Source organism: Rosa rugosa, chromosome 1, assembly GCF_958449725.1.
Source record: "Rosa rugosa chromosome 1, drRosRugo1.1, whole genome shotgun sequence".
Taxonomy (NCBI): Eukaryota; Viridiplantae; Streptophyta; class Magnoliopsida; order Rosales; family Rosaceae; genus Rosa; species Rosa rugosa.
This window is the reverse complement of record NC_084820.1, coordinates 56,928,277-57,207,179: the sequence shown is the minus strand read 5'-3', so window position 1 is coordinate 57,207,179 and position 278,903 is coordinate 56,928,277. Positions and strand designations below refer to the sequence as shown.

The following is a 278,903-nucleotide window of genomic DNA, read 5'->3' as shown; positions in this document are numbered from 1 at the left end:
CCTCCTCCTGCTTCTTCTTCATCTTCTCCTCCTTCTCCTCTTTGTTCTTGTTCTTCTTCTTCTTTTGCTACTTCTTCATCTTCTCCTCCTTCTCCTCCTTGTTCTTCTTCTGCTTCTTCTTCTTCTTTTGCTCCTTCTTCTCCTCCTCCTCCTTTTTCTGACTTATATTGTTTGCTAGTGAAGATTGTTTTGGACTTGCGGCGTATCAAATCACGACACCATATCACTTTCTTGAAAGGCTTCGTCTACCATGAAGATCTTCATCACCGAATTTGCTCGGACAAGAAGAGTTTGCACTCAATTTTAACGAAATGTACGGTCAATTGGATCACTCGATATAGGGTTAAGAAGAAACGTGTGTAATTTCAAATGGTTAAGATCTTTATACAGGTGTGTGCATGGAGAACTTTCTTGTGGGATGGGACTCCTGTTGAAATCTGGACTCCATATATGTAAAGAAAACTAATTCTTGTTCGGACTTAGAGGGAAGTTCTGAAGGCTTCCCCCCTAAGATCAAGTTCTGGCAGTGGCGGCTTCATCATCTCCTCCACCAGCCCCAAAGACGCGAACATGTTCTTTCAGACTCGACTGAATCTTCACTTCCTCTCAGCTAATTGCTTGGCCCTGTTGTCCGTGGAGATAAAACTTACGTTAAGATCAATGAAGCTCTTTACCATGAGCAATTGAAGCTTTTCAGAACTAACCTAATTGGTCAATTGTTGTTGCGCAAGGGTTACACCACTTAAAAAACTGATGCACTCGAGGGTTTGCTTTCTGCTCTTTGGAGGCGTTCTACACAAATCTTGACCAAAAGCCCCAAAATAAGCCAAAGTTATCCTACTTACCCCAGCAACAGATTTTTATTCCCACTAACCCAATTTAAATTGAAATTACTATTCTGCCCGCTTCCTAATTACATAACTACAGCTACTGCCACTCTCTATCTCTCTCCTCCCTTCGATCTCTCTCTCCTGACTCTCCCCTTCTCTCTCTATGAAACCAAAACGCCTCTCTCTCTCTCTCTAGACACCGGCCTCGTAGACGACGATTCAGGCCTCTGCTCCGATCGTTTTGGAAGAAATCGTCGTTGCTGCTCCGATCGGCCTCGTCGACGATGCAAAACCACCAGCCACCATCGTTTTGTGGAACGCTATCCGGCGAGGATCCGATCCGGCGGAGGACCTCAGCTTCGTTTTGCAGAACCACCAGCCGCCATCGTTTCAGCCTCGAGCTCCGGCGACAGCAGATTTGCTTCGGTGACCGGCCGGAGTCGAATCCAAGGATGGTCACAGGTTCCCAGGTAGAAGTTCTTTCTTAATCATCTGCTGTTCGACCTAATTGCTTTACTTTCGAGAAAGATCAAACTGCTTTCTGCTAGCAGTTATGGTGATATCAGTTAATAATATGGGTTTTCATCACTCGACTTTGATTCTCAAAAGCAATTATTCTTCTCTGGAGGGAAGAAGGCCAAAATCGTCCTTGGCTAAAACAAACAACCCAATAGTCCAGAGAAACCTAGGGGTACTAACCCACCACTTTCACATTACCGTTCTGCCTAGTACCGTTGACCATTTTTTTTATTTTTATTGTCTAGTAGTATGTTTTCTCTGCTTTATGATTGGACTGCTATAAATCATGGCATGTTTGTTTTACTTGGATTTTTCTTTCCAGTATTGCAATATAAATCTAACGGCAACAATTCAAAATTTGCTGGGGCCAAGACATAATGTCAGAACTTTTACAACATTCTCTTCTCCAAGACCTAAAAAGCCCAAGGAAAAGTGTATCATTATGTGAATTCAGGCAGCAAACAATTTTAAGGCTGTATTTGTAATGGGGCAGAAGGCCCAGAAAGAAAGAAAGAAAATTTTTATTAGGGCAATAGACGTCTATTGGGGGGCAATAGACATCTATTGGAGGGCAATAGACGTTTTGAATTGATGTAATCTCATTTTTTGTTTCTTTAATTAAAGTTTTATTTGTCTAAATTTAGGGAGATTAGTTCCCATTTCGGCGACTAAAAGTTCTATTGGAGGGCAATAGACGTCTATTGGGGGGCCATATATGTTTTGAATTGATGTAATTACCTCATTTTTTTCTTTAATCAAAGTTTTATTTGTCTAATCTTAGAAAAATTAGTTCTCATTCCGGCTACCGAAAGTTCTATTAGGGGGCAATAGACGTCTATTGAGGAGCAATACGTGGTTAATAGATGTCTATTAGGGGGCAATAGACGTCTATTGAGGGGCAATAGACTAGTGGGGCAATAGACGTCTATTAAGGGGCAATAGACCTCTATTGCCCCTCTATTGGAGGGCAATAGAGGTTTTCAGAAAAAATCCGGTGGGCGACGGCAGGTGACCGGAATCCGGCGACCGGTGACAGAAATCCGGCGAAAGTTGGCCGGAATCCTGCGACCGGTGACCGGAATCCGGCAAAAGTTGGCCGGATTCCGCCGAAGTCTCCTATGGTTCCTCTCTCTTCTATTTTCTCTCTCTCTCTCTCTCTCTCTAAGTAAATAAGGGGTGAGGGGTAAAATGGTATTAAAAAAAATTTTTAAACAAAAAAAAAATCTTAATGGGGTATTAGGGAAGACTACCTTAGAGTGTATTGGGTAAGAGAGAATTAAAAAAACTCAATAGGATTAGTGGGAAAAAAATCTCTAGAAATGGGGTAAATGGACAAAAACCCTTGTTTTTAAGCCAGTTGTTCCGATTTCAGACCAACCTATTTCAGCAGAGACGCAAGCCCATGTGGTTCTTGATGTGATTCAAGCTTTTACGGAGGAACCAATGCCAATACTATGGGTTGGCACACTCTTATCGTTGAAGAACACACGAAAAGGCAAGCAATAGATGGAACACAACTTCCTTTTTCCTTTAAAACAAGATATAAAGGAGTTGATCTATTTGCATCTCAGTATTGTCAGTGCGGTTTCCTACAGTCCTCATGTAACACGTCTTCTCATTTTCATACAAGAACAAAGAATAAAATTGAAGTGAATTTTTTCGCATATGAAGGGATCATCTATCCCTGTATTTTTGTGGAAGCTCCTCAGAATCCCAATGTCATTTTCCTCCCCATGTTCCTGCAGATGATATAACAAAGGAAGGAAGGAGCAAGTTAAACGGTTGAGTGTTCATCAATCCGTGTATGAACGAAGTATTTGCTGTTGAAACTCCTCTTTACCAAAGAGTGATCTTAGCTACCCAACACGGGTGTAGTAGCAACTTGTCTAGCTTCAAAGCCATTAGCTATGCCAAGTGACACTAATCAGGTAGTTACAGGTGCAACAACAAATATACAAGGTACCCCAAGTGGGCAAGTTGAGACAGGCGACCGTGATCCTTTACAAGAACAACAAATCGGGAGGTCAAGTCTCCAAAATGCAATTCATGAAGCTAAAGAAAATGAGAGCGTCTCTGCTAGTATTACCCAAGAAAATGGGGATAAGCTCTGGATATCATTGCCTTTAGGTGCTAATCAACACAAGTGAATTTCAATCAGACTAATAAAATGCTATGAACAGTACAAGACTGAGAATGATATAAACTATACGATGGGAAGTGGTGTGATGATTAGCCGTTGTGAAGGAGGAAAAATTCATATCCAGTCCATTCTTCTATGATCATGGCCCCTTGAATATAAACAGATTAAAAGATTGTCAGACTTGTGTCTGACCACAAAGGATGAAACCATGGATAAGGCTCTGAGCAGCATGTGTTTTATCTGGGGATCCGGATACTACAACTTGGGTTTCCAAAGATCCGGGTTTTGAATCATGAACAACTAAATTTGCACCTGATATCTGAGACGAAATATCCATGAAAAAGCGCATATTAAAAATAAATCCGCGGCTCATTACCAATTCTGTCTGTCACAGTATAAACTATAAAGTAATAACACGACGTGTAAACCTACCTGCCGAATCTGATTCAGATTACTGTTGTTCTCTCCATAAACGTGAGTCATGAATGCTTGAGGAATCATGATCTCGATGGTTGTGCTGGTTAACTGAGGTGGTTGACAGCCGCTGCTCAAATTTGCAGAAGTTAGTAATTCCAGTCAAGTTCATCTAACATTTTTGAAAGAAAATAATGGCACAAATGCACAATGATCCATTATTTCCACAACCATCCACATTCATGTTTACTGAGTTTAGCACAATATTCCCCACTACAACGACAAATTACTGAATTCACAAGATAAAAATGGCAAGCATCATAAACATGCTGTCAGCATGTGGGTGCACCTATAGCTAATCATAAAGACACAGCAGCAAAATGTTATTTCCATAGGCCACGAGATAGTACCTTCGTAGAGACCCACTCCTTGGAGCCAAGCCCAAATTAGCATCTCCAATTTCCCTTAGGTTTCCAGAGCTTACTCCCTAGAAAAATCCACAACCAAAAAACCAAAGGAAAAAAAGAAAAAAAAAAAGTTTGACTAAAACATTAGACAATTATAACGATAGGTCAAAATTCCCTCCATGATAGGTTAAGTATCAGGTTTTCAAAAGTACTAGGCACTAACCTGGGGAGTCCACGCTCTTGGAGAAGATCTCTCAAATGCCGGACCATGTCCTGGACGCTCACCACCATAAGAATATGGAACTCGGTCCATGTGAGATAGACCACTGTGATCCCCATGTGAAAATGGGGACTGGTGGTCTGGAGGTTGGGATCGAAAAGCAGAATGATCCATTCCATGATGGAATCCAACAGGTGAAGGATACGCACCAGGGGAGGTTGAATTATGCCTCGGTCTAAATGAGGGGGGAGGCATCTCAGGAAATGAAGACATGTACGGTGGGACACCAAAATTTGGATATGATTGTTTCATTGGGAATATGGCTTCACGAATCCTACTTGTGATATGAAAGAGTGCATCCTGTACAGACTGCAAGCTTCCAATAACCTGCCAAAAATCACCAAGGTATTATCTTAATAGCTATTTTAGCAAGAATAAGACCTGCAGTCCATCTGCGAATATAAGTACAAGCTACCTGTACAACGTCATCATGGTGGTAAGCAGATTTCTGAACTTGTTCTTTTGGAAAAATCCTAATACTAGCACCAGTAGCTCGCCTCATTTCATTAATAATGAAACCTCCTTTACCCAATAAACAACCTATCTGCTGTGGATGTAGGAGGAGCCTAGCCACTACTGCAGCACCAGGTTCAAATCCAATCTCCGCAATTCGATGATGCACACGCATAACAGCTTCTTGTGCGGGGGAATAATTTTGCTCAGGATTCTGCAAAACATCACAACCTTAAACTTGGATAGACTTTGGTTTTGTTGTTCTTTTTACTTTATTCCTTAAAATAAGAAATCAAACAATAAATAGTGTAAAGGCTGACAGAAAGCAATGTACTGCTGTATTGCTTCCGCCAGTACTAGTAAAATGGCAAGGCAAACCCAGTTAGTTGACTTCTCATACCTCTTGTGCAGATATGACAACAACCCGCTCATCCGAATCAGGTGCAGCATCAACAATCTTGATAGATGCACCTGTTTCACTTTGAAAAGTTCGTATAATGGAGCCACCTTTCCCTATCAGACTACCAACCTTATCATGTTGGCATAACAACTTAAATACCACCTCTTCTTCCATAGCCATTCGTTGACTGCTGTTATCTGGCGCAGAATTAGAAGAGTAACTCCTGGACTGATAATCTACAGCATTAAAGCTAGACACAAAACCCCGATGAGGAACAGAGTCAACTTGTGCAGGCATACCAGTTCCATGGATCGACCCCCCAGAAACTTTGGTAGCGCTAGAGTTGGTTGCATCTACCTTAGCATTATCCAGAAGGCAACCAGAAACAGACAGAAGTGCTTTCTTCACAGCTGAAAAGTCTCCTGTTATCTGCACATCAAATCCACCCGCATATGGCCTTAAGTAATGCAATTAGCACAACAGAAACAAACAAGTCATCTGCACCCCACATTATGTGCAGTGTGCTCTTTTTTAGCAAGTGTTGCCTGCTTTTGTTTTTGTTTACCCTTTCATTTAATGAATATTCTAATCTTGAGCAGTCCTACCATCTTAGACAAGAAAAGAAAAGAAAAAAAATGCAGGTGCTACCAAACACACTTTGTGCCTAGTTTTACCAGTGGTTCACATTGCAAATGCTATAGACCAATGAAATGCAGGTGCGCTTCACAACATAACTCCTTCACAGTCATACAAGAAGCAAAACTTAGGGAACAACATGTCAACGCACCCTTATTAAAGATCCATGGATCATGGTTCAGGTAATGAGGTGAACACATGAGAACCTAGCACATTATTCTGTTGAGAATAACTTCGGTCAGACATCTTCTTTTCAGTTTTCAGTATTGGTGGGACTATGTTCTTTGAGTGGTTACTGTATCACACCAGCATTACGTACCCATTTATCATTCTAAGGTGGTACGAGCCACTGAGCCTTCTACACAAGTGACTCTTCTGTTATTCCAGGTCCTCATAACACCATTTCAGGAAACTCATTCCATAAATCCTACTAAAACGATAAACTCGACTTAAACCAAAATGATCACATAAACAATAACTAATTGATCAGCCACATTAATGATTTGCCGGACCATGAAAGTTCAAAAGAGCATTACCTGAATCAACTCATCTCCGGCAGAAGCACAGGGCGGGATCTGATCTCTGGGAAAGACTCTAACTTGGGCCCCACTGTCCTGCCTCATCTTCTCCACCACCTTCCCTCCTCTCCCAAGCACACACCCAGCCTGGCCACTCCCAATCAACAACCTGCAGCAGCAAACCGACCCGTTACCGTTTTCGGGTTGGCCCAATTCATCCACCATCCTCTTGAAAACCCTAACCAGGGCCTGCTGGGCGGGCGATCCGTCTGGGGATTGGGGATTCGGGTCGGCGAGGATGACAACGACGCATTCGTCGCCGTGGGTCGGGTAATCGAATTGGACCTTGGCGCCGGGGACGGAGCCCAGTTTGCCGATCAGTGACCCGGCTTTCGAGGATGGGAAGAGCAGCCGGAACAGGGCGGTGGTGGAGCTCTCTGCTGATTGGGGTTCCATTTCAGCTGCGGCTACTGCTCTGCTCAGCAGTGCAGAATTTACAGTCGCGGCTTTAACCCAGTCGGTAATTTCAGTATCTAAGCTGTGTACAGAAGTGGGTAAGTTCACAGATACACTATTCCCTCCCGCTCAGAGGTAGAGGTACTCAGATGGCGCGGGTTCCTATCTCCCGCGCCATCTGGTCCGTTTGTTTTTATTTTTGTACTTTTAGCCTAATTTTGTTCTTTTGGGCCATGGACCAAAAAAAAAAATTTATAGGTTTGATCCTTAGCTAACTACGTCGCACTACCCACCCACCTCTCTACTTACATATAAAAACCCTAAAACGTATCTAACTATCTACTCATGATCGATCAAAAGTCAGACCTAGCTTAGTTATTCCTCCTTAGAGAAGTTTCAATTATAGTTTGTGTTTTAGAAGTTCATCAATTGCTGCTTAATTTCAGTAATCACTACTTCTCTGGTTATACTAATTACCATACTCCGTGCATATTATATATCTTTGTTTGGTCTTTTATTGCATGATCGATCTTAGGAAAATGCTTCCCCATGAGGTCATAAATGCCGTAGCACATGCAGTGCGATGTCCTTTCAAGCAATGTCAGTACCCCAATTGTCGTCGGGTCTATGCGCTTCTCCTTCATGGAAGTCGATGCCAAGTTCGTGTACCAGGAGGTTGTCTTCTCTGTAAGAAGATGTGGCTTCTCCTTTATCACCATGCTCTGTCTTGAAAAGAAGATGAGTGCTATGTGCCCCGTTGCAGGTTAGTGGACTTTCTTTTGTTTTCCTTCTATCTTAAACTAAATTTCGCGTCTAATACATGTATAAAATATATTTTGTATCAAAGTTGAACACTTGTTGTTATTTTAGAGATATAAGAGAAAAAATGAGGAAGAGGCTGCAGGCTGAGAAAGATGATGAGATTCATAACCAGGCTGCAGTACGGGCTGCACCAGGAGCCTGATGGAGAGATAGTGAGAAAGAGGGTTCCAAATCAACGGAGCTAATAAACATCACTAGCAAAAAAGTTATGTTAGAGAATGATCCCCTATATTATTGAGATTATTATGTTGGAAAATATTGTTATTTTGGCCAAAATCCATTGTTAGCATTTCAAACTATATATGGGTCTTTATTTTAAACCATGTTAAATAATTGTAGTTTTTTTTTTTTTTTTTTTTATTGAAGTGAGGTAGCAAATCACTTCGGTTACATTAGCGAGTTACTAACACACCCACCTAGTCAGTATTTGAACCGAGGTTCATGAGGGTATCCTAACAAAGTCAGACTAATTCCCCACAGCAGTTGCACATATTCAAAAGCCTCTCAAACATGCTGGCCATAAATTGGTAGGAGTTGGGACTCGAACACTAGACATGGGAGTTCCATGCTAGGCCGCTGTTCCAACCTTACCTCTCCAAGTGGTTAAATTGTAGTTCTTGAATTGGTGTATCATATAAGTTTGATCAATACTCTTTATGTCGATTAATACAACACACACATATATTCTTTGATTGATTTATTGGAGCTAGCGGATAAACACTATCCCGCTTGTGCCAGTGGAGTTTTGTTGATAGGGAGTTTGTGCCGGTGGATCGAGTTTTAAACTGTCAATTCAACATCATTCAATTGCACTTCCGCCGGCTTTGCTAGCCATGATTACCGGTTGCACTAGTTGTAGGACCAGTGTGTGCAGCATTGACTATGAACAACTGGTAGCTAGTGAAGCTTGGCTTGACCAATGAAGCTACTGGTTCATATTTCCTTTACGAAATGAGGCGACTGGTGGTGTTATCCTTCTCGTGGATAGCTTGACTGTTAAATTTCGCATATCTTTCTAAACCAAAATAACTGTAGCTTTTTAAAGGAAATGATGAATAAGTTCATTAATTGACATCATACAACTGTAATAGATATATAGATGCTAGAATAATACATACTCCAGATTCTAAGCTCCCTCACAATGTTCAAACCACATGGTTGAATCGGGAGATCTAAAGTCCCTAGAAAATAGTATCTATTAAAACTTGGGTTGCACAATTTATTCAAAACGACTAAAAATACAATTGCACTCCTGGTAGTACGAATAACACCAGTGATTAAAGATGTGACTGCCATGGACATAATAGCTGAAATAGGATTTTATCATAAATACAAAAACTTCCGTAATATGATAATGTATATGCACCGAGCAGGTGCCTACAAAAATATTCATTTTAGTGCCAAATATGAATGGATTCACAACAGATTGGAATAATATGTACTGTTTGACTCTATTTATTGTGCCGAATATAAGGTTGCCTTTTTCTCCATATATTATTGCATTTTCACTGGCTTTCCCATTTAATCCCGCGGCAGTTATAACAAACCTGCAAAAAAAAACTGCAAAACCTTTAGGAATCATCGACATTATTTACAACTTAGGTGCTCTCTGGATTTTAAATTCGCTATAGTGAAATTTTCATATATACCCCATGCCTTTGGGAAGTCAACAACTAAGAATTACAACTTTTAAGTGTGAATTAACTAAGTGATATCTAGCTGCCTCTTTGCAGGTTTGGGGATTTACAGTTTCAATCTCCATCTTCGTAGGGTCATCATTTGCATAATTGATTTTGGGTTGGAAATGTTACATGCATATAATATATTGTCGTATTTATGTGTATTTTTTCTTGTTTCTTATTTGCAGTGTAATAAAAGACCAAGTGACGAGGATGCGGCCTGTTTGCCTGAAGCAGCTGCCCTGAATGTGATGGAGATGATGATGAGGAGGAGGAGTTAAACAACAATGATTGGTTTTTTATTTTTTATGATTTTAATTTATGTTTTCAGGGAAACAATTTGAAAGTTTCTTACTGAGAAACAAGATGCCATTGGCAATGTTTTTGGCAATGTTTGAAACCATATATTGTGGCTCCTCGAGTGATCTCATGATTATAGTCCGTTTATTTGGTTTATGTTGAATGCAATCTGGTTTTAGTTTTTTATTTATTTATTTTATTATTATTATTTATTTATTTATTTTTATTTTTTGGCTAGATTTTTAGGTTTTGAGACTCAGCGCGCATTTACTTACCCATATAATTATTTGCTTTCGAAATTAATACTTTTGAGTTGTGAAACACTGAAATGTACTTACTGTTTGGCTCCAATTTTGTTGCAGCTGGTCAACAGTCTCTTTTCTTGCGCGGGCGTGCCAGCACCGTTCGGGTGCGGTCGTCGGGGGTGTCCCTTGACCTGACTTCTTTCAAGCAATTGTGGACGAGGAGAGCACCAACCTCGTCGTGGGATTCTTTGTGCCTCGTGGTGAGGACTTTGCTGAAGTTTCTTCTTGTTAACACAATCGATACTCAATATTGTAGATCGAGCAGAGCGACATCACCGGGAAATGTTGAGATCTTGCTAAAGCGTGACTTTAGCTTGGCTGGGTTGCTAGGGCGTTACCCTTGCTTGGCTGGTTCTGTAACCGTTGTGGTCGCGGCACTACCGTCGGCTCCCGAGGAGACTAGGACCGAAGTACGTTGACAGAGGGTTTGGTGGCACTGAAAGTCGGCTTCTGAGAAGACTAGGACTAGGAGTGTGATCACCGGTAAGAGAAAGAGAAGGAGAGGAGTTGCTCTTAGAGAGGTTTGCTCTAGAGAGAACTTAGATCATCTTAGAGATGTTTTGATGTTGTGTTGTGAATGTGTGTTTGTGTTGGTGTTTGGTCGTGGTACTACAATCGGCTCTCTAGGAGACTAGGACCGAAGTACGTTGATAGAGGGTTTAGTGGCACTGAAAGTCGGCTTCTGAGAAGACTAGGACTAGGAGTGTGATCACCGGTAAGAGAAAGAGAAAGAGAGGAGTTGCTCTTAGAGAGGTTGCTCTAGAGAGAACTTAGATCATCTTAGAGATGTTTTGATGTTGTGTTGTGAATGTGTGTTTTAGAATGAGAGGAGAAGGTGTTTATATAGGGAAGAAAAAGAAGAGTGAAATGATGAGTGGAAGAAAAATAATGAAAGTAGATCTAAGTTCACTTGTAAAATATGGAAAAGATAGAGAAAAGATGAAATGAAAGCAAAGCATGAAGGTGCAGCAACATGGAAGTAGTGATGATCTATTAAAGAGATTGTAGAAGAAAAATATATCCAAGGAAAAAGAGAAAAGCATCTAGCTTTCTTCATGTGGGTAGGAAACATGAACATGTGAATATTGAGCTGGTTTTAGGTCAGTTTCTGCCCCTTTATTCCTTCAATTATTTCTCTAACAAGACTTCATTATATGCCTTCGACTTCTTCATATGAAATGTTCCACTATGAGTGTAGATCATCCTGAAAAATTTTCAGATTTTTATTCCATGTGGTTGGGCCGAAAATGCTGCTGGACCTCTTACAGGTCCAGTTTTCCAGTTTTGCTTCTGTAGAAAATTGGGCTGATTGTTTGAAGGCCTTACACTCAAAAAAAGCTCTGGCACTCTTCATAAGAAATTATCCTTGGGCTGTCTAGAATGGATCTGCAGAGTTTCAGCTCATTTCAAGTTCATTTGGTCAGTCTTCCGCCCCTCCTTCCTTGTTTAGCTCGGTTTCTCCTAGCCGAAGTAGGAAAATGTGCTAAAGTTGACTTTTCATGCTTCCATGCTTCCATAGTAGGCTTTATTTAGCCTCTAAATATATATTTCGAACTTGTCGACAATATATAGCTTGAGCCACTGACATTGGCTCAATTTCTCCAAGACACGCCTTGTCAGGCCAAAATACTTATTTTGGGTCCAAACATTGCCCCCCAGACCTCGAAGTCAAAGGTCTTCGTCTTGACTGAAGGGGTCTTGAATCAACACTACTCTTATAATGTTGTTGCTCCAAAGCCACTTGTATTGGCTTGACTGTTTCCATATAGGCCTCTAAATAGGCCATAAAGCTTGAATGCCACTACTGAATTGCCTTTGTCATGAACTGATGTAGGGGTCATCATGGGCCGGGCTAGGGCCGGCCCTACCCTAAATTTTAGGGCTTAGGGTCGGGTCGGGCCGGGCCTAGTCAAAGTCAACAAAATTTAGGGCCGGGTAGGGTCGGGCCGGGGCTTAAATATGCTAACCCTTACCCGCCCGAAAAGCCCAATCTGTTAGGGCCGAAAGGGCCAGATCGGGCCAGCCCTCAAATAGGGCCGAAATGGGCCAAAAAGGGCCTTATTTTGTTTAACAAAAAAAAAAACATTATTTTTTTCTTCTCAAAATATGGCTTAATGGTATGTATTGGTGATAAAAGACTCATTGTTTTTTATTGAACATATTTTATATTCATATAATACTTGTAACTTATAACATTTATTAATATTACTTAAGGTGGTTATATTCAATTAACTATCTATATAAATCTCCCAATATTAATTGTTGTGTAACAAAGAAAATAGAAAATAAAGAAAACAAAACTTATGAAATCAATTACAAAGAAAGAGATAAATTGCATATTATAGAAAAAAGAAAAACGTAATTAAAAAATAGAAAAAATATAAAAAAAATTATGGCTTATTCGGGCGGGCCAAAAATTTCGAAATGGAAATTGATTAATCTGACAATGCTCATGGAGGGTAACAAGCCTAATAAATTAGTTATACTACATTACAAGGCATATAAGGATTATGTGCGATCCAAAAATTTTGAAATGAAAATCGACCAATCTGAAAATTCTCATATGTTTATACAACATTGATAGGTATTGTGTAAAGAAATTAGGCCGATCTGCCGTGAATAAGGCATCCAACGTAGCGGTCAACGCTTTGCACAAGCAAACTTCCCTAAGGGGAGCGGCACCATGCGCGGACAAACGTTGCAGAATTTTGACATCCGTAAGTAGACCCCCTACCCATGAGAGTGTGGGAGCTGAAAGATCGAAAAAAGTGAATTGCCAAGGACCGGTTAAGAGCATATTTGTTTTATGTTCTATTTAGGGCATTGAGTTGACCGGGTAGATCGAGGTCCAACCGAAGGCGGAAATTGCTGAAATTTCTACCACTAACATATATTCATATGAAAACAACATCCAGCGGTTCATTTTAAAAAATTCCATTTCGTCCCCCATTTTCCTCATGAAGGGTAACAAGCCTAATAAATTAGCTATACTACATTACAAGGCATATAAGGATTATGTGCGATCCAAAAATTTTGAAATGAAAATCGACCAATCTGAAAATTCTCATATGTTTATACAACATTGATAGGTATTGTGTAAAGAAATTAGGCCGATCTGCCGTGAATAAGGCGTCCAACGTAGCGGTCAACGGTTTGCACAAGCAAACTTCCCTACGGGGAGCGGCACCATGCGCAGACAAACGTTGCGGAATTTTGACATCCGTAAGTAGACCCCCTACCCATGAGAGTGTGGGAGCTGAAAGATCGAAAAAAGTGAATTTCCAAGGACCGGTTAAGAGCATATTTGTTTTATGTTCTATTTAGGGTATTGAGTTGACCGGGTAGATCAAGGTCCAACCGAAGGCGGAAATTGCTGAAATTTCTACCACTAACATATATTCATATCAAAACAACATCCAGCGGTTCATTTTAAAAAATTCCATTTCATCCCCCATTTTGCTCATGGAGGGTAACCTCAATCATTTAAATGCAATGTATAAGTTATACAACTTTAGGAGGCAAATTGGTATAGACCAACATATTTGTAATTAAATTTGAAATTTTTATCTTATATCTACGCACATCCATTGATGAAATATTTAAAAATGTGATGTAAAAAAATTAGCACGTTTTGCGGTTGTCACGCCATCGGTCAACCAAGAAAACATACAAGTGAATATAGTTGACCAATCTGATCGGGTTCGAAACTATGGTGAAATTGACTAAATTTTTAACCACACGCATAATTTATTGTAATAATCACATCCAACGGTTGATTTTCTCATTTTCTTTGAATTGATAGAGGTTGCTCTTTGGAGTGTATGATATATAAATATAGATTTATAAAAAAATTAGTGTCCATTCTCTTCGGAGTGTATGATATAAAAATTAGATTTACATAAATTAATTGGGTTCAAATGTTCAATCTAATACCCATTCTCTAAAATAACATATTTCTTATTTCTTTTTATGTAAATATGTAATATAGAAAAATAATAAAAATAATATATAAATTTTAGGGTAGGGCCGGGTAGGGCTTTTAGGGCCGGGCCGGGCTTGGCCCTAACGGGCTCAAACGGGCCGGGCCGTAGGGTAGGGCCGGGCTTCATTTGCATGACCCTTACCCTACCCTATTTGAGAAAGGGTAGGGCCGGCCCGCCCTAATGTAAGGGTCGGGTAGGGCTTCGGCCCTACGGGCCGGGCGGGTTTAGGGCCTAAGGGCTAAATGATAAGGCCTAAACTGATGCTTCCTTTGCCAACTTTATTCCCCCCCATGGATCTGGCAAAACTTGGGCAGGTTGTAGTAGATCAGAACTTTAGCGTGCCCCCCATGCGAAAGAGACTGCTTTTGATCGCGAATGAGTATCCTTCTCTTCCTTGGTGGTAGCTTCGCCATGTGTATAGCAGCAAGTATCGGCCTTGTTTGCTAGCTCTCTGTTGAGAATGCAATTGCTGCAAAAGAAGCCCAACTCGATGAACCTTTGGCTGCTTCTGAAGAAATGGGCCGCAACCTGGCCCGTGTCAGAGAACGGGCCACTCAGGCCGAAGCAAGTGCTATTGCGGCGGAACTCCGCGTGGAGGAACTTTGCTTGAAATTGAGCTTTGCGGGCCAATCTCTGTAGGCCCCCTCGAAAACCGTTCGGTCTCCTCACATACTGTTAATCCCTCCTCGAAAACCGTTCGGTTTCCCCACATGCTATTAATCCTCTAATAATAGCTAACTCCTCAAAAACCGTTCCTCACATGCTGCTAATCCCTTTTTTTCTTGAGATTTGGAATCACTAATCTCGATTTATTGACATCGGTTTTGAAATAGAGCTTCATTCAAGGGTGGGGATTTGCCTGAATTCCCTATAAATAGTTGTATTTCGGGAAGGGAATACTCACAACAATTTTTCTGAAATATTCAAGAAATGGCCTTTCAGTCCTTGCTTCTTTTTCTCCTTCTTCACAAATCTTCCCCTCATGAAATGACCTTTAGCCTCTAAATTTTAGGCTTTATGGCGTAATCTTAAGCCTGGGTTAGGCCTCATGGCGTAATCTTAGGCAAACCCTTGTTTCGTCCTTCTGGGAGTCTGTAACAACAATGCCAGGCTTCAGATTGGTTTAGAAACGCGAGGGGGCTCCGAGTGTGGGATCTCCGGTCATGTAAGATCATTTTTTGTTAGGATCCCCCACTTGGAGCAAATCGGGGAAGGGAGGGAAGCCAAATTGAGGTTCGTCTTTCCTCCTCTGTTTCCTTCCTTCTGGACCCGGCCTGTGTTGTGCCCTCCAGATGGAAGGGGCTTCGGTTCTCACCTCCTTCTCCCCCTTTCTCTTCTTGATAGAATCTTGGAGGGATGAGAAGGGATGGACTCTTTGAAGGAATGGGTTCAAGCTACATAATGGCTGTTCCTGTACTTCACGTCCAGCTAATGGTGGTTACCAAGGCTAGAGGGGGTGCAGAGACTCAAGCTGATATTCGGTTCCTTCACTCTCTGCCCCTCCAGGAGATAATGGCGCGGCTCAACCCGGCGTTGGATTCCATAGCTGCTTCCAATTGAGGGGGCTTGGAGGCTCCATTTTCTTTCACTGGAGTCTCCCCTTCTCATGAATAATGGTGTTGGCCAAGCCCATGTTGTATTCCTCTACCGCTTCCATGTAAAAGGGGCGCGGGGGTTCCGTTACTCCTCTTTTTCCTTCCCTGAAGTCTGCCCCTCCTTGGGATAATGGCGCGGCTCAACCCGACGTTGGATTCCATAGCTGCTTCCACTTGAGAAAAGATTCAGAAGATATCGGAAGATTCCTGTTTTGTATTCTAGCCACTTTTGGCTTTATAATGAATGTACTGCTTTTGGCCGCAAAGCCACTTTATGAATACAATAATATTTTCTTATCCTGATATTCAAATATCCGTGAGAAGCTGTGTCAACGTGTCTCGCAAGGCCCCAAATATAGGCCCCCATAGTTGTATATCGAAAATAATATGAACTTTTAAAATATGCTCAGCGTCAAAAAGAGCCTTGCGACGAGGGTTACGTTTTGAGAAAATATGTATCTTTTGGATCCACTTGCTGGCTCCCAACTCAAAACTCTTAGCGCCAATAATTCCTTCTTTTCCGAGATTTAAGGCACTAATCACTCGTTGAAAAACAACAGTCGTGAAAAATAATCTCGTGAAAAGAACAGTTACCTCCTTGAAAACCGTTCGGTTCCCTCGTGCCAATAATCCATTCTTTTCTGAGATTTAGGGCAACTTTAATCACGCTTTACTGACATCAGTTTGACTCTTTAACCATCCAGCAGGTGGAAATGCTTTTCCGAGACTGTCGGCCAAGGGTGGATATTTGCATGCCTATATCTTCCTCCACAATCTCCAATCCCAAAACCATTTCATCAACTCCAATATTTCTAACAGCAATCTTTCTTAATTACTTGTCACCACCATTCTTCAATTCTCGCATTCTCTCAATCCTTCACCAATGGAACCAAAAACCCAGCAACCAACCGAGGATGGAGGAAGTAACAAAGCAGCCGGGAGTAGTGCTAACATGCTTTGTAGGCGGAACAGGTGGAATCCCACTACAGATCAGATAAGAATCCTCAAGGAGCTTTTCTACAATAAGGGAGTTAGGTCCCCAACTATAGAGCAGATTCAGAGGATCTGTCTCCAGCTGAAATGGTACGGCAAGATCGAGTTCAAGAACGTCTATTTTTGGTTCGTGAACCAAAGGGCTCGGGAGAAGCGGAAGAAGAGGTCCACTTCGGATGTTCATGTGCCCATGCAAAGATCAGGGCTTGTTGGTGATGACAATGGTACCAATTGGAAACCTGAGGATCAGTATATTAACTTAGAATCTTCTGCATCTGCTTCTGCTTCTTCAGCTGGTGTGATTGCTTTTAACGGGCAGATGGGGAACTATGGTGGTTATGGATCTATGAACATGGAGATTGAAACCCTTCCTCTGTTCCCCATGCATGGTGAGGACATCTTTGGTAACATGAAGACTACTTCCGATGGAGGTGGCGGTCACGGTGGTGGCTCTCACATTTCCCTTGAGCTCAGCCTTTCCTGCGAGGGCAAAGCTGGAAAAAGTTTCTGGAGCCGCTGACTCGGCTTAGTAGCTTTGCGAGTGTAGGAACACTTAGAATTGCCCCTTAAGAGTTGTATTAATGATTTTTTTTTTTTTTGTTAGGCTAAATGGGCTTAGTATTGTATAGTGTTGCCCCCTAGTGTTGCTAGGCATAGCGAAGAAATGATTATAGGCCTCAAAAATAGGCCTTCATGAATGGGCTTCGCGAGTGTAGGAACACTAGAATTTCCCACGAAGGCTTATGCGAAGAGACTGGCTAATAAATTAATCCCTCAGTGTTTTGACTCCTCAGTAATTATGGATTGCACTAATTTTTTATTTATTTATTTATTTATTTTTTTTATAAGTAGTTGAATTCAATAAGACAATGTGAATCAAGGTTTAGACATGCGGCCCAAGTATAGTCGCCTAGACACAAATTTTCTTTCAAATCCTTTGGGCAACCTTACTGAAATGGCCAGGTGGGGGAGGGCGAACAAGAGAGGCAGAATCCATTTTGGCATGAGCTACTCCCACATAGTGGTTTAGGCCCATTTGCACGCACTTCTGGATTCAAGAACCTGTCATGAACGTTGTCCCCTTTCTAGACACCATTTCACATAGGCTATACTTACTAAGATGAGAAAGGTCATAAGTGTGAAGACAGTTCAACAAGTGTTAATAAAAGCCGCCCTTAACCTTAAGGGACTTGAACTAGGCACCAATAAGGAGTTTAGGCCAATATTAACAAAAGAGATTTCACCTATTCCGTTATGATTCACAACCCCTTTACCAAATTCAACTTTTTTTATTTTTTTATTTTTTTTTTTTATGAAAAGAAAATGAAAAAGTTAACAGAAAATTAAAAGCAAATAAAGAAAGAAGCTAGCATCACCATGTTTGGCTAACCTCTAGAAGACCACGGGGGAGGCCATCTATGCTTCATTCCAAGCTCTGATGTATCAAAATTTGTAGGGTAAAAATCCCTCCTGTGAGAGCTTGTAGGAAAAGAACAAAGACACTTCTCGTTGAAGAATTTGGAGGAATTTGGCTCGTGAGAGGGGTAATCTTGCCCCCCAAGTATCTTTGTTGGTTGACGAAGCATGATCTTCAATTGCAATTGAGGAGATGAAGATGAGTATAGATCGGCTTTGTTACCAACTACCATATCATAGAACATGGTGTCTTCAGGATTAGCCACAGATTGGCCATTATAGACGACCACTTGCTGGTCTGAATTCTCCATATCAAGAGCTTCACTTGCTGGATAATTGTAAACAAGAGTTAACTTGTATTGATGATACTCAAATTTACAGTTGCGAAGGACAACTTGGCCACTAGAATAATTGTTCTGGCCATTCATGCAACGTGGGTTGTAGATGTGCCCTCCACATATATCAAAGCCACCGCTTGGCCTTGAAGAATATATGAAGAACTTCAAGTTGAATTGATTAATAAAGCCACAAATTGGCTTCTGTAGACCACAACCTAATTGATAATTAAGTTGGCTCTGATTTTGATCACCTTCACCAAGACGTCCAGTAGCAGAGTCACAATTAAAATGATCATGAACTTGCTTCTTTTGATCAAAGGGATGATCATGGGCCATATCTTGCCCCCCATGCATCTGATCAGTAGCCACATATTTGGCTTGATCAGTGGAGAAATCACATATTTGTTCAGAGACAATTTTCTTGTCAGAAGAACAATCTTGTGGACCATCTTCTCCATAAGCAGCCTCTATGTAAGGCTGTGATTCAACAATGGGCAAGCTACTTTCTTCTTCTGCGACGGGCTGGTCGAGAGGAAGGTTTTTGCTTTTAAATTGATCGCCTCTTATAGGCAATTCAATTTTGGTAACACCATCTTCGCGCGCCGCTTCTTGACTTTTCAAGGAGCTCTCTTGCTTTGTGTTGATGGCGTCAACCTCCCCATGTTGCGAATCCACATGAGTTGCAGTCAGATTGGCGTCATTCTTGTGCATGGTCGCGGACTCTGTCGTGGTGTTCACGGCATGTTGAGCAGCTTGTTTATTGCTGTTCCAGAAAGGCTTCTGGAATTGCTCTCTAGCTTCTCGAGCACTTTGCTCCATCCACTGCGTAAACTCTCGAGCGCTCTGCTCCATCCGTTCGATAGCTTCCCGAGCATTCTGCTCGTTCCGCTGAATAAGTTGTTCCGTCTGTTGAAAAAGTTGGTCCGTCTTCACACGCGATTTGGTCAGCATCTCCCAATGCCTATCAGTATTAATCCTTCGGATGTCCATCTCATCTTTCCAGCTTGCATCTTCTGGGATGGGGAGAGGAACGAACTTGTCATCAAAAGCAGAATCACAGGTGACGGCAGCATTACCCATCTTGTCTATGTGCGAGTCTAGAGCAAAGTTCGTAGACACTTCTTCCTTGGAAAGATCAAGACAAGCATTACTTTAGGAATTTCTTTTGACAAAGATTTTCCCATAGCTTCCCAACGATCGATGGACGCAAAAAAAACTCTAGTTTTGTCCCACCGGGTGTGCCAAAATGTTTGTTTTGAAGCCCGGTGGTTGAATGTCTTCAAGAAAAAAAAAAATTCTGACCTGGTCCCACTGGGCGTGCCAAAATGTTTGGCTCCAATTTTGTTGCAGCTGGTCAACAGTCTCTTTTCTTGCTCGGGCGTGCCAGCACCGTTCGGGTGCGGTCGTCGGGGGTGTCCCTTGACCTGACTTCTTTCAAGCAATTGTGGACGAGGAGAGCACCAACCTCGTCGTGGGATTCTTTGTGCCTCGTGGTGAGGACTTTGCTGAAGTTTCTTCTTGTTAACACAATCGATACTCAATATTGTAGATCGAGCAGAGCGACATCACCGGGAAATGTTGAGATCTTGCTAAAGCGTGACTTTAGCTTGGCTGGGTTGCTAGGGCGTTACCCTTGCTTGGCTGGTTCTGTAACCGTTGTGGTCGCGGCACTACCGTCGGCTCCCGAGGAGACTAGGACCGAAGTACGTTGACAGAGGGTTTGGTGGCACTGAAAGTCGGCTTCTGAGAAGACTAGGACTAGGAGTGTGATCACCGGTAAGAGAAAGAGAAGGAGAGGAGTTGCTCTTAGAGAGGTTTGCTCTAGAGAGAACTTAGATCATCTTAGAGATGTTGTTGTTGTATGTGAATGTGTCTGTTAGAATGAGAGGAGAAGGTGTTTATATAGGGAAGAAAAAGAAGAGTGAAATGATGAGTGGAAGAAAAATAATGAAAGTAGATCTAAGTTCACTTGTAAAATATGGAAAAGATAGAGAAAAGATGAAATGAAAGCAAAGCATGAAGGTGCAGCAACATGGAAGTGGTGATGATCTATTAAAGAGATTGTAGAAGAAAAATATATCCAAGGAAAAAGAGAAAAGCATCTAGCTTTCTTCATGTGGGTAGGAAACATGAACATGTGAATATTGAGCTGGTTTTAGGTCAGTTTCTGCCCCTTTATTCCTTCAATTATTTCTCTAACAAGACTTCATTATATGCCTTCGACTTCTTCATATGAAATGTTCCACTATGAGTGTAGATCATCCTGAAAAATTTTCAGATTTGTATTTCATGTGGTTGGGCCGAAAATGCTGCTGGACCTCTTACAGGTCCAGTTTTCCAGTTTTGCTTCTGTAGAAAATTGGGCTGATTGTTTGAAGGCCTTCCACTCAAAAAAAGCTCTTGCACTCTTCATAAGAAATGATCCTTGGGCTATCTAGAATGGATCTGGAAAGTTTCAGCACATTTCGATTTCATTTGGTTAGTCTGCCACCCCTCCTTCCTTGTCTAGCTCGGTTTTTCCTAGCCGAAGTAGGAAAATATGCTAAAGTTGACTTGTCATACTTCCATAGTAGGCTTTATTTAGCCTCTAAATATATATTTCGAGCTTGTCGACAATATATAGCTTGAGCCACTGATATTGGCTCAATTTCTCCAAGACGTGCCTTGTCAGGCCAAAATGTTCATTTTGGGTCCAAACAGCACCAAAGCCTAATCAAAACTAAGACCTAGTGATGACTATTTGCAATGAGATAGAAATTCTCACCAAAAATAGTAATTTGAATTTCTAATAACTAAAGTGCAAGAATTTAAATAGAAACTTTAATTAACAAATAAATTAAATAAAGGAAAAAAAACCAAAAAAATGAATATAAATATGGGATTGGTAGTTAGGGATGAATCATAACCCTAATTCAATGCTCTAGATGCTAATTTGATTTACGTGCAATTTATTAAAGATGGTAAAAGCCGTACCCAAGGCTTTTCAAGGCTCAAGGGCCGAAATTCTCTTTCATGGTATTCCTACTCCGGTTCAAGGGCCGTAAGAACTCACTTGACATGAATTAGAGCCGGTTCAAGGGTCACTAATTCACATCAAGAGGCCTAGAGTTTGAGGAATTAGGCAACCAAGCTCACCATAATTGCGATCAAGCTAATCATGTAGTGAACCATGCTTGTATTTCCCACGAATATTAAATCGGGGTTCTAGCCCTAAAATCTAAGGATGTTATCCCCTAAATTTAATCTAGACTTATTAAAACACATACCCAAGAGTTAACAATTCCTAAGCATGCATTCTAATCAATTATCACAAAACACAAGCATCCAATAATTAACAAATTCCATATATAAATTAAATTAAGCATCCATTACATCAAATTTGGGCTAAGGCACACAATCCTAACCCCCAACAAAGTCTACTCACAACCCATAATCGTAGACATCAAAATTACGAAATTCAAATAGAAAAGAGTAGAGAAGTGTAGGAGAAAATAAGAATAGTCACAAATAGCTAAAAAGCTAGCATGACTAGTCTTGATTTACAACTTTCACAATTACCTAAGTCTTAAATCTTATAGAGGTATAAGTTTTTTATGAATTCTTGAAGCTTTGGGTGAGTAAATCTTTCAAATCTCAAAACAAAATAAAATATAAAGAAAAGAGAAAAAATGGAAGGGAAGGAGGGAGAGGGCAGCAGTCCTCCCCACTCTTTTCGGCTACTGTGTGTGTCTAGAGGAAGAAGAGGATGCAATTGCAATGGGATAATTGTTATGTGTGGCTGTCGAGAGGATCATGATAATTCGATGGGATACCGCATATATTTGTGGCTGGGAAGAGTGGCAGCGATTGAAGAAAAGGACAGGTCGTGCAGTGCACGTGAGGAAAAGAAAAGGAATGGCTCAGTTGATTAAAGGATGATTGCATGATGATGTCATCATGATGTCATAACTTTTTCTTTTTCTTTCCCTTTTCTTTTCTTTCTTCTTTCTTTCTTTTCCCCATTTTCTTTTTTCATTCTTCTCTTCTTCCTCAATGCACTTCCACACGTACTCTCGGAGGCAATTGAATTTCGCTCATTTGATGGAGTTGACCACGGTTGACCCGCATTGAGAATTTCGTCATTTTGTCAGAAACTCCAATTTGCTCCAATTTCGCACAATTTTCTCCCGTTTCCGCAATTCCATTTATTTCCTACAAAATAAATAAAAATAAATTAATTACATATTAATTGACATAGGGATTTGCTTATTTCTAGTGTTTTAGATATAATTACACGCATATAAATGCGTGTAATCATGTATGGCTTACTTTAATGGTGAAAGATTTGGTGAAATGACAAATAACTTGGCTGAGTCTTTTAACAATTGGGTGTTGCCTTTGAAGAGTCTTCTTATTCTTGATATTAATGATGGGATTAGAGTGAAGTCCATGGAGTCAATTGCTGCTCGGAAGGAGGATGGGCAGGAATGGTTCTATGAGTTGTTCCCGCCGATTGAAAAGAAGTTGAAGGAGAATTTGGAAGTGGGAAGACATTGGAGAGTGAGCAGGTCTGATACCTATGTGTATGAAGTTCACTGCCAGAAGTACAATAGCATGGTAAATTTGGAAACTCGCTTTTGTTCGTGTGGAGAATGGCAGCTGTACGACTTCCCATGTTCCCATGCCCTTGTAGTGATCCAACAACATGGTTCTTCCCCCTATTCGTATGTCAATGAGCTGTACAAGGTGGAGAAATACCGAGAAACTTATTCTTTCCCAATTAATCCTCTTCCCTTTATTTCGAAGCCAGTGCGTGATTTTGGTAGAGATGTGGTGATATTGCAGCCACCTTTGACTAGAAGACCACCTGGAAGGCCTAGAAAGAAGAGGTTCAGAAAAAGGAGCGAGAAAACCAGGGTGATCAAGTGTGGTAGGTGCGAAAAATGTGATGGTCACAACAGAAAGAGTTGTACAGCTCCGATATAGGTTCAAGTCTGCCTATATGCCTTTAACGGTGACATGTCAAGTGACATAGACAGTGACATAGCAAGTGACTCCAATACAGTTTGAAATTTTGTTTTGATTTTTCATTTTTTTCAATAAATGATAAGAAGGGCTTGTAAGGTGCTTACTCATTGGATTTTTTTTTTTTTTTTTTTACTATGAGACAGTGTATCTGCTTCCTTCTTTTACAAATCATTCAGTATTCTTTGTGTCTACAGGTTTTTAACAGTTACATGTACAGTGACATAATCATTTTCTTTAGATTTACATTGACTTGTCCATTGACATTAGTTTTTAGTTATATTGGCAGTGACTTGTTAAATGACTTGTAGTTGGATCGCTATATATTGATTTGGTCATTGGCAGCGGAACACTGTCGTTGCGGTGCAGCGGTACGCTGCAAATGTTAATGAAAAATAAAAAAAGAAGTAGCCGTAAAAACTTTGGTTGGTTGTTGCGGTGCAGCGGCACGTTGCAAATATTAATGAAAATTAAAAAAAGAAGTAGCCACAACAACTTTGGTTGGTTAATGGGCACGCTGTCGTTGCGGTGCAGCGGCACGCTGCAAACTAAAATAGAAATATCATTTTGGCTGTGACTTCTCTAGTGACTTAAAGTTTTAAAGTTTCTTGGCCAGTAACTTTACTTGATTTTTACATTGACTTAGTCAGTTACTTGAGTTTTACAGTAACTTGCCTAGTGACTTAGCCAATGACATTCAGTTTTCCTGTTACTTGGCCCGTGACTTAAGTAGTTACATAAGTCTTACAGTAATGAATTTAACAATGACATTCTCACTGATATGAGGCCTTCACATTTACATAGTCAGTGACTTGGCCTATGAATTCAGAAGATGCATTAAACTTGAATAAAAAGATCCATACAAGTCATGTTTCATTAATTAAAATTCTGAATTCTGAACTAAACAACAAATTTCTAAAATTCTGAACTAAACAAACAAATTTCTAAAATTCTTAATTTGCCGAGTTCCAGCTCTGCTTATTTTCGGCAAATTTTTTGAATATTTGAGCATTGAATTTCAACATCTGAGCATTGTTGACTTTGTTTGACATCTTCTCCTCTTTCGCCATTCTGTCCATGTAATACATTACAAAAGGTCCGCAATCTAATATGTTGGCAAATAAAAATTTCAAGTTAATGATTTTGACCAACTTAGTAATAGTAAAGTTATCATTTTAAAAAAAGCTTATTGTGCTTTGAAACTTGATATGAGTAAGGCATATGACAGAGTCGAGTGGGAGTTTCTGGAAGCAGTTATGTTGAAGATGGGGTTCTGTAATGTGTGGGTTAATTGGGTTATGGCTTCTGTTCGTACAGTCTCCTACTCTTTCATTGTTAATGGTGACCCTAGGGGCCGAATTATTCCATCCAAGGGTCTACTACAAGGAGATGCTATTTCACCTTATCTTTTTCTTCTTGTTGCTGAGGCCTTATTGAGGTTAATTATGGTTGCAGAAAGGGATGACAGATTTCACGATATGGAGGTTTGTAGGGGTGCACCAAGTATTAGCCACTTATTTTTTGCAGACGATTCCTTTATTTTTTTCAAAGCTGAGGCAGCAGAATGTATGGTTTTGAAGGGGATTCTCCAGGACTATGAAAATGCATCTGGCCAGCAGGTTAACCTTCAAAAGAGCTGCATCTCATTTAGTAAGAATGTGGCGTTGGACTGTCAAGAGGAACTTGCATCATTATTGGGTGTTACAAGGGTAGAGAAGCATGATAAATACCTTGGGTTGCCAACAGAGATAAGTTATTCAAAGGAGGAAGCGTTTGCATTTTTGAATGAAAAGATTAGAGCCCGTACGCAAGGTTGGAGAGAAAAAACATTATCGGTAGCTGGAAGAGAAGTCTTGATTAAAGCAGTTGCACAAGCCATTCCCTCTTATGTGATGAGTTGCTTCGAATTACCCAAACATTTGTGTAATGAGATGCAACAATTAATGGCTCATTTTTGGTGGGGAGGATCAGAGGATGAGAAGAAGATTCATTGGGTCTCTTGGGAGAAATTATGTCGCCCAAAAGTGGAGGGAGGTATGGGTTTTCGGAACATGCATTGCTTTAACCTAGCTCTCTTGGCTAAACAAGGGTGGAGGTTGATACAAAAGCCAAACTCTTTAATTGCTTGTGTTTTGAAGGCCAAATATTTCCCCCATTGTTCTTTCATGGCAGCGGAGATGAAGAAGGGTTCGTCATATACATGGCGTAGTATTATGGCGGGACGGGAAGTGCTACGTCAAGGAGTCCGTTATCAGGTTGGAGATGGGAGTACTATTTCTTTGTGGTATGACCCCTGGATGCCCATGCCTAGTTCTTTTAGACCGTCCTCTCCTATAATGGAGGGCACTGAAAATTGGGTAGTTGCAGATGTCATAGATGCCGACGATAAGGAGTGGGTTGTTGATGTTCTGAGTGAGCTTTTTACGGAGATGGAGGTCACTAAGATAGCAGCTATTCCCTTGAGTATTAGACCGGCAGAAGACAGAATGGTATGGCATTATGATGGCAAGGGTGTGTACAACGTAAGAAGTGGGTATCATGTAATGGTTAATTCCTTGAGAAGTCATGCATGGGCGTCAACATCTAGCTTAATTGTTGGTGGTCAATTAAGGAGCTACTGGAACAAATTGTGGCAAGTTAATGTGCCACCAAAAGTCAAAGTCTTCACATGGCGCTTGTTGAATGGAGCCCTTCCCACCAGGTCTGCACTTTTTTCACGTAACATTCCTTTACATGATATTACATGTGTTTTCTGCTGCAATTCGGTGGAGACCGAGAAGCACTTATTTAAAGATTGCATGGCACTCCAATGCTTTTGGAATTTCTGTCCATTAAAGTTAAAGCCTAAAAATCATGTTGCTGCTGATGTGAAGGCCTAGGTCTTTGATATTGTTCGCTCAAAAATCGTCTCGGCCACGTGTCACTGGGCCGAGGGTTTCTTTGACTTACACGTGTCCTTCTGGAGTGGTGATGTGTGCGCGGGCGTGCCAACTCGCGGCCGGTAGGCCAAGCGAGGTTTTGTTATAGATTGTAGATTTTGCGCCGATCTAACTTCTGATCAGTTGATTGTGGGCCGAGAAAGGATCGATCTCGGCCGCGGGGTTCTCTCTGCCTTGAATGCAAGGACTTTAGCACGGATCGGCCTTAAATAGCCGCAGTGCTGTGTAACTCGGTGATTGAGATGAAAGTGAAGTGATGATAATTCTTTTTGTGATTTTATATAAAGTAAATGACGTAAAGTCAATAACAACAAATAAATAGCATAAACGAAAGTGCAGGTAAAGAAAGTGTAAGAATGTAAAAGTGCAGCAAATAAAAGTGCAGCTAGTAAAGTGCAGGAAGATAAAGAACAAGAATGTAAATCGCGGGAATGTAAAGAACAACAATGTAAAGTGCAGGAAAGATAAATACCGGTAAAGAAATCGATAAGATAAACACGTAGAGATTGATAAGAATTGCTGAATTGTAGAAATGTATTGAGATAAAATTTGTGTAATCGCGTAGAGCTAGCGTTTGGTCGAGGACCTCTAACAATGAATCCTATGGTCCTTTTTATAGTGAAGCTAAACTACTGAATGAAGGAAAAGAAGCAATCTCAGCAGTATTCATGTTTGTGATATTTTTGACGTTATCAATGATTGATTCTTTCATGAGCAATCAATCAGGTCTTGTAACTGATGATTGGCAATAACACCTCCTGATGCTCATTCAAGTTAATTGCCCCAAACTTTGGTAACTTTTCTCCTGACAATCAATCTCTTTGATGTGCCGCAACTAATTAGCCGCGGTCATTCATTACGACTTGTGGGTCTGCGGTCATTCATTACGCCTTGTGATTCATTTGGTCTCTCCTGATCTAATAACGGCTCTCTGCACACGTTATCTACGGTCATAAATTTGACAATAAACATTTAATGTGCCGCGGCTGATTGAGAATCAACTTTGTAAATCTTTGTGCCGCGGCTAATTTGAGAATCAACTTTGTAAATCTTTAATGTGCCGAGGCTAATTAGCCGCGATCATTCATTACGCCTTGTGGGTCGGGCCCACCTATATGCCACGTGAGCCTTGCCAAATATTGGTTCAAACAGAGCCCCCCCCTAGTCCCTTGAGCTTCGGCATAGATGCCGAGTGGTTAAGGGACTAAAAGATTATTTCTAGAAAATTCTCTTGGCAAGGCACACGCTCTATTATAAGCGTTATTGACATTCGTTACGCAGCAGCCACTCACTACGACTTTTCGTTACGCCGCGGCTATTCAACAGTTCAAGTGCGGTCCTAAGCCAAATTTCTTGCGGACCCTACCCACCTGTGTGCCATGTGGGTATTGCCAATTTTAGGTTCAAACAGATATATGATGGATATATTGTGTTATGAGCAGTGTGATTTTTTTATTATGAGCCTATGGCTGATTTGGTGTGAGAGAAATAACTTAGTCTGGAAGGGTGGTAATTTCTAACCCATGCATATGATCCAGTGGTGTAGACAGCAGTTGGAGGACTTTCAGCTATACCATCCAAAGGCTTCAAGGAAAAAGAAAAGGCGTTTGACTAAATGGGAATGTCCTCCTTCAGGAAGACTGAAAATTAATGTTGATGGGGCGTTCAGAGCTGATTGTGGAAGTGGTGGTATTGGGGTGGTGGTCAGAGATGAATGGGGCATGGGTATTGCGGCAATTGCAAGGCCTTTTCTGCATGCGCACTCGACTATTAATATGGAAGCGGAGGCGTGTAGAGCTGGTCTTCTTCTTGGTATACACCAAGGTTGGACGGAAATTGACAATGAAAGCGACTCTGCCATTCTGATTGCTGCTCTCAATAGCAAGGAGGTGAATTATTCGGAGGTCAGTCGAGTTTTGGATGATTGTAAAGATTACTTATCTGCTTTTCAATCAGTTCGAATTCGGCATATCTACCGTGAAGCAAATGGTGTTGCACATAGGCTTGCTCACCTTGCTAGTGTTGATTGGTTAGATGATGTTTGGTTAGATGAGACTCCTGCTATTATTCAGGATGTACTCTACGAGGATTATAGTCATTGTTCTAATGTAGCACGGGGTTCAGGTTTTATGTCCCCCCCGTTGCAAAATATTATTTCAATAAATGGAACCGGGCATGGGGCTGAGCCTCCCAGCTAGGCTGGGTTCCAAACCCCTTTTCAAAAAAAAAAAAAAAGTTATCATTTAAAATTTTTGAATATAGACTTACGATCCTTCCTCTTATTGGGGGCAAATTCTGGCGTGGTTCAAAGGGATCCTTCCACCCTCATAATTTTTCTTTATCCAACTTATTGTTTTTATCTCGTCATCGCTCAAAATACTTTCAACCATCTTCAATTTTGTGTGAGTGCTTTGATTCTTGTCAAATTGCATTCTGCAGCCTTGCCGCAGCCTATTGTCTGCTTGATCTTTGACTGCTCTCATCCACAGCTCAACCATTTCAACCTATATTTTTCAACATACCAACATTATGAGCATAATGCCTTTTCTTTGAATTAATTATAGAGATAAAATGAAGTGACATTGCCAGTGACCTCCCTGGCCAGTGTAGTCACTGGTTATGTCTCTGTTCAGTACAGGTCAGTGAGTGATAGTTACATGGTGAGTAAGAAGTTTCTTATCAATTTTTTTTATATTTTTAAAGCACTCCCCTGTTCCTGCTCTTCTTAGTTTCATTGAATCGAAATGCAGCCATTGCGGTATGTCCTTGTCGAAGACCAAGAGCGTGTGGTGAAATTCTTCATTATGAGTAATTAGGAAGAAAAGCTTGCTGCATTTTCCCAGGTTTTGGAACCGCGGCTCACACAAGTATTGATGCAGGTTTCTCACTAAAAAATGTATTGTCGAATACTATTTAAAAAAATAATAAACAAAACAGATAACGAGTTATAAATAAACAAAGAATGAGAGATAAGCATTCAATGTTTATAGAAAGTGCTCGTCATACTTACCCAACACATGTTATGCATAAAAGCTGATCTTCCCAAACTTTGTGAATTTTCATTTTGCAGTTCATTCTTCAACACTTCCCCATAGCGATCAATCCAGTTGTTTGCTATTGATTGATCGCTGATGAACATTTTGACATCCGCCCTTATGATTTCGCTTCCAACCTCTTTTCCCTCCCTGAATAATACCCTGCATAACATAGAACAGTGTTAGTCCAGTGACTTAGCCAGTGACTTTCACTTGCCAATGATCTGGCCAGTGATTTTGCCAATGACTAGGCCAGCTATATGGCTAGTGAAGTCACTAGCCGGTGAGTTGTAACATGGAACATTACCTGACTTGATACACATTTACGCAAGCGTACGTATCATTGTCAAGATAGGGAAATATTATGCCCAAAGTTATCGTACCACGGGGATTAGTGGCTAACCCACAATCCTTGGGTGGTCGGAACTAAAGTCACTAAGCAAACAAAAGCAAAAGAAAAAGAAAATAAATAAAAATGCTATTCTAAGGCACCAAGCCTTAGCAATGCTCGGCTTTGGTTTTCACCAAAGCCTAATCAAAACTAAGAGCCTAGTGATGGCTATTTACAATGAGGTAGAAATTGTCATTCAAACTTGTGATTTTAATTTTCTAAAAGACTAAGTCGAAAACTAAATTAACAACAACAATTATAAATGAAGGAAAATAAAAGAGAGATAGATTTGGGTACTAGGGATCACTCTCTAGCAATTTCAATGCAACGAACACATTTCAAGCAAACAAACATATTTTCATGAGAACCAAATCCCGTACTTAATGCCGGTCAAGGCCACTAAGCCGAATTTCCTTGAGGGTATTCACATTTTCGGTTAGGACAAATATGAACTCTCTAACTCATGAATTAGTACCTTACCAGGGCTACCAAAACATGAACTAAAGGCGTAGAGCTCTAGAAATTAGGGATTTAAGCATGCAATAGTTACAACCTAGAATGTAACGATTACTTAGTCCCCTACCTAATGCCGGTTAAGGCCACTAAGTCAATTTCTCTTATTTGGTATCCATTCTTCCGGTTAAGGCAAAAATGAACTCTCTAACCCTAATTATTATGCCTTGTTAGGGCCACAATGTCTAGGATTAAAGGCGAAGGGCACAAGAAAATAGAAACTTAGGCAATCATTCATTCTCGATTAAACAACTACTTGACACACCATACTAATTACATGAAGCTAGTGAACAAAAGAACCACCAATTGTACCACACATCACAAATCTCAACACATAACAAAGAGAGTGGTTAATTCCCTAAATTCATGCATCAAGAACCAATTAGCATAATAATTAGAGTGCACCCATATGAAAATACATTATTTATCACTTGAAAAATATGTCAATTACATCAAAATTGAGCTAGAGTTAGAAACCCTAGGCCTAGCTCCCAAAAGTAACTACTCACAACCCATATTCATGAACATCAAAATTACAAAATTCAAATAGCAAATAGTAGAGCAGTGTAGGAGAAAACAAGGATAGTCACAAATAGCTAGGAAGCTAGCATGACTAGCCTTAAATTACAACCCCACAAAATACCCAAATTTTGAATCTTGTAGAGATTGAGCCCCTTGATAGATTCTTGAAGCTTTGTGTGAGTAGTTCTTGAAATCTCCAAAATAAAATAGAAAGAATAGAGGAACAATGGAGGAAGAAGATGGGAGAAGAGAGTGAGAGCAGCCCAAAGGGCTGCCCCTGTTTTTGGTGTGGTGCGCGGCGCTGTAGCTGCTAGGGTTCTCCTCTCTTCAGAGAGTGAAGAGTGAATGGATGATGATTATATATGAGTGGCCAGTGTGAGAAAATGAAAGGGTGAGTCTGGGCACGTGATTTTAGCTACCCACGCAAATGACAAAAATGGTCTCATTTGCTTTTGATTGGCCAGAAGAAAACAAAGGCAATGGATGGTTGATCACGTGCATGGCCAGTTAACTACACAAATTGGTTAATTAAAGCAACATAGCTTAATTAACCAATTTGTCTTCATTACCTGTGATTTAATTTTTTTTTTCTTTCTATTTTTATAATTCTACGACATCCCCACACACAATATTATGGATTCGGATTCCGCTTCTTTTGACATTGATCACGGTTGACCGATGTTGAATTTTTCGTTCTTTTGTCGGAAATTCCATTTTGCTCAATTTTCCACTATTTTCTCTCGATTACCGCAATTCCGCTTATTTCCTACGCAACAAATAAAATTGGATTAACTACATTATAATTGGCTCAAGTATTAGCTTATTTCTAGTGTTTTAGATACAATTACATGCATATAAATGCGTGTAATCATTACCTTTGTTCTGCCTTGTTCCAGTACTTCTCTAATTTGCTTTTAGTTGGGCTGTCAATAAGCTTGTACAGTTGTAGCTTTTGCCAATCTATCACTTCAATTTTCTTTTTTTCTATTTATTCCTCGTCATCCACATGAATTGTCAAATCATGTATCACTTCCTCCTCTGGCTACTGTTCAGCTGTCTGTCCTTTTTTCTTTTTCACTGTTGTGATTATGGTCATTTTTGCCCTCTCCCTTTTCTCTTTCACCTCGTCCCACCAGAAAATATCTTTCCTTTTTTTTTTGCACTCTCTCCTTTCTCTTCATCCTAACTACATAAGAAAAGAGGCCAATAGATTCTGAGTCCTACCCTGATATGTCCCTGAAGCTGGCATGGTGAACTCAGCTCTTGTCATCTGTTCCGTAGGAGGAATGTAATTGACTGGTTCAACTTCAAAAACAGGCTGAACCTCTGGTGATATAATGATCTGATACTTTTGCGGCTCTGCTTGCATATCTTCCAAACTGATTTTTCGTGGAGGTGGAGATCGTAACGCGGCCGCAAGTGGAAACTCAAACAATGCATTAATCCAAGCAGTATTCGGTGTCCAAGCATCTTCTGTTGTTCCCAATTTAACCTCAGGAGAGGTTGGTGAATTAATCTGTGTAGCTGCTTGGGCAAGGCACTGAAGTGGTGACTGATGTCCTCGGTCGGCTGATTGAGGTGTCGCAGATGTCATCTCAGATGCGCTTGCTGTGGAGTAGGCAGGTTGTGATTGAGTTCCCTGATTACCACCTTGAGATTTTGTGTTTTTGGAGTGCTTGCAGTCAGTTGGCTTGTCCTGAGGGGCCTTTGATTTTGGCGGAGGGAAACTAGGCTGTGAGGGAGCAGGCGTTGAGTCGTTGTCATCACCTAGACGTGCTATTGGCGACTCATACTTCTCAGTAAGTGTTATCACTATGCTCTCCAATTGCTTCACTCTTGAATTCATGGAGGCTTTCTCAATTTTCAGCACCTCATTTTCCTCTAACACATCCCCCCTTCTCTTTGTTTTTTCTGCCAATTTCCTTTTCTTTCTCCTCAACTTCTTTTTTCAAAGCATTTAGCTCTTCTTCATTTCTCTCTAGTTTTCTCTGTAATTCTTTCTTCTCTTCATTGTTCTTCCCTATCTTTGTCTCCATCTTCTCACTGTTTCTGTTTTCATTGGTTTCTTCTTTCACATGGCTATCCTCTTCATTAATGTGGTCAGCTTTCTTTTCTCTTGTTTCCAGTTCTTTCTCCAATTTCCTTATTTTTTCTTCCAAGCCCTTTTTCTCTATTTCCAGATCTCTTAGCTCTTCTTCCCTTTTCTGAAGATTTCTCTCTAATTCTTTCTTCTGTTTATCATTCCATGCAGTCTCCATCTCCATCTTCCCGCTGGTTCTCTTTGCAACATTTTCTTCTTGCTCATCATTCTGTTTTTCTTGACTTTCTGTGTCTGTATTAGACTCAGAATCATCTTCCTCTGCATCTTCTTTAACTTTATAAAAGATTTTCTGAAACAAAATTACAAAACTTGTCAGTGACATAAGCAGTGACACAAATAAAACTGCAACACAATCAGTGACATGGGAAGTTACATGCACTGTGACATGACCATATAACAGTAACATGGGCAGTGACATAGTCAATGACTTGCTCAGTAACCTGACTAGTTGGAATGCTACAACAATAACATTCAACTTGACTTGGCCAATGACAAGTGAATGATAGTGACATGAATAATGACAAGACCAATGACCTAGTTTTTCTACATCAAATTAACATACATTCAACTTCCCTATGATGTTGAAATCCCCTTTTTTTCCTATCAGGGTCTTTAAGTGCCACTTTCTGATTACGTGTTTTTCGGTTTTCCTTCCAGCGATTGGCGGCACTACTCCAGTTTTGTGGCAAAAGCAGTACTGTTTGGAAAATAAAAAATAAAAATAGAAAACTAGTTATTTATCAAACAGCAGCTTAGCGAAATGAATATCACAAACATAACCAATGACATAGGTAAATACATAAACAGTGACATTGCCAGTGACATAAACTTACCAGTAACATAAACAGTGACTTGGCCAGTGACCTGACCAATGACATGACACTGATCTAGTTTTTCTACTCACAACAGCATATGTAGTTATTTATGGGACAACAAAATGATGCATAAACAAATTGTTAACAAGGTGCGGGAACTTACCATCACCAATATCACGCAGCCTGCCATGTTTTGAGATTCTTTTGCCTTTCTTTTAATTGATATTTTGAGGAAGTCGCCAACTTCCTTTGCCCAGCTATATTTTTTCAGACTTTCCACCTCTTCAAACAGACTCTTACATAGTCCCAAGATATTGTTCCTCCAGAGTTTGGGAACAGGAGTTTGATAAAAAGGTTCAAGAGTACTAAAACGGCAACATTTCTGTCCCGTTTCTTTTTTTCTTCCCCTGTTTCTGGAGTTTCTGCCAATGCCTCCTTCAAAGCTTCCTCTGCAGCCGCCTTGTTGATCCTCTGCTTTTTATCAAAGTACTTAGTCACGAACTCAGAACTGTATGCCCTTCTTTGGTCTTTGGTACTGATAACCCGGATCTCGGTACCCCTAAAATCATAGATATATCACTTGTCGACATTTTGAATTTCTTGTTCTCAAACACAAAAAGGTCTGTGTCGCTGTCGTATGCTTGTAGCAGAAGTGTGATTAAATCATCTTATTTCTTTGCATCCTTTTCTTTAATTGAACCTCCATGGAATGCATCTATTAGTGTCGCAAATGGTGTTTTCTGCAGCAGCTCTAAAGTCCCTTCAGTCAGCTTATTTTTGTTTTCTGAAATTGTTTTCAGAAAAGCAACCATTGTGCAGTGATATTGCACATAACCCTCTTTTACATATCTTTTCCTTTTCCCTGGGACTTTTTCCTCTTCATCATCCTTCGTATCTTCTTCCTCGTCAGTTTCTTGCTTCTTCTTTCTACTCTCTTTTTTTGTGTTCCTTTTATCCATTTGCTTCTTCTTCTTGGCACGAACTTCTTCTTCATTAGATTCTTCTTCATCTTCAGTTTCTTCCCTGTTTCTTCTTTTCTCCTTTTTATCCTTGTTCTTCTTCTTACCGCGGACTTGTTCTTCATCAGATTCTTCTTCATCTTCAGTTCCTTCCTGGTTTCTTCTTTTTTGCTTTCCAGTTTTCTTCTTTTTATCCTTTTTCTTCTTCTTACCACGAACTTCTTTTCATCAGATTCTTCTTCATCTTCAATTCTTTCTTCTTCATCTTCAGTTGATTCTTCTTCCTGGTTTCTTTTTTTCTCCTTTCCAGCTTTCTTCTTTTTATCCTTCTTATTCTTCTTACCACAGACTTGTTTTTCATCAGATTTTTCTTCATCTTCAGTTGTTTGCTTTCGTTTTTTCTCTCTTTTGCTTTCTTCCATTTTATCAGTTCCAACTTTTCCCCAATTGTTTTTTCTGGACTTTGTTCTTCAGATTGTTCTTCTTCGGATTGCTCTCTTTGTTTTCTTTTTAATTGGCCCATTTCCTCGAACTTTTATAAAAATCCTATAAACAGTTAAGAAAATGAGAAGTCAATAGTGATTTTGATAGTTACATAATCAGTGACATAATTATGCACATGTTAATGATAGTGACATAAACAATGACATGAACTGATTACACGCATTTTTATGCATGTAATTATATCTAAAATACTATAATTAAGTTAATCCTCAAGTCAATTATTATGTAATTAATTATTTTTATCTATTTTGTAGGAAATAAGTGGAATTACTGAAATCGGCAAAATACGATGCAAAAACGATATCAATCGGAGTTTTCAACTAAAAACGAAATAGGACAACAATGATTAATGTTCAAGACTCCAATTATGGTTGATCAGTTCTCATAATTCACTAAAGTGCATGGTGAGGTGAAGTCATATTGGTTAATTAGCCACGGTCTCTTTGACTACATCTTGGTACGTCAACATGGGAGCCAATGATTTCAAGACTTGATAGATACTAATCACGTGGCACTCACACCACCATTTTGGTTTCAAAATCAAATATTATGCTTCACTGTGTCTCTAGTCCAAGAGATAATCCAAGCACCAATCATGAGGAGCCACGTGTCCTAATATGAATGGAGCTGCACCTTATGTTTTCTGCACACCACCGAGACCAAGAGATATATAAACCCTCATTCATTCTCTCCTTACCCAACAGCGCCGCAACGCAAAGGGAAGGGCTTTGCCCTCTCCCATCAGATCAATTCCTTCCCTTCTTCCCACAACAGACCACCACCATTCTTTCTCTTCTCCTATACCCACCAAGACCACAACCTCACACCCAATCAATTTTCATCATCTTCTCCAAGGATTTGGGTTAGGTATAGAGAAAGTATAATTTCAAGCTAGTCATGCTCACTCTCAGGCACGGAACCAGGAATTAAATTTCAGGTGGGCTATATTTACCTTATGCTGGAAAGGAAAAATTATTCTTAAAAATTTGGCAAAGTCTACTTCGTTTTGATGGAATATCTCAATTGCATAACACTTGTCAAAATATCATTCACAAAATGCATTTTGTTACCCAAATCTAACAATAGAAAATTAAAGGACTAATTTCAGTTTACCCCCCTGAGGTTAGGGGTCGTTATCAAGTTAGTCCCTCTAGTTTCAATTTAATCAGTAACACCCTTGTACTCTCCAAATTCATCAGCCGTGTCCAATTTCTACTATTCCGTCCAATTTGGACAGTTAAGTCTGACTTTTGAGGGCTAAAATGGTCATTTCAAGACAAAAAAAAAAAACAAAAAAAAAAAGAATTTTTTTCTTTTTTTGCATTTTTTTTCTGTTTTTTTTTCATTTAAAATTTTTTTCCAATTTTTTTTTTCTTTTTCTTCGCTTATTATTATTATTTTTTTTTTATAATTTTGTTTTCAACATATACACCACAAGTTATAATAGGTTTATAAAAACAAAAAAAATACTCTAGGTGGTTCAAAAGCTGCTCGCTGGTCTACGATATTTGTGATATATCTCCGATAAAGCGTAGAATTTTAGGATATATCTGTAAAAATATAAATAAAAATTCTGTTTTTTCCTTCTTTTTTTTTTTCTTTTTTCTTCTTTTTTTTTTTCTTTTTTTTTTTTTTTTCTGTTTCTTCGCTTATTATTATTTTTTTTTTATATTTTGTCTTCAACCTATACACCACAAGTTATAATAGGTTTATAAAAACAAAAAAAATACTCTAGGTGTTTCTTTTTATTTTTTTATTTTTTATTTTTATAAATTTTGTCTTCAACCTATACACCACAAGTTATAATAGGTTTATAAAAACAAAAAAAATACTCTAGGTGGTTAAAAAGTCGCTCGCTGGTCTACGATATTTGTGATATATCTCCGATAAAGCGAAAAATTTTAGGATATATTTGTAAAATATATCTATAAAATATAATAGGTTTATAAAGTGAAGATAATAGGATATATCCCCAATAAAGTGAAGAAATATTTGTAAAATATGATTAAAAAAATAAATACAGATATTTCTTCACTTTATTGGGGATATATCCTAAAATTCTTCGCTCGCTGGTCTACGATATTTGTGGAACATCTCCGATAAAGCGAAGAATTTTAGGATATATCCCCAATAAAGTGAAGAAATATCTGTATTTATTTTTTTAATCATATTTTATAGATATTTCTTCACTTTATTGGGGATATATCCTAAAATTCTTCACTTTATAAATCTATTATATTTTACAGATATATCCTAAAATTCTTCGCTTTATCGGAGATATATCACAAATATCGTAGACCAGCGAGCGGCTTTTGAACCACCTAGAGTATTTTTTTTGTTTTTATAAACCTATTATAACTTGTGGTGTATAGGTTGAAGACAAAATTATTTAAAAAAAATAATAATAATAAGCGAAGAAAAAGAAAAAAAAAAATGGAAAAAAAAAAATTTTTAATGCAAAAAAAAAAACAGAAAAAAAAAATTCTTTTTTTTTTGTCTTGAAATGACCATTTTAGCCCTCAAAAGTCAGACTCAACAGTCCAAATTGGACGGAATAGTAGAAATTGGACACGGCTGATGAATTTGGAGAGTACAAGGGTGTTACTGATTAAATTGAAACTAGAGGGACTAACATGATGACGACCCCTAACCTCAGAGGGGTAAACTGAAATTAGTCCAAAATTAAAGCAATTCAAAGTTAAATATTCAATGTCAATACAAATTCAACTAGAGAAAACAAGAAGAATCATCACTAGACAAACTTAATCACTTTGTGTTTGGCTCCAGTTTTGCTGCAGCTGGTCAACAGTCTCTTTTCTTGCGCGGGCGTGCCAGCACCGTTCGGGTGCGGTCGTCGGGGGTGTCCCTTGATCTGACTTCTATCAAGCGATTGTAGACGAGGAGAGCACCAACCTTGTCGTGGGATTCTTTCTGCCTCGTGGTGAGGACTTTGCTGAAGTCTCTTCTTGTTAACACAATCGATACTCAATATTGTAGATCGAGCAGAGCGACATCACCGGGAAATGTTGAGATCTTGCTAAAGCGTGACTTTAGCTTGGCTGAGTTGCTAGGGCGTTACCCTTGCTTGGCTGGTTCTGTAACCGTTGTGGTCGCGGCACTACCGTCGGCTCCCGAGGAGACTAGGACCGAAGCACGTTGACAGAGGGTTTGGTGGCACTGAAAGTCGGCTTCTGAGAAGACTAGGACTAGGAGTGTGATCACCGCTAAGAGAAAGAGAAGGAGAGGAGTTGCTCTTAGAGAGGTTGCTCTAGAGAGAACTTAGATCATCTTAGAGATGTTGTTGTTGTATGTGAATGGGTGTTGTGAATGAGAGGAGAAGGTGTTTATATAGGGAAGAAAAAGAAGAGTGAAATGATGAGTGGAAGAAAAATAATGAAAGTAGATCTAAGTTCACTTGTAAAATATGGAAAAGATAGAGAAAAGATGAAATGAAAGCAAAGCATGAAGGTGCAGCAACATGGAAGTGGTGATGATCTATTAAAGAGATTGTAGAAGAAAAATATATCCAAGGAAAAAGAGAAAAGCATCTAGCTTTCTTCATGTGGATAGGAAACATGAACATGTGAATATTGAGCTGGTTTTAGGTCAGTTTCTGCCCCTTTATTCCTTCAATTATTTCTCCAACAAGACTTCATTATATGCCTTCGACTTCTTTATATGAAATGTTCCACTATGAGTGTAGATCATCCTGACAAATTTTCAGATTTTTATTTCATGTGGTTGGGCCGAAAATGCTGCTGGACCTCTTACAGGTCCAGTTTTCCAGTTTTGCTTCTGTAGAAAATTGGGCTGATTGTTTGAAGGCCTTCCACTCAAAAAAAGCTCTTGCACTCTTCATAAGAAATGATCCTTGGGCTGTCTAGAATGGATCTGGAAAGTTTCAGCACATTTCGATTTCATTTGGTTAGTCTGCCACCCCTCCTTCCTTGTCTAGCTCGGTTTTTTCCTAGCCGAAGTAGGAAAATATGCTAAAGTTGACTTGTCATACTTCCATAGTAGGCTTTATTTAGCCTCTAAATATATATTTCGAGCTTGTCGACAATATATAGCTTGAGCCACTGATATTGGCTCAATTTCTCCAAGACGTGCCTTGTCAGGCCAAAATGTTCATTTTTGGTCCAAACACTTTGTACCATGTAAGAGTCAAACTTAATCAAACTTAACCAAACTAAAACTAATAATACAAATTCAATCTCTTTTTTAGGAATCAATAAATTTGATTACTTACATCAAGAAATCTACAAAATACTCAAATTCTAACCTAAATTACATTCTAATTCATCAAAAAAATTCATACCTCAATAAAGTTAAGAGAATGAGAGCAGAGACATAGAGTGTTGAGGAGAGGAGAGAGTGACTTGTAGAGAGAGGTGAGAGACCGACGCTGATGTGCAAAGAGAGGTGAGAGGTGAGGAGGGGACGACAGAGAAGAGGAGAAAAGGGGGAGAAAAGACAGAAGAGAAAAGAGGAGAAAAGGTGAGGAGGGGAGTCGGGGGACGACATAAAGAATGAAGAAAAGACAAAAAAGAGGAGAAAATGGGAGAAAAAGAGAGTTATTGCAGTTTGCTATATATTTATATATATATATATATATATATATATATATATATATATATATATATATATATATATATATATATATATTATATACATATATATTATATATGTTTTTTTTAGGTGCTATACCTAGTGTATATATAATCATTTTTTTCTCTCCAAAATGTTGAGGTGTGCTGCAGCACACATCAGCCCCCCTCTCTGTCCGTGCCTGCTCACTCTCTAGTGTTGTTGTGACTAGTGTTGGTTTCTCTCTCTTTTCTCAACTCTATACTCTCTTAATTTATTGTAATTTGATGAATTTTGTTGTGGGTTTGTTGATGGGTTGTGAGTAGTGTATTTGTGAAACTAGGGTTTGAGCCCTAGCATGGATTTAATGTAATAAATATGTTTTGATTTTATGGTTTTTAATTTTGTGTTTGGCATATGTTCTATTCTATAATACTTGGCTTAGATGCATGATTAGGAGCTTGATTAACTCTTGAATGTGTAGATGAGCATGTCTAGAACAAATTAGGGAGCCTAATCACCTTTCTAATTTATGGCTAGGATGTAGACCCCCGTACCTTTTTCTTGTTATTTTAATTTGTCGCATAACGTGTGAAACTAAGAATTCGTAAGGTACATAAGTATTCGCGCTTAGGTTAAGACTTTGAGGCTATTTTAAAGGATTAAGAATTTAAAGAAAATCCAATTTGGGTCTAGGAATCTATTTTTAAAGTATCGAGGCTTAGGACAAGCCCGGAAAATTTTACCGAAAGGATTCGGTGAAGTGTCGGAGAAATAAAGATGTTTGAAGAGGCATTTTCGGATTGGGCTTGAGGGAAATTAAGAGAAAAATGAAATAGGAGCAGCCCAAGCCCATTGGCCCAAAAGGAGGGGCAGATTCAACTTTTCGCATTCATTAAAGGGGAGAGGTATTTAAGGAACACATTCTCTAAACCCTAACCTCAACCCTCTCATTTTCACTTAAGCTCTCTCTCTACCCGAGAGCTTCTCTCTCTTCATTCTCGCAGGAAATCGCCGCCGCCGTACCGCCGTCGCCGGAATCCCAATTCTCACCAAAATTTCCATATTTTCCTCTCTTCATCCCCTTTTTCCATTTCTCCAACCAAAATCAAGAAATTTGGCCATTTAATCCTCCAAAAACCCTAGAACCGGAAGCCAAATTGGGGCTTTTTGTGATTTCTTCTTTCCAAGCTCAAATCAAGGTAATATCCCTCCTAATCTAGCCTCTATTCCTTCGATCTATACCTATTTCTTCCTAAATTCGAGTTTTTGATTTCCATTTTGATTTTTGGTGCATGAACCCGATTTCTCCTTAAACCATGAAGCTAGGCTACGGGTTTGGTAAGGATTTGTGGTAAGGATCTACCCATGCAAACCTTGTTTTCGAGTTTTTGGTTGTGATATTGATGTTGGACGGATTTGTAGGTGAAGAAGGCCAAGGAGGAGGAGTAGGCCGTGAGTTTTGAAGAAGAAAGGGTAAGGAATGGGTTTTGGACAAACCCTAGAATTTTTGGAATTTATTTGGTTGATTTTGATTTTGTTGAGCTATTGTTGTTGTTGGAAAAATTGTGAAAATTAGATCTTTGAGAAGGGTTTAATTAGTAGGATTTTATTAGCCTAATTCTCAAAGTGTTGGAATTTTGGTGTTGAAGATTAGTGACTGTTGTTGTGTAGTTTTGGCCAAAAGAAAAAGAAAAGGAAGAAGAAAATAAATGTGTTTGTTTTTGGAAGAAAAAGAAAAATAAAGAAAAAGGAGTAAAAGTTGAGTTAAATGAGTTTTACCATGGTAAAGTGGTAAAAAGGTGAAGAATGTGAAAGTAAATGTAAATTCGGTAAAAAGGAGGTAAAAAGGTAAAAGTGAAGTGTGGAGGTGAAATTCATGATAAAAGTAAAAAGGTGAAAAAGGAGGAGTAATTGGGTAAAAGTAAAAGTAAAACCTTATTTATAATTATTTACTTATTTATTTTTAATAAATAAGAAATAATGGTAAATAAAGGGATACTTGGTCAAAAGTCAGAAGTCAAAAGTCAACTCAGAGAGTTGACCAAGGTTGACCGACCTCGTAAAACGTGAGGATCGACTCAACTTTGGTCGCTCGGGTTGGCGATAGTTTAGCGGAGCGATAAGGACGTTTTTCCTTTTTAAGAAAGAAGTTAGTTTCCCAAATTGGTAAAAGTTGAAAGAAATAATAAATAGCCTCATTGAAATAAAAAGGATTTAGTATGCGCGATTACTTAGAGTTGATCATGATGTTTACCTGGATAATTACTTACAAACTAAGTAATGGTTCAGGAAACACGATCGTTAAGGAAGCTTAAGCGGAAAACACCAGAGTGTGGAATACGCCGGCATTTCCAGGTAGGGTGATATGTCCCTTCCTTGTTAGAGGCTTTTCGATATACGTGGAATGCTCTAGTATATTAATATGTTGCCTGCAAGAATGTTTTCGGTTGTTCATTGGTCGATGCCTCGTGATACCTGTGTTTTCATAACTGATAATTGCTGATTGCAAAAACCGAGGCTAGACTTGCCTGTGGAGATACTGTACCCAGTGTATGTATGTACTTGTGACCTGAAAGTGATTGGGACCTAGACGCGTAGATTCCTAGGGATCCCACAGTGTCGATAACCGTGAACCTCCGGAGGGGGCTGTGCTCCTATGTTTGTCGAGGAAGAGTGAGTACCGACAGTGAACCTGTCATAGGAGACTCAGGGCCAGGAAATGGACACTTTCGCTACTTGTAGTCACGAGGACTACAGAGTAGTTGGCCGGTTCTCGAAGAATGACGAACCGAGTCGGTCACCGATTTCTTTTCGTTTAGCCGGCAGGTAAGTATCTCGGAGCTCCAAGTTGTGTGAAGCATGCTGCATATGATTTCCTGAAAAAGGACAACAATGATTGTTTTTGGTTGCATTTGTTTTACTCGATTTTACAAATGCGCGCAATCTATATTCTAGTAGTTATGTTTTACTTATTAGTTTTCAAACCTAACTAAGGTTGGGTCGGCCCCTATTGGGCTAGCGAGGACGAAATGCTCACCCCTACATTTCAGGTTACATCGAGGTCACTCTGGAAGATCTGGATTAGAAGTGGGTCGTTGGCTGAGTCTGTCTGTTGCTTGAAGTTCTCCCCTTTTGGTACTTTATCAATTCACTCGTTTTTCTTTCAATGTTGAACTCTGTGAGGTCCGCCTACCTGGGAGCGCGCCTCACCCTTTGTCTTATTGTTGTTATTGAACTCTTTTCATTTCGGTTATGATGTAAGCCCTAAGGCGTCACAGTGCACTTGCCACTTTATTTTGAAGCGTTTTTAAACTTGTTATTTTGAATATTGGGTTGTTGATTGAAAGTCATTTCTTAAAAGTTTTCTTTGTCTCCTATTTTCAAAAATTTGCATTTTTTTAAAAGGCCTTGTGATATTAGGTTGGTAGGTCTACAGTACGTCTACGACGTATCGAGCTCCTATTGGCTTAATATTACGGCACTGTGGTATACCCATTCGGGTCGCTACATAGGACACTTGTTTAGAACATGGTTAGTTACAATACCAATTTCGAATACCGTATTGGCTAGCTTGGGAACCTTGATTCTAGGACTCTTCGCCTTTTGGTGCAACTAGAGGCCCTAACAAGGCTCTAAATTGTCTCAATTGAGTTTCTACGGCCCTTGATCCGGAGTAGGAATACCCTTTAAGGAATCTAATGACCCATGAGCCTTGAAAAGCCATGGGTACGGTTCTTGATGCCATTATGAATTGAATGACCATTGTCGGAATATATTTGTGCATTGAATTTGGTTAGGAGGATACCCTAGTGACCTAATTTTTATTTCTTACTTTTCTTTCCTTTATTTAATTTAGTTGTTAATTAAATCACTCAGTTAAATTCTTGCAATTTAATTTTTAGAAATTCAATTTACAATTTTCGGTGACAATTTCTACCTCATTGTAAATAGACATCACTAGGCTCTTAGTTTTGATTAGGTTTTGGTGGAAACCAAAGCCGAGCATTGCTAAGGCTTGGTGCCTTAGATTAGCATTTTTATTTGTTTTATTTTTCTTTATTTGCTTAGTAACTTTAGTTCCGACTACCCAATGATTGTGAGTTAGCCACTAATCCCCGTGGTATGATAATTTTGGGCTTAATACTTCCCTATCTTGACAATGATACGTATGCTTGTGTAAATTTGTATCAAGTCATGAACAGTGACTTAGCCAGTGATATGATCATAGCCAGTGACTAGTGCAGCGACATTGGCAGTGACAAAGACATTGAAGAATGACAAAACGCTGAAATGTTCTCGCATCAGACCACATGTAATTCAACCAAAACTCACATGCAAATTCATTTTCTCATCAGATTCCACATGTAATTCAAACAAAACTCACCATTTTTTCATCAGATTCCACATGTAATTCAAATAGAACTCAGCATTTTCTCATCAGATTCCACATGTAATTCAAACAAATCTCACCATTTTCTCATCCGATTCCACATGTAATTCAAACAAATTTCACATGCAAATTCATTTTCTCATCCGATTCCACATGAAATTCAAACAAATCTCGCATGCAAATTCATTTTCTCATGAGAGTCCACATGTAACTGAAATATCTTTTCTAATTCAAACAAAACCCAAGCTATTTAAATCGAAATTATATGAAAGAAGGAGGAGGAGTTCACCGTCGTCTGTCTGACGAGGACAAATTTTCAAAGATTTTCGTTAAATTTGTAAAACCCTAGAATTTGGGGCTTAGTCGGTGAATCACTATTGCTTAGGCACCGGTTCACGGTGGAGGAAAATCAGTCGTTTTCTGCTGTTTTCGCCCGAGAGAAAATCTTGAACGGTTTCTGTGAGTTTTGAAATTGTGAAAACTGTAAACTAAACGAGATAAATAGTCGTGCTCGGGTTAGATAACTGCCACTGGTAGTAATCGTAAATTTTTGTAGTTCTGAGGTTAGATAGGTAATTTGAAACAGAGACAGTTACTTGTTCTATGTTTTGACTCATGACATTAGTTTTTACAGTCACTTTGTCAAATATGGATGGTTACTTTTTCAGTGTCTTGCACTAAGATTCAAATAGATTGATTTTTTGAATTGTGCGGCGGAACGCTGCCGTCGCGGTGCATCGGCACACTGCAAATTAAAATAAAAAGATCAATTTGGCAGTGTCTTGGCTAATGAGTGACTTGGTCAGTTACCTTGCTAGCTAGTTACTTGGCCAATAACTTTAGAAGGTACCTAAGGACATGAACTTCTTTACAGTTACTTGTTCTATGTATTGGCTTATGACATTAGTTTTAACATTTACTTTGCCAAATCATGGCTAGTGACTTGTTCAATATCTTCCACTAAGATCCATAGACTTGTTCAGTTTCTTGGCTATTGACTTGGCTAGTGACTTGGCCAGTTATTTTCAGTCTACAGTAACTTGACCAGTGACCTAGTCCATGACATTCAGATTGCCAGTTCCAGTGACATTTAGTTTCTCTATAACTTGGCCAGTTACTTCAGAAGGTACCTAAGCACATAAATTTCTTTCAAAAGATCATTGCAAAAAAACTTTTATATACTAAAGTAATCTCTGTAACTTGGACAGCGACTTCACTTGGCCAGCTACATGGACAGTTACACAGACATTCAGTGACATTCAGTTCCTCTGTAACTTGACCAGTTACTTTAGAAGGTACCTAAGCACATAAATTTCTTTCAAAAGATCATTGCAAACAAAATTATATATAGTAAAGCAATCCAAAAACTATATAACATGTACTGAAGAAGCTCTCCAAAAACTATATAACATGTACTGAAGAAGCTCTCCAACTTGTCTTATTCCCTAAACAAATTTCTACAATTCGTTGTGTGTTGAGTTCCAGCTATGTTTACTTTCTGGAAATGACATTACTACATGAGCTCTAAATTTCAAAATATCATCCTTTGTTAGTTTGCTTGGAACTGTCTCATTTTTCGAAATTTTCTCCATGTTGTACATCACAAAAAGCCCGCAATCCAATCTGTTCGTCACATAAAAATTGAAGTCAATGAATTTGAACTTTATAATGATATATCAACATTTTTAAACAGCTGTGTACTTACGAGTCTTCTCCTTGTTGAGGGCAACTTTTGATTTCTTGCACTTTCATTTTTCCTTTATAGTTATCCCTGATCAATTTTATGCTTTCTATCTCAGTTTCAGTCAGTGGTACTTCGATCAGTTTCAATTGTTCTTCTGAGCTGTTCTTTTAATCAAATTTCATTTGGCATCCTTGTTCTAGCATGTCATCTGCTTGGTCTTTGACTGCTGCCATCCAAAGCTCTACCATTTCAATCTGCATTTCCAATATCACAACATAATCAATAATATGCTTTCTCTTTAAATTAAATATAAAAAAATTAGTATGACGGAAGATTTCCATACCATTTTTTTGACATTTTGAAAGCAACCTCCAGTTAATGGTTTTTTTGGTTTCCTTGAATCACAGTGGAACAGTGGTTCACAGAGGTAAAGATGTACGGAATACACCGTTAAATTTCTGCCGAATGCTGTTTCAAAGAAGAATAGAAGACAAGTTATTATCAATTACAAATGATTTTCTTTGAATGTAGATTAATCGTTCCACTACTTGCCCAACATAAGGGATTCATAAAAGATGGCACATCCAGACCCTGTGATTCTTTGTCCAATAGTTGATCAATCAACAGAATCCCATAACATTATATGCAATTGCTTGCTATCGGTTCATCCATGATCATGTCCTTCAAATCCTGTCTGGATACCTCCGCTCCATAGCGCCTACCTACCCAGAAGAACACTATGCACAAAATGAATAGTATAAGTAACATCGATTGTGATATGCAGTTATTTAACAATGACATGGCCAGTGACTTCACTTGCCCAGCTACTTGGCCAGTGACTTCTCCAGCTACATGAACAATGACTTGGCCAGCGACTTCACATGGCCAGTTACATGGACAGTGACTTGGCCAGCGACTTCACATGGCCAGCTACATGTACAATTATATAGACAGTGATCTCACCAGCTACATGAACAATGACTTGGCCAGTGACTTCACTTGGCCAGTTACTTAGGCAATTACATGAACAGTGACTTGGCCAGAGACAATAAGTTTTAAATAGAATTTTAACTTAATTAAAGTATTACCCTGATGGTGCATTTTGCCAGTATCTTTGCACTCTCCTCTTGGTGTCCTGGTCCATATAATTGTACACTTTGCTCTTCTCCCAGTCTACGACCTCAGGAGGGAGCTGTTTTTCTTCTTGCTCTTCATTGATGTGTGCTTGTTCCTCAGCGTCCATCTCTCTTATCACTTCCAGAACGTCCTCTGGTAAACCATCCAAATTTTGTTGTGCTTGCAACTTTTCTAGTTTATTACGTCCAGCAGGTTGCAGTTTTTGTGCCTTCTGCTGCTTTTCTTTTTCTTTCTTTTCAGCATCTTTCAATCTCTCTTGCATCTCCTTTGCTTTTTTCTCTCTTTTTGCTTTCACATCCCCTCACCAGTTAATGTCGTCTTTTTTCTGTGTTCTTTTCCTATTCTTTAATCTCACGACATATGAGTAGAGACCCATTGATGATACCGTTTAACCGGAATGTTGCTCTATAACCTGCATTGTTAACTCGCCCTTTTTGTCTCCAGTGGTGTCTTCTGTTCTTTCTCTAGGCTCAACGTACAAAGTGGAATGGCACGCGCAGCTATAGGACTTTTCACTATTTGAAACATGTCAAGTTGTTTTTCCATTTCGTCGACTGTGAGCATGTGGACTGCGGGGCTCTGGAAAAGTGAGTCCTTGTGTGATGGAGCTGTGGATTGACTTTCTTCTGCCACTGTGCAGTGAGGTGGCGATTGAGCTGCTGCGGCTGTAGAGTCTTCGACTGTGAAGATCCCTTGGGACTGACCTTCCTCAACTGTCGATTGATCTTTCTTTTCTGTCTTTGGACTCAACATTTGTTCCAATTTCTTCACTTTTACCTCTAACTCCTTCACCGATGATGCAAGGCAGAAATTCTCTGTCACAAGTGTAGCATTTCGTTCCTCCATATTCACCTTGTCCTCCGTGAATTCCCTTAGTTTCTCTTCCTTTTCCTTTAGTTTTTTCTGCAAATTATCTTTCTCCACAGTCAGACATCTTATCTCCTCCTCCTTTTTCTGAAGCTGTTTCTCCCACTTGTCTTTTTTTCGAAGCTGTTTCCTGTTCAGCCACCTCAACTTCTAGGTTATCCTCTTCCTTTTCAGAATTCTGATCATCATCTCCTTTTTCCTCTTATTCCAAAGCTGTCTTTGCTTCATTTGAACTATTCTCCTCTTCCTCGGATTCTGCTTCCTCTCTATCCTCCTTCAGCTTTTCAAAGATTTTCTGAAAGAAACATATTCCATATGTCAGTCACATGCTATGTGACATGACCAATGACATGTTTACGACAGTTATGAAGGCCAGTGACATGAAATGTGACTTGGCCATTGACATGCAGTGTGACAGTGACTTAATCAGTAACTTTTAACCAAGATAGTGACTAGGCCAGTGACAACTTCATTGACAGAGAACAACTTACAGTTAGTTTTTTCAAGCTGTTAACGCTTGTCCAATTCTGTATCAGCCTCTAGATGTCCCATTTTCTCATTTCATGCTCTTCCTTCTCCCTTCCAAATATTGGCTTGATTTTTCCAATCTTTTGACAAAACCAATACTACTTGCAAACAAAAAAAAATTAGTCATAACAACTTGCCAGTGACAATCAATTTGAAATTTGACTCTGCCAGTGACATGCAGTTTGACTTGATCAGTGACTTGACCAGTGACATTTTAGTTTGACAGTAACTTACTAGTATTATTAGAATGCAGCCCCCCGTATTACCATATGAGCTGTTTGACTTCTTCTTTTTCAAAGTCTTTATAGACTTTTTTAAGAAGTTTCCAACTTCCTTTACCCAGTCATAAGATCCAATCTTATCCAAATTTTTGCATGCTTTGACGTAGTCCCATGAAATTGTTCCCCCTGCGTTTGGGAACAAAAACTTGATTGACAAGTCCAGCAAGATTAACCTTGCCACATTTTTGTCCTTCTTCTCAATCCCTTCCTCTGTTGTTGGCTTGTCTTTGATGGCATCTTGCAGAGCTTTCTCCACAACTTTCTTGTTAATTCTCACTGTCTTTGGAAAAAACTTCTCAACAAAGTCGGACTAATATGCACCCTCAGACGTTTTTGGGACCAACTCACCTTTTGCTAGCAGTTCTAGGATCTTTGAAATATCTCTTGTCGAGATCCTGAATTTCTTCTTTCCAAAGAAGAAGAGGTCTTTTTCATGGTTGTAGGCCTGCAGTAGGAGGGTAATGAAATCATCAGATTTCTTGGCTGACTTCTCCTCTATGTAGCCACCATGGAATGCATCAACAATATTTCCAAATGGTGTCTACCTGAGCAAAGCTAATGTTCTTGGACTTAGATTGTTCTTGTTATCTTTAATTGTGTTCAAAAAACTTATTAATGTGCACATGTACTGCACATGTCCTGGTTTCACATGTCTCTTCCTCTTTGGCGCAGCTTCAGGTTTTTCTTCTACTTCTTCTTCCTTTTCAGAATCTTCTGCTTGTTTTACTTTCTGTTTTTGCTTTTTACTTTTTAATGCTTCTTCGAACGCTTCTTTGGTGATGGTTCTTCTTCTGTGTCTGAATCTTCTATATGTTTTACTTTCTGTTTTTTGCTTTTTTCTTTTGAATGCTTCTTGGAAATCTTCTTTGGTGATGGTTCTTTTTCTTCTGTGTCTGAATCTTCTACTTCATCATATTTTTTTCTTTTTGATTTCAAACTCTTCTTCGAATTCTTCTTTCTCTGTATCGTTCAATCATCTTCTTCATCTTCTGATTCCGCCTCTCGATAGTCTTCGTCATCATTGCTTGGTTCCCTTTCTTTTCTTTTTGGTCTTGCCATTTCTGATGTTTAAATTCTATTGAAAATTTTTAAAATAACAAGCTTAGCGTTGAGTTTGCAAGTTACATAACTAGTAACTTGGCCAGCTAGTGATCTGGCCAGTGAAGTCACAGGCCATGTCAATGACAACGTCAGTGACATGATCAGTTACATGTTCAATTACTTGGTCAGTTACATACATTGTAAGTGACATGGTCAGTTATATGATCAGTTACATACATTGTAAGTTACATGATCAGTTACATAATATGTGACATGAGGTTAACACACGTTGCCAAGGAGTTGGTCTTTTCCAGTGACTTCACTGGCCAATGACTTGTCTAGCGACCTGGCCAGTGACCTTACTGGCCAGTTTAATTATATGATCCTATAAAGTATGTATTTGAACTAGCAGCACTTCCATTTTAGTAAAGCATACAACCTAAACAGCATCACACACATTCATTATTTCCATATAAATGACTATGTTATTGTCCATGTCTCTGTATCAAACCAAAATGAAAACACAGCCACACCAAAATCAAATCACACCCACACAGTAGCCTATGTCACTGGCCATGTTACAGTATCAAACTAAAATTTAAAGACAGTCATTGATTATCTCCAATCAAAAAAGCTTTAAATCTTCAGTCAAACCAAAAATTGGAATCGAATTGTTTTGTTTCATAATCAAATGCAGAAATAATTATATCATATTCGACTTATAATTTCAAAACTAAACACTATCTCAATGTATCGCAATTAAGTAAGAGAAGTTTCTGAGAATCGAGGCTGAAAGATTTCCCGGTCGAGGTAGACGACTGAATGTCTGCAATTCTTCAAAACCCTAAAATTTGGGGCTTTATCTGTGAAGTACTTTTGCTGGAGGCGGCGCTGCTTCACCATGTAGGAAAACAGTCGTCGGAGAATATATGTGTCTCAGAATGTGTTCGCAAGAGGTGAAGAGGATTGAGAATTCTCTATTTCGGAGTAGGTTTGAGCGGTATTTTGTGTTTTTGAAATTCCGAATTGTAAGGTGGAGAAGATAAACAATAATCGTGTTATTTCACTTCTAGTAAATTGCCAAAGAAACTGACGGTGGCAGTTTTTGTAATTAAGTTGAACTATAGTGGTAGGTTGTGAACAGGTGACCTTAATTATCAAAAGGACATTTTGTGTTTAAATTATAATAAGACACTTCAAAATGATTTTTTTTATCATTATCCCTTATTATTATTATTATTATTATTATTATTATTATTATTATTATTATTATTAAGAGAATAGAGTTTATTCTCCAAAACTGAAATTTTTTACAAATTTAACCTTTATATATTAAAAAACTATGAAATATAACTAATCAATATGGGTAATATAGTAAATTATAAAATAAAAAGCAAACGAATCAAAATAAAAATAAAAGCAGAAAATGTGATAGTTGTACGAAAAGTTTTCCCACTACCTTTAACTTATCTCCACACACATAGTGGGTGGGCCCTGTTAATTATTATTTAATGAAGAAGAATTCTTTGAAAAATATGATAATATACTTCACTGTTGTAAAACCATCGTAAGAAGTAGATTTGTTGGTTAACATCTGTCTTCCATCAGATTTAATATAAGAAGGTCGTTTGTCCAAAAAAAAATTATATATATATAAGAATGTCGGTGTTGTCTACAAAGAAACACCCCCTCAATTGGACTCTCTTTGTTTCCTATCCTAGTCTACGTACCTAGGTCTATCTCATTCCTAGTTTAGCTAGGTTTATCTCATAGAGCTATATACGGAATCTTTTTCTTAGTCTAGTTTGTTATTCTTTTCTTTTCCTTGTTAGATTATGAGTTAGTGCGTGGTCTATATAAAAGAGCCGACACCTAGCATTGTATATTTTTCATTCGAAATTTGCAAGAGGACGTGCAAGTCTCCTTGTTCTTACAAACAGAAACAAAGCCATATTTTCTGCTTATTACAACTAATCCATTGGACTCCGACGTGACGATGGTTCCGATGGGGGTGGGATCAAGCGGTGGTGCAGGTGCTTGTTCTGGAAGCAAGAAGAGCAACAAGCGATTTGAGCTGAAGAAGTGGAACGCAGTAAGTATGTGGGCGTGGGATTTTGTGGTGGATAACTGCGCCATCTGCAGGAACCATATAATGCACCTGTGCATAGAGTGCCAAGCCAACCAGAAAACTGTGACCAGCGAAGAATGTACGGTGGCTTGGGAACTTGCAACCATGCCTTCCACTTCCACTGCATTAGTTGATGCCTCAAGACTCGTCAGGTCTGTCCTTTGGATAACAGCGAGTGGGAGTTCCAGAAGTATGGTCATGATTAAAACCATGCATGTCAAAACCAGGCTCTAATTCTTTTGATTATCATTAATAGTGTCTGCAATTAGTTTTGCTACCAATTGCAATAACTCAATGCTTATTACAGAAAGCGCTTCTCAAAGTTGAGTTTTAAGCTCTTATATGCCTAGCTTAATTAGCAAAGATCTTTCTTTCCTACTTGGGTTTGAAAGATATATGTATCTTGTATAAAAAGCAAAGACCTTAAACCGCATAAAGTTGTTTAGTGAGTTGTCCTCTCTATTTTTCACTAAAATGGTCTGAATTACAAATAGGATTATTTCGGGATTCAAATATACAATTGAACAAAAAGATTTAACAAAAAATTTGTATAAGTTGTCTTAGATTTGCAATTTACATGTTACCAAGTTGGATTCTTTAGATGTCTTCGAAATATTAGCGAAGAGAAAGGCTCAGATGGCTCAAGCAATAAGCTTCAGCCTGAACCAAGAATATAGCAGCATCATTATTAAGACTTGAGACCCTGAACCAGAAGTTAGTATTTATCCTAGCCCAAAGAAAACAAAACTGTAGGGCTAGAATGAGGAAGAATAAAGATCTGCTCTGTTCTAGTCAAATTTCAGATTTGAGGCCGAAAAGCTTATTGGCAACAACAGACTTAGGCCAGTACGCTTAGCACAAAGAACCCAAGACAAACCAATTGGAACTCAATTTGTGACCTCTCCAAATATCTAAATCTTTCAGATTTAGGTATTTGATTCAATCTGTTTTGTCGAGATTTGAAACTGTAGTTTCTCGTAAAACAACCTTGGTAAATAATATGTAAATCAAATTACAGGATAAGCATCGTAAATTCAAAATCAGTTCAATCATATGGTGAATTGTTCATCCTCCAATCATACTGGCTTTAACATGACTGTATAGTTGACAATTGATTTAACATTTGAATAGGCAACGCTGATGCATATCTTATTTCATAGAAGCGAAAAAGTCGTTACACATAACAAAATAAGGACCAAATTCTCTAAGTTCTACAAACATATAATAAAAAGAGATTTCTTACAACTAAAGTCTCTGAAATAACTAAATTTTTTTTGTATCATCCTTAGATGTATGAGGCGAAGTGAGGACTTCTCCAACCATAAGTTTGGTCATTGTCATCAACTTCTACAAAATCTCTGTCTGTTTACAAAGAAACACCTTCTCAACCGAAAATTATGGACTTCAACCTGGAGATGTACATACACAAATAATCAAATATCTGAATCATCTTCTATTGCAAATCAAAATACAAAGTACAATCAAGCCTCAATTTTAATAAGGGTCATACGTAATACAATAAAAGTGATGAATTCCGAAAGAACAAAGGAAAATTCATTTCTTGGTGTAAAGATAAAACGTCATAATCATTATTTTAACATCTCATTGTGCCTATATTCTAGGTTTTTATTATTATTAGTGATGAACAACCGGTAAACAACTTAATTTCATTTTTGCATTTTCAAATCTACCGCTTAACTAGATGCAAATCATACATGACAATTATATACAAGTTCATCATATCTCAACAATTAAAAAGTACTCATGAAATGTACACTAAATTATTCAATTGAATGCATCATATCTTCAATTAAATCACTCAGATATTAACTGTAAGTGATAAGACAAAAAGATATTGATCAACTAATATTCAGACACAAATAAAATTACACTAAGAAAAGACAAAAAAGACACATGGTCCAGTATCGTCCCACCTATCTCTATTTATTGATAAAAAGGTATACATAAGCTAATGATTAATGATAGCATAGCTGATTCTTCAAGTTAAACATGAGTGTGAAACAATTTGGTCCTTCAAATCCCTCACCACAGGACATAAACCATTTTTACTTTATCCAAAAAGGATCCAACTATAAAATCATAGTTCAGTTTTGAAATATACCTTACATGAAACCAAGCAGTACAATGGCTAGTGAATAGTCAATCACCATATCAATAAATGATTACACGACATCAACTCTTAACTAATAAAAGATCAGACCAACAGATTACAGCCTTCAAATTTAACATTCATCATGTCAACTTACTGACAAAGTTGTTATCAAAGCAACCATAACTGAACCAATGCATATCATATTATCCATTCTGAATACAACTCAGTAACATATTCTACTTAAATAGAAAATATTAGGTGACTGGAAGTCTAGTAAAGATATTTTACCCCAATTCTGCTACAGGAGTTGTGTCAGTTTCCTTATTAACCAAAGTCTGGAGTTTTCCCTTATCCAAACGGGTCTTTGAGTTGAATATAATTTCATATTGAGCTCCAAGTATACGCTGGCGTTTTAACCAAAAGAACTTCTTTTGCAACTCATTTGCTTTTGCATCTATGACCAGAAGTAGTTTCTTGGTTATCATATGAAATTGTTCTCTGGACTTCTTATCAATATGAGGTGATCGTAACACGGTATATAAGACGCGTGTGTCAGGCAACTGAATCCTCCGCGTGCAAGGCAGAAGTCCCAATGGATGTTTCTCAAAAGATCGAATCGCAACACATATTCTGGTTGTCATTACTGCTGCTCCAACCTCAATGACTATAACACCAAGCAAGAGGCAACCAAACACATGTCAAAACACATATATTACAATCGAAGTTAGATGAATATGTAGCAAAAAAACACAACCAGCCACACAACTCTCAACAGAACTCGCATTCCCAATAAAAACACAAATTACACAACTCCATCAAGCCAAAGAAAGAAACTCCCAAAAAAGTAGTTACAAGATCCAAGAGAAAACAGAAACACCAAGATGCCAAGAATTGAGTACTTAAAAGTAAGAAAATGACAGTGACATATTTAATCATTCAAAAACTCGAACCACAAATGTAGAGAGTCAGAGATGTGGTAGTGGTATTGGCAATAGAAAACTCTCCGAGAATCATACAAACTCACTTTGCTTTTAGTTTTTCTTTTGTTTTCTGTTCTTGTTTAATATCTCCCTAACTAGAATTATAGATTCCTATATTCATAACTTTAAAAATCATTACTTTACTAAAACCAAACGCTATGTAACTAACAACCAAAGTAGAATCCAACTAAAATAAGGCCCGTGCAGGCGTCAAGACAATGTATGAATCCGCTGAAATTTCATGCCTTACATTTGAACTAACAGCAAGTTGTGAATCTAACATCCAAAAAATGCAATGCATTTGGCTTCACCGGCCATCATATAACAATCAGATTATAAAACTAAAACCACGTCGAGTATTAGCCAAAATTGGATTTCAATTTAAGATGGTAATTAGAAAAGTTACAACTTTGATTTTATTCTATACTGTGCAGACTGCAGTCTAGTGTTGTTTGAATCAAAAACAACGACAACGAATTCCTAATTAATCAAATCCAAATCACATAACGAAGTGAAAAGTAAAGAAATTGATGGGTCTTTTTTGGCTCCTAATTCACCAAGACCCAAAAGAGAATTGAAGAAATTAGATTCCGGAGTTGTGGAAAATCAGACGAGAAAAAAAAAACGATATTTTTGTCTACAACGAAATAGAGTACCCATAATGGAGATTTCCCTAACTATCGGCGATTTATCGGCCCGTTTTGCGATGAAACCACAGCGGTCGGCGGTGAAGGGCGGAAAGTAGAGAATGGAGTGGAGGGTGGTATTGGTTTCCAAGGGTTTAGCCGCTCCGCTAAACAAAGAAAACTATATATTTATGTTTTACTCATCACAGCCCAAAACGACGTTGTTTCGGTAGGTGAGTAGGTAACTTAACATTTGAGGACAGTTTTTTTAGGACGGTATTCTTCTCTTTTTTTCGCCAAGGTGTGTACAATAGCAACATCCATGATGACCGAAAGTACATTTACAATTTTAATTTATTATAATTTTAATTTTTAAATTTATATATGGTTGAAATGAACTTGTTCTCTAAAATTGGATTTCAATCGAAAATAGTAATTGAGCAGTGACTACCATGTAGTTTATGTTCTGGATACTCATCCAAGTATCCGTAGTTATGCTCACTCTTGTTGAGTGAGCAGCAAACTCACTCATCATCTTAGCTTTCTCAATTTGATACAACTCCCACACTCCTCTAGCAACCTCTTTTCTCTTCAGTCTTGGCCACTGAGGCTGCAACTCTTCCACAAACTCCTTAAACCCATCCCCTTCAACACGCATGAAAGAAAGTTCATCCATAGGGATGGCATTTTAACCCATGGGTATGGGTACCCGTGGGTATTTGTTCCTTTCGGGTATTTTTTTATGGGTATGGGTACCCTTATGAAGTTTGGGTGGGTGCGGGTATTTCATAAAATACCCGTATAGAAACGGGTGGGTATGGGTATTACCCACAGGTACATAAAATTTACCCAATACCCAAACCCTATTCACTTCTCTTCTCTCTTCGACTCTTCTCTACTCTCTCCGACTCTTCTCTCTCCTTTCAACCCAGCAATCTCGCCGGAGATCCGGCTACTCCGGCATCTAGGGTTTGAGGAAGTGGTGGATTTCATCGGCGGAGACGAGGTGGAGTTCGTCTTTCAGTGAATTTCAGGTGCCGCCAGAGCTAACTTGGGTTCCATTTCGAAACCTTCATAACCGATTTTCGGTAATTTCCGCCATTGTTTCTCCTCTCTCGCAGTCTGGTTGATATCGGGGGTTCTATTCCATCTCAGCTTTCACCAGCTTCGAACTCGTACTCATGTTTCTCTAAGGTCTGGCTTCCTTCTCTCTTATATCTGTATCTATTTTCGGTATATATGCAGTTTGCCATGCTTGATTTGGACTTGTGAATCAGAAATGGTGGATGGTTTTGGCTTAGAATTATCAAAGTAGCTATGCCCAATTAAGTTTTCAATGATCTGGGAAAATGGGATCAGAGATTTTCAACCAAAACTTCAAACCTAGTGTGCTTGGAGGTTTTTCTGTATAATTTGTGAAAATGAAAACTACTCGTCATGTTTGATTTGGTTTCAATTTGATCAAAAACGTTGTGTAACTTCCTGTAAAGCATTTGGTATGTTCATAAACAGGGCACAAACAGAGCACCTAATCTCACTGTGTGTGTATCTAACTTCTTGCAATATGCATCTACTTATATATTGGAATTTGTATTCATTCTTTGGTTGCTATTTTACTTCTTGCAGTATGGAAGATATGTCTCGTATAGCTGCGCTAATAATGAAATAATGGATGAGGATGTGGAACAAAGTGTTCCACGCAAAAGAAAGAGGAAGGCAGCAGTATGGGATAATTTTGAAGTAAAAGTGATCAAGGGGGAAGAGAAAGCCTGAATTGCCTCTTGCTCGTCACTTTGGCCATCAAATTTGATGAAATAAGCTTTCTGAACTTGAATTTGATGGAATAAGCTTTCTGAACTTGCTTTGATTGTGCTGAAATTGATGCCTATTTAGATATGCCCACCTCTTAGAAATTTTCATTAGTAGTGATTGAACTATCCAAATGAAAAGAATAGAAAAGGCTAAGTTAGCTGCTGTCACTACTTGTTTGATTTGTTTGTTGCATAGATTAGTTTTAAATATTGGTTATAGGAAGAGGTGAGGGTGATGAAACAGAAAAAAAAAAAACCCACATTCAGGTTTGCTTTCGGGGTTTTGATGGAATAAGCTTTCTGAGCTGAACAAGTTGGAGCTTGAGTTTCAGTTCTTGATGGGATTCAAGTTACATGTGAATGTGAGTGTGTTTGGGAAAAGAGAAGTCAGTATTGGAGGAGGCTATCAAATTGAGAGCACATTGAGAAGTGCAGAAGAAATCAAAACAAGGCAAGATGAAGATAGAAGATATAACCAGTGTGCTGGTGTTTTGTTGTAGATCAAATCAAGGAAATTTCTTTCTTTTTTTTCTTTGTTTTGGTGGGATTTTAGCCTAGTAATTCATTTGTACAGGTTGATGTAAATTTGTGTAAATATATAAAGTTGTTGCATCTTTTTCTGGTAAGAAATATACATATCCAGATTGGCATAATCAGTTACATACTTCCAGTTATTTTGTTTATGCAGCAAAGAACAATTTTTTTCTTTCGATAGGTATGCAGCAAAAAACATTAATAATTTGAAGAGCACAGTAACAATAATTGATTATTTGCCAGCTTGATAATTAATTAAAAAAAAGTAGTAATACGTATTTGTCAAAAATAAAAAAATAGTAGCTAGTATTTAAAAATAATAATAATAATCCCAGCCTTTAATAGGCTGAAGGCCTTAAAATACCAAAAAAAAACCTTGCTCATATTGAAAACGGGTAAATGGGTGGGTATGGGTTTACCCATTTAGAAATGGGTTGGGTAAATACCCATACCCGCGAATTATTTGATGGGTATTACCCATTGGGTATTACCCAATGGGTAGAAATGCCAACTTGATTCATCCATGATGATCATCCTAACACACTTTAAATCACATCTCTTTCGATTGAATTTATGGTAAGTAACCTCCCCACTAACATTATCCGTACTAAGAGTGGTCTGACCCTTTGTTTCTGGTGGTGGCTCATAAAGAGGGCTGGTTTTGCACTTCTTTGCGTGAGACCACATTGACGAAGTCCCATTTGTAGTGCTGCAGGCAGGTACAATTTCTTGGCAAAAATTGCACTGTGCAACCTCTCTATTGTCAGTCCCATCACTCAGTTTCGGCCTAGTGAAACACTCCCAGGTTTTGCTTCTTCCTGAAGCTGGCTTTGCATTTTTACCCGATGTCCCCACCCTAGTTCCTTTCTTTCGTTTCCAACCTGCCCTAACAGGCAATGTATTATCCTGCCCTTCATGAGTAGGAATGGTTGGGACTGACTGTGACTCTACTTCAGGGATGATAATTAGGTTAGGGTTTGGGTTTGGAGGCTGATCTGTAGATAAAGTAGGGCTGTGATTAAGGTTACTGCATATTGAGGGAGTACTCAATCTACTAGAAGAAGATGCCATCTACACAGACATGAAAAAAAAAAAAAAAACAAGAAATAAACATCATATTCTGCCTAAACAACAGTCCATACATTTCCAGCAAAACAGCCTTCATATACTATTTATCATTTATGACTCCACACCACATTAAAAGTATTCATTTGCAATTCATTAATCACAAGTATACACTAATCATTAGCAACCTTCATTCATTATAACATACATCACCATCCATACGTCACAGTTCACCGATAACAATTTACACATACCATTCATGATTGAACAGTCCAAGTCAAGTACTCTTACCTTTTAAAGGTATGCTCTTAAACGTATGCTCCAAGGCTCCAACTGATCACACTGGGACTCCTTTGATTTGAATTTACTAGGAAGCAAGCAAACAAAGAAGCTGGTCAGACAGACAATTTCTAATAGTCATTCTAATAGATAAGAAATATAAAAACTCGTATTGAAGCTGTCAAAGTGGGTAAAATCATACCTTCATAAGCCTTTATCCCTCTACCATGAACTATACAGGACAAAACCTGAATGGGAAAACAGAAGTCCGTAAGCAATTATCAAATCAAGCATATAAACATTCAAAAGATATATCTATAGCACAGGGTGCAAATCAATCCCTAAAAAAAAAACAAATCAAGCAATTATCAAATCAAGCACAGGCTGCAAATCAATCCTCAAAAAAAAATTAAAAAAAATCAAGCACAGGCTGCAAATCAATCCCAAAAAAAAACCCAAAAAGAGAGAAAGAAAGAGAGTGACAGAGAAAGTTAACGTTAGAAATCGGCTTTCAAACTTTACCTTGCGACTAATTGACAATAAAAACTGAACAACAACATAGAATAGGGATAGTAATCAACAATATTACCTTGCATTCGGTGAAGGAAACAACAATTTTCCAGAATTAGGGTTTCGATGGTTTGGGGGTTTTTAGATTTTTGGGTGAATCTGTTGAAATTTAGGAGAAATAAGGCTAGGGAATTCGGCTATAAGCTTCTGCAAGTCAATTATCTATGGATTTGATCATTTTTGGGGCCGGAATCTGGGAATCTATGATTTTGGGGAGGGAGGCGCTGAAATGTCGAAGCTGGGAGACAAAATATGAAAATGAGAAGTTAGGTCGAGCAAAAAACCCTACGACTTGTTGGTTTCGTTTTAGGGAAAATGCTCGTTTACCCAATTTTAGGCTAAAAATTGCCCACTTGCTCCACCAACTGTTTTTTAACCCCATTTACCCAAAACACTCTAAGGGATTATTTCTCTTTTACCCAATTAATTCTTTTTTCTTTTTTTTTGAGACTTTTTTGCCCTCTCCTTCTTTCTCACTTAGAGAGAGAAGTCACCCTCCACCTTGCTGTGCTCCGGTGACCAGTGGCCGGCGCGGTCTCCGGCGACCGGACTCCGGCGAAAGGCGACCGGATTCCGGCGACCGATGACCAGATTTCGGGAACCGGTAACCGAAATCCGGCGACCGATGACCGGAATCCGGCTATTATTGCCCCCCAGTAATCATATTACTGCCCCCCAGTAATCATATTATTGCCTCCCAAAAATCATATTATTGCTGTCCAGTGAATTGTATGAACTCCCAAAACCAAAATAATACACTACAGGCACAATTGATCAATTTATAATCATATTATTGCCCCCCAATACAAAGTTCAATGTCTCTACTGCCTCCCAATAGACCACCAAAAATGCACCATTTTGTATGATTCACAGATAATTTGACTTTAATACACAGAAAACAACAGGTAACTTATCAATACACCACACTATAGTGATCCCTGTCCCTCATTTCAAAGTCTACTGGGGGCCAATAATGTGTCTACTGCCTCATCTTCGTTACCAACAGACCCAACGTTTTGCTCATTATCCATAACCATCTCCACAACACCGTTCTTCAATTCGTCTTCGGTGACCTTCGACTCCGCCACATCGTTTCTAGGCTCGTCGTCGCTCATTACATCCACCACATCGCTCACCGGAAGCTCATTCTCAGCCTTCCTGGCCCGGGTCCGGCCAAACGAACAGGTGACCTCCGCCTGAGCCAAATCAAGGTCAATTCGTGCTTCAGCCCCGGTCGTTCACCGGCGGGAAGCTCTACATGCAGAATGACCTCAACATGTCCGCCGCGTCCGTCACCAAGCAGCTCTGCGACCTCGACTTGCTGCTCAGATCTGGCATCCTCCACCAGTCAAACGCCACCTCCGCCGTCTCGCCCCTTGCCGCCGCAAACGATGAGTCGCGCAATCACCGTCGAGGCCTCATCAGCGACCCGGAAAACACCTCCTCTGTTTCGGTCTTCATCGGCGCCTTCTCCGGCGACGCAGAACCACTCGATTGGCGCCTCCTCCATTTGCCGCTACTTCTGGAAATATTACGCCATGCCGGAGTCGAGAGAGAGAGAGAGAGAGAGAGGGACACGTCTGAGAGGAAGAGAGAATATGATAGGAGAGTAATTTTTTAATTAAAATAAGGGTATTACTGTCAAATACTGTTAGATTGAGTAAATGGGGTTAAAAAACTCTAGGTGGAGTAAGTGGGCAATTTTTAGGCTAAAATTGGGTAAGTGGTCACGGCCCCTTGTTTTAATTATGTCTGACAAGAACTAGAAGAAGATAAATATAAAATTTGTTATACATAACGGCATGAGCAGCCCGTGCTGCAGTGGTTGGGGTTGAAGTGTTTGCGGAAGAGGTTGACAATTCGAAACCAGCTTTTTATATTTTTCGAGGACGGTATTCTTCTCTCTTTTGTGCCAAGGTGTGTACAATTGCAACATTTATGATGACTGAAAGTACATTTACAATTTTAATTTATTATAACCTTAATTTTTAAGGTTGAAATGCACTTGTTCTCTAAAACTATTGTTTCATTGATGAGAAGATTAAAATCAATGCTTTCTAGCTTACAAAATAAAAGAGAGAAGAAAATGAGAATTGTGAATTTCATTTGTCACTTCTTATCGTTTCTAATGGTACAAAACAACCGTAAATAATGTAATCGTTTCAAGACATTCTATTTTTTTTTAGAGGAATGAATATTCATATATTCTTACTGTTTCATCGATCTTCTTTAACATCATGAAAATGATATTGATTTCATTAGATTCAATTAATAGCCATTAGCAAGGGCTAGAGTCTACCATATACTTGAACCGAAAACGGACAAGAGTCCCGAATTTTATCAAGTAAATGCAAATTCATTATAAGTTTGTTTTGAGCTCGTTATAGCAGCGAACTTATAGTACAAAGAACAAATTCTGTGTGTTTTAGGGCAACATCTGCTAGCCTACTATTAGTCAATCATGCAATTGTTGTACCAACAGAAAACCACTTCCTAGCAAACAAATAAGAGTTACTCCTCATTCATAAGCCACAGGTGCGCCCCCTATTCAAGATAGTCATCAACTCCAATAAAAGTATTGATTCGAACAGATAGGCATTTGAACACCATGTACCGAGCTAAAAGCCTAAGAAGGTCAATTCTTAGGCCATGCTATCCCAATCCACTAAGGTGACAAGACACCTTCCTTGAAAGCCCATGGATTAGGCCTAGATAGCCAATATATGAGTTTGGGACTAATGGCACAAAAGCACAGGCTAACTCCTGCTACGCTGCCGCACTACCAAGTTTTCCAGCGGTCGACCCTTCCGGCACACTATCATGTTGTCAACTCTTTGTGAAAACCCACCCAGGCCTGCCCACCAGCAATCAGAAGTATTGATCGTACCACTAAGAAATCAACTCGAGTAAATGTAGCAAGCAAGAGACCCAAAATCGATTGTAATCCCGCATATTCGACCTTGATCTCCGACGCAAAACACGCTCGCCTCAATCTCGATCTGTGCGCTATAGACCGGCGATCAACCAAGTAGAAAAATATTTTGACCTCCTTTACCACCACGCAACGCTGAACTTGCGCCTAGCGTTCCCACGACCCCTGATGAAGTTCATCGGTGCCAGAAAACAGACAACAATCGAAAATTCTCTGCTGCCGTGTTTCGCTCAAAACCCTTTAGTTCTGCTGTGTGACTTTTCCTCTAACCTCACTTATTGTAAGGTATTAAAAACTAATTTTAAATTTTCATGTAACACTACTACAAAAATTGAGTTAGACGACGGCTAAAAACTGTCTTCTGATATGGAGGCTGACTGTCGTATATCTCGGTGTCGTCTGATGAAACATGATTTGGAGAACCGTCGTCTGAAAAACTCGGCATCCATGTCGACAGCATGTCGACAGGCTCTCGACAGCATTAACTATTGTGTGAAATTTACTCAAACGACGGACAACTTTAGCAGCCGTTGTGTGATTGCGATTAAGAGGTCGCTTTATTTTATGGACGTTGTGTGACTTTTATTTAGACGACAGTTTTCCAAACGCATCCGTCACCTGTTTTGAATTCAGATAACAGTTTTTATTTTGTGGCCATTATAAATATAGTTTTGTGCTTTGAGACGACACTTTGAGATTTTACCATTGTGCTATAACATGTTGGACAATGCTTTTCATTTATTCTTGTTGTCTAATTGTTATAAAATATACAACTATCAAATTAATTCAAATCCACCATATATAAAATGAATTCAGCATATTGATATCAAAAAGGGATTATTTCCCAAATATTCATACACAAATTTAGGAGGGTAATTTGTACATTTGTCTTCTCTCTGTTTCTGTCAACTCTTGCTATTTTCTACATCATACAATGGCCGAGTACCTTCTACGGTAAGATTTGTGTCGTCATATGTTCAAAACTTTGCCTCAGACATGAGTGCTGCTGCAATCATGAATTGTGATCGAACACTATCAGCTGCTTTAGGGTCATTTGCATTCTTGTCAGGATGGTATCTACAATGATGAATTGTTTATCTTTATCTGCAATAGCAACGCTGAACACATCGTGCCTTCCTACCTTTTTAGTCTGCAAGCAACAGAGAAAACACAAGCACAAGAGATTTACAGCAAATTGTTGATATTTGAAACACAACGAAATAGATAGCTAGCTAGCATAACAATGCATGATTAGGGTTCAGGCCTAGCTGTTTAAGTATGGAGCTGAAACGTCAATTTAGTAAACAAAATCTTTTCTTTGTTTTTGGACCAAAAAAATTTCCTTCGTCACATCCTACTGTGTGAGAATACTTTTCTTTATTACATAAAACCTAAAAATTCGACAACTAATTATTTGTGAGTTGTGAGTCGAACTCGACCTCCCACTTTGTGAGAGTACTAACGATTAAATTAATTAAATGCAATTAATTAGGCATTTAGAGACTCCAAGCTCACCTCTTCCAGAATACCCATCACAACAGAACCCATAAAAGCAATCACCAAAACGATCCGAGTAAAATCGTACAGAGCTTCCCGATCGAAGACATGTCTATCAGATATGCAGCAGGAGAAAACAATTGAAAATAAAAAAAAAAAAGATTAATTATAATGGCATAATGCATCACTTCTTTTTCTTCTTATTCCAAATGTAGGAAATTCAAAAGTGCACAACTATAACAAACTTACCAAGTGGCTCGTTGCTATTTTTGGAGGATATATATATGTTTGATCCAAATTTAATTCTCTGCTGTAGTAAATCATCCACATCAATTCCCTTGTCTAAATATGTTTTCAGTAAATCTGCCAAGCCTTCCTTCTGGTGTAAAGGAACAATAAAAGATATTATAAGTAACAATATCTTTTAATCAGCAGTGAAGATAAAGACAAAACAGAGTTCATATTAACAGAAAAGAGCAAGGACAATGAGCAGTGAAGATAAGACACTGCTTGAATACCCAAGGATGTTATTTATTGAATGGTGCTTTTGTTCATGACAATTATAGGATTCACATTCCTTCAAAAATCCAAACACACCATTGATAATCCAGAAGCATTTTTGACATATGAAAAGCACCTGTAAACCAACCTTAAACCACTTCATAGAAAGCAAATTGTTTGCTAACATAAGATCATAACCAAAATTTGGGAACCCCATTGAAGGAGACTATATTAGTTAATCTAACACTTATTACATTGGTCTGTAGTTATGTTACATTCAGATAAGAAAAGTATAAAACATTTCACTGTTATTATTTCTTCTCACCAAATACAACATCAAGTTTATTTGCTCATCAACATTTGTTAAAAGAATATATCGTAGTGGAACATCGACCAAAATTGAGGTGGATAATGTAACATCCCGAACCTGAATTTACCGGGTTACTAATCATTTGGACGGTAAACGACTTTTACTTTCACTTTTACTATCGTGTCGATATTTTTAGTGGCCCTAAAAGTTGACTTTTTGTTGGGGTCAAAATTTGAGGAAACTTTCTTCTTCAAAATTGTAGAGGACGTTAAACCGAGCGCGTGCATATGCGGTACGTAAAAATCAGAGTTCGTATGCGAAAGTTATAAGCGAAATACAAAAATTACTGTTCATGGTAGATTGGTATATATTCAAATTTTTTACTGTGGCTGGGTAATTTTTTCTTTTCTTCTTCTCTCTCCTCCTCCCGTGTTCTTTCTCTCTCTCTCTCTCTCTTTCTCCTCTGCAACTCCGGCCATCTCTCGAGTCCGACCACCTGGAAGCGAACCGCGATCACCGTTGGCTTCCTCTCCTCCTCCTGGACACGCCTGCGGTGGTAGCTCGCCGAGTCTTGGCCGGAAAACGAAGAACCAAGCCGTGGAAGTTCACTGTAGCAGATTGAGGTCAACGCTGGTTTTTCCCGATTCCGGCCACCATAGACGACAAATATTGGTCCTTTGGAAGATCCTTGAGACGTAGATGATGCTCTCCAAGTATTTTGTAGCGATTTGAAGCGTGGAGGAAGAAAGTATAATTGGAAAATTTCACTGTACTTCGGATTGCTTAATTGTTCGGCCACTTAGAGGTATTTTCTGAATTTACCACAGTTGAGAAAGTTGCTTAGAATGTTGAGTTGATGCTGTGGATGAAATTTGGTGGCCGGAGGAGGAGTTGGCCGCCGCATGAACAGTGCCGCCGCATGAACAGTGGTGGCGAGTGTTCATGCGGCGGCGAGTGAACATTAACTTAAATTCTATCTTTGTTGTAGAATTTGTAAATGTGGTTTTTGGTGGATTTTGGAGTGATTTGTTATGGATTAGGAATTTCCGAAGTTTGGTGAGACGGGTGTCGATTATGGGAATCCGACCTTCGGATTTTCCCTTGCTTCCGCTTTAGAATACTTAATCGATTAATTGGTAATAGTGGTAAAGTTTGGATTGAATCCGAGAAGAAGTGGATAGGTGATTTATGAGGATATGACGTGGGAATCGTGTTTAATTTCCGGATAGTTATTCACGAATTATAATTGTGTACAGGGTGACGTACCGAATTACTGCTCGACGAGGGAAACCGTTTGCATGGTCGCCTAAACAATACTGTGAGTGGACATTTGATTTTAAATAATTATGCATGCAGTATTTGATTTATTTTATTATGTTCCGGTTGAGATTTAGTATATGATTTTATGATATAATGATTTCCTTTAATTGTTGATTTATCGGAACCTCCTAAATTATATTTAGTGGCATGTGATAATATTTGAGTATTTGATTTATCGAGATTCATTGAAATATGCTTCCGGTGATTTATTGATGATTTACGAAATTATTATTGAGTTCTTATTTCGGGAAGCATTTAGTGATTTTTGAGTTATGAGAAGTATTGAGAAGTGGTTTTCGGAAAGTGATTGATTGAGGAAATATTATGAGGATTAAGAATTTTCGAGTATTCGAGTAAGAATGATTTATCAGGTATTTGAGCATAATTGTATTATTCGGGTTTCTTTTCGAAAGCATTTATTAAAGAGATTGATTCCAGTTTATTGAGGAGGTAAATAAGTGGCGCATGCATGCATTACCTGGTCGGCAGTCCCCTCCAGGTAATAGTCTGGTCGGCAGTCCCCTCCAGAATATTCCGGTCGGCAGTCCCCTCCGATGCGTCATCTGGTCAGCAGTCCCCTCCAGATGACATGAGGTAGTTAGTCGACAGTCCCCTCTAACTACCTATGGTTAGTCGGCAGTCCCCTCTAACCATCACCTCCTCGTCCGGTCGGCAGTCCCCTCCGATGCGTCACTGGTCGGCAGTCCCCTCCAGGTGGCATGAGATGACTAATCGGCAGTCCCCTTTAGTCATCGTCTATTTTGAAACATGATTTGAGATATGAGTAAGTTAACGAGAGGTTTGAAATATCATAATGTATTTGAGGGATTTGAGACTTTAAAGAGATTTCGAGATGTTCTATTTTACGTGATTGAGATTTGAGTAAAGATGATGATTAATAATATTTTCAAGATTTTTACTGCATGCTTGGGTTTTAAGAGAATAATTTGGGAAAGCACTAAATCTTATAATTGTTTTCCTTCGAGATTAGTTATTTTTCGTCCACTCACTCTAACGGTTTTTAAATGTTTTTCCCTTGGGCCCTTCGATTTCAAATGCCCAGTTTGCAGGCCAGATTAGCTTGAGGTCGAGCGTACATGAGGTTGAGGCATAGCTATCATAGCTTCCGCATTATAAAAAGTATCGATCCTTTATCTGGTATTCTATCCTTTTGTATGCCCTGTGCATTAGATTGCTCTAATAACCCATGAGATTAATATTCTTAAGTTCAGAATTGTTTTGTCAAATGGGAGATGTTGTGATTTAGGGAGCAAGGGGGGCTCCAGAAGAATAATGGTGGATTATTTCTAGAAGTGTAAATGTCTTTCTACAGGTTTTGGGTAGTCCACTTTTAGAGGAAGTTCCGCCAAATTTTTTTGGTAGAATTTCTTCTAAGGTGGGCCCCGCAGGGCCACTTCGGATTTCAAGGTGAAATTCGGGGCGGGTCCTGTCAGATAAATTGAGTGGGTATTATAATTACCTGTTCTTATACATTCAAGTATTACCTAGTAACGTTACAAAACTGCTTGAAAAGCTGGATTCATTCCTTTTGCCTTTTGCTCATGGTTTTACGCTTGTTGACATCCAGATATTTCTTCCTTAACCGGATGGACTTTGGTGTAACCTACACACATACACAAGACAATCAAAAATTCATCACAGAGCAATGATTTCGTATTGGAATTCTCTGAAATCCAGGAAAAACCACCTTTCAAGAGATTCAGGGTATGCACTAAACACTTGGCGGTACAATAAATTTTACATATTTTCTTCAATTAATATCTTTGAAGGACCTTACAAATAATTGAACGTATGAAAGAATTCATAAATTGTGGTTTAAGGACAGGCCTCAACAAATGATTTTAATTTTTACAATGTACATACAGACCACCTTACTAACACATAATCATGAGCAGAAAGATCATTAGCATCGGAACCATACCTCAATGAGCTCATCCGAGGCTACATACCCTATGGCTTCTTCAAGAGTCATCTGCACCCAAAGGCATTCAGATATTAGTAACTACTTGACAAAGTAAAGATATCAGTAAGTACTTAACAAAGTAAAGACCATTTATGTCATCTAATATTTATGGTAGTCTATTACTCCCAAATGATATATGCTCTATACTTTTCATCTCCGGAATATAGCACACGTCTCTTAATAACTTAAAGAATTACTGTTGTTGAAATTACAAAATTCTGAAAGAGCTCACAAGAGATGCAATAAAAAAAATATTATGCTAATATCATATTCAAGATGTTAGTTCAGCAAAGTACCAATAGTTAGAGGCTAAATAAAGATTTAATTCAACCAAAAAAATAATAATTCATTATTCGACTGATTATATGTGTACTAACCTCCATACCATAAAGAGAAATGAGATTGCTTGATTGAAGTAAATGATGATTACAGAAGAGAACACATTTATACTACAATTGTGAGAAGGCCTAGCTGCTATCAGACAATAAGATCACATGTGAATGTTAAGAGAGTTGTCAGATGTGCAGTTTAATATATGGCTATGCTTGGTCTTCATAGTCTGCAATGTAGCAACAAACTCTGTCAATTGTACTTGGCTGAGAGAGCACGAGTTGTCTCCTAATATTGTCTTGTTCTGGACATGTAAATGTGTTCATGTTATCATCCCCCCGCAAGCTGATGCGGGATGTGAAGCAATCAGCTTGGAACGGAGACCACAAAAAAACGATGCTTTGGAAGACTTTCATGGAAAATGTCGGCGAAGTTCGCTACAGAGGATACATAATGAAGGTGGATGAAGCTACTTGTGACGAAAAAACTAAGATAAACAGACTGTTAACAAAGGAGGAGAACATCTGCTGATTGATGTCAGAGGAGGAGACAGTTGCTGATGCCAAGAAGAGGAGAACGACTAGTGATTGATGTCGAAGGAGGAGACGGTTGCCTGATGCGAGAGAAGGAGAAGTATTTCGCCCAATTCGAAAGGAAATTGAATTTGTTTACCAAACAGGGACTGAAAAAAAAAATGGAAGAATAGAGAGGGAGATGCAAAGTGAGGAAAAGACTTGAACAAAGCAAGACAAAAGCAAAAAGGAGGAAGAGAGAGACCAAAAACAAAGTAAAAGCAAGAGGAACATGATGCATGGTGCTGACAAGTAAGGAAGTGAGAAAGGGTGCTGGACGTGGTTCATTGCCAGTAGCTAAGCCATACATGTGATAGAGAGAGTTTGCAAGTATGTGGACAGAAAAACGTACACAAAGTGACAGGAGGATGTGGGGAGAAAAAGAGGGAATAGAGATTGAAAACACAGAAAATGAGAAAAGAGATGGACTTGATTATATAGAAGATGAGTAATGTTTTTGTTCTTTTGGGGTGACGAAGAAGTGATTACCATGGTAGGTATGAGAAAAAAACCATGAGTGAGAAGGCTATGGTCTTGAAATTTCAGATTTCAAACGATGAGGAGAAGAAGAATGAGAGGGAGAAGCTTTTAAAAGAGAGATAGTAGAAAATCTATATAAAATTGCTGGAACAAGGATGATGTGGAGAGAAAAGAAAAAAGCAAACAAACGGAAAGAGAGAAAATTTTGAGGTTGAGTGTTGTTTCGGATTGATGGAGTTGTGTAGACTGTAGAGAGAGATGAAAAATGAAGATTGATGAATAGAAACAAAGGAATGATTACTGGATTAGAACAAAGAGGATTGAAGAAGTGAATAAAAAAGTTTGAAACTTAGTGAATTTGAAAGAAGGGTAAAGAGTGAAGAAGAGAAGGTAAGAGGGTGAATGAACTATAATCGCTGTGGATTAGAGAGCTAATAAGCAGAGGCTCTAAAGGAATAGGATTTTCTTTTATAGAGAAATGAAGAAGAGGTAGCATGTATGAGAAAAAGGAGTGAGAGGACATATGAGTAGAGGAATCCGTTGCTATTCTCCAAGCAAAAATTTAAGTTGAATTGGAAGGAAGCTATGGAGGAGAAGGGTTGTTGGTATTTGGTGGAGAATTGAAACATGGTGCTTCTGCCATGATGATTGAGAATGACAAACTGAAGTGAAAAATGAAAGATGTTAGCTTGAGAACATAAAGGAATTTGAAGAAGAAAGTTAATAGAGTAGAATGGAAATTGATCTGAGAGGAAAGATTCAGAGATGCTGCAATCTATGTTTTGACCCATGGGTGTATGGAGAAATTTTCTTCACACACCCAGGGAGAGTTTTAGAGTTCACAGGATCAAGAGCTGTTAGGCAAATGGCTTTGATATCATGATAAAGTAATCTGGGGTTCACATCCAAAACCAATTGGCAATGGATGGAGTGGCCCAAACCCTTATAAACTCATAGGCAATGTCCCATTTTTCCCATGTGAGATGTATATATTCTCAACATGCCCCCGCACGTGTGGCGAATTTAAAAGCCATACACGTGGACAACTTTGGGTGACGTGTAGCCGTTAGGCATGCACACGTGAGTAACCCGCTCTGATACCATAAAGAGAAATGAGATTGCTTGATTGAAGTAAATGATGATTACAGAAGAGAACACATTTATACTACAATTGTGAGAAGGCCTAGCTGCTATCAGACAATAAGATCACATGTGAATGTTAAGAGAGTTGTCAGATGTGCAGTTTAATATATGGCTATGCTTGGTCTTCATAGTCTGCAATGTAGCAACAAACTCTGTCAATTGTACTTGGCTGAGAGAGCACGAGTTGTCTCCTAATATTGTCTTGTTCTGGACATGTAAATGTGTTCATGTTATCATACCAGGTGTCACAAATAGAGTTCCACGAGGTTCTAAACTCATTAATGCATAGGATGTGATTGTACCATAGCCCATTGACACCTGTGATATGAAGCAAAAAGAAGATATATGTTAGTGATACAAGTACAAAATATACAAGTATAAGTTCATCGGATTTATTTTTTATTTATTATTATTATTATTTTTTGGCTCATTCATTAGATATAAGAAAATGAAGGAAATAGAGTATTGAGCGCCAATTGAAAAACACTATGAGATAAGTTTTACAGGAGACATGGGAGATAGTTATTGAATCTTGAAAAGGCAAGTAAGATTAAAGTAGCTGACGTCTAGAAAGTTGCATGCAAAATATTATCAGAATACCAGCCAATCCATTGTAGGAGACTGTTAGTTAGGGCTGTCAATGGGTCGTGTCGGGTTGGGTTCGTGTCGGGTCAAGGTATTTGTCGTGTCGTAAGATACAAACTTAAACCCAACCCATTTAATAATCGTGTCAAAAATTTAAACCCAAACCCAACCTATTTATTAAACGGGTTACCCATTTCCAACCCGCTTAACCCATTTAATAAATAGGTCGTGTCGTGTTAGACAAAATGACCCATTTAATGATTAACAAAATGCGACCCATTTAACTAAAAAATGCATAAATTGATTAAATTCACCAAAAACTCCACAAGACGAAGAATATAAATAATTATATATAATTCATAAATAATTAAATCCAATAATTATAAAGCAAAACATTTCAAATTGTCTAATCCTATGATCAAATACTCCCAACGTCCAAAATTTCAAGAATAAGTATAGCATAATCGGGTTATACGGGTTCACTTCATGTTGGCGGGTTGACCCATGGCCGACCCATTTATTAAATGGGTCATGGCGGGTTGACCCACGGCCGACCCGCTTTTTAATCGTGCGGGTTCAACCCGCTTTATTTCGTGCGGGTTTCGAGTCGTGTTATCGGGTCGTGTCGGAATTGACTGCCCTACTGTTAGTGAAATACATGGTAAACCAGCTAAAACAGCTATTAGATAGCTGAAGAAGAGTTAAAAAAAATTAATTGATCTAGAGATAATATACTGAATTAGCCAGAGGAAAAATAAATATACATTACCCTAACATTGTGGAGGCTCTCTCACTAGGTTCAAGCATTTGGATATCTACCACAATCTCCAGGATTACGTGGGCCATTATCCAGGATTTGGATTTCATTAGATTTAGTTTGGAATTTTAGTTCATTTTTTTTTAGTAAAATGAGGTCAGCCCTTTATTGAAATTGAAAGATTACAATGATACCATGCCAAAAGGCATAAAAAAGAAAATAACCGAAGTGAAAGGAAAAGATGCAAAAATTGCATCTGAACTACAAAGAATTAAAAATGCAAGAGCAGCATCGTCAAAACGCAGCGCTGATTTTACACTACGGATTGCAGCCGTGTAGTGAATTGAGTAGTCGGTGGTTTGACTACCCATCGAACTCCAACGCACAACTTGACAAAAATCAACTTGGCGCCGGAATGAAGGCACTCTCCCACCTAAAGATCGAAGCCAGCCAAGGGTGTCAGAACATGGCCATGTTGGCAGACGATCTTTCACGAACAGATACCAAAGACTTGGGTCCCGAATCCAATACCAATACCGCATAGGAGCCCCAAACCATTTTAGCAAATGAGCAACGGTCCAACAGAAATAGTGGGACGCAGCCCAAGCCACACTCTCTCCTGGATCCCAGATCCAGATCCCTGTGCAAAACCCACCCAGATCCCAGATCCGGATCCGTCTGACGCTGGTAACAGACAAATGAAGGCCTACAACCACAAACCCATGGAAACGAAACCCCAGGCCAGCAATTGTCCACCCACTCGAACTCAGGCTCAAATCCAAGAAATCAACTTGAGCCCAAGGCCCACGAAGTCGTCTGCTAGCACCCAAAACATCCCGACAATCGGCCCAGCCGCCGGTGACGCACCATGCCTCCTCCATGCCGCCACACGGAGAGGCGTCGTCTGCCCAGAAGATGTCGCCTACTCCACCAAGCATTTGATTTGTGTGCTGAAATGCAACTTACGCGCAATAAGGGCACGGTCATCAAAGAAAGGGAAAATATTTAAACCCGAAATTATCGTACTACGGGGATTGAAAAGCTAACTCCAATCCTTGGTTATGCCGATTACTAAGTCACTAACAATTAACAAAATCTAGAAAAATAGCACCAAACTATTTACATGCTCGGCTCGGAACAACCAAGCCTAAAATTGGTCAAGAGAACCACAAGTGAATGCGGAAACCCACAACCGAGTGGTATTGACAATGAAAGTGGTTTGTGAAATTTGATTTTGATTGTGAAAAATAAAATTGACAATTGAAAATTAATAACCCATTTTTGTTAGCGTACTGCTATTTTTGGTATGCTCCTAGTGAGCGTTTACATTTGTATATCCATTAGCTGGATTTTTGTAAACACTTGTTGTAACTCTGATTTATTTGAAAAAGTTTCTTGTAAATTTAAGAGTTGGTTTAATTATCGCGTTTTGGATTTTGAATATCTTTATTCGAAATTCGGGGCGTGACAGTTTGGTATCAGAGCGTAAGGTACATACTTGGTGACTGTCAGTACTACTCGAGTGATGGCCCGTCTGCAGCGGATCCCCATCCTATACTCTTCAGTATTGATATAGTCATTGGGTATGTGGGAGTGTTAAGTGTCGTCTAAAACGTTAGGTCGTCTTAGGAGCTTGTGCGCCCTCCTTGTTTTAGTGTCTTGGTTTACATGGTCTTGTATTCAACTTATACTTTGGTTTAAGTTTTATACAAGTAGTAACCAAGTGTTGCTATGCTTCTCAGGTGATGGATCCTCCGAGAGGCAGAGCTTGAGGCCGAGGTAGGCCCCGAGGAGGGCAGAGCTAGGGGTAGAGGCAGGGTCCCTCCTGTGGAGGAGTTCTACGAGGAAGAGGTGGAGGTACCGCAGGTGGTGCCTGTTCCACCTGTCGTTGATGTAGGTGAGGCCATTCGCTTAGCTAGACTGGCTAAGGAGATTCGTAAGCTGGGAGCGAACCATTTTCAGGGAGGTATAGATCACATGTTGGCCGATGATTGGATCGAGAACATGGAGACGTATTTTGAGATGGTCATCTACATTGAGATCGAGAAGAGGAAGATAGATGCGTATCTTCTCCAGGGAGAGGCACGAGTGTGGTGGAGCGGTACACAGAGGGCGGTAGATGTGTCCACCTTGACATGGGAGGGTTTTGTAGTGCTCTTCCGGGATCAGTACTTTCCGGCTGCAGTGAGGGAGCAGTTGGAGCTTGAGTTCATCGCTCTAGTTCAGGGGAATATGAGCGTCAGAGACTATGAGGCACGGTTCTCCCAGTTGTATCGATTCGTTCCGCAGATGGACGCCGAGTCCCAGGCCAAGAAGTTTTTGCGGGGACTGAAGCATAGGATCAGGGAGATTGTGTACCCTCTGATGCTGCCTACGAAGGCACTCAACTTTGCTAGTGCTATGGCCCATGAGCAGGAGGCCAAGATGCATGTGAGTGAGACCTTAGCTTCGAGAGATTCCCAAGGAAATGGGAAGGCGGTTGCCGAGAGCAGTGATGGGATGGATAGACAGGATGGGTCCTGGAAGAGACAGCGGGCTCATCATCAGGCTCCAGCTAGAGTGGCAGCTGCACCTGTTAGGGCTGTACCTATCCGGCATTTAGCACCAGCCGCACCTCTGAGATGTTACAACTGCGGTGAGATGGGCCATGCTTTGGGAGCGTGCACGAAGCCGAAGATCAGGGCATGCTTTAGATGTGGACAGGCAGGGCATTTCGCCAGAGAGTGTACCCGACCACAGGATGGCGGGCAGGGGAACCAGCAGAGGTTGTTGCCTCCTGGTCAGGCTAGAGTGTTAGCTATCGGTCAGCGAGGTGCTGGAGCAGAAGGTACCCTATCCAATTTCGCTTATCTTGCTAGAGTAATGTGTGATGGTAGAGTACTTCCTGTGTGTGGCGTTGTGTTGGGTTTTGCATGATATCTATGGTTAGACTTTTACGTGTGATTTCCTATTGTTAGGTATGTGTTGTTGTATGATGCATGCTCTAGGTTGCTTGAGATGAAATGAAGGTCTCGTTTCCAATTCTTATAATGCAGGAGTTATGTGATTGGTGAAATGATGTAGATACAGTTGTGATAACAGGATTCTAGACTTTTGTGTGGTCTGTGCATAAGTCGTATTTTTGCAAAATTGTTGCAATTTTGGTAGTGGGGGGGATTCGATTGTTAGGTTGGCTGTACCCGATTTCTTTTTTTTTGTTGTTGTGCATTTAAATTTCGGGACGAAATTTCTTTAAGGGGGGTAGAATGTAATACCCCGGAAATTCGTTATTAATTTCTAATAGTTTTCGGGAATTAATAAAGTGTTCGTTGATACGATTTCGTGGATCGTGAATGGAGCGGAAGTGTTTTGAACGATTAATTATTCAAAAAGTATGGTTTTAGGGGGGTTACGAAGTTGACTTTTTATACGTTTCATTTTTGTGAAAACTTTCTTCACGAAAGTTGTAAAGCGCGTCGATACGAGTTAGTGTATATGCGGAACGCGAAAATCGGAGTTTGTATGAAGAAGTTATGGGGGATTGAAGTTTTGAGATTTTTCTATAAATATGAAAAAATCTGAGATATTTTCATAAATCTCAAAAGTTTCAGAAATTATATTTTCCTCCCCAATTTCGCTCCGTTCTCTCTCCTCAATACGCACGACCCGACCCGGCCCTCGCCGTGCTCGTCGCTCCACGCCCAGCCGCCCCCTGCCGTCGCTTTGCCGAGCCGCTGACTCCAGGCCTGGATCGAAGCGACCCCAGGCGGAGTAACCGACCCGATCGGATCTCGCCGTGCCGGCGTTGCACGGGCCGATCCTTCTCAGTTTTGGCTGGTCCTCATCCTCCTGATCATCCCCATGTAAGTCTTTCATCACGATTTTGAGTGTAGAACGCTAGATCAAGGTTTGACTTTTTCGACGTCCCTGATTTGATCTAGGATCTGATCAGACGAACGGGATTAATCCAACTTCCAGGCTTGATCTAGGACGATCTAGACCAAATCTCGCTTAGCTCCAGGTATGAAAGTTGATCAGCCCTTCATTTTGAACAAGTTTGTAGTTGATGACTTTGGCATCGGAGGTGGTTGATCCGGCGTTGAGCGCCGTGGTTGACCACAATCTGAACCACCGCTTGTGGCGGCGCGTGGTGGCGCGTCGGACCTCTAAAATGTGTTCTGTTTTCATTTTAATTATCTACGCATCGATACGGTCGTTTTGATATATTAGAGGGTTATTTTGGAGATCGCATGATTTAGTTATGAATATTAACGTTTTTAGGGTTTTTCCGGTTCAATTGATGCTTGATCCGTGAGGATTCGGTCGTCTGATTGACTTGTAGTTTTGGTATGTTGATCGTATAATTATTCCGGAGACCTCGAGTGGTCTCGGATGAAGTTTTGTCTCAATCGGGATTACTTTCAGAATTTTAGGGCAAATGGAGTTCGAAATATAATCGTTTTCGATTCGTGGACTAAGTTAGGATCGTGTTTGATTAGGTGATTGACAGATCGATAGGTGGACGATTACGGATCGTTGTTTTTGGGCTGTTGAGAAGACGCAGCTGGATTAGAGGTGAGTAAATCTCACGTGGTTCATTTACGAACCGAATTATTTAATTGTCAGAATTGATTAATAATTGTAAATCGTTTTCAAAATAAAGTTTCGTTTGAAATAATATGCACTTGATCGACTACGGTTCATAGGGCTACGGCTCACAGGTAATGAAAATGAATTTAAGTATAAAATGAATTTCTTGGTTTTAAAATGTGTGAACTATAGTTGGTATTAGTGGTCATTCCTGCGTGAATGATTACGTATATATATATTTACGTGGAATATATATATCTGGATGGTGTGGCGTGGTGATATGTATATGTTTGATGATTATATTGTTGAAAGAGTGAATTGAAACTGTGATATGACATTGTGGGTTGTGTGGGATCTCCTTAAAAGGTTTTGTTCTGAGGGCCAAGTGGTCCGAAGTCCGACGGTTACAGTGGTAACCTGTTGTTAAGTTATCGGATGCTTGTACCTTGGTCAAGGGGGCAGGTTACGATACAGTTATCGGATGCTTGTACCTTGGTCAAGGGGGCAGGTTACGATACAGTTAGAGCTCTAGTCTGTCGTAGTTTCGGAGAAGGTTTCTGGGGTTCTTTATTTTGTGTTTAAGTGAGATTGAGATTTCCTTGAATTCTATTGTTTTCTTTATTTGTAATCTCCTGAACTAAAACTCGACGCAAGGATTACTATAATTTGAATTGGGTGACTTTTAGTAATCTCCTGAACTAAACTTTCGATGCAGGGATTACTAATTGTTACCTAGGGTGATTGTATGTTTGATTGTGTTTTGCGGAGTTAAATGTTGTTACTTTAATTTATCTCACGAGCTGAGAAATTATAAGCATGCGTGACGTGAGTCATTTTAATTGAGTTTACTCATACGAGCTTCAAAAGCTTACCGGGTTTGTTGTTTGCAATCCTGGTGCACTATTCCATGGTGTAGCGGTTGTTCCTGCAGGTCAAGATCACCAGGGCGGAGATCGAGGCGAGGAGTACAGGCAGCGCTAGGTTCATAACCCACTTTTGTTAGCGTACTACTATTTTTGGTATGCTCCTAGTGAGCGTTTACATTTGTATATCCATTAGCTGGATTTTTGTAAACACTTGTTGTAACTCTGATTTATTTGAAAAAGTTTCTTGTAAATTTAAGAGTTGGTTTAATTATCGCGTTTTGGATTTTGAATATCTTTATTCGAAATTCGGGGCGTGACAACATTGGCCTTCCCGGGATGATACTCCAAGGTGAAATCATAGTCCTTAATGAGCTCCATCCACCTTCTCTGTCTCATGTTCAACTCTTTCTGAGAGAACAGATACTTCAAACTCTTATGATCCGAAAAGAGTTCGAACTTCTCCCCATACAAGTAATGCCTCCAAATTTTCAGGGCAAAAACAACCGCAGCCAACTCCAAATCATGAGTGGGGTAATTACGCTCATGCACCTTCAACTGTCTAGAGCCATAAGCGACAACGCTGCCGTGCTGCTGAAGGAATTGTGTCCTAAAACAATCATTTTGATGTAATTATTATTGTAATTATTATTAATCAAAAGGGCAAGTTTATTGTTCATTGCTTATATTTAATATTTGATTGAACAAGGTCCAAGGAATATGAGTTAAAGAGAAAGTAATCTAAAGAGTTAGATGTGTGAGACCTTTACTCTTTCACACTCTTATCCTAAAAGGTTCCTAGTCATAGGATTATCACTTGGACATTGATAATCCGGAAAGACTAGCACATACTATGTATGCTCAATATGGAGGATGATATGTCTCTTGTCATTTGTGTAGAGACACTTAAAGAGTACACTGAACGCGATCATTAGAGTTCTTGTATGGAGTCTTACTTACATGTCAAACTTGAACTCTAAATTGCAATAATACAAATTAGTCCTTTGACCTGAGACACCATAGTTGTCTTATGAGTGAATGGATTATCTCTTGATGATGCAATAATATTGTGTCCCTTAATGGATATAATAGATGCATTCATTGGTATAATCAATTCGGTCATGGAGACATGTGAGTGTACAATAAGGAATCTCTATCCTTAAGTAAATAAGGTGTATGTTCAAAGATGTGATTCAATGAGTCTTTGGCCAAAGCATTGAATGAGATTAAAAAGGAGTTTTTAATCACATTCTAAGAATCACATAAGAATGAAAATCACATTAGGGGATTGACATATCAATTCCATACCCCGATGATGTGATTTAGAACATAGTGTTAGAGAAGGACCGTATTGTATTGTAATTCCAATTGAATAGGTTCTTTGTCATTCTACATTAACTAGGGTAGTCATGATATGTTGCAAGACGTCACTCATGACTTGTGAAGTCCCCGAGGATTAATAAACATTTATAATCCTAATAACAAGGGAGAATCAAAAATGGAGTTTTTGATTCGTAAACAAAATAGAATGGTTTCTATAAACTTCACTGCCTTGTTAATTAGAACCTAAGAGATCGCACACCATATAAGTGGATCCTTGAGATTGTATATGAAGAAGATTAAACAAGAGTTGGTTATGACCAAATAATTAATTAGATTTATTATTTGGACATAATTAGGTTTTTCGGGTAAAACCGAACCTATTGGGCCTAAACGATTGTCGGGCTTTTCGTGTGGACTTGGGCTTCACTAAATGAGATTTAAATGAAAGCCCAAGACACATTTTTAGTGCCCAATAACAAGTATGGACCAGCCAAAATATTGGCTTTATGAAAGTCAATATTTTCTTTTAGTAATTGGAGTTATTTCCTATTATATAAAAGTGAAAGCATGGACAAAGAGAATAAGTGTGTCTCCACACTATTATTTTCAGATTTGAGAGAGAGAGAGAAAGAGTTCTTTCTTGGTCCATTACAAAATTAAAGGAAAGAAGAACACTTGCATAATTTCTTCTTTTCTTTCATCTTTCTTCATCTCTTGATTCACTTGGTGAAGATCCTTAGAGGCCATATCCTTTTGTGGCTTTACTTGTTACATCAAAGAGAAGATTACAAGCACAAGAAGGAGTACAAGAAGGAGTTCTTAATCCAAGGTGCTTCAAGGTGGAGGAAACACACACAAGGAGAGATCAAGGAGAGGAACTTTGGTGGTTCACTTGGATCGGATTAAAATCACGCTCCAAGGGTGAGTAGAACATAAACTCCCTCTTTGTTCTTCCTTACTATGCATGCTATGTTTATATACATATCACAATAAGCCAAGATCATGGGTTAAAGGAATGGATTTTATGTTTAGTTAGTAGTTTAATGGTTAAACTAATTCCGCACTAATTAAAAAGTTTTGAAATCCATCCATTCCTTCAATTGGTATCAGAGCCATTGGCTTAATTTTGATATGTTATAAACATGGCTAAGTATGTTGGTTGATGTGATTTTCTTAAGCTTAGAGTAATATGTAATTTAGATCATAAAATTTGCTTTATCATAAAAGTTATGAAGCATGTGATGTAAGGTAGATTTTATGATAGCTAGAAAAAGTTTTCTGGAAATTACATGTAAGAAGTGGTTTAAGTTTTATGAAACTTTGATGCATATGAGATATGTATTAAGGGATTCTATATGTTTCTTAATTAAGGTGTTAATCTTAGAAACATGTTAGATTATATATGCTTTAGGGTATGCATGATTTTTGGCTTCAAAGATGAAGTAAACAAGTGTTCAATGGAAGAACACAAAGCTGAAATTTTATTTCCAGCTTTGGAACATGTCTAATCTAGTTATGAACTAGCTAATTTTTCATGGTGTTTGTTTTTCACTTTTGATCCATAAATTCATGAATTCAAATTTACCTAATAGTTAATGATGACATAAAATCATTTCCATGTTTCCCTCACCAAAAGGTTGGTAGAGTTAGTCATCTTTACTATTAGTTTCTCTAAATTACTCACCAAAAGTTGGAATGAGATAAAAGACATGTCTCCCTAAATTATGAGATAAAAGACATGTCTCCCTAAATCACTCACCAAAGGTTGGTGAATCATGATGTAAAACATCATCCCCTAAATCACTCACCAAAAGTTGGTGATGCATGATGTAAAACATCATTCCCTAAATCACTCATCAAAAGTGATGTGAGACATCATCCCCTAAATTACTCACCAAAAGTTAGTGTTGCATGATGTAAGACATCATCCCCTAAATCACTCAATTAATTTACTTGCATTAAATTAAAGTAATTTAGTGGTTAATTTATTTTGAATAAGTTAATTATGCTTGTTTAATTAACCTTATTAATCTTGGGTAATTAAAGGATGATTATGGACTATGGCCTAATATAATTGAGCATGAGATTGGCCGACTATTCATTTTGAATGAATGTGGTTATGTAATTAAAGTAGTTAATTCATTTGGGCTATGTAATTAAAGTAGTTAATTCATTTGGTTGTGTAACTAAATAGCTTATTTAATTTATTCAAGTTTGATTAAATTAAATGGGAGCTTGTATGCCCCTCATCCACTCTTGTAATCGAAGATGGAGGCACATGAGGATGATCCAAAGAAGAAGTTTGAAGTCATCAAGCCTTGAAAGGAGTTCAAGTGCAAAGTGTAATAGCTTAGCTTAGTTATTTAATTCTCGTAATCGTTACGCGTAATTAAAATCAACCACCCAAACATAACCTTGATCCAACATATTGGCTCATGTTGGATCAAACAACAAGTCCATAATCATCCTATGTGACCTATTATAATTGTATGTTCATTGCACTTGATTAAGTAATTTTATATTTCCCATGATTCCATTTGAAAAATGTTTTTGATGAAATCAAATTGTTTTTCTGAAAACAATTAGTGGGAGTATTTTATTATAGATCAAGTATAATGAATGTGTGATTGCAATAGGATCAAAGCAAATGCAATGTGATTGTTATTAATGAGATTATTAAAGATGAGACCTTAAAATTCCCTCAAAGTGATATTAAGTTGAAAAACGAAGAAGTCATTATGAATGCTTCTTTGTGGCCTTCCAACATTGTAATCTCCTAGTAGATGTTCTTGCATGTGAATATCATTCCAAACGGAGGTATTTCTTGCTAGGAGCATTAAAGAGAGGTTATTCAACATTTGATGTTGTAAGGTAGGGACAAATCTTGGTCAATATTCTATTATGATGAGATTTAATTTTTGATCCCTATACTTACATGAGATGATGGGTATAGCTTAACTAGAGTAATTTATCAATATCCTATTATGGTGAGACTTAATTACTTTAGAGGCCAAAGTTATGGATATTCACATTTGATGTGATTGGATAAGAGTATCCTCTCATGGAAATTAAGTTGACTTATAGTTCTATTATGATGCGGTTGGCTTAATGAAAATGAGTCTTCCATACTCACTAAGAGTTTTAATTTATACTCTCGAATTCCTTTGAGGGATTTGGAATTTGTTAAAATAGTGAGAGGGTGCCATTTGATTCTTAAGACCCGAGTCACTTGGTTTTAAAATCAATCTCACTTCTTTTATTTTATGTTATGTAGACTGCAATATGTCAGGACATCCTATCACCAAAATTCTCAATGAAAATCGTCTTGAGGGCCCAAACTTCAATGACTGGCTCCGCAATTTGAAAATTGTGTTGACATTCGATAAGATCGCTTATGTCTTACAAAATGCACCTCCTCACACTCCATTGGCTCAAGATGCAAGCGATGAGCAACGTGTTGCTTATCAAAAGCATAAGGATGATGACACGCAAGCTAAATGTGTTATGCTTGCATCCATGAACTCACAACTTCAGAAGCAACATGAGAATATGGATAGCGCCAGTTCTATATTACTTCATCTCACTGAATTGTTTGGTGAGAGAAATAGAAATGTGCGATTCACAGCTGTCAATGAGCTTGTTAAGACAAAGCATGTGAGGGGTGCTCCTGTGCATCAACATGGTCTAAAAATGATAGGCCTTATTGAGCAAATTCAAGACCTTGGATTTGCACTTGATGCGGAGCTAGCTCAAGATCTTCTTCTTTCCTCCCTAGATGATTCATTTTCTCAGTTCATAATGAACTATAATATGCAACAAATGGATCATACTCTTTCTGATCTTCTCAATATGCTGGTAACAGCTGAGAAGCAAATTAAGAAAGATAGTGGGAGTGCGGCTATTATCGCTTTTTCTTCATCCAGTAAGTCCAAATGTAAAGGCAAAGGGAAGAAGAAACAAGTGATAAAGCCTAAGGGAGTAGTCCAAAAGAAGAAGAAGAAGGAACAAAAGGAACCAAAAGGTATTTGTTTCTTTTGCAACAAAGATGGGCACTGGAAGAGGAATTGCAAAGCTTATCTTGCATCCTTGAAGAACAAGTCTTCAACAGAAGGTATGATCAATGTGATTGAATCAATATTTACAGTTAATAATACTTCCACTTGGATAATTGATTCAGGTGCATCCCACCATGTTTGCACTTCGTTGCAGGACCTAGTGGGAGCAAGGAAGCTTAAAGCTGGAGAAATTTCCCTACGTGTAGGAAATGGCACAAGAGTTGATGCCAAAGCCGTGGGGACTTATATTTTGAAGTTACCATCAGGAGATACATTGGAGTTAAATAATTGTCTTTATCTTCCTATATGTATAAAGAACCTTATCTCCATCTCCATGCTTTTGAAGGATGGTTATAGAGTAGTTTTTGATAAACTAAGTGGTTTTGTATCTATTAATGAACGCATGATATGTCATGCTAATATTATTGATGGTCTCTTTCATCTAGCTTTAGATGGTAGTATTAACTGTATGAAGGAAAATACTTTGGGATCTAAGAGAGCTCGAGAAACGGTTAACCCCATTAAGATGTGGCACCTTAAACTTGGTCATATTAGCCAAGATAGAATTCACAAATTATCCAAAAATGGATACTTAGAGTCATTAGGATCTGATCCTATGCCTACTTGTGAGTCTTGTCTAAAAGGAAAAATGACCAAGTCACATTATGGTGGACAAAGAACAAGAGTTAAAGAACTCCTAAGCCTAATACATACCGATGTATATGGTCCCATGTCCACTATTAGTAGAGGTGGATTCTCATACTTCATAACCTTTACCGATGATTATTCTCGGTTTGGTTATTTATACCTTATGAAGAACAAATCTGAAGCCTTTGAAAAGTTCAAAGAATTTAAGAATGAAGTTGAGAAACAAACCGACAGAAGTATTAAGGCTCTAAGATCTGATCGAGGAGGCGAATACTTAAGCAATGAGTTTATTGATTATCTCAAACAAGAAGGCATTGTTTCTTCATTAGCTCCTCCTGGAACACCACAACTCAATGGTGTCTCTGAAAGGAGAAATCGAACTTTGTTAGACATGGTTCGTTCCATGATGAGCTATACTGATTTACCTATATCCTTTTGGGGATATGCGCTTCAAACAACAATTTATTTGTTGAATAAAGTGCCTTCCAAGTCCGTCTCTCTTACACCATATGAGATGTGGCATGGGAAGAAACCAAGTCTCAATCATATTAAGATTTGGGGTTGTCCAGCTTATGTCAAAAGACTAGAAGCAGGCAAGCTTGAAGCTAGATCAAGCAAGTGTTTATTTGTGGGATATCCTAAAGATAGTTTAGGATATTATTTCTATCAACCTGAAGAACAAAAGGTGTTTGTTAGCAGGAATGCCACTTTCCTTGAAAGGGACTACGTCCTTGATGGAAATGTTGAGCAAATGGTAGAACTCAAGGAAGTGTCCAACAAGCCACAAACTAACACTTCATTTCCCGTTGAACAACTTCCTGAACCAACTATAACACAAACTCCAAGAATATCTAGTAGGATCCGGATACCTCCCAAGAGGTATGGTTTGTGTCATGAAAGCCTTGGGGAGTTAAATCTCCTTGGTGACAATGAAAACCTGCATGATCCTTCTAGTTATAATGAAGCAATGTCAAACGTTGACTCAAAGAAATGGCAAGAAGCCATGGAATCCGAGATTGACTCTATGTATACCAATCAAGTCTGGACTCTCGTTGATCCTCCACCTGGTATTAGACCAATTGGAAACAAATGGGTCTTCAAGAAAAAGATAGGTTCAGATGGTAAAATAGAAACCTACAAAGCAAGGTTGGTGGCAAAGGGCTATAAGCAAAGAGAGGGCATTGACTATGAAGATACGTTCTCTCCTGTTGCCATGGTTAAATCTATTCGGATATTATTTGCTATAGCTGCTCACTATGATTATGAGATATTTCAAATGGACGTAAAGACTGCCTTTCTGAATGGCAACCTTGAGGAAGACCTTTATATGGATCAACCTGAAGGCTTTACGTCTAAAGATGATATTCATAAAGTGTGCAAGCTTCATAGGTCCATCTATGGACTCAAGCAAGCTTCAAGGAGTTGGAACATCCGTTTTGATGATGCAGTCAAATCTTTTAGTTTCACACAAAACATGGATGAACCTTGTGTTTACAAGAAGGTCAGTGGGAGTGCTGTTGTGTTCCTTGTACTTTATGTAGATGACATCCTACTATTTGGGAATGATGTAGGAATGTTATCTTCAATTAAAGTTTGGTTGTCCAAGACCTTCCTTATGAAGGATCTTGGAGAAGCTGCCTATGTACTAGGAATAAAAATCTACAGAGATAGATCAAAAAGATTAATTGGCTTATCTCAATCCTTGTACATAGACAAAGTGCTGAATAGATTTCACATGGAACAATCTAGGAAGGGTTTTCTGCCTGTCAGACATGGCATTCACCTTTCTAAGAAAATGTGCCCACAAACGATTGAGGAAGTGCAAAAGATGAGCAAGATCCCATATGCATCTGTAATAGGGAGCCTCATGTATGCGATGCTATGCACAAGACCTGATATCAGTTATGGCGTAAGCATAACTAGTCGATATCAGTCCAATCCAGGTTTAGAACACTGGAATGCTGTTAAGAATATCCTTAAGTACTTAAGAAGGACTAAAGATTTATTCCTCGTTTATAGAGGTGGTGATTTGCAATCAGAGTTGCAAGTGGAAGCATACACAGACTCAGATTTTCAATCTGATGTGAATGACAGAAAATCCACATCAGGGTTTGTCTTCACCTTGAATGGAGGTGCAGTAAGTTGGAGAAGCTGCAAGTAAAGTGTTACTGCAGATTCCACTACTGAGGCAGAATATATTGCAGCTGCAGAGGCTGCAAAGGAAACAGTTTGGATGAAAAAGTTCAACACTGAACTTGGTGTGGTTCCTACCATTGAGTCACCGATTCCACTTTACTGTGACAACAATGGGGCAATTGCTCAAGCCAAGGAACCAAGGTCTCATCAAAAATCCAAACACATCGAAAGACGTTTCCATATCATAAGGGAGATTGTTAATCGTGGAGACGTTAACATTCTCAAAGTAGCATCTGTTGATAACATATCGGATCCATTCACTAAGCCTTTATCACAAGCAAAGCTAGAACAACATCTTGAGAAGATGGGTGTACGTTTCATGGCTGATTGGGTTTAGTACAAGTGGGAGATTGAAGGAATTGTGTCCTAAAACAATCATTTTGATGTAATTATTATTGTAATTATTATTAATCAAAAGGGCAAGTTTATTGTTCATTGCTTATATTTAATATTTGATTGAACAAGGTCCAAGGAATATGAGTTAAAGAGAAAGTAATCTAAAGAGTTAGATGTGTGAGACCTTTACTCTTTCACACTCTTATCCTAAAAGGTTCCTAGTCATAGGATTATCACTTGGACATTGATAATCCGGAAAGACTAGCACATACTATGTATGCTCAATATGGAGGATGATATGTCTCTTGTCATTTGTGTAGAGACACTAATACAAGTATGTGGGTGCTCTTAACTTAAAGAGTACACTGAACGCGATCATTAGAGTTCTTGTATGGAGTCTTACTTACATGTCAAACTTGAACTTTAAATTGCACTAATACAAATTAGTCCTTTGACCTGAGACACCATAGTTGTCTTATGAGTGAATGGATTATCTCTTGATGATGCAATAATATTGTGTCCCTTAATGGATATAATAGATGCATTCATTGGTATAATCAATTCGGTCATGGAGACATGTGAGTGTACAATAAGGAATCTCTATCCTTAAGTAAATAAGGTGTATGTTCAAAGATGTGATTCAATGAGTCTTTGGCCAAAGCATTGAATGAGATTAAAAAGGAGTTTTTAATCACATTCTAAGAATCACATAAGAATGAAAATCACATTAGGGGATTGACATATCAATTCCATACCCCGATGATGTGATTTAGAACATAGTGTTAGAGAAGGACCGTATTGTATTGTAATTCCAATTGAATAGGTTCTTTGTCATTCTACATTAACTAGGGTAGTCATGATATGTTGCAAGACGTCACTCATGACTTGTGAAGTCCCCGAGGATTAATAAACATTTATAATCCTAATAACAAGGGAGAATCAAAAATGGAGTTTTTGATTCGTAAACAAAATAGAATGGTTTCTATAAACTTCACTGCCTTGTTAATTAGAACCTAAGAGATCGCACACCATATAAGTGGATCCTTGAGATTGTATATGAAGAAGATTAAACAAGAGTTGGTTATGACCAAATAATTAATTAGATTTATTATTTGGACATAATTAGGTTTTTCGGGTAAAACCGAACCTATTGGGCCTAAACGATTGTCGGGCTTTTCGTGTGGACTTGGGCTTCACTAAATGAGATTTAAATGAAAGCCCAAGACACATTTTTAGTGCCCAATAACAAGTATGGACCAGCCAAAATATTGGCTTTATGAAAGTCAATATTTTCTTTTAGTAATTGGAGTTATTTCCTATTATATAAAAGTGAAAGCATGGACAAAGAGAATAAGTGTGTCTCCACACTATTATTTTCAGATTTGAGAGAGAGAGAGAAAGAGTTCTTTCTTGGTCCATTACAAAATTAAAGGAAAGAAGAACACTTGCATAATTTCTTCTTTTCTTTCATCTTTCTTCATCTCTTGATTCACTTGGTGAAGATCCTTAGAGGCCATATCCTTTTGTGGCTTTACTTGTTACATCAAAGAGAAGATTACAAGCACAAGAAGGAGTACAAGAAGGAGTTCTTAATCCAAGGTGCTTCAAGGTGGAGGAAACACACACAAGGAGAGATCAAGGAGAGGAACTTTGGTGGTTCACTTGGATCGGATTAAAATCACGCTCCAAGGGTGAGTAGAACATAAACTCCCTCTTTGTTCTTCCTTACTATGCATGCTATGTTTATATACATATCACAATAAGCCAAGATCATGGGTTAAAGGAATGGATTTTATGTTTAGTTAGTAGTTTAATGGTTAAACTAATTCCGCACTAATTAAAAAGTTTTGAAATCCATCCATTCCTTCAGCTGCATCAACACACATCCCAGTCCCTGATGAGACGCATCACTATAGATAACTAAACCACCACCACTCGTGGGAATAGTCAACACTGGGGCTGTGGTCAATCTTCTCTTCAACTCGTTGAATGCTCGCTCACATTCCTCCGTCCACACAAACTGGACCTCCTTCCTTGTCAACTTGGTCAAAGCCAAAGCTATACTAGCAAACCCTTCGATGAATCTCCGATAGTAGCCCGCCAAACCCAGAAAACTACGTACCTCAGTAACTGTAGTGGGTTGACCCCAGTTCATCACGGCTTCCACTTTAGAAGGATCCACAGAGACTGCATCCTTCGAAACTACATGACCAAGGAATTTAACCTCCTTTTGCCAAAATTCACACTTCTCGAATTTTGCAAACAACTCCTTTTCTCTCAAAATCTGTAGCACAATCTGCAGATGCTTATCATGATCTTCCAACGACTTGGAATAAACCAAAATATCATCCACGAACACTACCACGAACTTATCCAAGTACGGACTGAACATACGGTTCATCAAGTCCATAAATGCAGCAGGTGCATTAGTTAGGCCAAAAGGCATGACAACAAACTCAAAGTGCCCATACCTGGTCCTAAAAGCAGTTTTAGGAACATCCTGTTCCTTCACCCTCAACTGGTGATATCCAGATCTCAAATCGATCTTCGAGAATACAGTAGCTTCCTTAAGCTGGTCAAACAAGTCATCAATCCTATACCTATTCTTGATCGTCACCTTGTTCAACTGCCGATAATCCACACACAACCTTAGTGAACCATCCTTCTTTCTTGCAAACACTACAGGTGCACCCCAAGGAGAAGTACTAGGTCTAATGAACCCTTGTTCCAGTAAACCATCAATCTGATCCTTCAACTCTTTAAGTTCAGCTGGTGCCATCCGAAAAGGTGTCATGGATACAAGTGCAGTACCTGGTATCACATCGATAGCAAAATCCACTACCCTCCTTGGAGGTAACCCTGGCATCTCCTGAAATACATCACCGTATTCGGAAACCACAGCAATCTCTGCCATAATCGCAGCATAACTCACCGACTCCACATGAGCTAAGAATCCTGCCCTCAAAGCAGTATCTGACCTAAGACACCGATAACGAAACACCGGCTGCAGGTATATGAAATGACACTACCATCTCAAAGCAATCAATCATGGCATGATTGGGCCTCAGCCAATCAACACCCAAAATAACATCATACGTATGATTAGCTAACACAATCAAAGTCGCGGTAAACTCTCTACCACCAATCAAAATCGGGCATGCATCACAAAACATACACAACTCAAGGGAAACACCATGTGGGGAAATAACACACATGGGTCTAGCAAGAGGCCTAGGAGTCAAACCTAACATATCAACCACAGAACTAGATATGAAAGAGTGAGACGCTCCCGTATCAAACAATACCCTAGCAAAGAAATCAAATAAGGATAAGGTACCTTCCACTCCGGTATTCTGCTGACCAATAGCAAACACCCTAGCCTGCCCCTGAGGCAGTTGCCTCTGCTGATTCCCTTGTCCCCCACCCCGCTGCTGGGTACAATCCCTTGAGAAATGCCCCGTCTGGCCACATGTAAAGCACGCCAAGTTCTTCGGTTTCGTGCAAGCCTTAGCAGTATGGCCAATCTCCTTGCAGTTGTAACATCTCAGGGGTGCTCCCTGCCCAACAGGTGCAGCTTTAGTAATCCTAGCAGGTGCAGCCCTAGCCGGCGCCTGCTGATTAGTCCTCTGCCTCTTCCAGAATCCACTTTGATTCCCTGACGCATTGCTGCTCCCAGCAACTGCCTTGCTTTCCTCAGAGAGTCCCTCTCCGCTGACTCCTCCTTTTGGAAAATCTTGTTTTCCTGCTCAATGGCCAAAGCCTGACTCCTCCTTTTGGAAAATCTTGTTTTCCTCCTTTTGGAAAATCTTGTTTCCCTCCTTTTGGAAAATCTTGTTTTCCTGCTCAGTTCCAGGACAGCGACATCGCACCTGATCGAAGCATTCAGTCCCCACTGAAACTTCATAGCCAGACTTTCAGCATCCATATGTCTCACAAACCTATACAGCCTTGAGAACTCCGCCTCATAGTCTCTCACACTCATAGTCCCTTGGACTAACAAGACGAATTCCATTTCCAACTGTTCCCTCACCGAAGGCGGAAATTACTTCTTCCTGAACAGTTCCACAAAACCATCCCAGGTCATGGTGGGCACATCCATAACTCTCTGTGTGCCATTCCACCACACCCGTGCATCGCCTTGGAGCATAAACGAGGCTATCTTTCTTTTCTCAATGTCGTCGCAGACGACCATCTCGAAGTAGGTCTTCATGTTCTCGATCCATTGATCTGCCAACATGTGATCCGTACCTCCCTGGAATGGGACTCCTCCCAGTCTCGAAATCTCCTTTGCCAACTTAGACAAACGAGTGGGATCTACAACATCCACAACCTCCACAACAGGTGGAACAGGCAACTCAACATTTGATGCCTCGACATCATTCTCGAACATCTCCTCAACAGGAGGAGGAATCCTGCCCCTACCTCAGGCTCTACCCCTGCCTCTCGGTCTACCTCGACCACTAGCTCTGCCTCCCAGATTGACAGAAACCGACCCAAGTTTCACCCCGAAACCCGGATACGAGCCTGTGGGGCTCACTTTAAGTGAAATCCTACCAAAAAATCGGCAGAACCTCCCCTAAAATAGGCTACCCAAAAATTCACAAAACCTGGACATGCTTAAAACTAAACTCACACTCATAGAAACACATTCCAATATTTACATTCCAAGTGTATATGTTACATTCAGAAGGTACGAATCCCATCACAAGTTCAGCACGATAACAAATTCTCAGGAAATGACATTGTCCAAATTTAAAAGGTTATCAGAGCAGTGCTACATAACTAAGCCGATATCATACAAGGTAGGTTAAGTGATAACCTACGGACAAAACGGAAGCGCTGATTCCTATGCCTCGAGTTCCCGGACGCGATCTCGGCAAATCTGAAATCTGGGCATTTGAAAATGAAGGGCCCAGGGGAAAAGCATTTTAAAACCGTTAGAGTGAGTGGACAAAACTGAAATAAGTTATGAAACCAATACTTGAATGCTTTCCCATTTTCTCATTAATAAAATCCGACATGCAGCGAGATAAAACAATTTCAACTCATTCCTTTGAAAACCATCTTTTTCATGAAACCTCGTTCGATGACTAGAGAGGACTGCTGTTTAGTCATCTCATGCCATCTGGAGGGGACTGCCGCCCAAATGACGCATCGGAGGGGACTGCAGACCGGATGTAGGAGGCGGTGGTTAGAGAGGACTGCTGACTAACCACATGTAATTAGAGGGGACTGCCAACTAACTACCTCATCTGGAAGGGATTGCCGACCAGATAACTCACCGGAGAGGACTGCCGACCGGGATATAGTCTGGAGGGGACTGCCGACCAGACTATTACCTAGAGGGGACTGCCGACTAGGTAATGTACGCATGCGCCAAAAATAGCCTCCTTGCCAACTCATTTCTTTCCACGAAAACCACATTTATCCAAACAATAATCAAGTTATAATTTAATGCCATGCTGCATGCATCATTTAAATAAAATAAAAGTCCACTCACAGGTGAGTCTCGCAGCTAATCCTGCTGCCTGCCCGTGTCCTCCTCGCTCGAAGGCTCAATACGTCCTGTAATGATTGGCAGGATATAATTAACCACAATAAGGAAACAATCTAAGAGTTAAAACTCATTCCCTCAGATAAGTAATACTTGTTATTCACAAATTCCTCTAAAAATCCCATTCTTCAATTTAGGATTCCAATCACCAATCAAAATTGGATTTCCTTAACACAAGGTGTGATCAAGGCCTCCACAACACAAAATATACTTCTAGGCTAAAAATTATGAAACTTCTAGGTAGCTTAACACACCCCTAGCCGCTACCAACAACGGCGGCGCACAGCCACTGGCGCCACCACTCCAACACCCAAATCCGGCCAACCTAACAAGCTCAAAATTCATCTCTACAACACACCCAACAGTTTCTGTACCTGCAACAACCAACAAAATCCAACGATTTGGCCGGAAAGATCAAAACAAAACCAAGAACTCGTCAGTTACTGTTCACGCTACTGTTCACACTCTCAAACACCTTCAATTCTTCCTCCACCGATCATGAGAAGCAGCAAGAGGTTAGGGATGAAGGTTAGTATCGTCCCAGCCACCAAAACCCCAAAGAATTCCGGCTGGAAACCGGAGATCAAAGCAAATCTCCAATTTCTCATTTCTGGAAATTTTCTCTTCGAATCTCAAAACTCAAAGCTACCCAAGGTGAAAAACTTACATGACTACGAAGAGAAGGAGGAGAGGATCATGCCATGCCAAGCGGTTCGTCCTGGGGTGGCCGGACGGCGACGAAATCGCCGGAAAACCAGAAACGGCGAAATAGAGAAGAAAATAGGAGGGGGAGGTCGGGTCTGTCCCGATTTGGGGCTGCTTGACTTTCTCTCTCCTCATTCCCAAAATAGAAACTTATTTAAAACATCGACTAGGAATAGTAACTTTCCATTTTGGTCATAACTTTTCTGTAGAAACTCCTATTTAAACAAACTACATGTCCACGAACTCGATTTTTTATATACTACAACATTCACAAGGAAATTTCCTAATTTACCAGACTACAGAAAAAGTCACTCTTCAGTCAATAACGGTAAAATGTAACTAGTAAAACCTTTAAGGTACGGGGCATTACACAGATGATCCAATTCCTGATAAGCACGACAATCATGTGGTCAATACTCGTATAACACTCGTACACAAGTATAAGTCAACGTCATGACTAAATCACCACAACACTACGTCAAAGGAACAATCCCATCCCCCACGTAAATCTAGAGTTAAATCTAAAGGCTCTCACTCCTCAAAAGATCTCAACTCATAGAAGCTACCCAAACTTCTACACTCACAATCCAACGCTCGTTGCATACCCAATGACTATATCAATACCGAAGAGCACATGATGGGGATCCGCTGCAGACGGGTCATCACTCGATGAGTACTGATTGTCACCAAATATGCACCTTACGCTCTGATACCAAACTGTCACGCCCCTAATTTTTAACACAGATTAAAAATCGATATACAATCCCATAATTATATATACGTGATCGTCCAGCCATCAATACAAAATTCCTGGAAAACTTTTCCCGTTTATACAACATACATATTGATGCCCTGAACCTACTATGTCAGTATTGACCCGCCCACAGAGTCATATATTACATAAGCTTACGAATTAAATTGTCAACAACAAAATAAAACGTAATGCTCCTCAGAGCTTACTACAACGGAAGTCCAAATAACGGTAAAGTCACAAAATTAGCTTCCTACCGTTAAGCTGCAAGTATGCTATCCCAACTTCAGCCACGATTATCCTGACCTGCAAGATTAACCCCTACACCGTTGAATAGTGCACCGGGTTGTCACACAACAAACCCGGTAAGCTTGTGAAAGCTCGTATGAGTAACTCAAAACAGTTAACATAACTCACACTAAAAATAAGGAAAACAACTCACGCTTTGATTCCTTAAAAACACGAAACAAAGGAGAATAACTCACACTTTAATTTCCTTTCAAATCGAAATATAAGAAAGCAACTTACACCTTGGTTTCTTTTAAAATGAAACATAGAAAACAACTCACACCTTGAATTCTATCAATATAACATAGAAAGCAACTCATTCCTTGATTTCTATCAATTGTACCAAAATTGTACCATAGAAAACAACTCAAGCCTTGAATTCTATCAAATCGTTAATAAGAAAAACAACTTGCACTTTGTCCCCCTAAAACCGTTAATAAGGAAGCAACTCACACCTTGTTCCCTAAAAACACGTAATATCATGAGTTATCAATAACCAATTCCCGTTACCCCATGACTCACCTATATGGCAGACAGACTAGAGCTCTAACTGAACGTAACCACTCGTCCGGCCAAAGACGTGATTACCTGATAGACTGCCCAAGGTCATAGACCTTCGTTCCTCGGACTTCTCAGTCCCTGGAGCAAAACATTAAAACAGTCGCACAGGACTCGAGATATTACCCAAATCTCAACACTTTCAAAACAATCGAAATCAACATTTCCATAATCATTGTTTTCCGAAAAGCCATAACACAAAACAATAAAAAGCATCAATTCATGCATATTGTTTTCATCAATCCACAATTTACCAAAACATATATATTTCACGTAAATATATATATATATATATACGTAGTCATCCACTCATGAATGCCTACTAATACCAACTATAGTTTGCAGTTAAATAATATAACTCTCAAAACGATAAAGGTATTCCGTTCGTAAATGAACCTTGTGAGATTACTCACCACGAAACTCCCGCTGCGTCTTCAATACAGAACAAAGCAGCCAAACCACCAAAAATAGCCGTCCAAAGAATACTTCGTCAAGTACCTAAGGAATTACCGCTCTGATTCAATTAACGAATCACAATTTAATAAGGTTCGAATCCCCAAATTGAACCAAAATCTCAAAGTAATGCCAAATTGAGGCGAAACCACTTCCGAGACCTCCCAAGGTCTTCGGAACACTTCCACGATCGATGTGTCCAAACCACAAGTCGATCCGATGCTAAAATCCTCACGGATTGAATAAATTCACCGATATGAAACGGTAAAAATCATAACAAATCCATACGAACTCCAAAATTTGCATATTATATATCGAAACGCTCGTATCAACGAGTAGAACATATATAATACCAGAAACAGTTCCCTAGATGGCCAGAACACTGCCAAAACACAGCCACAGGCGGTGGCGCACCGCCGCCGGCCAAAACTCATTATTTCCCAAAACTTCCAACATCAAAAATGTTCATCTAAGCATGCTTGTGAATTTTCATAACTAGCTCGAAGTCAGAAAACAAGCATAAAGGGTCGAAAACTACCTCACAAGCTTTGAATTTTTGCTCAATCCGAGTTGAACGTGTTTCCACGTAAATAGATCCAAACAAACACCATAGATCGATCCAGAAGGCTCCCACAAAGCCAAAGAAGGAAACTTGAAGCCGTGCCGTCGCCGGAGCTACGTTTCCGGTCGGGTCCGAAATCACCCAACTTTGTCGAGTTGCAGCGCCGCCGTGGAGGATAACTACGGCTAGAGGACACCAGAGGGAGGACCAGACGACCGAGGAGAGCTGATCTAGAAATTATCACGGCCGGAGACCGCCGGAAAAGTCGGGTCGGGTCAGACGGAAATTTTCGTTTCTGAAGGTGCAGTCGAGAGAGAGAAGAGAGAGGAAAAGATGGTTTCTGGAAAAGGAAAGTGGGATTATGAAAATAATTTCGGAAATCCTCTATTTATACCAAAACGAAAACTTTTTCCGAAAGCCATAACTTCCTCATACGAACTCCGATTGATGCATTCTGCATGTCCACGAACTCGTATCGACGCGCTCTACGACTTTCGTGAAGGAAGTTTTCCGAGAATCCCAACATATAAAAAGTCAAACTTCACACGACCCCCTAAACTGTGAAATTCGAATAATTATACGTACGAAAACCATTCCACTTTACATACAACTTTAGGCCAGAACGCGCCTCACGCGCGGCGAAAAAGAGAGAGAGAGTTTTGGAGTGTGGCCTCTCCCCGTCGAACGTCGCCGGCTCCCTGCCGTTGCGTTCCGGCCCGGGAGAGGAGGATAGCCCGGGCTTGCGGCATGGTCCTCTGGCGGAGGCTTGGCTCAGGGATTGCGGCAGTGGTTTTGACGACTGAAGGGGCAGATCGAGTTGGATCTCCTCCTCGGCGGTCATGGGTGAGATCTGGTAAGGAACAGCGATCGGGTGCTCGCCGGCGGCAGGTCGTGGCGTCACAGGTGGTTCACGGTGCTCGGCGATGGATGGGCCTTCGCTCCCAGGGCTGTGACGAGCTCGTTTGTTGGCTCACCCCTTTCTGGGTTTCAGTCTCAGTCATTGTCCGAGTTAGGGGAGGCTGGTTTTGTGGTGCAGCGATGCGGTGGCGTGGAGACGCGTTGCGGCGACGTGGCGGTGCAAGCTGGCAATGGGGTGACGACGGAGGGCGCTGGCAGCAAGTTTGGAGGAAGGCGGCGCTGGACCCTTGCTGGAGGTGGAAGTTGGGCCGGGCCTCTGTGCTTGGGCCTTACTGCTTGGACGGGCTCTTGTTTTTAGTTGTTTTTGCTTTTGTTAGTTGTTTTCTTCCTGTTGCTTTGCCGGTAATAAACTCCAACCGTGTTCTGGTTGGAGGCAGTGGCCTGTGTGCCAGTCTTTGCACCTTGTGTGCCTGTTTTGCTATGGGTAGGTGGCGAGTTCCTTGCACTTGCAAATGGTCGCTGCCTCTTAGTAGCAGAGTGAAATTAAGTGTCACTGGATGTAGTGTCCAGTGGCATCATGATGGGAAAGCTGTGCGTATGGTAATTATGCTTTGCTGTAAACGGGTTGCAGATCAAGTTATCTTTCCGTTGTGTCACCGCTGCGTTAATGCAGTTAAAGCAAATAGAGTCGCCAGTAGAGCGCTCTTTGCTAGTTGGTGCTTTGTTGAGTACAAGCGCTTAGTAGAGACTCATGATAGTATTTCAGGATGTCCTACTTATTGTAATCAAGGGTTTAGGCTCATTGTCCCCCCCCCCTTGTATTCGACAATTTCTTTAATCAAGGCTATCAAGGCTTGAGGGCTGCCGCACCGCCCTTTTTCTCAACAAAAAAAAAAAAAACATACAACTTACGAATAAAGCACAATAACAATTATTCGTACAAGTGGTCCATTATTAATTACCAAAATTAAATAACGAAAATCCAGGTCATCACACTTACGTTGTATAAGGTGGTTAAAATTTTGAAGTTTTTGTTTAGAAGGTCATTGCACAACGGTTACAAGAATAATCTGTTGTGTGAATCATAAAAAAATAGCGGCTGATTTCCCTCCTAGATCGACTCAAATTTGGCTCCAAATTGGTACTACATAGTACAACAGTATAGTTATATCTGTTGTATGAAAGTAGCATGCAAAACATGATACAACGGTTTTTTACTTTTTGTTGTGTGATAAAGTGGGAAATATTTGGATGTGCCTTTTATTTGGCCCAAAATGGCACTCAAGCCCCCCAAAAACCTCCAAGTTTTGATTGAAATATAGCACCAGATTGTTGATCCCACAACCAAATGAGTTGTTTCCGTTGTGTAAATGAGCATTGCCTAGCATGTTACTTTGGTTGCATATTATAGCGGGAACTTTTCCCTCTTTGGAACCTTAGCTGAGGTTTAGTTTGTTCACAATCAGACAACAAAACTTCGTCTTTATGTTGTCTGATTCATAAAGCAAAAATTAAAAGCCCGCCTTTGACAACTTAATTATCTAGGTCTATTGAATTTGCTGTCTCCCCGTGAACACTTTGTCAAAACAGCTGTTTCCTCAACTCGCTTTCTTCGAGTAGCTCTCTTCTCAACATCATCAAAAACCATGGGTCTCTCATCAAAACACCATCTGTCATCAAAATACATCTCGATTAGGGCTCAACTGTACTCATCCATCACTGCACTCATCGATTAAGATTATACCCATCTGTACAATCGCTTAAGATTTCGATCTATTCGTGGGTTCTTCGTACTGGGGAGAAGATAGAAGAAAAATGGGTTTCAATCTAGACATCGAAATACCAGAGTTGAAACTAGGGTTCCATTTGTGGGTTCTTCGATTTGGGGATTTAGGGGTTTCTCGGCGATTCTTGGTGAGTTTAATTTTGATTTGTTTTGGTGAAGAACTGAGTTTTGTTTGGTTTTTAATCTCGATTATAACCACATTTTGTTGGTTATTCATCGGCTTAGTAGCTTCAAAATCTCATCTCGCTTTGCTTATTTTCTTTCATTGATAGAAAGAATCTTACTTTGTTCTATGCGCAGCTGGTTTGCCTTATTTGCAGAGAATCTGCAGCAGACCATCTTCTCCAACCATTCCAAGGCCTCTGCATCACTACTTTCAACAATTGGTAATTGCAATTCAAATCCTCTTAGTATTGTCGTTGCTATTCTCTCCCGCAGTTCCCGCCAAGTCCCGTCGCTCAATCTCTGTATGTATTCCAAATGCCTCCATCTCTTTTTCTCTGTTAATTTACCGTGTTGTGAATTTTTGTTTATGAATTATGAATTATGGTTGGGTTTGTGTATATGGGTATTTGACAGGACATTGAGACAAGGCAGAAGAAGACCCAATGTTATGTTGATATTGAGAGGTGCCCATCTAAAATATCCTTCATCTCTTGGGTATGATTTTACTACTTTGATTAGGAATTTGGGTATGAACTGGAGGTGGTATTTCTTCTGTTTGGTTTAATCATGATTATGACTTTGTTGGTTTAAACATCTCCACAGAATATCATGATTATGACTTTGTTGGTTTAATCATTTGATACTCATTAAAGTATAGCCATATAACAATTAGATCTAATGTAGTATGCTTATGATGTTCTCGATCAGAAACGGAGCAAGGAATATTTGAGCAGGTTTTAAAAGGCGAACTCGATTTCATATCAGAACGTTGTCCCAGCATATCTGAAAGTGCCAAGGATTTGGTCAGGAGAATGCTTGTGAGGGACCCAAAAAAGCGGATAACAGCCATGAAGTACTTCGTGAGTACAGACTTCTCTGCAATTTGGACTTCTTGTTGCAATTAAAAGTTTCATAGTTTATGTTTTCATTACTCGATGATATCTGTGGAGATGTTTGTCTTGTGAATTCAATATAGAGAAAAATTCAGTCACCGTCCCCAAACTATGCTGCCAAGGCCAATTTGATACCCGAACTCTCAAAAGTATCAATGTGATACCCAAACACGTATTTTGACATCAAGGTGATACTTCCATCAAAAATTCCTAACGGGGCCGTCTGTTTGCTGACGTGGCAAGCACGTGGGTCCTATGTGATATTTTTATCAGGGGCAGAATAGTCTTTCACTGCTAAGTAATTAAAAAAATAAAAAAATTAAAATAAAAACACAAAGCTCTCTCTCGCTCTCTCTCTCCCCCCACCCCCCCCCCCTCTGATCGGCGACTCCTAAACCCCAAAAACACCAAAGCACAGAGTTCCTCCATCTCTCTCTCTCTCTCTCTCGCTCTCCATCCTCTAATCGGCGACTCTCGTCTGGTTTGATTGGGGAGGGTTCTAATTTGGCGATCACCGAGAGGGCGATGACGAATTTGAGGGCCTCGGTGATATTTTCTGGCGGGAGGGATTGGGAATTTGAGGAAGACCTGGACGAGTGAGAGGAGAGGTAGGAATTGATGGTGGAGAGGGCGGATTGCTGGTAGAGGTCGAAGTTGGTAGGGGCGGTCTTTGTAGAGGTCGAAGTTGGAGATGGAGCCTCCGGGGCCGCCGCTGATTCCGTTGGAGGAGCGGCTGCTGGCGAAGCTGGCGTCGAAGTCGCGGTGGCGGAAGTGGTCGAACGGCCTTGATGGTAGCGGTGGCCGTGGGTTCATCGACTGCTTGGGTCGTCGGCTGCCTCTGATATTGACCGTGAAAGTTTTCAGGTGGGATTTCAATTTTGGGAGTGGAGATGGGAGATTGAAATTTTGGATTAGAAGTTGAATTGTTTGTTCTTGTTTTCAGACATTGTTTGTTCTTGTTTTCTCAATTTGAATTGGATTAGAAGTTGTCAAATTGCTGCATTTGCATGTAATGTGAGATTCTTGATGTTGGGCGGTAACTGTGGTCGGGGCCGAGCTCGCGTTCGAGGCCGAAATCGGAATTCATTTTGGGGTGAGTGGTTGGTGGTTGGTGGCGGAGCTTGCTTCGGAGGTTGCGGCGGTTTAGTTAGAACAAAAGAAGAAGAAGTAGAAGAAGAAGAAGAAATGAAAAGAAAAATAAAAATAAAAATGAATTAACAAAAACAAAAGGGTAAGTTGGTCATTTAACTTCTTTTTTTGTCTCCACGTGCTTGCCACGTCATCAAATAACGGAGCCGTTAGGAATTTTTGACGGAAGTATTACGTTGATAACAAAATATGTCTTTGGGTATCACATTGATACTTTTGAGAGTTCGGGTATCAAATTGGCCTTGGCAGCATAGTTTGGGGACGGTGACTGAATTTTTCTCTTCAATATATATAGCAAGGTGGAGATGTTTATCGGTAACCAAAGATTTTACCAGCAATGCCATGGTTGTTCAAATGCAGGTCTTTGGCTACTCAGATCTACTTAGGTCTTTGGAAGCAAATCAAAGCCGCTCTAGCAGGAACTCATAGCTCTCTCAGCTCCAGCGTTTCTATCATCCCAAGTCCCACTATCCAGGTAACAATCACTGACATTTTCTTCAAAATTCAATCATCCCAAAAGGATTTATTGTGATTTTTTTTTTCTGAAAACCCTTTGTTTTTTTTTTTTTTTTTTCCCCTGAAGTTTTCTTATCAGTTTAATTGAGCCATCATTCTAGTTGCCCGAGTCAGGTAATTTAATCTAAGAATCATTTCTCTCTGTTTTAATGCTAGGAACCTAGGAGGATTTGGTTATTTAGCCTAGCTATACTTACTCTCTGAAGCTTGCTGGGTTTTTGGTATTTTGGGTTTGTTGCTTTGGTTCCTGGGGAAGTGAAGGTTGCTCCATTACCTATAGTAGTGCTTCCATTGTTTATGATTCATTATACTTGAAGGTAGTTCAAAACTCCAACATATTCCATCCTCATACATATTTATTTTCTTTTCTTAAACCTAGGTTAATGTCTTATGTTTATGGAACAGGGCAGGAAGATTACAATAGACAAAGATCATTGAGCGCTATCATGGGGCAAATGTGTGGGGCAAATGTGTTCTCTCTAATTATTCTTGTTGGAACAAAGCTTGGTTAAACTCCACTTCCTTGCTTTACTTTTGCTTTGTATTACGTTACTTGTGATTACTTTCTTTACTTTAATTGCTCTAAATCATGGTACTTTTCAATTCCAGTATGATTTTATTTTCTAGGCTTTCTGTCTGGTTATGCTTATCTAAGAACATTGGTTGGAACCCATTGCTCGATGATGATTCAATTTGTTTTAACCACACCAAAGTGAGACTTGGGGGTTGCGTTTTTCCTCTCCAGAATTAAGACACTGATCAAAATCAGTGCTTCATGTGCTTTTCATTAGCAATGCCTTTCTTTTCTAATAGTAGAGGTTGATAGTTTTATGTCCCTAGTCCATATCATTTTTTTTTTTTTTGAGGGGATCAATCCATATCATTCTGTTTGTATGGGTACTGTATTGCATATCATGAAACTAGTCTTTAATCCTTGGAGATACTAATGCTTTTGTTCACTTAATTTATTTTCTTCAACATGTGCTTCCATTTGTAATAATCAAAGATCTGCATTCTGCAATTGACTTGAAGTCTTCTCATGCTTTGCATACAGTAGTATCACATGAATTGTTAGATTTAATTTATTTATTTATTTTACGTCATTACACTTAAAGTAGTCTAATATATGATTACAATTGTTAAGATGAGCAATTTGATCATCAATAGGAGCTACATTAATCTAGAGTTGTCGCTAGGAAACCCTAGCGCATGACAAATGATAGATTGTCCAATTGGTCGCTGTTAGACTATCTTTGTGAAATACAAATACAATGTAATTATAAGTTTATTAGACTATCTTTGTCCCATAAAAACATGCTGCTGTACTCGCTAAGGCACACAATTATGGTGCCCACGTTAATTTAATTGAAACTCATTAAATAATTGAGAAACTCCACAAGCAGAGAATGAAATTTACTAGAAATTCTAATAGAAAATCCAAGTCATCTTCAACACCAAGTCACAAAGCATTCTGCCTCAAGATGAACTTGGTGCCCTTGATTATTAACCCAGCATAAATTATTAGAACTTCAAAGAACAAAGAAACCTAAACCACCATGCTTTCCACATGAATCTCATACTTGTAGATCTAATAACGAATTGAGAGTAGAGTTGCTTGCTTCTTTGCCCTTGGACAACTGTAGTCTGGTTTGGTAGTTCGGTTGGTTATTCTCCTGATAAATAGAGAATTACAACGCTAGAAGCTTGGTTACTGGAGATTAACCAGAGGTCAAGCTCTCTATCGAATGATCCAGCTGTCTTGCTCCAGAATATATTCTTTCATCTTTGGGAAATCTGGAAACACAGTGTGAAGTAGTCATGCGTCACTTGACCCCCAACCCTCTGGTAACGATTGAAAATATGCAACGCAGTTTTGGTGAATGGAATGATGTAAACTCAAGAGAAAGACCCACCCAGAGCACTGCTGTTCCTGTTTCTTCTCATCTTTGGCAGCCCCCCACTGCTCCTTTTGTAAAAGTCAATGTGGATGGAGCGTGGGATGAGGCTAGTCATAATAGTGGTATTGGTGTCATTATCAGGAACCATAGGGGCCATTCCCTAGCTGGAGCTAGTATCCATGGATCTCATAATTCAGCAGTGGAAGTTGAAGCTGAGGCAATCATGAAGGGTCTCCAGATGGCAGAGTTCTTGAATTTCAAAAATATCATTCTGGAAAGTGATTGTCAGGGGGTGATTCATGCTATTGACGGCCAGGACATCACTCCGAATTGGAAAATTTCACCGATGCTCAAGAAGGTGACTCATTTGAAAACCTTCTTTGACGGGATCAAATGGAATTGGATCCCCCATGAAGCTAACCGTGTTGCGGATGCAGTGGCAAAGCTAGCAAGGTAGAGGTTGTGCTCCCAAGATTGGGCCAATAGGCCTCCAACCTCCTTGTTGTCTGTGTTAAGGAGTGATGGTCTTCCAAGGCCTCCTAGTGGTCTTAGCTGAGGCATGCCTCTGCCTCTCTTTTGTTTTAGTTTACTTTCTGGGTTTTTCACTGGTTTTAAGTCCTTTTTGGGTCTTTTCTGGTTTGTATGCGATTTGTTTGCTGTATTTCTCTCTTGCCCGTGTGGCTTAATGAAGCTCCTTCATTATTGACCAAAAAAAAAGAATTGAGAGTAGAGTTTGGTGTCATGACGACCGCGCCAAGCAACACCCAACCCGTGCCAAGCAACAAACATTTTGTGATCTGGCATGTTGTAGAACCTCGAGCCTTCAAATTGGTCAAGCAGTGACGCATAACAGTGAAATTTAAACTAGCATCAAAGTCGACCGCGGGGAGGACATGACTGGGATTCCACCAGATGGAGAGATGTCATGGGGCCAAAATCTTCTTGCTTTCATATAACACGACCATGCTTTCATCGCTATAGGCTAGCTGAGATTAATTTCTGGCTTGGCCATTGCCTCTAGCCATAGGATTCCTTAGACTAGAGATTTCCATGGTGGCTCCACCCCCCCTTCTTAACCTTCCTGCATGGTCATGGACGTTGACGAATATCATCCAGATCCGAATCCGATTGAAGTTGCGGTGAATGGTGCATATGGAGGCTTGAAGAAATTACGATTAGACGTCCTTTCTGATTTGGCGTCATGGAACAATCTCAACAACTAGCTCTCTTAGGTTAGATCATGCAATCGCTTTCATGATTCCCCCTCGACTTTTGGACTGGATTTCACGACATAGTGCAGTTTGGAGGGATGGTTCCTTTTCCCTTCACTCGAAGGATCTTATTTTTTTGAAACGAGAAGGATTTGATTTCTAGTTTCATAGATCGTGGCACGGTATTTTTTTTTTTTTTTGCAAGCGTACGAATCGTGTCAAGATAGGGAAGTATTTAGCCCAAAGTTTATCGTACCACGGGGATTAGTGGCTAACCCACAATCCTTGGGTAGTCGGAACTAAAGTCACTAAGCAAATAAAGAAAATAAAACAAATAAAAAGGCTAATCTAAGGCACCAAGCCTTAGCAATGCTCGGCTTTGGTGAAAACCAAAGCCTAATCAAAACTAAGAGTCTAGTGATGATTATTTACAATGAGTCGGAGTTTCAATATTTTGAGAGATAATTTTAGATTAACAAAATGTAATGAAATGTAAAGAAATTAATAAAAATGCAAAGAAATTAATAAAAGTGTAAACAAAATAGATGGGAAGTCAGGTGCTAGGGAGGTTCCTTCACCCAAATCTTATGTGTCGGAAGCTAATCTAATGTAGATGCATATTTCCTACTTTGGCGGTAGTCGTATCCAAGGCGGTTCAATGCTCAAGGACCGAAATTCCCTTTCATGGTATTCCTACTCCGGTTCAAGGGTCGTAGGAACTCACTTGACATGAATTAGAGCCGGTTCAAGGGTCCCTAATTCACATCAAGAGGCCTAGAGATCGAGGAATTAGACTACTAAGCGACCCGCACGCGCAATCACGCAACGGGTGTAAATCACCATGCTTATAACCCCTCAAATACGAAATTGAAGGTTTCTAGCTTAGGAATTAGAGAGGGTCAAGCCTCTAACTCCGTCCTAGACATGCTCAAAATACACACCCTAGAGTTGACTAGGTTCCTAGACATGCAATTTAACCCAACAAAAATAGATATAAGCATCTATCATATGAAAATTGCATCATTACATTAAAATAAGCATCTTTTACACAAAATTTGGGCTAGGGCACACAACCCTAACCCCCAACAAGGAAATTACTCACAACCCATAATCATAGACATCAAGATTACAAAATTCAAAGAGAAAAGAGTATAGAAGTGTAGGAGAAAACAAGGGTAGCCACAAATAGCTAGAAAGCTAGCATGACTATCCTTGAATTACAACTCTCACAATTACCCAAGTCTTGAATCTTGTAGAGGTAGAAGCCTTTGATGAATCATTGAAGCTTTGGGTGAGTAATCCTTCAAATTCCTAAATAAAACTAAAGAAAATATAGAAAATGGTGGAGAAGGATGGGGAAGAGAGCAGCCCAAAGGGCTGCCTCTGTTTTGTGGTGCGGCGCTGTCTCTGTGTGTCTTCGGGTGAGTGTGTGATTGAATGAATATATATGGGAGGAGAGAGAAGGGTTTTGGCTGGTAAACAAGGTCACGTGGTGATGCGAAAATTCTTCCGTGCTCCGAGCTTGCAATGCTTGGGCACGTCACCTTATTCTGGATCGTTGGATATGAAGTTTAAAATCTAATGGTGCAAAATGTCAACCGGATGACCTGCTCTTCTATTCTCTTTTGGTTGAAAAATTACTGTAACTTGTTAGTAAAAAATCAGAAGGATTTGGGAATCACTTATTTGTCACAGGCTCACAGCTCATCCTCAAATGGTCACTGGACATTCTTCATCGCCGATGGGTAGCCATGGATATCCCAGCGAATGAAACGACATCGTTCTCGTCTCCCTCCTCCAAATTTATGTTAGGCTATTTCAATTCCAGAATGGGTTCAACTCCAATTTGTTGACATCGGCGAAACTCTTTCTCAAATCCCCAATTTTTGTCTACTCGCAGTTAGCAGCTAGCCTAGTGAGTTCTTCTTAACTTCTATAAATTTCAACTGTAACAACCCAACCCGAATTCTCAATTCTCAGGGATTAATATCTGATTATCCCAGAGTACCATTTGTAACATCAGATCGAGATTATACCTCGGAAAATCGGAATCCCACTTCAGTCATTCAAACTCAGCTTCCCGAGCTCTCTGTTGAAACTGGAATGGAGATGAATTGACGGTTCTCGCTCTACAATCCATAAAACTTCTCGATTCCTCGTCTACAGGCGTAGTCGAAGTGGAAGCCAAGGCCAGGATAGTCGGAAAAGCACAAGAAGCTCAGACGGTGGCCGGAAATGGCGGAAACTCGCCAGAGCAGTCACCACTTTTCACCGTCGAGTCGCCCTCCTCGTCCCGTGCATGGGCGATCCAAGGCCACAGGCGCTACGGCGTCGACTAGTCGGAGGGACTGGGGGTCTTGCGTCGTCGATCGGTGGCCGGAGGTCGGCGCTCTGGCTGGGTTTCCTCGGTCGGGTCGTGTTTCGGTTCTGAGAGCACCGAGCTCTCGTTCTCTCTCTCTCGAGCTTACTCTCCTTCTCCAGAACAGGCAGAACTCTGAGCTTTCTCTCTCTTCTCTTTTTTTTTCCCGAAGCCTCTGGGTCTCTCCCGATTTTTCTATGTGTCAACCAAAAATAATAGCCCCTCGTAGGCTTAGAAACCCACACATATTTATTATATGAAGATATTTAATTTCTTGATAAAAGTAATAATAGTCAATTTCTTCATTTATTAAGAATAACTCATTTATGTTTGTGAATAAATTCTCAAATTTATTGAGATAATAAGAAAATATTTAACCTATTCTCTCGTGGTTTCATAACATTTCTTATGCGAGAAAGATATTCTATGCTAATAAGTTCTTATCACTAAATATAATATGCAAATAAAATTAGTTATTTCTAAAATGTCTCGGGTATTACATCAACTCTCTAGTTTTACGACTCTCGATCTACGTCAATTTTCTGCTCTACATTTTACAAATCTCATCTAATTTTTCCGCTTGTTACGACTTTCTGGGTTTTGTGTGATTGCTAAATCTCATCTACATTTATGCACTTATAACTCCCTAAGGGGAGCTTAATCACGAGTAGATAAACTTTCTAAAATTTTTACATTAGTTGGTATAGCTCATAGAGACGAGAGTGTGAGAGGTGACAGATTAAAAAAAGATGTTGCGAGTGAGCGGTTCTGAGCATATTAGTTATACGTGGTATTTAGGGTTTAAGGTTGACCTAATAGATCGAGACCCTAACGGCGACGAAAATAGCTGAAATTTTGACCATAACCATTCCTTCTTATCATGATAACATCCTACGGTCAATTTTGATAAATTCTATTTCCTACACATCGTTGCTCATAGAAGGTATACTTTTCAATACAACTAATAAACTAGTTATACCACATTAGTAGACATATAAGAATTTTGTGCAATACAAAAAATTAAAATTGGAAATCGATAAATTTGACATTACCCATCTATTTATAGCGTATTGATAGGCATTGTGTACAAAAATTAACCCGACCCGCCGTCATTTTGACATGAAATGAACCGGTCAACCCTTTAAAAGCTTCTACTTTCCTAAGGGGAGCCGACCCTTGATGAGATAAAATTCCCGAAATTTTTACATTAGTTGATATAGCTCCTACCCACGAGAGTGTGAGAGCTGACAGATCGAAAAAATAAGTTACGAGTGAGCGGTTATGAGCATATTAGTTTTATGTGGTATTTAAGGTTTAGGGTTGACCTACTAGATCGAGACCCAAACGACGACGAAAATAGCTGAAATTTTGACCATAACAATTTCTTCTTGTTATAATAACATCCTACGGTCAATTTTGATAAAGTCTATTTCCTACACATTGTTGCTCATGGAATGTATACTTTTCATTACAACTAATAAGCTAGTTATACCACATTAGTTATAATAACAATTTCTTCTTGTTATGATAACATCCTATCGTCGATTTTGATGAAGTCTATTTCCTACACATTGTTGCTCATAGAATGTATACTTGTCATTACAACTATAAGCTAGTTATACCACATTAGTGAACATATAAGAATTTTGTGCAATCCAAAAAATCAAAATAAAAAATCGATAAATTTGATATTACCCATCTATTTATAGCATATTGATAGGTATTGTATAAAAAAATTAACCCAATTCGCCGTCATTTCGATATAAAATAAACCGGTCAACCCTTTAAAAGCTTCTACTTCCCTAAGGGGAGCCGACCCTTGATGAGATAAAATTCTCTAAATTTTTACATTATTTGATATAGCTCCTACTCACGAGAGCGTGAAAGCTGACAGATCGAAAAAATAAGTTACGAGTGAGCGGTTATGAGCATATTAGTTTTATGTTGTATTTAAGGTTTATGGTTGACCTACTAGATCGAGACCCAAACGACGACGAAAATAGCTGAAATTTTGACCATAACCATTTCTTCTTGTTATGATAACATCCTACGGTCGATTTTGATAAAGTCTATTTCCTACACATTGTTGCTCATGGAAGGTATACTTCACAACTAATAAGCTAGTTATACCACATTAGTAGACATATGAGAATTTTGTGCAATCCAAAAAATCAAAATTGAAAATCGATAAATTTGATATTACCCATCTATTTATAGCGTATTAGTATGCATTGTGTAAAAAAATTAACCCAATCCGCCGTCATTTTGACATGAAATAAACCGATCAATCCTTTAAAAGCTTCTACTTCCCTAAGGGGAGTCGACCATTGAGGAGATAAAATTCCCAAAATTTTTACATTATTTGATACAGCTCCTACCCACGAGAGTGTGATAGCTGACAGATCAAAAAAATAAGTTACGAGTGAGCGGTTATAAGCATATTAGTTTTATGTGGTATTTAGGGTTTAGGGTTGACCTAGTAGATCGAGACCTAAACGACGACGAAAACAGCTGAAATTTTGACCATAACTATTTCTTCTAATCATGGAAACATCCAACGGTCGATTTTGATGAAGTCTATTTCCTCCGCTTTGTTGCTCATAGAAGGTATACTTTTCGATACAACTAATAAACTAGTTAAACTACATTAGTAGACATATAAGGATTTTGTGCAGTCCAAATAATCAAAATTGGGAATCGATAAATTTATAGAGTATGAGTAGGTATTGTGTAAAAAGATTAGCCCGATCTGCCGTCATTTTGATATCAAATAAAGCAGTCAACCTTATATACACCTATACTTCACTCAGGAGAGCTAAACCACGAGGAGATAAACTTTTCAAAATTTTTACATTATTTGATATACCTCATACCCATGAGAGTATGAGAGTTGACAGATCAAAAAAACACGTTGCGAATGAGCGGTTATGAGCATATTAGTTTTATGTGTATTTTGGATTTAGAGTTAACCTAGTAGATCGAGATCTAAACGACGACGAAAATAGCTGAAATTTTGACCATAACTATTTCTTCTTATCATGACAATATCCTACGGTCGATTTTGATGAAGTCTATTTCATACACATTGTTGCTCATAAAAGCTATACTTTTCATTACAACTAATAAACTAGTTATACCACATTAGTAGACAGACAACGATTTTGTGCAATCCAAAAAATTGAAATTAGAAATCGTTAAATTTGACATTACCCATATATTTATAGCGTATTAACAGGTATTGTGACAAATACATTATTTTAAGCTTTTGGTTCAAAATTCTGTCAACTGACTAGGTTTTTTTTCTTATTTTTATTAACTCCACACTTCAAATTGTAAGACTATTGATGAATATAAGACTTGATATACAATAATAAAATACACGTCACAATGAGTCGGTGAGAATTTTCGGGACACCCAAGTTATTTATTATGATTTTTAGAAATGTGAGAATTTTAGAAATCATTAATTTCTAGCTTTGAAAAATAGTCCAAAGAAAATTCCCGCCTATCATGGCGGCAAAATTTTGAGCTCAACTTAAAATCCTGCCCACTTTACCTTCATATTTCCCCTCATCGATTCAATGATAATAAAAGAAAATAGTTTCCTCTATTGTTGAATTACTCTCTCTTTCTCTCTGTTCCTCCCTTCCGGCCTATCGAAGGAGCTCAAATCCAAAGTCCGAGCAATGCAAATTCGCTCAGCACGAATGGTTAAAGAGACGAGCCCATCACATGCAGTGGTAGTAGTAGTCATCGTAATCGACAGTGGTGGAGGAATCAGAGTCATCAGGATGCAGAGCAAGGTCCAGAGGCAAAAAGCGAGGCGACCCAATTCCAGGTATACACAGACACTTTTAAGTTTCATCATCGCTTTGTCATTTGTGTTTTTCCAGTTCTCCCTTTTATTTTGCTTATCGTGAGAGAGAATCTAACCTGGTCTACATTCTGTTCTGGCCAGACCGGTCCTATTCTGGTCGAACTCCTCCTAGATCATCAAACCGCTGCTTTAAGCTTGCGTCTGAAGCAGTCCTGCATCTCTGTTATTTTCATGATTCTGAATTTGGTATGCTGTTTCTTTTTGTTTCCTCTCTTCACAGGTTTATAGAGCTTTCAGGCTTAGATGGATGCTATTACGGGCGTCTCATGATCAGACAATCATGTATATGTAGTATAGGTACAAACTTCTTTTTATATCAATTTGGGTTCAGTCATGATGAATTATTGTTGTTTAATCTTTGGCTTGTGTTCCGTTTGTCAATTCAGATATGTTCATGATTTTCTTAAATTTGGGTTCAATCAAGTGATCACTGCTGGAGCTGATTTAAGTGAAAATGTCGTGCATTGGTGGATGAAATTAATGAGCTGGTGGATCCTTTGAATCTATCAAATGGAGACATGTTGGTAGAGAATGCAATTATGCTTCACACAGAATTGCCAAGGAAGCAGAACCTCTATGGCTTAGTTATGCTCTTGATGTAGATGCTTCATATGTTTGCTAATGTCTGGGCGTAGACCTCTATTTTGAGGCCATATTAGCCTATGATGTAATTCTGTTATGTAATTACTCTGCTTTTATCAATGAAATATCTTATTCCAGAAAAAAGAAATTGGTTTATGAAGTGTACACAGTATATACAAGCCCACCAAAAATAAATAAATATAGGAAGGGTGCCCAAAGAAAATTACAAAACATCAAACAATAGAAGACGGATTCGGTGAGAGTTCTTGCTCCTTGGTAACAGGATAATACACACTGATATAGACAAAAGCAACGAACTAAGCTGCTGCTGAAATTCAAAGAGGGAAAACTGATCTTGATTCAACTATTCCAAATATGCACAAACCCAGGCGTTTCTTCAGAAGAAAATGCCATGAATTAATAAGAAAAAGAAATGAGAGTGCAATCGGACTAAACCTCTCCCATCAGAGTTGGAATCTCATACTAAAACCAATAAGAATCCTTAGCTGCTTCCTCTGTTTTAAACTGTTTTATAAAAGCCTGAAGCGTCATACTTATTTACCATCAACATGTAAAGGATCAGATCTTCTACTTTGATTCATTCCGATATTCAGCCCTTGAGGAATCAGAGTAGTTTTTCATCACCTGGCTCCCCTTCAACAAATTTGATGCCCATGGTTCCATTCCGTTGTAGAGAAATCAGAAATGTACCAAGATTCAGTCTTCGTAGGAATACGCCGCACCTCCAGATCTACTTCTTCTACACACAACTCCATAAATTCCATTCCTTTTTACTTACCAGTTAACCAAGCTTGGGGGAAGTCATCCACTTGTACGTACAAATCTTTTCACCCGAAGCTGAAAGAAAAATCCAAATAAATTTACCGGGAACAGGCATAGCCTTTTCCATCTACACCTCCCCTTAATAAATTTACATGTGCAGCTCACGTGTGTGGACCCAATTACAACGAGCATTAGAAGCTCCGAGCATGGAAGACGTTCCCGTGGTGATGGGTTTGGCTAGTGAATGAAAAGTTTGCCACGTGTCAAGTGGACAATTATGCAATGGCTAGCTAATTGACCCAAACTTTCTTCATGTGCTGCACGTTTAATTACTTGGGTAATTAACCAAAGCATGATTGCTTAGTTAATTGGCTAATTAACCAATACATAATTAAGACATTGACAATTTCGTCCGTTTGTCGAAAACTTCTATCTTCACCATTTTCGCGTCATTTTATCTCGTTTCCGCAACTCCGCTTATTTACTACAAAATAAATAAAAATAGATTAATTACATAATAATTGACTTGAGGATTAACTTAATCAGAGTGTTTTAGACATAATTATACGCATAGAAATGCGTGTAATCACACCCCCACACTTAGACTTTGCTTGTCCTCAAGCAAATTAAATGAAATATAATCCGAAAATCTAATAACTCACAAACATAAAGATAGTGCAGTATTACCCTTTCCAACCATAACCCTCGGAGAACTAATTATATACATGACCATGAAGTAGATGTAAACACAACTTAAGATTTTTGAATTTGTAAGGCAATTAGGATACACATGTAAGAAATGCTCAAGTATATGCATGTGGTGACCATGAATCAAATCAATCCACCATAATCAAATAGGCACATAGACGACCCGATATAACCTACTAAACTCACAAAGGTTCACTAAATATTACCGCTCAAGTGTTTAGGGGTTATATGTGTTTCACTCAAAAGAAATTTCACAACATGCACTGCCATATGCTTGCTCTTCGATCTCATCTCCGCTAGGTAGCCCACAACATTCAAGATCAAGAGGTCTTTTATTTGGTTGTAATGGGGCTAAGGGCAAGTGGCTAATAGAAATGAAGGATAAGAAAATACAAAGTCCATGTAAGCTCGTGAAGCGACTCTCTCTTGTAGAGATATATGACTTTTGTTTTCGAATGCTAACTCACTTACTCTAAACCCAATGTACAACCCACACTACACTATACTATAGACAAAAATAATACTAGCTAGTTTTTTTTTTTCCTTTCTTTTCAACACTTTTTTTTTTCTTTCACCTTTTTCTTTTTCTATTTTTTTTCTTTTGAACTTTTTTTTTTTTTTTTCGAACTTTCTTTTCTCAACACACACTTATTCTTTTGTAACCTCACACTTTTGACTTTTTTCTTTCTTTTGAAGAACTTAAACATAAAGTCATTCTCTCGAATCACTTCACCAACTACCATGGAAGGGTAGGATAAAAGTGTTTAGGCTAGGTAGGAATTTGTGGTGCAAATGAACAAAAAGGCTAAATATATAAATAGGCCCAAAGTCGCAATCTAGTGGTAAATATTTTTGGGCACATGCTTCTTTGGCCATGGTGGTAAATAGTCATAATGCCTCAATCATTTCCATCATGTCGCAAGCTAACAAGTAGCCTCGAGAGGTCTCAAGCAAGTTCTAGATACGCAATGTCATGAAATTGTACACTAATGAAAGAATAAGTGAATGAACGATGCATACACTATAGATATAGGCACAAAAGCTCACATATAAGGGCATGCAAGTCAATCAAATCATCTATATGCTTCTCTAATTATGATGAACTAACCTAACCATAGGCTACGTGCACACATATAGTCAAGCATAGATCATATATACACTTAATTACAAAACAAATTCAAAGTCCTATAACTGTGGTGATTAATAGTTTTATTTATATTTATATTATCATTTTGTTATTTTGTTTTATGTAAGTGTGTGTGGTACTTTTTCCGAGCTCAGAGCTAGTCTCCGAGAAGGTTTTGAAGAGGCCATTATTTAATATTGTAATTTTCAAAATTTTATAATATATTATCTCTTATAAAAACATAATTCATGATTATGTATTAAAATAATTTAACCCAAATATATTCAATATTAGGCTCAAATGAAAGATCTAAATGTGAACTTCGCAATGGTATAGTTTTTATTATTGACAAATTTTTAGAAATAAAATTTCACGAGAAAAGGAAATTGTAATTAAAACCGAAAAATGACACAAATGGAATAAAAATTCTGTAAGTTGAATGAAGAGGGGTAAAAGAGGAATAAAAGAATTAAATAATAAAATATTATATAGAGATGACTTACCTGATTGCAAGCCATATATGGCTTGGACTATAAACCATACGGCAAAAAATTTTCTTGAGAATTGTAGTATGCCTTACCATGGGAGAGAGGAATAAGCTATATATGCCTTTATACCATACGATGGCAGATGGTCTTATTGTCCTATCCTTAGTTGCTCAGGCCTTATCATGCATGGTTTGGTGCGTGCGGACTTTTAGGCCTTCTGGCCAACATTGGAATGGATGAACTGATTAATCTTGTTTGTAAAGGCTAAAAGGTAGACTGAATTTTAAGTTTACGTCGATGAAACCTTCAGCACAGACCACGAGTGTGAGACCTCGCTAGCAAAGTGTCATGACTAGTTAAAATGCACAATTTGAATCTATTCCGACATGTACCTCAAACCTACATAATGATTGTATTTATAAAACAATCAATTATTTTACCGCATAATATTCTTATTATAAGTTAGAACATAATATCTTTTCAAAAAAAGTTAAAACACGATATTTTAGAAATTTAGATCCACTTTCTGGAAAGTGTTAATACGATAAATACATAATGTTTATAACATAATATATTTAGTATTTATTGTTTTAAATGTTCGGAATAATATCAAAGATAATTCATTTGCGTACTTGTATCAATAATAAAACTTACCTTTAGAAGAATTTTCCATTGTGGTGTGTGCCATTTAAATGATTATGGTTTAAATTAGAGATCAGAAAAAGAAAAAAAGTAAGAAAGCTCCGATCCAAGGAAGATGTGGCCCCACCCAAAATCATTCCAATCACGTCATGCTCGTTCACAACCACCGCTCGGTACTTCGTGGTTCTGCACCAGCCGTCAGCTCCGCCTTACGCGTGTCGCCCATGCAATGGGCCGCTGCCCGTGATTTACTTTTCTGCCATCAATTTGTGTGGCTAAAACCCTAACCCTAAAAGTCTATGTCCGCTCAGATTCCACCACGTCGCCGGACTCGGTTCTGTGGGCCCCCGTTTCTTTCGGAGCGTTCTTTACGCAAAGGAGTTCCTTCCCGCTAAAAAAAAAAAAAAAAAAGAATGATGGTGAGGGGTATATTTGGAAATCTGAGAAAATTCCAAAATTCCACGAGGCGTTCTGACACGTGTTGTTGGTTAATCTGGTGGTGGAGAATTTGTTGTTGCTGTTGTTGTGGTGGTGGGGTACTACTCTCCCACGGTTAGAGGAGCCCAGATATTTTCCGCGGCAAAACCACATATATCTTTTGATTATTGCACCTCCATGTTTACATTTCTCTTGTTTTCCCCTCTTCAAAATGTACTATTTGAATTCCTCCCCTTTTTTTTGCATCATAGTACTATTTTTATAATTTTAAATGTTTGTCTGACACAGTTGTTACGATTAAAATGTAAAATATGATTGAGTATATGTCAAAAAAAAATTGTATGTTATGTAATTCAATGTAACGTTTATGTCTTTAGAAATCAAGTGTGTTGTCGTAAATTGTGTATTGTCTTGTACTGTAGCGTTATGTCTCGAGACTTTCATCTAAATGTGTCAATGTCCAATACAATTTTCATTTTAATTGAAAAAAGTAACGTCTTTTACTTATTAATATGTCTGTTAATTGATCTACTACTGTTTGAAACAAGCACAATATGATCAACTTTTTCAAACATAGAAGATGCTGAGTTTAGGGAAAAATGTTCTTTTTCGTTATTAGTGTTACATATATAAAAAATTAACGATTCATATTTTGCATTGTATAGATAAACCATACTTCAATTGACATCCACAGAGATAGAGAGATAAAAGAAAGAAGAAAAAATACAAAAACATCCAGGGGACTTCCATAAAAATCCAAAAGTTCAGGGACTGAAGAATGCAAAAAACAAAAGGTAAGGATTTCTTTTGAAGTAGTTTCGAGTTTCGAGGCCAACGAGGTTTACGTGGACACAGAGACCGAGATCCGTGTCCGTTACACTAAAACCAAATCCCAAATTACACACAAACTCATTTAAATACCACCCATGCATTTCTCCACAGCCCTCCACTCAAAAAGAGTCAAAAACTATTTTCAAAAAAAAAAAAAAAGAGTCAAAAACAAGAAACCAAACACAAGGCTGGCTGCTCTCTCTCTCTCTACTTTGCTCATTTCCAACCATAAAAACTCTCTCATCAAAAAAAAAAAAACAAAACCATTAAAACTCAACTCCCCCCACACTCTCTCTCTCTCTCTCTCTCTCTCTTCTCTGTCACTCCTCCTCACCACCGCCTTTCTCTCTATTAAAACCCCCCCTTACCTTACACCTCTCCCTCCTTCAACCCTCTCATTCCATCTCCAACCACACAAACACACCACAACATTATTACTTCGTTTCTCTTCACCACAACAACATACACAGTTCATATCCTTCTCCAACTTGATAACATTCTCGAAAAATGAAGGATCGGATGTGCGAGCTCTGCAACCACCACGCCTCCCTCTACTGCGCCTCCGACTCCGCCTTCCTCTGCTTCCGCTGCGACTCTAGGGTTCACGGCGCCAACTTCCTCGTCGCTCGCCACGTCCGCCAGCCGCTCTGCTCCAATTGCAAAGCCCTCGCCGGAGACCCGATCTCCGGCGACGGCGTCCCCAATGCTCACTGGCTCTGCTCATCCTGCTCGCCGGAGTATTTCTCCGGAGACGACGAGGATTCGTTTTCGTCGTCGTCGTGCTCGGCATGCGTCTCCAGCACCGAATCATTGACCGGGACGACGGCGACGACGACAACAAAGGTTTGTCTGCAGAGATCGGGGAGCTCTGTAACGGGTGTTTCCGGCAAGTATTCGAACGTTCCGGCGAGATTCTCCTGTAGGTTTACGAAGAGGAGGGTGCAGAGAGCGCGAGCTGCGTCGACGAGTGCGGACGCCAGAGCGGAGGGTACTTTCGTAAATTGGTGCAAGAGGCTGGGGATGAGTGGTGATTCGGCGGTGGTGGTGTCGTCGGCTTTGCATGCTTTGGGCTTTTGTTTGGGCCGGCTGCCGGGCGTGCCGTTGAGAGTGTCGCTCGCGGCGTCGTTCTGGTTCGGGGTGAGACTCTGCGGGAACCGAGGGGTGTCGAGGTGTCAGAATCTGAGAAGGGTGGAGGAGATATCGGGAGTGCCGGCGAAGCTGATCCTGGCCGTTGATGCGAAGCTCGGACGAGAACTGAGAGTGAGGAGAGCGAGGCCTGAGCTAGAGGAGGGCTGGGCGGAGTGTTGATGAGTCTTGAGGTTTCGCACATGCGAGTGCATTGCAGTAGAAGAAGTGTGAAGTGTCCATTGTAGTAGATGATTACTTTGAATAGTCCATAGGTTTGGGTTTCAACGGAGGAAAGAAAAAAAAGATTGAATTAGATTTGTAATTTTACACTTATTGGTTTTTCAGTCTTTGCAAAATTATGGTCTATGGATTGTGCCTTTTTTGTGGTGTTTCTTAGCACCATTGAAACAATATAAAAGTAAAAAGTCTTGAAAACCGGTGGATCTTGGCCATAATTTTCATTTGGGTATTTAGTGGTTTAGACTAATCTAGGAGCTCTTGATCGTTCCACGGTTGTTAGTGCTCTAATGACCTTTCATCTACTTTTAAATAACTAGCAATACTGGAGAATCCATGGGACATTGGAAACACCGGATATAGGCTAGGGTTCTTATAGCCATAAAACTCATTAACGGTATTGTATATTGATTTGTTTGATTTTGATGCTTGATGCAATCTTCATCTCGATTTGAAAGATCATCGAGTCATAATTTAGGTAGGGTAGTAATAAGGGGACTCAAATAAGACTCAAGATTTGAGGCCTTAAATCTGTGCCATGCTAAAATTACTTTTATCATGTATTATAGACTTCTAACCAAGATGATTTACCAAATAAGTAATATAATTTGGAAAATATGAAATGATTTGCCGTTAAACAGGGCCTTCCATCTATGGTTGAGATCACAACTGTTAGGCCTTAATTAATAACGCCAACAATTATTTTCCAATGGGTATTTCAATGTACCAGCAAAAATCTTTTTACACCCATCCCTAACAAAATTAACCCAATTATTCCAATATCATCCTTTATTTGAAAGGAAAAAAAAAGTTTGCTGCATAGCCTGCACTTCATCGCTGAATTTCAGAATTTATCTATTAAACAAGAAACCAGATGAAGGTTCAATTTTCAGTTTCTAACTTTCTACTCCTATTATTCTATATAAGAGAAGATTTGGTTGGGCTTCTTATCTCTGTAATTTATATCTAGCAATGAGTATATCATCAATATTTACATATTCCTCCATTCTTCTTTGGAATGCATAAGCATCTAGTTCTTGGAAATTAATTCTAGTTCTCATATTGGAAGAGAAAAGAAATGGCTCGTATTGGGGGAAAGGGTAGTGGGGATACAAATGGCTGCAAGTTCTATGGGGAAGACGATGCACACTGCAAGTTCCTTTTTTTTTTTTTCCAGTTACTATTAGTTGTTTAATGAAAGGGGCAAATCTGGAAATTTGACAAATATTTGTTAGGGCTGGGTGTATAAAGATACTTGCTGGGTACATTTAGAAACACCCTTTTCCAATCTAGGTTTGAAGTTTACCCCATATATACTAATCCTAAACGCTGAAGATAAGCTAGTCCAAATATTTCCTTTTATGGGTCACTGTAACAGTGTAACTTGGAATTTTGATAATTCGTTAGTGTCAAGTTATGATCTGTTCGGTATACTATGTAAGAAAGGGTGACTACTCAGTCAGTAGTCGGAATACATTAATAGAACAGGTAAGATTGAACCATGTTCCATACTCTTTTTCCATAAATAAGAGAGATCAATTATTTCCCAGTACCATTTGGTCTAATGGTATTAGTGTTTACTTACTAAGTAGAATGTCCTTTATAAGTACTGCATTCTTAGTTGTAATATTATTAATTGTTTATTGACATTTTCACTAAAAAAGAAGAAGCCAATTTTCAATCATTTGTTCTTTTTTAGTATTTATATTATACATAGACAATTAGACATGCACGCGCGCGCGCGCACACACACACACACATCTCTGTGTGTGCTCTCGAGGGTGCGAGAGAACTTCCTCTCAAAAGAGAGTTTGAGGTCAGCGGCGACAACTTGGAATTTCTATTCTCCTCCGATCAAACTTACATGTGTGGCTCAGGGTTTGAGACTTTCCTCTTACTCTGGTCACGATGAGGAAGATGGTTAATTGTGTCTTTTTATAGCTGCATTTCCTTGCCCAAGAGGATGGCGACGAGGTTCCGAATGGGGCAGCATTGGCAGATCTAAGGTTGAAGGTTGATAGCAGTGACAGTGGCTTTCATCCTCCAATCTTCATGGGTTTTGACCCATCAGTTGTATTCCCCATTGATCTGAGTACATGGGTGGTTCCACGAGTCGCGGGTGGTGCTTCAATGGCTATTCCAGATCATAGGTTTGGCTTGCTTGAAGGAGTGTGATATCGACAAATTCTTAAAGTAAGGAGGTCATCTCTAGAACGGGCCTCTACACACACACACACACACACCTTTTCACGTATTATTTTTGAGAAACTGTGAGGAACAAATAAATCTAATAATTGAAATCAAAATTTTAATTTTTCAACAAGATGCTCTCTCTTTCTCCCTCGAGTGCAACCCTAAGGTCGTCACCATCGTTGATTGGCGGCGGCGCTACAAACTCCCTGACTCTCGACAGAGAGATTTCTCGGCTACGAAGTGGCCCTGTACCTTGGGTATGGAAGGATGGCTGCGCTGCTCTTTCTACTCATCTCCTTGATGGCCACGGCGGGATTCCACGGTGCTCTTCAAGTTTCGATCGGGTTCATCTCCTTGGGGGATCGAAACCTTAGATGATGGCCATCTGGGCCGTGATGGTGCGTTGCTCCTCGCCTTCAATCTTGCCAGTGACAAGCGGATTAGAGGCGACCGGTGACTGGGTTTGCTCGAGGCTGGCTCTGATGAGCGACAACGGTTTTGCAGGTTTGGGTCTCCTGTGTTTCCCTGCCGGCAAAGGTGGTGGCGGATTCATGACGGCGACATTTTGTGGTGGCGGCCTACCCATGATCACAACGACGGCAATACTGTGGGGGAGATCTTTTTCTCTTCTAGGGTTTGCTTCCGTGGGCTTGTTTGGGCATGGCAATGGGATACGTAGTCATTCTGGGCTTTGGAATGGAACAGGATCAGTTTGGGCTGTATGGATTAAATGGACTTCCTTGTGGGTGAAGGTGAATCAGAGGCTCTCTGTTTGGGAGGTCCTGATGAATGAAGATGGAGTGGATGGCGACAAGTCATCCTCTACTCCAAATGTTGCTTGATTTTTGCAAGGTCGCAAAGATCATGGTCTCTGAGGGTTTTTATCCTTGCTTCGGAGATCTTTTGGTCTTTGTTAGAAATAATGGTGCGTGAACTTTCTAAAAGGTGGGTGTACTGGGGGTATATTGGGTTCTTGTTCTTGTTTTAGAATAGGAGTCTCAGGGTACTCTGAGAAACGATTCTTTCTGTCGGCCCCATAGGGGTGTTTCGTTTTTGTACTGCTTGCTGAATCAATATAATGGGCTGACCTCTTTCAATAAAAAAAAAAAAAAAAAAAAATCTAATAATTGAAAACAAATCCATAGTTTTAATATATTATAATTTTATTAGCTGTTATATATTTATGTGTTTTAATCTCAACTCTTAAAATTAAATCTAATAATGTGTGTGTGTGTGTATTGTATTGTTCTTAAGTGTTACAGCTTGACTGACTTATATTTCATGATAAAAGTTAGCAAGTACTATTGCCTAATTTATTTCCAACGTCAAAAAATTGGCCCGTGAATCCGTGATACTATATATTGTTTTTCAAAGAAAATATGACTCTCATTTATCTAGCTATATACATTTACAATATGATTCCGTCACGCTCTTCTGTTCTAATCCAAGCAAATGTTTCTCATACGTACATATATAATCAAAGCCAATTTGACTACATGTACGACATATTTAGCATTTCTGCTTATAGAAGAAATAAGTTGTTCGATCATGCCCTCTATCATATTTAAGTCGATCGTATAAGATGTTTGGGGTAAAATGTCAAAAAAAAAAAAAAAAAATGTTTGGGGTAGGTGCAAGTTTGTTGACATTCCTCAAACATTGAACACTTCGCTTCGAAGTATCGATCAATCATTTCTCAGAAGTTAACTTACTCCTGGCCAAGTAAACTTGCAAATCTTGTCTGAGAAGCAAAGAAAAAAAAAATCTCCATAGCCAGTGTGGTGGTAAATTCGCCATGTATCATTATGTTAAGCAACCACAAGATCTGAGGATACTAAATTGGCGAGTTGGAGAAATAACGGGCTAGCTAGGTAGCTGGCTAGGTTCATAATTTGAGTATAAAGAAGGGTCACAATTATAGCTATGGTAGATATTTCTTGAAAAATAATGACAAATGTGAGGACCAAATTATATGATGCTTCTGAAAGTTAAGGCATTATTCAAAAGGGTTTGTGGTGGAGGAAGTAACAATTGTGGCTGCAGTTGGAAGTTGTTGCAAGAATCCAATGAAAAGAAAGAGTAGTGGACTTTTGTTTCATCACCTGAACCAGTAGTCATAATGTTGATGGATGATTTATTTTGTGGGCTTAATCTAGCATATAATTTATGGTTTTTCTTTCATAAAAAGCTAGTGGCATATAGAGCATCTTTATTTTGGAGATTCTCTATTTTAGTTTTTTAATTATTTTGGAGAACATATTTAGCTTTATATATATATATATTTTAGCAGCTGTATCAGACTTTGTGCATTTTTTTTTCCAACGTAGCCGGACTAATCACTGCATCGCAGACGCACGAACCTTGGTGTTTAATCAACCTAGGTCCCTCAAATCTGCTGGCCACGGGGTGGAGCTGGGATTCGAACGCTAGACCTAGGGGTTCCAGACTAGGCCGCTCGACCAACACACCACACCACGTGGTTGACTTTGTGCATCTTTAGCGATGCTAACTATTTTTGAGTCAAATTTTAGCTAAAGTAGCTAAAAAGTCATTTTGGTTAGCCACTTTAGAAATACGTCTGCATCAGTGATATCTATTTTAGCTAATTTTGAATTTATATTATTTTTTAAATGAAGATTAAATAGTTTAAATGATTTATAAATTACATATTACTGAAAATGAATGTTTTAAATCATAGAGTCTCATCTTGCTCTTTATATTTAGGAGCGAAATAGCTAAAAGTTATAATGGAGAGCCACTTAGGAGTCTGGTACAGCTGTTAAAATAGATTAAAAACTAAACATGCTCTCTAAAATAGCTAAGAACCCAAAATAGAGAGTCTGTTAAAAATGCTCTTATGGTTTAGGGTTTAGCTCTCCATTATAATTTTTAGCTATCTCGCTCAAAAATATAGAGAGCAAGATAATGCTCTCTATAATTTAATACATTCATTTTGAATTATTTTATGTAATTTATAAATACATTTAAACTATTTAATCTTCATCTGAAAAATAATATAAATTCAAAACTAGCTAAAATGAGGAGCATTTATGCAGACGTATTTCTAAAGTGGCTAGCGAAAATGACTTTTTAACTACTTTGACTAAAATTTGACTTAAAAATTGCTAGCATTACTAAAGATGCTTTGACTTAAGGTTCTCATATAATTACTCTTTCTATCTTTGAAGTACATAATCGAGTTCACACGAGGCCCTTAAAATTGAAGAAATCAGGCACTAAAATATCTCCAACGGAGTAGTTAAATTCAACTTTTAATTATATGTCATTAGTTCCATTTATAAATTATAGTCTTTTCGTATATAAAAAAAATTATATGTCATTAGTTAAATCAGTGCCAACGAATGAGGTATAGACCAAAGAGAAGGAATGTGATATCGACAAAGATAGCTGGTGGGGCCATGGTTAATAACAATGCCAATATGTGGAAAATATTTAGTCCATGGATGTTACTTTGTTCTCGGATTTCAAACTTAGCCATCAGCTAAATATAACTAGTTATTTTGTTCTCCTCTCTAGCTAAATATAACTAGGTTTTTTTTAACTAAAGTTAAATCTAGCTTTTATTTAGCTAGTCTATTGGAGATCAAACTTAGCCTAAAATTAGTTTTTTTTTTTTTTTTTTTGTAATAAGTATTCTGTTGGAGATGCCGCTAGAGAATCCTGTATAGCTAAAAAAAAATATTATAAATAATAATATGAGCGTGAGGATGAGCCTTCCAGCTTGACTGGGTTCCAAACCCCATTATTTTAAAAAAAAAAAGTTATATTTATCTCTCATCTTTTGTCCACATGTTAGTTTATGATTCAATAAAACATAATATATCATTTACAAATTAATAGCTACTGTTGCTGGAGCAACATTGTTATATTTCACAACTTTAGCTAAATTTAATTAAAAAGTAATTTATACTGTTAGAAATGCTTTACATAATGGGAGATTTTATTCACACATCTTCAATTACTCAATGCACATTCCTATTTTTTGAAAGTTTTTTTATTACTTTTACCCTATGACCAATTTTTAAAAAAGTAAAAAATAATAATTACATTCTAGATGCCAAAAATTTCAATTTGTTGTTCCCTTGATAAAATTCACAACACAATCCAATTCCTAAAAGCCTTGATTTATGCGCAGTGATGAATAAGATTGCAACAATGGCATAATAAAATAAAGGACATGTCATGTGGTTGGATATAATCATGATTTGTGAATGATAAATAATAGTTGATATAGAAGGTCGCTTGGATTCCTTTACATGGCTTCCAACAGATTTCATAGGAGGTGAGAGTCTTTCCAAATATGAACTCAAATTTGTTTAGTTTCATAAAGTAATAATCAGATTTTCCTCTCTTCGGTTACCTTTTATCTACTTAAATCATCAAAAATGTGAACCAAGATGATGAACATGAATACATGAAGTGGCTTTGTGAGAGATGACGATGAACTGGTTCATGGAAGAAGACGATGCATGAGGTGGTGGTTGAGGTGGATTTGCGGCAAAATAGGTAGTTTATGGGAAAAAATTAAGACCAAAAAAATTGGAATGTGCGATAAAATTTCTCTTACATAATTCTAAAAAATCAAAGATTATCATCCGTTTGCAAATTTATAGGCTAGCTTGAGTTTCCAATTTCAAAGGCTCAAAAGCAATTAAAAATGCGGTAAACCCATCACCATAATGTGGTATTAAAACTCATTAGGCAAAAAAATTTCTTCATGGTTGTAGAAAAGTTAATCTGTTTGATTACCAGTGTTCTTGGCAGTGACTGGTAGTGAATCTCCCTTCTACAACAAGATTGGTCAAGATTGCAGCAAGATTAATGCCACGAGAACCCGGGTTGACATTGTTAATGTTACCCCAGGTTGGACAGAGCTCTTCATGATCAGCTGTTGAATTCTCCACCCTCATACTTTTCCCTTCTCCAAGGCACCATTCTCCGGGCACCAACCCTTTGGGAGAGCGATTCAAAACGCTCTCATCGATCTTGTTTAGTACTTGATCACCTGCGTGAAACGGTCTTGCAAAAGCTGCTCCACTTGCTAGCATTCGATCATAGTGAGACATATTTAGGACTTGAGTTTCGCCGAATGCAGTTAAGTTCCAAACAATGAAGCTTAGATCATTGTCTACTAGAGAGTTTTGGAACTCGAGTGATGAGTTACAGATGATTGTGTGGAAGTAATAATGAAGAGGGTAAACCACATTGCTGAGGTACATCAGTAACGTTCTAGGAAAGTTGTCCCATCCTTGGATACAGTACTCCATGAAATCTCTAGTTAGAATCCCCCAAGGTGAACCTAATTCACAAAATTAGCTAGGCTATGTCAGGACAATGCTCTTTTCCTGTACTTCACAATCCCAAGAACATTCATGATACTGTTCCACACTTCATTACTATCTCCAAATTGTTTTTCGACACTGTAGATAGTTGGAATTATGAGATACATCCATTACTGGAATAAAGAAAGGGAAACTGACCTCCAAATACATCGAAAGCATCAGGGATTTCTCTTCTTTCATGTAAAGAATAGTTCAGTGGACTGACTGGAGTACTATTCTGAAGATGTAAAGTAGGATCTAGAACAATTTTTTCAATACGTTTCTGCCTGCACCCAATCAACTTCCATTTAGAGGTTTGGAAAAGGTAAATATTGACCAAAAGAACAAAATATTGGGAGATGTCTGAAGACTGTTACTTACTCTTTCCATCCAGTCTTGTTAGTAAAACGTATAAAATTGAGATTCCGTGGCAATGAAGTCAAAGCATGGAGCAGATCTGAACAAAAATGAGAAACCAGATGTTACCAAAGAAGGTGGTTTTCTAAACCAAAATCATGAAGTTCCAGAGTAATATATGCATTCTTTGAAACTCTATGGAAAAACAGGTGACAGGCTTATTGAAGCTGCTATGATAGAAGCTGAGATCTAATTGCGCAGTACTGACATTTTTAAGGATTTACATGATATTCTGTGCATGGAAAGTGATTAAGGATTCAGTGAGAAGCAAATTTGACTATTCTAAGCGAGAACAGATTCTCAAATTCTTAGACCTTTCAAGGCTTGGCTTGATTAGCATCAGGACATGTAATTAGAGTGACAGTGGAAATAATTTAATCATTTTTGAGCATAATTTTGATGTGATAGCACTTACCATCTTGAGGCATGAGGGGATAGTCAGAAGCGCTTAATGAGATGAACCAATCCCAATCTGCACTAAGCTTTAGAAGCAATGCTGCAGCGTGAAGTGTGGCAGCAAGAGAAGAGGAACCCATCTGGTTGATTCCATAACTTTGTCCAACAACGTTGACATTATCAAAGGCTCGAAACACCCTTTGGGATTGAACATAAAGAGCCAACTGCTCTCTTTCGTAATCTGATGAATCAGCATCAAGTTGCAGCAGATACTGGTTTCTTGGATGATATATTGCCTTCAACAGCCTTGGTATTTTCGCACCTTTCTCTCCTTTAGTACTGCTAATCCAATAAGCAATGACAGGAGGGTTGCCATCTCCTTTTAATGGGACCCTCTCTGAGATTTGGTACTTGTTGCCGACTCTACAGAACACACTTTGAGATGATATAGATAACGCTCCTAGCAACACTGAAGTAGCTGCAAGTACCAGAACCCATAGAGGAAAGCCTGAACACCAAGTAACAGTGTTTGAGCATGATTGTCTCATTCTGAAGCTCAGTGCTAATTGGGTGAAATGTTTCTAATATAATGTAAAAGCCTCAAACCTAATCCAAATCCCAAAATTAAGCACTGTATTGGGAAATTTTGAGTTCTTTCTAACTCCTAAGCCATTGACGCATAAAGGCTTCAAAACCAGTATAAGTTTGTGGAACTGATTTAAGTGCAACAAATACCAAAGATCGATGGCAGAGCTTTAACAGTACACTTGGAAACAGAAAAACTATATCTATGAACTTGAAACAAGACCTCAAATTTGGGGAAGAGTTTATGTGAATAAGGTTGGGAGATGTGCTTGTTGGACCAAAAAATAAAGAAGGGCAAGACATCTGTGAAAACCAGGTGAAAGTTTGATTGGCTTGAAAACAATGAGAGGTAGATCTTTTCAAAGTTAGAATAAGTTTCAAAAGAAGGAACTGATTCTTCATTCGGCAGGCCATTCGAAAGGGACTTGAAGAAAGAGAGAGAGATTAGGTAAGTATGATTAATCAAATTCTTGAAAATCTTTCAATATAATATGGAATTTAGGCTAGTGATCAGTTTTCAGTTTGTTAATTTAATTGGATTACAGAATAAAATATAACAACAAATTACATATAGAGCCAAGTTTGAACATGTTATTTGTAGTTTTAGGCAAAACAGGAACACTTTCAACTTAACTTACACATGGAACGAGGAGTACCATCATTTACTTGTTAGGCAGCATTATTATATCACCAGAGACACATTTCCTTTTCAACTCCTTAATTAGAAGCTGGTCTTGGAATAATCGTCCATTTTGGTCTCTTAACACCTGCATTTGGATAGACTGTTTAGGTCAAACTTGTTTGCGAGTGAAAGTTTGATTTTGGATATGTATTATGCAGCATAAAACAGAACTTAAAAGAGTGTCGACTGACTAAGCAAGGCCAATACCCAACTCTTAAGTAGTGAAAAAAAATCCTTTTATCTAGAGTTTAAACAATTATAGGAAACAAAAGCTTAAGAAGTCATATGAAATCCTTTAATAAGAAATTTTCATTTTAAGCACATGCAATTGAGAGAGGATTTGGATGTTCTTCCGCAATAGTCTTCACAATCATGTCCTGTAGCTTTGTTGCCTCTCTATCATTATGATTTTCTTCACCACATGAACAATCAAGTTCTTGAGAAAATGTAGTGTTTTTTCGGGTTTGTCATGTCAGCTTTCAAGTTGCTTACATTGCTGTCTTCTCCTGAAACTGACACATCTGATTTCCCGGTTGCACTAGCTCTTATTTCATATTCTCCTCTTGATCAACTCGTTGATCTTCACCGGTTGGTATAACTGCCAAAAGGTTCTCTCTCACTCCCATAAAGAGTCTCAAGGTTCTGACCTTCCTGAATTCCATCTGCATACACTGCTATACGTGGAGCCTTCATCTGCTCTCCACTAGTTTCAAGGTCTGCACATTCTTCTTGAGAGACCTATTCCCTTGAAGCTTCTCTACAATATATCCTTCTGAGTTAGCTCTATTCCTTGATGTATTTTCATCAAGTGAGATGAAAGTACACTGGAAATAAAAAATTTCCTAGAATATCAAAGGAACATATTGCAAAAAGAATATATATATATATATATATAGCATGTTAAAACAAACAGGTATGAACTTGAGCATGTCAAATGGGTTTACATACTTTCCGGCTGGGGTGTACCAGCTGCGAAAATACTCTGGCAGGCACCAAAATCCTCATAATCATACTGCACAAACATAACTGACATTGGTCACAGCCTCATTCCTGATGGAACTTAATCATAGCAACAAAAAATGTCAATAAGGAACCCTGGAAATTATTAGCAACTATCTATTAGAAGAAAATGTAAGACTTGAAAAAGATCAAAATGTCTCTTCATGCCGGAAAATGAGAAAATTGACCTCTATCGATTGGAAAGATATCGTGACAAGTGAAAGAGAAGGAGAATGAAAGCATATTAGGCCGAAAAGAGGGGACAAATATCATGATAATGTGACTTGCCATTTCTGTTGAAAGTTGTCCTATTACATATTTCCCTTCCACTTTGCAAGTACAGTCTGTTTCAAAACATGCTGAATTGTGCAAGTTTGTACATATAAAATCAAGTAATGCAATGTCGAGTAACAGACATCTTCAAGGATCCCTATATCAAAAGCATCGAGTTAAATCTATCCGGCCAGTAGAGTAATGTAAAGCTAATATGGATTAAGAACAATGAGCACTTCATTGCACTCATGGAAAAGTTGAATATCTTTTCTCGAGCATCTTCAAACGACACGACACGCCAAGAAAAGGGTAGGGCAATGCCGTAGCTATATGCGATGACATGCCATTGATCCTGCCAAACTTTATCTGCACAACACAATTTCAAATAGCATTTACGAGGGACTAAATAGACTAGCGTAAATGTCATCAAACATGCCACCTAACAACCCCTTAACTCATGTTATGGCCAACCGACGTAACTTCCGTTGTCAAAACCTATCATAAGACTATTAATTATATATCAACTAAATTTGGTCGGCAAAACCTACCATAAATCAATTGAAAATAAACGGATACCCACTTTGGTTATAAATATATGAAAGTTTTTTGTTTTGTTTTTCGAATGATAAATATATAAACAAAAAAGTTAATGAAAAAGGTTTTTAGGTTTTTAATTGATTTCTTATATTTTTCGAAAGTAAAGGCGCACAGAATCTTAGACACTGTTCTCATCGCCACCCCTAGCCTTGACAAACAAAAAAAAGTAGAAATCTTTTGCAAGACTTGGGACTAAAGTCGCTTTCTTTCTGGTTTCTCTCTACCACTCAATCCATGGAAGCCCTGGCAAGCTCTGTGTTCATACCCGAGACGTTTCCACTTCATAACAACAACAACAACCCAGTTACTTCAATCAGAACACCCAATAACCGAACTGGGTCTCTCAAAATCGGCCAAAGCTGCCATTTTGTCGGCCTCCGTGCTCAAGCTCTCTCCGGCGAGGCTTCTGGGTCCGGCGAGAATGAAGATGCAAGGCCTCTCAGTAGTGGCTTTGGCTTAGATAGTCTCTCTTTGTCTCAGGTGTGATTGTTTGTCTTCCAATTGTGTATCTATGTGTTTTGCTCTATTTGTTTCATAGGTAAGTACGATTTTAATGTTGATATTGCTCTGTTAGTTTTGGATAGGTTATGTTACTGATGCTTAAATTTAGAGAGCAAAAGCAAACAAAACTGGCCTAGATGCTTAAATGTAATCAGAGATATTCCGACGACTAGTGACACACCAAATTCTCCCGCAATAGCCAGACAATCTCTCTCTAGAGTGAGAGCTTTTCATGTAGAGCAATTAGTTGATTCCACAATGGCTGCAACTTTGAAATTGCAATTAGTTGATTTTTAGCAGCTAACAGAGCTTTAAACTGTTTTGACTATTAGAGAATTGTACCCGTTGTGTGGAATAATGAACATGTGGAAGAACATTCGTGGGAAGTTTGATTCTGATCATATTCTGCTTCTATTTGCTTGTTATTATGTGTACTAGGTAGTAATGTGTGGATGCATCAAATGGCTACTTCAGAGTTTTAATGACCTGTATTTTGTGATGAAGGGTAATTTAAATCACCGTGAAAGTGGTGAGAAGGATGTGGATGAGGCATTTAATGTAGACAGTTCTCTTACATCCCATTCTGCAAATGGAGCAGGAGGAACAAGAGCTGGGCTCTTTAGGACTCCAATTTCTGGCGGGGTGCAGAGTGCAACTTCAGCTCATGGTTTACCTCGTCCGTCCCTAGCTGTACGCAATCTTATGGAGCAGGTAATGTCATTTCCTGTTGCTCTTCTATTCCTTTTTACTTTTTCATTTTGAAGGCTCGATCATTTCTTTTCACCTGAACAAAATTAATGAGGTAGTTGCTTATTATTATGTAAGCTACCAGTACTGAGTACAACTTGCTTCCTAATTTAAGGCCAGATTTGCTCATTTGTGCACTGTGATGTCACGCATGCACCATCGACGAGAAGGATATCCATTTGGTTCGCTGGTTGATTTTGCACCTGATTCAATGGGCCGTAAGTTCTTGAATTTTATACATTTAATTAAACAGTTTATAGTCCTTTGTCAGTAAAAAGGAAGTGCATGTGAAGTTCAGGTGGTCTACAAACAGATCAGGGGGAACTATTGAGCATTATTTTGACCATCTACTTTTGTTTATTCAACTTAATACAACACATTATTTAGAGCTGTCTTTATAATAGAGTGTTTTGTCTTTGTTTGAGTTGGTGGAAGTTTCAGTCTGTAATCCATTTTCTGGTTTGAAGTCTGTAATTCTCTATATTATACCATCTTGTTCATCTCTATGATGGACCTCTGAATCACCAATATATTATTCATGATATGCAGATCCTATCTTTTCGTTTTCCCCATTGGCCATCCACACACGGAATTTGTTGGCTGATCCAAGATGCACGCTTGTTGTGCAGGTTAGTAATTTGATATATATATATATATATATATATATATATATATATATTGTTGAGGTATTAGGCTCTTTGTTCTCCATTTGATTTTTGTTAAGTGTTTCCTTTTCTAGATTCCTGGATGGAGCGGCTTGTCAAATGCAAGGGTAACCATTTTTGGTGATGTCTACCCACTTCCAGAGGATCAGCAGGTAAAATTTTAATTCAAAAGGCAAGGACGTACTAGGGTTGTATGGCGATTTAGCATTCTTTTGTTTCCCTTATCCCTACTGGTTATGTGGAATATGAAACTTTCCCTATGCTTGTTTTGTCCCTGCATGGGGCTCTCATTGTATGTTGGCATATATCTCAAAGGAATATGTCACTTTCCTTATGCTTGTTTTGGCCCTGTATGGAGCTCTCATTGTAGGCATAAATGGCATCTTAATGAAGAGTGTAATCTACTCTGTCCTATCTAGAAAATTAGCATGGTAGATAGTAATTAAAATCAGACATTTGTTTAGTTAAGCTCAGGGTTGGGTTACTTAATTTGTTAGTAGAATCGACTGTATTGTTGGCTGGCAAGCTGGGCCTATGAATCTGGTCATCGATAGTCTGAGTTGCAAGAACAAGTTTGATCTTGCAGCTGTTGCTACTGCATATTTAGCTTATATGTGTATGCTCTACAATAGATAATGCATATCTAGACAATAGAGGCTTATTTATGGTGGTAGATTCATCAGATCTTGTTGTGTTTGTAGGAATGGGCTCATAAGCAATACATAGCAAAACATCAACAGGGGCCTTCTCAGCAATGGGGAAATTTCTACTACTTCAGGATGCAGAACATAAGGTTGGTTTTTGTTCTAGTAATTGTCAAATTGGTTGTATGTGGTTGTTTTTTTTTACCTGACAATGCCTATTTTTTTATTAGAATAGTTTTATTGTGTTTCGGGGTTCTTTCCTTCTACCACCGAGTGCTAAGCTCCTTTGACTATTCAGTTGGAGTTTATAACATCTGATATTTCAATATTTCTTGACAAAAAAAAAAGTTAAATAAATAACGTAGGACCAGAAACCTTTTGTGGGCTTCTAAAAGAAAGATCAAGAATGATCCTAATTGTAAGAGGTCCTGTTTACTATTTACCAAATGTATAGTTGTTTGTTCATTTTTGAAGTCTGCAGTGTTGAAGCAGATCTCCATTGTTAATTCTTTTGTGTTTTTGTGTTTTTGTGTTTTTGTGTTTTTGTGTTTTTGTGTTTTTGTGTTTGTGGAAACAATTAATTGTAACAACTAACAACTAGTAAATGCATTGCTTGGCATGCTGGATCTTATATTGTTTATTTCATACTAGCAGTGACATTTATTTCATTGGTGGCTTTGGGACTGTCGCTTGGGTTGATGTGAAAGAATACGAGGCCCTTCAGCCTGATAAGATTGCAGTTGATGGAGGGGAGCAAAACCTGAAGGTGAATGCTTTGTCTTCCTGCTTAGAGAGAAAGTTGAGCTTTTTGATATTTTTTATTACTTCTAGTGATATTAATTTGAAGTATCTTTACAAAGAATGAGTTTAAATTGAAAGACCAAGAAGGGCTTCAAATTGATTTGCATGTTAGGGTGCAAAGGATTTTTCTTTCTTGCTTCATATATTCTCTCAAAAGATCTTGGTCAACTGAAAGCATGCTGGTCTTTTGCTTGTTCTCTCTGTGCCATCTTGAAGTATTCTTATATGGAGTCTTTAATATGAAATTTGCTTTCCACTTGTGGGTTTCACATATCGCTTCTGTTCAAAAAGATTTGGTGCTTTCTTTCTATCTTTTCTTCCCTTGGCAGCTGGGACTTAAATCAGTTTATGCTTACAGGAACTTAATGCAATCTTTTCGAAGCCCCTAAAAGAGCTACTGTCCCTTGAATCTGAGGTGGATGATGCTGCTTTCATCTCTATAGACAGCAAAGGGACTGATATTCGGGTCCGTCAGGGAGCACAGGTAGTTGGCTAAAGTAGCAACTTTTTAAATATCAGATATTAGCCTATTCTTGTACTCAATATCTAAGATTAGCATCTCTTTTTATTTTTGCAGTTCAACATTCAGAGGCTATCATTTGAAGAAGGCCATTCTGTCGAGACATTAGAGGAAGCCAAGGCTGCTCTCAGAAAACTTATAAACAAAGGCCGAGTGCATAGTTTGTAGAAACGAAGATGGGGACTGCTTATGGTGCATTTGTTTTCCGTCTTTCTCAGTGAACTGATGAACCTGGATGGTGACTAGAAAATGAGTCGCTCTCCTTTGAAATTTGAGAGAAATAACCACATCCGTTTTCATCAACATATTTATGTTCTTAACCTATAGGATTGAGTTGTAATAGAATTGATGTGCAACGTTATATTAGTTTGGAATGCACAGAAATGTGTTGCTCGTGCTTGTGCGCAAATGAAACCTTCCAAGTTGTATGCACTCGAAGTCATCAAGTTGGAGACTGTTGATGCAACATGGGAGTCTCAATGACGAGGGCTCGAAGAAGAGTAACACACATTTCTTTCTAGCAATAAAAATAGGGAAAACAATGCAAACAGTACCCGACCTTTGGCCCATTAGTAACTTTAGTACCTGACAAAAAAAAAATATCACTTTGGTGCCTGAAGTTCAGACTCCGACCCAATATTGGTACCTAAAACACTGTTGGCCATTACGGCGTTAGCCATGTGACAAATTTTGAGGGGTATTCTCGTCCCTTCACTCAATCTCTTCTTCTTCTCTCACTTTCTTCGTCTTCTGCTTACTCCCAACTCTCCTTGTTTCTCTCAATCTCTTCTTCTTCCTCAAGCTCAGATTTCTAATCCAGCCACCCACACCATGCCAATCATATCTGGCCTCACAATCCACCATTCTCCGTCGCCGTCGCCATAACCCTCGCTCAAACTTCACCCGAAACAAGGCTGAGAGAGAAAGAAAGAGGTTCGTACTTGGCGGCCATAGAAGGAGTTCGAATCTGAAATCGGACGAGTTTGGGTCTGTGGTAGAGCCAGGTACTACCCATTGCTTCACCTTCATTCCCCAATTTCATCGTCCCTCTTTTCAACTCTTAATGCTCAATCTCCCATTGCAATTCACAGTCCTTTGCCAGAAACATATGACGAATTTGTGGTGGAAGAGAAGGAAGAAGAAGACTTTTCTTGCTATTTTGAACAAATAGCTTCCTCTCCTCATCGCCGACGTCTTTCTGGGGTCAGATCGTCCAGCCGGCAACTCAGGAAAAGGAATTGAAGTCGGAAAGCTTTGTGTTTTCGACGAATTTCGGTTGTTCTTTGACGAATTTCGGTGACTGATTGGGATGCATGAGGTATAGAAATCACTCTCCTCTTCCCACTTCACGCTCTACATGATGGGTATCACTGGTTTTTGAATTCGATCAAGTTTTGATTAACTAGGTTTTGGTTGGTTTCGGGGTCTGACACAAGTACCATCACCGGTAGCTTTTCTGGCTTCATCGCTTCACCGTTGACGGTGTGTGAGGTATAAAACTCGATCTTCTTTTGATACTCTATGTGTTGGTGTCCTTGGTTTCGATTTGTCATTGAGTTTTGATATAGTTGTTGTTTGGGGTATTGTCGGCCGAGTTTCTGGTTTGTTTCTGACGTTGATTGGCATTCTGGAGGAAGAACTGCTTGGTGATGTTCATTTTAAGAATCTGTGTAGTGGAGTACAAATCTGAGCGTGATTGGATGGTAGCAAGGTGTTGGCTTCGAAGTTAGAAAGCTTCCTGTTCAGTGATTGTGTTCGAAACTAGACACAGTAGCAATACCCATGATTAACATAATGAAGGTAAATTTCGATTCTCACACTCCATGTGTATTGCAACTGTTCTTCTCGGTGCAGAAGTGGAATGGGTTTGTGGATATATGATTATTGTTGGCTCTATTGTATTTTGATTGATTATGCTGGAAAATGAGATTGGCATGTTGATTAGCTGCTATACTGAGAACCGAAAAATATGAAAATTGGGTTCTTGTTATAATCTTGGATTAAGTGCGTTACTAGAAATGTGATATTAGTTGAGTTTGGTCATGAATTAGAAAAAGATAATGAAGGAAAAACATGATTGGGTGCCCTTGTATTCTGCGCTTTGATATTCAACAGTTGGGAGGAAGAAGAAGATGAAGAAAGCAAGAGGAAGAAGAAGAGATTGAGTGAAGGGACGAGAATACCCCTAAAAGTTTGCCACATGGCTAACGCCGTAACGGCCAACAGTGTTTTAGGTATTAATATTGGGTCGGGGTCCGAACTTCAGGCACCAAAGTGATATTTTTTTTTTGTCAGGTACTAAAGTTACTAATGGGCCAAAGGTCGGGTACTTTTTGTATTTTTTTCCCATAAAAATATTCAAAACCGAACCAAATTTAATGTATCGGTTCTAATTTTTATCTCAAAAATTTCTTCAAAACTCGAAACAACTCTTCCTTCTTATAATAATCTAAATATTTCCAGAGTCACATCATATGGATATCTGTTGGAAGACTAGGATAATAGATAAGCCATGGACTATCAACATGTTGGATGTCTTTTCAATCCCCCAAATTTTAATCCATGCGAGTTCAAAACTTTGCCGGCAATTAGAGCAATGGACTGGATTCGCTTCAACTCCACGACACAATCTTGATGAGGACACTTGCTTATGGTAGCACCAAAATTCCATGTCCTTGAAATGTCTGGATTTTTAGACAGAGAGACTTGCCCATCATACTCTGGTTAATAACTACGAGCTGTTAACCACAGGCCACTCCATTATTATTCTGTTATAGCTATGAACATATACGGCCCCACATCAAAAGCCATCTGTGTCGATGAAGACAAATAGTTTCTCACAAATTTCCAAAGAGGAAATTTTTGGATGTCAAATCTAACTCTCAGAGTCCGTGAGTGTTTTTAAATTCACCGACTTTGACTGGTCCGTACGAGGTATAAAAATCAGCCTCCAAAATGGAAATGTTTTATTGTTGGCTCTAGAAATCTCATTACTATTTCTTTTGAAGAAATTGTTAAATGACTCCCATTGTAGGCTTGTTTCATATTTGTGTATGTCATGTTGATGATTTATTTTACATGTGTATTATATTTTTCTTATATAGTTTATGTGTTTAGAATGTTACAATATTCAATTGTTGGCCGAAATGGTTCAAAAATGTTGAATAACGATGAGGGATGCACTAAAATGGACTGGATTATTGCTTCAACTCCATGCAACAATCTTGATGTGGACACTTATGGTAGCACCAAAATTCCATGACGTTAAAATGTCTGGATTTTTCATGGATTCATCACCAATATGTATAGACTTGCCCATCATACTTTATTTAATAATTACGAGCTGTTAACCTCAGGCCCTCAAGCCACTCCATTATTATTCTGTTATAGCTAATGAATACACACATCAAGAGCCATTTGTGTCGATGAAGACAAATGGAATGGTTTCTCACAAATTTCCAATATAGGAAATTTTTGCATGTCAAATCTAACTCTTAGAGAGAGAGAGAGTGTGTGTGTGTTTTAAAATTCACTTAATCAGCCTCCCACATGGCATATAACACATGTCATGGTGTGAAAGGTGGAATAGTAGATAATTATCCTCTACACGCGATAAAACATATCCCCATATATGAACCTGGAGATTTCTAAGCATGTCACATGTGTGAACATGTCAAAAATGGAAATGTTTTTTTTTTTTTTTTTTTTGAGGAGAAAAATGGAAATGTTTCATAGGTGAATGATGATGAATTTGTTGGCTCTAGAAATCTCTTTATTATTTCTTTGAAGAAATTGTTAAATGACTCCTATTGTAGGCTTGTTTCATATTTGTGTTTCATATTTATATATTATGTTAATTATTTATTTTGCATGTGTATCATGATTTTCTTAATTTATGTGTTTAAAAAGTTACAATATCTAATTATTGGCCGAAATAATTCAAAAAGATTGAATGTCATCGTTTCTAAGTCTTCTTAAGCCTATACTTGCTCCAACCATTTTTGGATCATTATCCTTCTAATCTACGAATATTTCTTCTTTATTACTCGATTGTATATAACTTTGTGTTTATCTTCAGTGGCTTCGTTTTATAACTAAGCTTTTGCCGAGCATATTGACCCGATCCTTCCTTCGTTTTATAGGGAAAAGACACGAGAGAGGAGAGAAGGAAAAGAGACCCTTGATTTGTCTCCAAGATCGCGAGTCTTTTCTTGTCTTGTGACTCTGGGTGAAAGTAACTCCTAGAAACAACCGTACCGACTGAACCGTGTTTGGAGTGAATTTGAAAAGCTAAGAACTTTAGTTTGATGAACTGAAAAAAGCTAATAACTTTGACAACAAAGACAACAGGGCACTAGATGCCAACTTCTTCTCAAGATGGAAAATTTACCATCTTCTTCACCACCATCGAATCAAAACAAAACAAAACAAAACAAAACAGAAACCCATTTTACCTTTCCCTTTTGCCATGAACAATCTCCACAACAGATCAAAGAAGCCCAGTTTTGGAGCTCACTTCCAGAACAATCATAGCCAAAAAAAACAACCCACCATGGCAGAAACCAGTACCAGCAGCAGTTGCAATGGCTCTCCATTGACCCAAATAGCCCAAGACCACCTCTTCACAATCTTGCTACTCCTCCCTGTTGATTCTATTCTCAGCTTTGCCATGACTTGCAAGAAGTTTAGAGCTCTCACAGCTTCTGATACTCTGTGGGAGTACATATGCCACAGGGACTGGGGCACCAAATCAGTTGAGGCCATCAAGGCTTCAAATTCTAATCAGCAGTTGCCTTGGATGAGGATTTACAAGCAAGTTTCTGGGTTTGACTCTGTGTATTGCCATAGATTGTGTGCTGATCCAGATGCTGAGTTGGTGTCTCCAACTCCCAGGGCCTCTCATTCCCTCAATTTTGTGTCTGATTGCTTGGTTTTGTTTGGTGGTGGCTGTGAGGGAGGTCAGTCACTTAACCTCATTTAGAATTGCCCGTATCTTCTTACTTCATTTCTGAATATCTCATGATCTTGGTTTTGATGGTTGGTTCATATTGATTATAGGGTGTATAGATATCTTTGTATATGTTGCTGGACTGGCTTGAGATTTCAGTTTCTGGTTGTCAGTAGTATATTTTGCTTTCTTCTCTATGCTGAAAGTTAGTTCCTTTTTCTTTCAATCCAATCCTTAAGTAACTTTATCTTCTATTGGGATTAAGTAGATGATATGCTAGTGGAGTTCTAGCATCCCTAATCTCAGGAGTGGAACTGAACATCCTATGACATGTTTAGTTTCGAGAATAGTTAACAAAGTCGGTTCCTTCTAGTTATTTTGTGAACATATCTCTAATAGGAGTGGAACTGAACTTCCTCTATGACAAAAGTAAGTTCCTTCCAGATTTTCTTGAGCTTCAGTTTTTGGTTGTTAACAGTCCAATTCTTAGTTTGATTGTTGGTTTTAAGTAGACAAGCATCATGCTTATAGCATTCTTAAAACCATCGGAGTGGAACTGAACTTGCTAGGACATACTGATAGAGAAATTTAACAAAAGCCTCGTAAGTATATCAGCTAAATGCTTCAAAACAATTAGAATGCACACAATGAAGAGATATGACATGATAAGAAACATCCCCACCAGGCTGCTGGATGCTCGCTGAAATTGAAGAGACTGAGGACAGGAAAAACAGATCAGACACGTCCTGAAGCAGAACCATATGTGCTCCAAATGAAATTTATAATCCGATGTCTAGATAAAAGCAATACCAGCTTCTAAGTAACATATTATCAGTCATAAAGTAAATGGTCATATCTAGTGTATGCACCTAAATAGGGCATGGAGTCTTGCTGGTTTGTGCACCCCGTTCTGCTTGTTCTATATCATCTACTGGCTCTCCTAGGTTGGAGGCATGCTGGTCCATCCATAGAGATGTTGTGGGTTGTACTTGACCAAATGACTGATAGGGGTCAATTTTAGTTTCCATTCGAAGTACTTCAGACTGTAGGAGTTAAATTTATGCATTCATATAGAATGTACCATTTTGTGTAAAATGACCCTCAACATGCCAATAAAATTGCCTCATATGAGTCTTTGAGAGTAAATAGATAAACACAGGGATAGTCTGCATTCACACTAGTTGCTTTGTTACTTGGCACACAGACTGTTTTAGAACCTTGTTTCCTTCTACATTTAGCCTCATGTCCATTCTTATGCTAGTTTAGCTGACATGTTTTGGTTGACTGAGGAGATGCTTAAAGTTACAACTGTAACACAACTGTCATTCTGCAGTCTTGTTTTTTCTATCCTATAAGCAAATCAAATTGTACAAAGAATGGAAAGGAATAAGCTACAGTAGACATGTGTATTTACAAGTGTAGTAATTCTATGAACTCTCTACCTTTACTACATACACTTGAGCTCTAAACCACCTGATATAAGACTAAAAACATAGTGGTTGCGGTCTTCTTTTTTAGTCATTCAAACTTATGTGGGTAATCTATCCTTTTTGTTCACACAGCTAGAGTTTTCATCATGAATAATACTAATCTGGAATCTTTGTGGCTGAATAAAAACAGACTTCTCCTTGACAGTCGAGCTATATCAGAATAGGCCAATCTTAGAAGTATTTATTTTGTTCCGCACTTACGTTATCTGATGGAAATTTAGAAGACTAACTATTGAAAAATGAATTGTCTTCTCATTTCTTCCTAGTTTTAACATGCTTGTGTTTCTTGGTTCTGTACTTTATTTTAATATTCCATTGCTTGCTGTATTTAGGACGCCATCTAGATGACACATGGGTGGCATACATGGGTAATGATTTTCAGAGATTGCTGAAGTGGCAGAGGATCAGTTCGGGCAGTCCAAGTGGAAGATTTGGGCATACATGTGCTGTAATTGATGATTTTCTTGTTCTATTTGGAGGAATAAATGACAATGGAAACCGTCAAAACGATACATGGGTGGGGCAAGTAGCATGCCATGATAACCTTGGTATCACATTGTCCTGGAGGCTGCTTGTGGTGGGGGACAATGCACCTCCCCAGCGAGGAGCTCATGCGGCATGCTGCATTGAAGGTAGAAAGATGGTTATCCATGGAGGAATTGGGCGGTTTGGTGTGAGACTGAGTGACACATGGGTATTGGAACTCTCAGAAAACTTTCGAACTGGTACTTGGTATGAAATCGTTACTCAGCCATCTCCCCCAGCTCGCTCGGGTCACACGTTGACTTGCATTGGGGGAACCCGAACTGTTTTATTTGGAGGAAGAGGATTGGGATATGATGTGCTTCATGATCTTTGGCTCTTGGATATTTGTGAGGGTCATCCACAATGGTTACAAGTACTATACGAGTTACAAAATATTCCTGGAGGAGTTTCCCTTCCACGGGTTGGTCACTCGGCTACACTCATCTTAGGAGGTCGTTTGCTGATATGTGGAGGGGAAGACTCGTATAGACACCGGAAGAATGACTTCTGGGTTTTAGACATTACTGCAGTTCCCTCCATTACGGTGCAGCCAACTATGTTGAACTCTATGCATTTATTTGCAAAAATGTGGAAAAGATTGAAGACAAAGGGTCATATACCCAACTGCCGGTCATTTCATCGTGCCTGTGCAGATCAATCTAGGCGTTGCGTGTTTATGTTTGGCGGAATGGTGGATGGTTTACTTCAACCTGCTGACCCAGCTGGGCTGAGGTTTGATGGAGAGCTCCTCCTTGTGGAGCTTGTGCTTCAGTTATGAGGAGGATGAAAATAACTAGAGCAACGGTAAATAGTTAAATGGATGCCATTTTGTTTCACCGTTTCTTGTACATGGTGTGTCTGTTGAATTGAGACTATAAGAGCAAGTTCACCCGTTGGGTCACCAGGTCACCCACTATTCACTGCTTTTTAGTGTTAATTTCACCCTCTGGGTCACGAGCACAGTGTATTTCGTGACCCAGAGAATGAAAATATACACTAAAAAGCAGTGAATAGTAGGTGACCCGGTGACCCAACGGCTGAACTTGCTCTAAGAAAAAACAAATAACTTTTTATCATCTGACTATGGCAAAGCTGATCAATTCCAACTCCATTTGTATTTGCCATTTCCTCACCCTGTCGGTCAATATGGAACTATTATTCATATCAACTATTTGGAAATTTTGGCAACGACCCATTTAATGAATTTGTTTTTTTTTTTTAGTAACGATTATTTTTCTTATCCCACGCATTTTATGATATCAGTGATGTGAACCTTGCGGCCTCTATAATATCGATTATTCAAAATTATAGACATAAGGCTATCTCCACTCATAGGTTCAAAATCCAAATTTTAGACCATGGTCTATTATTCCGGAACAAGTCATACCAATTCTGGAACAATCAAGAGTCTTGAGATCCATAGAACATTTTGATACTTTAAGAAAATTTTGATATACAAATAACAGATCTAGGTGTGCTTTTTAACAATTAAAATTACAGTAGGTGAAAGACCAAAAGAATCATATAAAAGTAATTAGAGTTGTTGCAAGAACATATTTGAATTTGCTATGATATACATATGGTCAGACTGGCAGAAACTCTAAAGAACCAACAGGAACCATCAGGAGCCCAGGTTTAAATTTGTTCTCCACAGTTCTCCAATCACTTTCTTTGGTGCTGGATCCTCTGGTCCTTTGTCCCGCTGTCCTGATGTGAAATACAACCACCCTTTCCAGAAACCTACCAGCGTGGTTTTAACTCGAAATGGCAGTTTCCCTATGACTGACCAGTTCTGAAATTATCAAAGCTCAAAGAAATTAAGAGAGAACCAGCATTAGAATTCGCTGGCACCCACTAAAAAGAAAAAAAAAGGTAGATATAGCATGCAAAACACTAATAGTTAGAAAAGTTAACCTAATTGACAACCAACTTCTATGGCATGTTTGCTAATTGATGTAAATCCAGTTATACAGGTTCGGCAGAACAAACTACCATCGTATTCACAAATGTTGGTCAACAGGTTAAGCCACAAATTGTCTCATGCCATGGATCTTTTTGGAGGTGCTTGCTTTGGGGGGGGGGGGGGGGGGGGGGGGAGTTCTCCCGGGCAAAATTGTCGGCCTCATAATAAACTGCCTCTCAATTTCCTTAGATTCTCTGTATAATATTAAAAGGAGATATAGTCCTTTAGATGTCTTGTTGTTCTAACTTCTAACAGCCCACCTAATTTGTCTCCTCAATATAAAACCTTGTAACTCGTCAGTAACAACGATCCAAGACAGTTAAGTAATTGTTTCACGAGTAAATGTCTAGTGTAAGTGGATTGGATGCCCCTTCGCTTCTTTTACCTTCTTTTCCTGTATATTTCTATTTAATAAACAACAAAAAGAGAAGGAGGCAGTTGAAGACATGGCTTTTCTGTTTCTGATTGTGTGGGTGTGTGTAAACAACTAAGATGTAATAATTATTTTGTTTGGCATCTTAAAAATACAAGAGGAAAGAGCCAATACCAGAGTATCGAAGTTAAACTGGAACATTTCTCCAACCAAAACCATCTTCTTAGTTATAGGGTGCTTCTCTGTTGTGCCTCCAACAATAATAACAGAATTGTCAACAAGAGCCCAAGCAAATTCAATGTGGGAATCTGGCTTAGGCATAGGAGGTAACACTTTCCACTTCAGTTCATCATCCAGCATGTAAACATCGCCATATACAACCTGAAATGATCAGAAATAACAAATGAAACTTATTCTATAAGAGTACCTATTGTGTTTTTGGACATTTCTTTACTCACTCGATGTTTGTATAGGGCTCTGAAGCCTCAAGTAAGTAATTGATGGGGTTCAATTCCAAATGCACATGCTTCTAACTAGGTGAATGCAATATGTGTCAGCGTGTGATGATTAAAATCTTTTAAGTCCACTAAGGATACATCATAGATTCTTCATGTTTTTTGGTACACCATCATAGATCTTATGCAGTCCAACAGATAGATGATGCAATACATCAATAAAATAAAAATTTGTAAGCAGCTAACCAATAAAGAATTTCTTGAACTTTACTATAAAAGAGCACGAAAAACCAACATAAACACTGGATTGTTGTTAAGGCAACCCAGTAATGATTGATCCAACAAAGGTACATTAAAAACCATGTTCTTACCTCATTCCTACGTGAGCACTTGAAAATAGGTGATCCAGGTTTTGCCATGAAATCACCCTCTTGACCACCCATAACATAAAGACGATCATTATAAACTATAGAAGCCCTACAAGAAGATACCAATTTCAGATTAGAACTTTCGTGAGATTAGTTGGTGGGATTTACCATACAAGACGCTTTGCTTCATTTAGCATAGAAAAGTTGACATAATAATTTATGCTCCCTTGGCCTATGATACAAAGCAGTGTGTAGGGTTGGGGATAAAAATCATAAAAAATTACCATCTTAGAAAGAAAGGGACCACCTGAGGCACACAAGTATTTACAGAAGTAATTCTGTCCAATATTGTAATGTTTCACTTCTATGATCGGGAAGGGGATCCAATTTTGGATCTCCTTGGGAAAATCCAAAGATCCCAACAAGCAACCTTTATTGTCCCCTTCTCTACAAACTCTACAATTTCTAAGCAGCGCTTTGAAACTCAAAGCCAGTTTCAAAGCCAAATGCTACTGACAACAAAATCCTAGGGAAGGTAGCTCCATTAACATTCTTCAGGATTGTTGGAAACCAAGTAATTCTATCATCAGAATTTTAACATTATTACAGAACCCAGAGTTCTGGACTATATACATTCTAAGAAGGGCTTCTTACTTGTATAGTTGATTCTCTTTATGTTACTGAACTAAACACCTATAGTGATTATCTTAGCTGCTTTGCATAAGACAAAACCTGGAATTAATAGGTAACAGATGTGTAAATGGACAGAAAAAAAATTGCTGACAGTACTCACACCAGCAAATAGAACTTCTATACAAAACTTCAATATATATGATATGGGGATTTTAATTTTCTGATTTTCTATTGGATCAAACAACTGCCAGCCACTTTCCTAGTTCATCTGTCTTAAATGTTGACGGGGCTACTGTTATGGATGAATCTCTATATCTGTCTTAGATGTATTGTACTGATGTCATACTTCTCACTACAGTTTGTATTCGAATGTTTAATTCCTGGTAAAAGTTTTGTTTGTCTCCTCAAAATGAAAAAAAAAAAAAAAAATTGTAATTTGACCACCTTCAAGGTAAATGGCATCATCAATTGCTTAGAAACATAAATGCAGCAGATATTAGATGGTGAACAGACCTATGAGGTCCTCCCTTGGGAATAGGCACTTCAGTCCTCCATTCCTTTTCTAATGCTTTTCCATCTTTTACAGCAAGACTCCAATGGTCTACTGCAGGTGTATGTCGATTTTCCTTGCTACCGCCCATTACATGGAGTCTACCTCTCCAAAGTTGAGTTGCTGGTGCATACCTGAAAATCACCAAGTTCAAGCTATTCAATCAAAGTGTGGGCTGCAATAGAAAACTGTAGAATTATTTGGGCTACAAATGGTTAGTATGAGCAGATGTCCTAAATAGGAGGATAATGACACTGCTAAATGGCACTCATTCACAGACAGAAAACTACAACGACGGTGAGGCACAAAATCTGTCACTCTCAACGGGCAAGAAAAAAATCTACATAAAAAACAAAGATAAACTCGGAGCTATCTGATTCTAATTTTAACTAAATTTCGGCAGAAAAATAGTTCAACAAGAACAAAATGGTGTTTCTGTGTATGTGTGTGTGTTTTGGGGGGGAACTAGTGCAACATACAATGCTTTACATGCAATCTTATTAAGGCACAAACCTTGGAACTGGTAATGGGGGCATATTCTGCCACTTCTTTGTCTGAGTATCAAGGATGAATGTATGAGATGTGGGCCCTCTGCACTGTGGCCCATACTGTCCATTGACAATGTATATGTACCTTCCATCGGTTACCATTCCTAGATGAGAATGTGCCATTTCTTTCGGCATATCAAATCTTCCTCCCCATGTATTATCACTGAAATTGTAGATGTCAACATGTGAATGTACCTAAAGTAAACAATAAAGAGAAAGCATTAAAGCCCATTAACATGCAATTTACAAGGGAGAGCCAATCTTTTCTACATGGTCGCATTATTTCGTTTGTAATATATTATTAACCCTAGACATTTAGCCACCAATATAATAGTATCAATATTTATATTGAGTTACTGAGCAACACACTAATCAATCTTCACTTCTTAAAAGTTACATCACCTTAAAAATAAAACCAATGAATATCATTCATTTATTTTAAGAGTCAGTTTCACAGAAACATCAACAATTGACTTAGTTAACTGAGTACACTAAACCATTTCAGTATAGTGCAATGAACAAAGAAATCAAATTTTAAAGATAGGATCCCATAGATTAATTAGCCAAAACCAGAGAAGAATATGCTAGAGGACTCTGTAGTTGTCAGTGCAACAGAGTTAAGTAAAGGCAATCTGCTCAGATTTGAAAGTTGGTTGACAAATTAGTTAACAAATTTGTTATTAACAAACCATTCTGATCATGAAAAAGTCATAGCCTAACAAATTTATGATGGATAGCTAGACTAAAATAAGAGAGGAGGGGGGGGGGGGGGGGGGGAGTAAAGACAGGTCATCGAGCAAGATAAGGTCTTACATAATCAATTGTACTGTATCCAGCAAACACGTATAGAAGATTCTTAATCTGTATAGCAGCCCCATCCAAACGAGGCACAGGTGCGGCAGCCATCTTTTCCCATTTTAGTTCTGGTGCAGGCAAATCAGCAAAAGTTGCAGACAAAACCCTCCCAGTAGGCGTATTGTTCTTTTGACTGTCAACTCCCTGTAGGTTAAATGAAGAATTGTTAATATTTAGTGCTGAGACGAAGATAAATTACAGCTTTACTTGCCACCAAAAGCATAACAGGAAAAATATTCTACAACGTAAGTAAAAGGACAGTGTATTAGTTCATGAAAGTGGTTGTACTCAACCAATTATTGGCATTAAGCTCGAATAACAGGGCCATTCATTTTCAGCATAGTTCCAGAATTTACTCATATCCACAATGAAAGAAACCAATAAGCAATTTAGAACAAATGCATTGTATCTCCACTTTGCTTTTCTATATATAAACTTCCAACGGAACGACTGGAGCATTCCAAAACTTCAAGATAAATAACAGCATTCATACAAATTCATAGTTTCCAATATGCCCAAATTACTAAGATCCAATCTTTTTCTTCTCCTCAGTTTCAACCATTTCGTCAAAAACCAACAATACCCAGATAGGAAGTCACATCAAAGCAGAAAAATTCAGCAACAATGTGACTATGCCACTGCATTACCCCATTCAAAAACCCACATAAACTAATCATCTAGCAACAACGAGCTTCAGCAAATCAACCAAAACCCCAACTCTCATATTCCAACAGTTACTCCCAAACTAAACAATAACCCAGATGAAAACTCAAGCCACCAGCAACAAGGAGCTTGAAAAGACAGAAAATTGAACGAGTATGATAATAGGGAAGCAAACCTTGTTGGGTATTATGATGGGGGTGAGTACCGAAACAGGAGGAGCCCAATTGGCGGAAATGAGAGCAAAACGAGAAGAAGAAGAAGAAGCCCAGAGGAAATCAGCAATGAGAGCAATACCCAGAAGGCCAACGCAAATCAAGACCAAACGAGCCGATGTGTGCTTCCCAGCTGCTCTAACCATCCTCACTATACGTATCTATCAATATCAATATCAATCAAATCAATGTATGAAGAGAGAGAGTGTCTGAGTTGGGTTTAGTGCTAGAAGAACTAGGCATTACGCGTTGCTCTGAGAGAAACAGAGAAGAAGCTACAAGGGCCAGGGGGCTCTGGTGTTGGTTATTAATATAGGTACTGGGGTTTTTCTGCAATATTACTACTTTCATGGGGTCTGACAGTTCTTGTGGCAATGAGGTTTTTGAAGGCTTTGGATGTCCTTTTGGGTTGTTGTCATTCTTTGTAGGTTTGTTTTAGGCAGTGTTGTCTTTTTCTTTTCTTTTTTTGATTTTGTTAAAGAGAACCCAAAGACTTCTTAGACCCAACAATGCACAGTGCCTGACCACTTTGACAGCTTCGGGGTTCAAACCTAGGTTGGGGAGCACACCCAACTAGGCCACTTGCCCAACTGTGCATTGCAGCACAGTGTCTGGCCACTTTGACAGCTTCGGGGTTCAAACCTAGGTTGGGGAGCACACCCAACTAGGCCACTTGCAATAGTTGTAGGCAGTGTTGTCTTTGTTTGGTTCCTTTTGTTCTTCTAATAAATGTTTTGATTTAATGTCTCCGAGAAAGCCTTTAATCAAGCAAAGGATAGCCTTGAAGAAGCCATTGCTCCTATGATATTGAGTTGGGTCTGCTTGGAATTATTTCTCAGAGGACTAGAAGCGTTTTCAAATTAATAAGAAAAATATTGAGTTTTGGTTGAGTTTGAAAGTGATTTTGAGAACCAATTGACAAGTGATTTTCCTCATAAAAGCGCGTTTGGAAGCAATCTCAAACAGCAAGAAACAACTGTTGATTGACTACTTGTGAACATAAACAACATATAAGCTTATGAATCGTTGACTAATAGGGGCTCATCCTAAGAAATCCCGGCCACTCCAAATCCTATGATGAAACAGAAATTAATTGTTGACTATAAATTAGAAAACAGAATGCATGACAATAAGTAAGACAGACAGACAGATACATTCTCCAGTATAGTGAGATGTAAGCACAAAATGAAGAATGGTGTTTCGAGATATACAAACCAATTTAGCATTTAGAAAGAAAAAAAATCATCTACACACAAAGCCAATTATTTTTTGGCCTTTCTATTTAACATTTAACATTAACTCAATCTAATTAAACATGTAAATTCTTTGCTTCATAAAGCCACCCAATCCTTCAAACCTAGAAGTAAGTCGAAATGGAAAGGAACCTTGGACAACTATACACCAAGTTAAAAAGACTACACACCCCCCACTCCCATCCTAATCTGCTTCAAACTAACTTTTTCACTCCCACCAACATCAATAATAATAGGGGAAAAAATATACTCCAAGGAGCAACACCTAAAAACATTAGCAATTTACTTTACTGCTAAACTGGTATGACATCATTCTTTGATGCATCATCGCATCTCAAAACGATGCCCTCAAGGCTAGCTGGGAAGACACATTTGGCCCATTGGCATCCCGTTGTGATCGGCTCAGGTGGAGGAACAATCATCAACACATTTTCATTTCTCCGGACGACCCCCATTACACTGACTGTGCTTCCTTCTTTAATGTACCTGCAAGTACACCATTGCAGTTTCAGAATATCCACAAGCAATTGCCATTTTGCAATTCAAGCTCATTGTATGGAAGAATTCAGGAAATCAAGTAAATTCCCATACTTCAATAGATAATGAAAATCTACTAATTAAGATTAAATTTCCTTAAAATAATAAAATTTTCTGATTCTTTTATGAGATTTTAGTACCGGGTCATTTGGCTGATTCCAGCACCTCAAGGGTAAAACCTCAGGTTGGAGTACTTTTCAACTCGGAAACAAATCAACCTAATCTACACACTGACCACCCACAAAAGGAGAAGAAAGCACAAACCACTACAGCGATTGCTTACCCGTTACCACTTCGGTAGAACACATACATTGGTTACTCAAAGTGAACTATAAACTCCTTGACACAACTAAACGAAAGAGAATACTAGGAAAACCCATAGAGGCATTTATCATCTACTTCTTTTGGCAAACATTTTTTTTTTCTTTCACTAAACTCTTTATGGTCAACTTTTCATCTCAAGAAATGAAACACAAAGTTAAAATTAATTATAAAACAAGCTATTACCCTTCTTTCAACTGCATCACACGATCATCACTTGAAAGGTTCCTCTCCCTCAACCACCTAATAAACTCTGGAGACAACTCTTCATTAACGGGATTCACATCAATGACAATTGAATCATCAACATAAGGTGTCACCCTTGCTCCACAGCCTGTCTTAACCAATGCTCTCAACCCAGATTGGAAATCAGAGATGTAGAAGTCTACCACACGTCTCTGTCAATTGCCATAAATAAAAAATTCTGGTCATAAGTGTGAAATCTAAAAACTGAGAATTCTCAGGCTCTGTTACTTGTGACCATGTAATGGGTCCTTGCAACAACAGTAAGAAAAGCAGGGAACCAGAGAAAAATTTACCAATAAATTTAAATAGATAGTAAGTTGGCAATTATATTCAAAAACACATCAGAAGCTGTCAAAATTTTACCCCTGCATGAACAAGCAAGCAATGAAATTGGCCGACCGAACGACCACCCAAAAAAAAAAAATACGAAAAAAAGAAGAAGAAGAGTACTATATGGATGTCAACCAAATATTACGATTAATTTCAGTTACTCACTTCCATGGATCTGAGGCCCCAAGAAAAACGACGATGTGTAGGGTTGGCAGCTTTTGAATCCCATCCTCGATACTCATACAAACTTGTGGATGTATACACACATCTAGGAACCTTTTGAAAGGATGACTCGAGAGGCACATTGCCACAAGTAACCACCTTCAAAAATAGAACAACACAGCTTGTGAATTATATAGACCAAGTATAAGCACACAAATCGTCAAAAGGAAAAATATTGAACTCCGCAGCCCACATGTCTTAGAACTAGAAGATATCTGTTGTACAAGAATCATATGTCCAGCAATCAAAATACCCATATATCTACACCCCTGATCCGTTGCCATACAGAAATTATCCCAGCATTCATCTTATATACTTTTTGTTTCTCTGTAACTAGGGCTAGATGCAGATCACTCATGGAAAAATATACTAAAACCTGCAGTCATGTGTGTTCACAATTACTAATAGGTCTCTTTTTCTTTTATAAAATTTATATTTATTGTCTGCCTTTGATGGGGAGAACCTTGAAAAAAGGACCAAAACTATTAAGTTACTGTAATTCACATTTTGAACTCACTACAACGTTACTGGTGATTTACAAAAAAGGAATTTAAACATGACAGCTTAGGTGTTAAAGAAAAAACTGAAATAAAAATTTACAAAAAACATGGTAGGATTAGAGGATATAAAAGCAACAAAGTTGTAGCTCTACACACCAAAAATATTAGTAAGCCATACTTTCAACTTTTCAAGTTCATCAACAGATTAACTTACCCCTGACACCTTCACAAATTGCCCATTCTTGGCAGTTCTGAGCTCAGAATCCGAATAACTAGCAATGTAACCTATAATAGCTCTTCTTCCCCAATAAGTATTCCATGTGAATAGTGCAGCAACTGCACTGAAAAGGATCACAACCACGACGAGGAGAATTGGATTATGGACCGCACCGAGAATAAAACCACCAGCTATGAACCCCATCATGAAAAGCAGAATCAAAGACCATAATATTGGCTTTGGGAAGTTTTTCCTAAACGAAAACTCATCATCTTGGCTAAGAGTAGTAATGGCCTGATTGTGAACAAGAGAGGAACCTTGTACTTTCATTGATCCCATTGACTCCAAAGGACCGGATAACTTTCGAGGGGCCCCAGAAGCATTTAGTGGGCCAGAAGAAATGGGTCCAGAAGTAATGAGACCTGTGGTTGGGAGTACGGGGGGAAGAGGCCCAGAGTTTTGGCGGCCAGTTGGTGTTACCCCACCAGATTGAGGACCAGATGACTTCTTCATGGGTTCCCCATGCTTATTCAGTGGTCCAGAATTTGACTTCTTTACGGAAGCTGAACCAGGCATGCCTCCAGATATGGGACCTGATGTAGTATAGCCGGCACGACCTGCAGCGTTAGGAATTGGTCCTGAATGTGAAGCAGCACCTCCAAATGATCCAGTCCTAGAAGAACCACCAGTGATAGGTCCAGATTTTCTGGACTTGGAGCCATCTGTAGGGATATCAAACATCTTTCCTAGTTCTCCAGACTTCTTGATATCTCCACCAGTATAAGGTGTGGCAACTGAGCTCATAGTTGGAGTCCTTTCCTTTGGTTGCTCTGGCCGGCCTGATACGTAAAGGCCATTGCTGAGTTGGTGAGATGGGAATCTGGAACCCATCTAGCTCCTTTGAAAGATCCAAGAGTCCACAAGATATTACACGATAGATTCTTCCAGAAGACTAGCTGTTCATTGATGTGATCCTCCTAAAAACAAAAACAAAAAACACTAAATAGTTAGAAACATCAGTCATTACTTATCCAAAAACCTAACCTATTAACCCACATCCACAGCAACAACCACCATGATAACAGATAATGGCACCATGATAACAGATAATGGATATGAGATTGCAAATCTAGTAGCAAATTTGAGAAAAAGAAAAACATCACAGACACTCCTAATTGAAAGAGCCAAGACCATGCCATGTTCTCTGTTCTATATATTGCCAAAAAAAAACTATCACTGTTTAGTCACACAAGCATTCTGTATCAAGATACATTAGAATCGAATGTAAGAACAAAGTTGCACTATAGAATTTCATTCAGAGAGTGCAAGAGTCTTATTCAGTATGTACTCATAATATGGATCTGAGTGCAAATTGTAAAACACTAATTATCCAAAGAAGCAACAATTAATTACCAATCTATAGGATATAGACCAGACTTGAGCACAGCCTATTTTAACAGTGGAATCATATAAGAATTTCGAAAAAATACTCATGGAATAGAAGGTCTGAAGAAATAACCAGAGTATTTATAGGATTTGAAAGTTCACAGGGTTAAGTAGCATGGTTCTTATTATATTCAAAAGAAAAAATTGAACCATACTATCGTTAAATGTTTATTACTCAAAAAGCCAGATTCAACAGTCCAAATCAAGTAAAGATATAATTCCTAGATGACTTTTTGAAAAAATAATGAATCAAGTAGAAACAAATAACAAATCAAGCAGGATTGGAGGCAATAACAAGATGGAGATTCCAAGTTCAGTTCACAAGAGACAATGAATACTGGGACTTCAAAATTCAAAACATTGACTTATTTTCCTGCATTTTCTCAACCAAACCAGAAATGGGGTAAACACACAGTATATCCCAAAAATAGAGCAAGCCTCCAAATCTTCAATTCTTGGAAAATTGAATATTCAATTCTCAGAATAAAATAAAATAACAGAAATTTCTACTTCAAACCAGAGAAACAAAACCTTCTATTAACAATGTTTAGCACATAAGTTCAACAAAAGCAAAAATTTCAAGTCTTGCCTAGTTCAGTAGGCAGTTCTAGCTATATTGAGTCCCAGTGCAAACAAAGACAAAATTCAAACCTTCAGTTTCTAAGCTCTCTTCCCACACTTTCACAGCAACAAAACAAACCCCAACAACAAAAACAAGCCAGATTTCAAGGAAGATAGGGACCAGCACAAGCTTTAAATACAACCACTTCATCAAAATGGCTCCATCTCAAAACACAAACAGCCATTCACAGAGCCCAAATCCAGAAATTGAAGCAAACCCAGATCACCATTTACACCAAAACAGTAAGAAAATGCAAAAGATCTAAGCAGAATTGGAACTAGAACTGAAGCAGTAGTAGAACAAGTGAAGCAAGACCTGAAGTAGAACCAAAAAGAACAAGAATGGGTAACTGGGAAAAGGTTTGACATACCTGAAGGAGTCGAAATCTGGAGATTTGGAGACATGGGTTGTGGTTTGATTGATAAAGACAAAATCTTTAGCACTAAAAAGAAAGAAAAAATCTGAGAGAGATAGAGATAGAGACTAAAATCTTTTTGGGTTTCTGTTTTTTTTTTTTAATTTTTTTTTTTTTTTTTTTTGGTTTTTCTTTTTTCTCACAAGGACTGGTGGATTGTCTCTTGTCTCCGGCCAAAACCTCCGAACTGAAACAAAATTTTATGATTACTTAAGACTACTCACTGTTTAAGGTAGACAAAGACATAAATATGTTTACGAGAATTATTAGTATTACACTGCACTTCTGGAAAGTGACATATTTTTCATGTTAATTTCGGAAATGCCCCCAACTTTTTCTTTTTTCTGTGTTTTTTTTTTTTTTTCCAAAAACATGTTTCTACTTGGAAAAAAATCTATGTGATTGATTCTCTTATTTGGTTATGTGAAACAGTGAAAGGAACAGAGTTGTCATGGGCTCGTGGCCATCTTAACAGCTAGTACCTTAATGATGATTCTTTGGAGAATATGTGAAGAATTTGTTCACAAAAGAAGGAGTATTGAATTCGGATATTTTGTGACACGTTTTTTTACTTAAAATGTGTATACGGCAGTAAGGGAAATGATTTCAATACATGACTTTTCTTGCGGTTATTAATACAAAACAAATCAGAATGCAAATGGGCCCCAAGTTAAAAAAGTAAATTTTTTCATTTTTCTTTTTTGAATCTCGATTACGTAGTCGAAGATAGATAATCAAATCCTCGTACTTTTAAAAAATCTTTATACATTTATTATCATTCATCCCCTCTTTGATTGATTGGTTCCAAAAACAAAGCTGTCGAGGCCATCACAAAGCAAATTCTCTAATTTCTTTAGAGATTCGATTACGTGGTTAGAGATATGTAATGGAATCCCCATATTTTCAGAGAGCCTTTAGACAGTTATTCTCATTCATCCTTGTCTAATTCTGCAATAAAGTTGTCGAGACCATCAAAAAGCAAATTCTCGCATTTATTCGGAGGTTTGATTACGTGGTTAGAGATATCGAATGGAATCTCCGTACTTTCAGAAAACCTTTAGACATTTATTTTCATTCATTTTTCAATTCCGCAATAGAGCTTAGAGATATCGAATGGAATCTCTGTACTTTCAGAAAACCTTTAGACATTTATTTTCATTCATTCTTCAATTCTGCAATAGAGATGTCAAGGCCAATGAAAAGCAAATTTTCTCATTTCTTCGGAGATTCGATTACAAGGTCAAAGATATACAATCAAATCTCATACTTTCAGGAAACTTTTTGACATTTATTCTCATTCATCCCTTCTCCAATTCCAGGAACAAAGTTCTCTAGGTCATCTTGAGACTAATGTTTGTTTAATGGTAATAAATATACAAATTTACACAAATGATAACGAGGGGTAATTAGGTCATAAAAGCACATGGGTGTCTCATTCCCATGTAAAGAAGCTAGCACAACTCCATACCAAGCATGAGAAATAATTCAAAATTTTCACTCTTTCTCAAGCCTCATTTCCGCAATACAAACACTACCGTCGTAGAAGGATTGCATATAGGCTTTACCTGAACTCAGACCTCAGACCCACCCTCACCTCCTGTTAATATGCCAGGCATTTAACAGTAAATTCCAATGAAAACAAGTAGTCTGCTAGTTGAGCGTCCCCTGATTCATTACAATGGATCAGCTGAAAAGGGGGAAGAGGATAGAATGATGAACTGACCAGCTGCCCCCATGCAGTTCATGAGAGATTGCACGAGTTATTAAAACTGTCAGAGCTCTTTGTTTAGGTACTGAAAACAGAATCCATGTTCTTTGGTAAGTATGTAGTTAAGAAACAAAAAAAATTTATATCATGGTTATTGCTTCCCTGCACTTGAAGTTGCCAGAGATACCTAGGTTGCGAAAAATATTCAGTATCGATCAATTGTAGGCTAAAACTCAAAAGGTAATCATTCTGATGCTGACTGTAACTTGCAAGAGAGACAGAAGCAATTTAGAGACAGGCAAGGGAAACTATAAAGTTCCCAAGACCAGAAATTAACTGATGAATTATGTAACACTTTACTTTATAACATGCAGTCTTCTCAAACTTGTAAAACTCCCCACTACATGAACAAACCACACCATTACAGAAACTTTCAAACCCTAGGAAAAACGATGGAAAGAAAATTTCTAAAAGCTATACACAAGGATGAAAAAATCACATCATCTTAAACCATCAAGCTCATCACTGTATCTCACTACAACACCACCACTACCACCACCCACCACCCACCACCAACCAATTTTGAGATTGGGAACAAAATATTCTCAAAAGACCAAAACCTGCAAATGCTTCTTAAGCACAAGCAATTAAACAGGTATGGCATCATTTTTTGATGAGTCTTCGCATCTCAAAACAACACCCTCAAGGCTAGCTGGAAAGATACAACTGCTCCATTGGCATCCAGTTGTCAATGGCTCAGGTGGAGGAACGATCATAAGCACGTTGTCATTTCTCTGGACAACTCCCATCACACTAACTGTGCTACCTTCCTTGATGTACCTGCAACAGAACATCACTTGCAGTTATGTAAGATTGACTTGGAGTGAACAATAAAATGTCTGCTTAACATTTCCAGTACGAATGTATTTTCGAAAATTAAAATTAAAAAAACAAGTGATGACTCTACCCTTCTTTCAATCGCATTGTTCGGTCGTCACTTGAAAGATTCCTATCTGCCAACCACCTCACAAACTCTGGGGACATGTCTTTGTTTGCTGGGTTCACATCAATAATGACGGATTCATCAACATAAGGAGTAACTTTGGTTCCATAGCCAGTCTTAACCAATGCTCTCAACCCAGACTGGAAATCAGAGATGTAGAAATCCACTACATGCCTCTGCATGCAACATGCACAAATGAGTAAAGTTCAGCATTTAAAATCTTAAGCATCAAAAGTACAGCATCAATTAATACTAGCACATCAGGCGGATGCTGGTCAACCAAGACATTTTATCATTTTTATGCCATCATCCTACGTAATTCCAAAAACGAACTTCTCACTTTTCAGCTACTCACCTCTGATGATCTAAGTCCCCATGTAAATCGCCGATGCGTAGGATTTGCTGGTTTTGAATCCCATCCTCGGTACTCATACAAACTTGTAGACGTATAAACGCATCTAGGAACTCTACGAAAGGATGATTCGAGGGGCACATTACCACAGGTAACCACCTTCAAGAATTGCAACAGTAACATCAAAACCTAGAGTAGACTATTCACGATTGCCATAAATATATATAAGACTATTCATGAAGAAGAAAAAAGGTAAATGACAGCTGGATGATGAACAACTGGGCAAAAAATAACAGTCAGGCTATGGTCTTCCTATAATCGCAAAATATCTATTCGACTTTACAGAGCATCCAAGAAAATATTATCTTTTCTAAGGCATCTCTCATAGACTATCTTCTTATTCACACATGCTTATCTTCTTATGAAAATTAAATTAATAAGAAACACTTGCACATTAAAAGACATGTTCATGCATAAAAATACAGATGCAGCAACGTTTACCTTGTAGGAGAAAAATACAAGGCTAAGTATCCTACTCATAGAAAACAATGATTAAAATCTTTCTGCAAAAACAATGATTATCCTCTGCTTAAGCCATTTTAATTCTAACAAAAAGATGACAAAATTTTTGGAAAAACTATGATCAAGTGATGCATATTCAGTAACGTGAATCAAATGTAACATGCAATTCAGTGACGTGAATCAAATGTAAGAGAAAGTAAATCTTTTTAAGTTGAGTTCAAAATAAAGTTGAAAAGACACCCACAGAGTATAAGTGAGCTCAGTATTGTTATTTGAGAATTAAGACAGCGATGAAGAAATTCCCACAAAAATAGATTTCTACAATACTAAATCTCAGTCAGCAGATAAACAGAAAGTAGAGATATAAATATGAAATATATCATCAGCATTGGCTATGTTACATACCCCCGAGACCTTCACATATTGCCCATTTTTAGCAGTTCTAAGCTCAGCATCAGGATAGCGAGCAATGAAATTTGTGGTAGCTTTTCTTCCCCAACAAGTATTCCAAGTGAATAAAGCAGCAACACCAGCGAAAAGAATTGCCACAACAGCTAGGAGTATGGGATTGTGGACTGCTCCAAGAATAAAACCACCAGCGATGAACCCCATCACAAATATCAGTATCACAGACCATAATATTGTCTTTGGAAAGTTCTTTCTGAAAGAATAATCATCTTGGCCGAGAGTAGTCACAGCTTGATTGTGAACAATAGCAGAACCTTGTAATTTCATTGATCCCATAGAGTCTAAAGGTCCAGATACCTTTCTAGGTGCCCCAGAGGAATTTAGTGGGCCTGAAGAAATCGGACCAGATGTGATGAGGCCTGTTGTAGGAAGTACTGGTATTTGGCCAGAATTTTGGCGTGTCACTCCACCAGATTGAGGCCCAGACGACTTCTTCATAGGTTCTCCATGCTTATTGAGTGGTCCAGAATTAGTCTTCTTCATTGAAGCCGAACCAGTTCCAGAAGTTACAGGACCTGATGTGGTATAGATAGAACGAGCAGCAGCATTAGGAATAGGACCTGAATGTGAAGCAGCACCTCCAAATGATCCGGTCCTTGAAGGAGCACCAGTCAATTGTCCAGATTTCCTAGATTTGGAGCCATCCATTGACGGGATATCAAACATTTTACCCAGCTCTCCCGACTTCTTGATATCACCACCAGTATAGGGCATGGCAGTTGAGCCCATTGTAGGTGCTCTTTCTTTTGGCTGCTCAGGCCTGCCTGACACGTAGAGACCATTGCTGAGCTGATGAGATGGGAATCTGGAACCCATCAAGCTTCTTTCGCGGCAGTAGAATATATATGTACGAGATGATGGATATCTAAGAGATGAGATATTCAAAGTCCTACTGAGAGAGAGAAACAGAGGGATCGTCAAGTATTGTTCTTAATTATAATTCTTAAACTAGCATGAACAATTGAGCTAACTATCAATTGTGAAATGATAAATTTTGAGAAACGACCAAATCAGCCACACACTAGCATATAGCAAAGATCAAATACCGAACTCTTGATACTATCTCAGATTTCAAACTTAACCAAAGTATTAGCAGTTTGTGAACATATACTGGATTCCAGGCATGTGATCTCTGACTTGAAAAGAACTTTTCTTTTTAAGGAGGCACAAATGTATCTACTAAAATGTGATTTAGATTCCGATATTGTGTTGGTAGAAACCTATGAAACTGGACAAAATTACCTAAACAAACAAAAGACTTCCAAGGAAAATAATCTCGACTCCACTGGTTCCTAAGATTCAATCAGAAATCTATCTCCCAAAGACGAATTTTCATCAGAGGAAGATCTGAAGCAACAAGAAGTGATTGTAGGATTTGTGTGTCTCCTCATGGATCTCAGAAAAATTCACAGGCAGAAAGATAAAAGCTCTCAAAAATCGAACAGGTCTCCGTTTGTCCTTTTTACCACAAGAACTGCCAAAACCCACATTCAAAAGTCACTCTTTCCTTCACACATTTCTCTAATCCACCAACCAGAGTGCAAAGAAGAACTAAATCTATGACCCATAATCAATAAAACAGAAAAGAAACCAGACAACCCTCCACACTAAGCAAGGTACATTAAAGACAGAAACATAAAAGAAACAATCTTTGACAGCCAAAATCAGAGAAATAAGCATACCCAGATCACCATTTTGAACCAGAACCAAGGCAATGTGGAGGATCTACAGAAAAGAGCAAAACTTTGATGTGGGTTCAGTGGCAGATTGGTGGGCAATGCAGGGAGGGGCAAAATGGGGAATAAAAAAGAGTGAGAGTAATACCTGAAGAGGAAGAAGAAGAAGAAGAAGAAGGGCTTTAGTTGATGAAAATGGATCAAAGACAGTGGTTGAAGTGGTAATAATAACAGTAATGATTCTGCTGGTGAGAGTGAGATCCCATCTCCATAGCAGCAGTCACAATCTCTCTCTCTCTCTCTCTCTCTCTCTAAAACAAAAGAAAGTCTCTCTCTTTCTCACTCTTCAAACAGCCGCAACAACTGGTAGGTTGTCTCATCCGGCAAAAACCACCAAACTGGAGTAAATAAATATATGGACTTTGGATTAACAAACATATTATTTTCAATATTACCTCAAAAGTCACCTTCCTCTCTCTCTCTTTTGTATTCCTCTAAGTTTTCCTCTTCCAATTTTCTTTGGTTTTTCAGACTTTTTCTCCTTTTGAAAAACAATAATTCTTTTGGAAAATAGATGGATTTTTAGGGGGTCCCTTGAAGAAAAGAGAGATGCTGGTGCCAAGAGCCAACTAATATCTTTTTTTTTTTTTTTGATGACAAACTAATATCTTTGATATGATGCATTTGAAGGGTTATTTATCACTAGTATTGGGAGGGGTTACTTTTTGGACATGAGAAAGAACCTACCATCCTTGAGAAATACAGTTGTCTTTGTTTATTAAAATCATGATTATCATGATTCATGATAGAGTATATAGCGTAAGCTCAAATCCTACCCACTGTTTTTAAATGGGGGAATACTAATACTGCTGATAAAAAAAAATATATATATATATATATATGACATAAGGAGGGAGTGGACATCATTTTCCACTAATATTTAAGGTATTTCTTCATTAGGATCGTCTTTGCTGTAAATTTACGCGATTAGAAATTGTTTAGCCATCTCATTAGTATCATTATCATTTTGAATTTAATTGGCCATTATTTTTATTGATGTTTCAAATACGTCTATATGCTGTTTTCTGTAATTTACATAACTATAACTTCTAAAATTACACTCGATCTCATTTAGATCAGCATTTCTTTTTCTGTATCAATGCGCGGAGTTCATTTTTGTCACTGAGAGCCAATTTGGAAATTGAAATAAAAAGAAATATGATGGAAGAGTGTAAATTGTTTTATTGAATAGGTGTCAGTAACATTTCCTTTTGTTGTTTTATTGATAATAGATAGACATTTGGTTTTCAAAATGACTGATTCACGTATGAATGATATGAATGATTCATGAGAAGAGACTTAATATATGTGTAGTTTTGATCATTGTACGGCACTCGTACCGGAATAAAGATGTCCTCATTTTTCTATACAGACATTCACTAAAAAGGTTGCTTGAGATAAACTAGTATAAAATGTGTTTGTCTAAAAAAAGTCGCGAAATTTTATTTCTTTTCCAGAGACGTTATGCACAATATTAACTTTTTGCCACTTTCAACAATACTATTTACGACATTCTAAAAATTAAAAAAAATACTATTTACGAAATTTGGATTTTTACAAACTTACAACGTTACTTTACATGCATGTATTTCCTACATAATCAGACATAACACATAAGTCAAAAGAAGAATAACTAAAAACAAGTGCATGCAACCACTGCAAGTGGTCTAGTGGTTATTGCCTAGTTGGGTGTGCTCTCCAACCTAGGTTCGAATCCCAAAGCTGTCAAAGTGGCCAGGCACTGTGCTGCAATGCACAGTTGGAGCATTTCACATGCGCCGAAGAGGGTTTATCTGGGCCTAGGAAGCCTTTGGGTTCCCCTTGACAAAGTAAAAAAAAAAAAAAACAAGTGCATGCAAGAGATAGAGATGGATGAGAGTGCAGCTGCTCTCTCCCAACCCTAATTCTCTTGTATGATGCGACTAATCGACGACCACTATCGCTCATTCCAATCCAAGCCATTGACCTAACCCAAGGCTCGCCTTGAGAACTCAGGAGATCACTTCAAAGTAAATCCACAGTTCTCAAGACCTTTTACTATATTGATTTTTCTAATTAATTGATGTAAAAAAGTATATTGAAATGAATCTAAAATAAAAATTGCATAGCTGAGGGAGTTTGGATATTTCGTCCAAACTTATGGTCAAAGTCTGAAAAGTGTGCCCTCATGCATGTCAGTGATAAGTCAGCTTGTGAGGTCACAAATGAAGGCAATTTTGAAATTTGGACGCGGGTGATGAAAATTGGAAGTGCAAAGATGATCGTGATTTAAAAAAAGAAAAAATCAAGAACTGAATTGATATTTGACCCAAAGTTGGAGGGAGCAAATTGAATTTAGTCATTTATTTTATTTTTCTTTATGGGAAGCTTTCACCGACGAATATGTCCCTGGAAAATGTGTGTACATTTTTATTTTTCTTTTACAGATGAGTATTCATTAACAAATATGTGTCGGCTTTAGTTTACTTTTTATAGGAGGCAACAGTCCGTCCCTTATATTTTATTTATTTTCATGGGAGATTTTTAACGACGTTTTATTCATCGGCACAAGTGCAACCTTTTTTTTTTGGGAGGCAACTGTTGCCTGATATGTCGCTAATAAATGTGTGTGTTGTTTTGTTTCTTATCTAATGGCTGGCTATTGCCGACGATTCATTGATCCACCACGGTGTATTGCTTGAGGGATCGCATCCCCAATTGTTGGTTTATTAACCGGTAGGGGCGAGCAAGTTATCGTCAAAGATTTGGTTCTGACCATTTTAGTGCGGTTATTCATAGAGGGTTAAAAACTCGAAAAAAAATATGCATATGATTATGACCAGAACCATGTGATGGATTAAAAAGACAAAATATAAGATAACAAAATAAATGATGCACCACAATTTCTCATTTAGCAATTCACCTCTAACATAGGGAAAATCCACATGCATATGGTAAAAAATGATTATGAGAACAGAACTTGAGTTGGACTCGGCAGTTTGTTTAGGATATGGGTTGCATATGCGTGTGCAGCATGGGATTTAAGCTCTGTAACTTAGGTTGGTTTACTAGTCAATTATAGTATCATAGAATTTGGTTATGAACCCTTAAAAATCATGATTAGCATGACAGTGGCATTTCACCATAATAAAAATCCTTTCATTTTCAAGTTTTATTTTTCGTGACAGGAAACTTTCTTTTACAACTTCACACGTCTCCAAATGTATCAATCTTCTATTTTTCATATTAAAATTGCCTCCTTGACCCGCTTTGGGGCCAATGATGTCATAATTTATATCACATTCAAAGATAAAATTTCATTATTTCTTGATTGACATCACCTTTTTATCTAAAAAAAAAAAAAACTGAGGGTTCCTGGTTGCTGGGCCAATGGTCTCTTGAATTAATGCTATGCTATGGGTAAATGTAAAAGGCTAAGCTTGAAATATACTGGATGTGTCATTACAAGACAAATGTTTTTTTTTTTTTTATACGAATTACAAAGACAATGTTAAATACACTGGCCCAATTCGTCATCGGCCGAAGCATGAGGTATCATATCTTTATCAGTTGCAAAAATGCAACCACCATTCTACTTTCAGACAGTTGATTCCCATGGACAAATAGCTATTCAAGTGTTTCAATGTTCACCAGATAGGGGATTTGAAGAGGCTCAGCCTTGCAAACTTTCATCTTAAATTGTTTTCAGAAAAGATGAAAAAAAAAAAAAAAAAAACTCTAATCCCCTGGATGACGAATGTCCAACCTTCATATTTAAGTTTGATTCTTGACCACCCCTGATGATAGAAAGAAAAGTGCAGTCACAAATTTGGAGAGACTGGAAAACAATACAGAAAAGCAGTCAGGGAGGCACCCATTTTCCCTTGAATTCATTTTCTTTTGACTCATAAAGCTAAGCAATTAGGCACTTTAGGCTCCTATCTCTGTGATACACCAAACTGCCAGAGTCGGCTTCTGGACAGTAACTCATCAGTTGATTTAAGCCTTTCGTACAAATGTGTATGCTAAAGAATGGGACAAGAAAAAGGTCGCAGAAGATTGAACAAGAAGCCCCTGATTAACACATTACCAAACATTCTAAAATGCTACTAGATGGTCCACTGCATAATTAAATGGACAGCAGCCTGTCTGAATCTGTTTATATAGGAAAATCAACATGCATAGACAGCCTAACAGCCAAAACTGACATAACCTCTCAGCAGAAAATTGCAGCATCCACACAATTGTGACCAATTGTGACAATCCATATGGTATTGTGACCAAATGCCATACTAACAAGTTTTGATGAGTACAAAGTTAGCTATCACACACTCCAAATACAAAGCTATAACCGAAGAAGTAGATGTTATGTAAATATCTTGCAGTCTCGCACAAAAGTAGCCATATATCCATAAGTTATAGCTCAGTTCTTACTGTGTAGAAAATCAGTAATAAAAATGGTATACCCTGCTGATTACACTATGCCTCACTCAGACAAAAAGCCACATCACCCATTTTACTTATTTAGATTTGTTCACTCATACAAGAAATAAAGGCCATATGATAGCACAAACAAGCAATGTCATCAAGTAACTCATCCTACACAAAGATCCAAACTTTGAATCCTTGGTTAGAACTAGGTCGGTTTCAAATACATCATGCTTCTGCACTCTTAAATGAACTAGGAGACTACCTGTCTATCCAAGCAAAAAATACAACGCATAAAGATGAATGGTGCCTTAACCATGTCTTTTTTCCCTTTCTACATAGGTAATAGCTTCTTATGCTGCCCTAACATGAATAAGACCATTTCATAATCATAATAAGTAAACTGACATTAGACTTATACCAGAGGAAAACTTAACAAACGAACGAAAAAACTAAGCAAAGTATTTCCTTTTCTAAGCCAAAGCCAAAATTTCTAGGTAAAGATTAGTTATACCAATAACTTGAACACTTTAAATAGACCCTTAAAATTACACCTTTAGACACAATAAAGAGATGCAAAACCACAGATCGCCTTCTTTCAAATGTAAAACTGAAGCCAGATCACCTATGAATACCCTTCTTCATCAAGCTGTGCAGTGCATAGCTGATGTAAGAAGATGAACATTCTCATTAGTCCCTACCAAGCAAAACAGTAATCAAATTTCCTAGCCATGCAATGCTCCTGTGGAATACTATCTTTGCCACTGGTAATTTCACAAATGTAATATGGTCATATAGAGAGAATAGTTAATTTTCCCTCACATGGGTTTCTAGAAACCAGTACCTAGCGCAACAGCTACAACATCAATTAGTCCATGTAAAATTCTCCAAATCAATGTGAAAATAACAGAAATCTCCAAAAAGCATGTAGATTAATGACTTTCTTTTAACTCACCAGCTCCTGGAGCCAACATTTTGACTTTAAACACAAAATCTTGACTGGAAGTCACCTAATAAGCCAACTAAACCACTCAGCAAGGAGGGGGCAGCAGGAATGGTTAGGCACATGGTTTGCTCAAATATGGTTTCTGTTCGAACCCCCTCACAGTACTTACCTAGCTATTTGGTTAGATTTCACATCTCCTTGGGACTGTAGGATTCGGCAGGTGACTCCAGATCGGAGGGTTGCTGGGTATCAAAAATATAAAATTCAAACTAAACCACTCATATCCCTTTCTCATCGAAACATGACTTATGATTCATCACACCTCAAATGCCAAACTTAGAAATTTCTTTCCTATCCCCTTATGTGAATTCACTAATAATATGATGACAGACCTCAATTTCAAGTAAGTAAACTTTCACATCAAAACAGCTTGCATCATATCACTTGCAATATCATATTCAAAACTTGAGAACTCAATAATACTCAAACATCCATATAAAACCGCAACAACACATAAAAGACAGAACGAAAATCTCATGATACAAAACTGTTACATATATTCATAGTGAAATTCGAAAGTTGTCACATTATGCCCATAAAAACAAAGGTTATCACATTACAAATAACCCACCCAAAAATCCGAACTTAACCTATAACAATTCCATACCCCATTTCGATCGAAACCAGCTCAATCCCACCACACTTCTCCAGCTCCATCAGTACATTCCCCTACTGTTGTTGAGGATCGAGCCGAGCGTGCCCAACACTGCGAAAGCCAGGAGGGGGCTCACGTCCAAGGTGTCGAAAATCGGAGGAATGATGTTGCGGAAGAGGTTGAGGTAGGGATCACAGAGGTCCCGGATGGCGGAGAGCGGCTGCCGGTCCCAGGGAATATTGGGGAACCAGCTGAGCAGAACCCGAACCATGAGAACGCCGCTGTAGATGTCCAGCCACTTGGAGAGCCCGGCGGCGACGACCGTGAGCGGAGTGTTGAGGTAGCCGCTGGGGCGGTCACCGAGGGCGGCGAAGAAGAGAGGTCCGGCGGTGGAGGCGACGGCGGGGGCGTGTTGGGCGGCGAATTTGAAGACGGGGAGGGCGACGGCGCGGAAGGCGGCTAGGGTTACGGCGAAGAGGGTGGTGAGAGTGCGAGTGGGGGCGTGGGAAAGCGGAGAAGGCGGCGGCGGTGGGGTTAGGGTTTGGGTGGTGGCGGAGATGCAGAGGGGTCGGCGGAGAGAGAGACGGAGGTTGGGATTGGGAGTGCGAATGTGGACGAGGGAGGGAGAGGGAGAGGAGAAGGATTTGAATTTGGGGGTGGGGGGTCTGATTAGGATTGGGGTTTGGGAGAAGAGAGCCTGGGAAACCATGACTGATGCCATTTTGGGTTTTCTGAGAGCAAGTGAAGATGAACAAGGTACCAGCTTAGAGATAAATGAGACTTAGCCGACCCAAAAATAGATAAAAGGGAATTTTGCTTATATAATTTTCTCTTCTTCTTCATATATATATTTTTTTTTTACCCTAATTTTCTCAAAACCCATATACAAATTTGATGCTATTGTTTTCATCGATGTGTTTAAGACTCGTATATAATAATATAATCTATGTGTCTTTCTTAAAAGAAAGTGCAATAAAGAAAATTCTCAAGTTCTCGGCTTTATGGATCAAGCCGACAGAAGAAACAATTGTGACTTGTTAAGGTTTTACGCTGGAAACAAAAAGATTTATCGTATGATTTCGGCAAAGTGTGCAAATGTGACTCGTAAAGAGAAAAGAGTAAGGACTTCCGACGTAAAAGAGTAGTGGCTGATTCACACACATGTACATCGAAAATGGGTGTCTTCATAAAAATCAGGTGGTTAGCAATTAAGTACACCCTAAACACAACAATGAGCACATTGATACATCAACAAGTGAAGCAACCACGTCGGAACTAGATTTTTTTCTTGTTTCAATGATAACATAAGATTGTGTGCCCTAGTGACAAGAAGATGAGGACCGCTTATCTTTATAGGAGATCAAATTCCTAATTCCTCATGTAGAACCGTGACGATTGAACATGATGGAAGTCCATATATTCTTTGTAATTTGTTTTTCTCTGTTTAAATAAATGACTAAATACTTGTTACTCTTTGTACTTTTCTCCATAAAACAGTTTAGTCCAAATTTTTTTAATTAAACATATTAGTCCTTATTTTCTCTAATTTTCACACATTAGGTCCAAAATGACTATTTTACCCCTCACTTTTTATTTTTCTCTCTTTTTTTTAATTTTCCTTTCTTTTTTTATTTATTTTTTTTTCTTCTTCTTCTCCTCTCTCTCTCTCTACTGAGCCACCCTCCGCCGCCTTTGCACCTCCTGCGTCTTCCGCCTCTACCCGACCATATTCTGCCCTATCTGCTTCTTCTTCCAGGACCTCCAGAGGCGTAGTCCCAGATGCACCTCCAGAAGCACCACCACTCGTTGTTCTCCTTCGGCGCAACAAAATAGCTACAAACCCAAAAAGAACAACCAGAATCCATCGAATCAAACAAAACTTCAAACTTTCAAATTCACATGATTATATAAACAATTACGAGACCCTAAATCCCAGATCCGTGAATCAGAACCAAGATCCAATCACGAAAGCAATGCAAATTTCCCATTCAAATTCATCATCTGGGTATTCAATTTTGCCTTCTTTCACACATTACCAACCCCCAATTTCACTAGCTCGCTATTCCCGAACTTCCTCTTGTTGTTGTTCTTCTTCTCCAGCAATCTCACATACTCATCCCCATCCACCTCTTCAACCTTGACGGCCTTGGGCTGTTCCTTAGCGACGAGAGTGACAAAGAAGGAGGAGCGAGGCTTCTTTTGGTGGCGGCGTGAGTAGATGTGGAGGAGCCACTGGCGGTGTTTCAGAGAAAATGCCATGGAAAGAGAGAAATCGAGAAAAATAAATAAATAAATATATATATATATATATATATATATATATATATATATATATATATATATATATATATATATATAAGAGTTGAGAGAGAGAAGTAGAAAAACTAAATTAAAAAATAATAAAATAATAAAAAAGAGAAAGTGAGGGGTAAAATAGTCATTTTGGACATAATGTGTGAAAATTATAGAGAATAAGTACTAACCTATTTAATTTAAAATTTTTGGACTGAATTTCAAAGAGAGATTCATCAAATTCATTCCTTGTCAAAACATTCATCACTACATAAAGAACAATTGCCCGACTATGATGAGTCTATTTTAATTACTAACTGAAAAATAATCAATTATTAGAACCATTCCATCAGCATTTAACCCTTGAGCAAGAGCTGCCTTCTAAGCACAAGTGTTCTTGAGCAGTGGAGCAAATAAAGGAGTTAAGAGGAACATTTTCGGCCAGCAAATCTCTTCAATTAAAGGAAAGCTTTACAACAGGCAGCGCCTACTTCTAATTTGAGAGTAAAGATTGAGGTCTAGATTTCCGTTTTTGAAGTGAAGACCAACACTTTGTTATGTCATTTGGGTTTGATGGCGGCAGTTGGCATGGCCTGGAAACCCTGGCGGCAATAGGCCTGCTGTGATGTTAAAGGGGGAAGGTGGCGATGACGGTGGTTGATGAGCTAACCCGGTTGCAGCGCATGTCAATAAGCACTACGGAAAATATTGCTTGAGCTGCTCTAAACATGCTGTTTGGCAAAGCTGGAACCCCCAAAATCAAATGCGTTAATGTGTATGCTTGATGCTTTGTTGATCGTTGGAGAGAGCAAGGATCCATTTATAGAAGATCCATGAAACTGTGAAGTGAGGGGGTTTCATGCATAAATTTCATTGAAGTTATATACAGTTCTTATTGTAGTAAGCATTAACTAGAACTACAACACTGAGATTTAAAGCAAGCGCATTTCACTTTATGAACCTCTCAACTTTGTGATCGAAGTTAATTTTGCAAATTATTAAGTGCAATAAACACCTAGCTAGCTAGTTAGAATTCGTTATCAGACTGATAAAGAATACACCTAAGTGCTGATCGATCACTGTTGGAAAACAAATGACCTGCATCAATTGATTCCATCAAATTCTACATCAATTAAACATGACAAAAGAACCACGAAAGTTGTTTAACTATATATCGTTCTACATTTTGAGTTACAAAAACACTTGGTTTGTTTAGATAAAGGAGAAAAAGGGGTAGTCTAGAGTACTTGGATGTTTATCATACACTCATTTACATGTAATTGAACCAAAATTACAATTTAGTTGGAGTAATGCTAGGTGAACCACCCTTTGGGGAACCACCTAGAGCCCACCTTAGGTGACAGCTGATGTGGCATAACCACATCATCAAAGCATAATTTCTATTTTTTTTTTTCTATTTTTCTTAATTACGAAAATTCTTTTTTTTTTTTTTTTCACTTTCTTGATTTTATCCTTTAAATCCTTTATTTTTGGCTTTGTGATCTTATCTTCATCAAACGTTGTTTTCTTCTCTCCTCGTCTCACCCCTCCTCTCAACCCTTGTTTTCTACATCAGACGTTGTATTGAAACATCTTCTCGATCTGATTTCCGTTCCTCGCAAGCATCATTGACAAAAGCTCTGCCCAATCTAATCGTGGTTAGTTTTTTTTTTTTTTTTGAATGAAATACGAATAGCATGTTTAGAATTAGGGTTTAGGGGGAAGTGAATTTGATTTATAGAAATTGCTGCAACCATTCAAAAATCTTTGCTCTCCATTGTGTGCTTACTTTACACTTGATTAATTACTATGCTTCAATACGTTAAGGGTGATTCTACTAGTTTATGAAGTTACTTTATATCAAGCTGGTGTACTGTGTTGTTCTCTTTAAACATAAATAGAAAATATAATAAACAAATGGTGCTTACTATCAATTAGTTCTGGCATTTAAGATCCAGTACGTGCAAGTTCTCACTTTAACTAATTCATGACTGATGAGTACCTTGTATAACTTGGAAACAGCAAGAACGAGAGTGCAAAGTCCATTGTTTACCCTGAACATTGGATATATGCTAAGTATTCGTCTCCGACCATCCAATGTAGCACAATGTTATTGTATTCATACGGGTGTAAACAAACTGATATTAGGTAGTTTAGAGTCGACTGACTACATTATGCATCTATAAGTACAATTGAGTCTGAGCTGACTTGACTAGTGAGTAGTGATCACTCAAGACAACACACTGTGTCCAGGACTCCAGGTTGTGTTAGAACAATAAGTTTGAATCTTTTTTCTTATTATTGATAAAGAAAATGGAACGTCTGGTTTTGATAACTAAACAACAGTTCATGCCCTTTAGTTTAACACTTTAACCGGCCTTTTTGTTGTGTTTGGAGTCTAGGATTGTTGTATTCACTATATCATGGTTTTGTTCAGGTGCTTAGGGATGGAACAATCGTCCAACGAATCAGAGAACATTATTCTCACTAATGATCAAGGTATGTTTTTGTTCTGGTGGCACATATGTGAAAATAAAATATTACTTAAATTGTCTAGGAACAGGGGATGATTTATCAAAGAGCTTAGATAATAATCAAGAAAATGAGGGGGAAGAAATAATGCTAGAGCCCTTTGTATTCAAATTCTATGTATTAAGTTATTTTTTGTGCATATTATTTTTTTGGTACTCTTTTGACAACGAATTTGTTAGAGGAGGGCGGGGGGATGACACAGTCGAAGGGAGCTGCAGTTTTTCGGTAATTGCGAGTGATTAAATCATTAATGAGAGATCTCTTGGTTAGAGTAGTATCATTCGTCCAGTCATGAGTGGACAACATTTTCCTTCAATAAAACTATGGATAGTGACGTTTTCTAATGCGTTTTCTAAATCTCATGCACCTTATAGTACTTTCAAATAGCTCACCTGGATGTGGATTATTCTGATTGAAAATATTGTGGTCAGCATGGTTTGAAATTCAGGAAGCTCAGTCATTTCATCGTATAAAATGTTTAGAGTACCTGTTATTACTTTGATGCGATGTATAATAAGGTACATTGGCGAAGGTGTTTGTTTTCGTTAGGATTTTGCATTTGGAATGTCGATTTGGTGTGATTGGTGTTTGCATTTATATGATTTGAGCTAGATTCGTTGGCATTGTACAGGTGAAATGAAAGGGTGCGACCATGACTGCCTCGCCTGCCAAGGTGGTTACTATGGCACTTGCTCAGCACCCAGTTGTGAATGCCAGCTGCAGATATGGAAAGAGCTTTCACTACAACAGTAGCATAAACATCGCCATTGCTGTGGCTATTGATGATGGGCTAATAACCCATATTCTTCAGGATGCAGATAAGGTGTGATATTTGTGAATTATAAGAATTAATATTGTATGGTATCGTAATAGTTTGTATTATACTTACTGAGTGGTAATTTGCTTTCGTTGGCACAGTTGGATTTGTATTTGTTATCTCAGAAGTGGAAAGAGCTGATGGAGAAGGCTCGCTCAAAGCAACTTCAGCCCCATGAGTACAACTCAAGTCTTCATCATTGAAACTCTGTGCATGTTGTAATATCTCATTGCATTCTGCTGTACAATGTACTCAATAGGTTATACTGAATTACTGATCCACCAAAATCTCACAATCAAAACAAATCTGCAAATTTCTCCATCATAATCAAAAATTTCAAATCAAACCAAATCTGCAAATCACAATCAACAGTATAATTGTCTATACAAGCAATTACTCTCTTGAACAATCTGCAAATTCAATGATAACAATAAATTCCGCGGCAAAGCGCGGGCAAGCTTTCTAGTGTAACCCATATTTCAGTTAAAAGATTTTTATGTCACACTATAATAGAGAACAATCATTCAGTACAAGCATGTCAATTATTTCAAAAGGTTAAGCATATCTAATAATTTGTATTTTTGATCTGTCTTCTAGTTAACATGAAGTGTTATCATAAATTTGACACATGCTGAGAATGAAGAAGAATATCAATTAAAAAGCTAGAAGAACTGGGATATCACAATAAACAACAGTATAGTTTCACTTGACAGCTCAAGACCATACATGACATTAATTTAAAAAAGCCTTCTAGTGAGCTGTGAAGGCAAAGAAGCCATATATGCAACTACAAGATTTAACATGGCCTCTTCAGCAACCCCAGCGTCTTTGTCATATGAACTCCCAGCACCCGGATCATTTGTAGAATTCAAAGTCAATATCAAGCTTCTAATAACCCTTTTCAAAGTCCTTTGGGAGTATGACATCTCGGTTCTTGCGAACTGCGTGCATTCCGATTTCTTGACATATAAAACATTCTGCAACAATGGTTCAGAAGTAACGTATTAGAATCTTGTTAAAGATTGACATGAAAAGCAAATCTATGTAAGATTGAATATGGCTAGTTCATTTCCTTTTGTTCTTAAAATTGCATTATGTTTCTAAGTTGTCCATGCCAGTTGTGAAATTTTCATGTCAAGTGTCTGTGATTTTCCTTGGTCATACCAAATCATACGTAACTTTCTCTTTCTCTTGTTGGTACAACAAGTCCAAAAAACTTACAAAAGCACTTTTTCTTTTTATATGATTGCGCTAAAACCAAAGATGTGGCAATCGTAAGGGAAGAAATCAAGTAACATCATCAAATATATTCAAGTGGAGCATCTAAGCATAGTTTAATCAAGTGGTGATTTCATACTCAGGACATGGCATTGATGGCAGCATAAATCAAATCCACTCCCCCCAAAATCCTAATTAATTCCACACACATTTTATTTGTGATTTCATTAAAAAAATTAAATAAAAAAAAACATAACTAACCATGATTAGAATGGGCAAAGGTTATGTTAACAATGTCTGCAAGGAAACTGAAATCAGATTGAGAAGCTACTGATTAATTGAATAGGAGATGAGAGAGGTGAGAGGAGAAGAGGAGAAGAGAAGAGAATAAACCAGCAAGCCAATATCCTTGATTCTCAATTGTTGACGGCATGCACAATGAACTGTAATTGTGAAAAGCATGTCTGCTGAAAAGGTTAAGCATATCTGAAAAAAAAAAAAAAAAAAAAAAAGGTTTAAAGGATGATATCAAGAAAGTAAGGACGCAATGGAGAGCAAAGATTTTTGAATGGTTGCAGCAATTTCAATAAATCAAATCCACTTCCCCTTAAACCCTAATTCCAAACATGATATTTGTATTTCATTCTCAGGAAAAAAAAAAACAAGATTAGATTGGGTGGAGCTTTTGTCAACGATGCTTGCGAGGGAACGGAAATCAGATTGAGAAGACGTTGATCAATTGAAGAGGAGGTGAGAGCTAGGGTTGAGAGGAGGGGTGAGACGAGGAGAGAAGAAAAAAACGTCTGATGAAGACGTCGCGCAGATAAGATCACAAAGCCAAAAATAAAGGATTTAAAGGATAAAATCAAGAAAGTGAAAAAAAAGAAAAAGAATTTTCGTAATTAAGAAAAAGAATTTTCGTAATTAAGAAAAATAGAAGAAAAAAAAATAGAAATTATGCTTTGATGATGTGGTTATGCCACATCAACTGCCACCTAAGGTGGGCTCTAGGTGGTTCCCCAAAAGGTGGTTCACCTAGCATTACTCATTTAGTTGAACCAAATTTACAACATTAACAACAAAGTTATCAAATGAAAATTCAAATGAAAATGACAAATTCATAATTTCTAAACATTAACAATTTTATTTGTTTGGTATTTTAAACTTAGAAATTACGAATTTCATTGCAATACTATATGAGACCTCAGTGCACCAAACATAAAATTCAGAAAAGTAATATCATATAGATCGATACATCGAAAGGCAATATGGGATTTACTGCAGACACGACCATGGAAGCTTTGATATATAATAACTGCATATCCATGTGGTGTGCGCGCACACCCACTGGCCCATCGCCACCAATCCTAATCTTAACAATTAAACAAAACAGCTAGGAATCAAACATATATAATCAACTTCCCACGCAACTCCTGGGCATGACTACTCCGGTGCTGGTTCCACCAATGTTATTGCATGAAGATGTGGCTACCTTATTCAGGTATGTAAGCTTGATGTCATGCAATCTAATCCCTCTGCACGGATTACTTGGGCTGCAATCAAATGTTACCGCCTCCGCCGTTGCCGACGTCCCTTGTATATTCTTGTATGTTACTTGACTAATCTTCACACCAGAACCCTGTACGTGCATGCATGTTACATAGATTAGTTAAAGATTAACGGAATTTATAAAGACAATTAAATGGTATATATGTAAGTAGGTGATTTAACTATTCATTACTAAGTACCTGGTTAGGGCAACCTTGGTTATGTGGGCAATAGTTCTGATCGATGATGATGGGGTTCTTAACGTTCCTCATCATGATGTTCTGGAAGAGAATGTTGGTCACAAACCCAGTGCTGGGCCTCGCCCATGACTTTATTCGTACTCCGTTGTCCGATCCGGTGAAAACTGCATTCGTCAACGTCACATTTTGGACCCCAGCTTCGTTCACTGCCCTGCCTAGACTACCAATGCTGCATCATTATGGATCATCATCAATATTAATTTTAGCACACATGACTCCCATTACCAACTTTGATTGGGACTCAACTTAGAATTTACCTTACGCCATGTCCTGGGCCGCACCTGATGTTACTCATGTACAGGTTTTTGGTGCCAGGACCAATTGATACACAATCGTCTCCGGTCATCAAGGTTGCACCAGTGATAGTAACCCCAGTTGAGCCCTGCACATGAATGCCGTCAGTGTTGGGGCTGTCATCCGGAGCATACAGCTCAACGTTTTGGACCGCCACATTGTTGCAGCTGTTGATCACAAGATGAGTTAACTGACTGTTGACGGATGATAAACCACTTATCACAACGTCATTTGCCCAATTGAACGTTATCGACTGCACATAAGATATATAGTTAAAAATTTGTTGCTAGGCAAGTAATATATATATATACATATATATATATATACCAATAACATGTAAATCCGAAGTGATCGATCATACCCTAGCTCCAACAGGGCAGCTCTTTCCGGATTTCCTGCAAGCCCAAAAGCCAGCTCCCTTGGCGTCGAGTCTACCACCGAAAACTGCAAGTCTATTGACCTTAATGAACAAGATCCAGTGACCGGAGTTTCCCAAAGCCCAATAATCAGTAGGGGCAATCAGGGTTCCGTATATCTGAACGATAATTTTACTCTTGCAAGGGCCTCTGAACACTGCAGCTTTCAGCAAGAACCCTCCTTTGGGGACGTACATGGTGGCTGTCTGAGCAGAGCTGCATGCTGCTGCCCATGTCTTGACAAATGCTTGGGTTGAGTCTGTTTTCCCATCTGCTTTTGCACCATATTTCATCACATTATAAGTTGCGGCTGCATTCGATAAGCCGAACAAGGATATCATGAACAAGAGAAAGATAAGTAGTAGGCATGAGCAGCAGTGATTGATGATAGCCATGTCTCTGGTAGATGGATCAGTTATAGCTAGCCATGTTTCTGGTCGCAGGTATTTATAGTGCTCCGATCAATACTTGTTATTCCATGCTAGTATTGCATTACATTTTATCTATTCTCCATCAATTTTTAATTAAGACTAATTTGAGGAGGATGGATAAAGGCAAAGTCAATGGTGAAAAAAGTAGTATTACTGTATTACTGTAGTTGCACGCCGTTGGCTTAGGTAACATGTACCTGGGTTTTGTTACGTACGGACATATATGAATGCATGTGATGGCATATATATTACATCAGATCGTTCATACAGATCGAGAGAGAAAGACGGCGGGCATTAAGGATGGTTAGAGCAAATGCACCGCAGCTAGCAAGACAATGGTCTTGCCTCTTAATCAGCCCAAAATCAAATATATAAAATCCATACACCGCATGCGTTATTGCCCGATTAAAAGCTTGATCGACCAAGCATACTGGCAACTTTTGCCCCTTGATTTGGTCGACCAATCCAGTGGCACCTACGTAATTAAAGCAGATGAAACACTTTATTTTATTTGCCAGTTTTTTCTCTTCCCACTTTTGACCTCGCTACAGAGAAGACAACAGAAACAGAGAGCAAGGGGAAGAAGAAAGAGTAGCAGAAGCAAGCAAGGGCAAAATTGAGAAGAAAAGAATCTACTCTGCAGTAGATGAAAGTCTTGCCTTATAGAGGTGCACCGAAAAAATGAAAAGCAAAGGCAAAATCAATGAATAGTGCATAATTAGGAGGCAAAACCTCTCCTTTTGCCTTTGCCATTTGCCTGATGCGGTGCACTTGACCAACTAAAAATCGAAAAGGCAGATGCTCGAGCTTACGTAGGGAATGACCTAATTAACAAGTCCTGGCCTCCTGATCGATCAAGCAAGCTATCAGTGTACTTGGTACGATGTTCCAATATTGCATTCATTCTTCTGCCATTAGCATATGCATAAATGCACGTGTCACGTGGAGGAAACACCGGAGGAATTAACTGACATCAATATCCATCAGCGCCGGACCTTCGTGGCTGCGCATCGCTCCATCACTACCTAATCACTCAGCCGATTCCAGAACAACCTGATTTTCTATACACCCATCCGACTAATGGGCCATCTATACGTAAGGCCTCGTCGTGATGACTTTTATTTTAGACCATCATCAATCAATTTACTCTATTAATCAATGACTCACCCAGTCCTTTATGATCTATATTAATTGGGCCTCAACCAGCTAGTTTCCATCTCTTAAATAAAATCAATGATGGATCGAGCTGGAACTACGGCCGTGTTGTCTTTCACATCAACACGGACGTCTTATTAGAGGCAGTCGCTAGAGCCGTACATATATACATATGGCTTTACATTTAGGGTGTGTGTGGTACGACGGGTTGGATCTGGATGAGCTTAGAAACCCTTATTTAGTGTAACACAAGCTATCCCTTATTCTCCAACAACATGGACTCTTTTAATTTAAATGAGACTCTACAACATTCCAACACCTTCTATCATAGAGACATAAAAAATCATGGACTGCGAAAGCCTCTCTCACTCGTTCTACTCTTCTCTTCAGTTCATCATTCCCACTTCCTTAAACCTGCAATTCAACTCCGCCCCATCTATTACTTCATTCCCAAACCCCCATTTCGGCGACACTACTCCACACCCAACCAGACCCATGCCAGCTCCCATCGCCAATGACCCCTCACCGTCCTTGAAAAATCGGACGGCGTTGAATTCTTGGTTTCACAGCTCTCCAGTAAGAAAATCATCTCTCTGATCCAAGAACATCAGACAAACTCACAATTGGCTTTTCGACTCTTCATTTGGGCCACCCAAAGCTTGAAGCTTTGCACATGAATGTGTCATTCGACAGTGATTGACATACTCTTGAGGAATGATAACGCTTTCAAAATCTACTGGAGGAGTTTAGAGATTGTGAGATTCAAATCGGATCCAATGCATTTTTCATGCTGCTAAAAGGGTATGACAATCATTGTCAAGAAGGTAGTCAAAGCTTTCGCAAGGATGAAGAATTTCGATTGTAAGCCTTAGTCCTACATAGCATCAAACATGAGTAAGGTATTTGTTTGGACCCAAAATGAACATTTTGGCCTGAGAAGGCATGTGTTGGAGAAATTGAGCCAATATCAGTGGCTCAAGCTATATATTGTCGACAAGCTCGAAATATATATTTAGAGGCTAAATAAAGCCTACTATGGAAGTATGACAAGTCAACTTTAGCATATTTTCCTACTTCGGCTAGGAAAAACCGAGCTAGACAAGGAAGGAGGGGTGGCAGACTAACCAAATGAAATCGAAATGTGCTGAAACTTTCCAGATCCATTCTAGACAGCCCAAGGATCATTTATTATGAAGAGTGCAAGAGCTTTTTTTGAGTGGAAGACCTTCAAACAATCAGCTCAATTTTCTACAGAAGCAAAACTGGAAAACTGGACCTGTAAGAGGTCCAGCAGCATTTTCGGCCCAACCACATGGAATAAAAATCTGAAAATTTGTCAGGATGATCTACACTCATAGTGGAACATTTCATATGAAGAAGTCGAAGGCATATAATGAAGTCTTGTTGGAGAAATAATTGAAGGAATAAAGGGGCAGAAACTGATCACACTCCTAGTCCTAGTCTTCTCAGAAGCCGACTTTCAGTGCCACCAAACCCTCTGTCAACGTGCTTCGGTCCTAGTCTCCTCGGGAGCCGACGGTAGTGCCGCGACCACAACGGTTACAGAACCAGCCAAGCAAGGGTAACGCCCTAGCAACCCAGCCAAGCTAAAGTCACGCTTTAGCAAGATCCAACATTTCCCGGTGATGTCGCTCTGCTCGATCTACAATATTGAGTATCGATTGTGTTAACAAGAAGAAACTTCAGCAAAGTCCTCACCACGAGGCAGAAAGAATCCCCATGACGAGGTTGGTGCTCTCCTCGTCTACAATCGCTTGAAAAGAAATCAGGTCAAGGGACATCCCCGACGACCGCACCCGAACGGTGCTGGCACGCCCGCGCAAGAAAAGAGACTGTTGACCAGCTGCAGCAAAATTGGAGCCAAACATTTTGGCACGCCCAGTGGGACTACATCAGAAGTTTTTCTCTTGAAGCACATTCAACCACCGGGCTTTAAAACAAACATTTTGGCACGCCCAGTGGGACAAAACTAGAGTTTTTTTTTGCGTCCATCGATCGTTGGGAAGCTATGGGAAAATCTTTGTCAAAAGAAATTCCTAAAGTAATGCTTGTCTTGATCTTTCCAAGGAAGAAGTGTCTACGAACTTTGCTCTAGACTCGCACATAGACAAGATGGGCAATGCTGCCGTCACCTGTGATTCTGCTTTTGATGACAAGTTCGTTCCTCTCCCCATCCCAGAAGATGCAAGCTGGAAAGAAGAGATGGACATCCGAAGGATTAATACTGATAGGCATTGGGAGATGCTGACCAAATCGCGTGCGAAGACGGACCAACTTTTTCAACAGACGGAACAACTTATTCAGCGGAACGAGCAGAATGCTCGGGAAGCTATCGAACGGATGGAGCAGAGCGCTCGAGAGTTTACGCAGTGGATGGAGCAAAGTGCTCGAGAAGCTAGAGAGCAATTCCAGAAGCCTTTCTGGCAAGCTGCTCAACATGCCGTGAACACCACGACTGAGTCCGCGACCATGCACAAGAATGACGCCAATCTGACTGCAACTCATGTGGATTCGCAACATGGGGAGGTTGACGCCATCAACACAAAGCAAGAGAGCTCCTTGAAAAGTCAAGAAGCGGCGCGCGAAGATGGTGTTACCAAAATTGATCGCCTCTTAATTGAATTGCCTATAAGAGGCGATCAATTTAAAAGCAAAAACCTTCCTCTCGACCAGCCCGTCGCAGAAGAAGAAAGTAGCTTGCCCATTGTTGAATCACAGCCTTACATAGAGGCTGCTAATGGAGAAAATGGTCCACAAGATTGTTCTTCTGACAAGAAAATTGTCTCTGAACAAATATGTGATTTCTCCACTGATCAAGCCAAATACGTGGCCATTGATCAGATGCATGGGGGGCAAGATATGGCCCATGATCATCCCTTTGATCAAAAGAAGCAAGTTCATGATCATTTTAATTGTGACTCTGCTACTGGACGTCATGGGGAAGGTGATCAAAATCAGGACCAACTTAATTATCAATTAAGTTGTGGCCTACAGAAGCCAATCTGTGGATTTATTAATCAATTCAACTTGAAGTTCTTCATATATTCTTCAAGGCCAAGCGGTGGCTTTGATATATGTGGAGGGCACATCTACAACCCACGTTGCATGAATGGCCAGAACAATTATTTTAGTGGCCAAGTTGTCCTTCGCAACTGTAAATTTGAGTATCATCAATACAAGTTAACTCTTGTTTACAATTATCCAGCAAGTGAAGCTCTTGACGTGGAGAATTCAGACCAGTAAGTGGTCGTCTATAATGGCCAATCTATGGCTAATCCTGAAGACACCATGTTCTATGACATGGTAGTTGGCGACAAAGCCGATCTTGAAACATCTTCATCTCCAAAAGTGCAATTGAAGATCATGCTTCGTCAACCAACAAAGATACTTGGGGGGCAAGAATACCCCTCTCACGAGCCAAATTCCTCCAAATTCTTCAACGAGAAGTATCTTTATTCTTTTCCTACAAGCTCTCACAGGAGGAATTTTTACCCTACAAATTTTGATACACCGGAGCTTGGAGTGAAGCATAGATGGCCTCCCCCGTGGCCTTCTGGAGGTTAGCCAAATATAGTGCTGCTAAATTTTTTCTTTGTTTTTAAATTTCCTGTCAATTTTCAGTTTTCATTTTTATTTTCGTCATTTGTGAATCATAACGGAATAGGTGAAGTCTCTTTTGTTAATATTGACCTAAACTCTTTATTGGTGCCTAGTTCAGGTCCCTTAAGGTTAAGGGCGGTTTTTATTAACACTTGTTGAACTGTCTTCACACTTATGATCTTTCTCATCTTAGTAAGAATAGCCTATGTGAAATGGTGTCTAGAAAGGGGACAACGTTCATGACAGGTTCTTGAATCCAGAAGTGCGTGCAAATGGGCCTAAACCACTATGTGGGAGTAGCTCATGCCAAAATGGATTCTGCCTCTCTTGTTTGCCCTTCCCCACCTGGCCATTTCAGTAAGGTTGCCCAAAGGATTTGAAAGAAAATTTGTGTCTAGGCGACTATACTTGGGCCGCATGTCTAAACCTTGATTCACAATGTCTTATTAAAATAAAAAAAAATAATAAAAAAAAAAGAGTTTCAAATTTGTGCGTCGCGGAGGATGCAAAAAATTGTGTTCTTGCCTAATAGTGGCTGGAACTTGCTAATATACTTAAGAGGCCATTGGTATTGGTCTGGGCACATATACAAGAGGCATTTAATATGCCTAGTATGGTATTAGCAGTGGAGGAGGTCAAATCAATATTTTTGCCAATAATTGTGGCGAAAGCTGGGTTGCGAATTGTTGGCAGCGAAGTGGTTTTAATTACATGGCCTCGCAAAGGATGCTTCGCGAAGGAAGACTGGCGATTAATATATGTATGCTCACTATGTATAATTAAAAGGGAGAGAGGCTACTGTTCAAGTAATTTTAGTCAAGCCAATACAAGTGGCTTTGGAGCAACGACATTATAAGAGCAGTGCTGATTCAAGACCTCTTCAGTCAAGACGAAGACCTTTTGACTTCGAGGTCTGGGGGGCAATGTTTGGACCCAAAATGAACATTTTGGCCTGAGAAGGCATGTGTTGGAGAAATTGAGCCAATATCAGTGGCTCAAGCTATATATTGTCGACAAGCTCGAAATATATATTTAGAGGCTAAATAAAGCCTACTACGGAAGTATGACAAGTCAACTTTAGCATATTTTCCTACTTCGGCTAGGAAAAACCGAGCTAGACAAGGAAGGAGGGGTGGCAGACTAACCAAATGAAATCGAAATGTGCTGAAACTTTCCAGATCCATTCTAGACAGCCCAAGGATCATTTCTTATGAAGAGTGCAAGAGCTTTTTTTGAGTGGAAGACCTTCAAACAATCAGCCCAATTTTCTACAGAAGCAAAACTGGAAAACTGGACCTGTAAGAGGTCCAGCAGCATTTTCGGCCCAACCACATGAAATAAAAATCTGAAAATTTGTCAGGATGATCTACACTCATAGTGGAACATTTCATATGAAGAAGTCGAAGGCATATAATGAAGTCTTGTTGGAGAAATAATTGAAGGAATAAAGGGGCAGAAACTGACCTAAAACCAGCTCAATATTCACATGTTCATGTTTCCTACCCACATGAAGAAAGCTAGATGCTTTTCTCTTTTTCCTTGGATATATTTTTCTTCTACAATCTCTTTAATAGATCATCACCACTTCCATGTTGCTGCACCTTCATGCTTTGCTTTCATTTCATCTTTTCTCTATCTTTTCCATATTTTACAAGTGAACTTAGATCTACTTTCATTATTTTTCTTCCACTCATCATTTCACTCTTCTTTTTCTTCCCTATATAAACACCTTCTCCTCTCATTCTAACAGACACATTCACAACACAACATCAAAACATCTCTAAGATGATCTAAGTTCTCTCTAGAGCAAACCTCTCTAAGAGCAACTCCTCTCCCTCTCTTTCTCTTTCTCTTACCGGTGATCACACTCCTAGTCCTAGTCTTCTCAGAAGCCGACTTTCAGTGCCACCAAACCCTCTGTCAACGTGCTTCGGTCCTAGTCTCCTCGGGAGCCGACGGTAGTGCCGCGACCACAACGGTTACAGAACCAGCCAAGCAAGGGTAACGCCCTAGCAACCCAGCCAAGCTAAAGTCACGCTTTAGCAAGATCCAACATTTCCCGGTGATGTCGCTCTGCTCGATCTACAATATTGAGTATCGATTGTGTTAACAAGAAGAAACTTCAGCAAAGTCCTCACCACGAGGCAGAAAGAATCCCCATGACGAGGTTGGTGCTCTCCTCGTCTACAATCGCTTGAAAAGAAGTCAGGTCAAGGGACATCCCCGACGACCGCACCCGAACGGTGCTGGCACGCCCGCGCAAGAAAAGAGACTGTTGACCAGCTGCAGCAAAATTGGAGCCAAACAGTATTAGTTATAGAAATTAAGGAGGGGCATGACAGTCCTGTAAAACAAACATACCCTCAGAGAATTGTTGTAGAGAAGAAATAAAGAGCACACACTCAAGCTCCAAAACCCTAGTTCTCTCTTTGCTAGGATTCTTATTGTCGACGATAGTCTTCAACGACAAAACCTTGATTTCTAGCCATGACTGACTCGATTTCCACCCTTGCTGTTGCTTTTGCCCTCTAAAAGGATGTGCACGTCGACTTCGGTTTGGCTGGGAAGGTTGGGCTCTAGGATAACCACCATTATATGGTAAGGAGATTGCTCACGCATTGCCCTAACACGGCGGGCTTCATTGCTATGATCCCTACAGTTTGGAGAATGTACGCTGGTCTCTCTATCAAGGCGGTGAGAGATTAGTTTGTCTTTTAGTTTAATAGGGAGACTGACCGGAATCACTTCCTCCATAATTGCCCGTGGTTTTATAGAAATGCCATGTTGATTTTGGCGCCGTATGATGGCGTGTCAGTAGTGGACTCAATCCCCCTTAGACCAGGCCACGTAGTCGAAACCTAGAGTATGGTGAAAAGTTTGTCTTTTGCCCTGCGAAACAAGTTATCTTTATTTCTGATTGGTTTGTCGATTGGGAGGGTGATCAAGTTCAATAAGTTAGTTGTGAATCAGAAGGAGGAAGAGCAGAGAGTTTGTCTGCAAATGGATACACGATGTTGTTTCAGGTTTATTCAGCACTGTTTGGCAACTGCAGAGGTCGCTTCATGTTCTAAAAAGTGGGTGTACTAGGAGTGTACTTTTAGTATGATTGTGCAATCAGTGTTTTTTATAGTTCTTCATAAGGATGTTGTCATGCTTTTCAGGGACATTCATGGCTCCAATGAGCTCATGAAACCTTGTGATTCGTCTACAGTAACATCGATTCGATAGTTCTTAGCAACCATCAAAGCAGAGACGGGGAAGATAGAGAGAGTCTTCTCAAATTAACATCACATCTGTGATATCTTTTCCATAGAATTCCATCAAGGATTTAATGCGAAGTGCTTCCGAGTTGTAGGCAAGAACTGACTTGAAATCACAGAAGCGGAGGCAATGCCATCTCACTTGTAGGTCAGGAAGCAAGGAGTCACAGACGTTGCCAAATCTTTCTTCGAGTGAGACCCACAACCTTCTGGGGTCTTCTTCATTCATATACTCGTACTGGAGCAAATCATCCATATGACGAGTTATTAGGATGATGACTTTCGCCTTATTTGCCTCTAAGGCTGCTTTATTTGCTTCCAAAGCTTGAGCTTGCTCAACAGTTAGCATGTCCTGGTTAGGCTCAAGAATCGTATCCAGGATTCCTTCGGCCTTGAGATGCTGGTGGACATCACGAACCCACTTGTGATATCCAGAGCCAGTTGTTCCCAATGGAGTGAAGTCCAGTTTGTTCAGGTTACTCATCCTGAAAGAGAACAAGAAAAATGGTTAGTTTCGGAGCAGAAAAAGGTACCACGAAAACAAAAGAAATTTCTGAGCGTAATCGCTCCCAAGAAATTCGATTCCAAGAGGTATTGGATTAGATCGAAACAATGATGTAAGTGGTCAATCATAACGTGTTTTAGGAAAATTGAAATTGTGAGAGAATTGAGTCGTGCTGATAATGTGTTTTAGGAAAAAGGGATGTAGAGAATAGCAGAGAGAATTGGGAGAATGATTTGTGTCTTTCATTGATAATAGAGACCTCTTCATATAGAGGATTACAAGCATAGAATCTGAATTGTACAAAAAAACATAATCGTACAATGATTAGGATATCTACGAAGATATCTCCGAGAATATCTCTAATACAAATCATATTACAACTTACACAAATAATCTAGAGTTTGGGCCAGACACATATTCTGGATTTACTTGAACAGACAAAACATTTTTAAAAGGGTTTGATTAGTATGCATCTCCGTTATTAAACTAAAGATGTCAAATTAGGTGACCGACTGACATTTTGCTAAATCCGTTCTTCAACTGATAGGTCAAATGCTATATTAGTTTATTATAGTTCTATTTTGATATTTAAATTTTACTTGGATGCAATTGGTTGTATAAAATTACATGGATCCATTTGAAATAAAATAATAAGGTTGCTGTCAAAAATGATAGATGAAAGCAATCTGTCGTTTACACATAAACAAAGACCTTTATTGGAGATGAAATTTCTGTCAAATATAACAAATGAAGGTTTTCACGTGAATTTGCATACTGAGATGCTCTTACGAAGCTTAAAAAAAAAAAAGCAAAAATATCACGGATTAGATTAGTTAACCTAAACTTTCATGTTTCGATAAGTCCTGGACGGGTGCACCAAGAACCATGCACAGTGTCGCGCAGCACTCATTTGCTGACACCTGTCACAGCATGAAAACGTGTCCCCAAAGCAGGACACCTCATTCGGTTTTCTTCATTTAAAGCGGTTCCGAGCGTCATTCTCATTCCTGGTTAAGATCTATTTGCATTTTGCAGCAATATGGAACTCAAACACACAAGAATTGCTTCTACTGTTCTGATTCTTCTTTGCATCCTCGTCTATACTTTTGCATTTACGGTTCGAGATGGCGAAGAGCGAGAGAGAGAAGAAGTACGAATTGCCAAACCATCGTTATGGGAGATTTTCAAAAATAGCTTCTCTGTGTACACATCTTCGCCCTTGAAAGTTACCAGCTACTGGGAGAAGGTCAAGTCGCTTGTACGCCAACTACATGCCTACTTCTTCCCTCCCAATTTGGAGTATGTTCCTCAACTCGAGCATCTACTTAGCAAACTTTGTTCTTCAGTTCTAGTACTTTGTGTTGAATGTTATGAGTTGTTCATGTGTTGGGGGTTGTTGTGAGTTTCGGTTCGGAGCTATATGTGTATAATTCCTTTCCATGAAATTCCTACGTGCATGGGTCTATAGATTGAAAAATGGTTCGGATGTTATTATAAGGAAAAATATGTATACATATATCTATGGTCACTGCATGGGTCCATAGCTTGATGGAAATTGGATGAAATTATGGATTTCGAGTGAGTTTAGTAAATATCTTCGTACATGTATACTGTTGTGAGTATTAATTGGCATTAGCATTGTGAAAACATGCATCGATTTGTTACCTTTAGCCCCAAAGGAATGTCATGACGATATGTATTTACTTGTGTGGTTGATGAAGTTTTAGGGGAACTAGCAGTAGTGAAGAAGCAAGAGTCGATCAACCTAGCAGTCCTAGAATTGGTGGTGATGGTGGAGGTGGAGCTGGAGAGAAGGTGAAAGAGGCGGTGAGCAAGAGTTTCGGGAAGAGCAAAGCAACTGTGGAGGACACGGCTAAATCAGCTGCTAAAGCAGTAGGTGAAACTGTGCAGAAGACCAAGGAGAAGGTGAAAAGGAGCTTTTCTAACAGAGAAGCAGGTCATCAAACTCATGAACCCGAGCTGTGAATATTTACACAGATGAACTTTTGGGTCTTCTGTAGTACTATATGTTTTTGTTGATATATGCATGCTGTTGTAACTTGTATAATATTCAAATTGATTTCATAATACGAGTGTAACTTTTAATGAGAAGTTTTCAACATGTAAGTTGCCCACACCGACCCCAACCCCGGGCTATCAAGTCTCAAGTGATAGAAAATATGCAAGGACTCTACTTTAGATTTTAGAATCAAAAGTCATGTGTATCGGAGTATTAAGATATTCACTGTTTGTTTTAAACATGCATGAGACGAGCACTATATTTTAGAATAAAATAAATGGTTGATGCTTTCAATAAATTGATTGAAAAGATATCAACTATTTTTGGTTTGCGACTTATTAAGAATGTTAATGAAAACGAACACAACAAATAACCCTAAGGGTTGTTTCTCTCGTCTCTCCCGAGGAACAGCCGTCACTTCCCTTTTCTTCTCTCCGTCCGACGGCGCGTCGCCTTGATGTCGTCGTCAGACGGGTCTCCTTGGTCTCCTGCTGTTCTGCTCCCCCTTCGGGTTGGGTAGTGAGAGTGGGGGCAAATAAGTGCCCTGGATCGGGTCCGATCTGGAGCATCTAGCGGCTTGTGAGACGATGGGTGAGGTCTTGCACGCTGGGTTCGAGCGGTGGAGGAGGTGGATGTCGGACTCGTCTGGTTTCGCAGTGGTCTTCTCCTGGTCGTGTGGTCGCTGCTCCTTCCGATTTGGCTGGAACTTGAAGGACGATGGCTTCTTCTTTCTTTTCTGGTCTGGATCGACGTGGTGGATGCAGGTGGCGTTGGTGGTCGACGGTGAGTACTCCGGCGGGCATCCAGGCGGGTTTGGCCGGGTTCATGGTTTGCGGCTGATGTGTTGGGCCTCATCTTGGGTCTCTGTTGCTGGGCTAGGGCAGGGTCTGCTTTGTTGGGCTCTGTTTTCTAGGGTTTTTAATCTAGGTTTTTTTAGATTTAAGCTAGCATTTTTTCTTTTTTCTTTGAGCCTCTACTTTAAGAATAATATTGGGGAATGGTCTTGGCTGCGTTCGGATCCTCCCTAGTAGTGTCAAGGTTACTTGAATCATTGGAGCTTAATCCTATGGTTACATTATGTTTTGAGTAGTCTAGGGCTTGCTTTAGGTTATTCATTCATGGCTCTCTTCTGTCGTTGCCCGGAGTCCGGGTGAGTCATTTGTAATGTTTCCTACTTTACTATTAATGGACTGACACCCACGCGTTCAAAAAAAAAAAAAGAATGTTAATGAAGATGATGCCATATATAGCACTTCTTTAACATTCTTGACAAGCCGTAAAGTTTGAACAAACCAATTAAGCTTGTATTTCATGTTTTAGGGCTATGACTATAGCTTTTTGTTTGTTCAAAAATCTGCTTGTCCGGTTTTATGAGCCCTTTCCCGATTCCCCTCGCTTAATCTTTTCACCCTCAGACGTTAGAACTGGATGCAATGCATGTGAAGGTCTCCTCTCCTTTATCTCTCTAGCTGCGGCGAAATCCCCACTCACTTCCCTTCCCGTAGATGTAAAAAATAATCATGTTAGTGACCAGTGCCGTTGCCTACAAAAGTGAGGCAACAAGTTATTCAAGCTAGAAAGGAAGTAGAGTCAATGTTTGTACTTAGTATGTGGTTAGCGAAACCCTAAGCTTAGGGAGACATGTGAAGCGGCGGCCGTCAGATCCGATTGCATCCAGCACCGGCCACGGCTTGGTGAGACAGTATAGGTTCTCGGCTTGTGGAGGAAAGCTCTGTGCGGTAGTGGTAATCCGGCAAGGCTGGTTGTTTCTAGATTGGTGGTGTCTGCGACGGTGGGATGATTGTTTGATCGTGTTGGTGAATCCGGGTCTAATTGCTTTGATATGGGATTCTGCATGGGTTGATTTGTTTCGGACTGCAGCGGCTTGAGTGACTGCAAGTTTGACAAGCCGCTGGTAGTCCCAATTGACTCACAAGGAGAAAGGTTGGAGAGAGTCGTTTGGATCGATCGGTGTTTCTTTCCCGGAGGCATGGTCGAGGAGACACCGGCGGAGGCGAAGGCAAGCTTGATCGACCCTGTGATGAGGTGGGGGATAGGCCGGCCGCCGGAGACGGAGGGGAATGCTCTGTTGGCTTGGGTTTGGGTATGGTTATCTAAGCTCGGGCTCAACCTTAGGCTGATGGCGCAGAGGACTCTTCCTGCTAGGCAAGTATTGATTTGGGCTTGGGCCTTCGGGCTTGGGCTCAGGTGAAGGCAATCTGGGCCCTAATGTTTTATTAGGGTATTGAGCTTGTGTGAGGTTTGATTAACTTCTATGAGTCTTCCATGATGTTTCTAGTGTCTTGCTTGTACCACAATTGCGTGATTGGCAAGTGGGGACTAGTTGAATGATTTATTTTCCCTAGGAGGCGATGTTTTTTTATTCTTGTATAGGCTCGCTTAAATGTGAGCATCCTAAAGATTTTAATAATCTGCTCTAGCTTAGATAGTTTAGTTCGGATTTTCTTGCCGAGTTTTGCTTATGTAAGTTATGGTAGACTCTAACCTATTGGCTGTTGATCTAATGAATTCAACTTCTATTTTAAAAAAAAAAAAGTTATTCAAGTTAGAACTTTTTTATTGGGCCTTGTGAAAATGCTTTTGAAGATTAGCTTTCCTCTTTGTAGAGTGATTAAATGCTTGACAATGACTTCAAAAATGTGAGTTTCGCGTGCCAGCAGCAAAGATTGTAAACACACAAAATGTGCCAATGTGTTCTCATGAAATGTATTTTGATTTGTATTTTGCAAGTTCATCGTTTTGTATCACACAATTTTCATTGTCATAGACATGTTATATGTATTAGAAAAAAATAAGAAGAAGACATGTTATATGTAGGTGTAAAAATTGTATTATTGTGTTATGTTCAAGACTGATTCCGAAAGGGAGACGCCGTCTCTTACATGATTTTTTATATATGTATTTTTTAAGTTCAAACATGGGGTAGACTTGAAGAGAAATCTTCAGAATCTTTTTAACCCTACAATCAAATATGAGTGAAATCAATGCTACAAATATTAATGATGTAAATGGCATCACATGAAATGTTTTGACAAGATTCAGTACGAATATTTTTTTTTTGAAAGAATTCAGTACGAATATTTTAGAATTCACTTATCTTTTTATATCTATGTCTTTTGTACATAGAACTCACATATGTTTTGGTTAATAATAGAAGCTTTGGAGAGTTTTGGACTAGATTTCTCTATTTATATCCTTAATGATGTTAATTAAGCTTTCCAAGGTTTTCCTTTCCAAGCTTTGCAAGGTATCAATTCAAGTTTATAAGCATTTTGGTCAACAAAGTCTATTTATGAAGGAAATTAAGGGTTGGAATTGTTTTGGTGATGAAATCAACTGAAGGTCATGTTGTTTCAAACAATGAAATAGAAAATTACGTTTATACTTTATGTCTCTATATGGATTTTTAATGGTAATTAAGTATTTATTACACTTAGAGCATCTTTAGCAATGCTAGCCATTTTTTAGTCAAATTTTAGTCAAAGTAGCTAAAGAGTCATTTTGGCTAGCCACTTTAGATATACCTCTGCATCAGTTCTCTCTATTTTAGCTAAATTTGATGTTATATTATTTATCGAATGAAGAAAAAATAGATTAAATGTATTTATAAATTATAAAGAATGACTTAAAAGGAATGTTTTAAATTAACAAAAATAATAGAGAGCCTCATCTCGCTCTCTATATTTAGGAGCAAGATAGCTAAAAGTTAAAATAGAGAGTCACTTAGGAGTCTGGTGCAGTTGCTAAAATTAATAAAAAGCTAAACATGCTCTCCAAAATAGCTAAGGACCTAAGATAGAGAGTCTGCTAAAGATGCTCTTAATAGCTTGTTTCAATTGACTTTCCCATCTCAAATTTAAATTACTGTGTTTCAATCCAGAGATGGTCCATCAATGGGGTTGCCCAATTGAACTGAGGTGATCCCTAAAGCTATTGCGATACCCAATTAAAATTGGGATCGAGTCCAAAGTGATTGGAAGAGTTATTTGGATCTGGGCTCAACTCAGGGATCTAGTTTCAATCCTTTATGGTATCGCATTTAGGATCCTAGTGGAATTATATCGCTCTGAGTTATTTTTCTTTTTTGGAGTGGTTTGGCTAGCATACTGATGGTTAGCTTAGTTTACATACTATGAGGTCTATTGTTACACCAAGTTAAAGGTTTTTTTTTTCTTCAGAGTATCACAATTGAGTGCATTGATAAATGTAGTTTCAAACTATTTTATTTTGTGTAGAATGACTTTACATAATCGTGTAGGCTCTTGAAATAATTGAGCTTTATTGTACCAGCGGATGATATCCATTTTCTCTTACTTGCTTGGTCACTGATTTAGGGTTCAAGCACATAGAGATCTATATATGTGTCATTGTGACCTTGGGATCTAATGAAATCTCTACTCTATTTCCAAAAAATAAGAAGAAATAATTTGATTTAAGTCCAAAACTCATACCCCGTATTGGATGTAGTCGCGATGAATTTTTTTGTTAATCGCGGTCCTATAACTCAGCTGCCGCATTAGATTTATTTCATTTTCTATCTTGCTGACTCAACGAAGCCATAAGGCATAAGCAAACCCTTTTAGTTTTGGGAGTCCAATTTTGCCAAAACCCATGTCTAGAGCAGCTCAAGCCAATTTGATTCCGGTTGGCATTTTCATTCTCTGACAAGTGAATATCAATTGCTTATCAGTTGTAGCTAATATTTGGTCATTCAATGGAGTCTTCCTGCTCTTGATCTCGCTGTCTCTCTTAGAAAGCTTTTTTATACCTGTAATTTCGATAATCCAGGTGTTGGTTATATTAGGGGTTTTGTTCAATCATGACCATCCCTTGAGGCAATTTAAGTAGGTTTTAATGTTTTATTGGTTGACATTCACTGGCAATGGTCGCGTGCAATAAGCTAGCACAACTCATTGGACTTGTCCAATAAAAAATAATAAAAAAAGGTACAACTCATTGGAGCATATGCGACAACAAGAAGTATATTGAGATAGCTCGATCATAATTCGAGTTGTCTAGTAATGAGACATAAGCTACATACGAGACTTATGAACCGTATACCAAAGAACCATAAGAACATACAAGTCATTTTTTTTTTTTGGTTGAAACTTACAAGTCATGTTATGTCTATTACCTTCCCAAGTTCTTAATCTTGTCGTCTAGAAAAGCAATTGATGATCGAACAAAGCAAATTCATAGACTCATGTTTCTAAAATTAAATAGAAAAAAGCTGAACACAACAGCATGTTAATACATAATAAAGAATCCGTCTAGCAAAACTTTTGAATTTTTGTCATTCTAAAATTAAATTCTTAAAGAGTAAATATTTACGCATAATTTTACTCCTCTAAATTTAAATCACAAAACAAAAACTTCTCAGTTATTTTTTATATCAAAGTCATGAGACAATGGGTGTTCACCGTGTTCTTACATGCTTGGTGAGTTGCCCCTAATTGAATACACCATTAACAACAAAAAGAAGAAAGAAAAAAAAAAAATTATTTTCCACACACAAAAAGAAAAAAGAAAAAAGAAAAAAGAAATTAGCTTTCCTTATATAAACCTCAGACCTTCCACTACCTAAATTTACTCTAATCATCACACTCTTCCTTCTTATCCAAACAATTCTCTAGATTACTCTCTCCTTCCCTCGGATCCATGGCAAGGTCTCTCTCCCAAACCCTGACCCTCACCCGCCACCTCTCCCCCAAAACGTCGTCGTCTTTTATAACCCTCCGCGCCCAATCCAACCTCCCCTTCCACTATGACCAATCCGATCCCGCCGCCGCCGACTCCGTCGATCCCCTCCTCCGCAAGCTCGAGGACGCCATCCACCGCATCATCGTCCGCAAGTCCGCCCCCGATTGGCTCCCCTTCGTCCCCGGCGCCTCCTACTGGGTCCCGCCGCCGCGGTCCAGATCCCACGGCCTCGCCCAGCTCGTCGAGAAGCTCGCCAATCCCTTGACCGAGGAGGAGTCCATGTCCATGACCACCGTTCGCGGCTGGCCTTCCTCCGCTTATTTCATTCAAGGTTTGCTTTCTCTTCTTGGATTTCGGAATTCTTGAAATCTGCTTCATTTTCAATTCAATTGTTTGATTCCTATGCACACTTCGATCATCTGGGTCTGAATGAGCTTGTGCCATTTTACCGAAAAGATTATATCTTTAGATTAAGAAATTAAGGTGGAATTGAAGAATTCACGTTTTGCTGGCATCACATTGTGAAAATTAGTGTTTGATTTGTAATGGGATACATTTTGGGAACGTTGAAATCTATGTTCAGGATCTGTTGTAATTGAAATCTATGTTCAATCTTGTAGGTTCACCTCCACTGATGGAGGTCTTTGTTGCGAAATCTGATAATGGGGAGTCTGATAATGCGGAGCAAAGGTTGGATACTGCTGATCATAAGTCGGATAATGCACCCAATTCTGAGGAGGAGGAAGAAGGATGAACCATACGTTTCTGAAAAGTGGCATCTGAGGTGAGCCTGTTTGAAGATTAATTTGCCAGTTTCCTTGTTGTGAATGAATTGTTTTGCTCATTGAGTCTGATGTATGTTTCTATCATCAAATAGTCGAAACTAATTCAAGGGTTTCTAAAGATGGATTGAGCATACATAGATAATTAGATATTTAATAGAAATTTAGGCTTGCAGAAGTAGACATGAGTAGGTAAGAAGAGTGATCGAGTTTTCTCTCCTAAAGAAGAATGAGTTATAATACTAGATTTTGACACATGCTTCTATGTGTTGCACAATGCACTGTGGTCAACTTTGGCCTAAATTGGTGGCCTGTACTTTGACCTTGTTCCCGTATATTGTTCTGGTCCATGCTTTATGTCCGGGCGAGTGTTGAATTATCATGAGAGATGTGTGTAAGTTGCTGATTTGACATCATTCAATGAATACAAATATTGATGATTTGTTGAGTTTTTATAATGGGGTCAACTCGAAAAATAATCTTTTTGAGTATAGCAGTGATATTCACTTGGAAAGTGTTGATGCTGTTGGGGTAATCATAGGGAAAAAGTCTGTCATGGTTGAAATAATGCTCATATTTGGTGATGTTAGTGTTAAATTTTCTTGCAAGCAATTAGTTACTATAGTCTAGAGAATACTAACCTTAAAGTCTGCTATTTGTAAAGCAAAGCTATTTGCTTGAAAGCTAATTATATGTTGGTTGCTTGATATGCAGGCTAGTCTTGTATATTTCATGTTGGATGAAAGCTGTATTGATGAAAGGCATTTTGTCAAGGTGAAGAGCTGTACAGATGCAACCTGGTTAGTTGAGATGGAGTAGCTTCTATTCCAAAGTTCAATACCCAAAAGGAGCCATTGTAATTATTTCCTTTCGTATGTAAATAGAACAAATCAATAACTGTATCAAGTGTACGTTATTTGTACTGCGCCCGCCTCTGTATTTTCTGTTTTTGGGTTTATCATCTACATTCCAGGTTTTGATGATCATGTAAATATCAATGATAATGACATCAATCTTTTTCTTCACTGAGATTACAAATTCATTTAGTTTATGTCTTGGATTGAGTAATCCTTTCTTCCCGACCAAGTCGTTAGCTCTGTGCTTTTGGTTGTTCATAAGAACCAAGAACTAGTTATACTGGAAAATGAATATAATACCAGGCAGAGTATTTGGACTGAAATTTCTCTTTTCAACTGTTACCACATTCCATTCAATAATGGGGGCCTGTGATTGTGCTAGCTTAGGTTGATTTGTAGTGGTTGGTATTGGGTGGACTCGTTTTTGGTGTGTATTATATACTTGTACTTTTTCTTTTCCATGAATATTATATACTTGAGGCATGTCAATGTAAGGTATTTGTATAACATAGTCGTGAAAAATTGATAATGTCACATGCATAATTCAGCAATGAGATCGGTGTAGCTAAGTAGCAACTTGTAATGACAATGCATATCAAAGATCAGAATCAATGTTAGTCAAATTCAATCTGTAAAGCTATTATTCTTTCGGCAATTGTGTCTTGCACCAGCTTTTCTTGCCTCCTCCTTCAAGTCAGTATCATCCGCCCTGTAAGGCATGCAAAACTAGTTTTCTACAATTTTTTCTTACAGTGAGTAAGTTACATGCTGTTGTTGGGGCTGACTTTTCATGCTCCCGGTCTTTTAATCTCCATGTTTTCCTTTGATTTTGCTTATTTCCGAAAACATGTTTTCTTTTGTTTTGAACCAGCATCTGTTTACACACTTGATGACGCTAGAATTTTTCAAAACTTTGGTACCATCCAAGTTTTTCAAGATCGATCAGAGAGTTGATCACAAGCATTTTGGTGAATAAATTCAACTGTGGATAATGGATGAAGGAGATTTACCCAAAGGAACTTCAGTATTATCTTGGTGATTGTCAAAAGGATTGGAGTCATCAAGCTCAATAAACGGACAGTTCAATTGAATCAATTGATGTATGTTCATAAGGTAAGTTGAGGGAAATTTAATGGAATCAACTGATGCAGGGTCATCGTGAGTTTCTAACAATGGATCAGGAACTGATGTACTCTGTGTATTTATATGCCGGTTAAACTATTAAAGCATACACATACAAGCGGATAAAGAATGGTAATATTAACTCTGATCTAAACTCAAAGACTCGAGGGCCATTATTTGAAATGCGTTTGCTACTAATCTCAGGGTATAGCAGTTCTAAGACAGTAATGATGACTATTATAAGAATAGTACATAACGTTAATGAAATTTATACATTTTCTATTTTTAACACCCTCATTTTGTAACAGTTTCATGGATCTTCTATAAATGGATCCTTTTACTCTCTCCAACAATCATCAAGCATCAAGCAAACATATTAGCGCTTTTGATTTTGGGAGTTCCAGCTTTGCCACCATGTCTAGAGCAGCTCAAGTGATATTTTGCCTCGTGCTAATGGTAACATGCGCTGCAACTGGGCTAGCGCATCAGGCACCCCCAGCACCACCTCCCCTCTTTAACATTCCAGGCCTATTGCCGCCAGGGTTCCCCGGCCTACTGCCGCCAACGAACCCAAATGACATAGCAAAGTGTTGGTCTTCACTTCAGAACATTCAAGGTTGTGTATCGGAAATCTTTACCTCAATCTCTACTCACAAAATAGAAGTAGGCCCTGCCTGTTGTAAAGCTTTCCTTGCAATTGAAGAGAGTTGCTGGCCGAAAATGTTCCCCTTAACTCCTTTCTCTGCTCCATTGCTCAAGAACACTTGTGCCCAGAAGGCAGCTCTTGTTTAAGGGAATGCTGCTGGTTCTAAAGAGATTGGGCCAAAGCAGTACGTAGTAGGCAATTATTGCAGGAAATAAGTATGATCATTTTTCAATTAGTCATATAGACTCATCATAGTCGGGCAAAGTTCTTTATGATTGCTTAGGTGTTGCAATTCAGGATTGTACAAGGAATAATAATTGATGAATCTCTCTCTCTCTCTCTCTCTCTCTCACACACACACACACACACACACACACACACACACAAATAAAGTACACATTCTGGGTTCATGCAATGGCTTCTTCTGCCAGTACTATGGTCGCGGTTTTTTTGTGTTGCTAATCCCTTAACTGGTGAGGAATTTGGACTTCTTAGGGCACCTTTTATACATGATTTTTGCGGCTTGGGTATATATAGTCCCATCAGTGTGTCTAGAAGATAGTTTTGTTTTAAGTTACCAACTAGGGTTTATGATAAACCCTAGGCAGATGTTATGACTGTTGGCTCCCTGAGTTGGAGAAACCATTGAAGTCTCTTTCTACATTTCTAAGCATGCATCAGATTTGACTTTTCTGAATGGATGTCTTCATTGGATTGGTTGGGATAGTGAGGGTGCTCGTTTCATATTTCGATCTCTAGAAAGAAATGCAATTAGGCCTCGGAGTCTTGGATGGTCGGCAGTAGTTCGCTCCGGTAGAGTCAGTGTTTGGGTGATGAAGGATTATGGCATTAAGGAGTCTTGAACCAGAGAGCTTGACAACTCTCGGTCACTAGCTCTCGCTGTGAGATGAGCATCTCTTGTATACTTATACTCCGGGAACATACTGCCTCGTGAGAGGTTCTGGTTGCCGGAGTTCCGCTAATTCAGAAGGCATGCATCCATGTTTCTAGCTTTAATTCTCTTGAAATATTATGATGGCGTTAGAGCTTCGCTCTTTTGTTCCATGTCCGATTTCAGACTTCAAGGGTCAGAGCTTTTTTTTTTTTTTTTTCCTTCTTTTTCTTTTCTCTTCTTTTTTGATTTTTTTTCGTGAAGGGGATTATTGGTAGGAGAAGTTTTAAATACACACCCCTAATTACTTAATACACACTCCATACTTAATACACCACCCATTTAATTTCTCATTCTAATAATTTACTAAATACACAACCCAAAGTACCTAAAATACCCTTAATCTCAAAAATCATGAAATATCATACTTTTTGACTATATTAAGGTTATTATTTAATATGATTAGTATATTCTAGTATATTGACATTTTGTAAATGACCATATTGATTACTTGTGTTAGTTATTGAGAAATCCATAAAGATTTATTATTGTTCCCTTTAAATAGATGCATATAAATAGGCTTTGTGTTATTTGAGCTCTCATCCACCAAACACCATGTTAATCAAGTATAAAATTATGAGTTGAACATTCAACCAAAACTATACCAGTAGTTTCTCCATAGTGGCGGAACTAAATAGTTGTCATTAGAGGGGCCAAACAAATAAACAATTACAAAGTTTTTTCACCTGTGATGTTTTATATTAGAAAATAAATTGATTAATCATAATTCTTAGAACAAAAAAGGAAATTAACTAAAAAATGGGAGTAAAGCGATATGTTTAAAAAATATTTAATGCCATTGATTTTGAAATTTTAAATATTATGGTCTCTAACCTCATCTAATTACAATTTATTTAAGGAAAAATTAAATTAGATAGTTTCTAATTTTATTCTTGTATTAAATTGGGAGGCCATGTATAGAAATTTGTTGTGTTTATCTAACTATTTATACATAAATAGAATAATATAAGGAAAATATGACTATTTTTTTCTTCTTCTAATGCATAGATGTCTGTTTTGGTCATTTAACCTACCTACAAAATCTAATTTGAAATATAAAATAATAGAGATGTGTATTAAGTGATTAGGGGTGTGTATTTAAAATTTCTCTATTGGTAGTGATACAAAAGGATGCTTACTTTGCATATTAGTTTTGTTTTATTGCTAAGGTTTTTGAAGATTTGTTGTTGCTAACCCTCTGTATTATCTCCATTCAATTTCATGTTTACTTTATTTTTCCCAAAAAAAAAATGGTTGCAAGTTCTCATGTACTAGAGCAGATATGAAATGGAAAGTTTACTTTGAATCAAGTTGGTCAAGGGTTGAAGCGTCAGGAATGTTTTCATAGTGAAAGCGAATAACAGCTCATGAAACTCTGTAAGATAGCTCCATCTGTCTCTCTATACAAACGCAGTGAGTATGTTCAAATAATTGACCCAACTTAGCAACTATAAGCAGTAAGAGTAGGAAAATGCAAAAAGAACAGAAATAATTTCATATAACTCACTGGGTATTGAATTACAACAGTTTCCGGCCAGGAAGCACAAGATCTTGAGACATTATTCAGTGCTATCAATCTATACAGAAAAAGAAAAAAAACAAAAAAAAAAACACACAGCTCGTGCAGGCAACATATGAACATGGTATTCTGCTCTGCTGAATGAGCATACTTATTCACGATTATAATGGCAGATGACTGGAAAGAATTCACAATAAATACAGGTATAGAGTTTCTATGCAGCAAACCACACTTGCTATAACTGTTCAGTTTGAAAGGGAGGATATTGCTTGGAGATTAGAACCATGTACAGATTTACGTGGTGAGGAGAAGAGACGGATTTTCCGGTTCATTTCCGAGGTAATACACTAAATGCCCAAAGATAAAGTAACATGGCCATAGCAAAAGCAGGATCCTGAAGAAAACGTGAGGGAAGCTGTTGTGCCTGGCTTTAACGATGCCATAATTGATGCAGATAATGTGTTGAGCTGCCACAAGTCACAGGGGTCTGTAAAGTGGTGTCCCAACAATCTAAGAAAGCCAACAGGAAAATATAGCAGGATCCTGTAGAAAAATACAAGTGAAAATTGGGAGACTAGAATAAGATGTGTCGAAGTATCAATATAAGCAAGAAACACATCCATATAACAATACAGTCCAAGATTCTCTGTCACAACAGCATGCAAGAGAACAAATATACAACTGTGAGTTGCATATAGTGGGCACCTTGTTAATCTAGGGAAGTTTTTAAAAAAGAAAAAGCTTTCTTCCTTCACATTCTGTTATGTCCTTATATTCTGCTCTCCTACATTTTATTTTCTGGTGTAAAATAAAGAACCTGTAAGAATCTCTACTATTTGATAATCAAGAACCTGTAAGAGAACTTACTGCTCTCCTAATACTAATAAGTATTGGTACTAGTAACCTATGTGGCTCCCCTCTTATTGATAAATTGGACAATTATTTGGTTATGCCTCTCATCCACTCTAGAGTATCTAAATTAGCTACCTGATCCGGGGATTAAACACCAAATTAAGACCAATGTTTTAAAACGTTGAGGCGTAGCTCGAGGCGTTTTCGGAAGAGCCTCAGTAAGGCATAAGCCTTGACGTGTAAGGCGTTAGCCTTACGGTATAAACGATCTATACTTATGTAGTTATAATTCTTATATATAGAACATTAAGAGTAGACAAAAAACATTATTAATTGTCATTCATTCATAATAAGTAGAGTACTAGAACCATATAATTCAACAAAATTACCAAACCATAAAATGAAATTAAAAATTTGAAGTTGAAATTTCAAATGATGTCGTTTTGAGTTTTGAACAAAAAAAAAAAAAAAATTGCTAGGCGTGCGCCTTAAGCAGCGACTTTTACGCTTTTTACGCATTGTTTTGCGCTTTTTGCGCCTCATCGCCTTGGCATCAAAACTAACTCATTTTAAGGTGAGTTTTACGCCTTTTTTTTTAATACATTGGTCATGATGTTGCTCCATCAATTCTTGTTTTGATTTTCATATTCAGATCATCCCAGAAGCAAACATGTATGGTTATGCACAAACCCTCATGCATTCCAAATTTTAGTTTATGAGGATATTACTGAGCACCAGTGTGCCCTTATCCCTAGTTGCGTTTGTAATACCTAGTGTAGTTGGGTGGTCAAGTTCTAACATTTGTTTACATGGCTACCAGCATTTCTCCCCACTCCGCCATAGATGCATGCAATTTTAATCGCAAAAGAAGATTTCGTACCAGAGGGACGAGCATCGTTGTGTGCTATAATGACGATCATTATCTTTTTGGGGTCGACTCCAGAGAGTCATATAGAACCAACACCAATATATTTATCATTGATGATAAGTTAAAGAAGTATTGCGTGCTGGCGAAGGGTACATCATTCGCTGTATTTGCCAGAGACGTAGTGATTGGCCGAGCTATTATCACATACTTGGAAACAAATGTTCAACCAGATGACTCTCTTGAAGACATCATCAAGAGAATGGCACGGTATGGCCTGCCAGGTGAAGGATCGTGCGATGTCTTCATTGGGGGTTGGCTAACAAATGGGGTAAGTAATATTTCTAGTGATAATTTTACATAAATTGATTTCAATATTCTTTTTCGGCAAAATAGCTAAATTACCTCCTAACTTTTCCCATAGCTACCAATTTACCCCCTGACATTTCAATTTTGATTTTTCACACCCTAACTTTTCTAACTCTTGCCGATTCACACCCTACCGTTAACTTTTATATTTTTCATCCAATTTCTCCGTTAACTTGCTGGGCGTTTTAATCTTTCCAATTGTCACAAAAAAAAAAATTATTTAAGCATACGTTAAGGAAGAGTATGAGCTAGACTCCTTTTTTTTTTTTTTCTTTTCGAGAGAAATCAAACGACAAAAGCGAAGAGATGAAGCGTTCGTTGCAGAGATGAAGCTCTCTTTTCTTTTCTGAATTTGGAATGGAGAAGGTGAAGCTAAGGAATAATGGAGATGTTCCAAACTACTGTATGTAAAAATTCTAGTATTGTTTTGTTTGAAAGTTAATCATGACTTGAATATTTGGATTTTAGCTAGACTTGATTATTTTGGTTGAGATAGCTCTAATTGTAATGAACTATTGAATGATTTATTATTCAATCGTGTTGAGGAACCAACAATTATGGTTTTGGTGAGAGGGATCGAGTATGATTTACAGTTTTAGGGTAGATGTCTTTTTTGTTAGTGTTAAGAGTTAAAAAAAAAAAATTACCCTCATTTGTACGTATTGATATTCTTGAACAATTGGATTGTTAAGTTTTTTTTTTTTTGAGACAATTGGAAAGACGAAAACGCTCAACAAGTTAACGGAGAAATTGGATGGAAAATCTAAAAGTGAACGGTAGGGTGTGAATCGGCAAGAGTTAGAAAAGTTAGGGTGTGAAAAATCAAAATTGAAATGTTAGGGGGTAAATTAGCAGCTATGGAAAAAGTTAGGGGGTAATTTGGCTATTTTGCCTTCTTTTTCATTGTTAATTAATTAATTTTTTTTTTTGGTGCAGAAAGCTGTTCTGCTTGTCTTCTCCACAGAATTTTAGGAGTGACCGAATCCGGCATATTTCAGAGTTATACTCATTGACAGTCTTGAATTCCTGGAAACGTATGTTCTGCCAATCGTGCCTTGCTTCCGGCAAGTAGATGGCCCTTTGATGGTTGAATTGCTATTCTAGAGTGACCCAAAGAGACCGTGGGTCCTCTTCAGCTAAATATTCCACCTTGAGTGCTTCCTCCATATGTTTCCTGATGAAAATCATAGCCCTTGCCTTCATGTCTTCAGGGGTGATGTTGTCAGCAATAATCGTTGATCTCATCTTATTTGCAGTCAGATGAAGCTTGACATCTTGTGTCCACTTGAGGTAGTTCCTTCCGGAAACTTCCAAAGCGACAAAGTCAAGCTAGTTGAGATTTGACATTTTCTACAAGGATTTAAAGGACAATAGTTAGTGCTATTGGTAATAACTTCCATAAGCAATCAATAAGAACTTCAGGTTCTATAACATGGTATGAAAAAATCGGATTAAACATGTATGGTGAATTTGTGAAGGAAACTTCAAGTCCCTTATATGGTATTATCGAAGCTACAAGTTCGATACACATGAAATATTATTACTCAACCCTTTTGGTAATTCCAATTAAATACGACCAGGTAAGAAATTGAAGTTTAGGTGGAGCGAGGCTCGCTTAAGTACACAGCCTCATTGAATCTTACCTAGACATCACATATAATTAGATGAGCCTACTTGGAAAGATTCATAATCTTTCAGTGTTGTCGAAACTACAGGTTCGATACGTGTGAACTTCTAGTTCAATATTTATTATGAACTTCTGGTTCAATATTTATGTGTGAACTTCCGGTTCAATATTTATGTGTGAACTTCTGGTTCGTTAAGTACCTGCATTCCGCACATATATATTCTAATGCAAAGAATTTAAGCGAGTAAAATATTTAATTTAATATGAGCAGGTAACACCACAAAAATCATTATCATAATAAATAATGAAGGAAAGATGTATTATATACACTGACTGCGAAGTCTAAACAAGTATATATAAGTATTTGTCACAATATACATGAACTAAAGAAGTCGATAGCTAAATTAGAAGCAATTGATTTTCCTTTTTCTCATTCAATTATAGTGTAAGGGAAATAAGTGTCTCTTATAGAGGATTAAGTTAAACTAGATGCTTCAACAAAAGTCATAAATCGTAACTGCAGTTCCTACTGAACAACAGTCGAAAGACGAACTGAAACACTAAGCAAAACTACCCAGAAAAATATGAAAATTTACAGAGACGCACTAAACACACAAGTCAACATATATTATCCTATATCTATTTACATGATATAGCCATAATAGTTTACAACAAGTGAGGTATAATAGTTGAATTATAAGTGAGGCAAAAAGTTCACATTGAAATGTCTCGCCAATCTGTGGTCTCTTATTTTTGGCAAGAATTTCGGCATGATCATTTACACCAGCAGATGCTGAGTGAACTGCCTGAAGAGATGAACAGAAAATTGCTAGAGACAGATCCAGCTGCAAAAAACCAGCTGTTACAGGACAAGGGTTGTTCGATGGTGCACTGCACCTCTATCAGGTCGATGCTTTCTGATGAGTGGTATGCGTTCAGTTCTTCATATTTCATCCACTTAAATATGGATACACATTTTGCATTTAGGACAACCTAAAAGTAATTGGCATGATCAATGTTTTAAAACGTTAAGGCGTAGCTCGAGGCGTTTTTGGAAGAGCCTCAGTAAGGCGTAAGCCTTGACGTACGTGTAAGGCGTTAGCCTTACGGTATAAACGATCTATACTTATGTAGTTATAATTCTTATATATAGAACATTAAGAGTAGACAAAAAACATTATTAATTGTCATTCATTCATAATAAGTAGAGTACTAGAACCATATAATTCAACAAAATTACCAAACCATAAAATGAAATTAAAGATTTGAAGTTGAAATTTCAAATGATGTCATTTTGAGTTTTGAAAAAAAAAAAAAAAAAATTGCTAGGCGTGCGCCTTTGGTGCCTTAAGCAGCGACTTTTACGCTTTTTACGCCTTGTTTTGCGCTTTTTACGCCTCATCGCCTTGGCATCAATATTGACTCATTTTAAGGTGATTTTACGCCTTTTGAGCCTTAAGGCGCGCCTGAGGCGCGTTTTTTAATACATTGATTAAGGCTAAGCTTCTTTTTGAAGAGTAAGGTTCTCTCACTTGCAGTGAGGTTCTCTCAGTTACTTCCTGTATCCCAGTTTACTCTATGCAAAGAGAAGCTCCCTATAAGTGTTTTGGGGATCTTGATAGGATAAACGGGAACTTATGAGGATTCTAATACTAAACAGAATATCTATGTCAATGGAACTTGGTTAAGAGGCCCAAAACTAAGGGTGGCTTGGACTATTGACTGTTCATAACTTCATATTAACAAAAGCTCTCCTTGCTAAAAAACAGTGGGAGGCTTCTCAAAATAACCTGGATTGTGGGCTCAAATTCAGACATAAATATCTAGAAAGTGAATCTATTCTAAGCAACAACTTGGATTATAAAGAGAATCTCACTCATACTTGGAGACGAGCTAATATCCATGAAAAAGAAAATGAAAAAAAAGAAGAAGTAAGAGGCATGGTTTGGACTTTGGAACACTGGCAATGGCCTTCACTGAGGACTTCCTTAATGGTTAAGTTGCTGATTTACGTCAAAAATAAGTGGTGAAACTCGTAAGTTACGCGATCTTCTCCCTGATGATATTGTCCAACACATCATCATGTATTCCTGCTAATGGCTTGAACAATACGAAGGATAGCTAGAGAGATTTGCAGTCATTTTCTAATGTCAATATATTGTGTAAAATCTGCTTATCAACTGTTCTTATGGAAAGGATTGACCTGACGCTCATTGATCTTTTATTTGGACTCTCCACATCCCCATTGAAATTAATCTTTTCTCCGAAGTATCTTTTAAGTTAAGCTCTTGTCCAATGAGGAACGTGTTAAAAGGAATCTTAGTACTGATTTACGCTGTATTTTCTCTTGCCCTGTGAGTAATATATGTCATGTCTGCTCGACTGTGACAAAGCTACGAGAAAGTGTGGCAACTCTTTGATATTCCTAACAGCCTAAGACACTATAAATCAGCACTGCTTCAGTTGGCTGCTTGCAAATCCTCATAGTAAAACACTTTCTGCCGGTGCTTTATTTTTTGTCTTCATCATTTGTACATCTGATGTGGAGCTACTATAATATATCTGTTCCTAATTTTAGCATGCCTCCTGGCTTTAAGAAGTTAGTTCTGCTTGCTCTTAAAAAAAAGGTGGCAGCTAACAAGCCTCTAACATAGATCGCTGTCGCTGTTCTCTATCCAGTGAAATTAGTGCTGGTGGTGGCATTAACAATTGGAAAGGGGTATATATGTTTGCGGGTTAGGAAGTTTGCGGCTGATGGGGAGAAAGGACAGGTACTTGACGTTAAAATCTGGGTTCTTTTCTTTAGGCTTAACTTGCAGAGGGTAAAGGTATATCTGAGATCCTCATTGAGATGGATTCAGCCATTGCTGCTCAGCTTGTGGCAATGGATAATGATGTTAGCTGTTATCTTGCTACCCCATTATTGGAAGTTGCAGATTGTTCGTGCAAATCTTCACTTTTTCTGATCTTAAACAAATCTACTGGGAGAAGAAAATTGCTGCAGACCAGTTTGCCAACTGGACCCATGGCCTTGAACTTGGAAATCATATTCTGGACCCCCTCGCCCTTTAGATTGGCTCTGTCTTTTTGGATAACAATATTGATGGAATTCCTATCCAAGTTTTTCAAGATCGATCAGAGATTTGTTCACAAGCATTTTGGTGAATAAATTCAACTGTGGATAATGGATGAAGGAGATTTACCCAAAGGAACTTCAGTATTATCTTGGTGATTGTCAAAAGGATTGGAGTCATCAAGCTCAATAAACGGACAGTTCAATTGAATCAATTGATGTATGTTCATAAGGTAAGTTGAGGGAAATTTAATGGAATCAACTGATGCAGGGTCATCGTGAGTTTCTAACAATGGATCAGGAACTGATGTACTCTGTGTATTTATATGCCGGTTAAACTATTAAAGCATACACATACAAGCGGATAAAGAATGGTAATTATCTCTGATCTATCTCAAGACTCGAGGACCATAATTTGAAATGCGTTTGCTACTAATCTCAAAGTATAGCAGTTCTAAGACAGTAATGATGACTATTAATGAAATTTATGCATTTTCTATTTGTAACACCCTCAGGTTGTAACAGTTTCATGGATCTTCTATAAATGGATCCTTTTACTCTCTCCAACAATCATCAAGCATCAAGCAAACATATTAGCGCTTTTGATTTTGGGAGTTCCAGAGTTGCCACCATGTCTAGAGCAGCTCAAGTGATACTTTGCCTCGTGCTAATGGTAACATGCGCCGCAACTGGGCTAGCGTATCAGGCACCCCCAGCACCACCTCCCCTCTTTAACATTCCAGGCCTATTGCCGCCAGGGTTCCCCGGCCTACTGCCGCCAACAAACCCAAATGACATAGCAAAGTGTTGGTCTTCACTTCAGAACATTCAAGGGTGTGTATCGGAAATCTTTACCTCAATCTTTACTCACAAAATAGAAGTAAGCCCTGCCTGTTGTAAAGCTTTCCTTGCAATTGAAGAGAGTTGCTGGCCGAAAATGTTCCCCTTAACTCCTTTCTCTGCTCCATTGCTCAAGAACACTTGTGCCCAGAAGGCAGCTCTTGTTTAAGGGAATGCTGCTGGTTCTAAAGAGATTGGGCCAAAGCAGTATGTTGTAGGCAATTATTGCAGGAAATAAGTATGATCATTTTTCAATTAGTCATATGGACTCATCATAGTCGGGCAAAGTTCTTTATGGTTGCTTAGGTGTTGCAATTCAGGATTGTACAAGGAATAATAATTGATGAATCTCTCTCTCTCTCTCAAATAAAGTACACATTCTGGGTTCATGCAATGGCTTCTTCTGCCAGTACTATGGTCGCGGCTTTTTTTGTGTTGCTAATCCCTTAACTGGTGAGGAATTTGGACTTCTTAGGGCACCTTTTATACATGATTTTTGCGGGTTGGGTATATATAGTCCCATCAGCGTGTCTAGACTCTAGAAGATAGTTTTGTTTTTAAGTTACCAACAAACCCTAGGTAGATGTTATGACTGTTGGCTCCCTGAGTTGGAGAAACCATTGAAGTCTCTTTCTACATTTCTAAGCATGCATCAGATTTGACTTTTCTGAATGGATGTCTTCATTGGATTGGTTGGGATACTGAGGGTGCTCGTTTCATATTTCGATCTCTAGAAAGAAATGCAATTAGGCCTCGGAGTCTTGGATGGTCGGCAGTAGTTCGCTCCGGTAGAGTCAGTATTTGGGTGACGAAGGATTATGGCATTAAGGAGTCTTGAACCAGAGAGCTTCACAACTCTCGGTCACTAGCTCTCGCTGTGAGATATTAGAATTTAAGCATGGGCATGCCTTGCTGTTAGATGAGCATCTATTGTGTACTTATACTCCGGGAACATGCCGCCTCGTGAGAGGTTCTGGTTGCCGGAGTTCCACCAATTCAGAAGGCATGCATCCATGTTCCTAGCTTTAATTCTCTTAAAATATTATGATGGCGTTAGAGCTTCGCTCTTTTGTTACATGTGCGATTTCAGACTTCAAGGGTCAGAGCTTTGTTTTTTTTCTTTTTCTGTTCTCTTCTTTTTTGATTTTTTCGTGAAGAGGGCTACTTCAACTAAAGGATGCTTTTTTTTTTTGAGAGAAGACGTCAGCCCTTTATTGCAATAGAAAATCAATCAAACCATACAAAGTTCCGCTGCAACTGCAGCTGAAAGAAATGGAGGAGTAGAAAAATAAAAACAATCTTGCTGCAAAGAGCAAGCATAAGCTGCTAACTGATGGGCTACACCATTGCCCAGGCGGCCTACATGAGTCACCTTCACAAAAGAATGAGTCTGCAACATAGTCACCATATCATCATATAATCGTCCCAGAACGGACGTATTACCAGTAGTAGAAACACTCAACTGACCTTGAACTACCAACGCATCTGTCTCCAATATGGCAGGAAAGAAAGTATGGTCCAGCACAAATTCCATTGCCTTCTTACAAGCTAGCACCTCCCCGTGCTCCGGAGACAATAACCCAGTGAGAGGACAAGCTCCTCCTGCCAGCATAACCCCGAGTTCATTACGAATCACAAAGCCCGCTCCCCCCTTTCGGGTCACATGATCGAATGCCCCGTCGACATTAATCTTCAAAAAACCCACCGGAGGTGCAACCCACCGCACCACCCTGCTTCGTCTAATCTTGCCTTCTCCATTGTTCAAGGTATGAATTAAAATCGATATTCCTGTAATCTAGACATCGTTCGAATCACCACATCACTTGCGTCCCCCTTCTTTTGATCCCAAATCCGATCATTTCTCTCCTTCCAAATCCCATACAGAAGAAACAGAAAGTCTCCAAAGCTTGTTGGAGACAACTCCGCCGCACATGCAGCTAACCATTGAAGCAAATCTCGGCCTTCATGTTGAGGTCCATAGCAAACCTGGCTCAAAACCATATTGGACTGCAACACCCTCTGAGTGAAAGCACAATCCTTACAAAGATGTAAAGTGGACTCCTGATGTGTCTCACATAACACACACATCAAAGACTCTAACTGCACCCTTCTCGACTCCAACTTAACAAGAGAAGGCAAAATATCCAAACATACCCTCCACATATGAATCTTTGCCTTATTTGGAATAGATGATTTCCAAATCTTCTTCCAAAAAGGTGCTCCCACAGACGGTAGGATGGGATTAAAATGAGAAGAATTAGAAAACGAAAAATGGTAGGTCGATTTCACAGAGAACTTACCATCCTTGGTCAACCTCCAAATCAACCTATCATTTACCACCCTTCGACTCAAAGGAATATTAATAATAGCCACGGCTTCCTCCATCGAAAACAGCCGCAAGATTTTGGCCTCATCCCACACCCCTGTCTCCACAATTAAATCCTCCACCAATGTTACTTCCCGTTGAGCCAAGCCTGTGGCTGACGGTTTCCCATTAGGTAAAGCCGGAATCCAATTAGAAGAGAAAATTCCAATATCCTTCCCATCCCCCACTTGCCAACAACAACATTCCTGAAGCAAATCCCGTGTAGAAAATATACTTCTCCAGGAATAGGAAGGTGAAGCATGAGGAGTAGTCTCCCAAAACGAGACATCTGGAAAATACTTTGCCTTGTACATACGAGCAACTAGAGAAGAAGGATTAAGAAGCACGCGCCAAGCCTGTTTGGCTAACATAGCAGAATTAAAGTCCGTCAGACTCCGAAGCCAAGACCACCAGCCTCCTTTGGATTACACAATACATTCCAAGATTTCCAATGGATCTTCCGCTTATCTAGAGTGCTCCCCCACCAAAACCGGGCACACATTGGTTCCATATCATCACAAAAGTTTTTCGTCAGTTTAAAAACACTCATAGCATAAGTAGGTAACGCCGAAGCCACCACTTTGATGAGAATATCTTTTCCTGCCCCACTAAGCAATTTTCCTTGCCAGCCTGCCAGTTTCTTCTCCAACTTTTCTTTTATGTATTGAAACGTAGCAGTCTTCTTATTACCTACATATGTAGGCAATCCCAGGTACTTTTCATGTGCTTCCACCACCGGTACCCCCAAATAACTCGAAATCTCCTCCTGCATTTCCACCGAAGTATTCTTACTAAAAGCCACTGAACTCTTCTCAAAATTGACAAGTTGTCCTGAGGCCCTCCCATATGTCTCAATAACATCTGTCAACTCATAGCAAGCCTCTAGAGAAGCATGCGCATAAATCATGCTGTCATCAGCAAACAATAAATGATTTATGGATGGAGCATGTGCACACACCTCTATCCCAGGCAATAGCCCCAACGCCTGCTTCTGTTGCAACAACGCAGAGAAACCTTCAGCCCCAAGCAAAAACAAATACGGTGACAGAGGATCGCCCTGACGCAACCCCCGACTAGGGCAAACATGTCCTCTCGGTTTGCCCCTAATCAAAAAGGAATACCGAACAGAGGATACACATTGCATGACTGTGTCAATCCAACTCTGAGTAAAACCAAACCGGACCATCACCATTCTCAGGAAGACCCACTCCATGCGATCATACGCCTTGCTTAGATCCAATTTTAGAGCCATAAACCCTTCACCACCATCCCTTTTATTATGTACAAAATGCGCTATCTCATTAGCAACAAGAATATTGTCCGTGATGAGACGTCCCGGAACAAAAGCACTTTGAAAGGGTGAAATCACTGATGGCAAGATAACTTTCAACCTGTTTGCAATCACTTTTGAACATATCTTATAAATAACATTACACAACGCAATTGGCCTCAAATCAGACATACTTTCAGGAGAACTGACCTTTGGAATGAGACATATATGTGTGTAATTAATTTGGCGGAGTAACTGCCCTGATTGTAAGAAGCTCCTCACTGCTTCAAACACATCAGCCCCAATGATATTCCAATATTGTTGAAAAAATAATGGGGGCATCCCATCTGGACCTGGAGACTTTGTTGGATACATCTGGAATAAAGCATGACGAACCTCTTCGAACGTATAATCTGCACATAACCGAGCATTCATCTCCTGACTAACGCAAGGTTGTATAGCGTCCAATGTCTTATTCACAGCCTCAAAATCCACGTCAGAAGCCTGGAACATGTTTTCAAAATAGGACGTGACAATTTCCTCCACATCCGCATCCTCCTCCTTCCACTGCCCATGTGCATCATATAGTCCTTGCAACCTATTTTTGCGTCTTCTATTATCAGCTTTCCTATGAAAGAATCCCGTATTTCGGTCCCCTTCCTTAAGCCAGTTAACTTTAGATCGTTGTCTCCAAAACATCTCCTCTTGATGCAACAAAGTTTGAAGGCGATCCAACAACTCCTTCTTCTCTTGCTGTACGACCTCAGAAATAGGCACTCCAAGGAGTTCCTCCATTCGAGTCCTTATACCGAGCATTTGGATTTGTCTACAACGAAAAGTCTGCTTCTGCCATCTATCCAAACGGATTCGGGTGTGTTCAATTTTCTTTGCAACGCAAAACATTGGGGTACCAGTAATATCAGTCCGCCAAGCCTCCTCCACAACCCCAGCACAATCCGGATGCTGTACCCAATATGCTTCAAACTTGAACCGATAAGACTTTGGTCTGGACACCAGAGGAACTGAACTAGCCCTTAACAAGATAGGGACATGGTCTGAATCAGAGGGCAACAAATGAAACAGCTTAGAATGCCCAAATAGGTCAAACCAAGATGGCGTACAAACCGCCCTATCCAGTCGCAGCTGAGTTTCTGAATTCCACCACGTAGCTAAAGATCCATGGAACCCTAGGTCGAGCAGATCCCCATATCCCAACGCTTCCCTGAAACTTAGTTGATAAGAGTTTGCATATTAGTTTTGTTTTATTGCTAAGGTTTTTGAAGATTTGTTGTTGCTAACCCTCTGTATTATCTCCATTCAATTTCATGTTACTTTATTTTTCCCAAAAAAAAAAACAAAAAAAAATGGTTGCAAGTTCTCATGTACTAGAGTAGATATGAAATGGAAAGTTTACTTTGAATCAAGTTGGTCAAGGGTTGAAGCTTCTGGAATGTTTTCATAGTGAAAGCGAATAACAGCTCATGAAACTCTGTAAGATAGCTCCATCTGTTACTCTGTCACCGTCTCTCTATACAGACGCAGAGAGTATGGTATTCAAATAATTGACCCAACTTAGTAACTATAAGCAGTAAGAGTAAGAAAATGCAAAAAGAACAGAAAGAATTTCATATAAATCACTGGGTATTGAATTACAACAGTTTCCGGCCAGGAAGCACAAGATCTTGATACATTATTCAGTGCTATCAATCTATACAGAAAAAGAAAAAAACAAAACAAAACAAAAACAAAGAAAAAACATACACAGCTCGTGCAGGCAACATATGAACATGGTATTCTGCTCTGCTGACAGAGCATACTTAATACTTATTCACGATTATAATGGCAGATGACTAGAAAGAATTCACAATAAATAGTACAGGTATAGAGTTTCTATGCAGCAAACCACACTCTTGCTATAGCTGTTCAGTTTGAAAGGGAGGATATTGCTTGGAGATTAGAACCATGTACAGATTTACGTGGTGAGGAGACGAGACTGATTTTCTGGTTCATTACCGAGGTAATACACTAAATGCCCACAGATAAAGTAACATGGCCATAGCAAAAGCAGGATCCTGAAGAATACGTGAGGGAAGCTGTTGTCCCTGGCTTTAACGATGCCATAATTGATGCAGATAATTTGTTGAGCTGCCACAGGTCACAGGAGTCTGTAAAGTGGTGTCCCAACAATCTAAGAAAGCCAACAGGAAAATATAGCTTTCCACTCTTGCACTCAAAAATATTCAAGCCACAGCAAAGAAAACCCTGAAGAAAATACAAGTGAAAATTGGGAGACTAGAATAAGACGTGTCGAAGTATCAATATAAGCAAGAAACACATCCATATAACAATACAGTCCAAGATTCCCTATCACAACAGCATGCACGGGAACAAATATGCAACTGTGAGTTGCATATAGTGGGCACCTTGTGAATCTAGGGAAGTTTTTAAAAAAGAAAAAGCTTTCTTCCTTCACATTCTGTTATGTCCTTTATATTCTGCTCTCCTACATTTTATTTTCTGGTGTAAAATAAAGAACCTGTAAGATTCTCTACTATTTGATTATCAAGAACCTGTAGGAGAACTTACTGCTCTCCTAATACTAATGAGTATTGGTAGTGGCTCCCCTCTTATTGATAATTTGGACAATCATTTGGTTATGCCTCTCATCCACTCTAGAGTATCTAAAGCTACCTTATCCGGGGATTAAACACAAAATTAAGACTAAGCTACTTTTTTAGAGTAAGATTCTCTCAGTTGCAGACTTGCAGTGAGGTTCTCTCAGTTACTTCCTGTATCCCAGTTTACTCTATGCAAAGAGAAGCTCCCTCTAAGTGTTTTGGGGATCTTGATAGGGAACTTATGGGGAATCTAATACTAAACAGAATATCTATGTCAATGGAACTTGGTTAAGAGGCCCAAAACTAAGGGTGGCTTTGGACTATGACTGTTCATAACTTCATATTAACAAAAGCTCTCCTTGCTAAAAAACAGTGAGAGGCTTCTCAAAATGACCTGGATTGTGGGCTCAAATTCGGAAAGTGAATTTATTCTAAGCAACAACTTGGATTATAAAGAGAATCTCACTCATACTTGGAGACGTGCTAATGTCCATGAAAAAAAAAAGAAAAAAAAAAAAGTACGATGCATGGTTTGGACTTTAGAACACTGGCAATGGCCTTCACTGAGGACTTTCTTAATGGTGAAGTTGCTGATTACATCAAAAATAAGTGGTGAAACTCATAAATTACATGATCTTCTCCCTGATGATATTATCCAACACATCATCATGTATTCCTGTTAATGGCTTGAACAATACGAAGGATAGAGAGATTTACAGTCATTTTCTAAAGTCAATATTAGTGTAAAATCTGCTTATCAACTGTTATTACGGGAAAGGATGGACCTGACGCTCATTGATCTTTTATTTGGACTCTCCAGATCCCTATTGAAATTAATCTTTTCTCCCACTGATTTATGCTGTATTTTCTCTTGCCCTGTGAGTAATACATGTCATATCTGCTCGACTGTGATAAAGCTACGAGAAAGTGTGGCAACTCTTTGATACTCCTAAGAGCCTAAGACACTATAAACCTGCACTGCTTCAGTTGGCTGCTTGCAAATCTTCATAGTAAACCTCTTTCTGCCTGTGCTTTTGAATGGTGCTTTATTTTTTATCTTCATCATTTGTACATCTGAAGTGGAGCTACTATAATATATCTGTTCCTAATTTTAGCATGCCTCCTGGCTTTAAGAAGTTAATTCTGCTTGCTGTTAAAAAAAAGGTGGCAGCTAACAAGCCCAACATAGATCGCTGTCGCTGTTCTCTATCCAGTGAAATTAGTGCTGGTGGTGGCATTAGCGATTGGAAAGGGGTATGTTTGCAGGTTAGGAAGTTTGCGGCTGAGGGGGAGAAAGGACAGGTTCTTGACGTTAAAATCCGGGTTCTTTTCTTTAGGCTTAACTTGCAGAGGATAAAGGTATATCTGAGATCCTCACTGAGATGGATTCAGCCATTGCTGCTCAGCTTGTGGCAATGGATAATGATGTTAGCTGTTATCTTGCTACCATTATTGGAAGTTGCAGATTGTTCGTGCAAATCTTCATTTTTTCTGATCTTAAACACATCGATCTACTGGGAGAAGAAAATTGCTGCAGACCAGTTTGCCAACTGGAGCCATGGCCTTGAACTTGGAAATCATATTCTGGACCCCCTCGCCCTTTAGATTGGCTCTGTCTTTTTGGATAACATTGATGGGATTCCTAGGGCTAGGAATGTTTTAGTTGGTAGTAAGTGTTTGTTTTCTTGTTTTTATGGGGTTGTTACCCCCTTGTTCTTATGGGGATGTACCCCCTCGGTTTACCCCCCACCCAAAAAGGAAAAAAAGAAGACGAGCATCTTAAGTACATGGGAAGTCAAAGATCCCAAAAAAGAAAAAGAAAAGCTTACAGAATACAGGGACAAAATATAAATATATACATGATCAAGAAAGAAAATTGTTAAAAGTAACAAGATAATGTGAAAAAGAAGTTGGAGAATATGAAAATGCTTACATGATGATCTAGCAGGACGAAGACTTCCAACTAATAAAGGCCCAACATTCTCAGCTCTGTCACATGGTTGGGGTCTAGCTCAGGGGGATTTTTATTATCTTCTCGGTCCTCTACAACATATTCCTGGCATCATAAAATTTATTGATTATCATTTGTGTAAAAAATAAGATTAAATTGCGTAAAAGAACTAGTAGACTTAGTTAACAAATCTTGGCAATTTAGGAAAGGCAAAATAGAAAAGACAATGATACATCATACAACCCTTTTCGGAACAGTCCTAATCAAACTAACTCAGAATGTCAATAGCAAGATGAATAGAGCATTAATCATCATAGGAACAATCTGGAGATTTGAAACTGCAAAGCAACCAAAACCACCAAATACAAAGGCCAATTCCATTCCTTGTTGTGAAAGTTGTACTATGAGGCCTACCTTAGACATAAAACGACAGGCATGTAATGGTCATATATAATTTAAAGCCTTGATGAAAACTTTTGACATAAAAAGAAACCTAATGTTCTCCAGTCAATTCCTTCTATCATCCAGTCCCTACAAGTAAAATAAAACTATAGAGAGTGATCTTACAACTATATACAAGTCAAATGGACCTGCTCAACTTCCTATTAAACACATCAACTGCTTTCTACTTAGCTACTCTGTACCAGTCCAAGATAAAAACCCACTACAGCCTAAAAGCACTGCGTCAGACCATGGAAGATATTCTGAATTTTCATTTGATTCCCAATCAATAAATTAGTTGGTTTGAGCATCCTCCATAAAAGTAGGAGAATATCATTTACATGATAACCATTCCTCCCAAGGCTTTAACAAACGACTAAAATTAAACTAGTACTATTAAAACTCCAAAGTAATAGCTGGTGGAATCAATAAGCAATGCATTCCTAAGGAAATCAACCACAGACCATGTGAACAAAAACACTGATTTCAGAAACAAGACAATATCACCTACTTAGCAAAGAACCTTCAGACTACAGTATACTAAGGCACAAGCTAATCTATGTTCGAATAATTACAGTGATATTTGGTCCATATACTGTAGCATTCTGCCTATGAAGCATCATGTTACATACAGGGCATTCTCAACTTTATCCTGTTAATAGTCTACTGAATAAAATTCCTTCTAACACAATTGAAGGAGAGAAAAATGAAGACTTAGAGTATCACTATTAGATAGATGCCAGTCAAATTCAGTAGGCATTCCATAGTAAGTTCAAAGTATGAGGTACAGTACCTTTGTCAATTCTTGTTTAGCAAGAACATGATAATGACGTTCATTGATTCTTTGTCCACATATTATGGCTATGAAGAAACCATAGAGTAAACCCACCAAAACAATAGCTAAGACTGCAAACAAAATAATTGATGCGATTACTTTTTTATCATATCAACTAGCAAACTTTGTTTACAGTAGGAAATATCAATAATCATAACTTTTGACATTATATATTCGGATATTCCCCCAAGAAATAATATTTAACTGGTGTGTGACGATACAGAAAAGGAAGTGAAAGAATAGTTTCAGAATCTCATGACCGGTGATCATCTGTTATGCGTGTGCGCACACGAGCATGTCTTACTCAGTGTTGGTGACAGAACACACACACACACACACAATATATTTAAGGTACTTCAGAGGGAAGCCAGTAGTTAGCATACCAGCCATAGTATAAAACCCATATGGGTGTTCTTCATAACCAAACATTTCCCGTAGTTCCTCTCCATAAAACTTGTATACCATCACTCCCAAGAATGCCACAATCTGATGACAGAAAAATATTCAAAGAGTTTTATCAACGTCAATACTAACAAGGAATTCTTATCTTCTGGATCCATAGCAGCTGGTCACTACTAACTTGATAAACAATAAAACTAACTAAAACCCAATAAGAACGCTTCTGGTTACTGATATTTGGAAAATTTAAATACAATTATGATCTCTTTCATCTCCTAGAATAATTTTGAAAAGCAGCAGCATAAATGAAAGATTCACATCAACTGAGTCTTGGTAATCATATTGGATAGTAAAGTTTCATTTCTAATTTATTCTCTTATGTCCCTTGTTCAGTTAAAACATAAATTAGAAAAGGCACCAAACTTTTTGAAGGTGGGGGACCTATTTGATCAAAATGATATTGATTACAGAAAATTGTTTGTTAACATACCAGTTGAACGATAATAAAAATGAATGCATGGTCTCTAGCAACAAGAAACTGAAATTTCAGTCTCAACCACCAGCGATCCGGAGGTACATTAGCTCGTAATATGAATACTTCCCTGCATTCTGTACAATGAGCAAAAGCGAAGCCCTCCTGAGGAAACAAAAGAAATGGATAATTAACGCAAGCATAATGTTTAGAGAAATAGATAATTCAGGCCAATGAAAATAGATGTGATTGCATTTGGTTCACTACTTTAAATCTTCATAGGATAAAAAACACAACCATATAAACATAGTAATGTACAATCCATTATTCTAAATGGATGAATTCTGAACTACATATCTGCAGATAACAAAAGAGAGACAGCGATAAGGAAAAAAACACTCACCTTTGTGGACCTCCAGTTATCAAGACATGATCTATGAACATATTTCTGGGTACCTCTGCAATGGCATGGAGCAATTAGGTCTTCTCCTGAAAAATAAATAAACATACATTCTGAGATAGTAGAAACTCAAGCCAACAAAACAAATATAGATTGAAAACATACTGAACTAATGTTAATATGTTATCTGTGACCTGTAGATACTTGTTTATCCATATCAACTGAATTTCTCTCGAAACATTACTCGTGACAATAAAACCAAAGATACACAAAGATATAACCAGAAGTCCAAGAAGTAAGGACCTTCATTATCAAGACAAATACGGCATTGGGGTTGCTCTGAAATCACCAACTTAGAACTCTCGTTGACATCTAGATTTTGCGACTCTTCATCAGTAACAGCAATGTCACCTAGCACAGCTGTAATTTCACACGAGGACGAAGCTTCGGATGATCTTTGTGCATTTTCAGACTGACTTAAGATGGGCTCACACTCCGAATTATCTTCCTCACGACCATCATTTAATACTAATTGCATGGCGACGGATGTCGAGTCAGGAACAAAAAGAAAAAGTCATTGCCGGAGCTATAGATCCTACAGACCATATCAGTCCGAACTAAGAAACCTATAAAACAAGAGAAAATGTTGAGCAATCAGGCAATTAAAATCACATTCTAGTACACAATAAGCAAACACTCAACCTAAAAATTGGTAGTTAACTTTTAATCTTAACCCCCCACCTCTCAATTTTCTCTCTTTCTCAATTTGGCAATCATAATTCTACAAAATATGCATAAAGTTTCAAACTTTATGCTCATATCATCATCTTCAGATCCAGCTTTCAAGCTCTCTAATTACATGTTTACCTCATACGGCTTGGAATTCAGAGAAAGATGATTCCTTTCTTTCAAAAAATTAAAAATAACTAATCCAGCAAAACCGATTAATAATTATTTAACATAATTAGAACCCAAAAATGTGATACAGAATCAAAACAAAAGAGTAACAAATTTCGAGCTGCAATTGGGATCCAAAGTAAGGGGCTTTACCTGGAATTTAGCAATTCTCGAAGATCGGCGTGGGGCTGAAACAATGCAGGCATTGATTGGATGGATAATTTTGTTGAATTGAATTTCTAGGGTTCTTATGAATCGAACTGGAAATGGTGGACTTTGAAGGGACCGAAGGTGATTGACAATTTGGGTTTTTTTTTCTTTATTTTGATTTCCTTCTTATTTGTACTTGGAGACATGTTACTGCTGGACGTTGATTCTGTTGGCGAAGCTTTTTTTTTTTTTTTTTTTGAATTCTGGAACCACTAAGGCCGACCAATGAAATGCAAGCAAGTGGTGCTGTGGGGAGTAGTTTCGGTTTTGTGTTCTCTAATATCGGGGTATTTTGGGTATGTAGTATTGAAAGGAAGAGTTATGATTGGTGAACAGTTATTCCTCGTGACATGATGCCCTTCCGTAGACTTTCTCGGTTTCTCCATGAGTCCATTAAGAATTATTATTAATTTTTCTTTTATCACCTACCTAATATAGAAATCACACTACTGATAGAACACAGTGATATTTTATAAAGTTCGAAATCAAGTTTCAATTACAAATACCTTATTGATGATGTCTTAATCTGCAAATTTTTCACCATGATAGATTGATAGGTAAAAAGAAGAATATACACAATGTTGAAATGATACATCGTGTCCTATTCATTTATCTGTTTATCAATATCAAGTTGAATGACTAGCTTGTTTTGATTTGGAAAATTATGTACCGTTACTATTCAACCTTGATGGAGCACTTGTCATTAGCAGCGGTGGGGCTTGCTAATTCTCAACAACTCCAAGAGGGAAAGCAAGGAAAAAACTTTAGACAAAATGTAGAAGCCTAGAAGGAACACTAAATAGAAAAATTTGTAAAACATAGGAAGAAAATATTGTAACCAATAGGCTGGGCACGGGCCGGGCCCATAAAACACTAGCATGTGCCCACACTTTATGTGTGTGGGTGTTTTTTTTTCTTTTTGATAAGGAAGTGGGTAGTTTCTTAATCAAAGCAGTTTTCTACAATAATAACTATTATTTATTTTATTTTAAAGAATTTAATTTCTTTTTATTTTTTTAAATTGACATTATTGTCCCTGTTGGTTATTTCAATTTCTAAAGTTTTTTAACATTAGAGGGTTATATTTGTCAAATTTTTCAATTTTGGAGAGCAATCTCTCTTCTCTTAATAATAGTATAGATTTACAAAAACCTGTTGCCTGCCTTTGTGGAGAAAATCTCTGGAAGACAAAGGAGAGGATAAAATTTTCTTGAAGGGTTTCTGCACCCCAACATTTATTGAAGCATTCTGATAAAAAAATATATATATACAAAAAAAAAAGTGGAATTTTGGAGTACACTTTCTCCTTGAATTGTACTTCACTAAAGAAAATTTGGAATAAATTGTAGACAATACTGTGAATGTACATGGTTGCAATATCACTCATTCACCTTAAATGGTTATACCGAACCCTGACACAGAAGGGTAGTTGAAAAATCATGTAAGGAGGCACAGAGGCCTAGTTAATTATGAGGTTAGCACATCATGTAAATTAGTAGTGATCACTTGCAGCTTTGAATCTCTACCAAAACCTTCAACGCAATATCAATCACACTGGGAGTACTGCTCCTGATGAGGATCTGTTTTCTAGTTGATAGGGAGACCTGGTACAGCAGTTGCAGCATCTTTCTATAAACCACTCTAACCTGTTTTCAAAGCCATATAACAGCTAGCAGTCAAACTCTAGTAAAACCATAACTTAACTTTGCTGAGAAATTTACCTTCAATTAAAAAGAACTAAAGAAGGCAGGGGTAGTTGACTTTCTCTTTAGGTGTTTGGAAGGGTCAATGAAATGCCTGGCTAGCTACCAGTCAATAAGCTGTTACACTATTGAGTGTCTGTTAAGGTTGTATTTGGGCTGGGTCTAGGATTTGCTCAACTTTGAGTGGTTGGTGTAGGAATTGACCTTATAAAAGGTCCCATGTTTCTCAAAGGAAACAAAGCCTAGAATAAACCTACTAGTCATAAACACCTATCAAGGTCTTCTACATAGATCAGTTGCCTAAATTTGCAACATTGCATAAAAAATCACTTAATATTTAAAAATGTAATACTGTTCTAGATTTCCAGAATCTGGGTTCTTTCTGAAAGTTATGATTTTCCCAAAATATTCATAAATCCGATCCTCTGATGGAAGCTACGTACATACACTTAATCTTTGAATGCACCAATCTTAATGTTCTTTTTCCCTTTTCTCCACAAAATGCAAATTTTGAAGGGTCACTGTCCACATAAATTGTGATGCAAAAAGTAGAATATGACCACTAGATTAGAAATGTGTTTGCCCTTGTTTCACAAATGCTAAATGTTTAGATAATTATAAATCGCTTTTGGTTTCATCAGATTCCTGGTGACCAATGCTATCTAAATTATGTAATAAGATGGAAGGACTTACAAGTCTCTAAGGCATGAACTCCTGGAATCCAAATGGTCCGGCGCTGGTCTACTATAATCCAAGGAAAATGCTGATGGTGTCACTTTAGGACTAGGCTGCAGCTTCTCAGGGAGGAGAAGAGGGAGGTTCTCGGCAGACGTGTGGCTTGAGGGAGGGGAGAAAGGTGGCGAGGGAGACGGAGACGGCGAGAATAAGTACTTTTGGTTGCCGGGTCCAACACTGATGGGAAGTGGTGAGGGAGGTGTTGGAGGTGATGATGTTGGAGAAGCATAGAGTGCTCTTTTCTCATCATCAGCCTCCATTGGAATGAAGCGCACAATGCAGAATGGTTTGTTTTGTTTTTCTTTATATGCCTTGGAGAGTATGCAATTAGTGTCCCCTTGTTTTACTTTCCCGGGATTTTTTTGTTTGTTTGAATCTTAGGTATAAACCTAACGGTCATGGGGATGCTCTTGTTCAGCTGCTCACTCAATCTGGCGTTCTGCTCACTCAATCTGGCGTTCCAATTAGGTAAGTTAATCTTCTTCTTCGGCTTTTGGTTGTACTTGGTAGCTGCTACTTACTTGCTATACTATGGGCTTTGACTATTTTGTTTAGTATTGCTATATATTATCTGATGTTAAACTTTCTTGTTTAGGTGTATGATGTGATTTACCCCTCCCAGTTTACCAAACTAAAAGTTTTACCAGACTTTGAAATAGGCTAAACATCCAAGCACAACCTTTTACTAGTCAGTTTGTTGCACATATATACTTGGAATTGATTAGTTTGTTGCCAAATTCCCATGCTCCTACGTACACTTTGCTTTCCTTTTGCTAATTTCATTAGAAAACAATATATGAAGGTGAACAAAGGAATTGGCACAACGTACACCGGTGAAATGCACAGCCCTCTGCTAGCTAAACCAAATGTGCAAAGATGAGTGCACTAGCTATGTAATTAAACATCATAATTCATAAATCTGAGGTCCATCTTCTCTATGTTTATTGAATTTCAAGATTCCGTTTCAAATTTTGTTTCCTTGCAAGATTAATTAAGAGACAACGTTGTCACAGCCGAACTCTTACACCCTTAATATCTATTCTTCTTCAAGTATGTACCGTGTCTACACGAGTCTTTTTACCCACATTGATTTTCCATCTGCTTCTTTACGTGATCCTTCTCAAACTCAACCACTTACCAACATATCTACTAGTACTGATGCTCCAGCTGCATGCTAGTCATTCCAGTAACTTCCGGATGTCTTGACGATGAGCGATCAATTGCAATTTGTGCTCCATATATCCCGGCCACAACGATCATGCAATGTGAACTAGAGCAAAAATGGGATTCTAAGAAGAAGCGAGGTTATGCCACTAGAGTTTCTTCTGAAGTTAAAAGGCCGGACATGGACCCGTAAAGCAGCTGCCCCTAGCTTGTTCTGGAATGAAAACAAGCCGTGATTGAGGAGTATCAAGATTCAAGACATAAAGCTAGACCAAATTGCCTGCAAGTGGTCGGTTTTACAAAGTGAAAGAAATCCAGATTGCTCATCGGAAGATATAAAGCTCACGGCTACTATAGTCAAGAGGAACACAAACATAATGTTTATAGAAAGAACACGCCATACGTACTTGCATATACGAGCATAATGTTGGACACAAACATTATACCATCTGTAGCTTTATCGACTGCAGGTACTAGTATATCGATTTTACTATATATGAAAGTCCAGCAATTTTATTAGTACATTGATTGACAAACAACATTTGTACTTACTGGTGGGGATCGATATACGTACTAATAGTCTGTTATCCAAGAAAAGATATACTAATAGTCTAATACAATAGTTATTTGCGTCATCTGTTGATCTTAACTCTGACATCTTAAACAAAGGGACTTTTCAATCTCACTTTTTCAGATTGGTTAGTTTGTAGCGATTGTTTTTGGACCAAAAATCCTATTTTGACTAAGACCAAATCTCTTTTAATTAATTTAGAGGTCAACATATCGGTTATTGTATTGTAATAATGGTCATTAGCTGTGGTTTGTTATATATCAAGTCTTAGTTTCAGTAATGACACAAAGTCTATTACAGTCTACAGAAGCCAATCTTCATTCAGACGTTTTTCATTGAGTTCTCTCTGTTTCACCACCATCATCCATCTTGAATTCTTGATTACACAAATCTCACAGTTCTTTGTCCATTTCTGAAATAAAAAAATTTGATCACTAATTGAGTTGAAATCCGTAAATATATTATGTTGATGAAATTAGTACTCGGCTAGCCATTAGTTAGCTGTTAGATTACAGATAATGAGAGTTCAAGGCTTACATGATTAATCTGTTTGCTGCAAATGAGCTTTCTGTCAGTTGAGCCTGAATATAGATGGAGTTTACTTTGAATTTTCGCAGCCTTATTAAGGCTTTCCCTAGCTAGCTTGTACCACAATTGCAGCTCAAGTATTTGAGCTAATATCAGTGAGAGAGAGAGAGAGAGAGTCGTACTTGGGAAAAGTAGTCTTAGTGGACAACTTTGAAATTTGATTCAAGTACTAATTAACCAACTGTTTAGTCTTTATTAATCTATGTTCCTTATCTATTAGTCTTTAATTCTTTTCCTCCCGTTTAGTTGTACCAGTAGAAATAAGTCACCGGAAGCTGGGGCTTTTTATACATTCTGTAGTACCAACACTTCAAATTGGTAGTGTCGCGTGTCTGACACTCATTTGACATGTTTCGAGAATGTGTGGATAACTTTGAAAGTTTGAATTGTGGTTTGCTACCCATTCTTATAGTGTGAGGATCTTTCTAACTTTAGAGTTTAAGGGCGTGCTTAGTATGATTTCATTGAAATGAATAAGCCTAAACAACCACACCTCCATTGAGCTAAGTTTCACTCACAAACCAATCACTCACTTTAATGCCATACTGAGTTACTAGTCATGCTACAAGATGCGGCATATGACATTGGCTTTTTCACACCCACTCTCATTTGACACTTTTTTTTTAGTGGTGGTTATTTGTGTTACACCCCATACCCAAAGTTACTCGTTTACTAGTGAATTGGACGGCAAACAATAACATTCTTCTCTTTCCAGAGTTATATCTTTCAAATTTTCGATAGTTTCTCCTAAGGTAAGCCTCGTAGGGTCACTTCAGATTTCAAGGTGAAATCCGGGACAGATCCTGTCAATTTGACATAGGCTCCCTTAGCCGAAGGACGACGCAGATTGGTATTGATCGAGGTGGACGTTACCCTCTATGTTAGACGTGTTTGTGTTTTGTTTTGTGTTATACGTGGTTGGGTTGGCTTGTGTTCGTGGCTCTATAGCAACTCATATATCTACGATCTCTCAATAAGTCGCACACCTACGATCTCTCAATAAATTGTTGTTTCAACTGAAAAAAAATATCTTTCAAATTTTAATGATTATGTCTTGTCACGCATATCATACAAGTCTAGCATACTAATTAAAATCATATTCAGTGACTTGTTACACTTTCAAAGTGTATGGCAAACAATTAGAGATTAAAATCACTCGTCTCAATCTCTAACAAATTGAAATCAGTTTAGATTGTGAGAAATTGTCTCCTACTTCAGATAAAAGCGGTCAAAAATCAGAATATTGAAAGTGGTTATACCACAAAAGTTTATCATTTAAAAAAAAAAACCAAAGACGGAACAGAGAATTGAAACTTGAAATCCTCACGAACATTTCGGTATAGAAATATCAAATATATGACTATATGACTCCTCCCAATTGGTAGTAGGCATATCACCCCTGTATAACCATAATTACTCACAACATATGCACAACAATCATAAAAGGATCAAGGCTTACCTTCTGCAATAACTGTCATGGATTCCATCTTATGCAACTGCTTAACTCGATCACTGAATGTGGTCTTCTGTTACTTACCAACTTGCTTCTCAATGGACAGAACTTATGCAATAGTCGTGGTAGTAATCAGGGACCAATTCATCTGTATATATATGAGACTTAAACCTCAAGAAGCTTCCCATTAAAGCATTCCTTGTCGGTTTAGGTTTCACTGTTAGATTCCTAATGTATCACAACTTGTAGCCTTTCTTGTAGACTAAGCAATGGATTACTATCCTTAATGAATTGATACACTACTTCATTAAGTCACTAGTATTGATTTACTGTTTGTATCTATGTTAAACTAGGATTGATATTAAGCTAATCATCAATTACTTTATGATGATATGTGTTATGTCCATATTTGATCTTACAATCTCCCCCTTGGACTCACACATATCATGCTCGATGATTTGCACCAGAGAACATCAAAACCTACTTAACTTACTGAAGTGCGCGCCAGATAACAAACTCAAATCGAAAATCCATTCCAACATGGTCAGATCACAGTTACTTATGTAGAGCAAGAAACAGTATACATTTTAACAAAAATGCAGAGTTTCAAAACCACTAACACAAGCTTCTGCAATCCACATATGTTCAACCAAAAGTGATACAATATATGTTAATGTGTATCAACAAGTAAACATATATTAGGTCCTACTTTATGTTTCTAAAACCAGAAACTCAAGCAAATTCATTGAACACTGATGGCTTAAAAATATTGCTTGAACCTTATCATCATACTTCACATGATTTAAGCCATCTGATAGCAAGTATAACTTTAAACACAAAATCGATAATTTTCAGAACATTCAACAAAAAACTGCAGCAATAACCAAAATCTGAAAATACCTCAAAATTTATTAATAATAAAATCTATCATTACAAATAAGTTGTGATAAATAAAGTCAAAGGATCACAACTAAAAATACAAGAACTCAAAAACCTTAGAAATTTAAATTGCTCCAACTGGATTAACTCTCTACTGAACCTAAGCATCTAGATTAGCTAAAACTCCAATGTTGGATGTATGCTTCTGGAATGCTGCTACTGACAAGGCCTTGGTGAAGGGGTCTGCTAGCTGTGAATTCGTGTCAATGCTCAAAACAGCTATCTCACCATGCTTAACCCTTTCTCTAACACTGTAATACTTTAAATCAATATGCTTAGAATTATTTGATCTTTTACTGTTTTTGCTAAAGACAACTGCTGCTTCATTATCGCAATAAATCACAAGTGTGTCTGCCACAATGTGACTTAACACTTTGGTCCGCATCAAGAAATTCCTGATCCAAAGTCCTTCACACACAGTTTCATATACTGCAATAAATTCAGCTTGCATGGTGGAGGTTGAAACTAGAGTTTGCTTCATGGTTTTCCAAGCAACTACACCTCCTGCTAGCATGTACACGTATCCACAAGTTGACTTCTTGGAGTCTGGATAATTCCCTGCGAAATCAGAATCTGAAAATCCAACAAGTTTCAGATCCTCCACTTGCCTATAAACTAGCATATGACTTTTAGTTTTCTGCAGGTATCTCAACACTTTCTTCCCAGCTACCCAATGTTCATGGCCTGGATTAGACTGGAATCTCGATAAAATCCCTACTGCAAAAGACAAGTCTGGCCTAGTGCAGACTTGTGCATACATGAGACTTCCTACAAGTCTAGCATAAGGCTTTGACTCCATAATTTCTTTCTCAACATCACTATTAGGACTCTGCTTGTTGGTTAACTTATCACCTTTGGACATGGGAACTTCTCCAGCTGCACACTTTTCCATACCAAATCTCTTTAAAACTTTGGTAATATAATTCTGTTGAGACCAACCAAGTAGTCTCTGTGCTCTATCTCTTTTAATCTCAATACCTAGTACATAGGATGCTTCTCCTAAGTCTTTCATGTCAAAATTATTTGACAGAAAGCTCTTAGTGTCTTTAAGCAGTTTAATGTTACTGCTAGCCAAAAGTATATCATCCACATAGAGAACTAGGAAAATAAAATTGTTCCCAACTGTCTTCAAGTAAACACACTCATCAACAAGATTTTCTGTAAATCCAAAAGTAGAAATCACATAATCAAATTTCTTGTACCACTGTCTAGAAGCTTGTTTAAGGCCATAAATTGATTTTCTTAACCTGCATACTAAGTTTTCACTTCCAGCTTGCACAAAACCTTCTGGCTGCTTCATATAAATCACTTCATCTAGTTCACCATTCAAAAAAGCTGTCTTAACATCCATTTGGTGTAGCTCCATATCAAAGTGAGCAACTAAAGCCATGATTATTCTAAACGAGTCTTTTGTAGAAACTGGAGAAAAAGTCTCAGTAAAGTCAATGCCCTCCTTCTGTGTAAAACCCTTGGCAACTAATCTTGCTTTATGTCTCTCTACATTGTCATTTGCATCTCTTTTGGTTTTGAAAACCCATTTACAACCTATAGGTTTCTGATTAGGGTCAGGTTCAACTAATTCCCAAACTGCATTTTGACTCATGGAATTAATTTTTGCTTCCATTGCTAGCTGCCATCAATGAGATTCACTACTTTCAATGGCCTGGTTAAAAGTAGTTGGATCATTATCCTCTGCACAGTCCATTTCAATTTACCAGTTACTTGGTCAGTGACATGACTAGTTACAGGTACTTGACCAGTTACATGGTCTACATGTACTCGATCAGTGACTTGGTCAGATACTTGACCAGTTACATGGTCAGTGACTTGTCCAGTGACAGTTACTTGGTCAGTGACATGGTCAGTTGCTTGACTAGTTATAGGTACGTGATCAGTTACTTGGTCAGTTACTCGACCAGTGACTTGATCAGTTACTTCTTGTTCTAAAGGCAATGCTACACTTATATTCTCATCCGACACAATTTCCTCAAAATCTGAGGATAAATCCTCAAGGTTTGTATTGTGAACTTTTTCACTTAGAAACTTTACTTGATGTGTTTCAAAAATTCTAGGTGAATGATAAGCAGAATATAATTTATAGCCTTTAGATTTATCTGGATAACCTATAAAATAGCAACTAACTGTCTTAGGATCAAGTTTATTCAAGCTTGGATTATAAATCCTAGCTTCTACATGACATCCCCAAACATGGCAGTGGTGAAGACTAGGTTTCCTGCCACACCAAATCTCAAAAGCAGTCTTTTCTATAGCTTTGCTAGGTGTTCTGTTGCAAATATAATTTGCAGTTTTTAAAGCCTCACCCCACAGAAATTTAGGCAAACCTGTTGTACACATCATCCTTCTAACCATGTTCAAAAGAGTCCTATTCTTTCTCTCTGCAACACCATTTTGTTGTGGGTTATAGGGTGTTGTATATTGAGCTTTAATTCCATTGTCTTGCAAAAACAAGGCAAATGGACCCTTTTGTTGGCCGGATTCAGTGTACTTGCCATAGAACTTACCCCCTCTATCTGATCTTACTGTTTTGATTTTCTTTTCTAGTTGATTTTCTACCTCAGACTTAAAGATTTGAAAAGCTTTCAATGCTTGTGCCTTTTCTGAAAGTAGATAAACATAACTGTATCTAGAAAAGTCATCAATGAATGTGATAAAATACACATTCCCACAGATAGTTTGATGCCTAAATGGTCCACATATATCAGTGTGGATGAGTTCTAATAAATTTTGGCTTCTATATGTAGTCTTCTTTCTAGTATTAGTTATTTTTCCCTTAAAGCATATTCAACACAGTCTGTTAGATCAGAAAAATCAAGTTCATTTAGGATGTTGTTTTTCACCAAAATTTTCAGTCTCTCTTTTGAAACATGGCCGAGTCTTCTATGCCATAAAAATGCAGACTTTTCATTTAGTTTGGTTCTTTTAACACCTGTTAAAGTGCTAGTACTGTTTGTGTTATTTTCAACAAGTAAAATTTCTTGTTGAGCCATTGAACAATTTAACTGTAAATAATCATTCATAATAACACCAGAACCAATTTGAACAGAATTTTTAGAAATAAGAATTCCATTACTATCCATAACAAGTCTACAACCAGATTTTACTAAGGGGAATTTGATTCTATACCCAAATTGACACACCTCTTTTAGAATAAACCCAACCATAAGAGTGTTTTAATATACACCCAAATCAATTAATTTTTTTTATGCAAAATAAAAAAAACCTATTAAATAGAATAAATAATAAAACCCAATGTTGTTAAGAATTGCTAAAGCTGCCACTATCAAATTCGCCATTCACCTATTAAATATGATTGATAATAAAATCCAGATTTGTTGCCGATGGAAGTCGATCATGAAACGGCTGCCCATAGACGTCGCCCAAAATTACTCAACCCTTGATTTCAGCAATTGAAAATTCTCCTCTGGGTTGGAGGTTACGTAATCTCCATATTGAAGAGTCTAATCTGTACATTCAAAGCCGGTGTCAATATCTCTACAAGCTTGTGATATAAATGGATTGCACAATCAGAGGTTGGTGGGTTGCCTGTGTTCGACAGCATATCTGATTGGTACGGTTGATGAGTATTGTGGTTGCTACCTATTCAAAAGGTGTGTGTGCTCCTGACGAAGAGGTATTTGTTTTGTGATGGCTCTAGGTTTTTGCTATTGAGTAGGTATGATAGACTATACAAGTTCTTGATTGTAGGTTTTTGTTTCATCTTCTTGTTTCTCAATAGATACTACAAGTTAATTTTGATGGCTAAAGAGTACACCCACCTGGAATTTAGGTGCGACCTTCTCAAGTTTGGACGTGTTATGACTGACGAGTTAAGGGCAGATATTACTGAAGTGAAGCTTGATCTGATAGAGTCCACACCGTTCAGGGATTTGTTTAGAGCTTTTTATGAGCGGCAAATAATAGACTCTGCTTGTAGGTAGTCTAATAGTGACATCATTTCTCTTTTAAAATGCTTTGACAAGGAAAAGAACTCGTTTCAGTTTGGGGAAATTACTGGTACCATATCTGTAGGTGACATTCCAGAACTGTTTGGTTTGAATATTGAAGGTCGTGAGATCAACCTTAACCAGAAGAAGAGAAAAGGGGATTCTGACTTCATTAAAAGACGATTCCCTGGAGTGAAAAGGTTGTCCAAGGTGATCCTGGAGCAACTAATCAAAGATGTATCTAAACTGAGGGGGCTTGAGAATGAATGTGATTTTGTTAGGTTGGTTTGTCTCTATTTTTGTGTAACACTATTTTTCTGCAATAGTGGCAATGACCTTAGCTGGTTTATAGTTCCATACATAGAGGACCTAGATTCAATGTCTCTCTATGCCTGGGCACCCGCAGTGAAGAATTACTTGGACAACTCCCTTTGTTGATAGATATATGACGTATACCACAATTAATGCTCTACCTCTATGACAACATAATGTGCAGCATGGTGAAATCTCAAAACGCTTGGCATTTTTGAAAGATAAGGGTAAATCAATTATTAAGAGCAAGATGATATGGAAACATGTGAAAAGAGAAGGGCAAGTGAGTCTATTTACGTTCAATGTATCAAACAAAGACAGGGACTTGCTTACCTGGTTGGGAAGGAATAATGTTCATCATTTCCCTATTATTTCAAGCAAGGAATGTCCTAAACAAGATCCTTCCAGGTAATTATCTTGTTCCTTACTATCAGCACTCCTAATATGTGTGTGTATGAGCTTATTCATTTGTTTTCTAATGTACAGTGTGGACAACGGGATTGCTGTGACGTACATTATCAAGCGATTATCGGAAGGTCTTGAATTAGAGTCTACCTTTAAAAAAGGTGCCATGACTCAGCAGAGAGCACATGTTTTGGGAAGGTTCTTAAGTGACAACAATGACGGTTAGGCTCATCTTTGTGAAAGGAGTTTGGGAGGGACAGGAATGCCATTTGGAAGGCCTTTCATCAGTTTTTATGTCTTTTCTGGAATGTTAATGATTGTGGATGCTTAAAGTGATCGTATATGTATTTTTTGCAATGTTTGAGAATTTGTATGATTAAAGTGTGTTTCTTAAAACACGATGGATCGTGTGGAAATCATTTTATTTCTGAATAATTTTTTTTTTATGCACAATTAAACAGGGTTAATGGGGTGAATAGGGTTGTCTTTACGTTGGAGGCAATATTATGGGAAAGTCTGGTAGTTTGTGATTTTCCCTGGGCATAAGGGGGGAGGGTCGTGAAGTAGTTTCATATAGTATAGGTAGCAGAATGCATTTCCTGAAACCGGAGTTATAGGTGCATAAGGCATTCGCTGGACGATTTACGTATAAATTGTGAACTTTCTGGATAATAGGTACCTAAATTAGTTACGTATATTAAAACCCACTAGATGTTAAACACCTGAATGGTAGGCAAATTTATTCAATATTACCTAGGGTTTATGCTACCAAAGTTAGTCAATATATGTAGCACCTGAATAGTAGACAAAATTATGCAATTTTACCCACGGTTTATTGTACCTAAGTTATTCCCTGATTGATAGACACAAAATGTAAACTCATAAATGATAGGTATCTAAATCACTTGCGAATGTGAAAACTCATACGATATTTGACACCTGCACGATAGGAAAAAGTACACAATTCTACCTATGGTTCATCTAGAGATACCCAAAGTAGGAAGTGAACGAATTGTGTATTGAGTGGTGACGTGTGAGAGTATTTCATAAAACTTAACTAATGGAATACAACAACACAACTAAAACACATAACTTCCATAGTAATAGCTGAAATTTCATACGAGACAAAAGACAAAAGGATGTTTAATCACTACATGATAGGAATACCTCCACAAAAGGATGTTTAATCAGATTGAGAAATCTACGAAATCTAATAGGAATATCTACACAACCACATCTACTTTAAAATAGCAAATATAAAGATCAAATCTGAAAGGAAGAGATATACAATAATTAAGGCAATTAATCTTTTTAAATAAGGAATATCTCCACAAACATATCTCCTAAAATATGGCATCAGTTACATACAATAATTAAGGCAATTAATCACGTTGACATATTTAATAATAGGATTATCTACACAAACATATCTACTAAAAAATGGCAAATATTTAGGTCAAATCAGAAAGGAAGAGATATACAATAATTAAGGCAATTAATCGTTTTTAAATCAGGAAAAATAAATTGATGGTATTAAATTCTAATTTGTGTTTATAACTGATACCATATTCAAATTCAAAAAAAAAAAACATCTATATTTGAGGAATATTTTCCTTCTTTGACGAGAAGGGTAAAATAGTCAAACTAAAAAAACGAGAAAAAAACTTAATTATAGACTTAAAACCTATACGGTAGGTTTAATTATATGAATGGGTGTAGATTAAAAGAAAACATAGGATTGGGTTTCTCTTAAAAGGAGCTTCATTTTTTGGGTTTTTTTCTAATTTTCTCTTTTACTAAAAGAGAAACTGAAACCAAATTCCTTCTCATGGAAGGTACATAAAAAACATTGTCCAGAACTAATAATTTTCCTAATCCTAAATCGAGCTTTAAGGTTCCAATAGCCTTGACTGCCACTCTCATGCCATTGCCTACACACAGGTTCACTTCATCACTTTTTGGGATTCTCCTCCTTATGAATCCCTGCAAAGAATTAGTAATATGAATAGGTGAGCCTGAATCTATCCACCAAGACTGTGGTTCAACATTTATAAGATTAATTTCTAAGGAAAAAACTGTATTAGAAAAAATCTTACCCTTTTTGGCTAACCAGTTCTTATAGCCAGTGCAGTCCTTTTTCATGTGTCCTACTCTTTTGCAAAAGTAGCACTTGAACCTGAATGGCCTGTTTTCCTTGGCCACTGCAGCTGTTGAACTCTTAGTTATGGCTTTGGTAGGCTTGAGCTTATTCTGGGGCTTTTTCCTTTTAGGCTTCTCAATGAGGTTAATGGTTGTAGCAGGTTCCTTTTCTTCCTTGATCCTAGATTCCTCATCCACACAGATGGATATAAGTTCATCTAGAGTCCAGTTTCCCTTTTGAGAGTTGTAACTGGTCCTAAGATGACTAAAACTGTTAGGCAAGGAATATAGTGCATAATGCACTACCTGCTCATCCCTAACCCCCATCAAGAGCTCTCTGAGTCTGCCATTTATATTGATCATCTTCATAATATGCTCTCTAACTCCCCCTTGACCCATGTACTTCAAATCATGAAACTCTTTAGTCAGCCTAGCTGCTTCTGCTTTTTCACTTTCTTTAAACTTAGCACCTATGTGTTCCAGAAAATCTGATGCTAGCTCAGGCTCTTCAATACTTCCCCTGACAGTCTTAGACATAGAGGTTCGAATGAGGTTCTTAGCCATTCTATTGGATCTATGCCACTTCTTGTAAAGATCAGTTTCCTTCTTAGTGCTCTTTTCAGTTAACTCTTCAGGTTTGTCCTCAGTGAAGCAATAGTCTATGTTTTCATGCATTCCCATGTAGTTTTCTACGGAGTCTAGCCAAGCTCTATAATTTGTTCCAGTTAACATCAAGACACTGTTCAAGTTCATGTAAGAGTTACCTAAGGAGCAAAACAAAATTCATGTGAGTTCTCAATTTTGTAAAGAAAATAACTTTAAGTTTTCTGTGTTTTATTTAGCTTTAATCAATCAAAACAAGAACATACAGAAAACCTAAACAAACCATACTTGCATTCATGTCAGTCCATAACAAAAACAATATTAAGCATCACTTTTGAGCAGAAACTTAATATCCTGTAGTTCTTTATCAATATGCCATGCTTAATCAAAACATGTTATCCAAGGAAATTCATCCACATCTTTAGACAGAAGAAAAATTTCCAAGTATCCAAATATATTTCCATCGCATGCATACTGCTGTTTTGTATTCTAAAACCATACTTAACCACTTCTTTGGAAGATAAAACTGAAGCATAGTTTAAAAACACAAAACACAATTTCAGTTTTGTTACTCGATCAGGTACAGTTACTTGGTCAGTTACTTGACCAGTTACACGTACCTGATCAATGTTTTCTGCCAACATCAATGAAGGATGTTTTGTGCATCATAATCACTTATGCCAACAGAAAACCACAAAACATATGAGCTCTTTTACTTTATATTCTATCCAGATTCATCCTTGTAAGAAAATTAAGCTCTTGTATCTGTCAACCTTAACAATGTGTAAATAATTTCTGGGAGATTTTTGTTCTTCATACAATTTTACACAATCACAGATACAATACCATATCATCAATTAACTGAACATGCATATCAATTCACACATACACATTGAAGCACAAACAATTGTTTCGATTCCAAGAATCCACAGAACAATCAAGAAATTGTAAATTTCATCCGGTCACCATCTACTCTAGCCTAACGCACGCCTGGAATGCAACTAGGGTTCTTGAGCACAATAAAAAACTCAATTATCATGCTATGAATCGAAAACAATTTTCACAGAAAAACCTGTTTTTTCTTTTTCCCCAATTTGCTGCTAAAAAATCATAGCGGAAGCATGAATTTTATAATTAACCAGATGCAGCAGTCGACTTAAGTAACTTACCTTGATCAGGTACCTGACCAGTTACTTGGTCAGTTACCTGGTCAGTTACTTACTTGGTCAGGTACCTGATCAGTTACATGACCAGTGACTTGGTCAGTAACCTGATCAGTTACTTGACCCGTAAAGCAAAAACCCTTAAAAAAATTTATGTTTGTTTTGCAAAACCCTAAAACGATTTTTCATAATTGTGAGCCTATGCTCTGATACCAATTGTATAACCATAATTACATGCTCACAACATATGCACAACAATCATAAAAGGATCAAGTCTTACCTTCTGCAATTACTGTCATGGATTCCATCTTATGCAACTGCTTAACTCGATCACTGAATGTGGTCTTCTGTTACTTACCAACTTGCTTCTCAATTGACAGAACTTATGCAATAGTCGTGGTAGTAATCAGGGACCAATTCATCTGTATATATATGAGACTTAAACCTCAAGAAGCTTCCCATTAAAGCATTCCTTGTCGGTTTAGGTTTCACTGTTAGATTCCTAATGTATCACAACTTGTAGCCTTTCTTGTAGACTAAGCAATGGATTACTATCCTTAATGAATTGATACACTACTTCATTAAGTCACTAGTATTGATTTACTGTTTGTATCTATGTTAAACTAGGATTGATATTAAGCTAATCATCAATTACTTTATGATGATATGTGTTATGTCCATATTTGATCTTACAACCCCTCTAATCCATCATAGTGTATCAACATGGAAGGAGTAAAGATTCTCCTCTTCACGGACCTCTGACCGCCGCAACTGGCTGAACATTAAAATAGAAAGGGAAAATTTCACAAACAGTACACCAAGTAAAGACCACAAATAATTCTTATACATAAAGTTCCAAACCAATCATTTCGGTACACGAAATCTGAAACTCGACCCACTATCAGTACACGACGTCAATGACGCCGTTAATTTGACACCAAAATGTCTATATGCCCTTAGTTTTTTTTATTAATAATTTTTTTTTCTGTTCTTTTTTTTTTTTCCTTCGTTTTTATCTCTTTCTTCTTCCTTCTTCCGGATCCACAGCAAGAAAGAGAGAGAGAGAGAGGGATCTGAGGAAGGAGGAATCGAATAGATGAAGAAAAATCAGAAAGAAAGAAAGGAAAACTAAAGAACAGAGGTGGGTTTCGAAGTGGGTGAGATCGGGCTTCTTCTCACATGAAGAACAGAGGTGGGTTTCGTGGAGCTGGAAGATTCTTCCAAGAAGAAAGAGATAAAAACGAAGGAAAAAAAAAAGAAGAGAAAAAAAAAAACTGAGGGCATAATAGACATTTTGGTGTCAAATTAACGGCGTCATTGACGTCGTGTACTGATAGTGGGTCGAGTTTCAGATTTTGTGTACCGAAATGATTGGTTTGGAACTTTATATATAAGAATTATTAATGGCTTTTACTTGATGTACTGTTTGCGAAATTTTCCCAAATAAAAAAGCCGAAAGCCACTTTTTAATAGCAACAAAGGTCACGTGGACTCACGTGCGCCTGGTGATTGGCCTCTAATAATTTCCAACCATAATAGATCCAATGTTGGAAAAAACCAATAACAAAACAAAGCACTCCAGAGACTTGAATGGTACCACAAAAGCCAAGTCTTCTCTCTTGAGTGAGTCTGTCAACTCCACCACCATTTAAGATTCATTCACAGTTTCACACTCACAAAAGCTTTAGTTCAGAAACAATGGCGGAGAGCAAGACTGTGCACTCGCCATTGGTGACCTACGCTTCCATGCTTTCACTGCTTACTCTCTGCCCTCCATTTGTCATTCTACTGTAAGCTCATCTCTATATCTGAATCAATCGTTTGTGTTTTGGGTTTCCTTTTGATCTTGTAAAGATTCGATTTTTGTGTTTGATCATGTGAAGTTGGGTTTGCTGAGATTGAATGATCGTGGGGAATAATGGGTTCTTGTTGTTTCTTTAATTTGGTGAAAGATATCCAAATCGCACGTGTTTAAAGATTGGGAATTTTTTTAGTTTTGAGAGACAGGGAAGTGCAAGATTGTTGCTTTTTCGATTATAGAAAGGCTTGAACTTGTATATTAAGCTTATGTCTCACGCAGATCCATCGAGAACTTGATCGCTTTTTGTTTCATTTTCTGTTGTTTTCGGATGCTTTGTTTGGTTGATGAGAAAATGCTGGCAAAGAATTAGGCTTCAAACATCAAGTGTTGTATTTGGATTAGTTGACTCAGTAAAGAACCTATTATATGCTGATTCGAATTCGATACTTAATTGCAGATGGTATACAATGGTACATGCTGATGGCTCTCTTTTCCAAACTTGGGAGTACTTGAGACAAAATGGGCTGCAGGGGTTTATTGACATATGGCCAAGACCTACTGCCATTGCCTGGAAAATCATCGCATGTTATGCTGCTTTTGAGGCTGCACTTCAGCTGCTTTTACCTGGAAGAAGGGTTGAGGGACCAATATCTCCGACTGGGAATCGGCCTGTCTACAAGGTGCTCGACACTTGATTCCTTTCTCAAACTGCTTTGCTAAAGTGATTACAAAAATAAGGGTTTACATAGTTTTGCCTTCTACACTTTTTGGCTTTACACGAGCCAGTAGATTTCAAAATGTTGAACTCATAATCTTGTTTGTCATCTTTTGTTGTGGAATTCTTAAGACAAGTATTAATTATAAATTTTCACTTCTGTAATTCTTTGAAATACAAGCAAACTTCTGCTATATTTTAGTACTATAGTTGCATATGTATATTCGAAGTTTCCTGTTCTAATGTAACCTGTAAATTTTGCAGGCAAATGGTATGGCAGCATACTTTGTGACATTGACTACGTACCTTGGCCTTTGGTGGTACATACTTTCTCCACCAATTCAGTGTTTCCTTTTGTAAATTATGTTGTAGCCTTAAATCTGAATCTTCATTCAGGTGCTGCTGTAAGCAGTCTTTCTAAATTTTCACTTTGTTTTTTGGGGAGAGTGATTTAGTTACCAACGTGGTGGCCATTATTTTGTCTATAGCATGGACTTCATTATTTTTATTTAATTTCTCATTCTCAACTCCTTCACCTGATAAGTTTATCTGTTGCTTTTTGCAATGTGTTTATGGCTTTATGCTGAACTGAAAAATATTCATCCTCCCATAGTTCTAGGTGAACTTTATGTTATTCTCATACAAAAAAAAAAAAAGGTGAACTTTATGTTTCGAGTTTAGAACTCTCTGAAGTATAGCTTTTGTCTAGTGTCCGGTGACTTGCACAAAACCATTATTTTCAAGTTTCAGTGTTTCTGTTGGGTTTTCTTTTTGCTGCTATTTTCCTTGTAGCTTGTTTTTCCTTATAATTTTCCGACCGTTTATATTTTAGTTCTCCTAACTCTAAGCTTCAAGCTCTTTTCACAGTGCATTTGATGCTTTTCCTATGTTATTTCAGGTTTGGGATATTCAACCCTACAATTGTTTATGATCATTTGGGAGAAATATTTTCGGCCCTCATTTTTGGTAGTTTAGTGTTTTGTGTTCTCCTGCACATAAAAGTGAGAGTTTGTGATTATGTTGAAATATTAGTTCGATGTACATGCAACTTAAGACTTTGATTTTTTGATACAAATGTTTCTTGTATACAAGGGTCACTTGGCGCCGTCTTCCACAGATTCTGGCTCTTCTGGGAATGTAATAATTGATTTTTACTGGGTGAGTATCATTTCTAAGTTTTTACTTTCTTATCTAATTGTTTAGTTTTGTCTATAAATGAAATGCTGAGTGTGCCATAATAGAAAATGAAATTTAAGCAAGAAAGAAATAAGTCTAACGTGTTTTCATGTTGGTCAGTAACAGAAAAACAGTTTGCAAATAAGGTTCTAGGTTAAATTCACTCCTTAATATGGCCTTGGCTAAAAATGCAATATTGCCTTTACATTTTTTTAGGGCATGGAACTGTATCCACGAATTGGTAAAAACTTTGATATCAAAGTTTTCACGAACTGTAGATTTGGGATGATGTCCTGGGCCGTTCTTGCTGTGACCTATAGCATAAAGCAGGTAAATCTTCTTTGATATTAATTTTCTTTTCACCCTTGTGATTAAGTTCTGATTTCACTATAGTGCTTATATTGTAAACTTGTAATGTCATTAAAGTTACAAGTTACTTAGTTACCCTTGATCACCAAAGCATAATAACCTATGCACACAAATCTGTAAGGACATGATGAAGAGTAAATTTGCTTATATTTTATCATTGTTGTATAACAATGTAACAGAATTATAAATTAGGATCAGATTGATAGTGCATGCATATCAGTAGAAGACTAGTGTTTCAAACATAAATAACCTGGATGGCCTAGTTGACTTCGCGCGTGTAGTCTTGATTGGACAGTTACAAACTATCGAGGCTTACTTTTTTCTTTATGGTTGTCTAGTAAGATGTGGCTATGGAGGACTGAGAATGGGCAGTTGGAACTTCAACAGTTGAATATTTTTAAGTCAGTAAATTTAGGGAGAAAAAATTATAGTCTCCCTTTTCATTTTCGTGAATATTATACTGTGGTAAAGGTTGCAAATGTGGTTATTGATTGAACTTTTTCAAGATCATCACTATCCACAGAGAATAAGTTAGTTATGTGTCACCAAACTGGTTACTTGCATGTTCGATATCCCGGGCAGATGTAAATTGTTATGTTTATACAAGGGCTACACCGTATGCTTTGATTTCATCCACCTAAGTTCAATAAAGTTTTCATTTTTTATTGACAATTTTCTCCATTCCGTACATAGGAACTCCTAAGTAACGTCTCCTAGTGTAGTTTGCTGTCACCATGGAGCAGACATAGGTCCAATCCTCTTGAATTGATAGCCAATCAAAGAAGAATAACTTCCTATTTTCTAAGATGTATGAGGTATCTGTTAAGTAAATACTTTCATTAGTTAATCTTATGTTTAATACTTGTTTCTTGTTTTACCAGTATGAGTTGAATGGGAGAGTGGCTGATTCAATGCTTGTAAATACCATACTGATGCTGGTGTATGTCACAAAGTTCTTTTGGTGGGAGGCTGGATACTGGAATACAATGGATATTGCACATGATCGAGGTTCACATATGCTTTACTTGTCAAGTTTAGTCCCGTTGTTTGGTTCAAACGGCCGTTGGGATGTTAGCATGTCCTACTTTTAGTGTAAATCTAGACACAAATGAGGAGATTTCAAGGGGATACATGTATACATTTCTGAATACATATAAGAAGATGCAAACCTGTTCTAACAAAGAAGTCAATGCAAAGAAGAATATGTGCTTGTTGGTGCATCCATTTCCTCACTAGCACATGTATCGTAATTAATTACATCTAGAGATAACTGACTATAGTAATGGATGTCATTGAATCATTATTTCCTCATTCTTCACTTGTTTGAATTCATGCTTCATCTCACTATGAGTCATTTCGTCTTTGGCAGCGGGATTTTATATTTGCTGGGGTTGCTTGGTCTGGGTTCCATCTATTTATACCTCTCCTGGCATGTACTTGGTCAACCATCCTATAAATCTTGGCACTCAGGTATGACAGCATCATTAGTAATATAAATTACATACCTTCTGATTTCCGTATTTAAAAAACGGGTTTTCAAACTTCCCATTGCATCTAATCTGGGTCATGTACATTTGCTATGCATTCTCCTAGTTTTAAAAGTTGACGAGACTCCTTGAGCGAGGGAAACAAAAGGATAAACCAGTAGACTTTGGTTACTGTGTACGTTGTTTGGATGAACATTTGGACTTATGACTTTGAAAATTTTAGATTGTTGTGTATGGTTTCATTACATCATGGATCTTGTCTTTATATGGGATAGGCAGTCAAAATTACGCTACAGCTTTGGTAATTTGATAACTTTGCATTTTAGTGAGAACTAGAAAGTTTATATACCATTACAAGTTAAGATCAATGTAAAGGGGGATATTTTCCATGCTGGATGAATGCTTCAGAGTTGATTCACATATTCCTCTATCCTTCTTTATCTCTTCCAGCCAGCATTTGTCACATTTCTAACAACTGAAACCTCATGGTTCAGCTAGCACTTTTTATTTTGGTTGCGGGGATTCTCTGCATATACATCAACTATGATTGCGACAGGCAAAGGCAAGAATTTCGCAGAACAAATGGCAAATGTTTAGTCTGGGGGAGAGCTCCATCAAAGGTTTTTGGTCACTTGAAACCTTGTAATTGTTTGTTTTACGGTTTGAGATATATTGGCTGACAAAACAGACATGACTTGTCCATATCAGATAGTTGCTTCATACACTACAACATCTGGGGAAACAAAGACGAGCCTTCTCTTAACCTCAGGATGGTGAGTATTCATTTGCTCTTGTGAATATGAAATAGTGCACATGCTTAGATCTGAGTAATTTTGTCACTGCTTTATGCTGCACATGGGGAGTGAGTTGAAGCATGCTTTTGTTTCATTGCATCTCTTCTCTGCACATTTGCATATTTGATTTCATCGTGTGCTATAATTTTATAAATAAAAAGTAAAGCTGGTGTTTTTAGCTAAATTCATTGCTGAGGTTTATTGTTGTCCCTGCAGGTGGGGTTTATCTCGCCATTTTCATTATGTGCCAGAAATATCAGCTGCCTTTTTCTGGACTGTTCCGGCTCTTTTCAATCATGTACTGATTTGTACTTGGTGTGTTTTTTTTTTTTTTTGGAAACTTGAATGTAAGAGAACAAGTTGCTGAACTTTTTCCTTGTTCTTTGCTTGCAGTTTCTACCATACTTTTATGTGGTGTTTCTCACCATCCTTCTATTAGACCGAGCAAAAAGGGATGATGATCGATGTCGATCCAAGTAAGCAGATGCCGATTCCAGTTCTAATATTTATTTTATATTTTTTCTCGGCCATGGATTTAATGAAATCAAACTGGTCCATGAGATTTTAACACACTGCAGCAATTTGGGTTTTCTTTTTTTAATCAAATCTCTACTGTATCTAGAAATTTACAGACACCAATTCAAAAAAAAAAGAAATTTACAGACACATCAAGAGAATTAAGAAAAGTAAAATTTGCAATATAAATGAAACCGTCTTAGCATTGTATGTAACGCTGAACGAATTCGAAAATGTCTCCCTTGCAGGTACGGGAAATACTGGAAATTATATTGTAAGAAGGTACCCTACAGAGTCATTCCTGGAATTTACTGAAGAATCTTCTAAATGGTGCTTTTCTTTGAACTTGCCCTTGTTATTCATAGCTCATTTGGTAACTGAGAACGCTATGTATATCACTCCCCTTCAACTTATTGCTCTTGCTAAGCCTTTCTTGGCGATGTAAAAGTTTTGATGCGTTGTGATATTAGTCTTTTTGACTGACCAAAGAAATCTCGGTTTTGTGATTGTGATGTGCATTTGGTTGGCGTATCTACAATTGGTGTAGGCCAGGGTGGGAGCTCAAATTGAAGCCGGCATCTCTAACTTTTTTGAACGAATGTTGCATATGACGACTTTGGCAAAGACAGATATATACAAGATGAAGATATCCTTATTGTTTGCCAAAGTACGTAGTTTGTCCAAAGTCAAATGCCATTTCATTTTACCTCCAACCTCCTCTCTTAACTCCCAAGTCCCAAATCCTTATTATACGATCATCAATGCCAGCAAGTATGTCGGCCCTAAGAGGACTACCTCCTAAAACTGGGAAACAGTAATCGCGCAGGTCTTCCAAGTCTAATGGCCCCTCGATGAAACGACACGAGTCAAAACCATCAATAATATCATCACCACCACCATTGGCATCGGACAGTAGTGGTAGTACTCGTACAGAATGGATCCAACTCAAAAGTAAATGGAGACGACTTATATATACGGCCACCGCACCAATAAAAGATCGAATAATGACAACAACAACAATAAGAAGGGACGAAACAAATTGGAGAAAAAAAACTTTTCCCTTCATCAGCAACCAAACCCCGATCTGGCTCAAAACCTAGTCTTTAACAGATCAATCAACGAAAATATATATTATACCATACCCATATTGAAAGCTAAGAACTTTTTATTTTTATTTTTTATCAGAGAAAGCTAAGAACTTTAATTTAAAGAAAAGTTGCAAATACCAAACCTATAGGAAAAAATAAAATACAGAAGCCAGCTATGGGAGAGAAAGAGGTACTCGTAAATGTAGTCTGATTAGATGATGAAGAAACCCTAAATCAAGCAGATTTTTCCAGAAATTCTCACTTTCAATTAAATTCCATCATTTTTTCCCTCATCCAAACACATTCCATCTTAGAAGCTGTTAATTATCTATCTCACTCGACTCTCTATCGGTTCAATTCTAAATTGTGTCGTTGAAGTTCATAGCTTTCCTTTTTGAGGATACTAAAATATAGTTGTTTTTCTATATATTTTATTTTAGTGAAATCTTCCGAAATCAATACGTTTTTATATTTCCGAGTAAGCAGCTCATTTTGTCCAACTATATAGGTTCAATTCTAATATATTATATTGAAGTTCATAGCTTTCAATTTTGTGGATACGGTTTTTTGGTTTGGTAGTGTTAAGAAAAAGGAGTTGTTCATAATATGGGATGAACAATTTGGTGATGAAATGGAGGGTAATGATTTTTTATTGAAATCATTCGTATGTATTTAAGGCTTACGCCTTACGCAAAAAAATAAAGGCGAAGACACCACCGAGCCCCAAGGCGGCGGAGACACCACCGAGGCCCAAGACGGCGGTTTGATTTTCATTTGGATGATTTTGCTTTATATATTTTGTCAGTAGTATTTGGAAATCTGGTACTATTCCAGTTTCAATCTTCAAATCAATATCTCTTTCTGTTAAAAAAAAAATTCCTATAATTTTGTAACTTATCTGAGCTGTAAAATTTGTCATGCTCAGTTTTTGTTTTTAGACTAATACGGTTCGAATTGTGGTGCTCACACAAAAGATAGAAAATTAATTGGATTCATAATTTTCACTGAAAAAAATGAGCTAATTGCTAATGTTGAATCTTTTGTTGAATTTATATTAGATGATTATGTTTTTTTTTTTTTTAAAAAAAAAAAACCCCACCCCATTCCCACCATTGATGGGGCTCGAACTCCTGACCTCTTATATATGAGACCAAATGAAATGACAGGAAAGTGAGCTAGAGAAATTTGGGCATTGAGAAATTTCAGCTGCCTTAGTTGTAGAGCTTCCATGGTATCAGATCTACAAGAAAGCTAAAGCTCGGAGAAAGTCGGACTCAAATGAACTGAGCCCCTTTTTATACACTGAAGTGTCGTTACTTTTGACACGGTTCCGTTAAAACTAAAGGCAGGTTTGAAATTTAAATGTATGTACGGATATCAATTTTGGCTTGTGGGTGGGAATGTGAAAATGAGTTCATTATGGAGCCATGTGTCAGATTAACAAAATAAACGGCTTGATGGAAGGACATCTCCAACAAAATATCTATTTCAAAAAAAATTTGAAATTTAACAAATTATAGGATAAGTTTTATCTCCAACAGAATACCTATTTAGAAGCTAAATTTAGCTTTAGCTAAAAACGCTAGCTATATTTAGGCCTAGAGAGGAGAGAGAATTTAACTTCACGTAAAATCCTCAATGTTCCAATTCTTCAGTTCCAACGTTCCAATTTTTCAGTTCCAACGTTCTAATTTCTAGGCTCTTGAGTTCTGTTTTCCTCTATTTAAGTTTTGGCATTGTAGTATATAACAATTTATCTTGTGGAGCATTGGGAACCAATTAAGGGAATTAATCAAATACTAGATGAGATGCATTTTTTTTTTTTTTGTGACAATTAGACTTCCAATAACTGTTTGCACATTTTTCCACAAGCACAAAAATAACTATTTCAGTTCTCTGCCTCCTATTCATCATATGTTGTCATGAATTTCAACAGCTGTTGGCTGCATTTTCCCACAAGCACAAAAATATTCCTTCTACCCATATTAAAAGTAACTCTCTCGAATCTCGGATAGAGATCCATATCTGATGGAGGGGCATGCCGCTTTACCATCGTGTCGAAAGCAGAGGATGTCAATTGACTAGTACTATCAAACACCCGGTAGTAAAATACTAATTTCTTCTTAACCACATGAGAAGCGCATGATACCTCTGGGCACTAGATAGGTGCTGCTCAAAGTCAGTATATGGTCCTGCTACCAGTTTCTCAATAAGCATCAGGAGTATGTTCTCAGAGTAAAATCCATAGTTCTCCAAATGAACTGCGCATGGCTCCAATGAATCATGTGATGCATCGATATTTATGTTCTCTCCATTGCGAAAGACAAATACATGTGTAGAGTTACATGTGCAAGATTTCCTGAATGATGCATAAAGCATTGAGGTTGCAACAATTGCCTTAGCCATATTTTCAGGCATTTTAGAATTAGCACCCAACTGTTTTAGCATGGCATCTACATGATCTGCTCCTGAACCAAGCAACAAACGCGGGACCGCGGTGTTAAGACTTTGAAGAGGGCATAGCGTTGTCTGGGACAAAAGAACCACATAGGTTGATACTCCTTGCTTGGTAGCCAACCAACTATGATCCCTCCAAATTCCAACTCATTTTGGGGGTGAGTCTTGAGATACACATTTAGAGAGTTTTGTGCAAGCCTTCAGATGGGATGCATTCAATTGATACAATATAATCAATTATTGATACATATACCAGATGGGAGGCATTCAAATAGCAGATGAAAAAGTATAATCATGTTGATACATTAGCATTCAATTTTGAGATGAAAACCTAAAAAACAATATCCAAGATTATCTCAAAATAGTTGTTCCCAAATCTAGGTTGCAAATGATGATGATGATGATTTTTATGAAATCGAGACATATCTTCAAAAGAATCGCGTTGGCGGCGAGGTCTGTCTTCCTTCATTGCTTGTTCAACAAAAGTGTGCATATATAATTGTTTCATCCTCCAAAGGATTCGTCGTTCATCATCATATCACGTAAAAAACGAGTCATAACTAAAGAAAAAAAATAGTCAGTATCGAAAGTGAAGATGGTTGAACATGAATATACGTCTTTTTATTTTTATTTTTTTATATATAGAACAAACATTGTAGATAGCCGTTGTTTTAGTTATCTTTATTTTATTTTATTTTAAATTAAATTAACTCAAAAATAGGTATCATTGCTGGAGAACAACTCTCAAATTGGATAGCTATATATCACTTTGACCTATTCTTAGCTATGTAAATAGCTAACACTATTGGAGATGCCCTTAGTTACACCTCTTTGATTAAATTAGTTCATATATATGATTATGTTATTCATGAATCATGACAAGATATTTAATTCTTGCACAAGTCATTTATAGTTTAAATTCCCGAAAGATTACATCCACTTCTTCGGTACGGCCGTCGTGTCATGTATGTGGTGCGGCAAGCCAATAGGAGAGTAAGTGAAGGATAATTTCGAGATTTCGTTGAAAACTACAGTAGTATAGTATAAGTATACAAGTTTAAACCAGTGTTCAGGAGAAGGGAACATATACATCTTGTATGTAATCTTGGGCACACTATGATTACTTGGCCATAAGCCATGCACACTAAAGTAGTTCCGAGGTATCGGTGCAGTGCAATGTGGTGGGAAATGACAATGACCCGGCGGCCACATTTGGACAAGCTGGGTGTACTGATATTTTGAGTTGACGGAGGGTGCCATCAATGCCAATACTAGCAGAAACAAGCATAGTCCCATGGAACCTGAAGCAGAATTTTAATATGAATTCATTCTGCCTTACACCAACTGCTTTCAAGGACGCATAAACTGGCTATAAAATGAGATATAAATAAAGCATGCTTGCTATAATATTACATTGGAATTATCTTCAAGCATGTTTCTTGAGTTAATTTGGTTTTCATTTTAAGGGGGTTGGTTATGCACTATTGCAGGTACAAAGAATGCATTTAGTAGAAACTGATGTTACACTATTGACTGCTGCATTCCAAAAGTAATTTTAGTTCCATGCTTGCTCTCATCAACTTTACTCATCAATAGGATCCCTTGTAGGACCTTAAAATGCACTTTCCTTACTAAAAGTTGTTTGGCACAGTCTCAACTTTCCATCACTTCAAAATCTATGAAGTGATACTCTTTAACAAGTATTATTGGTTAGATTCTTCATTTGGTATTCATATTCAAATTCCTTTGGTTACTGCCAAAGCTGGGTTCGTAGATAGGCATAGTTAGTGGTTCACTACAACAGAAAAGCTAATTTGCGAGGAACAAATTTGTCGCTGAAAATCAAAATTTCCTCTCCGTAGTGTTTTGGTGAGGAAAATATTTTTGTCATCAGTTCCTCGCAGTATGGTGGTCAAGAAAAGTTTTCGCGAGGAAAAACTTATTTCCTCTCGAAACCTTTTTTGTGATGAAAATAATTTTTCTCGCCAATATTCTTTATCGACAATTTATTTCCTCACCTAAACTCGTATTTTTTCCTCGTTAAAAAAGTTTCACCGTTGGAAATAGTCGTTAAATACAATTCCTGACAAAATAATTTTCCTTGCTAAATGTATGATTTCCTCACTAATGATAAATTATAATTTCAAAATTATAAATAATACAATTTTCAAAAAAACATTTTCATCGTTGTAGGTATCTTTTCGCGAGGAAGTCTTTCCTCACTGTAAACAATCTTCAACGAGAAATTATCTTTTATCATCGAGAAATTATCATAGAAATTATCTTTCCTAAACCCTAAATCGTCCTCATATGTATCTTTTTAGCGAGAAAAACATTCCTCAACAAACGTACTCAATGACGAGGAACTTTACATTTATCAATGTAAGTTATATGGTCTACAACGAGGAAATTTACTTTTATCATCGTAGGTTGTATAATCTATAGTGATGAAATTTACTTTCATCGTCGTAGATACTATAATCTATAGCGATGAAATTTATTTTCATCGTCGTAAATACTATATTCTATAGCGATGAAATTTACTTTCATCGTCGTATAACCTTTAGCAATTTAATTTGTAAATATTCATCAAAACTGTGAAATACAAAATAACAGTCTAGAAACGTAAATGAAACCATGTACACTTAAACAATTGAACATTTGTAAATGAATACTCATCAAAATTGTGAAATACACAATAAAAGAAACCATCTACACTTTAACAGTTGAACATTTGTAACGTTTACACTGAGTTTCAACTTCTTGGTTGGTTGTCGATCTCACACTGAAGGCAAAAAAGCTCCCGTTTTCTCGGAGCACCCAGGCCAAAACCCTAGGTTTTGTGCAGAAGCACGGCGGCGGTTCCGAGGATCCTCCGGTTGTGAGAAGGACGCTTTGGCGTCGAGTCTTCAGAACCCGTGAGCGAAGCAGCGGTGGTAGATCGAGCTCCGCTTTTGGCGTTACGTACCCTTGGTTTTTGGGTGAGTAATCGCAAGGGACCTTGCGGAGGAGAGGTAGTGTTGATCTGCCTGTGGCGACAGCCTGAGATTGGAGGCGCTGCGTCGGTCTGCCGGAGGGGCGAGCGGATCTTCCTTGACGCGAACTAGGTCGTGTTTGTAGCAGTGGAATACTAGCAGGTTTGGTGCGCAGTATGGAGGCCATGGCTGTTCGGGGAGGGCGACCACCAGACTGACTCGGCGGCAGCGAAGGCTCCGGCAGTATCACTAGGGTTCCGGCTCTTGCTAGTCTGGGTGTGGGGGCGCGGGTATGGGGTAGTGGGTTGGGCTCTTTGCTTCGGCCCATTTTTCCCTCCTCTCTTCGGCCTGGGCTCGTTTGGGTTGGTTCTCTAGTTGTGCTTGGTGTGGGCCGGCCTGGTACCTAGCATTTGTTTTAGAGTCTGGTGCTATGTAAGTTAGCTTCTCTAGTCGTACACCAATTGAGGTCTCTAGGCGAGTAGGGTTGCTATAGCAAGAACTTAGATAGTTTGGGTTTTGAACATTTAGCTAGGCACTTTAATAAGTGTGCGTATTCTACAATGAGGGTCACTTGTCATTTGTTTGGCGGTTTGTGTCATCTAGTACAGTTGGTATGAAACAACATGTGATGTATGTGCCTTCTGGTCATAGATAAATTAATGAAGTTATCTATTTCTCAAAAAAAAAAAAAAAAACAGTTGAACATTTGTAAATGAATACTCATCAAAATTGTGAAATACACAATAATAGTCTTGAACAGTAAAAGAAACCATCTGTACGTGTAGAACTCCAACTATTTGAAACTATTTGAGAGATGTAGTGCTGCACTTTTGAATTTTGATCGACCACCCAACACCATTCTGCAAATGAAACATATAAAGCAATATGATTTACTGTTAAGGAAAATGAAACAAAATACAGGAATGAAAAATATCCATATATATACTTAGTGCTATACTTTAATTTGGCATTATTAATTGAGTAGGTGGGCTTGGAAGAAACATCCACTACAAGAAATTAATCGGTTTATAAATGAATAATTCTATCACCATTTTTTCTAAGCAATTTCATTATATAAAGAGGCAACATAAACTTCTGCAAACAAGAAGGGCAGGGTGATTATACAAAGCATAAACACTTGCAATAGCTACAACACAAACTAGATTCGGAGATTTATCAAAGCTTGTCTTTAATAGCAATGCTAATTCAGAACAAAAAGAAATGCAAAGATGCAATGCCGGTTCACTGTTCCCTATAGGTACCTATCATAATATCCAATAGCTACAAATTAAAAAAAAAAAAAAAAAAAAAAAAAAAAAAAAAAACCAATCATAAGATAAGGATATCAGGAGTAAAATCACTTCATACGGCATGGAATCAAGGGAAGACTCTTATAGTACCAACCAAGACTCTAGCTTCAATATCATTGTAGAGAACTCAGAACATACATTTTAGAAAAACCACTTACCAAGTCAGAAATTAGATTGAATCAAGTCTAGAATGCAACCACAGGGCCTTTAGAGAGGTCTTCCAACCAGCAATATGTAATTCAAATTAGCTGGTATTCTTAAAGTCACAGAATTCTCCATGTTTACTTCTGGGTTAGCTCCATTACTCGATGTCCGGACGTCTAGAAAAAAAAACCTTAGCTCCATATCCAATTCCATCCTGTCAGATGAAAGTACACTGAAGTAAAAAAATAAATAAATAACATATGAGCTTTATACAGAAATACTGAAATAGAAGATAGGATGTCTAAAAATTATAAGCTTTCAGGATCCACAGAAACATACTTTCTGACTGGAATGTAATTGGCAGAAAAGATACCATAGCAAGCACGAAATTCCTCATAATGATACTGCACATACACAAGCTTTCATATCAGGGGAATATTCATGAAAAGTTGATCAAACTAATAAACATGCCAATAAGGAACTTGGAAATCATTCAGAACTGTTTGTAATAAGAAAATGCATGACTTGAAACGAAATACTGCTTAGGGATTGAAAAGGAGAAAAGAGACGCTCATGACGTACATTTGAGGTAGTAATGCAAACTTCCCCTGCCCTCTGGAAAACGCAAAACTTAGTGCTCGGAAATGAAGCTCAACTTATCACTGACTAGCCAGGCAACAAATCAGTGTTTGAAATCTAAAGCTCTAACTCAGGAGATAGTTGATTCGGTAGCTCTCCAAGCTTAACTTTATTCAATACTCAAAGTCGGCTTTTATACAGCCTTTACAAAGCAGGAATGATCACAAAAGCTTCCACCTACATCGTGGCTGATACTTAGGAAGAATAAATCAAAGGCTAATCTATACCCTACAAACCAGGGCTTTATTAACAAGAATAACAAAAAACCACGAAACTGTAGGGATAAGTTGTTAAGACTTGGTCAGTAAGTAACCAGGAATCCTAACAATCAGATGGACAAAATCCATTGTAAAATGTAATGAATGCAAGACATGTAAAAGCAACAAAGTATAATGCTGAAGAAGTACCGACATATCCCATTCCAAGGAAAAATAAATAATTAAGAAATTCGGACCAAAAGTGACATGAGGACTAAGGACCATGGATCATCTATCAAATTTTTCAGAGAACTCTACTTTAAGGGTCATAAGACAGAACTGCAGCTTTTTCTTAAGATGGAAAATTAAGACATTTAGATTTAGCACAAAATAAAAAGACCTTGATTAATCAAGCGATACAAGAATGATATACAGGGAGGAAGAAAGATGAATCTAATCTTATATATATATATATATATGAGAGCTTCTACGATGGTTGATTCAGAGATGGAGCTTCAAGAGAAGAGAACGCCGTCAGAGATGGAAAAGTGCGAAAAAGATAAAGTTCAGTCACCTAATATTAGGTTTTGGATCTTTGTTTTTTACTTTTTTTTTTCTTTGGATTAGCGCCTCTTTTTTTCCTCCCCGCCTTCTATCAATGAAAATTGAAAACCCAAATGTCCCGCTAATCCTTCAGTTTGCCGTTTATCAAAATAAAAATGCGTTTTAAAATAAAATGGAATTAGGGTTTAGGGTTTAGGGTGACTATGATTTGTGAATAGCTTAATGATGTTCGATTTGAATATTATGATTTGTACTATATACTTAAATAAGATTTAAGATTTTGCATCGTCAAGTATCTATTAATTGGCCACCAGTAGTCTCTCCAACCTGCATATCAGGCCATATATTAAGGAAAATTCTATAGTACATACCAGTATCTCATAAACACATTTATAAATGTGACAACAAATTTGTTGTCAGATTGGTAATGTTGAGTCATATTTTGTGTAATCTTAGTTCTAATAATGGTAATTACACCTCCTACGACATTGTTACAAGCTTTTGAACAAATTCGTTGTCAATGTTGTAATTTTTGTTTAACTATATGTAAATAGTGTAAATGAATATGGTAACTTTTGTTCTCAATATTGTAATTTTTATTCAAATAATTGTAATTTTTTGTTCAAATAGATGTAAAATGAGTGTATGAGATACTGATATGTACCATAGCTTATCTCATATATTAATATGTTTCCATCACAACAATAACTTTGTGGTTTTGCTCATAGAAACTGCTGTAAAGTAGATATTGAGGTTTTAGAAATTTAGACTTACAGCTTTCAGGTCTGCTCCAAAACTCACAGCAGATTTTGAATCAGGATAGTTCAGCTTGAAGATCTTACGCGACTCCTCCCTGCGATTCATAACAACCAGAAAACAAACTTCCATAAGATATATACAAGCAAAGCAACAAGACATGAGCATGTTCGATATCAGCTTTTCATTCATCAATGGCAATACAAATGTATACATTACAGGAAAAGTATCTCACATGAAAATGAATAAGGCTCCAGCAGGACCCTTGGGAGCTTTGGAGTCCTCTGTGTTGACCGACTTTCCAGAATTACCATTGCCATTCTGTCAAAAGGAATAAGGTTCAACTAAGCTTCAGTATTAAAGTAACTAAACAAGGAAGATAAACTTGGAGATACAGGCAGGAATCAGACATCACTAGTAGTTATACCTCTTCACAATAATTATAATTATCATACATAATTATAATTATCAGCACACATGTACCCCTTCAGTTTCATATAAATGTACCCTTTCAGGATACGTGAATTTTCTTGTTCAAGTGCGTCTTGATGCACCAATGTTATTGTACATCTTCTCACACATAGCATACTCATTGTGAAGCCACCAATGTTATTGTACATCTTCTCACATATAGCATACTCATTGTGAAGCCATCTAATCACGTGATCATATTCCAACATCTTTCATTCCTGTATGAATTTTTGTCGAACTCTTTCTCTCCGGCCATGAACTTCTATATACTAGCTAGCCAGTTGGTATCCTTATGAAATGAGTCCAATTAAAGCTAGCACTGCAGAGCTGCACTGACTTGAAAATATAAACTCCATCATTTCCAGCTGCATGTATGAATGCTTCTCCATCATCTTGATCAACTAATTTCAATTCCCACATATAGGTGCAAACTTGCATAAATCAATGCCATTTAGTTACGTATGGCAAACATTTAGGAGGTAAGCACATATTGCGTAGGCGATTAGCTATATACTTATTAAGTTTAAATCCGGCTCCCTAATGCCCACCTTCACCCAATTACCAATACAATTACCCATTGAAAGCAACGGTTGCACACTTGCACGATTGGTGTGACCATGTTGCAATATACACGTACTCTTTGCGGTAATAGATCAAGCAAGTTCTCTCGACTCATTCAACGGTCTACTCTATGTCAAGGGTGACAGTGCCATTAGAATCTTATTTTGTTCCATTTGACGATCCTCTTCCAGTCTTCCTCATACTTACAATAGAGTTGCAAATGAACCCCGATTGTAAGGAAGAGTGGTTGTATATAATTTACTTTATTTTTACTCCAGGGCCTTGAGAGTGGTGGGAGGAAGAGTTACTATTGCGTGGTGTGTGATTGCAGATAGTATAGCTGACTCACCCCATTGCTTTTTGAAATCTATTGGCCTGTAGAAAATTCCCCAGACTCTATAAGCACGTAACTTTACAAAAGTATAGTAGTGTATAGTGTGCTTAAAGGATTCAAGATTACAAGTGACTATCGGCCAACTTTGTAAGAACGAAACTTAATATATAACCTAAATGTTTACTATCTAGTGCTGAAATGTGTTAGTCAACTTAAAGCAACCACACTCGATCATCACTCAGAAGCCCGGAAAAACGCACTTCTCTAATGCGACCTTTCACATCCGAATAATGGTGAAAAACTTGTCAGTTCGCGCGTCAAGCAATTTCTGCAGTGGAGTGAGGGTCACATTTTGTGCAAAAGCTCACGGTTCTCAATTAAGTGCACGAACAAGTGATTCGATTGGTGACTTGGTGGGCGAGTCAATCTTCTCAACACGCCAAACTCAATCATCGATCATCTCTTAATATCATGAATTATGGGAGACGCTGTACAAAAGCAATCATGAAAAACTGCCCAAAGATAAAATTCATATATAGCTTTCATGTTGTTATTAGGATCTGCTACTACTTGGTACTTACGTAGGTTTACTTTGATTTTTTTTTTTTTTTTGGTCAAAGATATTCATTGAAAGAAGGGCAAACAGCCCAGCCATACAACAACAGAAAGCCAAAAGGCTAAACTGAAGAGAAACAGAGCTCTCATAGTCAAAGCCACAAGAGGCAAGACAAGAGGAACTACAAACAGACGCAACAAACAAAAAACAAGCCTAAAGAAAAGCAAGACATATAGGAAAGCAAGAACACAAAATAAAGGAAGACAACATAAGCTTCTTCTCATCGTCTTCAGCCGCCATAACTGCAGCACCACCAGCGTCCACCATGGCCATCGTAGCTGAATCCAAACATGGAACTCCAAAATTGCAGCTTGAAAAGAGACCCCTACACCAAAGCCCGATCAAAATAACCCTGAAAATGGAAAAAAAGAAGAAATAGAGGATCTAAACACAGATTTATCATCATCCCCCCAGTAGAAATCTTCACCATAACATGAGATTTGCAGCCACAACTCAAAGAACAAATCTAGGCAAACGAAGCCCAAAATACGTGGAGCCAATAGACCCCGAGAATCGAACATAGAAGTAGGTGGTGCATGCACCCGAGCCAAAGCTCTACCTATCTTCCGAATGAGACGCGAGAAATCGCGTTTGAGAGGAGTCGCTGCAAGAACCAAGCCATGGTACTGATTTGAAAAGGAAAAGAAAAAATCTGGGCAACAAGATCTGGAGGTGAGAGATGGTGGGTAAAAGAAGGTGATGGGTGGTGAGGAATGGGTTAGAGAAAATTTGGGGCTAAGGTACAGAAAGAAAAATGGGGCAAGATGGAAGGAGAAGGAGAAGGGAAGGAGACCGAAGGAGAAAAAAGGAGATGAAATAAGAGGCAAAAGCCTCAGATCTGAGACATAGCTCAGGGAAGCACCCATAAAGGGTGAGCAGTGCCACCGACTCTCAAGGGCATGGAGGGGTTTCAGAGAGAGAAAAATCTCTCCAATGACAATTGTTGGTATGTAGGTTTACTTTGATTATTGCTGGAATTTGCCTGATTGTACTGTGCAAATATGTTCTTTGATTATTTACATTGGTTTTAATGAAGTTGCTGCTTGATCAGCTGTTATGGAGAAGTCTTTTGGTGTTGCGGTTATGTAAGTCTTATGGAGAAGTCTGCAGCTGTTTAAATAAATAAATAAAAATTCAATTCTCTATTGTTCCAATGTAACCCATAAATTTTATAATTAAAAAGAATAACAGATCCTGTCTAATTCTTTGCTTGCTGTAATTTCATAAGAGATCCTTCACTTATATAAAAAGTTGAGCTAGCATACAAACAAATGTTGTAGAAGCAATCACAAATGAAGCTTATAGTGAAACCAATACAAATAAAATGAACCTAAATTACATAGGATTAAAATATGCAAGCTTGCTCTATATGTAGTAGACTCGTAGTGTAAAGCCACTGGCAGGCATGGGGTGGATTGCCTCAAACATTCACAGCACATTCCACTTCAAATACATCTATGTTTCTTAAGTAAACAGCTTCACTTTGGATCTTAGGGCTGGGCGTTTTGACCCGAAAACCCGAAAAACCGGGCCGGACCGGTCCGGACCGTCGGGTTCGGGCCGGGCTTTGAGAAAAAAAAAAGATGAAAATTTGTGGCCCGGACCGTTTATGAATAAAACGGGCCAGTCCCGGGCCTGGTTTCTCTAATGCGTAAAAGCCCGGATTACAGCCCGTATAAGCCATTAGTCCCATTACTGCCATATGTCCCTCTGTGATAGGTCATTTATTTGAGTATACCGTGAAATTGACGACAGGTGATCACAACCCCCACTTAGCTAAACGACCTCATCTCTCTCACTCTCTGCCTATCTTTTCGAGCTAAACGACCTCATCTCTCTCACTCGAGCTCTCTTTTCTTCGAACCCTAAAACGAACCCCCAATTTCAGATTTCCAATCCCACTTACCTTTGAAATTTCCAATCCTACTCGTTTTGCAGCTAGCACGAACCCTCATCTCTCTCACTGTCTGCCTCTCTTTTCTTCGAACCCTAAAACGAACCCCCAATTTCAGATTTCCAATCCCATTTCAATTTCAGATTTCCAATCCTACTCGTTTAGCAGCTAGCACAAACCCTCATCTCTCTCACTCTCTGCCTCTCTTTTCTTCGAACCCTAAACGAGAAGTAAAACCCCCAATTTCAGATTTCCAATCCCTTTTTCCAATCCTAGCCTATTTCTAAAATCAAGCTTCGATCGATTCGTGTATAGCCTTATTCAGCCTTTTACGTCTGATATCTTGTTCTTTCTTGTTCGAAATGGCCACTTCTGGGAATCAGTTGGTGCCGGCGAATCCATCCATTGAGGGCGGTGCGGCGACTAACGACGGTGAGACGGTTTCAAGCCAGGCGGAGACAACGACGACTTTGTTAAGTTGAATGTGATTGTGATGGCTTATATTTGCAGGAAAAGTTTCAGGCTTTTTTTTCCAGAAAATGGTTTATATTTGCAAGAAAACAGGAAAACATACTTTCAGGCTTTTTTTTCTTCAGAAATTCATAGTTGGGCCCGAAAAGCCTGAATGACCGGCCCGTTTGTTAACGGTCCGGGCCTTCCCGGTCCCTGGATGTGGAAAACTTAATATGGGCCCGGCTCGAACTGTTCAGGCTCGGTCCCGGGCCCAGTGAAATACGAAACGGGCTCGGCCCGTGCCCAGGCCTATTGGATCTTCATGATAAATTTCAACACTTACGGATGCCTCTTGTTTCCCCATCGAAGTTAGAACTGGACAATATTGAATAAGACATTAATATATAAAGAGCTACAAAATTTTCTATTTCAGTTTAACCCTGAAGTTATTTCATAGAATTTACAGAGAATGCAAAGCCCTCAATTCTCAAAATAAAATGATCAAGTGGAAAGTCAGAAAACTATTGGTGCTCGTCAAAAAGCATATTAACGACCAAGGAAAGAATATAGAAATGGAATAGAGTTTACCATGTTTTTATTGAAACTTGCTGTAACTATAGCAATCTGTACGTGGTGCTAGCTGCTAAGAACACGTCAGTCTGCAATTAGAAACGTCTAATTGATCAGTTTTGCTTTAAAGAGCTCAAATGGTTGGGCAAAAAGAAAAAACAACAATCAAGTCTCTTCTATTGCTTTAGAAAAACCAATTTCAAAATGGCTCATTCACATAGATATCGAACTATTGCAACTAATTAACTGATGTCATCTCACAATGTCTTGGGTTAAAACAAGTTTTGTCAGTTCATATTGGTTAAACCAAAGACTTAGGTAGGAGTGAAGCTAAAGGGATGCAGAAAAGAAAGAATTTAGGAGAGACCGATACACTTAATTTCCAGTAGCAAATCTGCTAGCAAAATCCTTCAGCAACTTCTCAAGAGCTACAAATAAGAGAAATGTATAAACAAATAAATTATGTAACCATCAAGAAGCAACAACCTGTAATGGTTCACAAGATGGAAAACTAATGTATGTGTGGTGGTTTTTTTACACGTGAGATTAAAAACATACTACTAGAAGACCTGTCCATCTGCAAAGTGGTAATTCATATATACCAGCTGCTATTATACCAGTCCTAGAAATTACAGAATTTTAGAGATGCATAAGGACACAATTTTGTTCGACACTCATTTCCTAGGTTGTGCTAAACCGTTATCAACTAGGGGATTCAAATTGATTATAGACTACTAAAACAAAACTTCTTATCCATCTACCTCTATCGATATATAAGATGTGCACTGGTATCTTTGCCAAATATACCTTACCTTACTCTAATCCTCAGGGAATCATTATCAATAAATCATTAAGGTAACTATCATTGACAGGTAACTTTACCTCAAAGCAAGTATGATATAGAAGACATAAAAAGGAGAACTAGATTTTCTTTTGTCTCACTTCCGCATCATTTCTCATTTTTATTAAGCATATGTAAGAGAACATTAAAAATATAACCTTACATGCCTTGTGATGCAAAGCCAGTAAAGAACAACCATTTAAGAGTATACTACAATAGAATGGCTAAGGCATTGCAATTGATAATTCCAATAGTAGCTAAGCACAAGTCTTTCAATTGATAATTCCATTCTGAAACCCCAAACAGAGCTTAAGGGGAATTTAATCGAACATCTGGCGGGTAATAAACACCCACTTCCACAAAAACAATCATTTCAAGAGAAAAAAATAGCTCATCGATCTCAAAATTCATATTGAAAAAGAAAACGATTCTAGAGTGGAGAGTAACAATCATTCAGACAAACTCTTAACACAGACCCTAGCTAAGCAACCAACAAAGATAGCAGTAGCAACATCACTGGCCTCACAGAAATTTCGATCATGATAAAATAAAGGGCTAAATACTAGTTAGTACCCTGTGGTTTAGGTCCAAAATCATTTCAGTCCCTGGACTTCTAATTTCATCAAAAACACCCCTGCACTTTCAATTTTGATCTAATAGGTCCAATTCGTTAATATTCTTTCAAATAGTTGGATTATTTGTTGAAAAACTATTTATTTTTAATAGTAGGACTCACTCCTAAATTGACAATGCAGACCACCTCGACACCACATCATAAAACATAGACCATATATGATCCACATTAACAAGTTAAATAACTCAATTGTCGGAAAACTAACAAATTGGACCTATTAGATCAAAATTGAAAGTGCAGGGGTGTTTTTGATGAAATTAGAAGTTCAGGGACTGAATTGATTTTAGACCTAAACCACAGGGTAGTAATTTGTATTTAGCCCTAAAATAAATTAGAGGTGACCTTTGAATTTCTAGACTTAATCTTTGATATGAGAGGGAGAGATTTAATTAACAAATTTTCTTGCGCTTTTTACTACATACACACGTTGTGCTTTCTATGCACGCCTTAGATTTTATTTTAAAAATGGCCATAAATCACATGTCGTGAATGATCATTTTTCCTGTAGTGATGGTTTAACTATCAAGTGATTAGGGCCAAAAACTACAAGCTACTGTAAGCTGCAGATGAGAAAAGCAAAATAGCACTACAATAGGCTGCATCACCGATCTCATCACACATAATTAAGCTTCCTAGGTTGGCCGGTTGGCCCTTATATAGCCGTCTACTCAAAACACACAAAACTAAGAAAATGTACTGAGAATTCTAAAAGGCATAAAAATTGATGGCCACTGATACATTAAGAGACTCAGAATTAATAAAACAGAAAATGGATTTGGGAGTCGCAGTTATTACATAACAATTGTCGTCATGCTTAAACCTGGCACAAAACTAATACATTAGAGTTGTGGAAGGCACTAGCAAATGACACAATTAGGGGACCTGAAGATGGATTTGATGAGTTGCCTTTGGTATATTATAGTCCCCATGGAGCACTATTTAAGGGGTCGAAATGCATCCTCATCCTCACTCTGAGGAAATCCCATCCCCATCTAAGTATTCATCTTTCTCAAAGACGACGTCCTTGGGTCTAGGACAATCTTCACAGTCCTCCCACTCCCAGTGACCAATACAGAAACAATAAGCACACATCTTCAGCTTAGCATATCCTCCCACAGACTTCCCCCTCTTAACACAGCACACCTTTCCAATACGGTGACAACCCCGGCATATTGTCTCAAAGCCACGGCCAATTTTAGCGCCTTCAGGAATATATTTTAGGAATGGGCAGGTTACATTAAGGTGATCATACTCGCCACAACAGGCACAACCTGCTAATTTCCTTCTACATGACACTACAAAATTGAAAAAAAAAAAAAATTAAGTAAAATAATGATGACAATAATAATACCACTTTCAAATTTGGCATTCTTTACCAAGGATCATGTGTGCATTCTTTACCCATTATCTTTCTCAAGGCTATGCAATAAGCAGTGTGCATTACAATTTGCAGGCAACAACTGAAGGATCATTCAGTTCATTTTAAACATATTTCTGAGCCACTCAACAAAAATTAAAAGAGAGTTCACAAAAAGCTAAAAAGAAAGGGAATGGAGGGTAAATCTGTTAAAGCAAACAAACAAGAAAACAATAGAATAATATGAAAATAAAGGAATGACATTTTAATGGTGCAAATGTGCAAATATCACCTATTTAATCAAAAACAGGCACTACTTATTTTCCCTCAAAACACAATGAGAAGCTTAATTAAGCAAATAATTTCATGCATCCATACTTAAATAAACAAATAACAAACCTGGAATATCTATGCCCAAAAAGTCATCACGGGCAGTTTCTAGATGATCCTTTGATTCTTGCCCCTTGCTACCTGAGGTTACACTGGTGTTAGATACACAAACAAAAGAAAGTGATGATGAAGACACCCAAAAGACTCAATACGTACTGCTGCAAAATTTTGGATGTTTCCATCGGGGAGTTGTAGAGGACAAACTAGGAAACATATATATAAGACACAAAAACAACAACTAACTTTCAAGAAAACCAAAAGATGGATGTATACAAAGAATTCCTCTCAAAACTGTAATTCTAATATAAAGCTGCAAAATAATTCCTATCTAAACCTTAAATTCTAATACAACGCTTGATTACGATCGATACAGTTTCAATAAAAAAAGATAACTTCCAAAACAAAATTAGAATTAAAATTTAAATTCACACAAAATACTGAAAATTCAGAGATCGATAATCTTCCTTCCTCAGAAATACTACAAGCATACCATGAGTCTTGCTATTGTCGCCCAGATTCAGATCCGCAATCTCACGCTCCGAGGCCTCAACTTGTTTTTGTCTAAAATAGCGCGATAAAAGTTACATTGTACCTCGATCACCAAATTAATATCCAGTACTGCAAGACAAAATTAAAATTTTCATAAGGAGCGTCAAGACTCACTCCTCCTTGTTGATCTTGATGGTAAAACCAGCCCTCGCCTTTCTCCTCTGCTTCGTCCTCTTCCTCCTTGTCGGAGCCATATATCCTTTGATTCTAATTGCCCTTTTGTATTTTATTTCATCTTTTGTTCTTTTTTTGTGTGTGAAAAAATATATTTAGAGTTTGTTTTTTATTGATAATTTTTGTTCTTATCTTTTAATTACGGCTGGGTACGGGCAGGGACGGGCCAGTTTTTGGGTTATCCCGATTCCGGGCCCTGAAATATATTTCGGTACCGGCCGGGACGGTAATGGAATTTTTGAGATTTGATACTGACGGTACCGAACCCGATCAGATTCGGGCCGGGCCCGGGCCCATCACGGGACTGAACCGAAAAATTTTTTTGGTCGAGTACTTTTCTAAATTTAACAATTTTGAGATATTTTCTTTCTTTAACAGGGAGATGAAAGGGAAGGGAGTTCTCAAATTCGGATTCTTAATTTGGTTCTCCTAAAATTACATATTTTTGTAGTAAAAAAGTTTAAAAGTAAATGAACGATATTGGATAGGAAGTCTAATAGCAATTGCTTTAATTTTATTTGAATTTAAGGTCTTATTCTCTACAACCAAATTCTCGTTAAAAGAGAAAAATTGAAATATATAAGGACTCGAGTTGAATCACTGATAATCTATATCTCAAAGTGATGTCATCATTGCTAGCATTTTTTATTTTCTCGAATAAAATAGTTGAATCGACACTTACTTAACATATGTTAAAGAGCTAGTAACATACTAAAACGAAACGAGAATAGTGTCGATGACACCTCACTTTTTAGTAAAATTACTAAAATATTGAAAATAAAAATTAGGGAGAACATCACAAATGATCACTCAACCTTCACCTGTTTGATACTTTGGTCACTTAACTTTAATTCAGTTATTCGCTTTAATCACTCATTTATTTTTCTGTTAATTTTTTTTCTACCACAAGAAAAAAAAAAAAAAATTCGTCCAACTAGTCGTGGAAAACTGCGTCTTAATTCCAGCAGCCTTCACATCCAGAGCCTTTCCCTTAAGCTTGAGCTGACATTTCCCCTGTCAATAAGAGTCAATGCAATAATCACATACTCGAAATCATCGAAGGAAAATTGAAAGGAATCATCAAAGGAAAATAGAAATGACGATCTTTCGAAAAATGCAGGTAGTCAACTAGTCACAAGGCAACTATGCCCCGACCAAAAAACCGAAATCTATCCATGACAAAGAGGGTAAATTGATAATGGTCATGCACGTAGCTAGTAATCCCATGTCAAACAGTTTGTTGCTGAACCCTCATTAACCAACATTGAACTCAAAAACCCTATTTCCAGGTCATTGGGTTTGCAGCAAGATTTCAACTTTACAATTTATCTGAGGCCAATTGAATGAAAAGCTAGCTTAAGCAATCACAAACCAATCTTTCAATTGATACCGAATTTCATAGGAAATCATTCAAATCCTAGATACACGAAACAAAAACCCAAAAGAAATCACCATCCTCAGCTAGCAAAGCACGAAAATTACTAGAAATTCTCAGAGCAAGAACCCTAGAAACGTACCTCCTATATCCTTAAAAAGAAGTTGAAGTTGTGATTTGCAACGAGTCTAAAATTTTTTATGGTTTCTTATTAAGAAATTTTTATGGGAAGTTAATTACCTATAGGAGTGAAAAATATATATATATATATATATATTTTAATTTTAATTTTATTATTTATCTTCTTATCCTTATCAAATATAGCTTCAAATTAATATATGACGTAAAGATTTACATGTAATTTCACACGCACTTTTAAGGTGGAGAGGGTGGTGGTGTGGGTTCTTATCCAATAGTGGGGACCATGGGATCGCCGGAGTCGTTTTCACAGGGAAGACAAGCGGTTTGCAGCGGCTTCTTTTTAGGTTTTATTTTTTGTTGGTTTTAGTTCAGTGAGTCCCTACTCTTTTGAGATTGGGTTATTTCCCTATTCCTTTGAGCTAGGGTTAGGTAGTTTTGTTATGCCATGCAAATGGCGTCATTCCGGGGTTGATTTGGATTTTCTTTGGTTTACTTTTGTTGTCAATTTGCTGATGAGCAATCCTTACAAGTGGTCTAGCTTTTTTTGGACACGGTGTCAAAGAAGACGCTTTGTGGTTGACTATGAGGTATTAATGGGACTATCGGGATCATATTATTGATGTAGCTTTGGAAAGGGGCGTATTGTGGTTAGAATTTGGACATTTTGGCCTGATGGTATCTGTAACTGCGTTTCCATGTGGTCTTAGTCAATGTCCCTCCTATTGTGTACCTTCCATTTGATTGAATGAATTTTTCTATCTTTCTAAAAAAAAAAAAAAAAACAAAAACAAAAATTTCATTTATTTTTTATTTGAAAAAAATATATTATTACACCATTTACATGCTAGTTCACTTTTACTGCTTTACACTGTATATCTAGAGGGCTAGAATTGTAACTTTAAATTGGGTGGACTGGGAATCCCGGCTTATATATAAGGCAGTCTTCCGGGTCGAACTAAACCCAAATCGGATCATAATGTTAAAACTTGAAGGACGAATCTCTGTTTCACTTTGAGGTACGTTTCTAGGGTTCTTGCTCTGAGAATTTCTGGTAATTTTCCTGCTTTGCTAGCTGAGGATGGTGATTTCTTTTGGGGGGTTTTGTTATGTATATCTAGGATTTGAATGATTTCCTATGAAATTTGGTATCAGTTCGAAGATTGGTTTATGATTGCTTAAGCTAGCTTTTTATTCAATTGGCTTCAGATAAATTGTAAAGTTGAAATCTTGCTGCAAACCTGGGAATAGGGTTTTTTGAGTTCAATGTTGGTTAATTAGGGTTCATCAACAAACTGTTTGACATGGGATTACTAGCTACCTGCAAAATCATTATCAATTTACCTTTTCTTTGTCATAGATAGATTTCGGTTTTTCGGCCGGGGCATAGTTGCGCTGTGACTACCTGCATTTTTTTGAAAGGTCATCCTTTCTATTGTCCGTTGATGATTTCGAGTATGTGATTATTGCAGTGACTCTTATTGACAGGGAAAATGTCGTCATATGAGAATGTCGTTGGTGGGAAGCTCAAGCTTAAGGGAAAGGCTCTGGATGTGAAGGCTGCTGGAATTAAGAAGAAAAAGAAACATAAGATACATCAAGATCAAATATCTCTTGTCACAGAAAAGGAGCTCGCAGCTGGTAGGTTACCCTTTATGATTATAATCATTTTCTAGTCTACTATCTTCCACCTTTAATGTGTTTCAGAGATTTTCTCTAGTACTTGAGAATTGCAAAGCTGCTTTTCCTTCTCAATTTTGTTAAAATTTACTGGTTGTGAGTGTAATATACTTCTGCAATCATCAGTACCCTCCATTGCTACAAAAATAGTTAATACTATGACCATTGATACTGATTTCTTTAGTTTGGTCATTAATTTAAACGAGGCAGTGTTTCTCACGATGGAAGAGTTAATCCAGTAACAAAAGTTGATGTGGTTTTGGGAAAACAATATTGTAATGATGTTTACTTTTGGTTCCTTTTTGTCATGCCATATGGTAATATTTGACAAAGTATACTCCATCAAAACCATTGAAAGGTAACTAACCACGTGCAAGTGCGCCCATATTCAAACTGTTTCTCATGTGGTACTACTTGGAAACAAGAGAACAGTTTTATAATCTTATATTCTAATAGACTACATATTTCATCAACTCTATATGTGTCTGCAAGAGAGACTTTTCTTGTGTAGTTTATCTTAGAAGTGAAGGTTTAGTTTTCACTTGGAGGTTGTTAATATACTGCTGCAATCACCAGTAGCCTCCATTACTTCTGCAATACTTAGAACAACAATTTCTTTAATTTGCTCATAGTTTTATGCAAGCAGTGTCTTTCATCATGCAAGAGCTAATCCAGTAACAAAATTCATTGCTATTTTTGTTTTTATTTCGTCTTCCCGTTTTCTTTTCAAATAGCATTCCTTTTGTCTTGAGTTTTTTTTTTCATTCAATATGGTGTTTGGTGTAGGTGGAAGTACAGAAGAGTTGACCAATCCTGATGAGGAAGATATGAATGATGACAACAAATCAAGAGAGGATGGGAAGGCTGCTAGTTATGACGAGTATTTGACGCCTGCAGAGAGACGATATATAGAACAGAGAGAGCAAATTGATAATCACAGGTTGGCCAAGACTGCAAATAAATCACACCGTGACAGAATTCAAGACTTCAACCAGTATCTGGCCAACATGAGTGAGCATTATGACATTCCTAAAGTTGGTCCAGGCTAATTGAACAGAATCTTTGAATATGAACACCAAAGGATCACCTGTCGCATTTGTCATTTTGAAAGTTTGTTCATGTGGACATCAATTTGTGTTTTATTTTGTATTTGTAGTTTTTGCTTGACTATATGTAGATTGCCAAGGACATGTATTTGCAACCTTGTTGTAGTACTTGTTTATGTATCAATTTCTCTAGTTTTGAAGCCTCTTTCATATTGTCATCCTGATGTAGATATAGTAGGACTGGTTTCCTGGTAGTCCCTTAATGGCATACACTAATTACCATGGACAACAAAGATGTATGGTGAATTCTCTTTTGGGTTTTAACTTCTAAACTTTGCACATCAAATCCAAGACTGCTCCATGGCAAAGGGTATACACATTCGAACCAAACCAATTGCTTCATCTCGTACAACTATTCTCAAATAGCGCAACTGCAAAGCAACCTTACAACTTGAGCATTTTCTTTACAACTTGGTCTAATTTCACATGGCTCATCCGACAAACTGATACCCAAAAATTAACTGATTTCCTAAACACCCATTTGGTTCCTACAGTAATTTTCTTTTGAAAGTTGGCTACATTCGTTGGAAATGCAGGTCAAGTAGGTCAATTTCTGTGAAATTCCTTCTTATTTTTTGGTTTTTCCCTTTGTTTAACTCTGTTAATTTTTCTGTCAAAGATGAAGATATAGAGGCAAATTGGAACCATCAAAAATGAAAAATCTCGAATGCCTTATTGCTTAAATACATAAGAAATGGAATCTAGTCTCTTATTCTGGGAAAAGCTCGAAGGGAAAGACAGGAATACAATAATGAAGATTATAACTACACATCCAAACTAGAGCAACCGCCACAGAAGCAAAGCAAAAATGGCGTCACAAAAACCTAACACTGCCTTTCTTCATGCACAACAAAAACCACAGTAACTCCAATTGTCATCACCAAGCAATTTATAACAGCAACTTGAACCATCTAATAAAAAGTCTCTGAGTCCAATCATCGAGTTTCATCCTCAAGAGCACGGAAACCGTTCGTTAAGTCTTCATGAAGCTTCTTAAATTTTGCCACAAGCGCTTGTTCACCTTCAGCAGGATCCTCAAATTTTTGAGACCTGCATATCACCAGTAAGGGATTAAAGACATGCTTAACATAAAATATTAAAATATTCAGCATTATGATGTCACTTACACTAGGCGGTAAAAGAGATCTCCCATACGGTGCTTGATTAGACTGTAATTAATCTTTTGACCATCCATACCAGCTGCTCTCTCTACTGCCTGTAGACATTGAACCGCACCAGATCAATACCAATATGCTCCACTTATCTAATTAAACATCTAATAAAGTTGCATCTTCTGGGATTGGTTCCCAGAAAGAAGACGGGGAAAGACGAAATAACTGTTTTCCTTGCATTAAAATGTCTCAACCCACAAAGACACGAATTCTTCGAACATAATGGTGGTCATATAAGAAAGGAATTGAACAGAATAGTTCACCTGATTTGCCAAATTAAAGAAATGGATGATATTCCGCATCATCCAAACAGACTTGTAGAAGGGGCAGAATTTATCATATCTGTCCACCCATGCAACAGGAAAATGATCATTAATGACTACCAGTCCCAACCAAAATGAAAAGTACACATGGATCAAAAGATATATTAGATTAGGAACTTACGGAGTAAATGCATTCTGTGCGAGATAATCCTCCCTCAACAGCTTTGCAGTTTCTAAGGTGATCTTGTCTCCTTCAGCTAAAGCATCCTTTCCTACAAGCTGCAAGATTGCAAATATGCACAACCTCTTAGTCATGGGCAGATAAACGAAATCATATTTAACTTTTAACTTCTCCCCCTTTATAAATCACACAAAGAGAAGAACTGCGGGCATCCTTCAGGCTAAATATCAGTCTGATAGGAAGAAGCCCAAATCTCACTTATCACCAAAGACACAAAGTATGTTGTCGTGCAGTTAAGAGGAGCAAACTGAAAAATTTAATGGCTAAAAATGGAAATTTATCTACAGTAAAAGAAAAACATACTTGGACAATTTCATTCAGATCATCTTCTCTTTGCAACACCTCACGTGCCTTTGTCCTGATGTTGATAAAGTCGGAATCAAATTTATCATAGAAAGACTCTAATGCCTACAAAGAGCACATAGAAACAAGTCAAACAGTCGACCAAACAAACACATATGACTATCAGTGAGGCCAACAAGGGTGGTTCATAAACAGCAATATACAAACACACCGTTGAATACTTGGAGTACGAAATAAGCCAGTTCACAGAAGGGAAATGCTTCCTCTGAGCAAGTTTCTTGTCCAGACCCCAGAAAACCTGCATTGATGGATAAAAAGTCATTAATAAGGACAACATTAGATTGACAAAAAAAATAAATTAAGGAAACTGAAGTTTCAGCTGAGAAATAGACCCTGCAGGTTGACCAAATCAAAAGTTTATTGTTGTTCATCTCAAGTCATCAATGTGCTGGCAGACACTTGCCGGGCATATTAGCCATACATTTCATGCATGAATATAACAATGCAAAATATACCTGGACAATACTGAGGGTTGCAGATGTCACAGGATCTGAGAAATCTCCTCCAGGGGGTGAAACAGCACCAACAATAGTCACACTACCAGTACGCTCTGGTCCACCAAGACATTTTACTTTACCGGCACGTTCATAAAACGATGCTAAACGTGCTGCCAAATAAGCAGGATATCCACTATCTGCAGGCATTTCTGCCTGTATAAAATAGCAAGACAGATGTCACTAAAGAGAGCAGGAAAGGACTAATGCTAAAGCACATCAAGGAAAGAAAAAGTGCATAAAAATAGGAGAGAGAATTACCAGCCGCCCAGAAATTTCACGCAATGCTTCTGCCCATCGAGATGTTGAATCTGCCATCATACTAACATTGTATCCCATATCTCTGAAGTATTCAGCAATAGTGATTCCTGCAAATTTCAGATGCATGTTGAAAATAATGCCCATAATAATAAATTGGCTCAAAATCATTGCAGAAGATCAGTAACATTAACAAGAGGGAATTAATCTTTAACAGGATTCAATCAAATGCAAGTATAAAACAAGCACATTTCTAGAGAAGAGCTCAACTCTTCTAACATAAAGCATTTCCATCCAAATAGGACACCATCCTCTAACATAAAGTACTGAAACTTTAGTAAAGACAGCTTAAAGATTTACCAGTATAGATTGAAGCTTCACGAGCAGCCACAGGCATGTTAGAAGTGTTGGCGACCAGTGTTGTTCGCTTCATGACAGATTCTTCACGACCATCAGGTAAAGTCATTGTCAGTTGAGGAAAATCCATAAGAACCTGAATCATAGATTATTTGACTTGATTAAACCAAGCACAATCAAAACCAACATAATCAAAATAGGCATCTAATTAATACGATAATGAAAGCATACCTCAGCCATTTCATTTCCTCGTTCTCCACAACCAACATAAACCACAGTGTCTGAGTTAGAATACTGCACAGGCAAAACATCATCCATTAAGCAGACAAGGAAACAACTTCCAGCGTATAAATGACTACAGTAAGTCCATAATAAGTTACAATATGTGTACCTTGGAAAGAGCTTGACTAATGACTGTTTTTCCACAACCAAATGCTCCAGGAATGGCACAAGTTCCACCAAGAACAGAGGGGAAAAGGGCATCAAGAACACGCTGACATAAGATAAAGTTGTCAGAAACAACTTATCCAAAAGATATAATATTCAATAGAATAAACATTCAAATCTACCTGCCCAGTAAGCAAAGGGGTATCGGCAGCAAGCTTTGATGCGACAGGCCTTGGTGTACGTACAGGCCAACTCTGCAAACATGCAAACCAAAATAATGTAGGTTTGCAATAATGAACAAACGTAGCAAGGAAGAAGACTATGAAAGCACAAGCCAAAAGGCAAAAAAAGGTTTAGAACCTGAAGCATAGTAAATTGCTTTTTGACACCTTGAAACTCAAGCTCCAATACAGTATCCTGCAAATGCATATAAGAAAAGTCAACACACATTATTAAAATTATCAATAAAGATAAAACTGTTCAAACTCTTATAATATAAACTTCAGCTATTGCAGAAATATGAACAAGAAACAAAAACCTAAGTGAAGGACGCCAAAGATAATATGCTGTTATATGACTGATAAAATTTTGTGTACATGTACTTGAGAGATTGAATGAGGATGATTCTGTTATGCCCCAGAGGAGCATGTATCAAGGATATAAATATGTCCAACAAGCAAACAATTGTAAATCAACTTTTCTTTATGTTATATTTTAATGCAAAAGTGAGTTTCATTGTCTTATAGCTGTTGGACCATAATTTAAAATGCACCCAGTAAAAGTCATAATAGACATAAAACCCTGTATGAAATTTACATACGCATACATGCATATGTATAAACGTACTCGAGAAATAGCATTACAGGTTGATGATGATGGTCCTAGAAAGGGAAATCAAAAGAGGAAATACAGAAGTCATAGTGAAACCTTCAATGAATATTGACCAGCTGGTGCAACGTATGTAACTTTTCCCATAGCATCAGGAGGAAGCGCCATATGGTGCTGCATCAGAGTATTTTCAAATACAGTCTGCAATGAAAGAAAAACCCATTAATGCAACTTGAAAAACAAAAAAAGAACATACTTTAGTACAATTCACTACAGAAAGTAATTCATAAAACAATAGTTCATGTTACGAAACTTACAGCATACAAGTCTCCACCAGTTATATGATCACCTTCACCTGTCACCAGCATTTAAAGTAAATTTTAAAAACAAATAAACCATATAAACAATAATTCATTAATCATCTCAAAGCAGCTACAAAGATTTGCATTAAATTACCTATTTTTTTAGGTTGAAACTCCCAAAGTATATCCTTGTCAAGAGCTGGGACAGACACACCACGAGGGATATAGACATCACCAGATATTTTTGCAATAGTTTTCAAAGGTCTCTGGCACAATCAAAAACAAAGAATAATAGAGCAGCGATAAGCATAAGACATTTCTCCACTGAATAAAGTTTTTCCAAAGTTGTTAAGTTTTCTTTTCACTAAAAGATAATTAATAGCACAAAAAGGATATATTATTTTCAAACAAAAACAATATGGAAAAAGTAGCTGCAATGTACTGATAGAGCAAACCTGGATTCCGTCAAAAATATTTCCCAAAATTCCAGGTCCCAGCTCCACTGATAAAGGCTGAAAGATCAAGAGGAAAAGCATTAGCTGATGGCAATAACAGCAAATTATAAGTATAAGTGACCAGGATAGCAGACACACCTTGCGTGTACGTAGAACAGGATCATTCACCATCAACCCAGCTGTCTCCTCATAAACTGGAATAAGCAAAGAAAATACAATATGATTAAACCAAAGACACATATAGTAGTGGTTCAGTTCTTTTAGTGAAATGGGATGAGCAAACACAAAAATATATAAAACTAAAAGCATAAGTTCTGGAGAAGCAATTAACCTTGGATTGTGGCAGAATCTCCTTCTAACCGAATAATTTCACCAATCAAATTATCATTTCCAACACGAACCAGCTCGTACATGGCAGCCCCACCCATGCCATCTGCAACGACGACTGGTCCTGAGACCTGTCAACATATTTACTACCAATTAGTCAATAGTAATTCACACAACACCAAAAACGAAAAAAAAAAAAAAACACTCAGAATAATAACAAACAAAACCAATCTACCAGATTATACACGCATTAACAACATTATCTGATCATTTCACATTTACCACCAAAAATCTATGCCAAATCAGATAAACAAATCCAGAAAGGAGAATCATAGAAGAGCCACGTGAAACGTGACTGAACAGAAAGGATCAAAACAAGCACTCAACTTTTGCTGCTTCAACGAACAAAGACCACTCAATGAATCACGTTAAATATTTTTGATATTAGATTTTACTACTCCAATTATTCAAACCACTCAATTTCCATCAATTCGTAACGCAATTAGCACACTGATCACAGCGAACACAAAAAACGCCGCTACTCGAATCGATTCTCATCCAACCGAAATCGCAATTGCCATAAACAGAGCACTGATCCAATCACTCCAACATTCACCATCAACAACGCAGATAAACACGGATCAAAATGAAAATCGAATTCAGTAAAAACTAAATTGAACAAAGACCGAATCCGATCCATTTGAATTGTAGTAAGTAAGGCAGTTGGTGACGTACCTTGCGGACGTATCCAAACTCGCTCTCCTTCTCGGAGTCCTCGAATGTGGTCAATCGGGAACCGTACACCGCCGGCATTTTGGGCGCGGATCGGAGCGAAGATTCGAGATCTGAGATACGAAGCTCGGCCAAAACCCTAGGGTTCTTACCGAATTACAGAGAAGAAGAAGATTGACAGAGACAAATTCACAGAGCAAAACCGAGAGAGAAAGCTCTGAGAGGACACGGACTGGTTATGATTATTAGTATGGAGGGGATGGAATATTGGTATCGGAGTAGTATCCGGTGCGGGCGAGTGTATTTTTGGTAATTGATTGTGGTTCAGTCAGGACGCGCCACGTAATCCGGGTCTTTATTATTGGTGACGTAGTGAGATCGGGATTGGTACACTAGCCAATGTCGTTCTGCCACGTGAACGACCTGGGATGCTTCCGCGAAAGGAGGTCTTTTCTGTAGTGTACTGGGACTCTCCATGTTTGGCTGACCAGTCTTGAGTATATCCTCACCCTTAATTTCTTGGCAAAAAAAATTACAAATGAATTTTAACTCTTCTGTTTTACCCCCAATTTTTTCTACTTATAACAATTCACACCTCAAATTTGTTAGAATAGTAATGTCATGATAGATATTTACAAAAAAATAAACTAAGCGGTCAATTTAAACTCTCAATTTTTTCTAGTTTTTATATCACATGTAAAAAGAATTTTTTAACGTAAAAATATTCATTTGTAACTTGAGTTCACTCAAATATTCATACACATGCAACTATATGTACATTTATCAAAAAATCATCTGAAAGATAAAATGAGAATTATAATGCATTATGAATGAAGTTTCTCTTCTGATCAAAGGTCGGTAAAAATTAATTCGATAGATTACATATACAATTGAAAATTTTCACTTTAAAAATATTTCAATGTCTTAATAATTTTATAATAAGCATTGATGATGAATGTACTTAATAGTGGGACGAGAGAGACTTAGGTACGGCACCCGCACCACGTGGCAGTGGGACTGCCCAATCAATGTCTAAGCAGGGGGTATTTTGGATATTTCATATTAAAAATCAGAGGCAGTTTCGGAAAAAAGAAAAAAAAAATCTTTTTTCTAATTGGAGGGCCGCACCGCCACGTGATGCAGCAGCCCGTATGCAAGAATTTCTCTAGTGGGACAAGGACATATCCTGATGAAGGCAAAGGTTGTGTGGTGCTGGCACATGCTAGGTGTTTCCTTTTTTGTCCTCATTGTCTTTATCATCATTTATTTTTCTTCACATATAAACAGCTAAACCCAATAGAATAAAGCCAGGAGATTGTATCTGATTGGATGAACAGTTACACCTAAGGGTAACTATCACATCAGTAAAAAAGAGAGCTGTAAATCCAAACTTGTCTTTTCTCTAAGCATGTAATTCAGTAACTTTGTCTTTAACTACAAGGAGCATTTTTTCCAGTAAAAGTTCTGATCAATTTGACACTGACAGGTATTTACTAGTTTTTCAGGCCCAAAAATGGAATATCTCTATGATATGACATGACCACAGGTCCATAATTAGGGTTGTTTGGGTAGTTGGGCTGAACATCACAGGTCCTTCATGCCCATGCTCTTGTAGTCAAAAGCTAAAATCTTTGAGATATTATTTGGATTTTTTTTAATTTTTTCATCACAGTTAAAAATGTGGAACCCAGTTCTCTAACTACCACTACATAGTGTTCTGAGCAACTACCACTTCCAAGTGTTCATAAAAAGTTTCAGTCTTGGCAAAGAAAGTGAAGCAGAAAGTCAAAGCACTCTTACCAGGTATTCTGCGTCTTACTATGATAACTTGAAATCAAAAGCTTTGCTGGAATTCTAATGGGTATACTGAAGTACAATGGATTTTCCTATTGTGCAATTCAGTCTCAAATCCTGGTAGTTACCCCTATTGCAAATCATTCATTTTGAGCTGCTGTAATTTTTCTTTGCTCTTTTTATTTCATCATTAGTGTTTATTACAATATTGAATTCATGTCTGTTATTGGGTAAAGTTCTTAATTTCTGCTGCAAAGTGAGTAGTTTATATATTGGATTGTTAAACTATTGTTACTCATTTGATGATGTTGATATCTATTTCGCTTTGCGAGCTTAATAATGCTCCTGTTGTGCTCAGAGGGTTTGAATTTAACAAACTTGAAGAAAATTATCTGCAAGTTTGCTGATTTAGTAAAGTATAGAAATGGGCAATTAATAACGCCGCTTTCCTTTTCAGGATAACAGTTTAGTCCCTTTTGTGATAAGCTTTACACTGTTGTTGAGCAAAGCAATTGCCATGGAGGTTTTTATGGAAACTCATTATTCTCCTCTATGCAATGGACTTTACTTGTAGGTCATAATCTAAATTTGTACATATCTCTCTTATGGACCTGGCTTTGGCGTCTCCGTTGTTCCCTTCAAATGTAACAAGAGGTGTCGATAAGATTAAGCCTTTTAGCTCAATGTTTGCCACCCGAAAGGTGCCTGCTCGAAAATTGTTTCCTTGTTTGGCAGCAGTTGCTACCCAAACACCCCAGGTTATCATTCTCCTCTTTCTTGCCAATGTGTTTTGTCTCGACTTTTCTACAATAAAATGACGGTGTTTGGGTTCCAGACAGTGGAGTTTGATGTAGAGAGCAAGAAATATGAGCTGTTGAGAGCTGTCCAAGACACAAAAAGGGGCCTTGTTACAACCGACGATCAACGCTCTTCTATAGAGGAGGCTCTGGTATAACCTCTTTTCTGTTGAATAACCTTGTGCATGAAATTGCTTTAACGTACATTAGGACTGTGTTAGGTTGATAGGAAAAAGTGGTCCTAGTTCATACAGAGTGAGATTGTTTTATAATAACTTGTGTAAAAGGCTGGCAGGTGACTGTGGAGGGATATAACAAGGGTGCACCTTTAGACTTGGTGAAGTTGGATGGGACATGGCGGTTGCAATATACTTCTGCTCCTGATGTCCTCATTCTTCTGGAAGCAGCTGAAAGGGTATCTTTCTTTCAGGTATAAACAATGAATGCCATACTTTGGACTTCATTACTGTCTTCCACAATAAGCTGCCAAGCACATCTCATCTTTCTTAAACGAAATACAAAAAGCTAGTTTTTTCTGCTCAAACCACTGAACCTCTCTTGTTATTATTTTCCCTGCTTGGGCGTGGTGCTTCAATTACCTAATTCATCCTGCCGAATTCCTCCTCTGTTCGCAATGAAGGTAATTGATGTTAAGCCTTTTCTGCTTTAACAGGCTTGTTGATTAAATTCACCTCTCTGCCTTGCTATTTTGTTCATTTTCACAAACTTAATATCTTTTCTGTTTTAACTCTGATTTCATATTTGCTGGTAAAATGTCAACTTCTAGATTTTCTGTCATATGTTTATTTTCCCTCTTAATAGTTACTTATTACTTTGCTGTCCTCCAAGTCTATTCACTAATTTTGCATGAATGTCAAAATAGGTGGGGCAGATATTTCAAAAATTTGAATGCAAAGACCAATCCAACGGCTGTATAATCCGTAATGTTGTCAAATGGAGTGTTCCACCATTGTTAGAGGTACATTTTCCACTGCTACACTTGAAGGTTATATAGAATAACAAAAGTAGTACACGCTCTTTGGATTTTGAAGTTAATGAGTTAGAATTTTTGGCTTCTTTGGTGTTTGTGGGTGATATAGTTTATTAAGTAAGGTGGTTTCCTTGTTATTCAGTTTCAGATATATATATATATATATATATATATATATATATATATATATATATTCTGATTGGCTTGTATACTGTATTCCTTGAGTTAATGTTATTATAGGTAATAGCTGTACTGCTGTACATGAGTATTTCAATGCAAATCGGGTCTGAGTTGTTTGTGATTCAAAACATTAGTACTAATATCAGCTAAAGAAACTGAAGATAAGATCAGACTTTGATTTCAATGTGCTTTGAAATTAGACTGCTCGTATGGAAGATCTGAGTTCTTAGTTTTTGTAAATATGTGTTGATATCATGGGGTCTATGCACCCTGCAGGAAGAAGACGGTGCTACTCTTCTAGTTTCTGCCAAGTTTTCTGTTGTTTCCGTGCGTAACATCTATCTTCAGTTTGAAGAGGTCAGTTTTCCTTCATTTCTTAAAACATATGGAAGGAGTGCTGTCATTGTTCCTCTTATATTGGTTGCACTGCCAAAGAAACACTCTTAAAGGAATTCAACTGCAACATATCCAACTGACAATGTTTATACTAATGTTGTTAATTCGCAAGTACAACCCATGCCCAGAAAAGATAGTGGCTTGATTAGAAACCTACTTTTGTGCTGTCATTTATATGCAATATTTTGGTTCGAGGCCTATAATTATCACTGGACCTAGAAAGGAAATTACTCGTTATCAGTTGAGCCAGGCGTTATCAGTTGAGCCAGGGAGTGGGGGTGGGCTTATGATGGTCTTCTCAACTATATGTATTTTCAATATTAGCTATATCATTGGACTTGAAAACCAGTTGTTCAATAACTACATGGTAAATTTCTTGACGTATTCATTTTAATATTCATCTGAAGCCTGCATATTTGTTTGGCAGATTAGTGTTCAAAATATAAAAATTGGTGAACAGCTGCAGGCTCTTATAGCTCCAGCATTACTGCCGAGGTCATTTTTGAGTTTACAGGTAAAGTACCTTCTCACTTTAGTGTTACTCTATTGTACGTAAAGATAATTAGCAATGGATTGGTATGAATGCTTGTGTGCAGATCTTACAGTTCCTCCGCACTTTCAAAGCCCAAATTCCTGTTAGTGATCCAGGAACAGGAAGGTACATAGTTTTGGTACTATATTTATCATATCAAATAGGCTTCCTAGATATACATGTTATGATAAAACTTGGTTTAATCTGTAGGCAATCCGTAGGAGGACTCTATTACCTTTCTTACTTGGATGCTAATATGCTTTTGGGGCGTGCGGTTGGTGGCGGAGGAGTTTTTGTTTTCACTAAAGCTCAACCCCTGGAGTAAGCACACTACCCTCTACTTCCATGTGGAAGAAAGCTGGCAGGGAAAGACATGGATGGCATGCATGGAACTCTTCAGGTGAAGTAAAACTTATGTGCCACGAGTACCTACAGCTTATGCCTTTCTCATCGCATGCCTGGTGATAAGAGAGTGAGACAGCATTTCAGATAGATAGATCAACAAATATGAATTATATACCAGCTAAAGTTCTGAACCCTTCTGCCGCTCTGTTATACATCACCTGATTGGTTCTATAGCATATCTCATGCCATTTGAGTGAAACCTTAATTGATACATTGTAGATTATGTGTGGTCGTTTGGTTCAGGATTGACTCGATTACGTACCTTCCATGTATAGACTGATTGTATCCATACAGATGAGTGATTGCAATGATAGTACATGAATTCAAACTGGAATAAATTACCTACTTATACATGGATTCTATTTTCTAGCTCGTAGTCCTCTCCATAAATAACTCTAAGGTGGAGAGCAATGAAATAATCATAAAAAGATCTAGAGATTTTTCTTTTTCTTGGAATAAGTTTCGACATCCAGCACAAAGCCTTGCCCAAAAATATTTCGACATGGCTGAAGAGTAGTCTCCAGTCCCTCGTAGAGATGACACAACGGTCTCATGTCACCAACTCATCAACGTCAACCTATCCACCATCACCATCAACCTCCCAAACATCATCATCATCTCACGTCCAAGATATCTGTTCTTCTTCTTCTCTTTTTTATTATTTTTTTTATAGAATCATGTATTTATTTTTCTTCACGGCTAAGTACTTTTTTCTCAGTTATTGTGCTACTATAATTCTTTAACGCCGATCAACTTGGCCGAATTCAAACCCGTGAAAATTCCACACCTAAAACCTCTAATCAACTCAACCACCAGTGGTGGTTAATTTTTTTCACCTTTGATCTCGTTTCTTAGCTTTCTGGCTGCCTGGCCCAATACACCACCTCTACTTAAACTTGGCTTCTTTTAGAGTTTTATACCCCACCTATACTCATAAGATGCAAATAAGAAAACCAAAATCTGAAAATAACACTACAATAGGCTGCATCACCGAACTCTTTAACTAAAATTTGGTTTGTTTAAAGTTTTATACACCACCTATACTCACAAGCTGCAAATGAGCAAAGCAAAAATAGCACTACATTAGGCTGCACCACCGATCTCTTCATACATAATATTGGCCCTTATATAGCCGTCTACTCAAAACACACAAAACTAAGAAAATGTACTGAGAATTCTAAAAGGCATAAAAATTGATGGCCACTGATACATTAAAAGACTCATAATTAATAAAACATAAAATGGATTTGGGAGTCGCAGTTATTACATAGCAATTGTCGTCATGCTTAAACCTGGCACAAAACTAATACATTAGAGTTGTGGAAGGCACTAGCAAATGACACAATTAGGGGACCTGAAGATGGATTTGGTGAGTTGCCTTTGGTATATTATAGTCCCCATGGAGCACTATTACGGGGTCGAAATGCATCCTCATCCTCAGACTCTGAGGAAATCCCATCCCCATCTGAGTATTCAAGTTTCTCATAGACGACGTCCTTGGGTCTAGGACAATCTTCACAGTCCTCCCACTCCCAGTGACCAATACATAAACAATGACAACACCTCTTCAGCATAGCATATCCTCCCACAGACTTCCCCCTCTTAACACAGCACACCTTTCCAATATGGTGACAACCCCGACATATTGTCTCAAAGCAACGGTCAATTTTAGCGCCATCAGGAATATATTTTAGGAATGGGCAGGTTACATTAAGGTGATCATACTCGCCACAACAGGCACAAACCCGCTAATTTCCTTCTACATGACACTACAAAATTGAAAAAAAAAAAATTAAGTAAAATAATGATGACAATAATAATACCACTTTCAAATTTGGCATTCTTTACCAAGGATCATGTGTGCATTCTTTACCCATTATCTTTCTCAAGGCTATGCAATAAGCAGTGCATTACAATTTGCAGGCAACAACTGAAGGATCATTCAGTTCATTTTAAACATATTTTAAACCCGGGTATGAGGGTTCCACACCTGGAGGCTCTTACCAACTCCGATTTTCACAAAAAATGAAAATGAATCTGCAAAAATGACAATATATAGCGGACATGGGTAAAAATGAAACTTAAAAGAGCATCCAAGTTAAATGTCTAGTTAAACAGACCAACAAATAATCATTGAGAATCAACATATATATTGTAGTCCCATCTAAACACTCATATTTCGATCATGACAAGTTGTTTTGGTGCGAACATTTTCTATTTTTTAGTATTTCCCCAAAATTATTTCCATGTCAATACTATATTTCCCCAAACTTAAAAGAGCATTCAAGTTGTTTTGATTTGATTCCCATGGTTCGTTCTAATACTACTAGTAGTTGTTCATCATTTCGGTGTTTCATGTATTGGATATTTAAGCTCAGACTTCAATTTTGTGTTGTTCTTAACTCTTTCAATGCTATTATATTCTGGTATTTATATATGTTATTTTTGGATTAAGTTTATTTTTTCGCGTTATGTAGTTTGCGAATTATTGATTCATGTTGTGTGGATTGCAATGTTGGTTGTTTTGATGTTAAAATGTCGAAAGTTTATTAGTAGGTGAGGATTACAAAATAATATATTTTATTAATGAATTTGAGGATTACAATCTCTGTAGATGCTCTTTCACAAGAATCTCCTCTGATTCGATCTCTGACGTTGATTTGATCAAGGGTGGCGAGCACTTGATCTTGAATCAAATGGTTGCAGTGTGAACTCCTTGCTATGTTGACGATTTGAGGAATAAGATTGACCAAGGGCTGTAGAAGCTTGATCTTGATCGGATTTAGGCCACTAGTTGTGTCACGTGGTGAGCGTTCTTCGGTTTTGGTAGGGGACGAACTAGCATGTGTGTTTGATGCTTGTTGATTCTCCATGAGCTTGATGAAGAACTTGTTGAGGATTTACTTTGTTGAAGACGACGGATGATCAAGGGCTATAGAGGCTTGATCTTGATCAGACTTGAACCACGAGAAGTGTCACGTGGCGAGTATGGCTTTGATGGCGGATGAATCGGCACGTTTGCTTAGTACTTGTTGATTTTCCGCGAGTTTGACAACTTCTGAGCTTGCAGATGATTTCCCTTGTTTGTCTGAAGTTGGTGTTTGGACCCAAAATAAGCATTATGGCCTGACAAGGCGTGTCTTGGAGAAATTGAGCCAATGTCAGTGGCTCAAGCTATATATTGTCGACAAGTTCGAAATATATATATAGAGGCTAAATAAAGCCTACTATAAAAGCATGGAAGCATGGAAACATGAAAAGTCAACTTTAGCACATTTTCTTACTTCGGCTAGGAGAAACCGAGCTAAACAAGGAAGGAGGGGCGGAAGACTGACCAAATGAACTTGAAATGAGCTGAAACTCTGCAGATCCATTCTAGACAGCCCAAGGATCATTTCTTATGAAGAGTGCCAGAGCTTTTTTTGAGTGGAAGGCCTTCAAAAAATCAGCCCAATTTTCTACAGAAGCAAAACTGGAAAACTGGACCTGTAAGAGGTCCAGCAGCATTTTCGGCCCAACCACATGGAATAAAGCTCTGAAAATTTGTCAGGATGATCTACACTCATAGTGGAACATTTTTTATGAAGAAGTCGAAGGCTCATTCTGAAGGCTTGTTGGAGAAATAATTGAAGGAATAAAGGGGCAGAAACTGACCTAAAACCAGCTCAATATTCACATGTTCATGTTTCCTACCCACATGAAGAAAGCTAGATGCTTTTCTCTTTTTCCTTGGATATATTTTTCTTCTACAATCTCTTTAATAGATCATCACCACTTCCATGTTGCTGCACCTTCATGCTTTGCTTTCATTTCATCTTTTCTCTATCTTTTCCATATTTTACAAGTGAACTTAGATCTACTTTCATTATTTTTCTTCCACTCATCATTTCACTCTTCTTTTTCTTCCCTATATAAACACCTTCTCTTCTCATTCTAAAACACACATTCACAACACAACAACAACATCTCTAAGATGATCTAAGTTCTCTCTAGAGCAAACCTCTCTAAGAGCAACTCCTCTCCTTCTCTTTCTCTTAGCGGTGATCACACTCCTAGTCCTAGTCTTCTCAGAAGCCGACTTTCAGTGCCACCAAACCCTCTGTCAACGTACTTCGGTCCTAGTCTCCTCGGGAGCCGACGGTAGTGTCGCGACCACAACGGTTACAGAACCAGCCAAGCAAGGGTAACGCCCTAGCAACCCAGCCAAGCTAAAGTCACGCTTTAGCAAGATCTCAACAGTTCCCGGTGATGTCGCTCTGCTCGATCTACAATATTGAGTATCGATTGTGTTAACAAGAAGAAACTTCAGCAAAGTCCTCACCATGAGGCAGAAAGAATCCCGCGACGAGGTTGGTGCTCTCCTCGTCTACAATCGCTTGATAGAAGTCAGGTCAAGGGACACCCCTGACGACCGCACCCGAACGGTGCTGGCACGCCCGCGCAAGAAAAGAGACTGTTGACCAGCTGCAACAAAATTGGAGCCAAACAGTTGGTGAGGTGAAGAGACCGGCTATTTGGCAGCTTGATGGTTCTTCACGAGCTTGGGAGACTTCTGAGCTTTGGAGAGGTTTCTTCCGTCTGCTTGCGTGCCTCTGTCTGCCGTCCGTCATCGTCTTCGTCCTCTCCTCCATGTCTTGATTTGAGAGGGGGTATTTATAGTGTTGTCGCCTCCCTCAACTTGGAATACATTGATGACACGACATTAATCACATTCCTTAATTGTGTAATTAAATCAATTAGTTTTAATTGATTGATTTAAGTATTTTTTTTATTTAAGGAATATGTCAATCAATTTCGATTTGATTTAATGCCCGATTTCAATCAGAATTAAACAATTTAATCTGATTGATATTTGAATTTAATACTTGATTTCAATCAAAATTAAACAATTTAATTTGATCAATATTTGTATTTAATACTTGATTTCAATCAGAATCAAACAATTTAATATGATTGATCCACTTTAAATGCTTAACTTGAGCAACAATCAATTAGCGATAAATCGACGCTTCCACAATTGATGCTTCTGCGTCATTCAATCGATGGATCACTTGTGTTTTGACATGTGTCATCCTCGAAGCTCACATAATTTTGGTGATGTACGAGTCACGTGTACCTTTTGTAGGACTCATGTGTCAAATAAGCTTGTTTAGTCAAAATTTCAAAGATTGACCGATTTATTTAATGAATTTTATTTTCATTAAATTTCTTGTGTCTACAGCTCCATAGGAGTGTCAACCGGGGCTGCACCTAGTAAACCTGCATCCTTGATGATTTCCATAGCATATTTTCGTTGGGAAATAAAAATCCCATGTTTAGAAGGAGATACTTCAATGCCAAGGAAATAATTCAGGTCCCCAAGATCCTTAATACGAAAGTGACTATGCAAGAACTTTTTTTTAAGGCATAGATGCTATCAGAATCATTACCAGTGATTAGGATGTCATCAACATATATCAAAAGGGCAATAAAGGACTTGCCTTGTTTCCTTGTGAATAGAGAATAATCGGCTTTGGACTGAACATAGCCTGCTGATTGGATGGCATCAGAAAACTTTGAGAACCACTGGCGGGATGCTTGCTTTAAACCGTACAAAGACTTGTGAAGGCGACAAACCAAGTGCTTCTCCCCCTATCGCCGAAGTCCTGGTGGGGGAGTCATGTAAATTTCCTCATGAAGATCTCTATGTAAAAAAGCGTTGTTGACGTCCAATTGATGAAGAGACCACTGACGAGCAGCTGCTAAAGTAATGAAGCAACGGACAGAAATAATCTTAGCAGTGGGAGAGAATGTATCCTGATAATCAACACCTTCCATCTGAGTGAAGCCCTTAGCAACTGAGCGGGCTTTATATCGATCAATTGAACCATCAGACTGAAGCTTGATCTTGTAAACCCAACGACAGCCAATCGGTTGCTTCCTGGCGGGCAGAGGCATGAGAGTCCATGTACCATTGTCATGAAGAGCCTGCAGTTCTGACTGCATAGCTGCCTGCCATTCAGGGTGGGGAGTGGCTTTGGCATAAGTATGGGGCTCAACCCCGTGACTAATTTGTGCAATAAAAGAGCGATCCCAGGCGCATAACGATGATATGAGACATAATTTGACAGAGGATATCGTGTACCTTTGGTCGGACATGGAAACAAAGAAGATTTTTGGGCTGGGGATGAAAGCATGACCTAAGAGCAAACATAATCGCACAATTAAGGTGGTGGTGCAGTGACGCGGCTGGAGAGATGAAGAGGAGGAGCAGGAGCTGGTTATGGGGGTGGCAGAGGGGGAGCAGCTGGTGGTGGTGGGGGTGACAGAGGCGGAGCAGAAGGAGTGGGAATAAGAGGATCGGTGGCTGCGGAAGCAAAAGGGGAAAGGGGAAGAGAGGAATCGTCGGAGGGTGGGAGTGAGGATGCGACGGGTTCAGGGTAAAAGTGACCGGTGTAGGCAATCTCAGGGTGAAAGTGGGTGGGAGAAGAATTAGGAGGAGGAATAGTTGTGGATGGCTCGGGGGGCGTATCAGGAAGGGAAGGGGAGGCTGGGTCGTTGAGTATGGGAAAGGGTATTGGGCCATGGGAATGTTGAGAGGAGATTGGGCCCTGGGATTGGGCCAAAGGAGAGAAAGAA

The 278,903-nt window shown here is 38.2% G+C and overlaps 23 protein-coding genes, 8 long non-coding RNA genes and 1 pseudogene across 46 annotated transcripts; 18 read left to right on the top strand and 14 right to left on the bottom strand.

The window, feature by feature from the left end:
• Positions 1-3,398: 3,398 nt before the first annotated feature.
• On the bottom strand, positions 3,399-7,217 carry LOC133725620 (RNA-binding KH domain-containing protein RCF3). Its single transcript, XM_062152954.1, has 7 exons — positions 6,616-7,217; positions 5,444-5,872; positions 5,006-5,257; positions 4,534-4,917; positions 4,314-4,390; positions 3,922-4,033; positions 3,399-3,808 (listed from the first exon to the last, which is right to left on the bottom strand). Exons 1-7 carry the CDS (start codon positions 7,051-7,053, stop codon positions 3,665-3,667), a joined length of 1,836 nt encoding a protein of 611 aa, XP_062008938.1. The 5' UTR covers positions 7,054-7,217; the 3' UTR covers positions 3,399-3,664.
• Positions 7,218-22,816: 15,599 nt separating this feature from the next.
• LOC133731263 (uncharacterized) lies at positions 22,817-23,449 on the top strand. The gene has a single exon (XM_062158682.1). It carries the CDS (start codon positions 22,817-22,819, stop codon positions 23,447-23,449), a length of 633 nt encoding a protein of 210 aa, XP_062014666.1.
• Positions 23,450-41,032: 17,583 nt separating this feature from the next.
• Positions 41,033-42,974, top strand: LOC133742643 (uncharacterized). The gene is made up of 4 exons (XR_009862660.1): positions 41,033-41,208; positions 41,280-41,330; positions 42,147-42,212; positions 42,908-42,974. It is a non-coding gene; the product is annotated as an uncharacterized LOC133742643 (long non-coding RNA).
• Positions 42,975-48,273: 5,299 nt separating this feature from the next.
• LOC133731235 (RING-box protein 1a-like) lies at positions 48,274-52,119 on the top strand (annotated as a pseudogene).
• Positions 52,120-54,663: 2,544 nt separating this feature from the next.
• On the bottom strand, positions 54,664-60,194 carry LOC133725618 (uncharacterized). The gene is made up of 4 exons (XR_009854509.1): positions 59,911-60,194; positions 59,524-59,569; positions 59,334-59,409; positions 54,664-54,690 (listed from the first exon to the last, which is right to left on the bottom strand). It is a non-coding gene; the product is annotated as an uncharacterized LOC133725618 (long non-coding RNA).
• A 5,376-nt stretch (positions 60,195-65,570) lies between these two features.
• Positions 65,571-68,487, top strand: LOC133742635 (uncharacterized). Of its 2 annotated transcripts, none has more exons than XR_009862657.1 (5): positions 65,571-65,936; positions 66,388-66,449; positions 67,515-67,609; positions 68,040-68,176; positions 68,368-68,487. It is a non-coding gene; the product is annotated as an uncharacterized LOC133742635 (long non-coding RNA). The 2 variants fall into 2 exon arrangements; XR_009862658.1 differs by having other exon boundaries at positions 68,338-68,460.
• A 22,484-nt stretch (positions 68,488-90,971) lies between these two features.
• LOC133742630 (uncharacterized) lies at positions 90,972-92,352 on the bottom strand. Its single transcript, XR_009862655.1, has 3 exons — positions 92,221-92,352; positions 91,793-91,857; positions 90,972-91,181 (listed from the first exon to the last, which is right to left on the bottom strand). It is a non-coding gene; the product is annotated as an uncharacterized LOC133742630 (long non-coding RNA).
• A 5,323-nt stretch (positions 92,353-97,675) lies between these two features.
• Positions 97,676-101,143, top strand: LOC133742628 (uncharacterized). Its single transcript, XR_009862643.1, has 4 exons — positions 97,676-97,935; positions 98,108-98,274; positions 98,387-98,832; positions 100,375-101,143. It is a non-coding gene; the product is annotated as an uncharacterized LOC133742628 (long non-coding RNA).
• An 8,561-nt stretch (positions 101,144-109,704) lies between these two features.
• LOC133711610 (uncharacterized) lies at positions 109,705-110,280 on the top strand. Its single transcript, XM_062137713.1, has 2 exons — positions 109,705-109,835; positions 110,095-110,280. Exons 1-2 carry the CDS (start codon positions 109,705-109,707, stop codon positions 110,270-110,272), a joined length of 309 nt encoding a protein of 102 aa, XP_061993697.1. The 3' UTR covers positions 110,273-110,280.
• Positions 110,281-115,760: 5,480 nt separating this feature from the next.
• Positions 115,761-116,964, top strand: LOC133742618 (B-box zinc finger protein 32-like). Its single transcript, XM_062170309.1, has one exon. The coding sequence runs from the start codon at positions 115,980-115,982 to the stop codon at positions 116,778-116,780; it is 801 nt and encodes a 266-aa protein (XP_062026293.1). The 5' UTR covers positions 115,761-115,979; the 3' UTR covers positions 116,781-116,964.
• Positions 116,965-123,429: 6,465 nt separating this feature from the next.
• Positions 123,430-126,103, bottom strand: LOC133742609 (beta-glucuronosyltransferase GlcAT14C-like). Its single transcript, XM_062170302.1, has 4 exons — positions 125,205-126,103; positions 124,754-124,829; positions 124,532-124,659; positions 123,430-124,350 (listed from the first exon to the last, which is right to left on the bottom strand). Exons 1-4 carry the CDS (start codon positions 125,731-125,733, stop codon positions 123,797-123,799), a joined length of 1,287 nt encoding a protein of 428 aa, XP_062026286.1. The 5' UTR covers positions 125,734-126,103; the 3' UTR covers positions 123,430-123,796.
• A 2,336-nt stretch (positions 126,104-128,439) lies between these two features.
• Positions 128,440-132,594, top strand: LOC133725617 (uncharacterized). 2 transcript variants are annotated; one of them, XM_062152952.1, is made up of 9 exons: positions 128,440-128,801; positions 129,327-129,533; positions 129,685-129,787; positions 130,119-130,198; positions 130,309-130,386; positions 130,936-131,027; positions 131,530-131,644; positions 132,038-132,163; positions 132,257-132,594. In XM_062152952.1, exons 1-9 carry the CDS (start codon positions 128,556-128,558, stop codon positions 132,365-132,367), a joined length of 1,158 nt encoding a protein of 385 aa, XP_062008936.1. In that variant the 5' UTR covers positions 128,440-128,555; the 3' UTR covers positions 132,368-132,594. The 2 variants fall into 2 exon arrangements, with proteins under 2 accessions (XP_062008936.1, XP_062008937.1); XM_062152953.1 differs by having other exon boundaries at positions 128,442-128,801; positions 131,533-131,644.
• Positions 132,595-132,939: 345 nt separating this feature from the next.
• Positions 132,940-140,353, top strand: LOC133725616 (F-box/kelch-repeat protein At1g51550). Of its 4 annotated transcripts, XM_062152951.1 has the most exons (6): positions 132,940-133,203; positions 133,291-133,517; positions 133,606-133,690; positions 133,768-133,999; positions 136,342-137,157; positions 138,970-140,353. In XM_062152951.1, the coding sequence occupies exons 5-6, from the start codon at positions 136,668-136,670 to the stop codon at positions 139,938-139,940; spliced, it is 1,461 nt and encodes a 486-aa protein (XP_062008935.1). In that variant the 5' UTR covers positions 132,940-133,203; positions 133,291-133,517; positions 133,606-133,690; positions 133,768-133,999; positions 136,342-136,667; the 3' UTR covers positions 139,941-140,353. The 4 variants fall into 4 exon arrangements, with proteins under 4 accessions (XP_062008935.1, XP_062008932.1, XP_062008934.1 ...); XM_062152948.1 differs by having other exon boundaries at positions 133,606-133,999; XM_062152950.1 differs by having other exon boundaries at positions 133,291-133,690.
• Positions 140,354-140,578: 225 nt separating this feature from the next.
• On the bottom strand, positions 140,579-146,150 carry LOC133725615 (kelch repeat-containing protein At3g27220). Its single transcript, XM_062152947.1, has 7 exons — positions 145,746-146,150; positions 144,866-145,051; positions 144,018-144,247; positions 143,468-143,638; positions 142,325-142,430; positions 141,673-141,879; positions 140,579-140,954 (listed from the first exon to the last, which is right to left on the bottom strand). Exons 1-7 carry the CDS (start codon positions 145,926-145,928, stop codon positions 140,784-140,786), a joined length of 1,254 nt encoding a protein of 417 aa, XP_062008931.1. The 5' UTR covers positions 145,929-146,150; the 3' UTR covers positions 140,579-140,783.
• A 762-nt stretch (positions 146,151-146,912) lies between these two features.
• On the bottom strand, positions 146,913-152,076 carry LOC133725614 (uncharacterized membrane protein At1g16860-like). 3 transcript variants are annotated; one of them, XM_062152944.1, is made up of 5 exons: positions 151,847-152,076; positions 149,406-150,385; positions 148,635-148,790; positions 148,080-148,291; positions 146,913-147,521 (listed from the first exon to the last, which is right to left on the bottom strand). In XM_062152944.1, the coding sequence occupies exons 2-5, from the start codon at positions 150,297-150,299 to the stop codon at positions 147,329-147,331; spliced, it is 1,455 nt and encodes a 484-aa protein (XP_062008928.1). In that variant the 5' UTR covers positions 150,300-150,385; positions 151,847-152,076; the 3' UTR covers positions 146,913-147,328. The 3 variants fall into 3 exon arrangements, with proteins under 3 accessions (XP_062008928.1, XP_062008930.1, XP_062008929.1); XM_062152946.1 differs by lacking the exon at positions 151,847-152,076 and adding an exon at positions 151,792-151,822; XM_062152945.1 differs by lacking the exon at positions 151,847-152,076 and adding an exon at positions 151,506-151,744.
• Positions 152,077-153,886: 1,810 nt separating this feature from the next.
• On the bottom strand, positions 153,887-158,024 carry LOC133725613 (uncharacterized membrane protein At1g16860-like). 4 transcript variants are annotated; one of them, XM_062152942.1, is made up of 6 exons: positions 157,769-158,024; positions 157,627-157,669; positions 155,882-156,836; positions 154,958-155,113; positions 154,567-154,778; positions 153,887-154,439 (listed from the first exon to the last, which is right to left on the bottom strand). In XM_062152942.1, the coding sequence occupies exons 3-6, from the start codon at positions 156,758-156,760 to the stop codon at positions 154,247-154,249; spliced, it is 1,440 nt and encodes a 479-aa protein (XP_062008926.1). In that variant the 5' UTR covers positions 156,761-156,836; positions 157,627-157,669; positions 157,769-158,024; the 3' UTR covers positions 153,887-154,246. The 4 variants fall into 4 exon arrangements, with proteins under 4 accessions (XP_062008926.1, XP_062008924.1, XP_062008925.1 ...); XM_062152940.1 differs by having other exon boundaries at positions 157,627-158,024; XM_062152941.1 differs by lacking the exon at positions 157,627-157,669.
• A 5,546-nt stretch (positions 158,025-163,570) lies between these two features.
• On the bottom strand, positions 163,571-164,517 carry LOC133725612 (ylmG homolog protein 1-2, chloroplastic-like). Its single transcript, XM_062152939.1, has one exon. It carries the CDS (start codon positions 164,407-164,409, stop codon positions 163,750-163,752), a length of 660 nt encoding a protein of 219 aa, XP_062008923.1. The 5' UTR covers positions 164,410-164,517; the 3' UTR covers positions 163,571-163,749.
• A 2,984-nt stretch (positions 164,518-167,501) lies between these two features.
• Positions 167,502-169,539, top strand: LOC133724912 (uncharacterized). Its single transcript, XR_009854105.1, has 4 exons — positions 167,502-167,638; positions 168,418-168,479; positions 169,144-169,335; positions 169,431-169,539. It is a non-coding gene; the product is annotated as an uncharacterized LOC133724912 (long non-coding RNA).
• Positions 169,540-170,066: 527 nt separating this feature from the next.
• On the bottom strand, positions 170,067-173,460 carry LOC133731218 (polygalacturonase-like). Its single transcript, XM_062158647.1, has 5 exons — positions 173,011-173,460; positions 172,613-172,902; positions 172,296-172,524; positions 171,974-172,186; positions 170,067-170,306 (listed from the first exon to the last, which is right to left on the bottom strand). The coding sequence occupies exons 1-5, from the start codon at positions 173,458-173,460 to the stop codon at positions 170,067-170,069; spliced, it is 1,422 nt and encodes a 473-aa protein (XP_062014631.1).
• Positions 173,461-183,061: 9,601 nt separating this feature from the next.
• On the top strand, positions 183,062-184,284 carry LOC133742601 (uncharacterized). Its single transcript, XM_062170292.1, has 2 exons — positions 183,062-183,336; positions 183,759-184,284. The coding sequence occupies exons 1-2, from the start codon at positions 183,077-183,079 to the stop codon at positions 184,021-184,023; spliced, it is 525 nt and encodes a 174-aa protein (XP_062026276.1). The 5' UTR covers positions 183,062-183,076; the 3' UTR covers positions 184,024-184,284.
• A 5,379-nt stretch (positions 184,285-189,663) lies between these two features.
• LOC133742592 (uncharacterized) lies at positions 189,664-191,585 on the top strand. Its single transcript, XM_062170281.1, has 3 exons — positions 189,664-190,109; positions 190,399-190,562; positions 191,275-191,585. The coding sequence occupies exons 1-2, from the start codon at positions 189,737-189,739 to the stop codon at positions 190,530-190,532; spliced, it is 507 nt and encodes a 168-aa protein (XP_062026265.1). The 5' UTR covers positions 189,664-189,736; the 3' UTR covers positions 190,533-190,562; positions 191,275-191,585.
• Positions 191,586-195,940: 4,355 nt separating this feature from the next.
• On the bottom strand, positions 195,941-215,260 carry LOC133725610 (uncharacterized). Of its 3 annotated transcripts, none has more exons than XM_062152937.1 (8): positions 215,084-215,260; positions 214,337-214,659; positions 214,037-214,122; positions 213,652-213,798; positions 213,146-213,248; positions 212,721-212,833; positions 211,469-211,591; positions 195,941-196,123 (listed from the first exon to the last, which is right to left on the bottom strand). In XM_062152937.1, the coding sequence occupies exons 2-7, from the start codon at positions 214,569-214,571 to the stop codon at positions 211,499-211,501; spliced, it is 777 nt and encodes a 258-aa protein (XP_062008921.1). In that variant the 5' UTR covers positions 214,572-214,659; positions 215,084-215,260; the 3' UTR covers positions 195,941-196,123; positions 211,469-211,498. The 3 variants fall into 3 exon arrangements, with proteins under 3 accessions (XP_062008921.1, XP_062008919.1, XP_062008920.1); XM_062152935.1 differs by lacking the exon at positions 195,941-196,123 and adding an exon at positions 208,521-209,179; XM_062152936.1 differs by lacking the exon at positions 195,941-196,123 and adding an exon at positions 208,521-209,062.
• LOC133725611 (egg cell-secreted protein 1.1-like) lies at positions 203,077-203,566 on the top strand. The gene has a single exon (XM_062152938.1). It carries the CDS (start codon positions 203,113-203,115, stop codon positions 203,449-203,451), a length of 339 nt encoding a protein of 112 aa, XP_062008922.1. The 5' UTR covers positions 203,077-203,112; the 3' UTR covers positions 203,452-203,566.
• A 1,151-nt stretch (positions 215,261-216,411) lies between the features above and the next one.
• On the bottom strand, positions 216,412-217,911 carry LOC133742579 (protein PROLINE CONTENT ALTERNATIVE 22). The gene is made up of 2 exons (XM_062170264.1): positions 217,537-217,911; positions 216,412-216,786 (listed from the first exon to the last, which is right to left on the bottom strand). Exons 1-2 carry the CDS (start codon positions 217,836-217,838, stop codon positions 216,690-216,692), a joined length of 399 nt encoding a protein of 132 aa, XP_062026248.1. The 5' UTR covers positions 217,839-217,911; the 3' UTR covers positions 216,412-216,689.
• LOC133742586 (uncharacterized) lies at positions 217,725-219,241 on the top strand. The gene is made up of 3 exons (XR_009862638.1): positions 217,725-217,864; positions 217,960-218,046; positions 218,174-219,241. It is a non-coding gene; the product is annotated as an uncharacterized LOC133742586 (long non-coding RNA).
• A 7,186-nt stretch (positions 219,242-226,427) lies between these two features.
• Positions 226,428-227,296, top strand: LOC133742571 (uncharacterized). Its single transcript, XM_062170258.1, has 2 exons — positions 226,428-226,978; positions 227,057-227,296. The coding sequence occupies exons 1-2, from the start codon at positions 226,821-226,823 to the stop codon at positions 227,199-227,201; spliced, it is 303 nt and encodes a 100-aa protein (XP_062026242.1). The 5' UTR covers positions 226,428-226,820; the 3' UTR covers positions 227,202-227,296.
• Positions 227,297-232,437: 5,141 nt separating this feature from the next.
• LOC133725608 (7-dehydrocholesterol reductase) lies at positions 232,438-238,244 on the top strand. The gene is made up of 13 exons (XM_062152930.1): positions 232,438-232,670; positions 233,139-233,361; positions 233,661-233,716; positions 234,295-234,397; positions 234,489-234,554; positions 234,789-234,902; positions 235,823-235,949; positions 236,311-236,411; positions 236,923-237,048; positions 237,137-237,201; positions 237,439-237,520; positions 237,616-237,698; positions 237,987-238,244. Exons 1-13 carry the CDS (start codon positions 232,579-232,581, stop codon positions 238,051-238,053), a joined length of 1,305 nt encoding a protein of 434 aa, XP_062008914.1. The 5' UTR covers positions 232,438-232,578; the 3' UTR covers positions 238,054-238,244.
• A 6,712-nt stretch (positions 238,245-244,956) lies between these two features.
• LOC133742564 (uncharacterized) lies at positions 244,957-246,456 on the bottom strand. Its single transcript, XR_009862624.1, has 4 exons — positions 246,295-246,456; positions 246,052-246,116; positions 245,727-245,926; positions 244,957-245,118 (listed from the first exon to the last, which is right to left on the bottom strand). It is a non-coding gene; the product is annotated as an uncharacterized LOC133742564 (long non-coding RNA).
• An 8,497-nt stretch (positions 246,457-254,953) lies between these two features.
• On the bottom strand, positions 254,954-256,797 carry LOC133742547 (uncharacterized). Its single transcript, XM_062170236.1, has 4 exons — positions 256,653-256,797; positions 256,480-256,550; positions 255,999-256,070; positions 254,954-255,537 (listed from the first exon to the last, which is right to left on the bottom strand). The coding sequence occupies exons 1-4, from the start codon at positions 256,730-256,732 to the stop codon at positions 255,209-255,211; spliced, it is 552 nt and encodes a 183-aa protein (XP_062026220.1). The 5' UTR covers positions 256,733-256,797; the 3' UTR covers positions 254,954-255,208.
• Positions 256,798-259,107: 2,310 nt separating this feature from the next.
• LOC133725609 (uncharacterized) lies at positions 259,108-261,156 on the top strand. Of its 3 annotated transcripts, none has more exons than XM_062152931.1 (3): positions 259,108-259,244; positions 259,714-259,866; positions 260,692-261,156. In XM_062152931.1, exons 2-3 carry the CDS (start codon positions 259,719-259,721, stop codon positions 260,952-260,954), a joined length of 411 nt encoding a protein of 136 aa, XP_062008915.1. In that variant the 5' UTR covers positions 259,108-259,244; positions 259,714-259,718; the 3' UTR covers positions 260,955-261,156. The 3 variants fall into 3 exon arrangements, with proteins under 3 accessions (XP_062008915.1, XP_062008916.1, XP_062008918.1); XM_062152932.1 differs by having other exon boundaries at positions 259,126-259,244; positions 259,698-259,866; XM_062152934.1 differs by having other exon boundaries at positions 259,202-259,279.
• Positions 261,157-261,665: 509 nt separating this feature from the next.
• Positions 261,666-267,442, bottom strand: LOC133725606 (V-type proton ATPase catalytic subunit A). The gene is made up of 20 exons (XM_062152929.1): positions 267,194-267,442; positions 266,463-266,589; positions 266,270-266,325; positions 266,132-266,188; positions 265,831-265,942; positions 265,692-265,729; positions 265,474-265,575; positions 264,907-264,963; positions 264,729-264,800; positions 264,551-264,652; positions 264,391-264,453; positions 264,163-264,295; positions 263,806-263,912; positions 263,506-263,700; positions 263,202-263,288; positions 262,991-263,095; positions 262,628-262,725; positions 262,447-262,525; positions 262,139-262,227; positions 261,666-262,061 (listed from the first exon to the last, which is right to left on the bottom strand). The coding sequence occupies exons 1-20, from the start codon at positions 267,269-267,271 to the stop codon at positions 261,947-261,949; spliced, it is 1,872 nt and encodes a 623-aa protein (XP_062008913.1). The 5' UTR covers positions 267,272-267,442; the 3' UTR covers positions 261,666-261,946.
• A 1,396-nt stretch (positions 267,443-268,838) lies between these two features.
• LOC133742532 (probable plastid-lipid-associated protein 10, chloroplastic) lies at positions 268,839-272,634 on the top strand. 2 transcript variants are annotated; one of them, XM_062170226.1, is made up of 9 exons: positions 268,839-268,993; positions 269,559-269,742; positions 269,820-269,933; positions 270,077-270,211; positions 270,665-270,760; positions 271,229-271,309; positions 271,776-271,862; positions 271,945-272,006; positions 272,091-272,634. In XM_062170226.1, exons 2-9 carry the CDS (start codon positions 269,590-269,592, stop codon positions 272,203-272,205), a joined length of 843 nt encoding a protein of 280 aa, XP_062026210.1. In that variant the 5' UTR covers positions 268,839-268,993; positions 269,559-269,589; the 3' UTR covers positions 272,206-272,634. The 2 variants fall into 2 exon arrangements, with proteins under 2 accessions (XP_062026210.1, XP_062026214.1); XM_062170230.1 differs by having other exon boundaries at positions 268,954-269,104.
• The last annotated feature ends 6,269 nt before the right edge of the window (positions 272,635-278,903 follow it).

Bases quoted from the DNA above. Each gene is read 5' to 3' on its own strand.
- LOC133725620 (XM_062152954.1), bottom strand. From the start codon at position 7,053: ATGGAACCCCAATCAGCAGAGAGCTCCACCACCGCCCTGTTCCGGCTG. The intron at 5,873-6,615 runs GTAATGCTCTTT...TTTGATGTGCAG, and splicing joins CCGGAGATGAGTTGATTCAG to ATAACAGGAGACTTTTCAGC. The intron at 4,034-4,313 runs GTACTATCTCGT...AAATTTGAGCAG, and splicing joins AGGAGTGGGTCTCTACGAAG to CGGCTGTCAACCACCTCAGT.
- LOC133731263 (XM_062158682.1), top strand. From the start codon at position 22,817: ATGACAAATAACTTGGCTGAGTCTTTTAACAATTGGGTGTTGCCTTTG.
- LOC133711610 (XM_062137713.1), top strand. From the start codon at position 109,705: ATGGTTAAAGAGACGAGCCCATCACATGCAGTGGTAGTAGTAGTCATC. The intron at 109,836-110,094 runs GTATACACAGAC...CTCTCTTCACAG, and splicing joins GCGAGGCGACCCAATTCCAG to GTTTATAGAGCTTTCAGGCT.
- LOC133742618 (XM_062170309.1), top strand. From the start codon at position 115,980: ATGAAGGATCGGATGTGCGAGCTCTGCAACCACCACGCCTCCCTCTAC.
- LOC133742609 (XM_062170302.1), bottom strand. From the start codon at position 125,733: ATGAGACAATCATGCTCAAACACTGTTACTTGGTGTTCAGGCTTTCCT. The intron at 124,660-124,753 runs GTAAGTAACAGT...GATTGGGTGCAG, and splicing joins AACAAGACTGGATGGAAAGA to GCAGAAACGTATTGAAAAAA. The intron at 124,351-124,531 runs GTCAGTTTCCCT...TTTGTGAATTAG, and splicing joins TGCTTTCGATGTATTTGGAG to GTTCACCTTGGGGGATTCTA.
- LOC133725617 (XM_062152952.1), top strand. From the start codon at position 128,556: ATGGAAGCCCTGGCAAGCTCTGTGTTCATACCCGAGACGTTTCCACTT. The intron at 128,802-129,326 runs GTGTGATTGTTT...TTTGTGATGAAG, and splicing joins ATAGTCTCTCTTTGTCTCAG to GGTAATTTAAATCACCGTGA. The intron at 129,788-130,118 runs GTAAGTTCTTGA...CATGATATGCAG, and splicing joins TGCACCTGATTCAATGGGCC to ATCCTATCTTTTCGTTTTCC.
- LOC133725616 (XM_062152951.1), top strand. From the start codon at position 136,668: ATGAACAATCTCCACAACAGATCAAAGAAGCCCAGTTTTGGAGCTCAC. The intron at 137,158-138,969 runs GTCAGTCACTTA...TGCTGTATTTAG, and splicing joins TGGTGGTGGCTGTGAGGGAG to GACGCCATCTAGATGACACA.
- LOC133725615 (XM_062152947.1), bottom strand. From the start codon at position 145,928: ATGGTTAGAGCAGCTGGGAAGCACACATCGGCTCGTTTGGTCTTGATT. The intron at 145,052-145,745 runs GTTTGCTTCCCT...TTTAACCTACAG, and splicing joins CCATCATAATACCCAACAAG to GGAGTTGACAGTCAAAAGAA. The intron at 142,431-143,467 runs GTCTGTTCACCA...ATCTTCTTGTAG, and splicing joins CCCAAGGGAGGACCTCATAG to GGCTTCTATAGTTTATAATG.
- LOC133725614 (XM_062152944.1), bottom strand. From the start codon at position 150,299: ATGGGTTCCAGATTCCCATCTCACCAACTCAGCAATGGCCTTTACGTA. The intron at 148,791-149,405 runs GTAAGTTAATCT...CTATTTTTGAAG, and splicing joins AATTTGTGAAGGTGTCAGGG to GTGGTTACTTGTGGCAATGT. The intron at 147,522-148,079 runs GTAATAGCTTGT...GTGTACTTGCAG, and splicing joins GTGATGCAGTTGAAAGAAGG to GTACATTAAAGAAGGAAGCA.
- LOC133725613 (XM_062152940.1), bottom strand. From the start codon at position 156,760: ATGGGTTCCAGATTCCCATCTCATCAGCTCAGCAATGGTCTCTACGTG. The intron at 154,779-154,957 runs GTGAGTAGCTGA...TGTTGCATGCAG, and splicing joins GGGGACTTAGATCATCAGAG to AGGCATGTAGTGGATTTCTA. The intron at 154,440-154,566 runs GTAGAGTCATCA...GTTCTGTTGCAG, and splicing joins ACAATGCGATTGAAAGAAGG to GTACATCAAGGAAGGTAGCA.
- LOC133725612 (XM_062152939.1), bottom strand. From the start codon at position 164,409: ATGGCATCAGTCATGGTTTCCCAGGCTCTCTTCTCCCAAACCCCAATC.
- LOC133731218 (XM_062158647.1), bottom strand. From the start codon at position 173,460: ATGGCTATCATCAATCACTGCTGCTCATGCCTACTACTTATCTTTCTC. The intron at 172,525-172,612 runs GTAAATTCTAAG...ATAATGATGCAG, and splicing joins GGCCCAGGACATGGCGTAAG to CATTGGTAGTCTAGGCAGGG. The intron at 170,307-171,973 runs GTGGGAAGTTGA...CCATTGTTGCAG, and splicing joins TAGTCATGCCCAGGAGTTGC to AATGTTTTATATGTCAAGAA.
- LOC133742601 (XM_062170292.1), top strand. From the start codon at position 183,077: ATGGAACTCAAACACACAAGAATTGCTTCTACTGTTCTGATTCTTCTT. The intron at 183,337-183,758 runs GTATGTTCCTCA...TGGTTGATGAAG, and splicing joins TTCTTCCCTCCCAATTTGGA to TTTTAGGGGAACTAGCAGTA.
- LOC133742592 (XM_062170281.1), top strand. From the start codon at position 189,737: ATGGCAAGGTCTCTCTCCCAAACCCTGACCCTCACCCGCCACCTCTCC. The intron at 190,110-190,398 runs GTTTGCTTTCTC...TCAATCTTGTAG, and splicing joins CTCCGCTTATTTCATTCAAG to GTTCACCTCCACTGATGGAG.
- LOC133725611 (XM_062152938.1), top strand. From the start codon at position 203,113: ATGGTAACATGCGCCGCAACTGGGCTAGCGTATCAGGCACCCCCAGCA.
- LOC133725610 (XM_062152937.1), bottom strand. From the start codon at position 214,571: ATGCAATTAGTATTAAATGATGGTCGTGAGGAAGATAATTCGGAGTGT. The intron at 214,123-214,336 runs GTCCTTACTTCT...TTTATTTTTCAG, and splicing joins TATTTGTCTTGATAATGAAG to GAGAAGACCTAATTGCTCCA. The intron at 213,249-213,651 runs GTATGTTAACAA...TTCTGTCATCAG, and splicing joins TTTTTATTATCGTTCAACTG to ATTGTGGCATTCTTGGGAGT.
- LOC133742579 (XM_062170264.1), bottom strand. From the start codon at position 217,838: ATGGAGGCTGATGATGAGAAAAGAGCACTCTATGCTTCTCCAACATCA. The intron at 216,787-217,536 runs GTAAGTCCTTCC...CTTTGAAAACAG, and splicing joins AGTTCATGCCTTAGAGACTT to GTTAGAGTGGTTTATAGAAA.
- LOC133742571 (XM_062170258.1), top strand. From the start codon at position 226,821: ATGATATGGAAACATGTGAAAAGAGAAGGGCAAGTGAGTCTATTTACG. The intron at 226,979-227,056 runs GTAATTATCTTG...TCTAATGTACAG, and splicing joins CCTAAACAAGATCCTTCCAG to TGTGGACAACGGGATTGCTG.
- LOC133725608 (XM_062152930.1), top strand. From the start codon at position 232,579: ATGGCGGAGAGCAAGACTGTGCACTCGCCATTGGTGACCTACGCTTCC. The intron at 234,903-235,822 runs GTAAATCTTCTT...TTGTTTTACCAG, and splicing joins TGACCTATAGCATAAAGCAG to TATGAGTTGAATGGGAGAGT. The intron at 237,521-237,615 runs GTACTGATTTGT...CTTTGCTTGCAG, and splicing joins TTCCGGCTCTTTTCAATCAT to TTTCTACCATACTTTTATGT.
- LOC133742547 (XM_062170236.1), bottom strand. From the start codon at position 256,732: ATGGCTCCGACAAGGAGGAAGAGGACGAAGCAGAGGAGAAAGGCGAGG. The intron at 256,551-256,652 runs GTGAGTCTTGAC...GCGCTATTTTAG, and splicing joins ATCAAGATCAACAAGGAGGA to ACAAAAACAAGTTGAGGCCT. The intron at 255,538-255,998 runs GTTTGTTATTTG...TCAATTTTGTAG, and splicing joins TTTGGGCATAGATATTCCAG to TGTCATGTAGAAGGAAATTA.
- LOC133725609 (XM_062152931.1), top strand. From the start codon at position 259,719: ATGTCGTCATATGAGAATGTCGTTGGTGGGAAGCTCAAGCTTAAGGGA. The intron at 259,867-260,691 runs GTAGGTTACCCT...TGTTTGGTGTAG, and splicing joins AGAAAAGGAGCTCGCAGCTG to GTGGAAGTACAGAAGAGTTG.
- LOC133725606 (XM_062152929.1), bottom strand. From the start codon at position 267,271: ATGCCGGCGGTGTACGGTTCCCGATTGACCACATTCGAGGACTCCGAG. The intron at 264,801-264,906 runs GTTCTAAACCTT...GCATGTTTGCAG, and splicing joins AGCAATTTACTATGCTTCAG to AGTTGGCCTGTACGTACACC. The intron at 263,289-263,505 runs GTATATTTTGCA...CCATCAATGCAG, and splicing joins CAACCCTCAGTATTGTCCAG to GTTTTCTGGGGTCTGGACAA.
- LOC133742532 (XM_062170226.1), top strand. From the start codon at position 269,590: ATGGACCTGGCTTTGGCGTCTCCGTTGTTCCCTTCAAATGTAACAAGA. The intron at 270,761-271,228 runs GTACATTTTCCA...TGCACCCTGCAG, and splicing joins GTGTTCCACCATTGTTAGAG to GAAGAAGACGGTGCTACTCT. The intron at 271,863-271,944 runs GTAAAGTACCTT...GCTTGTGTGCAG, and splicing joins GGTCATTTTTGAGTTTACAG to ATCTTACAGTTCCTCCGCAC.